Genomic DNA, 238478 nt, shown 5'->3' on the forward strand with positions numbered 1-238478 from the left:
ATAGGGTTTTTACTTAGTGCTTATGGCAAGCAAACCCCTCAGCCAGAAGCCCTGCACGTCTAGAAGCGGTGGAGTAGTTTTACTCCTATCGGTTAAGTCTTGTTGAGCTTAGTAGCTCAGCCTTGTTGTGGCTCGTGTTTTTCAGGTGAAGTTGCTGCTCCCGACCCCTCTCTTGCTGGCGCTTGGCCGCCCCAGTTCCCGTCGGGCTGGACGGTCGAGTGGGATCCCTCCTCGGACGATGAGGAGAGGGATCAGGAATGTAGCCTAGGGGTTCCACTATTAGTTTTGCAATTAGCTCATATTTAATCATCCTAATTAGCATCCGAACATCCAACGTGACATGGCTAAAGTTTAGCCTCTGTCTCCCAACCACCCCGTAAATTCTCTTCAATGCAATACCGGCCCTGCAAGTAGCAACAGTTCCAAGTAGAGGTACGGTAGAGGCGATCCTTATCCCCTATCATGTTGAGGCAGCAAGTAGCAACTGTTCCAAGTGCAGTGTATACTAAGGGTGCGGAGTTCCAGATTCTCGTAGGAACGTTTCAGATTCAGATTCTTTTTGGAAATGTTTCTCTGATGAACGTTCCACCCTCTGCTCGTTTGGCAGTGATTCTAGTGTTTCTCGCTAGAATCTGAAACGTTTCGAGCTACCAAATGGAACCTAATGCATGCAGTTCCAAGTGCATTAGAAGCGTATATGTGCATGTATCTATCTAGCCAGCTAGCTCTCAAAGAGTGATCAGCAAGCTATATAGTATTAGGAACACTTGGTTTGTACCCAAAGCAAGGAGCAGCTAGGAAGAAATGGTCTCACCAGAGAAGACGACCTGGAGAAAAAAACCTAGCTAGCTACAAAGGCCACACTGTCTGGTCTTTTTTGCTACATGACACCTAAAAAGGGCCAGGGGTAGTACAGGTGCACGGTAGGGCCACTGCTACTGCGACTACTGTGGGCGAGCACAGCTCGCTCTGGTCCTGGCCATCAGCTGCTGCCTCTCCATTAACCCTCGGCCCTAATCCTCGCTCCTTTCCAAAATAAAGCTCCTACAACCACTGTTCATCCCAGCAGATCTGAATCCTCTAGTACTGGATCGAATCAACAGGCAACAAGGCAACGGGGGCAGCAACACTGATCAAGGAGCATATTCTATACCAACTGTTCGTTACCAAGGTAATCATCACATTTTTGTACTAATTCTTCCCGGTTAACGAGGAGAGGAACTCAGTTTTAGGACTTGCGATGATGATCAAGGAGCACGGCATTTCTTTACGGTGGGCCGCAGTGCATCGTTTGGTTCGTTGCGCCCAGAAAGATTTGCCATCCGATCGAGGCGTGGCAGAGGGGGGCACAGAGGCTAGACCTCAGCCACAAGTGGAGGAGCTGGCTCGGCTCGCGGTTTGTGGAGCATGTCTTTGTCGGCCACTACGGTCTCCGCGTACGGATCGTTGACCCCTACATCAACATGGCTCGGCTTGGAGGCATGCAACGTGATGGCCACAGCCCACAGCGCGCCCTGAGCTCCTCCGTCCTTCTCCTTCTAGCTCGAGTTCCCCAAATCACATGTACGATCGATCGAGAACAAGGAGTACCTCTCTAGCTAGATTAGTACCTATCCTTTTCTTAATAGTTCATGAGAGATTGAGAACGGAGAAGACCCGAGCGAAGAACTACGTACGTGCGGTCAAACGCACGACTATACTCAAACTCCCTAACAAGCAAAAGCAATGCCGGTTCGACCAAGAGTTAGTGCAGTTAAGATGATCGTGTGACCATACTTCTAAATGTGAAACCATACAATATGAACCAACAAAAAGGGAAGCTTGGATTGGAGCTGAAAGAAACAAGAGAGCAACAATATATATATGCTTGTCAAATACTAGCTAGAAGAAGCAGCATATATAGGATATATAAGAGCAACCAAGCCAAAGTTCAACGGATATATAGTATAGATAAGAAACAGGCTAACAGCCTTCCTAATCCAAGCAAACTTACATATACAAAAGCACATATTCACACACACATCAGGCCAACAAACTCGGTTACTAGGTCATATAACTACTAGCTAGTCGTACTTAATACTACTGGGCTAATACTGGGTCCGTCGCGATCTACTAGCTAGGATCTTCCACAAGACCGTCGTGAGGCCCATGACCTAGCTACTTACAGCTAGTAAACTAACACAAGACGTCCTTGAGCAGCTTGTACCTGCGCCCGGCCGCCCTGGTCGTCGTGGCTCGCCGCCCGGACGCCTCGGCCTGCTGGTGGTCGCTGCCGCTGGCCTGCTTGCCGCCCCGGCCGCTGCCCCCGCCGCCGGAGCTCGTGGTGGACGAGGACTCCTGGCTGCCCGCGCCGTGCTGCTGCTGCTTCCCGGCAGTGGACGACGACCACCTCGCCTTGTTCCCGGCCACGTCGCTGAGGCACCAGTCGCACGTGTCGGAGCCGGCCGAGGCCGGCGCGCCGTCGCCGTAGTAGTTGGTGCAGTATCTGCATGTCGCCATGGCACCATCAGTGGCGTACGTATGAGGACAAGAGCAGCAGTACTACTACTGATGCATGGGTACTACTATTAGTAGTACAGAGATATATGAAGAAGTAGCAGAAGAGATGGAGCTCATCGATCATCATGTGCTAGCTAGTATACTCATATACGAAGAGATGGAGGAGCTGGGGAGGAGGAAGAGGCTGGGCGCGAAGATGAACATGTACGTACGAGTGCTGGAAGCGGTGGCGGCAGCGCGCGCACCGGAAGAGCTTCTCGGGGAAGCCGACGTCGCCGCACATGGAGCAGACGGTGGCGGTGGCGGCGCTGCCGGCCATGGTGAGAGCGAGAGACGGGGAAGGAAGCGAGCGAGAGAGAGAGACAGACCAGAGAGAGGAGGAGGATGGGAGGTGGGGAGTAGTGATATGGAAAGGAAGGCAGGACCGCAGGAGGAGAGAGGGGTCGGTGTTAAATATGAGAGAGACATGGGGGGAGGCGTACGTGCATGCAAGGAAAGGATCAGAAAAGAGGGGAGAGAGGCATAGGGCCGCAGGGGAGGCACGCGACACACGACAACCTTAATTCAGCGACCCGCGAAGGGAGGACGACGCGTCGAGTCGGCTGAGATCTCAGAGCGCCGGTTCCGCTGAACTGCCTCCAATTCGGTACGGTGCTTGCAGAGACAACGCTCGAGAAGAAACGATGATTGTGTGTACTCATCCACTAACCTGATGCCGAGTTTAATTTGGCGCTGATTAGAAACAGCCGATCCGCCAGTGCGTTGCACGAAACGTGTAGTCAGTGGACTGCTAATTCCCCAAGTATGCGCTAAGCTGAACCGTGCACAGTGCCAAAGCCCGCCGCACGTAGGTGATGCACGATGGCCTGCGAATAATATTATAGAACGGCAAACTGAAGTGACGATTTCGCACAGGTTAAGTTATCACTAGCTAGGTGGACTTCGAGATATATTATAGACAAAGATTATTAAGCATCGCTTGATCTTGCTTAGCAAATCCTTTGATCTATTCCAGACGAAAGCATACTAATTACTCTATTCCCCTCGGCTCGACTTTTCCTGCGGATCGGATCTCTGACGGATCAGAGAATATACATGTGTACATCTAGCTAGCAGAAGATGTGCGTAAATCCATTGGTGTGGCTAGTAGCTGTGGGCGCCGCCGCGCCGTCAGGTTTTTAGCAGAGCGACGCCCGCGTCTATTCTCGGTGTTCATTCCATAGAGTGAAGGAAATGGATGGCAATTGGCAGAATTTTCCGTATGGCGAACAGGCGAAGCGTGCATGGGGCGACCATGGATGGGTCGTGGTAGTTCGGAATGAGCCAGCTGCTAGACGACGCCCCAGCTGTGCTGCTGCTACCGGCATCTCAGAAGGATTCGGTTGTATCGTAGCTCGATCATCACACTGTGCGTCGCTGGCGGTCACACACGTGAAAGCGACGTGGCCACATGAACGGTACCGCGCGCGCGCATTGATCCTGATGTAACACACAGGCGGGGTAGCTACTAGCAGGGCGTGTACGTGGTCGGCCACACGATGCCCGTAAGGCCAAGGCCATGACCAGGTAGGACAAACTACATAATGCACTGATGAGAGAGATGATCGGATCATGAGGCGGAGGCGCTGCTGCTACCGGACAAACGAGTACGTACACACCCCGCGATGAGGCACGGCCTTACGGTGCTGTTGTGCTCTACGCGCTTGCGTACCACGGTACCGGCCGTGGCATTATCGGCATCCTGCTACCGGAAACCGCAACAGTGAGCGTGCACACAGCACACTAGTGCTAGTACTGTACTAGGGCGGTAGGGCCACATATATAGGCCTGATCTATCGTTCGATCGGCATCGGCATCCAAAGAGTCGCGCTCTAACCTTAGTATTTGGGTTGGTCAGCAAGAGTAAGTTAGAAGACCAAGGCATCAAGCCGCAAGGCTAGCTTAGCTCGCCTGATATGGCGGCATGCTCCGACGAGGCGCCGGCGATCGATGATCGCCGGGTGAACGAAAGTGGACCGCGAGACCCTACGGTAGAGACAGCCGGACCAGTGCAAGGATCACAATTACACACCAGGGATCAGAAATAGTCGCCATGGATAGATGGGCAGGCGATTAAGGTGCGTGTGACTGAGCAACGTGCGGCCATGATGGTGTCGACGGAAAAAAGGCTGGGAGGCGGGGTAACCCAAAGTGGACGGACATGGGCGGGGTGGGTCCGGCGGGGAAAGTTGCTGTACGTGCGCAAGTACCAGGACCACCGCTAGCTTAGCTACCTCCGTCCGCTTGCTGCCGCTGTCCCTCCCCTGGCCCCGTTCCCTCCCCCACAATAAACAACGGCAGGCTATGGGGGAGAAGGAAAGGAGGCGGGTGGGGGTGGCGATCATATCGCCACGGACCGAGCTGACTCGATCGGCGATGGATGGCAGTATGGCACCGCATGGGGGGCCAGCCATGGCCTCGCCGATCCCCTCCTCCCGCGCGCACCAGCCCTGCCCTTGCTTAGCCAAGAGCCAACCCCGCGCAGCGCGCTGGCTGGCTGGCAGCCAGTGCCGGCCGGCGTGCCGGCTTGGATTTCCCTTTCTTGGGGGGTACGACAGCCGCGACGACGCGCCCGTCGGGCGGTCGCTGGCGGCCGGCTAGCCAGTCGCCCGACCTAGCCTAGTACACAGGTCGATCTCGGTGCCGGGATCCGCGGCTGCGGCTGCCACTGTCGCCGCTAAGGATGCCGTCCCGGCCCCCTGCTCCGGCACAGGCGGCACTGCGCTCCTCTGCCGGCCGGCCGGCCGGCCGCGGCCGCTGCCTCATCGGCTCGGGCCGTGTGCGACCGTACGCTTGGTCTGGCCGTCTGGGAACGACCTAGCGAGCGGCGTGCTGCGATGCACCACATACTGGCGGATAACGATTCGATTTTATTTGCCGACTAGGTGCAGTGCAGTGCCTTTAAAGTAGCGCGTCCAAGGAACTACGAGCAGAACTGATCAGCATCAAGACACCTGGACTAGCATGAACAGTTTCTACGATACTGAAATGTAGATATTTGTTTTAAGATCTGGACTACACGCACGAGCCTTGTGGATCGAAGCCATTTATGCTAGTCAGGGCACCTAAGTGTAGAGCTTTAATTTCGAGTTCACAGACAATTGTGCAAGTTCAAGACCACTGTTCAAACTCTAGTGCACGGCTGGATCCAGACAGATTTCAGCAGTCCTATCCTGAATGATCTAATAAACATTAAATGCAAAGACACTATGAAGGTTTACATCAGTCTATTTATGTAATAAGCACTAGAATGGACGGGACACCAACTGACGCCTCGACTTATCAAGCATAGATTTTACTTGTTAAGTCAAGGAAACTACTAAGCTCAGTTGCGAAGATATCTTGTTATGGCACCGTCATGATCTAAGAGGCACACTTTAACCACTAACGTCTGATGTAAGTTGTCGAAATCAAAAGGGTTATGTTTATATGGAAGTACCTTTCATCACAATCTAGCGATGCTGATTTCATATTTATATTATTTTCTGCATATTAATGGCCAAAGCAAAAAAGAATGTATGATAGATACATGTTCCAAGACGACCTAGATTTGCAGTTCAGAGTACTTGATAACAATCAATTATTAAGTGTCACTTGAGGGCTAATTATATAGCCTTGAGTAGATCATAACGAGTTAATCAATGGCAATGAGTAATCAAGCTAACCTGGGCGATTACTCTGAAGAGTTGAAGTATAAAAGGTGTATCAATATCCATGGAACACCAGAGTTGTTGATCATCCAACACTAGCACTTTGGCAGGGCTATGGAGAGGTCCAATTTCAGAACAGAAGCCATTGTCTTATGATCTTCAAAATGACTCCAGACTGCCATGCTTGATAGGCCAGCTCTGGCAAAATAAATGTTCTTAATTACATGATTAATTCCAGACCTAACCAAACATCCCAAAACGGTGACCAAACATACCAAAACAAATGCCGTGATGGACATCAAGCAACTGATGAGCCAGCGAATAAGCATGTTACCCTTCTGCACAATACCGAACACTAACAGTACAGAATATGCTGCAACACTATATATCCTGGTCCGGGGAGTCATGGTCCAACCTGTCCTCCGAAACCCTTCCAATGCTGTGCGACTGCGACTTGGAACCTGCAATAGTGGAAACAGCATCAACAAAACCCACTTTATTAGTACAAGAGAGTGACCGCTAGACTAGATAATTGAAATAGGCTGTTGAAAAAAAAGGTGGTTGTTCAGTCCAACAGTAGGAGAGAACTCAAAGCATTTTGCATCTGTGGCTTCTGATGATCCGACCTCAAATATCATATAGCGGTGATGTTATCAATCCATTGCATCAACAGACCTGTACATAAACAGACCTATTCCTGACTTATCTTAAATGGACAAACTAGCAACAGGGCATGGGTGCTGAAAAAAGTTACTTCTGATGAGTAGCAGAGAACCTCACAAAAAATAACTTCTGTAGAGCAGAGTCTTCCCAGATAAAGAAATGACAAAATAAAGTTAGTCACAGAAATAAAAATAAAGATGGTACATCGATTACTCTCACCACTGCACTGCATATGCCATTTGGACTCCACAGGTAAAACAATTGAACATGAAGTCCAAGACTGGCAAGGAACTCATCTGATCTAAGTGGTTAACTGGCGATACAATCCCCTGACTGGCAGAGATATCATTAAAAAAAAAAAGCTGCATCTGAGACACTCCTAGAACTAGTTGTCAAATGGTAACTGGTTATAGATCATGAATCTTGTCTTTCAACATTAGATTTGCTACTTTTCCCAAAGCAAAGTTGGGTTTCAAGAAAGAAAGACTGCACTACTACCCTTACATACATGATTGTATTCATTGACCAGATTGCATATGAACATACATCACATGCACAAAACCACTAATTAGAGCTATGGTGTACCAGTACTTTTAAGCTAAAAACTGACAAGCAAAGTAACACTAGCAAAATAAACTACAATTCTCCATAAGTGCATCATGGCTTTGGTATCATGGGCCATAGCAATGCAATACCAAGTTCAAGAAGTGTGGTGGATCCTTCTGTGCCATTTCATTATGCATTCAAAAGCCTTTGGAGCCTGCCCCACAGCATCATCACAAGTTTTACCTAATATACTTGAGCAAGTTGGTGTTCTTTCACATAGGAAAACATATATGGACAATATCAACTTCCTCGTATCAATTTCTTTGGAAAATATCTTACAGCGAGTACAGCATGAATCAGACTTACCACATAGTATCCGTACAACAAAACAGTGTACAGGAAAGGAAATGGCACAGTAAAACGTGGAGTCTATGCTGGGAAAACATAAGGTTCTCCAAATGTCCTTTTGGTCAGCTCTGAACCAACTATCCATTCCAAGAATATGGAGCGCGCTCAACGACTAAATAGTCCCCTCTTATGTCCTTGGCAACCCGTATGTCATCATCCAAATAGACAGTGTCAAACCTGAAAGTGTGGGATAATGATTCATGAAAAGATTGAAAAGATCTGACAAACTGCACAAATGTCTAACAGAGGTTCTGCTTTTCTAGCTTTGCAGGAATCCTGTTTGATGAAACTACCAGCTCCAAGTAGCCAGCTTAACATTAAAAAGCGCTTAACCTTTCACTATTCATGAGATATTTTGCATTTTCTATTGCACCTTAAACATTTTTTATTTTCCCCTAAGCACTGTCCGAAGAGGTCAGATTAGGTAATTTAAAGGTGCTTAAGCATTTCCTCTCCAGCCCAACTGAATATATAAGCAGGGAATACTTTCTTTTATGGTGGATCAATGATAATTTGAGTTCCTCTGAGCAGCCAAAGTAAACAAAACACTGAGGCACAAGAGCATAAATGAGGACCTAACAAGACAGGAAAACTTTTGCCGCATTTAGTACCAAGAAGGGATAGCAGCATTGCTAAATTTAGCAGTTACCAGTGATTCAAGGAAAACTTATGAACCCTTTTTCAATCACTCGTTCATTTCAATCAATATGCCAACAAAATTTCTTTTGATGCACACGATTTTTTCTGACTGATGATGTACATACGATTTTAAGTTGCTCAAGTTGCTTACATGCATTATCGCTCTAGTTCCTATGTGGCAAAATGATTCAATTGCAACCCTGGATAGAGATACTATTACTAAGCTACCATCCAGTCGACGAACATGCTGCACTCACCATCCTTTCCCAAACGGTGGAAAAGGTACCTCCCAGCTGCTTCCTCTCAGCACAGCGCGTGTGAACCTAGAACAAGCTCATCAGTTGATCCAATTACGACCAGGTGATCAGACAAATGCTATGTGTAACGAACAAGCACAAAGAAACCTGCCTAAAATTGACTCGCTGGGGCGGCTGGACCTCGATGTCGCCATTGACGACAAACGCCCCCGAGGGCGGAAAGGTGATGACGTTGTTGAGCGCGCCGCCGGGGACATCGATGACTTGGAGCACGTCGCCGGCGGCAGTGCGGAAGAAGGGGGCGTTCCGCACGATGAATAGCTGCTCCTGCTCGGTGGTCCAGAGGAGGCGCCAGGTTCCGGAGAGCTTTTCGGCGTCGGAGACGGTGTCCGCGCCGGGGGACACAGCGGCGAGCGCGTCGATGCAGGCGACGATGTCGGCGAGGCGGGAGGGGTCGGACTGGGTCTCGAGGCCGCGGTCCTGGTCCGCAATGAGGCGGAGGAGGTCGGCCTTCGCAGGCGGCGGGCGGGCGGAGAAAAGTCCGCGGAGGAAGGACGCGGCAGAGGGCGGTCTGGGCGCGAGGCGGTGGCGAGCGCGGGGAATCGGCGGTGCGAAGGTTTTGGGGATCGCATGAGAGAGGAGTGGCGCCATCAGCGAAGGAAGATTTGGTTCGGGTGGTGGAGACGGCGAAGAAGAGCAGGCGAGTCTTGCGGAGTTGGGCCGATCGGAAATCATGGGCCTTTTTGCAACAACTTCCTCCTTTACCACACCCAGCCAGCCATCAAAAGGTTGCTGAGCCCACGAGCCCACCGCCGCATCGGAGAGCGCAGGGCTCCTTCCCCGAGAGCTCGAATCGGACTCTCTCGCGCAGTCGCGCTTGCCTTCACACTACAGCCCGCCCTCCCCCACCTCGCCGCCGCAGCCATGGCGATCAACGCGCTGACGCCCGACATCCTTGGCGAGCGCCAGTCCGGCCAGGACGTCCGCACGCAGAACGGTAAACGCCTCCACCCCTTCCTTTCCTTGCCACCAGATTCCGCACCGGCGTGCGGGGGTCTGTGAGATCCGGTTGCCCGAGTCGCCGTCTGAGCGCGCTCAGGTTTAATTACTGTTTTTCTCGTTTGCTGGCAGTGATGGCGTGCGGGGCAGTGGCCAACATCGTCAAATCCTCGCTCGGTCCCGTCGGCCTCGACAAGGTATGCGTGCCATGCACTTTGGCCTATTTGGTATTTACGTATATCGCCCGCAGCCTTTGGTGGATCCAAACTTTATGCTTGTAAATCACGTCATGGCCTCATGATCTGTATTACTAGAATGGTATTTCTGCACATCTAAGCTGCTTTGTGCTGAAGATGCTGTTGATTCAAAAACGTGGTTAGCAGGGTTATATCTGACAACACATTGGCTGCTAATATACGAAGATTGGGTTCAGTTCCGTCACATTTTGAATAAGTTTTCTAGCAATTCAGAAAAACCGCTTGTACATAAAAGCATGAGTTCATGGTGCGTGCTCTGTACTCTAATCAGGAAAAAGTGAAAACTGATTCAGCATATTCTGCTTACAGATGCTAGTGGATGACATTGGTGATGTCACAATCACTAATGATGGAGCAACCATACTGAAGATGTTGGAAGTTGAGCACCCAGCTGCCAAGGTGATTCCTAGCAGCAAAAATCTGAAAATTGAAGTCTCATGTATTCTTTGTATTTATGTTTTATTTTTGGTGTCTATCAATTGCTAGGTTCTTGTTGAGTTGGCTGAGCTCCAAGACCGTGAAGTAGGAGATGGCACAACTTCAGTTGTCATCATTGCAGCAGAGCTGCTCAAGGTAATAGATGTTTTGCTTTTCTCACTGTTGTCAATTTCCCAACCAGTTTCCAGATAAACTCACACAGATATGTTTCAGAGAGGCAATGATCTTGTGAAGAATAAGATCCATCCAACCTCTATAATCAGTGGCTATAGGGTGAGTTTTTGATTCATATTGTAGCTGTAGTAGCATTTGAATGTTAAATGCTCATTTCAGTGGCAAGATCACTGTAGTTCATATTTTGAATGTTTTTCCTTCATATTCTACCAGCTTGCTATGCGTGAAGCCTGCAAATATGTTGAGGAAAAGTTGGCAGTCAAGGTAAGAGAATGTTGTCTCCTAAGCAAATATCAGAAAAATGCTGCCTCATTTCATACCGATTTGAATATTTATCTATACTTTCAGGTTGATAGACTTGGAAAAGACTCCCTTATCAACTGTGCAAAAACTAGCATGTCTTCGAAATTGATTAATAGTGACAGCGATTTCTTTGCAACTCTGGTAAGTTCCTGTGGTCATTTAGGTTAGGGAATTCTTTGGTTGCCTCATTTAGCCTTGTTAGTCATATACACAGGGTATTGCTCTAATTTTGCTTGTGTGAATACTAACTGTGAAATCCTTTAGCTGTAGGTTTTTTAATTGTATTTATTTAACGTTAAATAAATACATGTCTTTAGTGGCTCTCTTCATTTGTGCTCTTATCTGTAATAATGTGCTGTTATGGTTTCTGCCTGACAGTTTATTTATCTTGGAGCTAACTGCTTGGGTTTCAACTGTCTTTCAGTTGCATTGCATTGCTTTGAACTATTTGATGTTAAGTTATCCTGTCATTTATTTCTTATAGGTCGTTGAGGCAGTTCAAGCTGTGAGGACTACAAATGCCAAGGGAGAAGTGAAGTATCCAATCAAGGTCAGTCAAACACATTTGGTTACAGCACTGATCCACTAAATTTACTCTTATCATAAAGATTTGTTTTGTTTTGAGTAAGACATCTCTGTGGTATCCTTCTGATCCATTCACATTCTTCTGCTTGCATACTTTGTACTGGCACTTGTTACCATATAGATAAAACAATGTGATCTTACATACTATTCAATTTAGATGATGTTAATGCTACCTACAACCACAGAAACCTTACTCTGCTATGAACTGCTTGGGACCCCTTAGGTGGTCCTGCCCATACTGGTGGATATAGGTCGAAGTTTTTTAATGATTGGCTGCTAAAGTGCATGGGCTGCAACTTTTAAAACATTGATTATCATTCTCTTTGAGCTCCTAGGTTTTTGTGTCACCTATTCTTATCATTGAGCTTTTCATAAAATCTAGCTTGTAACTATGGTTTTACCTGATCTACAGAGCATCAATATTTTGAAAGCTCATGGTAAAAGTGCCAAGGATAGTTACCTGCTGAATGGGTACGCGCTAAACACAGGCCGCGCAGCTCAAGGAATGCCTACTAGAGTAACTCCTGCTAGAATTGCTTGTCTTGATTTTAACCTTCAGAAGACAAAAATGCAACTTGGTGTCCAAGTTCTTGTAACCGATCCAAGGGAACTTGAGAAGATTCGTCAGAGGTATTTGCTTTCCGTGTTGCGATACTTTATGGTTCCTTTGCCTATTTCTGATTGAATCAGTAGTAAACACGCTCTCTTTAATAGCTTTTCGCCTATTGCATGTTTATAGTTTATTCGAGCACGTATCCCTGCCTTTTTATTTTATTGGCCAGCAATTAATTGATCATTCTATTTTAAGGTCTCAAATTGTAATCCTTATAGCCTACTCTTTGACAGAGAATCTGACATAACAAAGGAGCGAATTGAGAAAATTCTCAAGGCTGGAGCTAATGTTGTGTTGACCACCAAGGGAATTGATGATATGTCCTTGAAGGTATGTTTTTGATTATTCAGGTGGAAGTGATTCTCCTGTTTTTCCTGATACTTTGTGTCTAGTTGTCCAGCATAAATCATTTGTTTTGTTTGGTCGCTTCTGTCTATTTTGCAACAGAATTGCAAATTTGCTTTCATTCTCATATTTTTGTTTTCTTGTTTTTTCCATTACACTTAAGGTAGTATCTTTTACCTGACTATTTTCTTGTAAAGCTTACCAGAGCTTTTACTTCCGTATTTTTGTGCGCCTGCGCCACTGTGGTTCACTTGACTTTTGAGTTGAAGCTTCTCTTCCATGATTTTTCATTGAGATAGCTGTTAGGATCCTTTAATGCTCAATGTTTGCACGCTGACTTCTCATCATGATGACTCTCAACTTTGTTACTGTGTCATGAAACATATTTTCAGTACTTTGTTGAGGCTGGAGCAATCGCAGTAAGGCGTGTGCGCAAGGAAGATTTGCGTCATGTTGCCAAATCCACTGGTGCAACTATGGTATGCTTACCTAACATTTTTTTTTAAAAAAAATATTGGCAGAACTTTTATTCACTCTTAGAAATAAGGCAGAAGAACTTTTATTCACACTCTAGAAATAAGGCAGAAGGTTATATTTAACTAAGTGATAATCTTACACACTGCATTATTGTGCATTATGGATAGGTGTCTTAATAATTGAACCTTGCAGGTCACTACTTTCGCGGACATGGAAGGTGAAGAAACATTTGATCCATCATTCCTTGGACAAGCGGATGAAGTTGTGGAGGAAAGAATTGCTGATGATGATGTTATTCTAGTAAAAGGCACAAAGAACACCAGCGCGGTTTGTACTTTTCCTGTACCAAATTTAAGCTAGTTTGCTATGTCAGGAACAATAATTTGAAGATAATGGCATAATGGTTGGTTTTCTGTTGTGCAGGTGTCCATAATACTTAGAGGTGCTAATGACTTCATGCTTGATGAGATTGACCGGTCCTTGCATGATGCCTTGTGCATTGTTAAGAGAACCCTGGAGTCAAATATGGTAACCCTTTTGGTGCCATTCTTTTATGTGTTGGTCATCTGTAGCAGAAATAAGTGAACGTATAGTGACAATGTTCACTGCTTCTTTATTTGAGACAATGTATTGAAGCCTGAGTAGCTACAACTACAATCCTGGTTATTGTGGACATGCCTTGAAGAACCAAACAATTACAATGCACTTTACCTTTATTTCTAAGTAGGCAAATACTGATTGTTATCACTGATGGTGCTAGTGTCTTGAACTTTGTATTGGCTGTGCAGGTTGTTGCCGGTGGTGGTGCAGTTGAAGCTGCATTGTCGGTTTACTTGGAGAACCTTGCAACAACCCTTGGATCTCGGGAACAATTGGCGATTGCTGAATTTGCTGAATCTTTGTTAATCATACCTAAGGTTTTGACCTATTCTCCTTTTCTTATATTTACATCTTTTTTACACCAATTGACAGTTTATTAATGGGTGGCATGACTTTGCGCTGTCAGGTACTCTCTGTTAATGCTGCAAAAGATGCAACTGAGCTTGTAGCAAAGCTTCGGGCATATCACCATACTGCTCAAACAAAGGCTGATAAGCAACATTTTTCAAGGTAATTATAGAACTTGTCTTTGTTAGATACTTGATTATTTGATTAAAGTGGCTCTGATTCATCTGTTTCATTTCTTAAGTTCTCTGGATGCATATTTCTTTCTATTGCTTGGGAAGTTTTCTATTATATACTAGCTATCCGGTTGTAAGGAAAAGAAATGTACCGGTTGTAGCTACGGACAGGCAACACACCCACTGTTGCCTGTGCGCTGCACCTAGATGAATCGTAGCAGCGTCATAATTCAGTATCCATAATGGTTCTAGGTGTGGTTCTACTTCTGCAATCTGTGCTGTGTTTGCCATTAAAGTTAGCTTTCTTTTTTGTGCAGCATGGGTCTTGACCTCTCTAAAGGTATCATTCGCAACAACCTTGAGTATGGTGTGATTGAACCGGCGATGAGCAAAGTAAAGATTATTCAGGTTGGTCCACTTGCTACCCTGTTATCATAGTGTTTTTAGTGTCGGAGATCCGTCCCATCATTTTTTGCGTTCTCCCTGCAGTTTGCTACCGAGGCAGCCATTACTATCCTGCGGATCGATGACATGATCAAGCTTACAAAGGAAGAGGGTAACGAAGAGGAGTAACCAGCACACCAGTAGGGGTAGTGGACTGTTGTGTGATGGTTGTCGTAGCATGTAATATTTATTTTCCTTTTTTAGCTAGTTGTGGACATTCGAGTAAAGTGTTGTATGAAAGCTGCGAATAGATGTGTATCCTTGTGAGCTGACGTTATTTGCAGGACTCATGAATGAATCAAATTTTGCGTATTGTTGGGGCCAAAAACATTACAATTTTTAGGACCTTTTGTGCCAAAATTGTTCATTCACTGATTGTGAGGTACCTCGGTTGGCTTTGCATAGTAGCTAGGATCAGGGGCGGAGCTTGGTGGCAACTAAAGGGGGTCATGCCCCCCGCTAACGTATTTTACCACTAGATGAACAGTAAAGCCGGTATTGTATAGATTTTTAATCGTGAGTTACATTGATCCGTCTCTGGCTAGGATTATGGTCCGCTGGACATTTTCTTTTCTGGCGCGTTAGCATTCGCGCCGAGCCAGCCGAGGAAACTGTCATGCTGTTTCACGCGTATGATAATTTCCAGAACAAGCGTATATTTGTTGCAGAACAAGAAAAGCTTCAGGCGTCAACCGTGTCAAGTGTCATACAGAGAACTGGGTTGCAATATTTTTCTCATCACATTACCATGTACAGATCACAACCCGGTCCGTGTACAGAAAACAAGGACACAAATAATAAGCCACCAAAAGAATGGTATGTACACCGAAGTCCAAAGTCACCTGAAGAATGATAAATACATCACCGAGGACGTTCGTGGATACCAGCATTGCTGCTGTGGAGGTTCTGGTTCCCCAGCTGCTCGCCGCCGGGTAGTGTACACGAGGGTGACGGATCGGCACCTGCACCAGGCCACTGTTGCCGCGGGGGTCCAGCCTGCTGCTCTTGCCCCCTTCCGATGCCGCCCTGCGACAGTGGCCAGGAACCTATCATAGTGTTGCCGCTGGTGAGACCGGCCGCCAATGCCAGCGGCGCCCCTTGGAACCCGCCGTTGGCCATCAGCTGCTCCTGGTAATATAGCAGCTGCTGCTCCGCCGGCAAATGCAACGGTTGCTGCTGATAACGCAGCTGCAGCATGCCCGGCAAATCCTGCTCCTGCTGGTAACGTAGCTGCTGCCCGGCCGGCAATGGCACCGCCACCGCCTGTTCCAGGTAACGTGGCTGCTGATCGGCCGGGAAACGAACCTCCAGCTCTTGGTGACGTAGCTGCTGCTGCCCGGCCGGCAAGTGCCCCGCCCGCTCCTGATGGTTTAGTAGCTGCTGCCCTGCCGGCTGCTGTGACCACGCCACCCCTTGGAACATGCCGTTGGCCACCGACTGCGTAGGCGCCGGCACCGCCTCCTCGGCCCACCGCGTCCCCATCTCTCGGAGCCGCTCGTCGTACACCGCCTGCTGATCGTCATGTGGCTGCTGGCCGCCCGGGCAGTGCACGGCCTGCTGCTGGGGCAAGGAGGCGCCGGCAAACTGATCGCCGCCGCCGACCGGACCGGACAGCAGACGGGCGAGCTCCCCTTCGAACCAAGCCTGCTCCGCCTGCTGGTCCGATCACTCCATGCTGGCCGTGTTGTCCGTTTCCATGGCGGCGGCCGTCGTCGCCGTCTCCGGTGCGCGCGCCCCGGCGGATGCGCTGCCGCCGCCGCCCGCGCGGTACGCCTGGATCAGAAGGCCGAGCTTCTCGCGCTGCTTCTTCAGATCGTGCATGCTGTAGTACTCCTTGAAGAAATCGTGGTTTTGCGCGCGGAGCTCCTTGAACACTAGATGAAAAATCAACCAGGTCAGAGATGGATGCGTGCCAATTGGCGCGAAGCTCGTACGATAACACTATGAGCGAATCAAGATAGTAAAAGACTGAAGGGGAAACAAGATGCATGGCAATGTGTAATTTCACCGGCGAACGCGATCCATGTGGGCAGCCCCTCCTCGCGGATCACCCGGAACATCTCCGCCTTGTTCATGCCTTGCTGCAGGCATCTTTCGATTGTCTTCTTGACCTTCAATTAGACCAGCATCGAAAAAGTGGGTTGAGTTCAGGAATTCATTGCACCGTCAAGATTTGGATTTCATACGCTTACTTTCAAGATGAATTGGCGTGCCTCTTCATCTTCCTTCTCTGTAGGGCCGTCAGGGCCTTCCTCGAGGGCCAACTCGACGTCGGGCATGGTGGTTGAGCAAACGCTTGGCAAGATTGGTATTTACCTCCCGCAGAAGAGAACGCTACGGAAGTACGGTACTACGGTATTTACAACAGAGCAGTATTCAACATAGCTGCCTGCAAGAAAGAACGAATTGGATTTGGTTCCTTGCATAGTTGCATTCACGTGAAAGACAAAATAATTCTACTACTGAGCCAGGAACAATGCATGTATGTATATACTCGTAATTTCGGTCAGATTCGAACACAAATAGCTCTCTGGGAAGGGGAAGGGAAGGGAAGCGCATACCTGGCGACTGGCAGATGCTCGTCGCCGGCGAAGGGCCGGAAAAGACCAGGCGACGGGTGGTGCTGCTCGCCCAGTTGTCGCCGCCAGGAAGGAAAGGCAGGAGAGGGAGGGGTGAAGGGGAGAAATCAAGAAAAGGCAGGGAGCGTCCTGGATGTGGCAGCGTATGCCTGAATCGCTTACTGCAGCCCTGGTATCCGTAGCCATTACGAAGACAATCACTTGGACTTCGATCGGAAACAATTCACTATTCACGTGAGTTTTTTTCCCCGAAAGCAATCACGCAAAGTCTGTTACAGTAACTGAGTCCTACCCGGCTACAAGCATCGAACGCATTATTATGTCTCTTCAGAGAACGCCATGGGCGGGACGAGCAGCGGATCGGACTTCTGACCAGCAATGCGAACGGCACATAACTCTTTCTGAGGAGAGGACGCACGATGGTAGATGCCTAGGAACAGCAGACAGAGGAGGGCAGGCTACATCGGCAGCCGCAGAAGCACCTCGATCGTCGACCATGATCTCGTCTGGCAGCTAGCTCCACCTCGATGCTGGGCGCGATGAGTCTTGTTTTATCATCCTCTTACTTGGATGCATCGCCATCCCACCGCGGCGCCGCGCCAAAATTGCAAAGACGGTCGGATCAGACATCGAAACCACGATGTTGGTGCTAGATGTTGCCATGTTGGTATTCAAATTCAAGTCAAGCGAGACAATTAGACAAAGCTGAACATACCTTCTGAAGCAGAGTTTTTTTCTTTCGAAAGACACTGAAGCAGAGTTGGAAGTTGGAATCTAGAGGTGCCAAACGCCCAAACCCAGAGCCTCCCCAAGCTATATGTGGGTCTGGGAAGGCACCAATTATTCAACCTGCCTCTTCCGCATCTCCTGCGTAGGGAGAGATTGCTATCGTCTCTGACGTTCTGATCTGAGAAGACGAATTAACTCTTGCTTTTTTCTGCTAGCAATGCTTGCTCCTGGATATGTTTTGCTTGCAGTTCCATTCGGCGGGCACTAGATGGGCCCAAACTAGACTTCGCCTTGAATTACTGAGACAATATGCCGGCCTTGATGCTGTATGTGGAAGTCCAACATCCCATGGGCTTCCCGCTTCCGTGATCCTGCGTTTGACGGGAAGCCACATGATGGGACGCGACGCCGCAAGCCATTGTGCGTGCGTGGCGCCCGAGCGGAGCCGACCAGACGCACGCCCAGCGCTCGCCGACTTCTCGCGGAGTGCACGGTGAGCTCGCTCGCTCGGTTGGGCAGAAAGCCGGCAGGATGGCCAGGGTTCACGGGGCAAACTCTCTGCTGCTCGATCGCTGCATGCGACGCTGCCGCCGTGTGGGACGGACGGACGGTCGGTCGGGCTCGATCGGTCGTGACTTGGTGAGGAGTTGATTGGAGGATGAGACGAGATTTCTGGCGGTCCCTGCTGATGATGGACTGGATATATACGCGCGCGCGCGGATCTGGGGAGGCGGCGGGGATACTAGTTGACCAGGAAGGGGAGAGCCGTCTCGGGATTAGCAGCCGTGCCCAACTGAAATAACGGCCGCTCTGACCTGCCAACAGTAACAACTAACAAGCTAGCGTGCACACATGCGTTTCCCCTCGTGCCAACTGCCAAGCTCCCGGTGGCCTCTGGTCGTTTTTACAAAGTCATGCCTGCTGGAATAATCGAGAACCTCTCAGCCAGGGACCCTGAAAGTTACAGGTAAAAGCATTCGTATGCACCAATATATGCAGGCAAGTTAAAAATTTTCCCTCCTAAAGTAGTCCAACAGACAACAGTTGCTAGCTTCTCGGTTTCACCAAGTAGCTCTAGTATGCAGGAAAAGGCAAAACGCAGAGCAGGAAATGCCATCTTCCACCAATCAGATCGAGGATCGGACAAGTGAACTGCACGGTAGCTGTGAATCCAGGCATGGTTACCCAGTATGATTCGAATTGGAAGCCCGCGTAGTTTTATCTTTCAACGTCTCCGGTTAAGAAGAGCGGACAGTGGTCGGAGCCCCTAGTAGCTAGTGCTTGCAGGTCTATATTTGGAAAAAGGAGGTGCCATTCTAGCATGCCGAAAAATCTATCGATCCTCGTAAACATTGGGTTTTCTTGCTCGTTACTCTATGTGTTACTCTATGTGTAACGCCTGCCATGCATGTTGATCTCCATCACCTGAGTCTCGTCCAGAGCTTGTATGAAGCTAGTTATAAGGTGCCTGTTTAGTCTGTTGTTGCTTTTATCTTCTACCTTGTAGATTAGGTTGAAATCCCCTATCATTAGCCATTCAGGGTGAGATTGATCCTTTAGGCTCTTCAACTCGTCTAGGAAAGCTAACTTGTCCTGTTTGCTCTGTGGCCTGTAAACGCCTGTCAATGTCCAAGGTTTGTTGCTATCTTTCGTGACGATGGTGACATAAATAGTGTGTTCCGTGGTGAAGCTGTTCTGGATAGCAAAGTGTTGTTCTACTGGTGCTAGGAGAATACCTCCTCTCGTGCTTGTCACTGGCAGAGCCGTAAAGTTTGTGGCAAATTTTGGTCCCAAGGTTTCAGAGACTAGGCGGGAATTCTAGTGGTGTATTTTAGTTTCCTGTAGGCAAACGACTGTCGCTCCAGATGAGTAGACTACATTTCTGACCATCGCTCTACTTGACGCTGCGTTGAGGCCTCGAGCATTCCAACACAAGATGTTACAGTTTTTTTTTTGCGACATTAGTCTTGATGTTGCAACTGGCACTAATATAAAGTCTATGATACGCAGAGATTACAAATGTGCTGATAGACTACACAGGACAAACAGGCATGGCACAAAAGGTGTCCCTACTACTTGGGCTCAACTGGGAGGCCCACCCGAGTGGTTTGGTGGGCCTCCCGGTCACCTGTGTTGGGCCATTAGGCCACGGCCCTCTGAAGTCGCTGGCCCAATTTGCTAGGCTTTTAGAGATTACAGACCATGACAAGGAAAGATGTCTCATGTCTAACATAGCTAACTTGAACAACTTAAACGACTACTGCTACAGCTTGATGCATATTTAGGCCTCCTGCACCTGTTCTACTGTGGTCGAGCTTGGAGCAATCTTGCTGTTTTGCTTCTTGCGCTTGAGCTGGTTGCTCCACCAGGGTCCTGATTGCCTCCTTCTTTACGTCATTCAGTGGCTGTGGAAGGTGTTTTGCAAGTTGGTTAGCATAAGGAATATTTGTGGTCTTTTCTTTAGGCAATAGTTCTCCCAGTTTGCTGATGAGTACTTGCTATGCCATTTGAATCGTGTCTCTGCCTGGGTTCAACTTTGCTTTGGTTGCTATTCTGGTGCTCTTTCTTTGCGCCGTGGTTGATTGGGGATGTGCATCAACTGGTGGGATGGGGTTCTTGCTTGGTGGAGTGCTTAACAGAGGAGCAGCCGGTTTGCAGGAGATAAACTCAATAAATATGGCTAGATCATCCATCATGTTTTGGCCTGCATTGGCTATCTGGGTGCAATCATTGCCAGGAGCTGTGCCATTGTGATTTTCAAGGGGTTGCAATGTAGTATCTGGGGAGCTTAAGGATGTTGTTTGTGCATCTACGTGAGGGGTCTCATCTGTCTGTAATGCAATGGCTGGAGAGGTTGTGGTAGTTGTTTCTCTGCTTGAGCGTGTGCTTCGGTGTTCTTTACATGCTTCGGTGTTCTTTACACTAGCAGGGAAGTGATGTGCAAGTGAAGGTTTAGAACCAACCTGCAGGGTGCTGTTGGTGTGCATTTCTCCCGTTGTTGGTTCCTCTGTTCCTCCCACTCCTATCGGCGATGAGAGTGGCGACTAGTCTGGCTCTGCTGCAAGCATCTCCAGGATGAGGTTCTCCTTTGATGGGTGGCTTGCATAAGAATAAATGTTGCAGCATTCATCACGCATGGGGTCTGTCCACTCATCCATTCTAAGCACAACAGTTTTATGGAGGAAGTGATCATTACTGGGTTCATAAGCAGAGGCTGGCTCACCCATGATCGGGACGAGTGGGTTGGCAAAGGTGACCCTCTAGTCGGTGCGTTTCTTCCTCCAGATTGTCCGCGCCTCATGGAGAGGGGAACAGGGGCCAGTTGCGGCCAAATGACCTCTGTTGCCGCTCCTATGCCTGTTTGTGCTGTAGCAGTCCTCCACCGCTCCCTTGCATCGCGTCATCCTTCCCCAAGAGGATTGGCTTCTCTGACGCCTTACCCCACGGTGGAAGTTTTCATCGTGGTCATCCCTGCAGGGGCGGTACTCGCGGCCGTGGCAGTCGTCGTGGCCCTGCCCACGGTGTTACTCGCCCAGGGAGTCCGGCGCTTCATAGTTCCAGAGGAACTCGTGCCGCGGCTTTCTATTTGCTTCCCCGTCGAGTCCGTCATTGAAGGAGAGGTCTTCAACTATGTCGAGGTGGATGTGGAACTTGTAGTCGTAGCCGCTCTTGTATCCTCTTGGTGGGTTGTGCTGAAGGTCACCGATGTCTTGCTCCCTGTCAGGATCAGAAATGGTCAGCAGTACCTTCTTGGGGATTTTTCTCGGGTTGGCACACCATGCCCACAGGTCGTAGGTGCGTGTGTGGTCCTGGCGGTGTGAGTGGCCCTCGACAAAGTGGATGGCACAGTTGGGGACGATCTTGGCCAGCACCTCTTCTGATCAAGCGTGCACGAGCATCCCCTCGATGCGGAGCCGCACACGGAAATCCAGCATGCTCTCCGTCGCCCCGCGCCGCTTGGTCCATGGCTTGAAGTTGAAGATCTTGCCCCGGTGCGGGACCTCTCGGTCGTGCACGGCGTGGTGGTAGGCGCGGCTGTCGGCGAAGAAGATGAGGTACTGCTCGGGGAAGTGCTTGACGACCTTGACATCGTGGCGGCTGATGGAAAGCTTCTCCTCTGTTCTGCCTCATCAGGTTGGTGAAGTTGGTGCTCCTGTCTTGAATTCCCATCCAGCTTGCGCCACTGGTATGGTGGTTTGACAAACTGGAAGCCATGGTCGTCGATGAGGTTGGAGATCTTTGTGTTGTCCCTTGGCAATCTTGGTGATGGATGCAGGCCTTTCATGTCCAACAGTGATGTGGTACCTTCCCGTGGAGCAGAGGCATGACCATTGATTGCTTGTACCAACGAGCTGCCCTTCTTCATTGAGCTTTTTCTCCCATCTGCACTGAGCGCTGTCTGCACCGGATGTTGCTGCTGTTGTAGTGATGGCTGTCTCGCGCCCTGTTCCGTCGCTTCAATAGCTTCAATGCCCTTCCCCTTCGCTGCCTCTGTAAATCTCCTCTTCTCTGCCTATGGATTCTGCTTGTTGAATGTTGCGCTGAGTTCAATGTCTGCCAGCGGATATGGAGCGATTCCTTGGCAACTGATCCTTTGAATGATGTCCAACATTAGCGGGTCGTCGCCGGTGATGCCGCCCTCGAGCCCCACATCACTCTGCATCGCCATGAATGGTGCTTGTACCTGGAGATCTTGCACTAGATCCGGAAGGATAAAGATCGTCTCCACCTGGGCTTGGGTCTTGGCAGGCACGCCGTCCCGTTGCTGCATCTCCTTCGGTTGCGCAAAGCTCGCCACTGTGGGCTTCAGGGTGGCCGCGTCGCCTTCTTGGTCGGACCTCTTCTCGGGCTCAAACTCTTGCGTCCTGAGCTGGTTTGTTGCGGGGGAGAGGGGGGGGGAGGGAGGGGGGCTTTATAGATCGGCGTTGGCCGCCACTGGATCCGGTGTAGCTGAGGTGGGGGGGGGGGATGGGTTGGGGGGATCTGGGTGGGTGGGGTGCCGCTGCTCGGGGGTGGCAGGCATCACAACCTCTTATTCAGTTCCATTTCTATGTATTAACAATTCAATCATGTGTAATTGCAGCTCCCTCTGTTTCATGGTGCACTCCATGTCCTTTCCGATTCCATCTTATTTCTGTCATTTTAAAATTACTTGCAATTATTACCGGGAGAAAACACTAGCTACATGATGACGATAAATCTAAAGATATGCTCGGCCATACAGATGACGTAGCTACCACGGTACCACATAGAGATCTTTGTTTTTCAAATGGGCCGGGCTTTAGGTTAGATTAGGGAAGTCAACATGGATCAAAGCCATGTAATGAGTTTTATTGAGGACCAAACCTTCATTCCATGGTACTAACGTGTCCTATGAGATCTGTATACTCCATAATCTCCATGAGAGGTTGTTGACGGGTGTGGTGCTAAGGACTTGTGGAACAATATCATGTTTGTATCATGCTATGTTATACAAGTATGTTATACAAGTGCGGATATTGTTCTGGGTGATACTCCCTCCATCCCATATTATTATTCATTTTAACTTATTTTAGTAGGGGAAATCCAAACCTTTTATATTTTTTTATTCCAGATCTGTTTAATTCATTCCCATGGGGAGTGTAATTAACCCAGGCCTGCCGGATGCTACTCAGATGCTCTAACCGCTAGGCTTAGAGGCCCTTCCGTCGTTTTGACTTTTTTTAGATATATAATTTTAATGTGTACATAAATATATATTACGTTTAGATACATAGTAAAAGTTATGTATCTGGAAAATTTTGGACGGAGGGAGCAGTTCCTAACCACTTATCTTTCTAAAGCCTAATTTGCTATCCATCTTTAACTAAGAAGGTTGTACAATATACAAACTCCCATTTTATCTTTACAAGACTAGCCCAAAAGTGAGTTCACGTTCTTCCATTGGACTTGTGAAAGCGGCTTAAAAAAATAATTATGATTCAAAAACTTTGAATCGGTTTTATTTCGTTCAAAAACTTCATATCGGTTTTGCTTCGTTGATTGTATACCTTGATTGGGGGTGTAAAGGTTGGTTGCAACTCAAACAAATATAAACCGATTTTTTCTGGATGCGCAAAAAAAATCGACTGTAGTCCTAAATGAATATAGCCGACGTCGTCAGCTAACTGCCCCCTTGTTGTACTAAAACTATGAAAAGTACCCGAAATTAAGCACGAAAGCACATGTAGGTACGTACCAGTACGAACAATGATGAGATCAGAGCGAGTCATCATTTGACGAACTCATGAGTTTAACAAATCAAGAGCTCACAAATTGCGCAAATATTTAGGCCTAACAGTTCGACTTCTGGAATTGTAACACATGCTCAACCGACGCGAACTACCCTGCGTTATTTGTTTATCCGAAACTCACTATTTGACCCGCAATATATGAGCTCCCACACCCTTGAAATGACAAACAAATTGCCACGTTCATCCCGCAGTTGCATGTGCACGTATTTTTCTCTGACGTCTGTACGTCGTGATCCCTCTAAAACCATCTCCTAGCTGCTACATATAACACCCCCAAGGACCCAGTCGAGCTTCAGAGACCAAAACAAGCTTAGCAATCCTAGCTAGCAGCTGCTCCATACACGCCCTCTCCACAGGAGGAGGAGAAAATCAATGGCTGCTCGAGTTGCATTCCGAATTGCGGCATTCGCCGTGCTGCCAGTCCTGTCCCTGCTCCTTGTAAGCCCCATTTCCTGCTACGGGAATCCGAGGTCGTCCATGTCTCTTCGGAACTACACCACCACCAGCCGGTACGCCACCTCGGTGCCGGCCAAAGCCGCCGGCGGGTGGTCCTCGGGCGGCGCGACGTGGTACGGCAGCCCTTACGGCGCCGGCAGCGACGGTAAGTAGTATACGGCATTGATCAATGAAGGTGAAGCGTAGTAGTGACTGCTCCTGTAATGGTATGCTGGTTTCATTGCAGGCGGGGCGTGCGGTTATCAAGGTAGCGTCAGCCAGCGGCCGTTCTCGTCGTTGATAGCCGCCGGCGGCCCTTCCCTTTTCAAGAACGGCAAAGGCTGCGGCGGATGCTATCAGGTTGGTTAGTGGTATGAGGGCACTGTTAGTTTATTGTGTGTTCAAGTGTGCATTCTCTTTCTAACCACTATAATTTTTGTGCGTACTGCATGTTGTGGTAATACGAAGATCAAGTGCACCGGCAACAGAGCCTGCTCCGGCCGGCCAGTGACCGTCACCATCACCGACTCCTGCCCCGGCGGGCTGTGCCTCGCCGGGCCGGCGCACTTCGACATGAGCGGCACGGCCTTTGGCGCCATGGCCAGCCGTGGCATGGGCGATCGCCTACGCGCCGCCGGAATCCTCAAGATCCAATACAAGAGGTGCAATACATTGAGTTTCAACTGAAGATTCTAGTGGAAAAAATCGATTTACGCACACCAGTGGTGTAACGAAGCTTGCTGCCTTTTCGTATAGGGTGCCGTGCAACTACAATGGCATGGGAATCTCCTTCAAGGTTGACGCGGGCTCCAACCCATTCTACCTCGCCGTGCTGATCCAGTACGAGAACGGCGACGGTGACCTCGCCGCTGTGCACATCATGCAGCAGGGCGGTGGCGCCTGGACGCCGATGCAGCACTCGTGGGGCGCGATGTGGCGCGCCAACTCCATCACGGGCAAGCCTCTGCGCGCCCCCTTCTCGGTCCGGCTCACCTCGGGCGCCGGCAAGGTGCTCGTCGTCAGGAACGCCATACCCGCCGGTTGGCGCGCCGGTAGGACCTACCGGTCCAAGGTGAACTACGGCACCTAAGGCATTAGTGCAGAGTGATTGTTTTTTTTTTCGGAATGCAGAGTGATTAGGTTAATGATGTTCCGGTCTGTGAGCTCTTGCCTTGCCAATTGTCAAAAGCAACTGTTCATGTGGATCGGAAAATGCGAGAGACGATGGTGTAAAATTTCTTCCCATGTTCCCTGCACGGCCATTTGCACTTGAGTCATGAGTGTCGTTTTGTCCATCTCTAAAGCAGAGACTGTAACCTTGGAATCAGAATGCTGTTTAGTGATACCAAGACATTAATTTTCAAACCAACTAAGCTTAGCAAGTTACTTACGTGCCATGTGACCCTATAGTAGTTACTGCATCTCCCAACCGAGATCGTCCAGGAGCTACGCGAATTGCCATGACCTGCAACTTTCTCACCATCTGCTCCTCTCGTGATACACAGTTGGTGCCTCACCACCAAACTCCAGACGCCACTGCCCCCATTGTCTTTACCAACCAGTTTGTGACCGCAAATATTGTCGGTGACCGCTACGGTTGTGCTTTTGGGGAGACGAAAGGTGTGAGTTTTTCCCTTCTGATTTTGAGATTTGGCGTTGAAAGTTTGGGAGACTTTATATTTGGACAGTTGGGTTTTTCTAGTTCAGACATCAGGAGTTTTTTTTTTCAAAACAATGTGAGTTCAGAATTGTTTTTTTTTTCCTTCGCCAAAGTCTGTCCCTTAATCCCATTCTTGTCCTAGTTTAAATTTCACCCAGCACTATTTAGTCCTCAAATAAACTCCAGTACTATTCAGAAGATGTCCCTAAACTTAGCGGATACAAATAGCATGATCCTATAGATCAACTCTAACGAATTCTTTTTAAACTATTCCTAATTAGACACAACATCCGGGCCCGGTTGCAGAAAGACAAACTGCTCGCTCGTCCTCTCTCTATAAAAAAAATAGAAATAGAAAGCGACTTACTAGAATAAGGCCCAGGGCTCTTGGATGGGCCTTAGCTCGGCCAACAGTTACAACGGCCGTATCTGTTTGTGCAGCCGAGTAGCACACAGGCCGTCAAGAGGAGAAAGGGAAACACACCGGGCCGGGGGAGCCGGGCGGCCGTGATCCATGCGTTTTTTTATTTGGTCACTAGGCCACACAACACCGGCAATCCTATCCATCTTCCAAAAAATGGATAACTAAACGTCTAAACGTCTATAACTCAGCAGTAGTCCAATAGGTAGCCCATAACGGCTCAACAAACTATCTCAACATTTTTTATAGAAAATTTTGTGAATGTAAAAAAATGTTGAGAAAAAAATGTTAGTGAGTGCAAAAAAAAATTGGTGTAGGTAAAAAATTATTGAGCAGAATATAAAAAAGTTAGAGAAAAATGTTGGTAGAAGTCAGACTTTTGTAAAAAATGTTGATGAGTGTCAACATTTGTTGATGGATGTTAGAAATTTTTTGCCCATAAGCTTATACGGGCTTTAAAGATGCTGTCATAGGAGCTCCAACGCAACACAGCTCCATCACGATTCACCCACCACCACCCCACATGATTGGACGCGACCGCGACGCGGCCCCGGCGAGGCGGCGACCCACTGTGCCCGCGTTCGTAAGCGCATGGCGCCCGGAGCCGGCCTAGACCGAGACGCACGTTAGCGCCTAGCAGAATTCTCGCGGAGGGGATGAGGTCGCGCGGTTGGGGACAGGACCGGCAAGGCCGCCAGGATCGCGGCAACCTGCTGGTGCTGCTGCTCGTTGCAGCGTGACGGGACGGCTCCGCGGCTGCCGTGCGATTGGAGGAGCGGGGCGGGCACGGGCACGAGCGGAGCGGAGCGCGGTCGTGACTTCGGGTGGAGTTGATTGGAGGGCGACGAGATTTCTGGCGGTCCCGCCCGGTTCATCTGGGAAGGCGGCGGGGACTAGTTGACCGGTCTCGGGATTGGCAGGCGTAGCCAACTGAAATAACGGCCGTTTTGACTTTGCATGCTCATCAGATACGGATCACCTCGGACCTGCGCCCCAGCTGCAAGCCCCCTGGTCGTTCTAGCCACTTGCTGTGTGGTGTTGCACCACCACGGACTCATGCCTGGATGAATTAGAACATACCCTCTATCTGGTACACTACACACTGGTACTCATGTGATCTGAAAGTTACAGGAAAACATGCATGTACACCATGCCTTACGAACCAGAATCGAGGTAAATTCTCTAAATTAAATCAGGTTTACAGTGGGACGGTGATAGCTCAATCTATAGGAAGGCAAAACTGAGAGCTGGAATTGCCATATTCCACAGATCATCATCAGATCGAGGATCAGACAAGTGAACTACACACAAAAGGACCGGCCGGCCTAATGCTTCTACTAGCTCCCTAGGTCAGTTAAGCGGCTGATTATTAATTACTCCTTTTCATCTCTGCGCTCAGCATGTTGACTCTAGCCATGTGCAGGCGATCATGCACAAATCCAACAGGGGAAGCAACCACTGAGATCTGTCTCCATGCATGCATGCATGCATGCATGCCCACAGTTCGGGCTGCCTATAAATAGACCCGCAGAACAAAGCTTCATTCCACACACAAGCTTCTCATCTACTTGCCTCCTCTCCTAGCTACTACACAAATCCTTGTGCAAGTGAAACCAGGAGATCAGCAGCCAGAGACAGGGAAGAAACAGCTAGCTATGGCTTCCAAGTCCCAGCTTCTGCTCTTCATTGCGGTTGCAGCGATCGCCTCGCTCCTCCATCCTTGCGAATCCATCGAGTTCCATCGGAAGCTCTCCAGCTGGTCCAGCGACGGCGGCGCGACGTGGTACGGCGCCGCTACTGGGGCTGGAAGCGATGGTATGTTCTGTTCTGTGTCACAGTACTATATTCTGCCTAAACTATTGGCTCATTTCTCAACGACATGCTGAATACACGTAGGCGGGGCTTGTGGCTACCAGGGTGCCGTCGACCAGGCGCCGTTCTCGTCCATGATCGCCGCCGGCAACCCTTCCATCTACAAATCCGGCAAGGGCTGCGGCTCTTGCTACCAGGTGCGTACATATATGTTGTAAAGTTTGCTGGATGGGGTACCATGCACAATGCACCAGCAACTATATGCGTGTTGCCATCTAATTAACGTGATAGGAAATGTTCAACGTTGGCTCAGGTGAAATGCACCGGTAATGACGCTTGCTCCGGCAACCCAGTTACCGTCGTCATCACCGACGAATGCCCCGGCGGCGGCGCGTGCTCGAACGAGCCGGTCCACTTCGACATGAGCGGGACGGCGTTTGGCGCCATGGCGAAGCCCGGCCAAGCCGAGAAGCTGCGCGCCGCCGGTGTCCTCCAAATCCAGTACTCCCGGTAAGCATCCATGCACGCTAACGCAACTACACATCCACGTACGTGGTATCACACACAGAGCCACGTAACGAACTGTCTTTTAATTTCTTACAACGATGCGCGTGATGTTGTGTACAGCGTGCAGTGCAGCTGGCCCGGAGTACAGCTAACCTTCGTCGTGGACGCCGGCTCGAACCCGAACTACTTCGCCGTGCTCATCAAGTACCTGAACGGCGACGGCGACCTCTCGGCCGTCGACCTCATGCAGACCGGGGCCGGGGCGGCGTGGACGCCCATGCAGCAGTCGTGGGGCGCCGTCTGGAAGTACAACGCCGGATCGGCACTGCAGGCGCCCTTGTCCATCCGCCTCACGTCCAGCTCCGGCAAGCAGCTCGTCGCCAGCAACGTCATCCCCGTCGGCTGGAAGCCGGGCGCCGCCTACCAGTCGGCGGTTAACTACTGATCGATATATAGCCACAATGTTGTGTGTCGAGTGCGCGAATAATATCTGCGCACTGTTTGTGTGTTTGTACTTGCAAGTGATCATTGCGACAGTGGTTGCATGATTTGCAAAGCTTGCAAGTAATAAAGGCAAGAGGCAGAGGAGGAGGCGCTACTAGTATAGTTCTCCCCTCTTCGCCGCTAGATAACACCGATGTGTTGGTACGTGTGTTAAGTGTGTCTGTGTGTGTATCATTGTTTGTAATGGCAGCTCAGTATTACTGCTTAATGGAGAACTGATAATGAGTGGTAATAATGAGTGCTGTGTGTTTGCTTAATGCATACTCCCTCTGTTTCATAGTGAAGTAGCTCGTTCAAGGTATATGTCGTGAGTGTTAATCATTAAATTTTTTGTCTGGACATATACTTTTGAATAACTTACATCCATTAACAACAAAAGTTGGCAAATATTGTGTTGCCGCCATAGTAGAATGTATGCAACCAGATTATTGCACGAACTGCGAATTTTGTGTAGCTCAGTTGGTTAGATTCAGGGGCGGAGCTTATTACAGACAAAAGGGGGCCATGGCCCCCCTGCCCATACTAATTCTTCACTAAATAAACAGTAAAAATGGCTTGTAGACTAATGTTTAGTGCACATTTTGATAGATTGGCCCCCCTGCTTTGTTGGTCAAGCTCCGCAACTAGTTAGATTGTTGCGGTGAAACATGTCTATCCGGGATTCCAGGCTATGGTTTTTGAGTTAGCGCAGGCGCTCAAATAAGAACTGTGATGGAACATTGCCATCTCTTTTTTGGTGGGACATGTTCATTCTTGTACTATGTTTTCAGGAAAAATATGAAAAGTGTAATAGAAAATAATCACCATGAAAAAGTACTTCAATGTTTATGAAAGACACAAAAAAAAGTGCTAACAAACCTGTACGTGAGTTTGGGCCTATATTTCCTATTACATACTTGGTTTCTGGCCCATATATTAGTTGGGCTTACACAGTTTGGGCCTCTCTAAGAAAACGAGTATAAGAACCGGTTGGTTTCAAACCCATGGCCCACTCGGAGCTCGGGTCAAAGGAATGCACGTGCAGAAATATGAACAGAAGCTCAGAGTCAGAGCTGACAACTCGTCCCACTCGCTAAACAGACTCCAATCCAAACCCCCAAAAGCGTTCTTCGAACCAGCAATCACGGACCAAACCGAGCAACGTGCGTACACATCGCAAAGTCAAATAGACGCGAAATTTTGCCCGCCGGCTCAACACCCTGCATGCTCCAATCGCGGCGGCGACCCCTCCCCCAACTCTAACTAACGAAACGAAAGTGACGCGCGGCGTGCGCCGCGGCTCGGGGGATCGGGATCGGCAACGTCTGAGTCGCAGCGGCTGCTCACAAGTCACAACCAGGGCCGGAGCGGGACCGAGAGCTCTCGGCACCGATCGATCCACGGCTCGGTTGCGGCGGAGCGGGGGGCACGCCGTCCCAACTCCAAACTTATCCACGGATCAGTCCGTATAATATGACCCGGGCGGATATTAGCGGGTGGCACGTACGGTTCGACGACGTGCACGGGCGGCTTCTTTTTTTTAACGTACGGAGTACAAATCCGATACGCTCATACGCATATACCAACTCTACACAACAGTACGTACGCAATGATGAGTGCAACCATTTCGATCACGAACGCACGTTGCAAACAGAATCACAAATGTCCGGGGGGTAGGAGGGCGTGATCACCTCCGGATCAGCCGACTCGGCTCAGTTGACCTTCCATGCATAATAAGCTCGCTATTTCTTTCTCCCCAAATCATGCCCGCACGTTCGCCTCAATAATGCAAACCGAACACACATATTTGCTGCCACGTCCGGAACCCCCCAAAACATCCTATATATACACCTGCCCAACCCGAGCTATTCAACAGGCTCCGAGCTAGCTGACCTCGCAAGTCCCGGCTTCTCTCGATCAAGCCGTAGCCCCGGCTTCTCTCGATCCATATCGCCGATCAAGCAGGAGACGCTCGATCAATGGCCAGTACTACTAGTCGTCGTCCAAGCGCACTCCGGTTTGCCGTGGTCGCCGCGGCCTCAGTGATCCTATCGCTTGTTGCGAGCCCCGTCTCCTGCGACGACGGCGCTCCCGAGCCCATGGTTGATCACTCGCGGCAGCGGAACGACACCGCCAGCAGGAGGAACCTCTGGGCGCCGGCCCGCGGCTACGGCTGGTCCTACGGCGGCGCGACGTGGTACGGCAGCCCCTATGGCGCCGGCAGCGACGGTGAGATTTTTGTTACCACCAAGCATACATATGTTCCGCGATGCATTGGACTTGGACGATTTGGGCAAAACATATGGATTCAGGACGGCCTTCATTTCGTTAGTAACCTGTTCGTTCCGATTGGTGCAGGTGGCGCGTGCGGTTACCAAGGCGCCGTCAGCCAGCGCCCGTTCAAGTCGATGATCGCCGCCGGCGGGCCTTCCCTCTTCAAGAACGGCCAAGGATGCGGCGCATGCTATCAGGTCAGCATATCCCTGTCGGCACTACACGATTATACTGGATTGGAGTTTTTTTTTCGTGTCTACTACCATCAAAGTGCGAAGTTACGTGTAATTGTTCCCCTGACTGGCTGACTAAAAGTAAATAAATGTGCAGATTAAGTGCACCGGCAACAGAGCCTGCTCCGGCCGTCCAGTGATCGTCACCATCACCGACTCCTGCCCCGGCGGTGCCTGCCTCGCCGAGTCGACGCACTTCGACATGAGCGGCACGGCCTTCGGCGCCATGGCCAACCACGGCATGGCCGACCGCCTCCGCTCCGCCGGAATCCTCAAGATACAATACAAAAGGTGCCATTTCGTTTTAACTGACAGTAATTCTAGTGAACTTATTTATGCACAACACGACTAGTGATGTACTGAAGGTGCGGCGTGGCATTGTCTTTGCATTGTGCAGGGTGCCTTGCAAGTACAGCGGCATGGCCATCACCTTCAAGGTGGACGCGGGCTCCAACCCCTACTACCTCGCCGTGCTCATCATGTACGTGAGCGGCGAGGGTGACATCTCCAAGGTGGACATCATGCAGGCCGGCTGCAACTCGTGGACGCCGATGCAGCAGTCGTGGGGCGCCGTCTGGCGCGTCAACTCAAACAACGGCCAGCCGCTGCGCGCGCCCTTCTCCGTCCGCATCACCTCGGGCTCCGGCAAGGTGCTCGTCGCCAGGAACGCCATCCCCGCCAGGTGGGGCGCCGGGGCGACCTACAGGTCCACGGTGAACTACGGCTACTGAGGCGGTGTGACCGGCCGGGTAGGAGTGTTCCAAGTTTAGTGCCCCCATTTGCGATGTCTTGCCTAGTCAGTCGTGGAATGAGTTTAGTATGTGCGTCCGGGAAACGCGAGAGGCCGCGTTAGAAGAGGAGGTTTGGTATGTGTACGTGTTCTTCCCTCCACGGCCCAGTTGTTGGACCTGTGTGTTTCCCTAGTGATGTTCCGGTGTCTCCAGTGCAGGAACTGCAGAACTGGAGTTGCAGCACTATCAAATGTGTGCTGATGCACCAAAGTATTAAGAGTTATCTCCTATCTTTCGTTTAGAACAAAGATATGGCAATACAGAGTGTTAAGTGCTTGTGCTATGAAAGTGGCGCAGTTTTATGCATCATTTTATTGGCTGATACAGCATCTAGAATGATTTAATTGTTCTATGGAATGACACTGAGTATTGATCATGATGGTGTAAAGCCGTGTTATTGTGGGATGATAGCCTAAGTAGTTTCCAACCATAAAGTTGTTTTTGGATAATTTGTCCACGCCCCAATACATTCTTTTTAGATGACACCCCAATACAAGGGTGGGCATGTTCCCACATATAATCCATTAATTTCAAGTGCAATGGGTTTATTCGTGAACCCATATAAAGTCCACTTCGAGTGTAGTGGGTTTGTTCATGAACCCGCACATAGGGCATTTCAACTAGACAAACAAACCCATTTGTATCCCTACCCACTCATGAAAGAATCCACCTATGATGCTGCCATACACATCACCTAGGACACTAGTGCAGAATCTCCATGTGCAGATAGTTCTAACAATTTACTTAAATGCCATGATAAATATTCGGTTGCAAATTTAAGAACCTTCACTATAGTCCGAGGGCTCTAGAACTGATCGTGGAAATGCATTTGAAGAGCCGGTTTTAGATTTTGTTGGACTGGTGCCTGTTGGGCACCAACTCCTGGACTTGAGGGAGAAATTTTTAGGTCCTGTCTTTGTTAGGTGCACCTGCAATGGTGGCACTATCACTAGTAGAAATATGAGCATTCGTCCTTCACGTTAGTATCGGACGACGTGCGAAATTAGTACCGGGTAGAAATTTTCGGTCCTCAAAGGCCTTTTAATATCGGGCAATAACACTGACCGGTACTAAATGGTAAAATTCGCGTGACTTGGGACTTGCGACGATGTGCGTGTGCGGGGACCTCCCGGCTGTTCGTCAATTTTTTCTTCATTTTTTGGGCGCAAAGCTGTACTAAATGTGCCATTTAGTACTAGGCATTTTGGCCAGTACTAAATAGCATGTCATTTAGTACTAAACAAGTGGTACCAGTCAAGCGTCCAATACTAAAGGGGGTTACTTGTCGGTGTTTTATACTCGGCAACCTACCGAGGGTTATCCCAAGGTAGTAGATTTGTTAGTGGGGGATCGTCGACCTGGAACTTGAAGGTAAAAGTGATGACACAAGACACAGATTTATACAGGTTTGGGCCACCAGAGTAGCATAATACCCTATGTCCTGTTTGGGAGGTTGTATATTGCGCCCTGTGCTTGGGTGTTGTGTAGCCTGATTGTTGGCTATTGATGATGGTTCCGGACTCTGTTGATCTAAGCTCCTGATCTAGGTAGCCCTACCCTCCTTTATATACTCAGTGGGTAGGATTACTAGTCGTTTACAAGGAGGAGTCCTAGTAGGATTACATGGTACGAGTCCTAGTAGGATGTTAGAGTAATTCTAGTCGGAGTCCGTCTTCTTCCTCCCTTACGGGTACTGAGGATCTATCCTCGACATTACTGACCAATACTAAAGGTCGATTCTCCAGTAGTGTATTTTTGCTTCCTTGTTCAATATAGGTTCAACGCAAGGAAGTGACATTAATGGTGCCACTGTACCTGGCAATGGTGATGTTGTCTAGGGCCTTGTTTAGTTGCCCAATTTTGGGGTGTCAAAATTATTGTAGCAACACTGTAGCGTTTCGTTTGTATTTGTGAATTATTGTTCAAATATTGACTAATTAGGCTCAAAAGATTCATCTCGCAAAGTACAACAAAACTATGCAATTAGTTTTTGATTTCGTCTACATTCAGTACTCCATGTATGTACCGCAAGTTTGATGTGATGGGGAATCTTCTTTTTTATAGTGCCAAAGTTAGGATTTTGAAGTGAACTAAACATGACCTAGAGTTCAATGAATTTTCTGAAACTGAATGTTATTTTTGTGCCACAACGTTGCCACATGATATCAAGTTGTTATTCTTCAGTAATAATCAAAGGTTGTGTGCTTCCTAACTAGGCATATGTCGGGAGTGAACTTGGAATGATTATGTTATCTTCCTGTAATTGTCTAAGATCAATAAAAGCTTCCTTTGTAAAAATAAATAATTTGGGGCATTTCCACCATCGGCCCAATATGAAAACGGTGTGCATAAATGACATAGTCATAGTTGGATTTAGGCACTAGTGGACTGTGATAATTGCTTATTTGCAAGTTTGGTTGAAGCCTAAAAACCGCCACTAGTAATATATTCGATCCAAATTTGTGTTTGTATTATGAAAACTAATAACATTTTCATACAAAGTTGGATAGAGACTACTTTTATAGAAAACAAATTATAGCCTTCATTAGATGTATATTTTTGCAGTGGACAAATTATTTTTTTATTTGGAGTCTTCTTGATGCCCACAATTTGGTTTGTAGTTAATTTGGAATTCATAACATGTTGAGATCCACTTTCTTTTTGTCATGGTTCTCTCCTAATCGGATGTCATATTACAAAAATATTGAAACTTACAATAATACCATATGCTTTACATCACTAAAAAGAATGATAACATATTGTATACAAAACGTATTCACGGGATTATTTCAAATATTGGATGTAATAAGAATGGTAACACAAAAAAAATTGGTGACATATAAATTATGAGATCTAATAGCTTTAATGATAACACTATAATATATGCAATTCTTAAGTTGATTAATGTGGAAGGCATGAAAAAGCAAAGTGTATGTTTACATTTGTAGTGGATAGTAAAATTTAAAAATATTCGTGAAAAATGGATGTAGAAAATTCTTACAGAAAAAGTGTAGTTCCCAATAAGTTCTACAACTCTGTATAGTTGATAACCTTTTCATTTGGAGTCATTTATATGTCCAAATATAACATTTGAATTTCAGCCAATCTCGTGGTCAACATAGATGAAGGTTAGGTAGTGTGGCTAAGGGGTACCACATGCAATCACAATGGCACAGGATCAAGTGCATGCTACAACATGAATAACATTTTTGTATATTTAATTTAAATATATAAAATGGTGTGATGACTTGCCCGAGAGCCTTTGAGTGTAAAAATATATTGTCTATTTTTTATGCATTGAAAATATCATATATTTTTTAAATAATAGCATAGTCATACGTTGGTATGTGACTAGAACCGTAAGTGAAAACCAACATTTTATATTAACTCCCAAAGTAGTTTTGATAATGTTGATTTCCACAAATGTATGATTACATTCGGTCGCAAAACTGAATAAAATAGTTATAAATAGTTTGTTAATTTTGATAAACATTTTGTGACCTAGTACATATGAAGTATTAAACAAATTTCGTTAATATTTTGATAGACTAAATTCAACATTTATTCAAACTATTTGAATAGTTTCAATAAACTAGTTCAACATTTTACGTGAAAATGTTGAGGTAGTTGATATATAGTAGTGTATATCAAATTAGTTGAACACTATTCAAAATGTTGAAATGTTACATTCTAAATATTTATCTTTTAAAAGCAAAAACAATAAGTAACATATATGCATATGAGATCCCATTTTATTGAATTTATTCTAAACAACATGGTGGTTCAAAAGGATCAAATGAAAATCGACTCACAATTTGAGAGCGAAAATGAATTTCAAGTTTGAGATCCAAAATAATTAATCACCCACCTATCCCCTCCAATCAAATTATTATAGCACATGTCACGCACCTGGTTGGTTGGTTTGTTCTCCGAACTCATATCGGCCCTCTGTTTACTATGTAGCACTAATCTCATCAAATACTGGGAGGTATGTAGACTAAAATCTTGTTGAAGATGGATAGGACTTCCGCACTTGGCAAGGTGTTGTACTCACGTATCGTGTCAATGACTTACTATGTCCTTGATGAATGGAAGGTAAAATGATTATCAATTCAGGCAATATCTCAAGCTGAAGATGGTGATTCAATTCGCGCTAATCAAATCGTGTGGCTCATTTTTTTTTCTAAACTGTCGTCAGCCGGAAATCTGCCTAGCTTGTATTGATAGAGAGAAGAGGGTTTCAAAGAATTTTACGACTAATAAAAAGAATAAAAACACAACGCGGCGGAAGTGACAGCAAGACCAACACCACCACAACAAAAAACCATGAAAACCTGGAAAGCATCATCACCGAATGCACCTTTCACATCGCAGCAACAAGCACGAGCGAGCAAGAGGGGTCTCCACAGCCTTCAGCCTAACTTATTCAGGATACTTCCCAACAAGCTATGTCTATGAGGAATCCTTGGGTTGTGGAACCATTCCTTGACATGTCGTCACCATGTCGACATGCATCCTCTGTATCTCCTAGCTCCAAGTTCCAGACGGTCAGTAACATGCAATGCATGGCGTGTGAACATGTACTTATCTGATGGCCTACTAGTCAACTTGGCCATTTAATTTAGTATAGAGTTTTTTTGGGTACTCTATCCAAATAACTATTCATGCGGTCCTACCAATATGCTTGACATAATTTAACTGCGGTCCTAATACCAATATCCGACATAATTCATCAAAAGGGAAATAACAGCTTTGCTTTCACTGTTTGCCTGTTTGGATGAAACAAATGCACAACAGGTTTAGTTCAGCCCGGAACTTTTATTACATACAACTTACTATATATGTACTGTGTAGTATAATCAGCGTATTTTTTACAAACAATACAAATCAGCCTTTCAAGAAAGAATCAAACAACACAAGTGATAAATCGTGTAGCAGTAAACATTTACCCAAAAGAAGAATATCAAGAGGGATGTCTCGACTCCCCCTCTCTTCCATATCGACCCTGTCGAGTGTTCACGAATCACGCCCAGATAGCAAGCATGGACATCAGCGCCGTCCCAAGCAGCAACGAGACATTGAGGATGACCTGCAGCTTCCCGCTGTTCTGCACCCTAGGGTTCATGAAGTCTTCGGCCAGAAGGTCGACAAGGGCCATGTAGTTCAGGATACCAGCGGCCGCTGCAGTGAGGACCCCTTCGGTGATCAGGGCCCTGGGGCTGTTCTCATTGTAAGCCGAAGAGATGCCGATGCCGATCGCCACGCCGACGGGCGTCGTGAGCGAGAAGAAGAGCGCCATTGTCACAACAGACCTAAGACGGAATCTGGCCTGCAAGAACCAAAAAGTTTCATCACCTAATGTTCGTTATTTTATGTTTCTCATTTATGAGTGCTAGGTCATCTCTTTATTGTCTCTATTAAATTTCAGAGGGAGCTTGATGGAAATCCCGTTCCATGAATTATCCATCTAGCTAGGATTTGCCGCTTAATGGAACTTCAGGATTTATACTACTTTCTCGATGCCTCACTAACGTGACGTATGTAGGTCCGGTTACATTGACGTGAGATTGGGCAAGGCAAATTCATATATCAGAAGAATGCGACTCAAATAATGGAAAGTTTCTTATAAACATGACTGCGTTTTGGATTGGCTGGAAATTTAGTGTGTTCCGTTATAAAGGGGTGATGAAATAATGGGCTCTTGGCCCATTGCAATCTCAAAAATTCCAAATAAATCTTAAAGGTTAATGTGGGCATGAGCAAGTGGTTGGAGTGGTGCAAACCAAGGAGAAGGATGACCAACATAAATATGGAGATTGTCTCCACTCCTCCAAGCTATGTGTGTGGGGAGATAAAGCAGGGCGAAGGGCGCGGGCGTGCGACACCTGCGTGAATGGTCCACTGAAATCCAGCCACTAGCCTTGCGATGGTCCGGTTTCCTTTTGCCGTTTTATTTTTTAGTTACTTGGCCTTCAAGTCAGCGAGATATATGGAAGTCTAATCAGTTTAGATCACAATCGCAACATGAGATCTATTAGCCTCTACCTAAAAGACATCTAATCGAGCTAGGGTTTTTGCCTCTTCTCGCTGCTACGCTGCCACCGTAGTCTACTCCATCTCGAGTGCCGGTGTGCACCGGCAAATAGGAGAGCAGGTCTCCAGAACCTCTCGCTCTTGTGATCCTACACCTGGAGAGGGCAAATAAGGTTTTTGGGAAGCACTCCGCACGACTGCTCAAGGTCTTCACCATGGCTCGTCTTCCGTCCAAGTTCGGTGTTGCGACGTCCCATCGTCTTCGACGTCGTCTGCTACGCTCTGTCCGCAACACCGTCGTCATTCCATCCGCACCGCTTGTCATCACAGCTAAGTACGTACATCGTGGTCTGATCTGCTATTTCAGCATGTTTTCTGAGATTATGCTGGTGTGCTTGATGTTGCCTAGTATGTTAGAGATTTGCACGCTAGGTTTTGTTCTTGTCATGATAAATCTAGTTCGGAATTTACTCTTGTTGTTGTCTAATTTTACAACAATCCAAAAACCTTATTTTAGGCAATCCGTTGATTTTGGTATGGCTGGTTTTGCTGAGTCACTAAGGTCGAAAAAATTTACCGGTGTGAACTTTAAGAGGTGAAAATCAAAGGTTTGTATCTGGTTTAATGCTATGAACATCTGGGACATGAGGCTTGGCAAACCTAAAGGCGAACTTATTGTTGAACCGCAGAAAAAGTTCGATGATGCTAATAACCTTTTCATGGGATGTATCATTAGCATTATATCTGACCGTCTGGTCAATGTCTACATAGACATGACGGATGCGAAGGTGCTATGGGATGCTCTGGTTGCAAGGTATGATGCAACAGATGCAAGTAATGAACTATACCTCATGGAGAGTTTCCATGACTACAGGATGGTGAACAATTGTTCTGTGGTGGAGCAGGCCCATGAGGTGCAGTGCATTGTGAAGGATCTTGAGCTTTTTAAGTGTCAATTACCCGACAAGTTTGTGACTGGTTGCATAATTGCAAAGTTGCCTTCCTCATGGAGGAACTTTGCCACTACTCTGAAACATAGGGGACAAGAGATATTAGTTGAAAATATGATAGCATCTCTTGATGTTGAGGAGAAAGCTCGGAAGAAGGATACTGCTAAGAAAGGAGACCAAGGTAAGTCCAGCACCAACATGGTCTAGAAATTCCCACGTGGAAAGAACAAAGTCGTCAAGACTACTACCTTCAAGAAGAAGAAGAATAAGGCTGAGTGAACTGCTACACTTGTGGTGAGCTTGGACACTTCTCTAAGGATTGTCCAGATCGTGCAGACCGCAAGGGCAAAAGGGCCAATGGGTCCAAGGATGTTAACATGGTGACCATAGGCAACACTGGAGACGGGTACAGTAATCTACCTACTGTTCTTTCAGTTTTTCATTCCACTAGTTGGTGGCTTGACATGGGTGCTAATGTTCACGTGTGTGCTGACATCTCCATGTTTACTTCTTACCAGGTCACCCAGGATTCCTCCGTGTTGATGGGGAATGGGTCACATGCTGTTGTTCATGGTGTTGGTATGGTAGATCTGAAGTTTACTTCAGGAAAGATCGTGCAGCTAAGGAACGTGCATCATGTCCCTACCATCAACAAGAATCTTGTGAGCTGGTCGGTCCTGTGCTAGGATGGGTTTAAGGTAGTGTTAGAGTCCAATAAATTAGTCGTGTTAAAATATGGACAATTCTTTGATAAAGGCTATGAGTGCGGAGGGTTGTTCCGCTTTTCCCTTGCATATTTTTGTAATAAGTTCGTGAACCATATTTGTAGCAACGTTAGTGATGATGCGAGTACTTGGCATTCATGTTTGTGTCATATTAATTTTGGTTTAATGTCTCACCTCTCCAGCATGTGTTTAATTTCAAACCTCACCATTGCCAAAGGTTCTAAGTTCCATAGTTGTGTGCAATCAAAGCAACCTCAGAAGCCTCACAAGACCGCTGAGGAGAGACACTTGGCACCTCTAGAACTCATACATTCTGATTTGTGCGAGATGAATGGTGTGTTGATAAAAGGTGGAAGGAGATACTTCGTGACTTTGATTGATGATGCGACTAGATTTTGCTATGTTTACTTGTTGCGAACTAAGGATGAAGCATTAGACTACTTTAAAATTTATGAGGCTAAGGTTGAGAATCAACTTGAGAGAAATATCAAGCGTCTAAGGTCTGATCGTAGTGGCGAGTACTTTCCAAAAATCTTTGATGAATTCTGTGAGGAACATGGTATTATTCATGAGAGGACGCCTCCCTATTTGCCCAGTCCAACGGGATTGCTGAGAGGAAAAATTGCACACTGACTAACTTGGTTAATTCCATGTTAGATACTGCCGGTATATCTAAAGCATGGTGGGGGAGGCTCTATTGACTTCATGTCATATTCTGAATAAAGTTTCGAATAAGAAAAAGATCAAACTCCATATGAGATGTGGATCGGGAGAAAACCATCACTTTCTTATTTGCGTACTTGGGGGTGCTTGGTAAAAGTCAATGTACCCATTCCGAAGAAGCGCAAGTTAGGACCTAAGACAGTGGATTGTATCTTTCTAGGATAAGTACAAGGCTAGGCTTGTAGCCAAAGGTTACACACAAAAAGAAGGTGAAGACTTCTTCGATACCTATTCACCTGTCGCTAGATTGACCTCTATTCGAGCACTACTTTCTCTAGCTACCTTGTATAGTCTTATCGTCCACCAGATGGATGTAAAGAAAGCTTTCCTAAATGGAGAGTTGGATGAGGAGATCTATATGGATGAACCTACTGGGTTTGTGGTGAAGGGCCAAGAAAGCAAGGTGTGTAAGCTGTTGAAATCTTTGTATGGCCTGAAACAAGCACCTAAGCAATGGCATGATAAGTTTGACAGAACTTTAACTTCTGCGGGCTTTGTCATTAACGAGGCTGATAGATGTGTGTACTATCACCATGGTGGGGGTGAAGGAGTTATATTATGCATGTATGTGGATGACATATTGATCTTTGGCACAAATATTGATATGATCAATGAGGTCAAGTCTTTTCTTTCACAGAACTTTGATATGAAAGATCTGGGAGAAGCTGATGTTATTCTAAACATCAAGCTGATTAAGGATGAGAATGGGATTACTCTTTCGCAATCCCATTATGTGGAGAAGGTATTGAACCATTTTGGTTATATGGATAGCAAGTCTTCTCCAACACCTTATGATCCCAGCGTGATACTTTGAAAGAATAAGAAAATTGCTAAAGACCAACTGAGATACTCTCAGATTATCAGTTCACTCATGTACTTAGCTAGCGCAACGAGACCCGACATAGCTTTTGCTGTGAATAAGTTGAGTAGGTTCATGTCAAACCCGGGTTCTGATCATTGGCATGCACTTGAAAGGGTTATGCGTTACTTGGTGGGTACTATGAGTTATGGGATTCACTATTCTGAGCACCCTGCTGTGCTTGAGGGATGTAGTGATTCGAACTGGATTTCGAACGCTAATAACCTATATGCCACGAGTGGGTATGTGTTTACCCTTGGAGGTAGTGCAATATCATGGAGGTATTGCAAACAGACCATTCTGACGAGGTCAACCACGGAAGCAGAACTTACTACTTTGGAAACAGCCACTGTTGAGGTAGAGTGGTTGTGTGATCTCTTGATGGACTTGCCTGTGGTTGATAAACCAATGCCGGCAATCCTTATGAACTGTGACAATCAAACGGTGATAGTCAAAGTGAATAGTGCTAAGGATAACGCAAAATCATTAAGACATGTCAACAAACGACTGAAGTCTGTCAGGAAGTTGAGAAACTCCGGAGTAATAAGTGTGACTTATATTCAAACAAACAAAAACCGGGAAGATCCCTTTACAAAAGGGCTATCACGGAATGTGATAGAATGTGCATCGAGGGAGATGGGTATGAGATCCATTTGAGTTGCCGTAGTGGTAACCCGTGTTTAGAGATCCCGTGAATTAGGATTTGGGAAAAACAAGCTGTCGATTGACTGAGGAGAGTAATTATTAAACCCTCTCTATGTAAAGATGCAATACTCTCAAATGCTGTAAGGAAGGTTAGCAATATGCTTTAATGTGCTTCTATTGGCTTGATTAAGTGAAGATGTTGTCCTACAGAGCATTCTTGAAAGAACACACCTATATGAGCCGACTGTAGAACGTCGCAGTCTATGAGACTTGGGTGATCTCTAATAATCTCATGAAGAGACCAAGGAGTATGACGAATATGCTCCACCCGCGGGGTAGGCTACTAGCAGCCAGGTACTAGTTCCGACTTTGAGTGAAACTTGTCCGCACAAAACTTGCAAGTCAAGGCTTAGTCCATTGTCAAGTTGTGGATGAATGTAGGTTGAAGCTCTAGGCGAGAGTTCAACTTAACAGTCCTTGCTGAAATACTGATATATAAACAGTAGTGAGAAACAGGCAAAATCTCTGATGGAGATTTGAGATCTGGTGGGGGATTTACGAAATAATGGGCTTGACCCATTGCAATTTTAGAAATTCCAAATAAATCTCAAAGGCCCATATGGGCATGAGCAAGTGGTTGGAGTGGTGCAAACCTTTAGTCCCACATTGCTAGTGAAGGAGAATGATGGCCAACATAAATGTTGAGGTTGCCTCCACTCCTCCAAGCTATGTGTGTGGAGAGAGAAGGAAAGCTCCACACGCGCACGCTCGCTCGCCACTCCATGACTCACCTCGCCTCGCCGGGCAGGGTAGGGCAAAGGGCGCGCGACACCTGCGTGAATGGTCCACCAAAATCCAGCCTCCAGCCTTGTGGTGGCGCGGTTTCCTTTTGCCGTTTTATTTTTTGGTTACTTGGCCTTCAAGTCAGCGAGATATATGGAAGCCTAATCGGTTTAGATCATGATCGCAACATGAGATCGTGGGTTCTTCTACCGAAAAGACATCTAATCGAGCTAGGGTTTTAGCCTCTTCTTGCTGCTGCGCCACCGCCGTGGTCTACTTTATCTCAAACGCCGGTGAATGGGAGAGCAGGTCTCCGCAACCTCTCGCTCTTGTGATCCTGCATCGGGAGAGGGCAAATATGGTTTTTGGGAAGCGCTCCGCGCGACTACTCAAGGTCTTAGCCACGGTTCATCTTTCGTCCAAGTCCGGTGTTGTGGCATCCCATCTTCTTTGACGTCGTCTGCTGCGCTCCGTCCGCAACACCGTTGTCGTTCCGTCCGCACTGCTTGTCATCATAGCTAAGTACGTACACCGTGGTCTGATATGCTATTTCAGCATGCTTTCTGAGATTATGTTGGTGTGCTTGATGTTGTCTAGTATGTTAGAGATTTGCACGCTAGGTTTTGTTCTTATCATGATAAATCTAGTTTGGAATTTACTCTTGCGATTGTCTAAAGGGGGTTAATTTGACAAATATAGCAGGGACTTTATTTTTAAGGCACGGCTAATTAAATTTCAGCGCTGTTTTTGCCTGATATTTAATGATTCTACCGGCCGGGCATCTAATGAAACAGGATTTAGAGTTTTAGGGCTCCACCAGTACCAATGTATACCAATCTAGAGAGTTCAGATTGTAAGTTTTACGGTATGTTTGGCAAAGCTCCATCTCTAAGATCCTTCTAGGATTTTAGTGAGTTTGCAGGACAAGTTAAAATGGTTTAAATAAATATTTTGATACCAGAATAAGATCAAGATGGATGAACTGAATACCCTCAACCTATGTATAGCTCCAGCTCCAAATTTTCTAGAGATAGAAATGACCAACTCTGTCAAACAGCCCTTGATATAAGAGCGATTGTCATATCTATTGATATAGATTTTCCAAATTTGTGATGAATTGATCATAAGCATAAGATTTCAAAGCTAAGGATGAAGTTTGCATATGCTTATATAAGTGATTGTTAGTTTTTCTGGCCTCAATAACTCTTGTAAAAGAATATATCCATACCTGCACAATGCATCCTCCAAGCCCTATCCCTTCGAAGAACTGGTGAAATGTTAATGCAACCAAGAGCGGTCTGATCGTGATGGGACTCTCAGATGCCCCTAAAGACATCCCGATGATCACCGAGTGAACAATGATCCCCAGTTCCAGCACCTTGAGATATTCATTCAATGACAAGGTGATTACACATGAGAAAATAAAAGCACTTGCATAATTTTAGATTTCCAAAAAGAAATTGCATAATGAGCAAGTATAATCTTAAAATTTAAAGCACTTTGGAGACATCTGTCATGCAAATATTTGCTACATATGGGTAGCAATCGAATTTGTGTTGGATAAACCCTCCTCTTCGTCGGTAAGCCTGTGCTTTGTTATATTCGATTTAGCATATACTCCCTCCATTCCAAATTACTATTCGTTTTGACTTTTCTACCTACATAACTTTTGCTACGTATTTAGATATACCATATATCTAGGTGCAGAGCAAAAGCTATAAATTTAGAAAAACCAAAACGAAGGTGCTGGGATAATTTGTTTGTCCCATTAGCGAAAAGCGTAAGATGCGGTTTGTACTTTTTAGCAGCAAAAGTTTTATTTGATGCATCAATAACTAGCCAACTATAAATGGTATGCTTGCGCCGATCGATCACCTGTGAAATGACGCGGTGGCGTATGAGCTGTGCGTGGTCGTCGGTGTTCGAAGTCGATGACGACGACGCGATCAAGGCAGGCATACCGTGGTTGTGGCCATGGTCACCGTGCGCATGGGCATGGACATGGTGATGATGGCCTGGAGTCTCCACGTCTCCGACAGCCGCAGCGTTCTTGGCGTGCGCGCGCTGGAAGTAGCCAGTGGCGATGGTGTCGACGACAAGCGTGGCGATGGCGGCAAGCATGGCGACGAACCCCGCGAACGGCAACTTCTGCCAGGGCCCGTCGACGAGGCACGGCGAGCCGAGCTTTTCGAAGGCGTCCGGGAGGATGTGCACGAAGGCCGTGGCGAGAATGACGCCGGCGGCGAAGGCCTTTACGGCGAAGAAGAGGTCGGTGTCCGGGCGGAGAGCCGGGATCTTCCGGCCGAGCGAAGGGATGGCACAGCCCACGGCGCTGGAGACTAGGATGGAGAAGATGGCGATGATCTTGAGCTTGAGCGCCCTCGACTTGTCGCTGTCCTCATCGGCGGAAACCGAGCACTCGCAGTCGGCGACGGCGAGCAGTGGAAGCGATGCCACGGCGAGGAGGCAGAAGGCAGCGAGCTTGAGATCGGCAGCCATGTTTAGGTCCAAGGGGGAGAGGATAATGGCGAGGAACAGCGCTCACCGCGTATGCCTACATATACTAGTAGACATATGATAGCGCTGCCAAAACCCTGATCAAGGACGGAATTAAACAAAAGGATGCAGCGAGATGCCAATGTCAACATAATCGAGTACTAGAAAATTTCTTGAGAACTGACAGCGCGGCATCAATTTTATTAGATTTTATCAAGGAGTAGGTCATGGACATTGGTTTAGCTGCCTATAGTACAGTCTGATAGTATAGTACATTGGCCGTTTCAAACGTCATGCCCGTTGCGTACTGCTTGCACGGCCGCAGTTTTACCGATATGCTTCTTTTTGCTTGATATATAGATACCTTTTGATTTGTCCTTGTCAATCCACTTCTCTTCTCGGGAGGAAAAAAAATCGACGAAATTTCCGTTTATCGGTAGGCTCCGATAAATTTTATTTACCGAAATTTCGTGTAACAAGTCTATGTAGTGTGTTAAACTTGTGATATATTGTCTTATTTCTTTGTTGTTATATGATGGATTAGAGATAGTTTCTGATGAAACCGTGACAAAAAATAATTAAAAATATAGGCAGGATTCTAAAGGTACTTCCAAAATTTAATCCTAACGGTATTTCCAAAATTGTAGGGTCAAATAAATTTATTTCACGAAATTTCATTTTCCAGTCTCCTCCATAAGATCGCCAACTGCACCAATCACCAATCTTGGAGCGCGCATTCTCCTCCTTGTGGGCAGGAATATATCTTATATTTGGGAACGGTGCTGATCACTTACTTTTGTACATCTCATGCGTCGTCGTATAGACGAATGCAGTCAGCATGCAACGTCCAAAATTCAAAGATTTTCATATGTTCACATGAAGCAATTTTCTCTCTTGAGCTCACTCGATCTGTACTCCTGCCGGCTGCCTCCGGATTTCAGCTGGCTACCTCAGCTCATCGGGTCAACGCCATCAGCCCGGTAACCATGCTGCATGATTAGTTCTGCATCATGCGTGCAGCGCCGCGATTCCTCCCTGAGATTCGCGTCAAACGAAGCACCGCGCATAGGAAATGTCGCTGGGATAGATGTCACGATGTCGACATCCTAGCAGGCGGAATACGACGAGATCCGTAGGCCGTGATTCAGCAGCTGCTTGGAGCCATACTAGCCAGATTGACGCGCGTCTACAGAAAAGGTGCTAACCTGAAGTAACAACCGTAGTATATTCAAAGTAGCACCACATCGATAAATAGAATTAAACAAGAAAATAAAAAATAACCTAAAATTGAATTGATCACATAGTATCTTAAATTCAAACAAAATTTTGTGCATCTTTTGCCTAAGAATTCATTGATTTCTAAATGTTTAGTATACATAGTTGATCAATATTCCTATCGGATTGACACACTTGCTGCATTGGCGTATGGTTTCGACAAAAATAAAATATGAAATTAGCAATAAATAACTCAACTATATTTATGAGCTTATGATTATTGGAAGGAACAAAATTGAAAAATAGTAAGACTACCATAGGTGAATGCAGCATACAAACTTTAATTATTATTATTTTATTTATTATCAAAAATTAAATGCATTTGCTACCGTCCATGGACAATAGCACTCCAAACCGTTGAAGAAACGACCTAGGATTTTTTTATAAAAAATGATTTGTATAGTGGGACCTACTTAAAAGACCATCGGGCCCACCTGAACAGTACCGTGTGGTCCACTACTACAGTAGTATGTGCCTGAGAGGTCTTCAAAAATTGGAGGTTTAGTATATATGTAGTTGATTTTTACTATATTTTACGAGTTTATGTTTATTTCAAGGAATAAAGTCAAAAAGATAGTAAGGCTACCACATGTAAATGCACCATACAAAGTTTAACTGTTATTTTTATACATTGTACAAATTCAAATACATTTGCTACCATCCATGGACAATGGCACTCCAAACGGTTGAAAAAAAATTAAACAGACAGTGGGGTTCGCAAAACAATAATGTCCACTGAACAGTACAATGAGATTCACTTAACAGTTAACAGTACCGTGGAGCTTCATCCTTCGTAGTTCGTAGGACGAATTTCTTTTTTGAGAGGACGGAGGAGAGCGATCCAATTTTTTTAATTTTTTATTTTAGTATTTTGCAAAAATATATGTCCTACAAAAAAATTACAAACCTATACCTATACCACCATTTGAAACTACGGAAGGTGCCCTGTAGCAACCTACCGCCAGTCGAACCGGCGGTAAGTTACTCCCTAGTTAGTACACTTTCAAAAAATCAAAACTAATTCATATGAACTCACGTGGAGATAAACTTTATATGAAAATTGTAGATCTCGATGAGATCTACAAATTTGTAGTTCCAATGTTTTTCATTTGGTGTCATCTTGATGCTCAAATAATCGACACAAATTTCAGATCTAAAATTTAATTGTAAATCTAAAAATTGTGTCGAGTATTTGAGTACAAAGATGCCACCAAATGAACGCAGTTTGAACTACAAAGTTGTAAATGTCGTTGAGATATACAATTTTTATATAAAACTTATCTCTATCCGAGTTCATATGAATTAGTTATAATTTTTTGAATGTGTGCTGTCCAGTTTCAGATCTAAAATTTGAACTTGTGTCGATTATTTGAGTACCAAAATCAAATTAAAAAAGTTTGAACTAAAAGGTTATAGAGATTCACAATTTTCATATAAAGTTAGTTTCCATCCGAGTTCATATGAGTTAGTTGTGATTTTTTGAAAGTGTACCGCTCAGATCGACGGTAAGGTTGCTATAGTGTACCTTCACGCCGTTTCATTTGGCTATAGTCGTTTCAAACGGCATATAGATATAGATTTGTAATTTTTTGTTAGGAAATATATTTTTCAAAATACTAAAATAAAAAATAAAAAAAATTCGGAAACGAGAAAGAAGATCCGGGGCTCAGAAAAGCCCAGCCACTGAAAGCCAGGGATAAAAGCACTGGGCTGTTCTGAACTAGGAATGGTTGGGTCGACACCCTGGTGGGCTGGGCCCCGAAAGTTTCCATTTTTGTATCTTTGCCCCAATCATGATGTCAAGTTGTCAACTCTCCCCGAACACAACAATATGACAATATCCATGCCTTTAACTTGCTGCAAACATAGTTAGTTAAGAGCGCTAACCGCTAATGCCACCATTTCTCCCCAAGAGCTTTGCCATCTTAAGATAAAAGATCTCTGCTAACTGTATCATCATAAACTCCACTCCACTTATAAGGAGGCTGGAACATCGTACTACGCAGTACCGGGCCATCAGCTGGTAGCACGTACATACAGTTGATGCTTGTGCGGCCGACACCGACGCAAGCGGCAGGCTTACATGCATCAGTGCATGCCCAGCTTGTCCCTACATTCTGTGATCGCGGATGCCCCAACCGCACTACCAGCTCAAGTAATCAATCAGGCATGTCAGTCGTTAACGCTTACTGCTAGATTCTGAATTTCTTTAACTGATACCATTGTCTCCTTGCTCCTTCCTCGCGTCTGCCTCACCCGCTCAGCTCCGCCATCGCTTATAGCTTCACCCCGCAACTTGTCACCGCCGCGTGCGTGCAAGTACAAGCAGCAACCATTTCGATTTCGAGAGCTTGTGCACTGTGCAGGAGTGGCCAAAGACGCATCTCGCCATGGAGCACAGTAGTGCAGAACTACAGGGCCCGTGAATCTCGCCATTCATGAAATGGCGGTCTGAAGTGAGCCGCTGCCTTGGACGTAGGCCTGCCACGAAAGGTATGGACAAACACACTCTTATTCATATTCAAATCGAAATATATATTATCCAATCCTCACCCTCCTTATTCTCACAATCTTACCCATATCCAATGGATAATTAATTTTATATACTATGTATATCTAATGGATAAATTATACCCTTCTGGTACCCTACCCTCCTTATTTTTAATGGGTAGATATATTTCTACCTGCTCTCCGCATTTAAGGTGGGTGTGGATGTAGGTATGAATTTACTTGGACGCCAGAGGCCCTACAGGGTGATCGGTATTTGCTTCGCGAGTGATCCGCGATCGCCAGGAGATTTCTGCAAAAGGCCTTTGGCGTTTCTCTATGTTGGAAGCAAACTGCAAACAGGTGATGACCATATACCCAAGCTGCCAAGCACCAAATGCACTTACCTTTTTTTCCCCCTTACTTTTCGGTGATCCATGGAAACAAAGATTTTTTAGCCCTCACAAAAAAAGGGGGAAAGCGGACAACTTGCTTGGTAGTAGCCCATTATGAAATCCTCTTTCGTCTATAGGGTCATTACATCATGTTGAAAATAGACATCATGATTTTGTACTGCAATGTTGGAAAATATTATGGGGTGATTACATCATGTACGGAAAATAGGAGTAGTATTATAGTACAAACGCAACTGGAGAGATGTTGGCAATCAATAAAGTCCAACTTGGCAATGCCAGGTCAAATTATTATCAGCAGAAATCAATGCTCTGCTTTCTTTCTGTAAAGTAGATATGCATTCAGATACTTCCATCTTCAGAAGGATTTGACTAGGTATCTCAAAGAAAAACGATATTGCCGCAATTACGGATAATTAGTTGACTTTAACATGTTAGTGTGCCATGTGTGCCCTATGGATTTCACAATGGACATTTTCATATGGTCGATTTGACTTTCACCCACCAAAAAAAAAGATTTGACTTGCGATTTCTTCAACCCCGGTAGACGAGTTTCCAAATTTTCTAAAGACTCAGGTTGAGTAAAAAACTGAAGTCAACTTTATCAGATAATTACTAGCCAATAGTCCTTGTCTTTGTGTACATACTGGAAGCTAAGCATAAGTTTTTCTTGAGATGTATTGAACTTGCACATAAACCATTTTTGTAGCAATCATCATTGTCAACTCCTCGATCCTCCTGTCCTCTGTTCCCAAAATGCAATATCCATGTCATCTCTAACTGCAGGGCTTCAATTCGACATCTGAGCAAAGTCTGCTAACTGCCATCATAAACATTTCAAGCCTGCCAATCTCAGCCCAAGGCGCTACCGACGCACGGGCGCCGCCGCGGCGGCCGAATCGCCGGAGAAGGTAGGACCGTCAGCGGAGCGAGAGGGGATCCGGGGGCAGCGGCTAGGAGGGTGATCCGGAGGCTAGCGCGGGATCCATGGCGGCGGTGCGCGCGGAGATCGCCGGCGGGAGCGCGGGCCGTCAGCTGCTCCGTCGCCGGCCCTCGAACTCTGTTCTTTGAAGAATCAGTGCCGCATCCAGTTCTTTTGAGAAATTTTGAGTTCAAAATTGGATCTTTCTGTATTCAAGGTTGTGAATTCCACACGCAATCGATCGATTTTCTCCGTTAAGAAAAAAACAGTCGAGGTTCCAATTTTCAGCAATTAGCATGATCCCGAAGTATCCTCTCTTGTGGCTTCCATCCTCGAGCTCCCTGCCTGCCCATGCCGGTATCTCATCAAGGATGAAGGATCACACATGGAATGCAACATTATAGACTTGATGGTGAGCTAGGCATGTATACCATCAACTCCTTGATGCTCGTCCTCCGCTCCCCAAAACGCAGTATCCATGTCATCTCTAACTACCATGATAGAACAAGAGACGTGTCTGCAGGACGGGCCTCTCCTGCAAGCACCGGTTGTTAGAACGCCAACGCCCACCATTGTCTCCGGCAGGGCAGAACAAAGCCTGCTACCTGCCATCATAAACAACATTCCAAGCCGGCAAGAGATCAACGAGAACTGGTTCTTTCCCAACAGGGGCAAACGTGTCTGGAGCGGAGATCTGGGAGCATGTCCCGACTGATTCGTCGTGTCGCAGGCTGAGGCTGCTGACCCGGATGATTATTTCTGCTATCCAACGGGTCAGTTAAACCATGGTCCATGGAGAACCGCTCGACCGATGGTCTTGCCGCGGAGGATGGCTGGATGACAGGCGAGTTATCCACCAAACAGAGACCCCCAGAACACAGTGGTGCTTCTATTGACTTGGCTCCTCGGAAACCTGTCTTCAGATATGTTTCGCTTGGCTACTCAGGAACAAGAACGTGTTTGAAACAAGCAAAACTGCATACGTGCCACGTGCGCATGGATCACTGCTGACGTTTGAGAGCTGGAGATCTGCATTCTGCAATACTGATGTCGAACTTGCGTTCATCAGTGATCAAAGCTGGATTGCCATTTGTACAAGCTACAGGCACCCAATTTTCTATTTTTTTTCTAAATATTCAGACTGGTCTAAATAGCATGAGCAAAACTTGTCAGATTATCAGTGCCAAGCTTCCCCCTGCCATCACAGTTTCGGGTTGGTTAGCTGTCATCACCACAGCTTCTTTCTTTAAGACAAAGTACTTGTTGAATTTGCAGCTAACTGAACCTGAACCACATCTTTTTCTGGAGGCAAATTTTAGTGCATACAACTACTCATCATTACCAACAGAGTTTTTTTTATTCAAGAAAAGACATTATCAACAGATGATTTTTTTATATACTTGCTGCAATCATCACTGAGTCAACTCCTCTGTCTCCTGCAGATCTGAGCTTTGACGTCTTAACCGAAAGATCCCAATTAACTATTCATCACAAACTAGCCTATAAACAGGAAAGGAACAGATTGAGACATTAAATCCACTGTTCTTCAAGGACTATCCAGCTAGTGTTTGGTAGCTGCAATTAGCATCTTCAGGACTCCTAAGCGGCGGTTCTAAAGACTGGAACAGAACATAAAGGTTAAGGAGTACTATATCTGGAATTAACCGAAGCATCCAACAACGAGCCTGCTGGTTTCTGCAAAACAGGCTTGTGCAGTTTTTTTTTTCTTTCCAAGGTAATGGTCATACCCAGGCACGAAAATTTACATAAAATTAGTAGAGCTTTGCACACGTTAAGGTGGCTGCGGTGTTTAGTGATCAACCGAAAAGAGAACACTTTTGTACACTTGCAAAATTACAACTTGCTTAGTAGCCGATTATGAAATCATCTCCAGGTTGATCCATCCAACTGGCCAGACGTGGCATGTTTGGGAGCAAATATAAATTATAATTTTGCAGTGCCATGTTGACAAAGATTTAGTTAATTATACCAAGTACGGAAAATATTGTATAAAAGCAACTCGAGAAAGTGGCTGGCAATAAAGTTCAATTTGGCCAATCAACTTGTAGTGTTGGCCATGACAGCTTTGATCTACTATAATCAGATATCAATGCTCTGCTTTATTTCTGCAAGCTTTATCTGCATGCATATACTTTCATCTGCAGAAAAAAAAAACAAAAGGTATCTGGATCCACCATGCTTACGCAGGATCGGTTGTTTTTAACATGTTGAGTAGAAATATTACTCCTCATGCCCTAAGGATGTCAGAATTAACATTTCCATATGATCATATCTGTCATTTAATTTGCCATTTCTTAAATCCCAGAAGGCGACTTCTCTAATTTTCTAAAGATTAAGACTGAATTTTTAAAAACAGAAGTCAAAATTGTCAGCTAATTAGTGCTCCTCCCTCACTCCAATGCATGCATTCTTTTAGTAGCCCAACAACAGTCTTTTGTCTTTTGTACATGCTGGAAGCTCAGCGCACGAACTGAACCTGCAACTGAACGAACGCTTCATTTTCTGGAGGCAGTATCATTAATGCAGACAGGCAAACGTCATCTTCAGAAGATCCAAGCTTGCATCCTCCCTGCAATCACCAATATCAACTCCTCGATGCTCTTGTTTCTCTGTTCCCAAACACAACATCCACGTCATCTCCAACCGCCCCAACAGAACAGACGTGTCCGCAGCAGGAGCCTCTCCTGCGATCGCCGGTGGTTACAACGACACCGCCACCACGGTCGCCTGCAGAGCTTCGACGTCTGAACAGAAGACACCTCTGTTAACCGCCATCATAAACAACACTTCGAGCCGGCAAGGGAGAGATTAAAAAGAAGAAACCTGTTCTTCACCAGCCATAGGCCAGAGCCACGCGTCATGACGCCGGCGAGAAGTGCTCGTGTCCCAGGCCAGCAGGTAGCACGTACGCTCGGGGCGGACCGGGAAATGTTAATGGATGTACGGCCGGCGCCGACAGGATGATCTGCAGGCAGCACTTGTTTTGTCCGTCGCGATTTGTCATAAATCCAGCCTCGCCGATCACGGATGCCCCCAACCGCGCTACCAGCCGGGGCCCTCGATCAAGCCTGTCAGGCGATGCGTCTGAATTTCTTTTACTAGTGCCTTTGCTTCCTTGCTCCTTCCTCGTGCCCACTTCACCCGTCCCGCCCCGCCATTGTTTATAGCTTCTCCGCCCCCACAACTCGCCGACGCCTCCTCGTCTCTGTATATATATAAGTAGCCACGGGTCACGAGCTTGCAGTGGCAGTGTAGGCGTGTGTGGCCGAGAACGCAGCTTGCCAGTTGATAGCACAGATCCCCGTGAGTCGTGAGTGTTCGTGACCACCGTCCACCGAGGAGTCGAGAGATGGCGTCGAGCGAGCTGCCGTCGGATGCGTTCGCGTTCCCGTGCCGCGAGGACGGCTCGTCGTCGGCGCTGTCGCCGCCGGTCGTGATCTCGGTGCTGGCGTCCATCCTGGACCGGCACATCGCCCGCAACGAGCGGGCCTTGGCGCCCGGGAGCGACCGCGAGGTGGCGGCATCGGGTGACGACGACGACTCGGCGGCGACGAGGAGGCGGGTGCGGGCGTTCGACGGCGGAACGGAGCTGGACATGAGCCTGCGCGCGTTCCTGGAGCGCTTCTCCCGGTACGCGCAGGTCTCGCCGGCGGTGTACGTGGTGGCGTACGCGTACCTTGACCGGCTCCGGCGCGGGGACGCCGGCGTCCGCGTCGTGCGCGCCAACGCGCAGCGCCTGCTCACCGCAGCCATCCTCGTGGCGTCCAAGTTCGTGGAGGACCGCAACTACAGCAACTCCTACTTCGCGGCGGTGGGCGGGCTCGGCGCGGCGGAGCTCGGCGCGCTGGAGCTCGACTTCCTCTTCCTGATGCAGTTCCGGCTCAACGTGTGCGCCAGCGTGTTCCAGAGCTACTGCCGCCACCTGGAGCGGGAGGTCAGCCACGGCGGCGGGTACCGGGTGGAGCAAGGCCTCGAGAAGGCGCTCGTCTGCGCGGGGGAAGCGCGGGGGCAGCGACGGCAGGCGGCGGCGGCCTAGTGAAATTCAGAGCAGGAGGAAGCTGTACGGCTCGAATTCTGCGACCGCGAGAAGCTTCGCATTGCCGGGGCATCTCAGCGTGATTCGTCGCCGGCAACCGAGCAGGATCGGAGCTGCACGGATTGATCGCCGGCGCGTCCACAGCCCACAGGCACGCTGATAGAGATGGTGTCGGTGCCCAAAGGGCACAAGGATGTACATAGCACAATCATGGCTTGCCTACGAGTTAGACTTGCAAGCATTGTACTCCTCGATCGAAGAAAAAGAAAGGGTATCCGAGGAGGAAACGTAAAATAACTTCTCAATCTTTCTTGGAAGAAGAACATCAATTGCTTTTGACACAATCATAAACATTTGTTTCCAGCAGCTAACAGAACCGATTGGGACGGGCTGTTTGACAGAGAAATTCAGATTAACACCAGCAGGGACCAGCCGCTTTGCCACTGCTTTACCGCAACTCACGGGCCACGGCTCATCAAAGGCCATATTGCCAACCGACGGGGCCGATTGATTCCACATCAGACGCGGAAAAGAGCGGCAAAAATTATAGTTATATTTGCATGATGCAATCGTGTTGTCGGTGCGACATCGCCGTCAGCTAACTTTGCAGATCATAAAAGGCACAGCAGGGCGCATCCCGCACGCTGCAGCAACCCCAGCTGCCCCGCCCCCACCGGGATACGGCCGCATACGGAAAAGGACGCGCCTCCTCCATTCACTTGCACGATCAGAGTAGTGACGAAGCAGATGTAGTGAAGCTGATGCCCCTGGTCCATGCAGACATGGTAACACATGGCCAAAATTACTCAGGGTCAGATGACGGTGATGACAAGACTTCAGTGAAGCTTGAAATATGACAAATTGATGATGAACAAATGTCTCCTGTATGTATAGAGGGGAAATTCAGTCAGAAGCACCACTAGCATGTACAGTGTTACAAAAAAAGAAAAAGAAAAAATATTTACTCAGACTCAGGCTTGCTTCCAAGTTCCAACAATTGATTATGGATAACGAGGTGAAACCGTGAAAGTGAAACTTGTGTTTACCACTCTGTTACCCATCTTCACCAGTTCCTCCATAATTATTTTTTGTTCACATGGTACGCAGATGGGGAATTCTTATGGAAATTTTCTCCTGTTTGTCTTCTCAGCTTGTATAGGTTGTAAGAGAAAATGTTGCTATAGCTTCTCTTGCGAATTACCAAAAAAGTAAAAACCTATCTAAGGCTGTTGATTACTTGGTTTGAGCCTAGCTCGTAATTTGGGACCATTCATTCAATAAGCCTTTCTGCTTCCAATATTGTCTTTGTTTCACCAAATATTCCAGAGACATGTAGAAAAGGAGCAAACAAATCACATGGTATCCAAAGTTATCTGATGCTGTGCATACTGCACCCAAAAGTTCAAATGAGAGATAACAAGCAATGCTTTGAACATTCTCTACTAGTTGAAATATGGAAGGCACACAAACAGTACTAGGTTCAGGCACAACATCAATAATGACTCAAGTGACATTCATCTGCTCAAAGATTAAACACGACTAAGAAATAAATATGAAACACACCACAAAAGCGCACCTGGGATTTATGTTGGCAAAGTCGACCAAGTTACTTTCACTGAGATTGAGGTGAACTCAAACATTACTTGTCGACCTGCACATCCATGTTGGTTTGCTTCAAAGGAAATATAGCGTTCAACACCATCTCTGGAGCCATTTTGTCCTACTCTGAACTTCAAATGCATCCAGGTATCCATCACTACAGCAACCACATATCTTCTTAAGCTACATGGCTCGCCAATATCACCATGAAAGTCGAATTTCTTCATATTAGTCATTGACGGAAACAAACGAACTGAGAGACAAATGGAAACTGTTCTGCAGTTCTGATATGACAACTTCTATAGTGGCCTCAACTGCTCTGTAAATGAGGGCTAAAGTGATATCAACCGCACCATAATCACCTTTAATGAGATTTGTGAATGGCCAGCAAGGTGCGCCTAGTTCGCAATAGCCTACTGCTCCATCAATTAGCTGAAGATCATCTTCTTCTTGATCTCCATTTTTTATCCTCATGTCAAACTCAAATAGCACAGATGCACACAGTGAGATGGCTCGTTTAGGGCCAGTCATTTCAATGAGAGAACCCTACAAGATTATTACGGTTACTATTCGGTAGCTCCTCAAAGAAAAGTGAATTATCTAAAACTAGCTACTTAGCTTTCTACTCTAAAAAAAAGGTAATTTGAGTATATTTTCCAGTCATAACAAGATTATTATGGTTGCACATGAAATCGCCAAGAAGTATATTTTCCAGTCATAACACCAAAGGTGTACTAAAACAGATACTTACGCAAATAACTAGGAAAAAACTGCAACAATAACAACAAACTAATCCTATGTTTTATTTGTTAAGTAATAACTAAGTGCATCGAAAACAAAATTGAAAACTAAATAATAAAATATTTGTTTTATATACCAACATGCATTTAAATGGTTACAGCACTCCACCCTTCATCCCAGCTTATAACTTATTTATGGAAAATCGTGTAGTATACCATCAGATTTTAATGCAATTGTTCCATGCATACGATGATACTGTTTTATATTGAAGAATGAACATAATACTTAATACAATAGCACATAAGTACAGATGCACACCTGTTGCATTAAAATGGGCTCATCCCTGCTTCGATTCACAATATAATAAGCAATGAATCACGATAATCCCGCACTGCTATGTAACCATATAATTGTACTGAACCTCTGTTGATGGGGATTTTAGCCAACTTTAATGAGAAATTTGCATCATGCGACTTGGTGAATGCAAAATGCACTTTTCTCAAGTAGGCTGACAATTTGTAGGCTCAGATAACGCCATTGGCTCCAACTGAGCTTCACGATTATTAAATATAAGATTGGAACAAATAATTAATGCATTAGAAAATACTTTAAACCATTGTGTAACCAAAAGTCTCAAGTCATGCATGCCAAAATGTTTAGTAAAACCTCTAGTAGGAGTCACAATTCATGTCTAGATGCAAAAAAATCACATAAACAACATCCATTCTTACTATTACATACACACTCTGCTAAACCAGCTATCATAGATTACCTAGCCTTTCTTTTCTCTATTCGGTGCTTGTATACACAAGTGGCAATATTGTATATGCATCCCTTATATGGTAGAGCCAATTATTCGGCTTTTTTTTAACTGACAAGCTCGTGATAATAAAATGTTCTTATTTGATGAACTACACCTCTCAGATTATATAACTTCATAAACTAAATAATACAATCGTGCAGCTTTAGGAGTGACCACAGCAAAGCTTCTCACAGCGCAACGGTAGAGCGACAAAACTCCAGGCTTCAGTGAGCCCTCGTAACCAGCCTGGGATCGAAGCCAAGGTACTCTTCTTTAAGATGAAATCAGAGGCCCCTCTAGTTGAGTTTTTTTATTATTACTTTATTAGGAATGACCACACTTGCACAAGAGAACTCAACACTTAACTTACTAAACTTTGGTACTGGATACTTCAACTTTTTTGGTGGCCACCATACCACCCTCTATTAAAAAATTCATATCCAATGCTTATGATAGCTTAAAGCCTTTTGGGCTTCATGACTTACGGTTAGTTTATGAGTGAAAGGCATCTAGATTTATAGGACTGTAAGTTAGTTTCAAGATCCTAACCATACCTAAGTCGTCAAAAAGTTTCTATCCTGACAATTCAGATGACATATGGATTGTTCTAGTGAAATATCTTACTCAAACTATTTCACAAGATCTCTAGAAAATTTCAAATATACATTTGCATATTTCTACACAAAATAATGCAACTATTACCTATAGTTTCTTACATAACTATAACAATGCACAAAGTGTCCTAACAGTGAAATGGACCAAATTACAAAAGAGATTTGTATAACTTACTCTCACAACGGTCTGTAATACGATATTGTGTTAGAAAGCCATGGTTTCTTTTGTATATAAACCCATCACGGTGACTTGTGTTCTCAATGATACACGCGGGCCAAACATCATCTTCAGGATGGCTACCAGTGACCTCCTCGATTGCCCCACTTGGCTTTGCCCTATCCATCCCTTGGCTGACGGCAAAATGTTCGTCTGGAGTATAATTTGTGGTGTAGAGGGTGGTGCCATGGCTTATTCCACTTCTGATCACTTTTTAATCCCATGCTTCTTGTCATGATCCAGGATCCACAAGAAAACCCTTATCACTAAATGGGTATAAAATGGTAAGTCCTAGCAGTCAGGTCAATAAAGATATAGACTATCATCTGTCAGGATTGAACTTGTAATAGTACTGTTCTGCACCCCCTCGGACTCTAAAAATCGTACTGTTCTGCAAGTTTGGTTTCCAATTCTGATACTATATTAAATCTAAAAAATAATAACTTCCAATAAATATGAATTCCTGCCTTCAATGTAAGAACAATAATACTTCTCCCAATAAGAATAAAGCTCAGCCAAAACTCAAAGTTGACCCTAATCCAGGTAAATAAAAATCGCCACAAGCATGATTCTGATTATACATGTACGGAAGTAACCAACAGAAGGGGAAAAGCACACCGGGAAACACGATCCAAATGCCGCCATAAGTGGTGCATCTAAACTCCCAAGTGCTGGAGGCCACCAGCGAGACGGAGAAGAGGCGATGGAATGCGAGGAGAGGCCGAGAGGGCACAAAGTGTGGCTGGGGAGCGGCGGCGCGGTAGAGCTGGAAAACCGCCAACAATTGGCCGGTCGATTGGATGGTGGGGACTGATGAGAGCAGGAGGGGAAATTAGGGGTGTTTGCACCTGTCACATCGAATGTTTGAATACTAATTAGAAATATTAAATATAGCCTAATTATAAAAATAATTGCACGGATGGAGTCTAATTCGCAAGATGAATCTATTAAGCCTAATTAGTCCATGATTTGATAATGCGATGCTATAGTAACCATTTGCTAATGATGGATTAATTTTTTTTGAGGGAACATGCTAATGATGAATTAATTAGCTTTAATAGATTCGTCTCGCGAATTAGACTTCATCTGTGCAATTACATATGTGCAATTAGTTTTATAATTAGCTCATATCCTCCTAATTAGCATCCAAACATCCGATATGAACTTTGCATCTTGTATCCAAATATCTTTTTAGATTTGGAGAAGGGTGTTTTCCCCCTATGCGCTACGCACGCAGTATCCGGTCCGGGTTTGCCCGTTGCCCGTATCGCCACATATCACGTGGCCCGGCGGCGCGCACAGCCACAGCGGGAGGAGACCGTACATAAGGGATCAGGCCGACGAGTCGCGGGATTCTCTATGGCTTCCGGAAGCCCGTAGAGTTTGAGATTAGCATCTGTCAGGCATAAGCAGAGGAAGGAACTCATTCAGTTCGACAGAGTTAAGACAGAGCAATCCGGCGGCCTTTACAGCGTTTCAGCGACTTTGCGGATGCCGTCCGTCCATCATCCGACGTCTGTCATCCATTCACCTCGCTGGAGCTGTTTACTTCTATTTGCAGACGTGGAACAGTTACCCAGCTGTAAAAGCTATTTTACATTCAGTTAATCCTAGAACTTGTTATTTAGCTGTAGTCAGCGGTCTGTAAGGGGATATCGAAGATCTGAAACCCTAATATTATCTCTAGAGTAGCAGTAGCAGTAGTAATCGCGGCCACCATGGTTGGTGTATGTATATGAACTTGGTTATCTATTGAGTACTGCTGTTGATTTCTCTGAAACCCTTGTTCTTCCTGTTCGTTCTTGGTTTGATTTCCCGTTTTCCCTTCTCCATTCCGATTGGGATCCCTCTGATCCTGACAGTATCTTTGTTGTGTGGAAACGGCGTGCCAGGTTTCAGCTACTTGTCATTTGGTTGGGTTGCTCTCCCTATTTTCATGGCGGCACCCAGAAATCAGGTTTCACACATCGATGAGATTTGCAGCTCTAGTGCATACACAATACGTCAGAAGAATGACAGTTCGATTACGAGGAATCACCATTCCATTCCTATATGCAGAGCAGAGGGCCAATCATGGAAACTGCTAACCCACTCACATGACAGACAAGTGAAGATTTACCAATCCATGTCCCTAAACCGATGCATGCTTAAAATGCCCGCATGGGCCAGCGAGCCAGACCGAAAGTTCATTTCAATCCATAGGATCAGCATTCAACACCATCACAACAGACAAATGAAGATTCCCGTATGAGACCACATCATATCGGACTGAGCAGTTTGATCAGAGATCAGCCAACAACAACACCAGATACTACAAGAACCAATGAGCACTACGTAGGTATACGCTGAGGCTCACCACGCCAAGTAGATTTTATTCCATTTTGCAGCGAAGTAGAGTAAAAAAAAAGCAAGAAAAAGGTACCATCCGTTCTGCATAGTTATCAAGCACAACAAAACTGAAGATCAAATGGACTCTGTGCATAAGTTTCTTCAACATGACGACATCCAATAGATCCAGACAATGAGACAAGTTCTGAGAGAACTGGAAGCAATATTGTACAACTAGCATTGACTTGGTATTACTTGAAGCACTGCAACGGACAGACATTTCGCTATCAGTTATAACACACACGAGGAATGAGCGAACGGTATGATATGAGTATATGACACTAAAACACAATAAGAAATAAGAAAAATTTTCTGTATAATACTTTTAGCATCATGGTAACGAGTTTCCATTCCCTTCTCTGATAAGCTAACAACCCAAATTTGTAAGTTGGTCCGATTATGATCCCGTTTGGAACATCGTTGCCCGCTCGGTGCGGCAGCCGGCCGCCAAAAATCCCACCGAACGGGCTGCAGCGCCCGTGCGGTAGCGCCCCGCACCGCCGCCTCCTACGGCACCTCCCTCCCTCCGGGAGTCCTGCTGATCAACTGTAATCTAATACAGTTATCATCACAATTCAGCACTTTAGCGTATAATTTGATAAGAAAAGATTTTCACCTCAACGCAGCGAAGTAGTGCTCATCCACTAACAAGATGGTCTAAACACCTGAAGATCTATACCTGCATGATGTAAACAAGGCTGAGTACACACAATATTTACTAAGTAATTATATGCATTTCAGGATATGGATAAGGAAAGAGGTTTACATGTATAATCCTAAGCTTAAAACATCTCTCATATGCAAGGTGAATTTAGAAAGGTAAGTTCTGTAAAGACTCTCTAAAAAGTATTTTGGAATTAAACATGTTTATGGCCATATATATGTCCAACAAACTCCAATTCTTACATGGATCTCGCACTGAGCTATGGCGAACAAGGTGGACCGATCCGCGTCGTACTTAAATGCATAATCACCAAAGCTAGTAAAAGAGGAATGCAAGTAAAGTGTCGTATATGCTTTCAGAAATATTTGCATCCTTATTGGTTCGACTTAGCACCACAAGGAACATTACCATCTCGATTGACCTCGAAACGAATGTACGATTCTAGCGACCTTAGTGATCCTATGCACTTCAACTCTATTCCAAACATGCATGATATTACAACTCTATAGGGAATTAAAGGTCAGCTTGGCCGGGTTAATTCTAAATCTTTTGGAGATGATAATTTTTTCGAAAAGACTGCACGAGTTTTCGGAAAACACGGTAGCCAAGTTCTTGATGCTAAAAGGAGCGCGGGGAGAGCCCTACACCGACCTTCCGGGGCGCAGTGCCACCTCGGAGAGATTGATGCACTCAGCAATGGTGTTGCTGATGCGATCAAGCCTCGCGATTAGATCGGAAGGCGTGGGTGGGCGGGTTGCCGCGGAAGGTGTGGGTGGGCGGGTTGCCGCGAGGATGTGTGGAACCCTCTCTGAGAGAGAGATCGTCGACCTGCTGGGCAAGCGATGTGATGATCCTCGGGTGAAGACCTTGCTCCGTTGAAGCAAATCCGACGGATGCCGAGCTGGCGGCGGACGCCGAGTTGGCTAAGGAGGCGGTGGAGTCGGAGTCCATCGGCATGCTCCCGAAGCAGAGCTGGATCGGATTGGATCGGATTGGCGAGGAAGTCATTAATGCTCTCGGGGAAGATGACGTTGGAACGGGATTGTAACGACCTAGATTTAAATCAGCCGAGTTTAATCTTAAGACAAGTTCCCTGATCTGGTCAACTCAAACTCCTTTAGCCATTATGGCTAAGTCTGGAAAATCAGTCTGATCTCACGCCTTAGGGCGGACTTATCCTTGGTAAGTTGAGCAGAGCGTCCAGAAATTCCTTTATCGAAGTTGGAGAACGAAGTCCCTGCTACAACTTTATTAATTGGACCTTGGTCCAATTCATCTACGGAACTCCCCAAATCTACAGTTCAAATCAGCCCCAACCTCTGAAACCCAGCAAACCGCCGTTTTTTTCTAAGTCCCGATACCAGTGTTCCTCCAAACTTTGGAGCTTTGGATCTCCGAATCCGCTGCATTTTTGGACTCGGTCCAATTACAAGAGTTGGGCCTTGGCCTGAGTTCTACAACTCTTGTTAAGGCAATCGAAGTGGTGCAGTTCGGAAATTGGGAGAGCAAGAGACTGGAAGATGGACCCAGAAAAGGATCCCGCGGATCTATTGGGCAAAGAGTGCCAGAGCACGCGTGCGCCCTGTTTCAGAGCCCCCCCACCGCGTGGCGTGACCTCACCGGCGAGCGCCGCCTCGCCCAGTCGCCGGCCGTGACAAGATGGATCAGCGCGCCTCTTCCCAATCGCGCGCAAAAGAGCCCTGCAGACTCTCCGCCTCATCTCGTCTTGCCCGAGACCTTGCCAGCCGCGCTAGGCGCCCTGCCGCCGCTGCGACCGAAGATTGGCCGCTGCCGTGCCAGTCCGCCTCGCCTCCCACGCGCATCTCCTCACCAAGATCCCCGACCGTGCCCCAACGCCTTCCGGCTTTTCCGTCGTACCTCAGTCGCGCTGCCCACGCCCCCCCCCTCCCCCCCCCCCCCGCGACGATACCGTCTTCGCCAACCACCGCGCAGGCAGTGACAACTCTTTTCCCCTGCCTCGCCAGTAGCGTGCCACGGCAAAGCCGCTAGTCCCGCGCTTGATAGCATCGCCGCTCGCCCTGTCACCTCGCCTACAGCGCCATCACCTGCAGTACCCTTCCCTCCCTCCTGTCCGCCGATACCGAGTCGCCGCAACCAATCCGTCGCTTGACGCGACCAGACGCGCGCTCGACCTCGCAATTCCTTCCGTCCGGCAAAACCGCGCCTGCATAGCACTATCTTCAGTGCCCAATGCCGTAAGACCCTGTCCCCGAAGCTCCACTTCGCCGGCCAATGGAGACGCCGACCAATCGCCGCCACGGCAGAGCACTCCATTCTCTCTTGATCTTATCCTCGCACCGCTCGAACTCCTTCACTTCCGCGCAACTATAAAAAGGGGTACCGAAGCCTCTTACCGGAGTTCCCTTTGCCACCATCACCCTTGCCGCCCTTGATTGCTCGTTCTTCTCCAGCGCACTCGTCGCCGCACACTATTCTGTTTCGTACCCAAGCGCTGCCGCATAACCTCTTTGAGGAACTCCCCCTCTCCGCTCAACACCCGCCTTTCCAATCCCACCAGCCGCTTGCTTCCTTCGCGCGGTGCTAGAGCGTGCTTGTTGCCCTCAAGAAGCGCCGCCGCCGCCAAAAACTTAGTGCCTTTCGTTGTTTCGCCTGAGCTTGCTTCTTCCCGACCCCAAGTTTTCATCGGTAGGACCAAGGTAAGCTGCCGACCCCTTTCCGTTTCGCCCGACCCCGGTTCGATTCACCCGACCCCTATCTGTTTCGCCCGACCCTTGTCCGCCTCACCCAAGGGCTCGGCTGCATCCTTTTCTTCTGACCAAGGGTATCTGTGTAAAATTTTGGGGACTTCTCTGTGTTAAGTCTGATGATCCCGGTACAGTTATTCCTTAGGTCTAAGGGTCAGATCGTAAGTTTTTCCCGATCCGACCCTTTTATCTTGTTCTAAATCAACAGAAGCTTGAGAAATACATCTTAAATCGAAGAAAAATTAGAAAAATGTGAAATCACTTGGGTTGGAATCCTCTTTCTGAGTAGAATCCAATAAAATGGGTTCCACACCTTTCTTGTAATTTTGCTACAGTTTCTGGGCTAAACCTTGCAAGTGTTGTTGAAATAACCGTCTAAGTGTTTGACCCTTGCATTTGCATTCCATGTAGAGCTAAACCTCGCTGACGGCACATACGAGCTGCACTTGGTGCCGGAAGATGGAGTTGTAGCCGAGCTGCCGCCTGCAGGAGCTGAAGCCGAGAACGCCGAAGATCAGTTCGCTCCCACCCCGCTCGAAGGCAAGCCTCGGAGTATAACCCAGTCTTTCTAAACTTGTGCATGCCTTCATTTAAATGTATGTGCATTTACGTTACAGGAGTTGTTTGAAACCATAGATACATGATTTAGTTCCCTTGATCTGAACACTAGTATGATAGTCCGAGTAGTTGCAGTGCTTAACAAGACTCGGTAAAAGTCGAGTCATTCCCTGTCACTCGTGAGTTATAGGAGTTGCTTGTTCTCCTTATCACCACTATAAGGACGGTGGACGGGGCAGGGCCTTATGAACTATTTTGGTGGTTGGTGGATTGCCCCGTCTGTCTACATAAAATTTGATTAAGGTCGGAAAGTGTTGGTGTTCGTGATCAAGTGTTTGAAAGTACTAATCTCATACCTAGTATGGGATGGGGAAGCCTAGTACCTGATTGAACTAGGGCATGGCTTATACCCCTGCTGTCCCTGGAACGAGGTTCTCATGGTGCATCATGTGGGTGCAAGTGCGGTCACAGTACGACAAGAGGTCGGGACTGTGGAGCATTGCATGCCAAGGGAAGTTTGGACCTGACAAGTGCCTGGGAATTGATGGGGACGGCCGACACAGGAAGCGACCCTCTGTGGTGCGCGGATGTCGTGAGATTAGGTTCGCCATGCATGGTTAAGAAATTTGAATCGATTCGTCTGCCTCTCACAGTTTGGGACTTCTTGATCACTATAGTACACTGAGTAAAGATGGAACATAATGATGATGTGAACCTTGATGCTTGTTCTTAAAATTGTTTGGAAACTATGTTGGCTTAGCATAAGTTGCTAATGTAGACTGGTTAATGAATTTAGAACCTAAGCTAAAATATTGAAAGTAAGGACTCGCTTTTGGAAAAAACAAACCCCTCAGCCAAAGAGCCTTGCATGTCTAGAAGTTGGTGGAGTAGATCCCACCGGTCGGTTAAGTCTTGTTGAACTTAGCAGCTCAGCCTTGCTTGTGGCACATCTTTCAGGTGATGTTGAAGCTCCTGAGTTTGCTGCTATTGGCACTTGACGTCCCCAGTTTCCTCCTGGGTGGACGGTCGAGTGGGATCCCTCCTCGGACGGCGAGGATAGGGACTAGTGATGTCAGGATCGGCCTCATCCGCGACATCCGACCCCGGCGCTAGCTCCCGCTAGTTTATCTTTTCCGCTGCTTATGAACTTTGTAAAACTTTGAGGAATTTCGAACCTGAGTTGAAAAATTAATGTATTTGTTTAAGTTGGATGATCTGTTGTATTCTCTAGAACCACTCACCTTCGTGTGAGCTCTGCTAATCCGGTCCTGTAAAGTGGTTCTATCGGATAAAATCCGACGGACTGCCGAGTTAACTTGGTTAAAGCATAAGACCGCGTGTCAGGCAACTTATTGTGCTTTAGCTAAGCTTCCGAGCGGTTCCGCCTCAGGGATGCCATCGAGCTCGTTGGGTAGGATCTCACGATCACCCCTACCTGGCGCACCAACTGTCGGATTTAGTGACCGGCGGTCCACCAGGGGGTTACCCAAGTGGTCGGGCGGGCCATATGTCAGGGTCGACTAGTATCCTGATCGGTGGGGACCCGTGATAGCCACGACCCTAATTAATGATATTTTGCTACGGCGTGTTGTTCTTAGTTTGGAAGTAAAACCTAAGGTTCACGGCCATTTTCTTTGTCCAATACGTTGATCTAAGAATGAGCTATGACGGTGACAAACACGGTGGACCAATCCGCGTCGCACTGTTCCTACGGAACGGAATAGTAGGATCGTATTTATAGGGACCGTGCCATCCTTGCGAAAAGGAAGGTGAATAGCTAAAGAAGGCAAGTGTAGGAGCGCACGCGCTTAAATAACTAGTGGTTAACCGCCATTTGATGTGTCCATCTTGACCTTCTCAAGGACCAGTGATTTTTGGATATTTCTTTCGCCGATTACTGCGGAAGAATTATTTTCCTCCAAGCACTCCACGATTCTTAGGCTGACAGGTGTGTCCATGACGACTGGGCCGGGGGACTTAACCACCCCTAATTTCCTTGCCATGTGTCACTAGCTTAACCAGCGGAAGAAACAGACGCTGCCAAAGAGCTTATATATATAAATGGCAAACACTCCGATTAAGCAGTTGACAAGGTTTGCTGCAACTGTGACCACGAGAGGCGTTCGCCGGCCACACCTCGCGCGACACCATCGCGACCAGCGAATCTGTCGGGTCGCGCGGCTATGTGTGAATCCTCCTCTCTGGTACGTGCATGCGCATGCAGTTCGCACAGCACATCGATTTGATCTTCTCCCTCACCACACAAGTTTTCCATGACCAGATGCCGCCGTCCCCGTCACCGCCGCGGCCGCCGGGGCAGCCACCGGAGTACAAGCACTTCTGCCGAGTATGCAACAAGGGGTTCACGTGCGGCAGCGCGCTCGGCGGCCACATGAGAGCCCACGGCGCCAGCGACGCCGACGGGTTCGGCGCCGACGACGACTCCCTCGGCGACGAGGCCTCCGCGCGGTGCCGCGCCTCGGAGGATCGGTGGGACGCGGTGGGGACATCGGCGACGCACGCGTACGCGCTCCGGGCGAATCCGAACCGGCTGATCAGGAGCTGCCAGGTGTGCAAGAACTGCGGGAAGGAATTCACGTCGTGGGAGCTTTTTCTTCAGCATGGCAAGTGCAACTCCGAGGACGAGGGGGAAGAGTTGGCGGACGGGTGGGGCTCCATGCGTTCGTCGTCGCCTCCGTCTGACGCCGACGGCGAGGAGGATCCGGCTGTGGCGACCGCTTGGTCGAAAGGGAAGCGTTCCCGCCGTGTCAAATTGATGATCGGGGGAGAGGACCATTCATCCGTGGTGCCGTCTCGGCGGGACACGTCCAGAGAGGAGGAAGATCTCGCCAATTGCCTTGTCATGCTCTCGTCCTCCAACGTTAAGCAACCAACCGTCGTCGTCGAGACTGGTCAGGAGGAGCCGTGTGCCTCGGCTGCAAAAGAGGGTGATGGAGGACCACCACTACAATTGCAGCCAATCTCATTTTTCGTGCCAGCTTCAGAGCCAGTTGTGGCATTGCCCTCAGCGGTGGCGGTGACACCCCAGTACATCTCGCCCGCATCACGCAATGTGTTCGAGTGCAAAGCCTGCAAGAAGGTGTTCACCTCGCACCAAGCTCTCGGCGGGCACCGGGCCAGCCATAAAAAAGTAAAGGGTTGTTTTGCCGCTAAGTTTGAGAGCAAAGCGAATGAGCCAACGCGTCTCTTAGTCACCGGTGATCCCAACAATGTCACTGGCAAGCGAGCCACTGTGGATGAAACCAATGCAGGCGTAAGCACGGATGCTAAGGCAAGTGTTTACACTGCTACCACTAATGCTGACACCAATGCAGGGACAAGCGAGGCAGCGGCATCACTGTCCATGGCCATCGGACACAATCCACCCGTCACCATGCTCACCACCGCATCATCATGTAAGAAGAACACCAAGATGCACGAATGCTCAGTGTGCCACCGCTTGTTCACCTCCGGGCAGGCGCTCGGAGGTCACAAGCGATGCCACTGGCTCACCTCGAGCACGGCGGACCCCTGCAACACGGTGGCTAACATGATCCCACCCCTAACCGAAGACCTCGTCGGTGTAGTCCGGCACCAGCTTTCCCTCCGACCTATGGTGGACGCGCCGGAGCCGGTGCTCGACCTCACCATGGCAGCGATCCCATCAGGACTAGCTGCTGCCACGGCGCGACCCGAGGCCGGAGGCAACTCTTTCCGACTCGACGCGTTAGCGCCGGTACACTTACAGCCATTGGCCGTCGCAGTGCCTAGCACCGCCAGCCACCGGAAGAAGACTACAGCTACAAGCAGCCACCACGGCATCGACACGGTGGCAGAGGAGGACGAGGCCGACAGCACCACAGCCAAGAGAGCTAAGCTTAGCGACCTCAAGGACGTGGTGAGCATGGACGGGGAGCCAACGGGGCCGTGGCTGCAGGTTGGCATTGGCGGTTCCTCGTCGGCCGGAGGTGATGACAAGAGCCGGGAGTCATCTATTAATTAATTAAACACTTAGTACCGTACATACTATTCTATTAACTACTAACTCTAACCCAGAGCATGCATGTGTAATCTGTGAGTATATTGTTCCCGTTGTGTAAGTGATTTATTTTTCTTTTATGAATCATCAGTCTACTTTCAGCATTGCATGGAAACAAGATTTCTAAACGACGAAACCTACACCGTAGACTATTCGCCCACGTTGTCTCAAACTCTTATCTGAGCCATCCGATCTCGCAGCGTTGTTTTCACTTTCCACCTCCTCCGTCGTCCTCGGGAGGCTCCACATTGCATAGTCAAGCTGCAACGTACCGATACAAAAGACAACTAAAAGCTACGGAGTACAGTCCTGGATTAGTGGGCAGACTGCTACTCCCTCCGTTCCAAATTACAATTCGTTTTGATATTGTTAAATACATAATTTTTTATTACATATCTAACATAGTATATATCTAGATGCACATGTAAAGTTATATACCTAGAAAAGTCAAAACGAATAATAATTTGGAACGGAGGGAATATTAAACTTTGGACTTTGCACTAGCGCGTCACCCAAAATGGCACGAGTGAGCAGACAACTCCAACTGAAAGCTGCTTATACAGCTGCCATAGTTATGCGTTTTCCATCAATTTCTGAACGGCGAGTACATTGCTTGGAGTGTAGACTCGAGTGAGCAGACAACTCCAACTGAAAGCTGCTTATAGAGCTGCCATAGTTATGCGTTTTCCATTAATTTCTGAACGGCGAGTACATTGCTTGGAGTAGACTAGTACTAGGTACAAGTCGATAAAGTAATAAAATAGAAAGAAAAATGTAATAAAAAAACATTACGTTGCCGGGACTCGAACCCGGGTCTGGGTATAAGTCGATAAAGTAATTAAATAGAAAGGAAAAATGTAATAAAAAAAACTTTCCGTTGCGAGGACTCAAACCCAGGTCTCTCAGGTGAGAGCCAAATATCCTAACCAGCTAGACTGCAATGGATTTCTGCCAAAAGCATTCAACTATAGTCATATCTCAAATCTGCAGATAAGTTCGAAAACAAAAAATAAATACGTATCAGATTGGAGCTAGTAACCAATCCCAGCGTGGCAGTACTAAAAAAAGGATGCTCGCCCAACTCAAGTGCATGTGCTGCATTTTCCTTCGATTTTGTAAATGGGCGAGTGCATCGCTTGGAGTAGACTGGTATTGGTGCGAGCTTATCTGCTGCTACTATGCTGCGTTAAGCCTTAAACATCGTGATCCCACAGCGTTCTGCCTGCTGCAACGCTGGCGTGCGCAAGCCAGCCCAGGCGCCCTTGACGCCCCGTGATCCGGTGGCTTGCTGCCCAGTTGCCACTCGCTGTTGCGAAACTGTAACGCGCGTTTGTTGCTCGGTGCGCGCGCGTCGCGCGGCGGGCCGGGTGACCATGGCTGGGGACCCCGAGACCGTCACCGCTGGACCGGCCCATTTGATGCTGGCTTCATCACCCGACCCAATAACTCTTGGCGGTTTTGGCCCGTCATTGTCGGACATTCAACAGCAGCATGTTTTCAATCGTATAATCAATCGTATGGAGTAGTGCTCTGCTTGTTATTCGGCCCACTCTAGACGAGCTCAGAACCTCAGAGAGTATGCTGCACAATCTTCAGCAGGCTACCGTAGTTCGCGCCTGCCGCCCCGTAACCTGACGGCGAGCTCCATTGTCGGCAGAGGACTCGCATCCGTTGAGCCAAGCAACGCATGGCTAGTAACGGACTAACGGCGATTCTCTCTCTTAAATCTTATTTTATTAAATATACGCCGCAGCCGGCAGCTGTACAGCAACAGGAGAACAATAGCTGTTGGTCCTAAAAAAAAACACCCAAGCTAGTAGTAATTGTACACTTTTACTCCCGTGGCGATCTCCATTCGCGTGTAGTCCGACGAGACGACAGACGGAATTACAAACGGTGCCAGCTTTACATCCACAAATCAGAATGAATTCGAAATTATAAGTGCATCGGATGGTAATTCTTACCAAAAAAAAAAACACTCCCGATACGGGCATCCGGAGAAGAAGGACATCAGGAAAATGACAGGCCAAAACGAGATGGGGTGAAAGCACAAGTGCCGCTCCTGGCCCATGCACGAATGAATGACCTCATCACTTGCCCCAAGCTTGAAGAGCGAGCGTAGCTCGGGTGGCTGCTAGCGAGGGTGTTCGTTCAACCCGTTCGGGTTTGGGCTGTGTTCGGTAGTGCTGGCTGTGGCTGCAGCTGTAGCAGCCACCCAGCAGCAGCTACAGGCGCTGCAGCAGCCTAGCAAGTAATCTGGTAGGATTGATCTTAATCATGACCTTCATCGTATATTTATTTGGAAATGGATCAACTTTGTTAAGATCATGTGCTCCGATTGTTTCTTTTTTTAGCTGTGCAGCCAATCGGCTGAGCTTCGCAGCACTGTAGCTGTAGGTGTACACAAGATTAGACAGGAGAGAGATATTTAGGCAGGCTGATGGAGAATAGGCTGCCTGCTGCCGAACGGCTGGCTGCTTCAGCTGCAGCAGCAGCCAGCCGGATGTAGCACAACCGAGCAGGCCCTTGATCTCTAGGATCGGATCTAGGTGCTTCATTGGAGTTTTTTTCCCAATTACGCTCAGATTAGTTCTGAGTTCGCTAGGGTGTACACACGCGTGCTCGCAGGCGGTACTGCATGTTTCCGTGCATTGGAGGTTTAGGCTTCCCAATCTCTTTCATAAGCATGCATATGAACGTGCACGCGTGTGTGTGGTGAGTGTGGAATGTGTTGATTGTGTCCGTCCTTGTAAAAAAAAACTTTGCCCCAAGCTTTGCCTCGCTTTCCCAAGCCGCAACCCAGCCCATCGAGGCATCGAGCCGTCTTCCGCGACGACTTGGCAGCGTACGAACCGAGTTGGAGCTGCGTGCGTGCCGAATTAATACCCCGTCCGCAGTTGTCCTGCATGTACGCCGCGGAGACGGCCCCATGTCATGGCGCCGTCGTCGACTGGCACCGGCATTCGTCGTTGTCGTTGCAACAGCCCGTGCTCGTAGTGGAAGCACCGTTCTGATCGTACACATCAACACATGGCTCGCTCAGTCGCCCACAGTCACAGGCTCTCAGCACAGTCGCGCGCATCGCATGATGATGATGACTTGATGAGGATGCTATAGCATGCTGCTGCTCCCGCGACGCTTGAGCAGGAACGCTGCCGGGGCGGTTAACTTTGGAAGGGTAGGTGTTTAGTGGGGTAATCATGCGAACCGGCGCGCACCTAATGCCAGGAAAATCTCTCAAAGCGGTTGGTTGGTTGGAATCGGAAAAGGGCCCGCCCTCCGTCGCAGGCGCGCAAAAGGCGCTTCCGTTCCACGTCGCCCCAGCCAGGCGGCGGCACGCTGAGCCCATGCTTTGCTCGCTCGCTTGCTACCCTCTCTCATCCCGGGCTTGTTTTTTTTTCAAAAGAAAAGGATTTCACAGGAAGGAAACAAGTAGCACCGTGCCTTGCTTGGGTGGTAAAAATGGATGGAAATCGGTGCAAGTAAATTGGGGAGTAATTTCAGCAGCCGGGATGGAGAGAAATTACGGGGATGGGATAATGACATGCCTGCCTTTGGGAGTAAGCTACCACTGATCGGAGCAACTAATCAAGCGTTGCCAAAAGAAAAACCACCGTGATCTTTGATTCCCACAATCTCGCAACCGCCCGGCGGGTCATATAAACTAATCGGAAAAAAGGCGTAAAAACAGAGGATGCTGCTGCAGCGCGAGCGACGCTTGTGTGCCAGCCATCACAGCTAGATCCGATCCCATCGGCTTAATTTGACGCGTACTAATCCTGAATCCCTAATCGCTCGCCCAAGCTACACTCCACCGCCGTCGGCCACTACCATGCATGCCCTCTTGTTCTCTTCTCATCGCCCAACCCAACCTTGTTTTGATTTGTTGGCACCTACTCCTTGTCCCCATCCCCCTGCTCTGAACTCTTCTTCTCCAGCTGATCGATCTCCCAGTCTCTCTCTCTCTCACTCAACTCGCTGCACGTATGGCGCACCAGCACACGGCTGGATCGGAGCAAGTCAAGCAAAGCTGGGGGGCAACCGGCCAACCGCACTTCCCAGTCGTGATCCGAGTGGGATGGTGGCTTAGGGCACGTACAACGGGTTGTCGAGTGCCGTCTGCGTCCTGCCACTTTTTCACAAAACACCCTCGTATGGTGAGGAGACGGTGCCCTCGTCGCCTCGTGAGGCGACGGCGAGCGCTCGTGCTCCAAGAGGAAACCAACGGTAAAACGTGTGTTGTATGCATCGTCTCCTCTCGACGACGGCGCTGGTGGATCCGCTGTGACGAGCGCGCTTTGGTGCGGAGAGATCGGCTGCTTCCCACTCTGTTTCACAGCAGAGATTGCACCAAATCCTCCACCGATGCAACTGAAGAACAAAGCGGTGGCGGAAAAATGGATCGGAGACGGGGAAATGGAGCTGCGGCAGCTTGAATCTCCGCTCACCTGCAGATCCGGGTCATCGCTCCTCGATTTGCCGCAGGTGCTGCCTCCCCACCTGCTTGCACCTGTAGATCTGGCCGGCTTGACCTTCGCAGAGCTCGCCAAGGCCACCAATGGCTTCGCGGAGCGCAATCTCGTCAGCTGCGGCGGGTTCGGGGCCGTCTACCGCGGCGTGCTGGCGGATGGGTCCGTGGTCGCCGTCAAGAAGATGCTGGACTCGGACCCGGACCGGAACCTGGTGCCACTCCGCGGCTGCTGCATCGCCACCGACGACATCGAGGAAGGGAAGCAGAGGTTCCTCGTCTACGACTTCATGCCCAACGGCGCACTCGAGGACTTCATCTACAGGGACAAGGACCTGCATTACGGCGAGATGCGCGCGCGTGGCGGACTTTGGGAGCCCCCGGAGCGGGGTCATGGAGAAGTTCGTGCTCGTGGGGATCTTGTGCGCGCACGTGATGGTGGCGCTCCGGCCGACCATCGGCGACACGTTGAGGATGCTGGAGGGGGACATGGACGTACCGGAGCTGCCGGACAGGCCGCTACCGTACGGGCACAGCCTCATGTTCAGCGAAGCCGGAAGCGACTTCAGCGCCTCGCCGGCGTTCAGTGGCCCGCTGGCCCCGTTCATCACTCTTGTACTGGCTGTAAGCTTGATGGTTTCCGCAGCACTTGCTGATTTTGTTGGTATGCAAGTTCAGGAAAAGTAGTATGTTTTGGAATTTCAATATTGATGCTTAATTTGTGATGATTGGTGAGATAAACTTCCCCTGACTGTCCTGATATTGACTATTTTGTAGGCTATAGCAAATTTTGGTTGACCTTTAAACCCCATTGGATTTCTGATATATGACTGAAGTCTCTTTTAGTAGTTCAACAATGGTTCAACAGTGGTTGAATTGAGATTCTGATAACACTGTAAATATTTTTTTGGTCTTTGCAGTCAGGGAGAGCTAGCTTGGGCGAAGATTTGTATCAAGCTATAACCACGGAGTATATTCCTATAGAGGAAATCTTTGTTTCTCTCAGTTTGAAAACTGAGCATAGTGTGCTCGAGACTATAAACCGGTTGGAGGGTGCAGTGTTTGCATGGAACCAAAGGATTTTAGAGGAAAAGAGCAAGAAGTCCCCAGGACGGCATTCCTGGAACTTCATGAAGGATAGTTCGTCAGAACTTGACAAGATGTCGGTGCGCATCGAAAGAGTCGACACTCTTGTGCAGCTTCTGAAATCCAGATTCCCCAACCTGCCTCCAACCTTTATAGATGTTCTAAAGGTCCAGTACAACATGGTAAGTTTGGCATCCCATCAGCTGTGGATTCTGAACAATGTGGAAGATGTTCGATAGGTCTAAAATGATGTAACTCTGAACATGGACTGAAGAATAACTGCTGTGTACATATGCAGGACGTCGGGCACGCCGTCGTAGAGGCTTACTCTCAGATTTTGTTCTATTACATTAATATAAATATATTCAAATATCATTTATATTCATGTTTCAAAAAGATAGTGTAACTACGATCATCTTATTTATGCTTGATCTTACTTTTTTTATGCTTGATCTTACTTTTTTTCAACAAGCAACACAATAGTATACACAAGTCTTATTTACGATTGATCGTGGCTACATGCGGTCATTAAAAACTTAACAGACAACTAAACAGACAATGGGTTGTACGCGCTGTCTATTTAGGTGTCTTTATATGGTGTGACATCATCATACAGACGACAAACTGTCTGTGGGTTGTACATGCCCTTAACATGGAAAAAACCTAGGCCTATATTAAGCTACTCCAAATTAAGGGAATTGACAGCCATGGAGTGCAGACATCTCCCAAAAATTAAAGGCTCCCACTAATGCTCATAATTCCTGCATTGACAGTATAGACACCTCAAATTCACACATACTACTAGCTGTTTTCACAAAGTGGTAGAGTGTACGAGTAAGAATTAGTATATCTGACTATCTGTATATGGTTGGAAATGAATACTTAATTGTTGGCCAAAACTAACCATTGTGCAAGCAATGGATCCAAATCCCAAGACAAGGAAGAAATGGACCACCGGATACATTGCGCATCCTTCATACGAGCAACAATTAATTCGTGCAATTTACTCGACATTTGTACGTTTGTTTTAGATATCTTTTCTGAGGAGAGAAGGATTTTGAGAAGAATTTCCTGGATGCGTCACTTCATATATTGCTTTTTTAATGGCGTGCCACTACATATCTCTTCTCTGTACCTCTTAAAATTAAATCTCTAAAATTAATGTTTCGGCTACCCCAAAATATTGTTATCGTCTGAAAAATGCAATAATCTAGGATACGAGGAGCCACCCACAAAACAGAAAAATATTGGAGGAGAAGAAAAGGGAATAAATGTGGGGGAAGCTTGGCAGTTCCGCTACATCCTAACTCCCCCACGGAGGCAGGGGGGCAGTTCTCTCTCTCTCTCTCTCTCTCGTCGCCTCCGAAAGCTCGTATTTTTAGCTCTCCTGAGCTCTCTCCCTCATCAAGCTCTCCAAGCTCTCGCCATGGCCAAGAACACATGCAAGCTCTGCTCCCGCCGCTTCGCCAGCCCCCGCGCCCTCGCCGGCCACATGCGCGCCCACTCCATCGCCGCCGCCAAGTCTCAGATCTCCTCGGCGTCCTCGGCCTCGACCTCCATCGCGGCCGGCGGCGGCGGCGGCGTCGAAGACGACGCCGACGCCAAGAAGCCCAGCCCCATCCAGGGGCACGCTCTGCGGGAGAAGCCCAAGCGCCGCGTCCGCCTCGCCGAGTCCGACTTCTCGGATCGCGAGAGCGAGACGACGGACTACTACTCGCCGGACGCCAAGCGCTCGCACGACGGATCGGGGGACGCGGAGCCGGTGAGCTCGGTCTCCGACGGGGACACCCCGGTGGAGGACGTCGCGCTGTCCCTCATGATGCTCTCGCGCGACTCCTGGCCCGCGCCGCCGCCGCCGTCGTACTACTCCTACTACCGCGCCGACTCCGACGACGAGGGCGACGCCCGCCGCCCGGCGGTCGCGGCCGCAGCCGCCGCGGCGCAGAAGCGGACGCGGTACGAGTGCCCCGCGTGCAAGAAGGTGTTCCGATCGTACCAGGCCCTGGGGGGGCACCGCGCCAGCAACGTGCGCGGCGGCAGAGGCGGCTGCTGCGCGCCCCCGCTCAGCAACCCTCCGCCTCCCGCCCCCCTGCGGCCATTGCCGGAATGCGACGGCGGGGAGGAGGACCCGACGAAGGCGCAGCCGCACGAGTGCCCCTACTGCTTCCGCTTGTTCCCGTCCGGGCAAGCTCTGGGGGGCCACAAGCGGTCCCACCTCTGCTCGGGCGCCGCCGCAGCAGCAGCCGCAGCACCAGGCGCCGATCCCCTCTCGGTCGCGACGAAGAGCCTGGGCTTCATTGATCTGAACCTACCGGCGCCCTTCGACGACGTGGAGCACTCCGCCGTGTCAGATCCCTTCCTCTCGCCGAAGCCAGCGGGTTCTTGAAAGCAAGCAGAGCAAGCAAGCAAGCCGGCCGCTTTTGTCTCGCTCGCCTTTCGGTTGATTCCAACGGGGACGATTCGACGATTCGAGCGAAGGATCAGAGGGAAAGAAAGAGTTACTGCTTAACGAAGCAGCAAGAAAGGTAAAGAAACTGATAAAAAAAGAGAGAGGAGACATCTTTGCTTGGGTTTGGGTAGTTCTTTTCTCCTAGTATTTGTTCGCATTGATTCAATCAGCTACAATATCCATCACCGTAGTCCTCCGTTTCCTTCTGTCTTTTTGTTTGTTTCATTCAAGCCATGGTAGATTGGGGCAGCTAGAGCTAACAGAGCTGAGCTAGTTCTTGAATTCTCATCTGGAATCATCAAGCGAGAAAAATATCCCGAAAAGGAGCTAGAGAAAAGAAAAGGGCAGGAAAACTCTAGCTGAACTGTTGCTTTCTGTTGCAGTCTCCAGCTGTGCTCGCTCCAACTGTCCATAGCAGGGGGAGCTTGGCATTGGCAAGCCACCAAGGCAAATCGCAGTCACTAGCCGGTAGCCAAAAAACACCAGCATCGGAATGGCGATACCAATGCAGGATCGATCGGCCTGGGCCTTCGTAGTTACATCCACATGCAGCTGCAGAAACTCTTGCTCTGCCTCGCTTCCTTTTGCTTCGGCCGTAGTGTTTCTGCTGGATGCTGCTGCCGCCCATCACCGCCACCTCTCGCCCCACCTGCAGCTGCATCTGCCGATGCATCCTTCCTTCACTCGCCTGCGGCCGGGAGCAGCAAAAAGGCCTGGAACAGTGGCGTACTGTGCCCCCAAGCCATTTTGCTCCCCATTCCTTTCTCTCCCTCTACTTCGTGGGCCCCACCGGCACGAGCGTGATGCGTATCCCAACAGATTGTCCGTGGCAATCAACTAATGAAACGGAATGCGGTTTTGAATTATGCGTATAAATACCATTATACGGGTGTATAAATACCTTGTGTATTACTATTGTAATAGTACTGCAGCTACGAGTATTGTGCAGGAATGTAGGATGTTGGTTGTGTTGGATAGATAGATGCGATCTATCCGACGAGTCGGTCAGACGCTTTCGATTTTACAGGAGCTGCTCTCCACGTTCGGCGGGAGGTGGTTATGTGCATGGCCCACCACTCGCGTCCACATGGCACCCGTCTCTCTCAAGCCATCGGCCCATCGACCCTTCTCTCTCCTACGCTTGGTTTGCATCGGCCGGTCTCAGGTCACTAGGCCAGTGGTGGTCAGTCAGTAACGTCGGTTGTTTCAGGGCAACTCCAAAAGACCCTTCGAAACATCCCGAAATTTAGGAAGAAAATTGATAAACTGCTGCTCCAACAGCCCTCCCATTCCTCGCTGAAAAAATACGACGACGCTAATCCCGACTCCCTCGCGACGCATTTTTCCACGCGGCGTCTCCCCCAATCGCCCCCGAGGCACTCCTTTCCTAGCGCGATTGACCCTTTCCTGCGGAGAATTTCCTCTCATTTTGACCGCTCGCCAGTTGTGCGGCGGTGGTGGGCGGCAAGGTGTATCTTCTGGCTTCACAGCAATCACATATCCGGTCAGCCTCTGGCGATCGAGCTCAAGAACGCATCCGAACCTTCCTCACCTCGCGCTCAACCTCCACGACCCGCTTATTGGCCCGGCCGAGCTCCTCCCTGCTGGGGATTCGAGCTTCATCGCTTGCCATGTCCCCATCGCCTGGAGCTCCTATGCCAGCCAAATACTCCCAACTCCGGCCACCAAAACCCAATCATTGCCACGGGAAGCTCACACACTTTCTCCTCTACCCCCTCAACCACTCACCGCCCACTGTTGTGGCTTCCTACACCGGGGATTGGAGATCCCCTTGCCAACGTTGCTGCTCAGCCCTTACCTCAACTCGCACGCCGCCAGCCTGGCTTCGGACAATACCCCTCGTGGGAACCATCAAAATGGATGCACCTCGCGTCACTGATGCTCAGCAGCATGGTCTCATCGTCGGCCAGCTTGTCGCCGACAAGGAAACCGGTGGTCAAGCCCATGCGCCGCCGTCTTGACCATGCGAACAAAAAACAGAGGGTGAGAGGGGTTGTTTTGCAAGGAAAACAAAACGTGCGAGGGGGTTATCTGGAAAAGTGAGGATTAAGTGCAAGGTGGGTTTTCTTCCAAGGACTTTAAGCGCAAAATCGTGATGACGTGGCCTGTTTTGAAATACTAGGGACGCTAGTTTAGTTTTTGAAGATCTGCTATGGGATGATAATATTTTGGGGAAAGAAAATTTTAGAAGAGTCCCCAATATATATTTTTGGGAGATTTTTTTTTGAGACTCTTGGAGTTGGGGATTAGCAAGAGGATTAAAGCGTAGTACTCCTACTTAATCGGGCGGTTATTCTTCTTTAGTTAAATGGGCCCTGTACTGTTACCATACCTGGGAGAGGGCGCGGAGCCCGAGGCGGATCTCGCGGGCGAATCGGTTGGTCCACGGCGCGGCTGACGGCAGCTGGGAGGGAACCGGGTATGACGCGTGGGCCCTCCCTTGCCCCCGCCGCCCGGCCGGGCCGCTCTGGGGTGCACTCGCGCGTGCCTGTAGCGGCGCTAGCATGCTGCAGCGGAAAGCCGCCTGCGTGGGGTGGGGACGGACCGCGGCGGCCGGCTAGGACTAGGAGAATGCCTCACGTGGCGGCGGCCCACGAGATCACGGATGGACGGCCGAGATGGATGCGTGAACTTTTCGATGGATCTCGGTCTCCTATATTCTCCTGTTCCCCTGCGTACGTTTTTTTGGAATTCTTGTGCATTGTATCTTAGCAAAAGTGGTAGAGTCCTACGAGAACAATTTCCATGAGCCTACTACAGGGAGGTGAGGCCAGAAGAAGCAACCGGGGAAAGTGTGCCTTCGGTAGCGAGTAGTGACAAGGAACATACAGAGCAAGAGCAAGCAAGCTGCAGCGAGGCACGGCAACGGGCATCATCTATCGACCCCGGTGGCTTTAACTTTTGCCCGGGTGTCGGGGTCACTGCACGCGAGACTTTCGTGAGTCGCAGAGACTCTTCTGGCCGGGTCCGTCTCCGCCGGCAAGGGCCTGAACCTGAAGCTAGCCAGCCAGCCTCACGCCGCAGCCGTCCCATCCCAGCAGGAAATTCCTGGTCGCTGCTCGCTAGTCGCTAGCTTTGGAACGGTCTTCTACTCACAGCTGCCGCAGAAAATTACTGGTACCCGTGCCGATCGCCTTTGTCCTGTGGCGGCTAGCTGGAGGAGCAGCGTACGCGTACGCAGGCACGTAGCAGGTTCCACGGCCTAGTATGATCTCGTTTTCACCTGCTAGTTGCAACGACCGCTACTGCTAGCTTTGTAGTCATCGCCGTGAGAGGCGACACGGTGGTTTAACGCGACCGCGGCGAGAAGGCTCGTGGCTCGGACACTTTCTTGGCACAGTGCTGCTGCTGCTGCCGCCGCCTTGCGTAGGTTAACCACCATCCGTCCGCGCTTAATTCTCCGTTTCCCTCCTCGCACACGACAGAGGACCGACGACGCGCACCTCTCCGTTCGTGCGGCGCGGCACAGCGCGGCGTTGCTCGTGCACTGTTTGCTACTCTGGCCATGGCCCATGGGTACTCTCGGCTACTCGCTTGCCACAATGCCATAACATTTAGTAAACAACTAACTAACTGCTCGGGAATTTTGCTTCTGAGACAGCGTAGCTTCGGCAAGCAACAAAGGCAGCATCAACCTCTCTGCACTGTACTGCATGGCGGCATGGGCAATCATGGGCCTGTCTTCTGAAAAGCCGAGGTGTGTTCAATGGCGGCAGCTTAGGCGTTTGCACAGTGCACACACACATGTACACGGGGTGAGTACATTGATGGGGCTTCTCCGTGGAGAACAGCGCACAGATCGCGAGCTCGCTCACATGTCACATGGTAGGTGGCCACACTGGTGCACCCCGCGCGTCGCGAAACGGGCGAGCATGCCGAGCAGTGAAGGGGGGCGCATGGTACCCTGTCATGCGTTTGCTGTCTCACAATTAGTTCGGCATCGGCAATGGCTTTGGCATGGCATCCGCTTTCCCTGCAGATCATCTCCTTGTCTACCGGCCGCGTTTGCACTCGTCCGAGTCAATCCTAACACGGAGCGATCGAGCGAGCAAGGATTGAGTTATTTACCACAGAAATGACGCTTTTTTTTTAGTGTTTGCCTGGACATTTCCAGTGTTTCTGAAGCTCGATCTCTTTCAGAATTTCAGTGTCATAGCAGCGATACATAACACACTCGGAAAAGCAAAACCGCTGCCGATTTGTCAAGAGACGCTTGCACACGTCATGTCAACAATATCACTGAAATTACCTTTCTTGTTCTGATAAACACTGCGTACTTTCTTGTTCGTTCGTTTTACGCGTGCTGCCACGGCATCATCAGTGTGCCGGTCACGAGAGTTTAGTTGGTGATGCAGGCTCTCTGGACTGTTGGGGGGCTACTGTTAGTAGGGCTCGATGGCGCGCTCCGGGTGGTGGTAGGATCGGATGCTTGCTTGCTTCTGCAGCCAGCGCGGTTCCTGCACCCTCCTTCCTCATGATCAGCTAGCAGGGGCGAATTTTAATTCCCATCACGGTCAGAGAGACCCTGAAGGGAAAAAGGAGGAATTAATATTTGCAGCTGTGGACCTTTTGTGTGGAAAAGAAAATACAAGGGTGCAAGGTAAATGGCAATTTGTGGGGCTAGTGAAACTTGGCTTGTAAGGCATCATGTATATGCTCCATATAATGGCATCAGAATAATGGAACATTTTTTTCCCTTTTGTCCTTCGCTTGGCTGTTCCTGATCTCCCTATGCTTGCTGCTCACTTGCTTTCCTTCTTACCAGTAAGAAGTATGGTTTTTTTTTTAAAAAAAACAGCAAGAAGTAAGAAACAATTCAACTGCAACTGAATTGAAGTCAACAAAGCAGCTGCATGCTTCCCAAAACTACATTGTAAAGGGTGGTATTTTACCGAGGTAAATAATTAGGAGTACTGTCTAGTGTTAGGAGGTAGCAGATTCTGGCACAAAAGGGAGAAAACATCAATAGGGCGATGATGCTTTCAACCAATTGCAGGTTGGTGAAAGATGGAAGAAAAAGAAGCATGGATGCCTCTTTTCTTCAAGCTGGTACTGACCGGTAAGGCTGTGGCCTAGGACCTAGCCTACATCTGGTACTTTGGGTTTGGGGAAGTGGTAGATATATATATGCATGTCATGAAGAAACAAGATGGAGATTTTAATTTTTTTTTTTACAGAACCAGACAACCAGTAAAGAGGCTGTTACCTTACCCCCTTTTTTTTAGAAATATAGGGCCACAACAAATGCAACCTGGTTTCTGCAGCATCTCGATTTCTCGGTACACTGAAAGTTTCTTCATTCTTTTGGTACAGTGCCGCATAATATGGACTATATTGATGGAAGCAAGTTAAAGCTAGTAAAACGAAGACCCGTTTGGGAGGATTTCTCCCAAAACAGCTTCATCGGTAAAGTTAAAGTCGGTGAAGCTAAAAACAGTAGCTTCACTCGGCTTCCAGTTCATTTTAGCCTTGGATTACAAAACAGTTACACACCATAGTATCTCGTTTTGCGCAAAATAGGTGAAGCTGAAGCTAAAATAAGCCCTATCAAACGGGCCGTACCTAAATTAGACAATTAAGTAAGTAACGTGACCAGTACTGGGCACTCAGTTATCTTCTAATATAAGTTACAACCTTTTTTCCGGAAAAAAAAAGAAGAGTAACGTAGCCAGTGAAAACTTCTTGGCAGCAGGAGGATAAAAGAAGCCTCCAAACGGTGGAATATGGCACAGCATATATATCTGCTCATTCGGTTCACAGCTTCACATGAATAGAAGAGATTTGCCTCTGCACCATTGCCACAAACCACAGGGTAAACAAACATAGCGCTGCGCTGCAGGGTGCAGAGGCAGGAAGCATCTCCGTGAAGAGCTGAAAAAAGGAAGCTGGGGGAGAGAAAGACAGAGAGAATCATTCCCCTTAAAATCAGCTTGTTTTGTTTTTGCTTGTCCATTAGCATCCGTTCACCCTTTCGCCCGAGCCTGCAACATGAGGCCATGGACTGACTCGGTGACCAGCTTTTGCTAGCCCCATGTTGGAGCACTACTGCACTGGTACTTTGCCATATCTCACTGCAGCGTGTCTGTACTTGGCAATTGGCATCAAGAGGGGCATGTGAAGAAGCTGACGCATGTGCATCTAGTCCACTCCGTTCACCCGCCTCGGTTCCCCGACCATCCTTTTTCTGTGCACCAGCTAGGTGAGACCGGCCCAGTGTTCCGGGTTACAAACTCTTCAAAGTGTGAACAGGGAAGAGGGTTGTGTACCTGCTGAACTTACGTACAATGGTACAAGCATGAAAGCAAGGAGCGGTTCTCTGAATTCCGAGTGCGATATGCAGTACACACCTGCTTTGGTTGGCTTTCACTGACGCCAAAAGTGAAATAGCATACAGTACTTCGGAGAGATTTCAGTGGTGAAAGAGACGGACGGACTCGCGTGTCGAATTTTTGGTAAGCCTGCTGTTGAGTGCAGTCCATTCGCGTCGAGGTCTTTATAACTCCGGCTGCTAACCATTAACCACTAATGCTGCTGACAATTAGAGGCGGTGAATCATGCGGGGGACGCAGTGATCTGCAGGCGAGACAAGGGGAAGTCCTTGTTTTCTCGTCTCTGATGATCTCACGCGGTCACGCCCGTGAGATCTCGGTGGCGGCCGCCCGCGAGCTTATGGTCGCGGCTGCATGTGCTTGCGGCCCGTACGCGAAGTGGACGGCTCGTAGCTAGGCAGGGCAGGGCTGCGGAGTGCGGAAGCGGCGGCTTGGCACCTGCGTGCCCGGGCACCTGAGATCTACATGCTGTTAAACGTAGATATCGGCACCTGAACTCTTTCCTTAATCTAAAAAGATATCGGCAATTTACGACATAGCACACATGACACAACGTCATGCTTCTATTACCGACAACTCCTTGGACTAGAATGGCCTCCAAATGATGAAACATGGCACAAAATAGTGTTTGACATGCAGAAAAAAGAATGATGCTTTTGTAAGAAATCGGTGCTCGTAACCTAAGAGGGTGAGGAGGTGAATTAGGCAACTTAAAACCTTAACATATGGCTTCCACTACTTTTGCATCAAACTTAAACTCGATCATGCTATCAAGATGTACAATTATGGTTGATCTACTATGAAACCCTCATCCAAAACAAGTTTTGCAACCTAGAGCCAATCATAGCAAGATACTACACTAAGAAAGTAAAGGCATACAAGTTGCAAGTATGAAATGTGGAAACGTAAGAGGTGAGGATGAGGGGAAGCAAACTCTTGACACGAAGATTTATCCCGTGGTATCGGTAGGCACTAAGCCACCACTAGTCCACGTTGTTGAAGCACTTACAAAGAGTATTACTTCCCGATTACCGAGTCTCTTCCGGAACACCCCTTGACTTGCCATGAAAGCTCGCCCACTAAGGCTCACGTCAAGTTTCCCGATCACCTTAATGTCATTCCACTAAGGAGCTTATCCATGAAGGGAGGGGGTCTCCACGTCCCCCACACACGGTCGTCAACGCCGCTCCACACCAAGTCGGAGGGTCGAAGACTTGCTAGCGATCCACCAAGCCTCCAAGGCGCCGGCACACATTTGTACAGTTGTGGTTCACTCCTTGAACCGATCACAAGGAAGGCACACCTTGCACTCTCTCTTCTTCAGCCCTATCCTTGCACTAATCACTCTTCTAAGCTTGTGCTAAGCCTTTGAATAATCACTTGTGCACTTTAGGTATCAAAGAGCCGTCGTTCCAACAGCAGATATTCCGATGGTATGCATTTTTTAGCATCGGAATAAGTGGTGCTACCGTATGCTCTTCGTATTTCGGCTATAACTTCCAACTCCGAACTCCGATTTTGATGAAATTGTACTTGTTGGAAAGCTTATGAAATTCTACACAAGATTCTCAAAAAATTCAGACCATTCAATCACTTTTTAAGCACCGGATGAATGATAAAAGTCTGATAGTACCATCGGACCTTCCGGTCACCATATCGCTACTCTTCGTATTTTTATCATAACTTTTTACTCCGAACTCCGTTTTTTAGCACCACCCAGAATGGCATCTGGCACATAAAGAAATAAACGCATGTTGTACACCAGCTTAGATGTGACCGACCTAGCTGCTCAGGTCGTAGAGAAGACACGGTGTGTACTTCCAGAGCCCAAGCTATCAGGTTGAGGCACCCACTAGATCTACGTACAATCACATGAAAACACACGACATTAAGTAGAGAGGGATAAGCACTCTGAATTCTGAAGCATGGATGCCTTTGTACACCTGCTTTGGCTTTGCTTTGCTTCCACTGACGCCAGCGATCCACCGCGCTCCCTCTTCCCTTCCGGCGACGGCGGCGGCGAGTCGCGCCGAGACAACTCTCCTCCGGCTGTCCACTCCCCATGACCGGCGGGATAACCCTCCTCGTCTCCCTCCCACCGCCGGATACCGGTCTGAAAGATCCGCTCGTCCAGGAGCCAGGAGGACGCGCTGTCAGGAACGCAAGGTCGTAGAAGGGCCGAGCTAGCCCCCCTCTGGTACGGCGCGGCGGCGGCCAGCTTCCCACCATCTCCATCGTCCCCGCCGGCACGGCCCGTCTCCTGATGCTACGCAAGCTTCAGGTGATGATGCAATTGCAATTGCAACCGCTAGCCATCAATAGTTGAGTACTGAATGTTTTCGCTCCCCTCTGAATGAGCACCTTTCGTCAGGAATTCAGGATTCGCTCATGGTTGCAATTGCTTGAGGTTCAGTCACACTTCCCTTCAATTACTAACCATCGGTACCTGAATGCTTCAGGTGCGCTCTGAATGATCATCGTTTGTTAATTGTTAGGATTTTTTTTGACAAATAATCGTTTGTTAGGATTTTTTTTTTGATGCAAAATCGTTTGTTAGGATTAAAAGCGAGGAAAAGCAATGGCAGGAGGGAAGCAGACAGGTGCAAACTGCAATGCCCAAGCTGCGCGTCAAGGATGGAACACAAGACACACGTGCAGTCAGACAGTTCGTGACAGAAAGACATCTCTAAGATGCAGATGAACTCGAACGTTCAGAGTTGCCTGAGCTTTATCACAAGCATAAATGAGAAGTTCAGAACAATTGAAGCACGAGCCGGCTTTGGGATTTGGAAACCTGCAATGGCTATCAAGCCCCCTGCATGCAGAAGCGACAGCAGCGCCGTGTAGTGTCGAAAGAGCTGTCCAACGTACTGGGAAGACTCATGTTGCTGTGGAGACGGATGCATCCATCCTTGGTGAAGCACTCAATTCTCAAATCATCTGTTTGGGACAGAAGCCCGTATGTGTTGGCTGCCTATGGTGTTGGGTTGAGTGTTGCTGGTTCAAACGTGTTCATGGACCAAGCACCAGAATGTGTAACCCATTTGGTCTCCGGTGACAGACCTCGAGCCAATGTTTTTTTAAGGGGAAGCCAATGTTTAATGGAAACCCATGTTTCCGATTGTTTTTTAATAACAACGCATAGGATTGAGATATTTGAGGGACGCTTCCGAACATGGCCCATGCCCATAGAAACCGGCGAAGAAGACGACCATCTCGACCCAACTCTTCTGAGCCCATAATATCGAACGAACATTTTCAAACATGCACATCTTTTTTAGCCCATGGGCCATAGTGCCTTTTCTCGAGGTCGAAAAGCCCACGAGACAAGAACCCCCTCCTCCGCAGTCCGCACCACCACGCCATTCCCCATCTCTTTCCCCACCCACCCCACTCAGCCACCGCCGAGCCGATCTCCGACCACCGCCGCGATGTCGTCCGCCGCCGCGCTCCTCCTCCGCCCCACCTCCGCCACGACGCACCCGCTCCTCCACCTATCCAGCCCCAAATCCGTCTTCCTCCGCCTACACCAGTCTCGCCGCCGCCTGCCCGTTCCGCGCCTCTCCCTCACGCCCACCACCGCCAGCAACAGCAACAGCAACAACTCCCCTCCGCCGCCGCCCCCTCTGGCCCCCTCGCCCGCGCCTGCGGCGCCGCCTTCCCTGTTCGCGAATTGGTCCCCGCCGCGCGCGATCTGGCGGGGGCTCTCGGCGCTGCTCCTCGCGGGCCAGGTCTTCCACCGCGTCCTCACGGGCCGCGTCCACCGCCGTAACCTCCTGGCGCAGCTCCGCCGCGTGGGGCCGGGGAGCGCGGGGGTCGCGCTCCTCACCGCCGCCTTCGTGGGCATGGCCTTCACCATCCAGTTCGTGCGCGAGTTCACGCGCCTCGGCCTCCACCGATCTGTCGGCGGTGTCCTCGCCCTCGCGCTCGCGCGCGAGCTCTCTCCCGTCGTCACGGCCGTCGTCGCCGCCGGCCGAGTCGGCTCCGCATTCGCCGCCGAGCTCGGCACCATGCAGGTGTCCGAGCAGACCGACACCCTCCGCGTCCTCGGCGCCCACCCCGTCGACTACCTCGTCGTCCCACGCGTCCTTGCCTGCGTGCTTGCCCTCCCGGTGCTGACACTGATCAGCTTCGCGCTCGGCCTCGCCTCCTCGGCATTCCTGGCCGACTCCGTCTTTGGCGTCAGCGTCAGCATCATTTTGGAGTCGGCGCGCAGAGCTCTGCGGCCATGGGACTTGATCAGCTCCTTGCTGAAATCTCAAGTGTTTGGTGCCATTATCGCGGTGGTGAGCTGTGCCTGGGGTGTCACAACCCATGGAGGAGCCAAGGGCGTTGGCGAGTCTACAACATCTGCGGTGGTTGTTTCTCTTGTTGGGATCTTCGTTGCGGACTTTGCTCTGTCATGCCTGTTCTTCCAGGGTGCTGGTGATTCACTCAAGTATGCAATGGGTTGAGGCAGGGTCACCGCAGAGGAATTTTTTTTGCTTTGTAGGAGCATAGCATAGTCTTGTACATTAACAAGAATGGTGCAGCGGATTCAAATAGGCGGACATTGCAACATCAGCCACTCTTCAGGTGACATGCATCAATTTTTCCCCCCTGGTATCCACGAGAAGTCATTTACTGTGTTCTGTTATACCTTTGTTGTGCTAAATTGCTGCTCAATTATTTGCCAGTGATTCATGTGTAACTTATTCACAAAACTATTGGTCGAACCAGTATAACTCATGCTAATATAAGTATAAAGAAAATCTGGTTACAATCTGCTTAGTGCAGCAATGTAATTATGTAAATACAGACTGCTTGGGAGATCTACTTTTTTCAGAAAACAACAGTTTAATAATATTCTTGACCAAGTGCAACATATATGCCTGGAAAGCACATATGCCCCTATTATGCATCTTGCTTTCCTAGCAGTGTAGATAATCTTGCCTCCTTAGCATTAGGCATCCATGGATGAGAAGACCTTAAATTGTTTGTTAGCAACTCTGGAAAATACATTGTACCTTGTTTATCGAAACAAACATCAGAGCCTCAAGGTTCCAATATGAATAGCCAGATTAATGGATGTGTGAGACATGAGTTTGCTCAGCAAAATAATGGTAGCAGTAGATGATTTTCAACATCCTAGATGGTTTATTCTTGAGGGTGACTAAATGCTGGAATTCCCCGGCTGTGCGTGCACAGTATTGGTATCCTTGATGCTTCAGGGGTTCAGGTGATTGGTGCTGTTATTATCGAAGCTGTGACAACTTCTGTAATCCTTGGTAAACCAAATTTCAATGTTGCCCATTGCATCATCAGGACATGTCTCTGCCTCTCTCTGGAATGGTGAATTGGACTTTGGACCTTTCACCTTCATTTATTTGGTTAAATTTCACATGAGAATTTCGTCATGAGTGGTTCTAAATTTGTTTGTTGTGCAAGTTATGTAGGCTCTACTCTTCCTTGCAAAAATAAAAATAAAAAAAATCTGTAAACGTTTATTCGCAGCAGAATTACTTCTAGGTAGCTCGCCACGATTTGATACAGATACATCTTGAAGTATGCAAATTATCTCGTGACTTGAGTTTGTAATAAGAATCTTTAGTATCTGATAATTAACAAAAGATAATCATTATGGGCACAGCCAAGCGTACGCTGTTATCCCGTTGTTGAACAACATAATAGAGTTCAAGTACGTTCACGAACTTTGACTTTGCTTTGAATACTTTCTCACTTTCTCTGCACAACTATAGCAAATACCAAACATGAAGAACCATAACCTGATTTACTTTTACAAGAAAATAACTGAAGAGAGGTATCAAAGAAGCTCATATTCAACTCCCTACCTCATGCAGGAGACCTTGCTGAGAGCTACTACAGTCCTACCTCATTTATCCCACCAACTGCTGAGGCTAGTGCGTCGCCCCGGACTTCTCGCATCACCAGCGTCATTGTGCGCGGTGCCTTGGCGTTGCCTAGGAGTGAGGGAGAGCTTGTAGGGGGGGTCGTGCTGGAGCTAGGTTCGGCCATGGCCAGGAGGGAGAGGGAGTGAGAGAAGAGGGAGCCGGGTGTCGGTGTGCGTTCATTAGAAAAAGGGAGCGGGGTGCCCTGCACCGAGCGCGTTGGGAAGTATGAGTTAGAATCTACTCCCTCCGTCACACAATATTTATTTTAACTTTTCTACGTGCATAGTTTTTTACATGCACCTAGATATATAATATATCTAGATACATAATTTAGAAAAGTCAAAACTAATAGTAATTTCGGGTGGAGAGAGTAGATAAGAAGCCTCATGTTTAGAGAAGTAGGGGCTAAAAATGAAAAGCCGGCTGGGGATGCTCTTATGTTCTGTCTTGCAACACCACCAAGGCAAAGTCAACTGAAGAGATGTTCGCGTTGTTGAGAGAGAGAGCTTAAACAGTGCATCCCTCGGTTCTCTTATTTCTTTACATGTATCTCGTGCATTGTAGGCACAAAATTTGGCGAAACAAATTGAAGTATATATCAAGCCATATACTGATATACACCTTGACAGCATACAAGATACATGCGAAAGCAGTGAGTATAATTTCCTGTTATTCCCCCTATGATTATCCTCGTAATCTTTTAGGCGACTTTGCAAGAGAAGACCTCCATCAAACTTGCTGACAACTCTGGAAATACTCGAGTTGGCCTAAAATCTTTGTTGAGGCAAACAGCGGTCGCTCTGCCTTCCAATACGAGCTGCCAAGAGTAGCAACAAAGGTGTGACTTGTGAGATAGATATGCTTATGATCATTTACAACCTAACACATATAACACGCTTCTAGTACCTGTGTGTACTCCCTTTGTTCCAAACTACAATGCTTTAAATGTGTCCTAAGTCAATTTTCTTTACTTTGACCAGAAGTTTATAAAAAAATACACCAGCATCTACAACATCAAATTAATTTTGTTAAAATCACCATGAAATATGTATTCTTAGTATATTTGTTTATATGTAGATGTTAATATATATATATATATATTTATAAATTTAATTAAATTTGAACAATTTTGATTTAGAATAAAATTTAAATAACCTATATTTTGGAACTGAGGGTCACTTCACGATGTGGCAGAGTCTCGACCATATGCTCTACAATAATTCGTACGCCTTTGATTTGAATAGGCTTCACCTTGACCGTAAACTTGTCACCACTCTGACGATGCAACGCATGTAATAAATTGTTAAAACGTAAGTAAATTCTTTGAGATCTTCCTTATTGCACGAGGAATAATTTGCCATGCATTCGTTCACAGCAAATGAACCAAGGTAGACATGTACCCTGAGAGGCGCGAAGTACTTGAGGTTCAACTCTGAAAGAGCCATGGCGTTGCCCGTGGACGTCCAGTAGTCCACGCTGATGCCCAGCTGCTCAAGCATCCCGTCACGACCTGATACCGTGATACGTACGGCTCAAAGAACTGATGGATACTCGCAGATACGTGCCGTGCGTCTACTAGCTAGGAATAATATAATGGATAATCTTCGAGAGCTGCTACATCTTGGAATAAATTAATCAAACGATGGCTGACCACTGTGGAGGTAGCTGGCGTAGATGGCGTTGTTGACGACGCCGTACTCGTCGAGCTCGTCGTCGCGGACCTCCATCTCGATCTCGAAGAACCTGTCCTTCCTCATGGTGGTAAGCTGGTTCGACGCGGTGTAATTGCCGGGGCGAGCTCGCTGATCGAACAGCTCGCGGCTGATGGCGTCGGGGGCGGCGATGGCAACCACGCCCCGGAGCCGGCAGTACTTGGGCCCCGTAGCCACGTGCGCCGCCGTGACGACGACCCTGCCAAGACGCGCCCGGCCGTTGCGCGCCACCACGCAGCTGTGCTGACCATGGGCGACGGAGCTCACATCGGCAGGGCGCAGGCGAGGGGAGAGCCCGGTGACCTAACGAACGAGGCCGCCCATCTTTTGCTGCATTGCGATCTTGCGAGCGCGAATAAATGGTGGTGTGGCAGTGGCAGGTACTACGTTCTTAGCCGAACTGTGGATATGTTGGTGGCTGGTCAGCGTTCTGAATCTTCTGATGCCTTTGATGGCAAATGCGTGGCAGCTTTATATAGGTTGTACATGGAGAATCGAGGCATGGGCATGAAATGAAATTGCCGGTTATTCAAATGTTACTCGCCGTGGCCTGTGGAGTTTTACTCCCAAAATTCTAATACTGTGTGTGGGCGAGCCACCGGGCTTGCTCTGCCATTTGCTCGGCCATTTGCAAGTTTCATGCGCATGGATTTTCTGGTCTGTTCGGCTGGACTTATAAGTCGGGTGAAAAACTGAAACGACTGATTTGTTGTGAGAGAAAAACATTGTTCGGTAGCTGATAAGCTGAAGCGAACAGGCTGTTCATCTCGATAAATGGCATGCACGAAAAAAAATTGATGCGGTATGAAACGAAGAGACAAATTAGACTTCACATGAATGAAATTTATGTGCAGATGAAACCCAGCATACTTTTAAAATCCTACTAAGAGCAATTCATTTTATCTCCACGCTACGCTAGTATTCAATGTAGGCACAATTGTAAGTGTCTACATAATTGATAATTCGTACTCCCTCCGTTCCAAATTATAGGTCGTTTTGGCTTTTTTAATTTATAGGTTTTTGTTATGCGTTTAGATATACCCTATGTTTAGATACATAATAATATCTATATATCTAGAAAAGTCAAAACGACTTATAATTTGGAACGGAGGGAGTACGTTGCATTTGATCTCAGCAGCATAAAAAAATGAGGGTGGGTAAGGGGGTATAAACCCCACCTAAACAAAGGTGAGAACCTAGGGTTCGAATCTTAACACCGCACAACAATTAAAATTAAATTAATTAAAATTAAATTATGTATCGTGTATAGTGTTGTTTTCTTCGTCAAGCTAAATTTGTAAAAATACGTGATGTTCTTAGAAACTGGTAACGAAACTCTACACCGAGTCTCAGGGCCGGCATCAAGTTTTCGCTACTATGACAGCTGAGCACAGGAGCGCAGGACCAGGACCCACTGGATTGTACTCGGAGTTGGGTTTCCGACTGTACTGCTCATCTAGTACGAGCTTGAGATGCTTTCAGAAGGCACGTGTGAATCGAAGTCAAGTTGGAGGCACGTGGCCTTGACCGTTGATGGCTTTGGTAATGGCAAGTGCTGCTAAAGAAATTGTTTGAAATTAAAGGTCGTGCTTTTTTTGAGCTGCTGGTAGAGATTTCTTTATCTCTTTGGTAGGTATTACCTTGTGTCTCATACTGTGACTACGAGTGAAGCCATTTGCTGGTGGAGTTGTCCATTTTAATTGTAGTTGTTGTAAGGTTGTTGTTTGCTCAGTATACACCTCTTTCTTTATCAATATAATAAGTACCTTCTTCTGCTTGGTTCGTTTAAAAAAGATGGCAAAGTGTTGGTGTTGCCGTTTGCCTTGGTATTCTTGGGAGTCGATGGCGGGTGGGGCCATCTTGAAGTGGGTCGCTTATTCATTTTACAGGAAATTATGCATCAACCTAAATAACATGCCAAGTTGCAACACCTGTCAATTATCACGGTGAACACACCGTAGCGAGGAAAATTGCAAAATGAGAAGAACTTTAGCATCCATGGATGAGAAGAACTGCCATACTCCGTTAGCAACTCTGGAAGATACACCAGTAGGACAGTCATGCGTGTCAGATAAACCAACATCAATGCTATGTCTATCACCGGATATCCATACTTTCTCCTCAAATGCACACCCACTTCAAATGGGAAGGGTATGAGTAAAAAAATTATATACCCATTAGAAATGGGGTGTGGAGGGTACGGGGAAGGTATAATTAATCAATTGGATATATATATATATAATACAAAATTAATATCCATTGGATATGGGTGGGATTGGGAAGGATAAGGAGTGGGAAATAATTATTTGGATTTGGATGTGAACCAGAGAAGAGAAGAGAGAGTGGGTTTGCCCGACGGGATCAGTCTAGATCGATCTAGTCGGAACAGATCGGGACAGCTTCGACTCGACCCACACCGTCCCAGGAGATCGATCACGTCGCAGGCCAAAGCCATGGCGCAATCTACTCCGGCGCGTGCTCCACAAGAATCCAAGCGATCGACTACAGCGAATTTATCCCGATGGTAACAGGGAGTCTCCTTTTCCAGTCCTGGTTGCTCGGCAGAAGAGGAAGCTTGCTAGAAGTTAGAACGTACAACATTCTCTATGTTTCATTCTTGAGGGTGGTGGATTATATTGTACCGTTATTGTTGCCCCTTTCACCTCTTGATTTGCACGGTCATGACAGAGTCACTTCTAATTAGCTTTCCACGAGACCTTATAAATTTCAGAGATAATAATACTTGTACCACAGAATCTGCAGTCTCTGGGAATTACCAAAGATAAACATTATGGGCGTTATAGCCAGCTTAGACTGTGTTAACCCGTTCGTTGACAACATAATGCCTTAAGTATGTTCACGAACTTTGACTTTGCTTTGAATAGTTTCTCGCTTTTTCTGTACAACTATAGCAAATATCAATATCAAAAATAAAAAATGACCTGTTTTACTTTTACAAGAAAATAGGCATAAAAAACTTTATGTTCTGTTTTGCATGCAACACCAACAAGTTAACTGAAGGGAAGTTCCAATTCCAGATTAAAGAACCTAAGAACCTAAGCTTGCATCCCAGTTCGTGTTCGCATTGTTGAGGGTAACTTGAACAAACAATGCATCTCTCCGCTCTTTTATTTATATCCATCTCGTACATTGTTGGTGGTACAAATTTAGGCGAAACAAATTAAATTGAACCATATACACCATGACAGCGTAGAACGAAGAAAAATGATCTATCGTGAAAGCAGTCTGTAGAATATTGCTTCCTTCTTCGTCGTGTTTGTTTTTTAATCTTACAACCCTCAGTTAACCTTTTAAGCAACTTTGCAAGAGAAGACCTCCATTGCCCTCGCTGACAGCTCCGGGAACACCCGAGTTGGACGGAAGTCTTTGTTGAGGCAAACAACGGTCGCTCTGCCTTCCAATACGAGCTTACGATCCGGCAGGGTCTCGATCATGTGCTCGACGATCATCCGCACGCCTTTGATCTGCACGGGCTTCACCTTGACGACGAACCTGTCACCACTCTGACGATGCAAGTATATAAATATAAGTAAAATCTGCGGGATTATTTTCCTTTCACGAGGAATTTTCCATGCATGCGTTCATAGCGAACGAATGAAGGCAGGCGTGTACCCTGAGAGGCGCGAAGTACTTGAGGTTCAGCTCAGAGAGAGCCATGGCGTTGCCCGTGGATGTCCAGTAGTCCACGCTGATGCCCAGCTGCTCGAGCACCACGTCACGACCTGGCAACATAACGACGGCTCAGAGAATTGATAGATATGCTCGCAGATACATATGCGTGTCTAATGAAGTTCTTAAAAAAAAGTGTAGGAGAATGAACGATGGCTTACCACTGTGGAGGTAGCTGGCGTAGATGGCGTTGTTGACGACGCCGTACTCGTCGAGCTCGTCGTCGCGGACCTTCATCTCGATCTCGAAGAACTTGTCCTTCCTGCATGTTTTCTCGTACCACGCAGACATCTCATCAGGATTATCATTCAGCTAGGGCCTAGGGGGCATGGTGGTTTCCTGGAAACAAATTAGCAAAGGGATCGAAGAGGACCTGATGGTGGTAATAAGCGGGTTCGATGCGGTGTCGTTGCTGGGGCGAACTTCTTGTTGGTCGAGCAGCTGGCGGCTGGTCTCGGGGACGGCGATGGCAGCCGCTCCCCGGAGCCGGCAGTACTTGGGCCGCGCAGCCACGTGCGCCACCACGCGGTGCTGGCCATGGATGCCGGAGCTCACGTCGGCAGGGCGCGGCCGAAGGGAGAGCCCGGTGACCTGACGAACGAGGCCGGCCATCTGCTGCTGCATTGGCGATCGGCGAGCGAACTGTGGTGGCAGGTTCGTTTCTGAACTCTGGATATCTAGTGGCCAGCGTTAGATATATCGCACTGATCGTTGATGCCATTATGCCAAGGCGTGGCGTCTTATATAGGTGACGGTCTGACGGAGAATCAAAGCAGCATGGCCCGAAAATCGCCGGCTATTCAACTGTCCTCGTCGTGGGGTTTTACTCCGAAAAGTTTCCAATCCTGTGTGTGGGCGAGCCGCCATTGGGCTTTGCCATTTCATCTGCTCTATTTCTTAAAACATAATATGGATGAAAATGCTTTATATGCACATAAAGTTTGCTCATTCTGTAAATGCACACACGCACAATGTATGAGAAAAACTGAGCCGTAGATGTTAAATTGACAAAATCGTCTCACATGTTTCGTTATCGGCGAACGTATTTCCTACCACTAAAAAATATCATTGTTTTTCTTACTAAAATAAATTAAGAAAATGTGAGCCATCATTCTAAGTCTAATACTTAGAGCCCGATGAACAGATTTCACTGTGAAAACATAACTAATTGAGGTATGATGAGCTTGGTCTAGTCTAACTAATCCAACAAGGACCAGCTGCGAGTTTGGGCTACCGTGCTGACTACTGGAGCCCATGACCACTGGATTGTACTTCTCGTGGAGTTGGGCTTCAGACTGTTCAAGTACCTTGAGCTTGAGCTTGATGAGCTTGAGGAGGCGTGTGTGAATCGAGGTCAAGTTGGAGGCGCGTGGCCTTGACCGTCGATGGGTTTGGTGGGTTCTGCCGTTGCCGAGAGGTATCCTGGAAGTGGATGACGGGTGGGGACACCTTGAAGTGGGTCCGCCGAGTCATGCAGGATGAAGGCCTAACATGACGTGTAGAAGCATCGTGTCTTGATTATTACTCATGACTAATAGGGAACGACGACGAAAGGGTTCGGATTAAACTAGTCAGTCGTGTCCCATGGTGTTGAATTTTTATTGCGGGCACGCCTCACAAATGACGAACAGCAGACGGTTGGTTCGTACGTCCTTTAAAAGTTGCTGGAAATGCAACCGAAATAACCAAAGGAGCACCAGCATGTTAACTATCAATCATGGTGAACACACTTACCTACTTCAGAAATGGAAAATGCAAATTCCACACCTTTGTCTCTCAAAATGCAATCACATTGTTGCTAACTGTTAATTTACTTTCAGAAACACCGTGTAAGTAAAATGGTTGACATCTACGTCAAAACTCAAGCACGCAGAAATTAACTGGTGTGTAGACTACTGTCGTACACTTTCTTTCTTTCTTGAAGTCTAGTCCTATTTATAGCGTCTGGCAGAAACTATCTTTCTTTGGATTACTATAATCATTATTTCATACCAAGAGGCAGTCCTTTGCTTTGATCATCTCCGTGTCAAAACTCAAAAGACGGAAGAATTGTTTTGTAGTAGGGGTATGAAACAAGCAGAAGCATGCAGTTCATTTGTTTTGCCCGGTTCCAACACCACTTCCTGTGATTTGCATGTGCCCTGCTGAAGCCATGCTTGAGGGGGAGTAAACTTGGACTTTTTTTAAGGCAATTTGTATGGGAGGTTCTTAAATATCGCTTTGGCGCTGACAGTTTTATGCAATCTATTCTCACATCTGAGCCATGGGCACTGCGTATTTCCTATTCTTAATAGATGTATGTGTCCTGAAGCTCATGCTGCATCATCCAGTGTTAAACGAACTTTCTTTGCTAAAAATATACATTGCAAATCAAATGTATCAGACCAACAATTACACACATACAAAATCACAATGCAGACGGACTGTAGCTCTACTGTTACTACGAGCCTCTGCTAATCTGCTGTCCTTGAATGAGAAGAGCTGCAGCTTGGATATAGTTCTGGAGATACATGGGCAGGACGGTAGTATTTTTTTCAAACAAAATGTTGAAATCATTGCCTCCACAATCAGCTGCAACGGTTATTATGATTATTAACGCAATCACTGGTCTGCTGTCCCTTGGATGAATAAAGCTGCAGCTTGGATAACAGTTCTCGAGATAGGGTGGTAGTCTATTGTTCGGCAAACAGCCCTTATCTTTGCCTCCAAAATTAGTTGCAACTGTTATTGCGATTGTTTGCATTCTCACTTGACCCTTCACTGTCCTTTGATGAGTAGATCTGCAGCTTGGACAAGTTCAGGAGGTATGCGGGAAGGACGGTAGTCTTTGTTCAAACAAACAGCTGTTGCCTTTGCCTCCAGAATTTGCTGCAAAGAGAAACAGGGAGTGGGAATTTTAATATATGCATCTTTATCTGTATAGAATGGTTTGTATAAATAATATGCGATTTGTATGTGGTAACTGGTGACACAATCCCACCCAGGTTGTGGCTACATAATAATTTTTTTTGCAGAAGTGCTTGAAATGCAGAGTTTCTTATTCTATCTGTTCTGAACATGTAACTGTGACACACCTCATGATTAGGCAGCTTCTCAATGATGTGCTCAAATATCATCCGTATACCTTTGATGCTCGCAAGCCTCACCTTAACGACAAACTTGTCACCACTCTGGTAGTCCAAAGAAGATAAGGAGGCATCATAACTAAGAGAAACTGCCATGTGGTGATATGCATAATCCAAGCTTTCCAGCTCACAGAATTTCATCAAATTCTTGAATTTTCGTTTTCTGCACAGCTTGGGAAAGTTACCCTCAAAGGAGCGAAGTACTTGAGGTGCAGCTCAGAGAGGGCCAGTGACTCGCCGCCGCGTGCCACTGCATCTGCACTGATGCCTACACTCTCAAGCAGCTCATGACGACCTGCTCAAGTTCAAGGCATAGAACAGGATATAAGACTGAATATGCTACCTAAACTAAAATTGGTTTTACAAGAACAGACCATGATAACAGGATATGGAACTAGAAATAGTTTTACAAGAACAAACCATGATAACAGGATATGGAGTGTGGATTTTTTAGATGCTATCTAGATCCTTGTGTATACTGACCAATAGTACTAGCGTAAACTACCGGTTATTTTGACTCCTGAGTTTCTGCTATGGATGGAACTCACCATGTTGGCAGTAGCTAGCATAGACTGCATTGTTAACAACACCATATTGGTCAAGTTCATAATCACGCACCTTCATCTCCACTTCGAAAAAATCACGGTCTAGCCTGAAAATCAAAAGGATTAACAACAGTTCTGCATCCATGTGCATCTGAAGTTCAGTTTGAACGAACAATATATCTTACAGGAATTAAATTATCATCCACAATTCCACATTACGAATGTTCCTCAAGGAATCACGGTCAAAGCTTCCAGCTAAAGATAACACAGAATGGCAAAGGTAGCGACCAACATGCACAGATCACTAAATTCCGAAATGAATTTGCGCACTCTTATACTACAGCATCGGCAAAAATTAGTAGATCCTCCTTCCCAGGTAGCTATGTTCCAAAACAACAGCAGCGTGCCCACAATTTCACTCTTCTTCCTTCTGACCGCAATTTGGCAAAATCTATTTCACATCCCATGAATAAACTAAGTACGAGAGCTTTAGATATACCTCAAGCCGGCGGCGGGACTAGCGGATTGGGCGGAGACGGCGAGGGGGCGGTACGCGCGCCGACCGGCCGCGGTGAGCGGCGCGCGGCGAAGCGCCGCGGCCCGGTGGACGGGTGGATAGCTCGGGCCGGCGGCTCCGGCGTGGATCGGCGGGAGCGTGGGGCGGGCGATGGGCACGAGGCGCGCGAACGGCTGCTGCATTGCGGCCGGCGGGCGGGCGGGCGGGCGGGCGGGCGGGGAGTGGGCTGGTGCGGCGCGGCCGCTTGCCAGCTTGGCCAAAGGTACTAGTAGTGCTGGAGGCAGCCAGCCTGCCACGGTGCCACCCAACCAACCAACTCGTCTTGATTTTGCCAAACGCTGCCGTTCCATCTGTCTCCTCCTCCCGCCCGCGGGAAACCCCACGACGCGCCGGGAGCCTGGGACTCCCGAGGCAGCGCCCCGTTCGTTAGCACCACGGCACCGACCGGGCTCTCTCCCGGAAGCACCAGGAGCTTAATGCTGCCCTGAACAGCGGCGCCAAACCGCGGCCACCCGGCGCCCCGCGAGGCCGCCGCCCGGCCCCTGACGATGGCGATGGCGGGGGGAGGCGGACGAGGCAAGATAGATTCGGCGGGACAACGGGGAGGGAGATCCGGAGGAGGAGGAGGAGCGGAGCTCCTCACGCAACGGCAAGGCTGCGTGGCGGGTCGCCGGAGCCGCGCGGGGAGGGGAGACCTTCGGCGGTCATGGCGGAGTCGGGGTCTTGGTGTACTAGGGGTTTTTGTGTAAAGTTTTCCGGTCTAGGGTGCTTTTTTAAAAAACGTTGAACGCCGGCACGCAGCCGGCGATGGCCTTATCCGAGTCCGCCGAACCCCGCGCAGCCGCGCTCATGTCCGTGCTCGGGGCCGCCTCCGCCCGACGCCCCGCCATCCAGGCTCCGCCCAAAAACCATCCGCACACTCTAACGAGGAGGCGGCGGCCGGCCATGGATGCACGGACAGACTTTCACGCCGCGAGCTCCGGTCCATGGATGCACGGTCAGCGGAACTCTCTATACTGTATGCTACGATTGCAGGCGGAATTGATTGGCAAAATCGAAAGCGTTAGGTCCAGAATTAGAATAGCCACACATATCATGCATCCTTTGAGTCGATTCCATGATTTGAACCTGCAATAAAGCTGACTTCCCTGGAGTGATGTTTCCTGGGATGCTCTAGGGACCGAGCTGTTGCATACTGTGATGGCCGCGCCAAAGCACTCTCCGTTAGTCCAGACGCATGAAACAGTTTTTTTTAACTAATAGTGCGAGTTTCTATCTATATAATAGAAAAAAATATAAAATTACGACCTTGGGAGGTTATAAGCAGGAAAAGAAAAGAAAAAAAATGGATTGGGGCGGGAACCACTCAACTCAACTTGAACCCGCCAAAACCGAATGGTTGGATTGGACATCAACGCGGCCGCACCACTCCACTTGACAACGGCAGCAGAACCGAAGCTTAATCGCGACAACTACCAACATTCTTACTCTCATATAGTCGCTGAAACCTCCAGGCGTTACCCCGCATTGACAAGGAACCAAGAGAAACAGACCGCACCGCACCGAGAAGGCCACCGCCGTGCGGGACCCTTCGTCGTAGTACCGCTGCAACATCACACTTCACCTGAAACGCTCGCAGGCTGCCTCGCAGTCGCCACCATGATAACACAAATGCGCGGGGGTCTTGCCACATCCGCCGTTGGACTCCACCTCTCTCGTCGCCTTGAAGAAACACCACGTGCAGGGGTCTCACCACGCCCGCCACATCACTCCATGTCACGGATCCATTTCTTTTATCGCCATCGGGATGGTGAGCAATGTTGCCCTACTTCCCAAGGTCTCCATCAAATAGCCAAGCCGCCGCCGCTGCAGGTTGACTTCGCCTCATTGCTCCACCCGCGCGCACAGCCATCGCTGCCGTGTCAGCAAGCTAAAGTAGTCGCTTGCATCGCCTTTTGACGATGTACCGCACCAGAGTAGCCCAGCAAAGCTGAGGAACCCGCCATAATCCACTGCAAGCCAAGTCGTCCCACGATGTTGTTGCTGCAAGCGTCGTCCTTCGACGCAGTCCCATGCCGCACTTACAGTTGCTAAGCAACGCTAGCCGCCGCAATCCGCTGCAAGCAGCTAACCCGACAAAAATGTGACAACCCCTGGCCGCCACCACAACTACGATCGACTCCTCGTGAGTTTAGCAACCCCCCATCAAGTTTGCCATCCTGCACCATGCCGCCTTGCCGCGCCGCAAGCCTGTCCCGACAGGACCTCCGCCACCGGCTGCAGCCTCCCATGATCATCGCGTCACCAGCAATGCCATAAGCCGAGTTAGGTCTCTAAAGACGACGCCTCCAAGGAGGGGACGATGCCAGTGGCGTCACCATCGCTCGTCCAGAATTTGGACAGGATTTTCACCAAGAGAACCCCATGCAGCAAGGATGGAGCTCAAGATGAGGCCCCCAACGGGGATAACGACACCATCGCCACCAGCAAGAACGCCGGACAAGGCTTTCGCTAGGAGCATCCCATCCCTACCCACTAGACGTACACAGCTCGGCACTCCCTGAACGACAACCATGGAAGCCCTCCAAGGAGCGGCGCCGCCGCCGTGCGTCCTCCCATCGCGCGTAACCCATCTTCTGGTGCACATCACCGCATCGACGACGCACACACGGCAACTGCCGTGTGCGGTCGTCACCGCCCTCACCCCGCCCCTAACGCCGCCACTGTACGGCCTCCTCGCACCGTGCGGGCCGCCGCCTCAAGACCTCGTCTCCCCGCCCCACGCTAGCCGCCGCTGCGCGGAGCCTCGACCAACGCCTGGCTAAAGTTGCGCCTATCACCGAACCACCACCACCACGCGACCTCACGCGTGGACACCATGGCCGTCGTCGTGCAGCTCCGGGCGCCGTCATCACACGGCCGCCCCGCCCAGCGCCAAGCTGCTGCTCGCCTTGCACAGGGAACCACCGCTCGCATGCATCGGGCCTCCATCGCGCGGTCGCCACTCCGGCCGACACCAGCCATAGGGCGGCGTCCTCGCGCCGCTCCGGGTGCAGCTCCCACTCGCACATGCTAGGCCTCCACCGCGGCCGTGGCGCGGCCTCCGCGCGCCGCTCCGGACGCACGGCCGCTTGAAGCCGAGGCTTCCTTCGTCGACCCAACCGCCTGCTCGCCAAACCCATGGCCGTCGGGCCGCTTCCTCGCTCTGTGTCGCCGCGCCACCATCGCAGCCCCATAGATCCGGTCAACACCGCCGTGCCGGCGCGACCTTGCCACCCTACTCGCACCATGGCTGCGTCGCGGTGTCTCCCACGGCAAATCCAAGTGGACGCAACCAGTACAGGGCAAAAACACCCCGCCACGGCCGCACGGGTTTCTGCGGCGGCGAGGTGGAGGTGAGGTGAGGGAGCAGTGACAGCGGCTGGTTTTTCGGGTCGCTGCACGTGTCGCCTGAGCGGGAGGCGACGCCGAGCCGTGTTGTAGATTCAAGGCATAGATAAGATCTCACTGCTCAGTTTTCAAACATGACTTGCAAGTTAAATAGAATATATAAAACACTACTGACTTGCATAGATAAGATCTCATATACAAACAGATAACGAAAGAACTTACTGCTCAGTGCTCACTATATACACGCCTAATTTGGTTACTCTTGCTTATTTTTAGCACCTGTCACGTCGAATGTTTAGATACTAATTAGGAGTATTAAACATAGACTATTTACAAAATCCATTACATAAGTGGAGGCTAAACGGCGAGATGAATCTATTAAGCCTAATTAGTCCATGATTTGATAATGTATTGCTACAGGAAACATTTGCTAATGATGGATTAATTAGGCTTAATAGATTCATCTCGCCATTTAGGCTCCACTTATGTAATGGGTTTTGTAAATAGTCTACATTTAATACTCCTAATTAGTATCTAAATATTCGATGTGACGCGTGCTAAAAATAAGCAAAGGATCCAAACACCCCCATAGTTACATTGGTACATACTATAACAATGTTTTCGAAACTCTATAAATCTTGTACAGAATCGTACTTCACTTTGGAAACGACTAAACGAATCTCGATATCTATACTTGCTGCTGCATCGCTATATGCATGAAGTAGAAGCTTACAGAATGGTGTTCTACTATTCTGTGTTTTGTGCTGTACGTATTAATGAATCTGGTTTGCTGCAACAGATCTGTAGCGGCCTGTAACACATCCGTGGCGGCTCTGTCGAGCGTCTGCTCAGACATCAGGCGTGAGCCAGTGGTATCCGTTGACGAAACTCTTGCCGAGGAAGGGGCGGGCGGCGAAGTAGTCGAGCTCCCGCGCCCACGGGACGCCGTGCACGGCGTCGACGCCGGGGCCCCAGTTCCTGTACATCCCGAAGAACGCCGTCCTGCACGCCGCCGGTGAGGAGTTCGTTAGCAATCGTACAGGTTATTACCCGACCGGCCGGGGAATCGCAGTACGATGGAATGAAGCTGAACGTTAACAATTGCTTACATGCTCTTGTTGCTGGCATGGTCCCAGTCGTCCCATCCGCCGGGCGCGATGACGCTGTCGAAGTAGGTGTAGGCGTAGACTATGCGCGAGTACTGGCCCATGGCGCGGCCGACGTAGAGCCTCCCCGTGCCGGTGACCCGGCAGTTGACGAAGGCGAAGCCGGTGCGCTCGCAGGGGTCGTGCCGCCCGTGCGCCGCCACCGACCCGTACCGCTCCGCCGTCGACCGCAGCTCGCAGTCCTTGTACAGGGAGCGGGCGTTGCCGAAGACGAAGTCGATGGAGCCCTCGATGTAGCAGTCGCGGAAGTAGTGCCGCCCGGCGTCGTCGCACAGCGTGTCCTGCGCGCCGTAGAACCCGCACCCGAAGAAGAAGGCCTTGTCGCCGGAGATGCGGAAAGCCACCGCCTGCCCACCCTGCGTGCCGGGCATTGGTGCCGGAGCTGTGTTCTGCCAAAGCCAAACAAAAGAGCGCAACACGCCCAGTTAGTTGCATGCACCTATTCATTGTTAACTGAAATCTACCAAAATTTGTTGCTCGTCCAGGCAGCGAGCCACCGAAGCTGTAAAGAAGCCAATCCTCTCTGCAGCCTGCTGCTCCAAGTAAAACTCAACAAATACAAGACAGTAACATCTTGTAGTGAAAACATTATACGGATTCAAAATTTCATAAGGAAAGGTAGCAAGGATTCACAGAGACGGCAGCAGCGTTTACAAGCCCAGACTTGTGACTCTGGAGGTGCTGTCACTTTGTCTGCTCCTGCACACCGTGCCCCTTTCCCCTGTGGCTGCACGCGCATCTCTTTTTCCCTGTGCGCCTTGTGACCTCGCGTACGATCGACGTTCTCATGGACCACTGGGCAAACGGGTGCTCACCTTGAAGCTGATGTTCTTAGCGGTGAAATAGTTAGAGAGGATGGTTACGGAGGCGGTGTTGTAGGTGCGGAGCGGCTGCCCGTCGGGGCCGGGGTCGCTGGCCCGGTCGTGCCACTGCACCACCGTCACGTCGCGCCCGGCGCCGTGGAACGTGATGTACGGCTTCGACGCCGGCACCAGCACCTTCTCTCTGCATTGTTCATGGTCGAACTTAAGCCAGTCAGCATATACAGCAAATAAGCTCAGAAAGCTAGATGAGCTATATGGGAGTTTCTGGCTTTACATGTAGGTGCCGGCGTTGATCTGCATGATGACGCGCACATTGTTGTTCACCGGCACGGAGTCGACGGCCTGCTGGATGGAGGTGAAGTCGCCGGCGCCGCCCGCGTCCACGACGACCTTCCGCACGCCCACCGGGTGCTTGTACCCGTGGCCGGAGGGCCTCGGGTACTCGCACTTGGTCGCCGCCTGGCACGCCGACGGCGGCAGGATGCCCGCGAGCGTGGCTAACAATACCAGCAAGAGGACGACGCGAGCCATGCTGCTGCCTCGCTCGAGAGACTAAGACGATGACCTAAACGCTAGCTGATTCGTGTTGGCAATGCCCGTGCGAGAGTGACAAGGTACTTTGGTGTGTGCGTGTGTGTCTGCGCTTAGCTTGTGTCTTGTGACTCTCTCTAGCTAGCTTGCTCTCACGGTCTCACCCTCTATATCTCTCTCTTCACATGCACAACATATGGTGAGAGCGAAGCAAGAGCTACACGAACACGAGCGAGAGGGTGCGGAATATATAGAGGTGGGAGAGAGGCGAGGAGCCAACGGGAATAATGGAGGCCAGAGACGGGAACGCTCCATTCGCTAGCTATACCTTGCAGCCGGTAGGTAGGTGTGATTTGGAACTTCTTGGCTTGGTCGGATGCCAACGGATGCTTTTCTTTGAGATAGTGTTTGGTACTTTAGTTCGTTCTAAAGTAGCGTAAATGTAAAGGGAATTAGATTACAGTGTATTTGGTACGTGGACTGGATGATTGTCCTCTGGTTGCATTCTGGTAACGTAATCAGATTACGATGTTGGTGTTGTATCTTATTACGGTGGGGGAGGAGAGGCTACAAGGTTGTATAGATATTACTTAAGTATAAGGAATTCGATTATAGCCACAATCAAACATATGTAATGAGATTCGTAACCTTTACGTTACATTTTGAGCACACCACCTAAGTTTCACCTGCTAGGTTAATTAACTAACTAATACTAGAATGCACCTAACATATCTAACATATATAGGCGAGTGAGATTATTTACAGTTCTTTTATTAGTGTCCAGCAGTATTTGCGGGGCCGAATTAGATGTTCCAGCCGCTCACACAGCGTCGTTGTACCTTAGCTTTTGTTGTACTCGGGTCTACTATTTTTTATTTTGTGTATTGTTACTTGTCACCTTACTCTAATGGCAGGAGCTTCTTCGATCCTTGCATTTTTACTGCTGTTCCTGCACTGAACATGTGTTGGTCGGTACATCCTTGCACGTCGAGCATATAATTATTTGACAGAGAGAGAGAGAGAAGATAACTGAGCTTGTCTGATCACGCACAAACGATTGCACCCGCACCAATTAACATATTGATTTATCCTCTCTCTCTCGTTTTCTCTCCTTATACATATTTTTTGCTCAAGCTTAAATTTTGTATTAAACGATTGCACGATCTGTTTATCTATATTTTTTTGTTAGAATTTCCACAAACTTTTAGATGTAGTTTTCGTTCGTGGGGGCATGTAATGAAGTGGTGGGAAGAACACACACTGGATACTCTCTCCGTGTACCTGTTAACCTGTATACCTCAAAGCAACAAGCCAAGCGCACAGCCGTAGTGCAAACGTAGAAACCGCGCAGCGCGTGAGGACATGAGTGCGGCATATCAACTTTACCAAATCCCTGACGAGACTTATCCCCTTGCTACAGTATCGTCAAGCGGAAAGGGGCGATCCGGAGGCGAACAGGGTTCCCGACGGCGATTTCGCCGGTTCCCTTCCTCTCCGGCGGCCGGTCTGGCGCCGGAGAGGGAGAAGAACCGGGGAATTGACGCGCGGGTGTATATAGGGTAGATAGTTTAGAATCTATGCCTAGGGTTTCCTCCCCGTCGCCGGCGATGGTGGAGATAGGGTTGCCGGGAGCGGCCGCGGAGCTGCTCCGAGGGCGAATAATCTTCTTCCCCGACCTCGAAGATGAGCCAGTCGTCTTCATCGTTGAAGTTTGTGGGATGCTACTTTGCCTCTCTTTTGGTTTTGCCGAAAGGTTCCCGTCGTTGCTTCCGTTCGATTTCGGTCGACTGAAGGAGGACATGGTGAATCTTTTGCGGCTCTTTCCATCTGCTGGCTGCTATCACTGGTGGCCTGGTGGAGTGGATTCATGGGTTGCTGGATCTGGTTCTGCTTATGTCGGAGTTGTGCGCTGGAGCATCTTGGCTTCGATGGACCTCATCCATCGTCGAGGAAAGCGGAGATGATGCTGGATCGAGGGGACCGACGACTGATGCTCTTTTACCGAGAATCTCTTGCAGTTATCCAACATTTGGAGTCCGTCCTTCGATTTGGATCGGGAAGATTGGTGGATCGATGCTTGAGTGTGCAATCCGGCGAACAGTTGGAAGGAGCCTGCAGCTCGTTCTGAGAAAGAAAATAAATAGTAGGGACCTTGTTGTAATTTCAGGGTTACTCAGGGTCTTTTCTGTAAGAATGGGATGTACTGTGCTCACTTTTCTCCTTTAATATATGTTATATCCCGTTTTCGGGAAAAAAAAACTTTACCAAATCCCTGGACGATGGTCCTCAGGGCACCGCAATGGTTACAGAGAGGAAACTTGGTACGCGCCTACTGAGAGCAGCAAAGATGAGTTAAAGATGAGATATCCGATGAATCAGTTTTCATACCTATTTTTTTAAAATTTTGTGAACCCCACAATTTAAGATTTTTTAATCACATCTCTCACTGCACTCTATGTTCATGGCTGCACGGACGGCCACCTCCACTAGCCGCAGCTCCCAACCAGCGGGGCCTGGACACGCATAAGCTCCCACCACCCCCTCCGTGCTGGCCCCTTTACCAGGCACCTAGGTGCCGCGGCCTGCCTCCTCGCCCACGTGCTGCCCTCACCGACCATAGCTGCCTCCCCGCGCCGCCGTGGCGGGACTCGTGATGACGGCCTGGAGCCCTACCTCCGCACACACTGGGGCTCGTCCGTGATGCCGTCCGCACGCCCATGGCTCGTCGAAGCAGCTGCCAACGGCATAGCCCGGGAAGCTCGACTGCGCGGCGGCCGACAGCGGGGCATGCGGGGCTCGTGGTGCTTGGCCTGGCGATGAGGCGAGGATGCCGAGCTTGACGATGTTGCAGCCGACCTGCGCGCCGCGGCGTCCGAGCACCCGCGACTTCGTCAAGCCACGACTGCCAGCGGAGCCTGCGAAGCTCCACGGGTCACCACTGCCCGCCCGCCCTAACTCTCACGGAGTCCGCCCGCAGCGAGCTCGCCCCACCCCTCAGCCGCATCCGCTACCTGCGACCCCCGTCCGGCCGCACCGGCGGCCCTTCCCACCCCTCCGGCTGCGTCTGCACCCCGCTCGCTGGCCGCTGCCTGCGACGTCACCTACGCTGGCATCCCCTCCCGCCCCTGTGCCCATGGCGCCACGACCGAGATGCCTCCCGCCGGATCCCGTGGCAGCCGCGCCCCTCCCTGGTCCCTGAGACGAGTCAAGCGAGCTGCGCTCACTGGCCGCTCCAACCCCGTGCTCTCTGGCCACGCCAGCCGCGCCTTGCGCTCACCGGCCGCTCCACCGCGGAGCTCTTCGACCGTGAGGCAGAGGATGCGAAGAAAGAAGAAAGGATAAACACATGGTGGGGTCCGCTCAGCATAGGGGCGCGTGCTAGCAGCTCTTGCCACATCTAGCGACACTTTCTTCTCTCCCCATTTCTCTTTCCTACGTGGAGGCTTACGGAAAGTCTATCGACATCCACTACGGGTGCCCTCATCGATGAAGGTGGGCGCGGGGCCCTTCGGGAAAGGGTAGATCGGATGGGGACACGAGCGTACACGGACAGAATGCTTGCAGCTGCGCAGAGAGCGTGCGAGAGCCCTGCCAGCACGCCGCGGATGGAACAAAAACGACTGCAGCGTGCCGCCGATTTCGTCACAGTAGAGGCCCGAGAAATGCCACCGCAAGGCACGAGATAGAACCGTACGAACCCTCCCTTCGTCACATACACGGTCGCTGGGTCGCGCCCACGGCATACTACAAGAGCCGCAGGGCGCACTGGAACCGGAGTGATCAGACTAATAAACTAATTGATCCGCGGAGAACCTTAAACAACAGCAATGATCCAAGGGTTAACGTACGCGCGCGCGTGCCGGCCGGCCGCCGTGCCCACGCATAAATGGCACCGCGCGCACATGCATGCGAGCATGCCCGAACGCACGCCGCGGGCGCGAGCGAGACGGCGAGAGCACGGCGGCCCACAAAAGGCCCCTCTTGCCTTGGGAGCCGCGCGCGGGGCGCGGCGTCCGGCGTGCGCTGTGACCTGTGGCCTGGGGCCGTGGCCGGCCGGCATCGGCATGATGACGGTGTACCCCCACCGGAACCCGGCCGCAAATAGCAAAGTCAAGGCGCTTTTAATTTCTGTCCGTGCTTCATTCTCTTTGTAGTAGCTGATGATTGTTTGTAGATGAGATGAGAGTAGTTCGGGGGTAGTATTAAAAGGCTAACCTTTTCATCGTTCATCTTTGTTCTCTTTTGGGTCCTCGTTCGCTCCTAATCACGTCTGGTCTGCGTCGTCGGGTATACTTCCCAGTTTGTCTGCTGATCTGATGAGGGACCACATATGCATGGTGCTGTGTCAAAAAAAAAAAACGGGTATCTGCATGCTGCAGTGTGCATGCACTGACAGCAGTAGTAAACCTCGCCTTTTCGGGTTGGATCCATGCATCCTGCTTTTTACAGTGCAATGCAGACCTTGGATCGGTGAATATTCATCTGTAGCGTGCTACGTTCGTGAAGCTGCTCCATCTACTGCGTGCCTTACCACTGGTTAACGCGCTGCTGCATTGTTCCGGACTAGCTAGCAGCTTGCCAGCTTGTACTGTGCGTGGCACCTCTTTCAGCTACGTTCCAAGAATAACGTTACACACGCACCAGATGCAGCCGAGATCAGGCCGCAGAAGGGCCGGAAATCCTCGCAAGAGGACGCGACACCCGTACCGCTTCTCGATGGATGCTGTTTGCTTGTTTGGGCGGCTGCGAGGGTTGTGACGGTGCACTCCAGCAAGACTGCAAGAGGCCGCCAGGCGCGGGCGGCATGCACCGGCGGCACCGCGCGGGGCAGCTAGGCAAGCGCAACGGTCACTTGGCAGGGCGGCCGCGTTCGGGAGCCCGGCCGGCCGGCAAGGCGGGCGCGGCCAGCCAGCCGGGCGAGCACGGGCGCACGGCGCGCGCGGCGGTTGTCGTCTGATCGTCTCGTCCCATCCCGTGCGAACGGGCGGGCGCTGCGCCGCCGCGGCGTGGCCTACTACAGTGACGTGATGACAGCTCGCGCGCGGATTCTGGACGGTAGCAGAGCGTCGCGTTGCGTGGCCCTAGCCTGGAGGATTTTAAACGTTGGGAACTGTCGGGTGGCGAGAATGACACATCGGACTAGAGGAATCGGAGCTCCCCGATGGAGACAAGGTTGTAGGAGGGGAGGACGAGGACCACTTTATTACATGCTGTTGGCCTCGCTTTTGGTCGATCGATACACTACTCCAGGCCCTCAAGTACATTGAGGTATTGTTTAGTTCCTAATTTGGAAGTAGCAAAATTGGCATTTTGCCATAAATGCGCAACTGTAGCATTTCGTTTGTATTTGTGAATTATTGTCCAAACATTGACTAATTAGGCTCAAAAGATTCGTCTCGCAAAGTACAACAAAACTGTGCAATTAGTTTTTGATTTCGTCTACATTTAGTATTCCATACATGTACCGCAAGTTTGATGTGATGGGGAATCTTCTTTTTACATAGTGCCAAAGTTGGGAATTTGGGGTAACTAAACATGGCCTGAAATGAAAATCCTATTCGCAGAAAATGCCATTTGAAAACGCTGCAGCCTCTCTCTAGTTGTGCACGAAACACATGCAGTGTCGCAGTTGATGATGCAATGCAACATCGTGGTAACAGACTAACAGTTGCACATAGCCTAGAAGTGCAGAGCACGTGTGTGTGTGTTGGGGGGGGGGGGGGTGGTCGACAAGTACGAGGGCGGGCGCTGGACGTCAATGAGGTGCGCGGTTGGGATTGGATTGAAGTAAATTGCGGACAGGAGATAACCGCTTATTTATTAGCCTGACAGCAACAACATTTGCCACATCTAACGTTCTTGTCAAGATGAAGCTAAGCTCAGGTGATCGAATGCTGTGCAGCCATACTTGCAAAAGCTTTGCTTTGTAGTTTGCAGCGTCGCCACCCCGTGAACCTGTCAGACAGACAGGTTTGCCCAGGTCATGTGATGTGGTGTACGTATTCGACTCCCAGACAACGCCTCATCTTGGTAAATGGAAGGTTCACACATGCAGCAGAATGTCGTCATTCGAACTCTCCAAAGTTCAAGGAAAAGAAAAACAGCGTTATATCAACACAATTATACCACAGTAAAAAACCAAACAGAGAGCAGTGTTTCCAACAGCAGTGTGCCAGTGTCTGATCTTTCAACCCTTTTCTTCATTGGTGAACGGTTATGGAACTGATCGTATCACTTACAGCAAAGCCAAAAATGTGTTGGCTTTTCAGAGGAACAGTAATTCTAATAACCAAAATTTGCAACCTGTCAGTTCCTCTGCAGTTCCTCACCAATTCGACCCCCCTCCTCCCCCTGTATATCACCTACATGTCTAAGACAACAACAATCATGGGTCCCAGAGGTTTCCAAAAGGTACAACAACTCTAGCTCCCAGAGTCTGCAGTTCTTACTTGTACAACTAAATTGGCCATCAGAATGACAACGTGAATGGGGATTAGCTGTTCAAACCGAACCACAACTGAAGTCATCAACCATTGTATCTGCCCTGTCCACCTCAGTAGAGCTTCGTGAACTCAGCGTTTTGGTTAGGTTCTCCGAGCCTGAAGGCGTCCCTCTCGACCAGGACCTGTAACGAGCTCATTGTCTTGACCAAAGATGCCCAGATCAAGGGCGCGCAGCAGAATGCGTACACAAACACCGCTAAGGCCCTGACGACACCGTTTAGATACCATGGGAAAGACATCACCAAGAGAGTGCCAATGATCCCGAACCACGTAGTGAGGACGGAGAGTGGGTGGAGGAGGAATATGTTGATCACAATGGAAGAAAGTGAGAAAGAACCGAGCAGGTACAGAGGCCATCCAAGCAGCGGATGCACAGTTCTTGGGATGATGAAGAAGGGAATGGTGTAAGCTGCGAGTATGGACCATGCTGCCACTACTCTGAGCAGGGAGAGCAAGAACATAGTGCTTTTCTCCATTCTTCTGTTGTAGCACATCTTGGACAAGCTAGGGCGTGCCAGTCGGGTCACTGCTATGACTCCAACGTACAGTACAGCCTGAATTAATGCCACTGGTATCTCCGACGAGTACCTGTTTTGCATCACATTAACATGTCATCAAAAAAACAGAACAAAAACATATGTTCAGTGTTACAGAATGTAAAAGTTAGCATCCTCAACCAGCATGACCCCCCACAACCCCTACTTAATGCAGTTATATTATACTTTATCCTTAATTATGGCAACCCCCTACTTTGTGGAACATTCTATTAACAAAGATAGAAAAGAACATGACGATTGCTTTGCCGTATGCAACTTTATCCTAAAAGACAAAAGCCATGGTAATGTTTTTTCCCCATTCATCTTTATCCTAAAGATTTCTTCACGACATGTCACCAACCACATCAGGATATAATAACATGAATGACAACATCATCCATCATGGCATCCTTATCTGGTTCTGTAGGATGGTGCTAAGGTTATTTGAGCATGCAGTAGAAATAAGCAGTAGAAAATGGAAAAGCTAAAGAAACTACTCACCCTAGGTTTTCACGACGTTGTTCATGCCAAGAGAGCCCCAAAGGTAAAACAGGCCAAGACCACCAATACCATGGCTTAAACCATGGAGCACTTGGAAATGTAATCACACTGTTTGGCCCACATGGAATACTCCAGCGAAGTTTCAGATCTGAAAGGTGTAATCTGTTAGTATAAACCAGCAAAATGGATGTGAATGTGGAATAATCATACTGTTACTCTTACTCACAGTAGTAAGATGCATCCATCTGGTAGCCTAGAGGGAGGCGATAAGTACCCTCAAGTTTGGTACCATTAGCTGGTGGATGGAACATTGGCTGATCAAGCAAGTCCGGGAAATAACTAGCAAGGAAGCCTTGGTCTGCACCATCTGGGTTTTCACGTCCAACAGCTAGCTCATGTAGCATATTCTTAAAAACGTCCATTGAAGGCTGGAAACAAAATGAAGTTGAAAAAGAAGTGTTGCTGAGGACATCAAATTCAAATGTAATAAAAATGAACCAAATTCCTGAGAAATGCTAATAAGTATTCAGGCAAAATAAACTGCATCGAACTCCTTAAGTACTGAACCAACTGAAAAAAAATTCAATACTAAGCAAAGAATCAATTATCACACAGCTAGATTTCCATTATGAAGCAATGATTCAATGAACATCAAAGAATGATACTAGATGCGATGTAGGTTTGTTTATAACCACGCCAAAGACAGAAATAACCTATTTTCTGATTTGCAAGAATTTAAAACTTTTGCAGAAACATGGAATGCCTGCAAAGTAAGTAGCCCTACCTGAAGTACAAAGAGGCCTGTATGGAAGATACATGGATTGATGAAGACAGCACAAAACTGACCACACTGAAATAACTCATCCGTATTCTGGAGGAAAATGTTGTCAGAGTCAAGCATAACAACTCGCTCATACGAAACTAAGCTCCATGCATACAGCTTGTTTAAAGTCAACTTGAATCGCATGTTGAAATTTTCTTGTTTCTCATAGGGATTCTTCAAATTCTCGACAGAGACCACCTTCACACCATCATCTTTCCTAAAGAAACAGTTTCAATGCACATATTACTAACAGAGGCAAACCTGATATAAAAAAGTACAATTTACTGAAGCAAACAGGTCCAATTTTGCAAAAAGAAGACATACTTCAGAGATCTGAAATATATCTGGCAGCTGTAAATGTATGTTCAATGCTTCAAAATATATGTAAATTGTAGCAACACCCATCAAAAAGCATCTCATCAGAAAAGAAAGGAGTTGCTTCATGCATGGTTTTCAAAGAACAGTGCCACAGGATAGATTGGTCTCAACATTGGTATTTGCGGCTTCACAGAGATAAATTATGTGGTCTTTTGTTTCATTCTATACAACCACTACTGTCCATTCATGATTTTTTGCACCTTTTTAATGCCAACAACAACATACAGTACTGCTATAGTGCTATTTCTTGATGCCCACAAGGGCAGCGACCTCAACCAGTACTCATGTCTTTTTCTAATAAGGTAGAGCAGTAGAGTGTAACCATTTATTATGTGCAATTAATGATCCATTCTTTCAAGTTCCCAATTGAAAAATTCTCAATATACTAGTAAGCAATTCAAGATTTGATATTCTAAGGAACAGGGATGAACCGTTGGACCACTAAGATACAAAGAAGCCAGACAAATTTCTAAAAACAAGCATCCCCTGAAGCTACACTTGCCAAGCACCGACAGAGCTATAACACAGACAAATCAGCTCCTGTCGACAACCACATGTGGCCATTTGGACAGTACGGCATCTTTTACATGTTAGTCCAACTGAAAAATTGTTATAGGCTCATGCAGTCCCAATCAGTTAACTACTAAGTAGAACGTAAGGTAGTGGAAATTATCAGGTCAAATATCACAACTGTTCACCTAATATTTTAGATAGGCCAAGTCAGTAGTCCAGCGCAAATATCGTCTTGTAGAATAAAGCAGTTGAAATAAGTGCGATTTGCAGAACAGGACTGGAAATTCGCAGCTTAAATGTCGTAAGCTGTCAACAAATATCTCACATCCTGGTACTCCCCGCAACAAAACTTCTAGCCTTAATACAAGTAAGTCAACTTGAAAGGGAGCCCTCGCACTCAAAAACAGTTGAATTAAGCGGCCATTTCCAAAGATGCAGCCAGAGCATGAACACAGTCATCTCGCCCATTCACACATAGTACAGGATGGAACAGTAATAAGGTTCGGCGAGAAGTTCAGATAAGTACGGAAAGACAGAGCAGCATAGCTTGATCCAGGAACAGAAAGGAATCGCCTAAAATACAGGGAACACCTGATGTTTAAGGAAACACAACGAATGAAATCAAATTTGAACCGAACAAGGAAGGAGACAATCTGTACATACTACTCTGCAACGTTAACCTACCGAAATAACCATTAATTCGCGTCGAATAGCAACGAAGGGGTTTGAGCCAGCCAGCCAGAAGGACCAAAATCTGGTTCGGGCGTAAATTTGACAAAACAGAGCATGAAAATAGCCACGAAATTTGCTTCAATGAATTAAACAGGCATCAAGTAAAACCGTGACCACTTCAAAAAAAGCATCCCAAACTGATCGGAACGCAGCAAAGTTTGCATCAAACAACCGCGGGAGCGTCCGTTACCAAACGCCCAGCGATCCAAGCAAGCGCCACCCGGGAGCACAGAGGCGCGGACGCAGAGAGCGAGACGAGAGGAGAGGTGGGGGAGAGCTTACAGCGCCTGGACCCAGCGCGGCGGGACGTCGAGGGACGCGATCACGACGCGGTCGGCGCTGGCGCTTAGCCTCCCCAGGGACCGCATCATGACGCGCGTCGCCACGTAGAACTCGTAGTCCCGGGGCGTGCCCATGTACATCATCGCCGCGTACGCGTGCCGCCTCGGCGGGGCCGCCACCCCCACCGCGACCTCCCCCTCCGCCCCCACCACCACCGCCACCGCAGCCGCCACGAGCCACCACAGCCCCACGGACCACCCCATCCCCGCCAGGGGGCTGAGTAAATCCCGCCTCCCACTTCCCCGCACCACCTTCCTCAGATCTGGCTACGAGCGTGGACCGCCGGGCCCTTGCCGCGCCGGTCCCGGGAGCATCCGCGGGCGGCCGCAGCACGGTCGTCGCCTCGGCGGAGCCGCCGGATGTGTCAACCGCTCGCCGGCGACGTGCCTCGGGAGCGGTGGAATTTTTTTTCCTCGCTCTCTTTTTGATCTGTCTCGCTCGCCTCAACGGGAATGGGAAAGGCGGAGTGGAAGTGGAGGGAGCAGTAGAAGAGACGCGAGACCCGGGGGGGAGCGCCGCGCTTCCTCGATCAGACGGGCGGGCCTGACCGTGATTGACAGAGCTGAACTCGAGTTGAGCAGCTCAGCACAGCACCTGCCTCACCGTATAATTACGCGGCGTAGACTGGTGGTTCTGCTAATAATTGTGGGTCACGTGTAGCCCCAGCTGGATTTGTGTAATTCACGGTGGGACTAATGATTGGGCGGCTGGGCTGGGCCTGTCCAGCGAATGCACAGACAGCCCATTTATATACTGGGTGGATGGGCCGTCAAGCCGGTTTTCTGATCGCAGCGTTAGTTTGGGCTGAAATCCCTATCTACATGGGCTGCTGCTGCTGGCATCGAGAGAATTGAGATCCGTAACTCCATGGGCCCGGACCAGTTGGATGATCAACGAATCAAAATCACGATACGAAACGGAACCAAGGATGGATGATGTCGCCGGATGCGACCCCACCACACGGTCGATGGCTCCACTCCCGGCTCCGGCGGCCGCCTCTCGAAAGGTTTCCTCTTCCTCCAGGGCCTGTGTCGATCCCGCGTCATGCCCTCCGGCGTCTCCGTCTTGCCCTGGCTCCCGTATCTTGCACCCTCCACGGCGGTGCCAGCGTGGATCATCTCCTTGAGGCGTGGGCACTGCAGCACCTGTTTCCGCAAAATTGCAAGTTGGCGAGGGTTGTGAGTTCCTCCTAGGGCAGGTTCATGTTCATCTTCTGCAATTCTCCATTTGAGCTTTTAGAGACACGATGCACACATGAATTTCAGATCCTTTTGTACATCTTGAAGCCTGAAAGATCAGTTGCATTTCTTTTACAAGCCTCCTTTTATGTTGGTCCAGTCTGGATCAAAGCATACTTCTAAAAGAAGTTGGATTCGATGGAAAAGCTTTGAAGCTGATATCTCACCCGTAATTGATTGCACAACCACTACCTGATGGGGTTTTATTAAAGAAAGGACGAAGCCGAAAAAATAGTTGCAGGCTGCAGCTACAGAGCAAACTATTGAAAATATCACCTTGGAAATGCACCATACCACAAAGAATTCATGAAAGGAGAACCCCCAAAACGAAAAGGTCACATCCAGCTAATCCCAAACCCAGCCCATCAAAACCGATCGAGCACCAGCTAGATAGATTCCTAAACTAGTTCCTAAACCCCACTCCAAAGTCCTAATCCGTATCATATTATTCCTCCGTTCCCCGAGCTGCACCTCCACCGAATCCAGATCATCATCACTGCACTTTTTTCGTGCTACCGTGTACTTTGCTTCCAGACCCAGGAACCACACCAACCACTTCTCGCGTCCTCCAGCTCACTGGTGTTCAGTGTTCTTGCCAAGGAAAAAGAGGAGAAGATCGAATCTTTTTGCTGCCACTGTTCCTTTCCTGTTCTTCGTTCGGCGCCATGAGCAGTAAGCTGCTTCGGGTCTACCCTTCCGAGCTCAAGATCCCCTGTAAGTTCTTCAAGAACCAGTCGCTTGCTGATGCTTTTCTGGGCTGATTGTTCTCGTCTTACTTTCTGTTGACGTGAGAAGATGAGATGAAGAAGCAGCGGTCTTGCTGCATGCAGCTGACGAACAGGACCGACCAGTTCGTGGCCTTCAAGGTGAAATTCCCTGCCCTTACTGTTCTGTGATGCTACTACAACGCACTGGGACGGAGAATGATTGGTTTGGATGTTCCGATCCGTAGGTGAAAACAACGAACCCGAGGAAGTACTCAGTCAGGCACAGCTGCGGCATAGTGCTTCCGCGGGGCTCGTGCAATGTAACAGGTTCTGTTTGAACAGTGTGCGCTCAGTTGGTTGATTGGTTTATTTGCTTCAAATTGTCATTGAAGTGCTGTTGTTGGTGTAGTGATTATGCAAGCACCTATGGAGATGCTCTTAGATCACCAGTGCAAGGATAAGTTCCTCGTGCAGAGCGTTGTGGTGAAGGATAGGGCGACGATTAAAGACTTTGGGCCTCAATTGGTACATACTTGCAGCACTAGAGTTCATTGTTTCAATTCCTCTAGTGCCTGTCATCAATATTGCCGTTTGTGATCTGTAGTTCACTAAAGCACCAGGTAGGGTAATTGAGGAGTTCAAGTTGCGCGTGGTGTATATTGCTGCTAATCCTCCCTCACCAGTTCCGGAGGAAGAAGAGGAAGAGGATTCATCCCCTCGGTCAGAGGTGGTCTGTGGAGTGAAAACCTCATCTACATTTGATGCTGTAAGTAATACAATTAACATTGCCTTTTGAGTTTTGACCTGATGGCTATTTCAAGAAAAGTACTCAAGATGCCACAACATGAAAAAGCATTGTAATTAAGGAAAATTTTTTGTTTCAATTTTAGGAACATAGATGTATAGGTGCTTCTGCTGCAGAACCCTCTTGTCCTGAGGTAACTCTATGCTCAGTATAACATTACTCATTTTGTTACCGTGTCATTTCTCTCTCTGTTATTTTTTGAGGAACCAGTGCCATGTCATTGTCAGATTGGATATTAATAAGAATGTTTACACCTTCTCATTGTTTTGTGAATTAATCAAGTACTATTCACTGTAATAGAGTACAGTGAGTGAGAGCAACAATTCGGCATAGCAATTAGTTCACCCTCTTTTCCTTATTTTGGCTGGTCAGGGTACCTCTGTAATATCGGAGCTGGTTCAAGAGAGAGAATATGTAGATAAACATCAGAAGCTTCAGCAAGATATGGTAAGATCGTCTCTTTACACGCCGCTTGATAACTTCTGAATGCTGTGCAACATAACATCTTCCCTACGTTCTGAAAATGTTTTGAAGGATTGTTAAGATATCTATTTTACTGTCCAATATTTGAACATTTAAATTCATTATTTGTTTCAGGAACTGCTTGGGGAGACAAGGTCATCTCAACAGGGATTCTCACTGATGTTTGTAGTGTTCGTCTTCATGTCATCTATGTTCATTGGGCACCTGATGAACGAAATCAAGGTCTAGCCAAATACCAGTTGTAAAAAGGAAGGATCTGCATTTCTACCAACACCGCCACCGACTTGATATTGCATTCTCCGTAGCTTCACTCCCTATAACAAGCAGTATTCAGAAAGGGTTCTCAGGATTTCCTGAGAATTTAATATCTATGGAGAACCATATATCACTGTTAATGATAGGCCATAGTACAGAATTCCCTAGTATGATTTCCAGACTAGCAAAGACATGGTTCAAATTTGCAACAGGGGACTGGGCCCTGTTGACTTGTTCTAAGACATTATGACGCAGACTGATGAAATACAGAGTGTCAATACGTCAGGTGAAACCTAAAACAAACTGTTGTACTGAAATTGTCCGCTGGAGCAGAACCATAGCTCAGTAGTCAGTATCGATACGAACCAAGCAGAAATGTGACTACAATCCGGCTAGCCCATCAGAGCAAGTTTTGTCGCAAATTACCAGGACGCTAGAGAACAACGGCATTGACGCATTGTAAAGCTTCCATGATCTAGTAGACTAGCACCATCCTACGTCGGCACAACGTAGACGTTTACATTGTGATGGGCCACCGCGGCCAGCTCCACCGCCACGCCGACGGCGACGAGCGCGACCACGCCGGCGGCACCGCACCAAGCAGCGCCGCGCCTCCACCAACGCCGCTGGACGACGGTCCTCCTCCCTGTTTCCGCCAGGGCCTCCAGGTCGGCGTCACGCTTCTTGCCAACGCCACCCTTTGGCGTCGCGTAGTCGCGCGTTCCCATGGCCTCGCGCTTCCTGGCGGCGACGGCATCGGACGCCGCCTCGCCGCGTGTTCCGGCGTCCTCGCGCTCGGCGTCATGGCCCTTGCCGGCAATGGCAATGCCATCGGCCGTCACCTCCTTGCGCGCTTCAACGGCGTCGCCGGGCGCCGCCTCCTGGCAAGAATCGGTGCACGAGCACGTGGACCCCGAGGATTCGGAGTAATCCGCTTCCTCCTCAGGCTCGCCCACCTCCTTCTCCTCTGGTTCAGGTGCAGCCACGGCGCGCCGCGCCCACTGGTCGAACGTGGCCTCGAGGACGGCGAAGCGCGCCTCGGCCTCGGCCAGGTGCTCCGGGCGCGCGCCGCCGTGGCACTCCGCCTCGGCGGCCAGGAGCGACCGGAGGAAGTCGGTCTTCGCCTTGATCTCCGCGGCGAGCCGCGCCTCCGCGCCGGGGCCCCGCTGCCTGGACGACAGCGCGTCGTCGAGGCAGGCGCAGAGCTCGTCGAGCTTCCGCTCCACCACGGTGCTCGCGCGTCGTCCCTGCGCCGCCGGCGGCATCTCCATGGGGCGCGGGCTGCCGGTTTCTGAGCGCGTCGTCGTTGGCTCTGCCGGTGTGGTGCGCGTACCGGGAGAGGCGTGGCGACGCCGGGATCGCGTACTCGTGTGCGGCAGCGGGCGGTTTCTTTGTGGCTTTGAGCGGCCGCGCGTGAGGTTTTGAGGAGTGGGGGCGACGCTTCGTCTGAACGCGCGCGCGCGCGCGCTTGGGTAACGGCACGGGTGCGTGTGCAGGGTTTGTTTGATTCCATTTGATCGCTTCGTGCCTTGTGAAGTGGCGAGAGGGCACGGTTGTACACATCTCTGGATGGGAAGTAACTGCAACTCTGAGGCATCAAGAGCGCGAGATCCGGTGTGAATGTTTCGTGGAACGATGCATTAATTTTCCCCCCTTTTGTCCATCCCAGTGATTTCAGCCCAGGGAAAATTTCCCAATAAGAAGTTTGAGAAATGGGCCTTAATATGGGCTCAAGTAGTCGTAATGGTCCCGCCCAACCTAAATAAACTAGGCCCAAACATCCAGCTTTCCTTTTCTTTCTCCTTTCCATTTCAAGTGACTATCTTAATCGGGGAAATGATTTCAAGTGACTATCTCTGTATCTCAAGGGTGAAATTTTTTCAGAAATTCCACTCGACGTTGGAGTTCACAGGCGTGGGTTAACGTGCAGGCTTTATGGGTGCTTCCATGAATGCCGCACTACGCTACTACTGGAAATTTTCACATGTCCTGATTGTTTTTTAATGCACGATGTTTATTGCTCTTCTTTAGATTCAAATGGCCAAGGGTTTTTAAATCTAATTAAGCCATTTTGGCTAGTTATTTAGTAAGTGAACTACAGTTTTTTCGTTGGAAAAAGTTGGTTCCAGATCCTTGGTTGCTAATTTGTTTTCACTCTCAAGGATTGTCCAAAATAAATTACAAACACTCGAACCATTTGTAAAACATTCGACAAAATGTTGTAGTGAGAGGAAGATCTTGGGGAGGCAGGTCGGTTCAGTAGACTGAACCAGGTGGATGGCTCCGGCAGCTATGGAGGCAAAGAATGTCCGGTTAGCGGTGACAGCAATAGATCCACAAGTAAGAGGGCCATCGGAGATGAGGACGAGGGTGAAGAGGTGTGAAAGCCTCCGTGCAGGACCAAAGAAATAGGGGGGGGGGAAGGAGTAACGTATCGCTGGCTGTCCGAAGGTTGAAGAAAGGCCGTCGACTACAAACGATATGCTGTTTTTAGTTGGCTGAAAAATTAGCATCTCTTTTCCATCGTCCATTTCCGCTCCCTCTATTATGCAACCACACACTGAAAAGCAAGAGAAGCATAGAGTGGTAAGTTGCTTGGAAACAACGAGCAATGCAAGCTTGAAGCTTGTCCTCGCCGCTTGCGTCGTCATATGATTCCGCGCTAGCTTTCATCCCCCTGATCGTGAACAATCGATCGCCATCACAACATTCGTAAACCAGCATCTTGGCATTTGCGCATGTTACCAGGTATAGACATCGATCCTCCTAAACGCCAAGATCGCCCAATAGAGTACCATTAACACATTCAGGCAGGAACAAACTTAAAACATGCGTCCACCACTGCAGCAATCTTGTTCACTTCTGCCACTCCCGAGTTTCTGAACATGTATATCCTGTGTGCCACCTCAACTTCTCAACAAACCAATCCATGGCCTGCTCATCAACCTCACATGCACGCTCACTGATTGATCACAGCATCGCTGCACCGTTCTCTCCTATAAATAGCGCCCTCGAACACCGTCTCGAACCATCACAAGCACTCAGCAACCGAGCAACCGATCAAGAGCTCCTCTTGAAGCTCACCCTCCTCTGTGCTTGTGGTCAGGGGTACTGTTATCACTGTGCAGAAATGGCAGGCAAGGCCTCGGTCGCGCTGTTCCTGGCCGTCAACATGGTCGTGTTCGCCATGGCCAGCGCCTGCGGCGGCCACTGCCCCCCTTCGACGCCGTCCACCCCGTCGACGCCGACCCCGACGCCGGCATCGTTCGGCAAGTGCCCCCGCGACGCGCTGAAGCTTGGCGTGTGCACCAACGTGCTCGGCCTCATCAAGGCCAAGGTTGGCGTGCCTCCCACCGAGCCATGCTGCCCGCTGCTGGAGGGTCTCGTCGACCTCCAGGCCGCCGTGTGCCTCTGTACCGCCATCAAGGGGAACATCCTCGGCATCAACCTCAACCTGCCAATTGACGTCAGCCTCATCCTCAACCACTGCGGCAAGACCGTGCCCACCGGGTTCAAGTGCCTCTAAGCGCTGACCGTCGCGTTCGTCTCCGGCATGGCATGAGCAAGCCGAGCATGCCGACGTGTTCTTTGATTTGCTTGTCATACGCGTGTAGCCGGTTTGACCAGCTTTTGCTTTTCGGTGTTTCCTGTTTAAGTTGCTCGTCCTCTGTGTGGACGTGTCCTCGAACAATTTGGATTACTATTCTCTTATTTGTATCCGGCAAGCTGCTTGTATGAATACAGTTTATATTTTTTTTTCTATTTTCTCTGAGCCACATTTTTCATCGACTGCAGCGAATTCTCGCTTGCACACTTTTGCGGTTTTGTTTTCGTGAACTACAAATTCTCTTAACTTTTGAACAGGGTCTGAAAACAGTGGATCCGAGTCTGAGAAACAGCCTGAAACCACCACATACACACTAGATTTTCTTAAGTTTTCATACAAACATTTCACTTAAATTCTTTCTAGAACTGTATTTGAAATTGACATGCATGGTAAGTTTGAACTCATTCATCAACATATGGATCCTCGAATTCCAGCCTAAATTTTGCAAAAACTCGGGTGGGATATCTCTGAAATTTGGAGCAAAACTCGTGTTTTCGCCAAACTTTGGTGCGACAAATCTCTTAATCTGACAAGCTTTTCAAAAAACGTTTTATTAAAACTTGTAGGATTATTGTTGGGAAACAATTTTTGTATATCATGGATGGGCGAGTTATGCACGAGTTGAGGAAGTTCTAGCGCCGGTCAAAGGAGGGGGAAACATTGGCGTCGGGCCAACTGAATCAGCGTGGCTCGGCTGACCATCGTCAGTTTCCGCGCGCCACGCGTCCGCCGTCGTCCACCCACCGCCCTGCTGAGCCAATGCGCGGAGGACCTCGCGCCGGCACGCGTCCCGCACCGCCTGCCCCTCGGCTTAAAGCCACCCCCACCCCGGCCGCGCTCTTCCTCTTCCTCTCGCTCTCGCTCGTGCTGTGCCAGGTCCACCCAAACCACCGAACGCCGCCGGCAAAATCCACCGCGCCCCGCACCACGGATTCCAAATCGCCCGCGCACATAACTTTAACGCATTCCCCTCCAACTCCCCGAGCAAATCCAAGCCCCAGCCGAGCACCACACCGCCGGGATTTCTTGGTTTTCCAAGCCGCCCGCGCCGCCACCACCGCCTCGCCGTCGACCACCTTCCCGGGTACTCCAGCCCCAAAGAACCGCCCGGATCGACCACTGGTGAGACCTCATGAGCGCGCTTTTTTCCCGTGTTCGCCGCCGCTTCACTCGCCGCTTTTTTCCAGTGTGTTTTACTATATCTGAGTTAATCACTTCCAGAAAAGAAATTAACCTTCCTGAACATTTATTTTTTGCTCTCACTATATTTTTCATTGCATATGTTGTGCATAATTTGTTGATGTTATGAAAATGTTTTATTTCACAAACTTAACTTGATGCACAGAAGGCACTTGTAAGTTGTAGCCATTGCTTGCTGGTTGCAGTTAATTGATTTAACCATGCTCTTGTTAGTAGTAAAATAGTTCTTTCTATGCAGAAATGTGACTGTTTAGATTACAGCCCATGTCTCTTTGTGTAGTTCAATTTATTTAGTACTTGGTAAACGACTACACTGTTGAGAAAAGGGGATGAAGGCAGAGGGAAGGAAGGAGGAGAAGAAGAAGAGAAGGGGACAAGAAGAGAGGAAGAGGAGGAGGCCGTGCCAGGCTGGGAAAGAGGAGTCGGATTCGCCTCGTCGCCGCTCGAGGAGGAAGAGTTGTCGCCACCGTCACCAAGGGAGCCATTTCGCGAGCCTTCACCACGCTGACATCCCTCTTCTCCTCCGCCTCACTGTGAGCGCCGCCGCCCTTTCCCTCTCTCCCTCTCCCCTCGGCGCCTCTGTTCGGCCATTGAGCCGCCACCTTTACCGCCAGTTCGGCCTTCGTGCCACCGTTCCATGCAAGTGTAGCTGCCGTGCCCTTGTCGCGGCCCTAGGATCCAAGGACACCGCGTGTATGGCCGGTCGTGTCGCGGGTGGGGGTTACCCTGTGACCACGCACGTGCAGCCCGCTAGCGCCGTAGCCTCTGCGCCAGCCCGCGTCGCCTGCATCTCGCCGTGCGCTTCGTCGCGACATCACCGCCGCCCTTCGCCGCGACGTCGCGCTGTCGCCGCTCACCGCGCCTTACCCAATCAGTGCGCGCCGCACGCTCGGAGACACGAGCGTGGTGCACGGGATTCGGTCATCACACCGGATCCCGGGCTAACCTGTGCAGCCATGTGGGCGCCATGTGGCAGCGCCATGTATGATAGGGTGGGGCTCACCCATGGCCCCCCCTATCGGTGGGTCCAGTTGACCGGTGATCGGTCAACGTTGACTTGGTCAACACTGGCCGTTGACTTGGTCAACGATGACTGTTGCTGATTAAGTCGACACATGGCACACTCCTGTGCTGCCACATGGCACAATCAGGAGCTTGACACATGTTACCTTAATTTAATGTTTTTTCAAATTAATTAAGTAATTAAATAAATCCTTTAATTTTTAAAAATTCATAACTAATTCATTTGAACTTTAAAAAATATGAAACCAGTTGCATTAAATTCGTAAAATCGAGCCCGTGCTGTTTGTAGCTTGTTTGATGTTATAAGATCTTCTAAATTTGGCTTTCTTGGAGTTTTTGCCTATATATAATGCTGATTAATTTATATTGTGCCCTATCTCGTTTTGTTTAGACCCGAGCTACGATCCGGAAGACTGACCCTAACATCTACGGGCAATGTGTCATGTTACTTCCAATCTTATAGATTCTATGCATGCTTAGTTGCTAGTGCTTTATTTATTTATGAATGCTTAGTTGCTAGTGCTTTATTTATGATGCTTGATGATTGATTGCATAGTCTAGTTTTAGCTATACTTTGATAATTGTTTATTCTGTTTTTCCTTGTTACCTACCTGTGGGCTAGCTACAGAGCCCTAGCTAGTCCATCTTACTATATCCATATACATGCTTTTGAGTTATGGATGGGCATATGTCATGATGGGCATATGTTATGGTTTTGATAATGGAATTTCTTGTGCACTCTCGCGTGTGTTTTGGGTGAGTGTGATTCCTTGACGTGTTTTGGCTGGAGCAAGCCGTCGTTGGTACTGAGGAGTGTCTGGCTGGGGGAGAGCATTCTGGACTCTTTCCACCTCTTTGTCTGTGGTGGGTACCTTGTTGGACACTGAGGAGCAGGTGGCGTACTTGTACGTTGCAGGTGCTTCGGCACATACTTTGTGGAGCGTACAGGTGCTTCGGCACATACTTTGTGGAGTTGAGTGCTCGCTCTTGGCCTCTAAGGACCAAGTCAGTTTACCACCAGTCGCAGTATCTATTTTCGTACATATCGTTCGTCTTGTTACGTTCGTCTTGTTACGGGCGGGGTTTGGTTCGAGAGATAGTGCTCAGCCTGTAGGCGGATTGGAGGATCAATGTAAGGAGTTCAAGGTGTTGACCTGCTTTGACCTGCTTTGACCTGGGTAGGTTTCACAGCTTCGAGGTCCTCAACTTGGGAGATGTGCCATGCCGTTGAGGACGGTTTTAGACTCTAGGGCTAGTGGGGTTTGGACGGATCGCTACTGTTCGGATGGATGTACAACCTTTGCAGAGTAAGTGTATAGCAAAGGTGTATATAGCTATAGTTCGTGTATAGTTCGTGTTTATTGGTTATGAACAGTGCTGTTGACTACCGCTACTTCTGATCGGATTTTGTTTAATCTTCTACCTTCTTTTTTTAGGTAGGCTGACGTTTGACGTTGAGATGTGGGGGAGGGAGCTCTCACATCGCCTACATCGCCTAGTGTGTCTGGGTTCTGGATACTTGAGCGAAGAAAGGATTTGGAGCGAAGGATCTGGTGGTTTGTGACGATTTCCTTGATGTGAGGTGTTGACCTTGGAGATGGTATTGTTTTATGCTTCCTTGAATGATGCTGCTGCATATACTTCTACAACCATATATACTTCTACAACCATATATAGGTTGATCCATGCATATATTATTATTTTTTCTTGGCTTGTTGCTTCTGGGAGTTGACATGGTCTGCCCGCTTCTTGGGGTAGATGGTGGCTTTTTAGGGTCGGAGCCCGACTACAACTTCACCAACGATGGATGGGAAGATTTGGGATGGTCCCTCGCTCAAGTCGCCTCTGGTGATGTTGTTCGCCACGCTACATATTTCCGCTGCGTAGATATTTTACCTTTCATGATTCAGTCTTGATGGACTTGTACCAACATGTGTCAAAGTGATGTACTCGACATTTATGATATTGTCACTGTTGCTATTCTATATTTCTATGTTGGTATGGATTTGTACTATCTGAAATAGGGATTCACAATAGTCTTCCTGGGACTATCATGGAGGTGCATAAGATTCTCAGAAATGGGAATTTGCAGAAATGGGAATTTGGGTCGTTTTAGAGTAGGTGGCCTATGATTCCTTAATTTCTCTTATGAATGAATACTAGTACGAGCATGAGGTAGAGGCAGAAGTCGAGTGATTTACTGGCACTTGTGTGATTTAGGACCATTTGATACTTGTGGTAAAAGTACTCCCTCCATTTCAAATTGTAAGTCATTTCAAGAATATTGGAGAGTCAAATCATCTCAAGTTTGATCCATTTGATACTTGTGGTAAAAGTACTCCCTCCATAATTGTAAGTCATTTTTTAGAGAAATCATCTCAAGTTTGATCAAAATTATAAAGAAAATTATAAAGATTTATGACATAAAAAAATAGGTATACTATGAAAATATAATTGATGAAGAATGTAATGATACTTAGATAACATCATAAATGTTATTATATTATTATATAAATTTGGTCAAACTTGAGATACTTTAACTCTTCAAGATTCCTGGAATGACTTATAATTTGGGATTATAATTTGGGATGGATGAGTAATTGTTATGGATCACATCATAAAAATGGAGATCGGACGAGATAATGATGATAGTGTGCAGATTTTAGCCCCTTGATCAAGTATTTAACATACTAATCAAATGTTGGCCTATTGGAATAAGTAAACCGATGTACCTGATTTTTGTAAGGACACATATTATGGATGCGTCATATCGTATCAACTCATTGGGTTCTTTTGGGTTTTTCCTAGTATCACCTCTATATTTACTCTCTCTCGTTACAAAATTTGTTAAACTTTCACTAAAATTTGCCCTCACGCAGAAGATATTCCTCTTATCGCAGATGGCCACTCCAGCGCACGTTCAGGTTGGTGCCGACGGTTGGGCCCGCTCCACTTGCCTCCACCGGGGTGGGTTTCCCTCGCTGTTGTGGGATACGCTTCAGGAGTTTGGCTACGTTGAGCCCCCGGAGTACGTCGGGCGGGAGTACATTGAGCTGGGGTTCCATTGTTGTGAGGTTGTCCTCGACATCCCCTCCACCCCCGCGCACCCAGGATGGGCACCTTGGAGGGTTGTGGCTCATGGCCATAAGCTGACAGACACATGGGAGATTGCTGCGTTTGAAGCTCTCACCAAGTTTTGTGAGAAGCACCCAGAGGAGATCGTGGGTACACCAGCAGCATTCTTTCCCATTAGGTATCAGTCTGATCCCCAATGGGCGGCACGCATTATGGACTTGGACGCCACTACACCAGTAGGCGCCCTCTTGGCCAGTACCGTCAGCTATAATATTGCTCTGTTCAACCTCTTCGAGCGTCGGGAAGCTCAGAATAGGCTGTTTTTTGACAGGGCACGGGATTACCGTATCCAAATCGATAGGAAGAATGAGCAGATTCAGGGTTAAGTGACAAGGCTCAGTACATTGAGCACCTCAAGGAGAAGTTAAAGGAGGCTAAGATAAAGATTGCTAAGTTAAAGGAGGCTAAGTTAAAGGAGCCTAAGGAGCAAATCCATGACTTGCAGTCGTAGGAGCAGGAGCAGCCACCTGAGGGGTGGATTGTAGAGTGGGGTGCCACCTTTTCCGTGAAGTGTGATACTCCGTGGGGTTTCCATCAGTGGGCTTGATGCGATGCCTGCTACTCCTCGTCGTTGTTTATCGCTTTATGTTGTTGAACTTTAGTCTGTATTCGAACATCGCTCTTTATGTTGTTAAACTTTAGTTTGTATTCGAACTCTGTTCCGCTGTGCGTATTTGAACTCTGCTTGTAAAAGACTGTGTTGAACTCGGGTTGCAAAAGACTATGTGACGCTGTACCTTTAATTTATGTAAATTTACCAACTTCGCGTGAGACGTCTGATGTATATTCGGGATTGGAGCATGTCTTGAGGTACAAAAGCAGCTAGCACCTATGCCATGTTGCTAATTAAACTACGACCAACCATCAAGCGAGAACAAACGCCAACACGCATCGCCAATGCAGCAATCTCGGCCAGTAGTGCTGTTCTACAGTGGAACCTTATTCCTGGAGCACCATCCCAAAACATTTGTGAATCAAATCCAGATCACCCGTCTCATCGCCCGCACATGCCTGCGTGTTCACGGGAATGCTAGCACACCATAAACTAATCGGCATTGCGTCCATCTTTCTCCTATAAATGCAACACTCCAGCACCACCGCAAACCATCACAGGCGCCTAGCAATCGAGTTATTAAGCAGGCCCAGCTTAATCACTCTGCTTCGTGCTTGTGGTCAAGCAACTGTTGCAGTGCAGCAATGGCAGGCAAGGCCTCGATCGCGCTCTTCCTGGCCGTCAACCTGGTCGTGCTAGCCGTGGCCAGTGCCGGCGGTGTCCCCTGCCCCCCGCCGCCGTCGACCCCGACGCCGACGCCGGCCTCGTTCGGCAGGTGCCCCCGCGACGCGTTGAAGCTGGGCGTGTGCGCCAACGTGCTGGGCCTGATCAAGGCCAAGGTCGGCGTGCCACCCACCGAGCCCTGCTGCCCGCTGCTGGAGGGTCTGGTCGACCTCGAGGCCGCCGTGTGCCTCTGCACCGCCATCAAGGGCAATATCCTCGGCATCAACCTCAACCTGCCAATTGACGTCAGCCTCATCCTCAACCACTGCGGCAAGACCGTGCCCACCGGATTCAAGTGCCTCTAAGCTAACCTGTCGATGCATTTACCTGGCATGCATGAGCCGATCATGCCAACATTCTTTTGCTTATCCTCCATTTGTTTTAGTGCAGTCTTATCGGTTGCTACGTGCGAATGTAACCGGTCTGACCAGCTTCCGCCTTTTGGTGTTTCCTGTGCTAGTTCTTACATGGACTAATCATTTGGGTTATTATGTTGTATTCGGCAATCCACTCGTTATATGAATAAAGTTAATTTCTTTAATCTTGTGAGTTTTTTATCTGGCTGCATTGCAGCTGCAGCAATCTCCTTTGCACACCTTTGTTATGGGAAACTCTATCGCCTGAAGTTCGCTACTTAGGAAAGTGTTTAACACTTTCAGTTTTGTTGAAAAAACTTGCTGCAATATCCAACCAATTTTTAATGAAATAATTAACATTTATTTGCAAATATAAGTGAATTCCTCTTTTCGTTCGAGGGCGTGTGTTGCACTCATCTTTTCCATCATAACAAAGTGCACAAATGATTCACAATTGGTTTATTTACTCTTATTTTCCAATGTAATAGTAATAAACACATAACTCCTAGCAATTGAATCAAATGGGCATAATACCCATGGAACACTTATCTCATCAACTTAGACAGTGTATGAGAGCAATATTGAAGTAAATGGGCGGCCGAACACCCAATTAAATGAGCAATTCGCTTAAATCAACTTTGACAACACGTTGAGGTAGTTCTATCTTGACATTACAACCTTGGAGATTCTGATGAGATTCAAAAATTGTGGCATTGGAGCGAAACCCCTTCACATAAGTGGAAGACATGGAGATCAATACACTACATTGAGCCATTACTGTTTCCAACACAGACAATGTCCAATAGACGAAATTAAAGGTCTTTGCATCATCCAGCGGCTTGACTGCTTGAGGTGGTCTTCTTCTTTCTGTACATTGATGTTATCATGTGACCACCTCAAATTCTCTATTTATTTGGGTTCAAATTAACATTTTCATTCTATACACAGAACATTTTTAATAGAAAATTTGTTGACCGCTTGAGAAAAAAACTATAAAAAGCACAAACTGTTGGCCACTCAAAAAAGGCTGTTGGGAAATATCACATATTTTGTAGTAAAAAAAACTTTGATACCTTCGTTTTGCACTGTTAGAACTCAAGCAGCTTGGACATCGACGTCCAACCTCGCATGATATACATCACCACTGCTCCAATAATTTAGCGTATAACGCTCCAATAACACTCCAATAACGCTCAAGCAACATCCTAGACCATCACAGGCGCTTAGCATTCGAGTCATTAAGCCACACCAGCTTAATCACTCTGCTTCGTGCTTGTGGCCAAGCAGCTGCTACTGCGTAGCAATGGCAGGCAAGGCCTCGATCGCGCTGTTCCTCGCCGTCAACATGGTCGTGTTCGCCATGGCCAGCGCCTGCGGCGGCCACTGCCCCTCTTCGACGCCGGCGTCGTTCGGCAAGTGCCCCCGCGACGCGCTGAAGCTGGGTGTGTGCGCCAACGTGCTGGGCCTCATCAAGGCCAAGGTCGGTGTGCCACCCACCGAGCCCTGCTGCCCGCTGCTGGAAGGTCTCGTCGACCTCGAGGCCGCCGTGTGCCTCTGCACCGCCATCAAGGGCAACATCCTCGGCATCAACCTCAACCTGCCAATTGACGTCAGCCTCAGCCTCATCCTCAACCACTGCGGCAAGACCGTGCCCACCGGATTCAAGTGCCTCTAAGCATTTGCAATGTGTCTGGCATGAGCCGAGCATATGCATATGCCAACATTCTTTTGCTTATTATTCGCGTGCGTGCCGGTTTGATCAGCTTTCGCTTTTCCGTTTTTCCTGATGTGCCAAGTCCCTGCGTGGACGTGTCCCTGAATTCCTTGGATTATTCATTTGTATTGTCTGGCAATTCGCTTGTATGAATAAATTTTCTTTGCTATTTTTCCTGTGCTGCTTTCGAGCTATAGATATTTCTCATTTGTGTTATAGAGCGTGTACGGAGTGAGCATACTGAGAAATACTACAGAAACACCAAACACCTGCATCTTATCACCGTCGATTCATTTAAAACCAACTGTGATAACACATCATTGTTAGATTTTAACACGAATGATAATAATAGATCAACTGAAAATTTCCGACAATGATAGCAAGTATTGATTGTACAATTTGTATTTGAGAATTCTTATAATTTCAAACAAATTTACAAATGGAGAGAAAATTTATCTGATTGTTCAGCTCTCAACGAAATTACAGTTTATAGTTGATAACTTTTTTTAAGTCATTTAGATGCTCAAAATATTGTTTATTCTTCAATAAAAAGGATCAAAGGTAAAAATATATACATTATCATTAGCAATAGGTGATAGTGAGGTTATAAGGAGGCCTTCATGCAAAGGGTGAGGCTATGGGGGTTTGAATGCCATAAAAAATTCATGCGCAAACAATATTACATAACTGGTGATTTGAAAGAATTACTGGCTTTCAAGTGCCAGTAGCAGGTTCACTGCTCGTACATCATCAGTGCAAAGACATGGTGGCATGTCGCCTGCATACACACTCATCATGTCTACTGTTATTACGTACTCAGTTTTATTATTGATGTACATTTCCAGTAAGAGTAATCTGAAGGTGTATTTGAGGCAAGCTGACCAATATTATTGTACGTTATATCATCTCACCTTCAGTAAGAGTAATCTGAGGGTGTATTTTGGAACCTTATCAGGTGTTGCTCTGCTCTGTGCAATTAGTCAGGTTGACATCAACATGGTGCTGATGCTGTGGTGAAATCAAACAAAATCATACATCATCTGAATTAGTAGCTGGATTATAGCGTAGTAAAACGTCAGTTATCTCTGCATCTTTTAGTCTGCACTACGCACACTATGCGGCAATGGCTGTCAAAGCAAGAAAAGAAACAGGTGCAGCATCGATTTCGCATCTTCACGGAAGAAATCGCGGTTACGCGCGGCCTCTCTGACTCATCTCTCGCACCTTCTCATGGCTGTTTCGGCAAATCAGCCGCCGGCCCGCCGGTCATCAGGGAACAACAACATCGAGCCTCCATGCTTGCTGCGGCTGCTCGGACCGCTCGCCTGAGTGCTGCAGGAGAAAGATCGGGGATTGGTCTTCGTGATTCCCACCGGAATGGTGGCGGCCGCGGCCGACGGCGGACGGGCGGGGCGGCGAGAGCAGGGCCCGGCCGAAACCAGGGGTGCATCTGTAAATAATTTGGATCGCGATTAATAATCGCGATCCAAAATAGGGGTCTATTTGTAAAATTTAGGGGTCTAAGTGAAAATATTCGGATCGCGATTATTAATTGCGATCCAATCCAGGGGGGTATTTATAAAAATTTGGGGCCACACGTAAATATTCCCCGCCGGCGACAAAGACAACCGCGGCGAGGCCACTGCCGACGTCCGCTAGCCCCGCTTGCCATGCTTGCTGCGCTCGCCCTCCGTAGAATCCACGCGCCTAGCCTTCGCCGCCGGATTCCCTCTCGCGCCGCCGCTCGGTGGCTGCGCGCGACGTCTAGGCAGCTTCTAGCCTTCTACCGCATCCTCGCCAGAGTGGCAGAGTACTCTGCTCGCTCGGCTCCGGCCGGCCACTGCCGCCTCCCTGCTAGGTTCGCGCATTACAGGTACCCGTCCCTCCGCTAACTTTACCCATGAGTGCCTCTCGCCGGTTTGTATGTGAGCTGGCTCGTGCCGGCACCAGGCGGCGCTCATGGTGCTCGACGCTTTGCCCGCAAGGAGCATCGAGTGTCTCACTTCCCTGCTGGCTTTCAAGGGCCTCATGTCATTCCCGGAAAGTAATTAGTTCCCTGTTATTGCTAATTCATCACTGCGAAGACATGGTGGCATGGATCTGACAGCCTGACACAGAGCTGGCAGGTGTTCACCTTCACCTCCATGGATTGCTTGCTCCGCATCTCGGTATAGCAGGCTTAGCAGCCTCTGTTTCACCTCAGTGCTCGCCAAGACCAACCTCGCGGGTTCAATTCCTCATGACATATGAAGATGGGTCCGTAATCAAATTCCTTGATGTAACGGCGAAGGAGTGTCTGGTAGCATCCCTGCCTCACGAGGCCTCAAACAAACGAACACTACTGCTTAGTTTAACAATCTTTCTGGTCCACCATCATACTAGAACTACAAAATCTGCACAGCCTACTCTATGTAAGTCTCAGGTTAGCGGCTCAAAATGACACGAGTTTTTTTACTCCTCCAAATTAAACATTGGCAACAGTATAGACTATCAATCAGGCCCTATACCAGATCGCATTGGCTCGTTGCCAGTGCTTGATTTCTGAACCTTGAAGTCAATCTTCTTGTTTAGCCTAGTACCTGCATCCCTCTTCAACATGACCTCGAATTAAGTTATTGGCATGTCCAAAACAATTTATAAGAGGCAAGCTGAGTAAGCTTTATTTCCTTTCCTTGGGTAGGGATTATCTTCTTTGGCCCAATCCCTGCTGCTTTAAGCAATCTTGCTCAGGAAGCTAATTGTCCTAGACTTTTCATTTTGCAACTTGACAGGAGTCATTCTGGCAAAACTGCATGGCATGATTCCTGATCCAACTGTGACCATAGAGAATCTCCAATGAAGGTTGCGATGTTAAGCCCTTGTTTAGTTCACCCCAAACTCCCAACTTTGGCACTATGCAAAAAGAAGATTCTCCATCACATCAAACTTGCGGTACATGCATGGAGTACTAAATGTAGACAAAATTAAAAACTAATTGCACAGTTTTGTTGTACTTTGCGAGACGAATCTTTTGAGCCTAATTAGTCAATGTTTGGACAATAATTCACAAATACAAACGAAACGCTACAGTGTGCTACAATGCTGTAACAGTAATTTGGCACCTCCAAACTTTGGCAACTAAACAAGGCCTAAGTAATCTAGAGAAAATATAATTATGCACCTTACAATGAATTTTTATGGCTCTATACTAACACACACTGGTAGCTCACCTAGGAAGAATACCAGTTAGTTTGTGATAAACAGTAAACATCAACTGTATCAATGGGCTTTGGCTAGCTTCATGGCTCTCTCTATTGTCTGCTTGTTTGGTAGCCTGCCAAATTCATTAAGACTGCTCCAGATGATAACGTAAATCAACCAAACCTTGACCACCATCACCGGGGTCACACCCTTTGGATTTCATATATATATATATATAGACACACACACACACCACCGATTTTGTTCACCATGAAATACAGGGCTGATTTATGTGCTTCTGCAGCTGATGGATTCGTGTGCTTGAATACTAACCACACTAGGAATTCAGTAAATGAAACCCTGCTTGCAGATTGCAAGCTTCTTCTGTTGTGGCGAAAATACATCAGGAATCAAATTCAGTTGTCGACATATATATCAAGCTACAATTACAGCAACTGGTTCTCAGTTTCTAGCTCCTGACCCCCTTCAATCGGTGCTTACTGGACATATGCACAAAGTGATGCTTGGTATAGCACTAATTCCAATATTCAGGTGAGAATCTGCAGGATTTGGAAGCTTGTCCCACGCTGGTAATTTGATGATTAGTTGATTTAGTTGCTCAGAAAGTGTGATCGCTACCATGGATTCATCATTTTATAAAGCTCTGAAGCAACAGAATGTGAGTTCCCATACAAATTTATGTGGAAACATAAAATTCTTGTAAAGGTTACTCTGGAGTCTGGACTGCGATTTAGTTGTTTGAACTAGCTAGAACATTCAGGTACCTCGCGGCAGAGAAACAGGGACAAGGTAACATTGTCATTCCAGTTCTGTTTGGACTGTGGACTCCTACATACTCCTTGCACATGCTGACAGTTTTCCAGTTAACCAAATGATATTTATGGTTACCCTCACTCTCATTCCAAAGGAACTTCGGTAGATGTGAATTCAGCAAAGTAACAGCCCATTTGGCAAAACCTCTAAATAAATTGGACTATTTTTAGTCTACATTTTTTTTTGGCAAATAGATGATCAAAAAAGAAAATACTATCTCGCCTAATGAGTATTTTGTGTCAACCAAAAACTCAAGGGGGGCTAGGAATTCATGATTTAGATATCACGAACACTGCGTTGCTTAGCAAGTGACTCTTTAGGCTGCTCACAACTGATGAAGGTTGGCAACAGATTTTGCACAATAAGTATCTCAATTCAAAACTTCTATCACAGGTCCAGTGGAGAAATGGGGATTCTCATTTTTGGGCTAGTCTGATGAAGGTAAAAAAAGAGTTCCTTTGTTTTGGAACCTTCACACTTAAAATGGGACACAAATCAGATTTTGGAAAGACAAAAGTAGCTGGTGTCAGTGTTTTATACCTGGCAAATTATCGAAGGGTATCCTAAGGTAGTAGATTGGTTGGTGGGAAATCATCGAACCTGGAACTCGAAGGTAAAATCGAGGACACAAGACACGGATTTATACATGTTCGAGCTGCCAGATTAGCGTAATACCTTACGTCATGTTTGGGGTGTTGTATATTGCACCCTGTGCTTGAGTGTTGTGTAGCCTGATTGTTGGCTATTGATGATGGTTTTGAGCTGTCGATCTAGGTACCCCTGCCCTCCTTTATATACTCTGGGGGCAGGATTACTAATCAGTTACAAGGAGGAGCCTTAGTAGGATTACATGGTATAAGTCCTAGTAGGATTCCGTCTTCTTCCTTCCTTGCGGTTACTGGGGATCTATCCCGACATGCCCCCGAGCGCTTCATAGTCAAATGCAGCAGCCTTGAGTACTTTTCAGATGCTCTTCGAGTACTTTGTCTAGCTGAATCTTCAAAGTTCCTCAAAGCTGCCATGAGGCTATGGTGTGCTCAAGCTCTTGATTGTCTTGATTTTGTAATCTTTATCTTTGGAATGTGATGTGGAGGGTGGCGGAAGTCGCACTCTATATGGAGTAGCCCCTGAGCCTTAGATTGAATCGAAGAATCAGGCTGAGGGTCAATAAAATCTTAAATCTTCTTCTTTCATCTTGAAAAAAATCAGCTTGTTGGGTGTAGCTTATCAGCCCCCGAGCCTTGGAATGATTAATTAATCAATCCGAGGGTCTTTAGTCTTCATACAAGTCATCATCCGAGTAATTTTGCCGCATCCAGCCCCCGAGCTTATACGCCAGGTGAGCCATAGGAGCCACGTCGAGTAGTTATTGGCGCTTAGCCCCCGAGTTTGAGAGCTAGCGGAGCTACTGGAGGTATACCAAGTAGTAATTGGCGCTTTAGCCCCTAAGCTTGGAAGCTAGCTGAGCTACTGGAGATATTTCGAGTAGTAATTGGCGCTTAACCTCCGAGCCTGGGAGCTAGCGGAGCCATTATAGATACACTAAGCGTCCTGGAGAGTCGTCACCGCAACTTGACCTGAAAAAAGACATGCATACATTATGTAGCATATTTGTAGAATTTGGAACTACTGAAATTTATTCAGTAATGAATATAATGTAGATGTTGTGTGTGATACTCTTATTTCGGCCATATTTCTCCCGAGTAGTTAGCCTATTACGTTTAGGCTCTCAGTCCCTGTTTAGCCATTGCCATTACGTGTGTGAGATCTTTGTCTCTTGTACGCGTATTGGCGCTGCTGCTACGGAGATCTTTGTCTCGTGCCCTACCGTTTAGGCATGACAGAAGATTCAAAGCTATCACGGATTAAGGCGTGTTCTATTTAAGGATATCGGCAACCACTAAGAGAAGACATTTAAAATAAGTAGTCGGCATTATGACAAAAAGAGAGCGCGATTACTGATGTCCAGGTTGTCGATTGTTGATGAAGCCGACTAGTCGGAGTCGATTCCGACTAGTTATTGATTGTATGGAACCCGCCCTCGACTAGTTTTCTAGTCGAGACGAGTAGTTGAAGTAGACCATCCTCAACTACTTTTCTAGTTGAGATGAGTAGTCGAAGTAGTCGTCGGCGACTTGATTATTTGCCTCAATCTTCGTGTGACTTGATCGACGAGCCGTATGCAGCAGCCTGCGGCGGAAACCGACTCAGTCTTCGATTGGAACACGGAGCGCGTCAATTCTGTCTCGACGTAGATTTGTCTGCTCGGAACTCCAACTCGGTGACTTGCTTCTTGTTGAGTAGATTGATCTTGATGATGAGGTCCTTCAAGCTCGGTTAATGATCTCGACGATCACCTCTACCTGACGCGTCAACTGTTGGTGCTTAGATCCAGCAATCTACCGAGGGGGTACCCGAGGTAGTGTTTTGTGGTGGGGCTCGTCGAAGACCAGGAACTTGAAAGTGAACTCGAACACACGATTTAGACAAGTTCGGGTTGCTTATGCTGCGTAATACCCTACGTCATGTGTGTTGGTTGGATTATATTGATTGATCAGATGTTTGGAGAGGGGCCTTGCCTCGCCTTATATTGCCCATTGGCGGGGGCAGGGTTACAGGTTGGTTGCTGTACAAGAGTACTAGTTGGTTTTGACTAGCGAGTCCTACTCTAAATTGCTACGAGTAGTTTCCTAATCCTTGACTAGTTCTTATCCGCCACGTAGACTACGACGTCCTGCACCTAGTCTTTGTGTCTGATACGTCTTCGTGTACAGTCCGGTATTGTAGGACTATCCAAGCTTCCCGGTAGGCTCATAGATGTATGGTCGACAGCTGGATAATGTAACTCTGGATCAGTACTATCCTTGTACTATCCTTATCTATATAACATAGCTTGACACAAACAACGTACTATAGCACAAGTTTAAGCTCGTAACCCACCAATATTTGGTGGCATAGACCACGTATTGCTGATATAGTGCTCGTAACCCACCAATATTTTCGTGGCATAGAGATCTCTTAGGCAATAAATTAGCAGTACGAAACAATCTATGTCCACGTGTTGCTAATACAATGTTCTAAACCTTACAGCCTACTGGACAGTTCTCTAGCCATGATGCATGTGCATGTCCAAACAAATATTTATGGATACCCGAAAGGTTAATTTTTTGTAGTATTTATGAGGGGGGAGGGGGCGTTGACGAAAAAAATAACTTAGCTAAGCGTAATTGGCAAGGCAACAACTTAACAACATACAATGTTGTTCCAGCATCAAGCCTACATGATCATTTCACAAAACCAACTCAAAAGATAGGTGTCATGTTCCTTTTAGTGCAAAACTTAAGGACACCTACCTTGCAAAACTTAGCTTTGTTACCCAGAATGAACCGCTAAGCTCGAGGAGCTCTGAACTTACATGACCAAATATATTAAACAGAAAAGTCATGCATGATTTTCTTTAATAAGTATCGAGCAATATAGTTCGGGTGTCTTTCGTCTCATACCTCTATTGTCCTCCGTGATCAACAAGGGTGGATCCGGGTGGTGCAAGGGGGCTCAAGCCCCCCTACCTCTCCCAAAGGAGAAAGAAGGGAGAAGAAAGTGAAGGAAGAAGAAAACCCCTATATTCTAATGCTAGGTCCGCCACTGCTGATCAACACAACATTCTTAAAACCATTTCCTTGGCATTTGCGCATGTTACAAGGTACAAAACAGCCAGCCCATATGCCAAGTTACTAAACTAAACTATGATCCACCATGGAGCGAGAACAAACGTCAACAGGCATCAACCAATGCAGCAATGTTGATCGCTAGTACTGTCCGGCATTATATCTGAAACAAATCCAGATCACCCATCTCATCACAGTCACATGCATTCATGGTCACGGGAACCGTTAGCAAACCACCAACTAATCAGCATTGCACCACTCTTCCTCCTATAAATGCAGCGAGCGGGGGACACCATAAACCATCACAGGCACTTAGCGATCAAGTTAATTTTGTTTCTGCTTTGTGCGCCTGTGTTCCAGTAATTACTTTCCGTGTAGCAAAAATGGCAGGCAAGGCCTCGATCGCACTGTTCCTCGCCGTCAACCTGGCCGTGTTCGCCATGGCCAGCGCCTGCGGTGGCAGCTGCCCAACGCCGTCGACCCCGTCGACGCCTACCCCAACGCCGGCCTCGTTCGGCAAGTGCCCCCGCGACGCGCTGAAGCTTGGCGTGTGCGCCAACGTGCTGGGCCTCATCAAGGCCAAGATCGGCGTGCCGCCCACCGAGCCCTGCTGCCCGCTGCTGGAAGGTCTCGTCGACCTCCAGGCCGCCGTGTGCCTCTGCACCGCCATCAAGGGCAACATCCTCGGCATCAACCTCAACCTGCCAATCGACGTCAGCCTCATCCTCAACCACTGCGGCAAGACCGTGCCCACCGGGTTCAAGTGCCTCTAAGCATTCTACCGCGTGCTCGAGAATCGCGATGTATGCGGATCGGATGTCTTGACGTTTGAATTCAGGTTTATTTGGTTTGAGTACGAGCTAGCTGGTCTGCATGCATGACTGACTGGACGTGCTTCCATGCATGCAGTGGCAAATGCGTACGCCTCGTTTGATCACCTTTGCTTTAATTTGTTGCTTATTTCTTTTCCTGCACCAGTACATGCCTGGGTCTGGATTTATTGGTTTTGTATTCAGAACGCATGAATAAAGTTTGTCTGTTCAGTGCTTCACTATTTTCCTGATTGTACCGTTCTATTGACGGAGTACAAAAGACCTGTACTCTCTGAACTGCATTCTGAAGTCTGAAAAGGCCTAACTGAACGTGACACTGATCCGAGCAAGGTCCTTGGCGGCCTGACCTTTTTGCCGGTAGCACGCGGTTCTCTATTTTTCTGGGCCTGCGGCCTACAGAGAGCACATGGGCGAACGCGCGTGGTACGAACGATGGGCCTGTGGTATCGGAGTTGGGTTGAGGCCTGTGTTGGATTGTGGAGATGGTCTTCGTGACTTTGTGGCGCCGCGCGCGGTGCTGCTCTTGTAATTGAATTGGCAGGCTGCATTTGTATGCACCCAAAGACTGACGACTCCATCCAATTGGTGTGATCACCCTTCAAAGCCTAAAATATGGGGCTCCAACTCTAGATGAATGGATTATAGCCTTATAGGTGAATGTTAATGCAGCCATTTCTGCAGAATCAAATCGCATGGGTATTGGTTTGGTGATCACTGACAGAGACCACAGCGTTAATTTCCTAGCTACATGCAGGCGAGGGGTCGCTAGGATCACTGAACCAGAGATTGCAGAGGCAACTGCCATCAGGCATGCAGTTTCGCTTCGTCCCAGCTCTTCCATACAGCCTCATGATAATCGCCTCTCTCGTTGGTGTGGAAAATTCACTTTGCGGCCAAGGATCACTCCCAGGTTGCTGCGCCCATCCATGACATCAGTCAGGCTCAAGCTTCGATTGCCTTGCTATTAGTTTCATTCACGTTAACAGATACTGTAATGTGGTGGCATGTTCGAGTTAGATCCGCCGATCAACTGTCTGAATCGATCGTTTTGGTTTCATGAAGCTCCGGCCTCGGCCCTCGGGAGTCCGAAGTTCATCCAAACTCCTATCTGCAACTATCGGTTGACTGATCATCGAATAAATGCCTTGGTCGTAAGAGGCAGCTAAGCAAGGGATCGGAGAAGCTGATGTAGCACTGAACTCTGAAACTCCCAGGCGCAGCATAGGCACCAAGCAGAATCACGTATCGGTTGCCAGCAGATCGCAGGCGGGTTGCATGGCCGATCATTCCGTCCCTGCGACTCCGCACTCGCCCGCTGTTTTGACGAAGACGCGATAAGACCGGTTCAGATTTGTGTGGTCTAATAGGCGATTTCATACATTAACACGTAATCTTGAGACGACTTAACAAATAATATGTACAATAGGTTATTTTTTTAAATTGTCTCATAGTAATTTTATTTCCTTAATTTATGCATAGAAAAAAAATATTATGAGTTGCATGGCAACCACAACTCGTACAATGGTAGAGTAGTCGTCCGATAGTCCTAAAATCAAACCTATGAGGCGGTTGTTTCGCGAAACAACGATCTTCTTCTCTCTCCTCACTCTCTCTCCTCCACATTAGCAAAAATCCTACGTGACACTGCATGAGGTACGACCTTTGAGACTAATGAGGTGTGGCAATGTATTTGCTCTTAGCCGCCCCGATCGGATAATGGAGGAGGCTAGCAGCTAGCTAGATCCAGATCTGGTCTTTGTTCTGTTCCCAGGGTAATTGTTGACCTGTCGAAACACGTTCTTCTACTTGCGAATCGCTGCCGATCATGAACCCCACGCGTGGAGTACATCAGTACACCGTATGCCATACCAACCCATCTCGGTGGTTGCGCTGCGTACGTACGTCCAGCGGCCCGTGACCGCCGGTCTGGACACGGCCGGAGAAACCAACGACGCCGCATGCGACGCCGGAGGCTCCAATCAGGCCAGATATTTCAGATCTCGTACGTACGCGTGGTGTGGTGTACTGGCGCGCGCGCGTACACCGGTTCTCGTAGTAGCAGTTCGAGTAGAGCACGGTGCAGAACATGAGAACAAAAGGAGTGCCAACCAGGACCAGCTGGGAGCTGTAGGTCGGTAGGTAACCCTGACGGGACTGGGACGCGTCAACTGCCGAATCCAATGGCTTCTGATCGCCTAGATTGGGAGCGTATCGGATGCCGCGGTTGAGGTTGCGCGCCGGGCCCGGGGGGACGAGAACGCCTGCGGAGCATTCTCGCCGTTGGTTTTGTATTTACTGCCTCGCATGCAGTCACAGCAGTCAGTCGAGTTGGACTGGAAGTCTGGAACGAGCCCCACGGCAACATGAGCCAAACCAGCCGGCCGGATCTTCACGAGATCACTGTGGTATATGCGCAACTGCCGCAAGCCCGCAACAGCTAGACCCTCCTCGATCTGGCGCACGCTGGTTTGTTCATTCGCTCGATCGCGCTGTGCGGCCCGTGACCTCGCCAGCCGAGCGCGCGCGCGCGCCCCCACCGCGATCGAGCGCCAGCGCTCTCGCTGCTGCCGTGGTGCGGTGAGCAGCGAGAGGAGCGACGATACGATCCAGCTGGGCGGCGACGTTGATGTGTGCCCCAGCCAGGGGAGGGCGAGATGATGGCGACGCGTCGGCCCCCACGATCAGGGCTACTCCCTCCATCCCACGAAAAGTGTACATTTAGAAAATTTCAGACACATTAGTAGTAATAAGAAATGTCTATGTTGCCTCTAATAACTAATGTTAATTGGTGATTTTAGTTTTTTGAATTCTGAATAAATGCATGTGCATTGGAACCAGAGAAATAACGTTAATCGATCATTTGATTGGCTCTATGTGTTTCTCCATATATTTTTCTTTATTGATGTAAGTGTTGCTTTAATTAGATGATGTTATGTTTTCTTTATTAGTGTAAGTGTTGCTTTAATTAGATGATGTTTACTATGAGGTAAAAGAACACTCTTTGTAGGACAAATTTTAGAATCTAAATAGACACTCTTTGCGGGACGGAAGGACGGAGGAAGTAGCTTCCAAACCATCCTCTCAGCTTTTGCTTACCACGACATTCCCGCCAGCTTAAGCACCGTACCCCCCTCGGCCACCACCTCGGCACCTCCACATGGGGTTCTCTCTCTCTGCCGACCGTCCTGACTCTTGAAGCGAGGGAAAAGACCGAGTGGTCAGAAATGCCAACCGCAATTAGAGTTTAGTCATGCACGGATGATTACACAGCGTGGTTCACTGCCTGTCTGCCTGCACTGCATGTCGATCGTTTGTACTACGTATTCTAGAGGTAAGAGATAGCTGTGCTGCCTGTGCATGTGCAGCTATCCGCTTTGCCCAGCCCAGTACAATCTACAATGAAGTACTGTTGGGGTATGCATATATTGTCACATTCGGCGAGGAAATTGCAAAACTAATTAGTGACGGAAGAAGCCATCAAATTTTGTTGGAAATATATCTTTTTCGAGTATATATCGATGATACAAGTATCACTTTGTTTATCTTATTTTTGTGCTCCATCTCAAACACTTATGAGCTATGGAACATTCTCCAGTACTGTGTGTGCCTACTGCCTAGAACCTAACACAACGACAGGCGTGAGAGCCAAGTATTGTAAGAGAGATGCATACAGCATGCAACTTACAAACGGAATGGATCGGAGCATTCATTATCCTTTGGGCTAGCAATTTGAGGAGGGATGGCCCAACTGTATTTGTTGTTGCCTTGGATTAGTGGGCCAGGAACTGGGCGCTTTTTGAGTGGTGGTCTAATTTCCACGTACTTTTTACTTAAACCTCATAGACCTTTCAGAGAAACCCTCTGACTTTTTTAGATTAAAAATCCTTAAGATTTGGTCTCAAAGAAAAAATAAATAATATCGGAAGTACAAATCTATGCCATTCTCGACAGGAGTGTCATGGATAATAAATAAGATGCCATGTAGGCAATTGATGATATGACACCTTATTTATAAGGTGAGAGAAGAAAGTGGTTTCATGAGGATGAAACCATGTGTACACGGTTTCCAAAATGCTTGTATCTTGCATGTAACCTTAGAAATAACAAAAGATGAAATAATGTATTGTATGAGATATTTCATCTACAAACTAAATGCACTTTTGCTTACGTGGCACTCTTAGAAATATAAACATAAAACTTTACATTGAGAATGACCTTATTACTTGAGGTACTAATTTAAGGTAATAATGACTCCCTCCGCTCCGCAAACCATGCCCTTTTAGAAAATTTTAGACACAATATAGTAGGCATAACAAATGACCATATTGCCCCTAATTACTCGTATTGGTTGTTATTGAAAGTCATGTTGTCTGTTTAGTTTTCTAGATGTTGAATAAATGTGCATGCATTGGAACCGGAAAAATAGCATCACTTAGCTATTTGATTGGTTCTACATGCTTATCCATATATTCTTTTCTATTGTTGTGAATGTTGTTTTAATTGGATGAAGCTAAAAGTACACTCTTTGCGTGAAAAATTTGAATGCTAAAACGACACTTATTTTGGAAAGAAGGAGTAGTTTTTACCTCTTGATACCTCTTCACGGACTGTAAAAAAAAAGGAGTAACTCTGTGTATAAAAAATAGTTGCGTCATCCCTACTGAAAGCTTGTCGGTGAATAAACACTGTGCCCGTGTGATTCAAGGAAAACCCAACCTACTCCTCAGGTAGCATCGCTCAAAAAAACTCACGTCAAAAATGTGTCTGGGTTCTGATTTTATATATAAATACCAATATGCTCTTCTCCCTAAACCATCCCATCTCACTAGCTAGCACTAGCAGTCGCTTGCTGCTGCCCAGTTCTTGTCTACGTGCTACTGATCAACGGAGCTTACAACCTAATTAAGGCGCGCGTAAGCCATGGCATCCAAGGCCGTCCTCTTCTTGGCCCTCAACCTCCTCCTATTCACGGTGGCCAACGCCTGCGGCAGCTGCCCGACCCCGACGCCCCCGGTCGTGCCGCCGCCGCCGCCCCCTTCTTCCCCACCCCCATCCAGCGGCAAGTGCCCGGTGAACGCGCTCAAGTTCGGCGTGTGCGCCAACGTGGACGGCCTCGTCAAAGGCGAGGTCGGTAAGGTGCCCGCCGAGCCGTGCTGCAGCCTCATCGGCGGCCTCGCCGACTTCGAGGCCGCCGTCTGCCTCTGCACGGCCATCAAGGCCAACGTGCTCGGCGCCGTCATCGACATCCCTATCAAGCTCAGCGCCCTCATCAACTACTGTGGCAAGTGCGTGCCCAAAGGTTACACCTGCGCGTAAACTCCGCGGCTACACGCTCGTGGGTCGTAGCCTCTCGCGTCCGTAGCGTAAGCACGCACCTGCATGGCACACACTGTTTGGTGTGAACTCTCTTCTGTGTCTCATTTGTGCAACTTCGGTTCTGCAACCTAGAACCGTTTCGGCCAAATGCTTGTCAGTTTGTGTGTGTATTGTGTCTCTCTTGACGAAATTCCTTTCTCGTTTTTGCATTTGTTCGTAAGAGGCATGCATCTCCTAGCTTGAGCTGAACAAGGGGAGTGTTGCTTCTAGTTTTTTATATTTATGAATCATGTAATCTGTTGGGAATTATTTATATATATCGTGTATGTAAAATCAAGCACTTGAAGTACTACTTGTAATACTTATTCCATTTGTTAATTGTTCCCTTCTCTTTTGGAGGGAGAATAAATAAAGCCATTTTGTTACTCTCTCATGATCTTTTTTCATTCCTGGTGCAACTCTGTCAGATCGTATTATATCATGTGATTTTTTTTTCTTCCCAAACATCAAGTTTTTTAACCCTTGGATCTCTGTCAAACATCTCACTTAGCATCCATATGTTAGATAGACAAAGTCAACCATAGCATGCACCTAGCCCCCTCCGTTTTTCTCTCCCTTTTGATAAGACGCCTTAATTAACCACACTTGTGCACAGCACCATATTAGCGTTACCACCCCGATGCTTTCACCACTGTCTTCTATCTCGCCTCTGATGATTTCTTGTTACCGTTCTATTCTACCCCATAGTGGCCAGATCTTCCACAGCAAGAATCTCGTACCACGACACATTGAAGGTATGCTTGCAAAGAACTAGATAGGCGCACCTATTCCACACATCCATGATATGATTGAGGTGGTAAACAACCACATAGGGTCATGTCTCCAAGGTCGATCCCATCCCTCTATAGCCGATCTTTGATAAAAACTAAACCTAGACTCATCGAAGATGAAGCGCGTATTGTCAATATAGATCTAGAAGAAAGCCTCACTAGAGGCCGAGATAGCCTAACACACACAAGGTTGGTATTTTCTCATGAAGTCATGATTAATTGAGCCCATGGCCTAACAACCTCTCTTTTTCTTTGGAAAAGCTAAATGTTGCTCAAGTAATTTGGAAGGATCTAGAACATAAATTTTTTGGGGCCAATTGAGTGACAATACAATTCATGCACGGAGCTTTGTCTCTAGAGCTTTTTTACGGTACACAATACTAGGCTATACTAGTGTTCGAAAAGGACTAGTATAAAAACACAAAACGGTCAAGATTAATTGTATACTGCTGAAACCTTCACTTGTAGTATGGGTAGTATACATGATTAGTACAAGGGTATCATGGTAAAAGAACCCAAATGGCATCACTATAATTTCATTTTTGACACTAGCATAAAGTTTAAAAGACCATTCCATTTGGAATATTACTTTTTATAATGAAATAATTACTAAATTATCCATAATAATTAACAGTTAGATCTTATATACTATATTATACTAAGTAGTAGTATTGTGTACTGTAAAAGAGCTCTTGTCTTTAACTCTAACAACTATCCAGTGAGTCTCCTATGAAGCTACCTTTAGGATTTTCAAGGTTGGGTGAGTGTTTTTTTTTACCTCATGAAGTGCAATGATATAGAGGGAAGGTCGATAGCGGATAGCGGCGGTGGTGTGCAGTGCGGGAAGGGGACGACGCCTCATCACCGCTAGCTGTGGAAGATGATGGACTATTGGGTAATGTAGTGGTGGTTGACGGCAATGGACCGACAATGCAGAGATGCGAAGACAATGAAGGTGGGCAGGACAATGGGAAAGTCACCATAGAGAGCAAACAAGCATGGCAGGTGAGATTGTCGGCCATGAGTAACAACAGGTAGGAAGGAGAGAAATCTTGAGATGTTGAAGATGGAAGAAGAGTTGTGCAATCTACATTTATATTGCTTCTGAACAAGTAAGTTAACGCAAAGCTTGGCACACACAAAATTTAAAAAGAGAACACCTTGCTGAAATTTATATGATCTTCTATAGATATATTAGCAGTTTTAACATCAATTTTGTTTTAAAGAAAGACCACACTTGCCCATCCCCATAGTGGAAATGTAGAATTGCACAGCCCGTGACTATGGATGGCCCACGAGTACATCAACGACAGAGAGATCCGGCGGGCCCAGACATTGCAGCTGATTGCACTACGTGGTGGTAGGTTAATTCCGGATTACCAGCCGCCAGTCCAACTGTCCAAGCCGGGATAGCGTAGCTTGCACTGCGCCACTGCCACAGCTGCACCAGCTTGGTGGTGTGCCCGGCCCCAACGCTGGCGCGTGACTGGATAGGCACGGCACACCAAGCCCGTGAGGCCCGTGTCGACACGACATCCGTTAGCCCCCATCGGTCCATCCTGCGGTGATCGCGTTCGTTGCAGTAGCCAGTAGAGAGTAGGGACGCCATGGCAAACAGCAGATTGCTGCGCCTGGCCGGCTGGCCCTGCACCTGCATTGCTGCATGTTCGTGCCCGCCGGCATGGTTCCTGACCGCCGCCGGACAGTGGAGAAAGAAAGATGTGACATATCGTACGCATGGAAACGCGTGAATGATTCTCGACGTTAGATTAGGAAGAAAGTAGAGGTTACGTCCATGCGCTTACCAAAGTGTTTTTTCTCCACCAAAGAAATAATTTTAAAGCGGCTCCACTGTCGAAGTCGGGGAAAAGCCGCAAAATGGCTTACACTAGAGAGGAGGAGAACGGTTTCACCGGCTTCTCCTCCCTCTCCAAGCATTAAGTGATCATAAAATTACCCATATTGCTACCATATTGCTATTGAGAAGTCATTTTACCAAACGTTTTGCAAAACGACTTCAATTCCACTAGAGAAGCTACTCCATCAAAAAAGGCGGAGCTGAAGCCATTTTGGGAGGAGCAGGAGCTCTACCAAAAGCCGCATGGAATGATGCCCATGACCGTTGGGGCCGACGACACTGTATCCTACCAGACACTTGGAGGCTTGGAGCTTTACGACCCTACGGGCATCAAGGTTGGTGGTGCTGGCAGCCAGGCATGACAGGAATGCTGGGGTGACTGGCAGGGGATGGATCCATGATCTTGAGAATCCGCCCTGGTGGCTGCGGCATCTTGACGAAGGATGCACCGGATAATCTCATGCCTGGGGAGACGGAGGACCAGGGAGAGGGAGGAGATGACCTGTTTTTGAGGGGCCACCTGAACTGCTAGTTGTAATTCTACTCTTGTTGATCCCTAAGTGCTTTTACTCATTTTGAGCCATGCTGTATGGCATGTGCGTGATAAACTGATAATTGGAGATGTAAACTGCTTTCTTGTCCTGAGCAAGGAAATGGACTTAGCGTGAGCCCCTTGAAGTATAAAACAAAAAAAAAATATAGATTTCAGCCCATGGTTGTGATCGTTTAAAGCCCGAATTCAGCAGATCTTGATAACAACGGCTAGCCCAGCCAGGGTTTACCTCGGTCCAGTAAAAGCGAGGAGTCCGAGACCAACACAATACGTGGGCTGCGAGAAGCCCATGGCCTGGCTAGTTAACACCGTGGAACCCGGCCGGGTGCGCACGTTACGCGACAGGCAGCGGCACGCACGTCCCTCTCTAGGTCGTCGGTCCCCGGTCTCGCAATTCCGATCCCCAAGACCAAACCGCCGGCCGCGGCACGAGAAGGCGTGGGCGGCCAACGACGCTGGGCAGTGGGCACGGTAGATCCGATCGACCGGCCGTTCCCCCCGCTTTCTTCGCCGCGCGCCCTCCCTCCGCATGTTCTCCAAACGCGACACGAGCCCCGCCGGCCGCCGTGACCATCTCCGCCGGCGCAGCGTCGTCTGTGTTGAACAATGTGTGTTTGATACTTAGATGCTAAACTTTAGCAGTATCACATTGGATATTCAGAGGCTAATTAGGAGGACTAAACATAAGCTAATTATAAAACTAATTACAGAATCCCTATGCTAATTCGCGAGACGAATCTATTTTTTTTCGAAAGCGCGAGACGAATATATTAAGCCTTATTAATGGGACTAATTAGGCTTAATAGATTCGTCTCGCGAATTAGACTCCATCTGTGTAATTAGTTTTATAATTTGCCTATATTTAATACTCCTAATTAGCATCCAAACATCATATGTGATAGGTGCTAAACTTTAGCAGGGGGTATCCAAACACCCCCTTAGATATAGTTGTACATGTGTGTATCAAGTTTGTAACAAAACAAGGTGTGAAGAGGCCGGGAGATCTACTAGCTCTATTTGATATCTATCTGTAAGTTGTTGTAGTTTAGATCTCTAGCTGGCTCTACCAGCCTATATATGTAAGCCACGCATGAGGCTATTTCGTGCACAATATTAACACGCATACGCCAACAACCCAAGATAGGGTGAGGCGCTTCTGCCTTCCATAGCACCTCTGAGATTGCACATGGTCATCAAAGCCATCACAATCTAGATTCCATTTATGGCGTCTAATTCTTCCACCTCCAATCCCCTCTCCGGCGTTCAGGTCTCGGAGAAGCTCATCAGGCAGAATCATGCCATGTGGGCAGCGCTGATCCTCGCTGCCATACGTGGTGCGAGGCTTGAAGGGCACATCAACGGGAAGTACATCGCCCCTGCAGCCGAGGTGGACGAGAAGCAAGACGACAAGACAGTGCAAGTCACCAATCTAGCATACGAAGAATGGTTTGCTCAGGACCAACAAGTCCTAGGTTTTGTGTTCTCGTCCTTGTCCAAGGACATCATGGCGCAAGTCGCCACCGCCAAGACAGCAACTGAAGCATAGAAGGCCATCCAAGAATTGTTCACGTCACAGACTTGCGCACGAGTAATCAACGTTCGTCTTGTCCTCACACAACCAAGAAGGAGTCCATGATGATCTCCGAATACTTCATGAAGATGAAAGCCATAGGTGATGACATGGCTGCTGCAGGAAAGCCATTAGATGATGAGGAACTAATTGTGCACATTGTCAATGGTTTAGATCCAAAATACAATCCTGTAGTTTCCGGCTCTTGTAACTAGGGTAGAACCCATTACTCTCCCTGAATTTTACTCACAACTTTTGAGCTTTGAAACAAGGCTCGAACTGCAGCAAGGTGGGTCGAGTTCTTCTATGAACTCGGCAAACCGTGGAGGACGAGGAGGAGGTCACGGGTGTGGTCCACCTCGTGGACAAGGCAATGGCAACCGTGGCCGCGGGAACCATCAACAACAGCGTGGCCCCAACAATCATCATGACTTCAACAACAACTCTGGAGACTCATGCTCCTTGTGCCAAGTCTGCTACAAGAAGGGGCATGAGGCTTCAAAGTGCTAGCATCGGTTCGATGAGAACTATGTGCCCGATCCAAAGCTTGTTGCAGCGGCATACCACACCTACGACATCGACACAAATTGGTACACCGATACGGGAGCTACGGATCATGTCACAAGTGATCTAGAGAAGCTTCCTACACGTGAGAGATATCAAGGACAGGAGAAGATCCACACAGCCAGTGGCACAGGTACGGAGATTAGATACATTGGTCATACTACTATTCCAACACCTACTCGTAATTTCCATCTTAAAAATGTGTTGCACGTACCTAAAGCTGCAAAGAATCTTCATCGTCTTGCTAGAGATAATTCAGCCTTTTTAGAATTTCACCCTAATTATTTCTTAATCAAGGATCAGGTCACAAGGAGCACACTTCTTAGAGGGCCATGCCGCAAGGGTCTCTACCCCCTTCCTTCGAATCAGCCAATCAAGCAAGCTTTTGGAGCAGTGAAGCCATCTTTTGAGCAATGGCATAGCCGTTTAGGCCATCCATCTTATCCTATAGTCACTAGAGTTATCAATAAAAATAATCTTCCTCATTCACTTGAGTTTGTGAGTCAGTGTGTTTGTGATGCTTGCCAAAGAGCAAAGAGTCATCAGTTTCCTTATTCTAGATCATCGAGTTTTTTAGTCATCCTTTGGAACTCATTTATTTAGATGTATGAGGCCCTGCACTAAATTCTGTTGGAGGTAAATATTATTATGTCAGTTTCATCGATGATTATATCAAATATACCTGGATCTATCTTCTCAAGTTTAAATCTGAGGTTTTTCAAACATTTCATGAGTTCCAAAACCTCAAGTTTAAATCTTCTCAAGTTTAAATGTCAAGTTCAAAGATTGTTTGATAAGAAAATAATCACAGTACAAACTGATTGTGGTGGTGAATATCAAAGGTTGCACTCCTTTTTTGATAAAATTGACATTACTCACCACGTTTCATGTCCCATGCCCATCAGCAAAATGGGTCTGTAGAATGCAAACATCGCCATATTGTAGAAGTCAGCCTAGCTTTGCTCTCTCATGCATCCATGCCTCTGAAATTCTGGGACGAAGCCTTTCTTGCAGCCGTGCATCTCATTAACCGAATTCCAAGCAAAATTATCCAATACTCTACACCCTTAGAGCTCCTCTTCAAACAAAAACCAGATTACTCCTCTTTTGCATTTTCGGGTGTGCATGTTGGCCAAATCTTCGGCCCTGTAACAAACACAAGCTTGATTTTTGCTCTAAGCAATGTGTGTTCTTAGGATACAATCAAATCACAAGGGATTTAAATGTCTAGATGTCTCATCTGGACAAATCTATATATCCAGAGATGTTACTTTTGATGAACAAGTGTTTTCATTTTCAAAGTTACATCCGAATGCAGGTGCTTGCTTACCCTCTGAAATCTCCCTTCTTGTTGTATCTCTTCTTAATCTAAACTCGAGTACAGGTTGTTCGGAACATGTAGATGGTTCTTTGTCTAATTCTCCTGATATACTGCCTAACAATTTATCTATAGATGCTACTGAAAGTTCTGTTGAAAACAGGCAAAAAACAGCAGCAAATCATGGTGTTGCAAACAACACCGACTGCACAGAAACCAGAGGAGATCCGATGCTGATCCCGAGTCAATCTCCATCAGGCAATCCTCCTTCGAGTTCGCATGGGAATCTACCTCTGCGTGCAAGCCCTGCGCCTGATAAACCTGCACCTTCCACATCGACAGACCAGGCGCCGCTCCCTGCAAGGTCTCCTCCACACCAATCGCCCGGCGCCACACGCATGGGGTCTGCTGTGGGCGAGAGGGGACCATTGACTGTCGCATGATCTTCTGCTCCAGGTGTGGTCGGATCCTCTACTACGCCTGGGTCTGCATCCAATCCTGCGGCGACTAGAGTTACTGCTGGAGTTTCTGATGCAAATACAAGCACAACTGGGGATGCAACATTGATACGACCAAGAACATGACTTCAAAGTGGCATTCGCAAGGAGAAGGTATACACTGATAGCACAGGTAAGTATGGTTGCTTTACATCTTTAGGAGAACCACATGATTTAACAGAAGCTTTGCATGATAAAAACTAGAAAAATGCAATGGATATAGAATATGAGGCTTTGATTAAAAATAAAACATGGCACTTGGTTCCTCCACAGAAAGGATGTAACGTCATAGATTGCAAGTGGATTAAATAAAATCAGACGGCACTCTTGATAGGTATAAAGTGTGTCTAGTTGCGAAAGGATTCAAGCAAAGGTATGGTATAGACTATGAAAATACTTTCAGTCCTGTTGTTAAATCTGCTACTATTTGAGTTTTTTTTGTCAATTGCTGTCTTTAGAGGTTGGAGTCTTCATCAATTAGATGTGCAAAATGCCTTCTTACATGGTTATTTAGAAGAAGTATATATGAAGCAATCACCTGGGTATGAGGATAAGTCCAAACCTCAGTATGTGTGCAAGCTAGACAAGGCTCTTTATGGTCCGAAGAAGGCTCCCAGGGCTTGGTATTCTAGGTTAAGTACAGAGCTTGGTTTTAAGTCTTCAAAAGCAGATACTTCCTTGTTCTTCTATAATAAAGGGTCAATCACTATATTTTTGCTTATTTATGCGGATGATATTATTGTGGCAAGCTCAACTCAGAAGCAATAGCCATGCTCCCATAGGATCTTAATAAGGAATTTGCATTAAAGGATCTAGGTGATATACATTATGGGATAGAGGTGAGCAAAGTTCATGATGGGATAGTACTGATACAAGAAAAATATGCTAATGATATCTTGCGTCGTGTTGGGATGACCTCATGTAAACGTGTTGCTACACCCCTGTCCACAAGTGAGAAGCTGTCGGTTCATGAAGGGTCTTCACTTGGGCCGAATGACTCTACACAATACAGAAGTGTAGTAGGAGCTTTACAGTACTTGACTCTAACCAGACCTGACATCTCTTTTTCAGTAAACAAAGTGTGGCCGTTCTTACATGCACCTACAACAGAACATTGGGTAGCAGTCAAAAGAATTTTGAGGTACTTGAAACATACAACTAATATGGGGCTCAAGATTTGCAAGTCAAATTCTTTGTTTGTTAGTGGTTTCTTTGATGTAGATTGGGCTGGTAGTATTGATGATATGCGATCAACTAGAGGTTTTGCAGTATTTCTTGGCCCTAATCTTGTATCGTGGAGTGCTCGAAAATAAGCAACAGTATCAAGGTCAAGTACAGAGGCTGAGTATAAGGCTTCAGCAAATGCAACTGCTGAAATTATGTGGATTCAAACATTACTTGTTGCAAAGTTGTGGTGTGATAATATTGGGGCAAAGTATTTGTCTCAAAATCTTGTGTTTCATGCTAGGACCAAACATATAGAAGTGGACTACTATTTTGTTCGAGGGATCAATTGGCAGATGGGTTTACTAAACCGCTGATTGTGAGACATTTGGAGATGTTCAAGAACAATCTGAACCTGACAAGGATGAAAGGTTACATTGAGGAGGAGTGTTAAACAATGTCTTTTAGATATGGCTGTATGCGTGTGTATCAAGTTTGTAACAAACCAAGGTGTGTAGAGATCGGGAGATCTACTAGCTCTATTTGATATCTATCTGTAAGTTGTTGTAGTTTAGATCTCCTGATTCTACCGACCTATATACGTAAACCACATATGAGGCTATTTTGTGCACAATATTAACACGCATACGCCAACAACCCAAGATAAGGTTAGGCGCTTCCACCTTCCTTAGCACCTCTGAGATTTCACAGTCCGACACAGCAGAAAGGGCAACGCAGCCAGTACGTTATTCAGCGAACGCTTTTGTCAATACAGGATCTGAGTGCCGACTTCGCAATTCTTCAGAGTTCAGACCCCATGACAGGTGAGGATCCGGCAAGACTTTGGCAGCAGGGAGGCTCCGGCACACGGCACACCTCACCCATGACGCGCCCCTGGATCCCCGATCAACGGACCGCACGGGAGGTTTTGCTGGGATCTGAGGTTGGGGGGACATTCTCGGGAACATTGAGAAGACTGTCACAGCAAGCTGAGGTTTCGCTCCAACGCACATGGATCACACCTCGTGTTTGCAACCAGGTACTAGAGACAAGTTGCAGAAACCGAATTAAGTTTATCTCTGTACTCTTGTCGGGTCAACGGTTAGTACAAAACGTCCCTTGCAAAGAAAAATATAACCCCATCCCGCCCGCCCATCGAGTTTCTCTTTATGTACCACACTGTTAATTTGGTGATCTGATCATTGTTGCTTGGCTCTAATGATGTCAAACTGAATTGCAGTACGTACAAGCTTGGGAACTTGATGCAGCATGCTTTGCAACTGTTGATTTCAGGACTCCTCTAGTCCTGACCGTGGCCGGGACTCCGTCCGAGCGGACTTGGACAAGCTGGACGCGTGCAGACACTGTTGTTTTCACTTGAAGCGAGGGTTATGTCATAGACTAATTAACTAGGATCGATGGTGAGGGGCTCGCAGCTTTATCTGCACTTGGCCACTGCTCGCTGCATGCCACTGAAACCTGCCGGGCAAGATCTCAACAGCAAACCGCAGCACTCCCAGTCACAGGTATGAATTCGGCACATCAGAACATCACAGCGGAAATCATGCATGCAACTTGTTGCGATGCATTCTTTTTCCTTGCTGAGCGGCCGAGCCTGACTTTGATCCATCTGTGACGCTGATGTGCATTTCATGCGAGAGTATACCATACCTACACACCGGCCAGTATTAATTGCTACTCGAACAACATCGCGGCGTGCACGCCACGATCTAGAGTATCTGAGATCGCGGCTCGAGTCGAGGAGGATTAATTGAGGCGGTTGATCTCGAACAAGCTTGCTCCCAAGATACACCACAGCTCCATGTGGGTGAGTTGAGAAACGAGAGAGGTGAGAATCGATGTGTAACTGATAACTGTCATCATTTATGAGCACGTACTCTATCAGAGTATACACCTATACTTGAGTACATTGTGATGTGTATGATGAGTATTCAGTACGCTGAAGAGACTATACGGCGCGCCTAATTGCGAATAATACAGCACGGCAGGAGAAATTGATATATTCATGTGTGGTCAAACTACTACACGGTCCGATTGGCACATACTATATGCAAGGCCATCTGGGGGCGTTGAGCATCATGAGTACACACCTGGATGGAGTACCTACAACCCCAAATCTTGTCTTTTAAGCGGCTAAAACCCCAATTATTTTGAAACCCTTGTCTTTGTGTGAAATACTCAAACAGCACAGTTCTTTTAGCCTTGGGCGAAACTTCTGTAGTAACTTGAACCATGGAGAGACCCAGGTCTCAAAGTATGTACTAAAATGTTGACCATTTGAGGTCCTGTTGCAATTCATATGGACCGGGGTTTCTTGCCCTGGAACTCTAAAAAAAAAACTAAAATAGCACATAGTCCTAATCCCTAACACCCCTTTTACTGCAATCATGGAAAATGAACTGATTCTATGTATCGGTGTGATATATAGGACTAGACAAAGGTATGTTAATACTGCTATTAAATGATAAGATACACTAAAATGTATTGATTCTGACATTTAGTTAACATGGTAACATAGAAATTAAATATGCGCTATATATGTGCACGTTCTGACGTTCAAGCTCAAGGACACATAAACAAAGAAATGGGCAAGAATGACTTTGATCATATACACGATCTAGCTAGAAGAACATATACATAGTTATATCACAGGGGGAAGCACATATATGCTAATATGCATGTATACATGTCTGATCTGTTTCATCTTGACCCAACAAAATTTCTAGCAGTGTAGCCAGAGTACTCTACCAACAACATACCAAATTAAAGCGAACCATGCTCTACGCCAACTAGGATTATTGGCAGCCCATGCAATCAGGGTAGCACAGGCAATGTGTAGGATCTTGGCTTAATAAGAGTTAGGGCTGGAGAACTCATGTACATAGGTCACCTTCGATATGAAAAGAACATTAGGATAGGATCTAGAGTAGCTAGGTTATGTAATGATCTGCTCTGATCACATTAGTTGTGCGAAGGAGTATGTGTCCTTGGGCCGGCATAATCCAGATGAAAGCCGGTGTCCTCCCGTTGAGAAAGCGCTCTGACGACAGGTGTCACTCCAACGGTGCCTGCTGCTGATGTTGATGATGCCATTGCCACTCCCACCTTCGCCTTCGCATCCGGCTGAGCCATCATGTCATCATCCATAGCAGTGTGGACCGTTGATCTTGCTTGCGTCTCCCTTGTCCCCCAACCATCAGCCTTCAAGCTTGTTGCTGCCACATTCTGCAGAGGAGAAATTAAACGAAATGAATTAGAATATGCAGCCAAGATGAAACTTGCTAAGATCATTGCGACCAGGGTATAACGGACCAAGACAAGCCATTTCCTCATCAGCAGCCATATACCAACCTTGCCTGCTGGTAGATGTGACGACTTGCTGGAGCTGCGGCGCTTGCCATGGACACGAAGACCTCGTGCCTCGCATGGGCTCGCGAAGAGAACGATGGAGAGGAGGATAAGGAGAAAGGCGGCGGCGGCGTGCTTCGACGTCATCAGCCGCCCCTTGGGCGCAAAAGGAGAGCTTAAGCTAGGCATGGCGAGGCAAGCTATGCATGCACTAGTGCGAGAAGAAGCAGGGAGAAGTGGATATGAAGGGAGACATGAGGGAGCCAGGAGATCATCTAGATGGCCGTGCAAGCAGCTAGCCGAGGAGTGCGCGCGCGCGTGTGGAGGGCCACTCGGACTCGGTGAGCTGCCCTTGGGAATATATACAAGTGCACGAAGGTGCATGGGTGAAGCCCGATGGTTCTTAAAAGCTGTTGGTTGTTTGCCCCCAAGTTCTCTATGGCACACAGCTAGTAGCAATGTTTGTCTTTGTCTCTGTACTATCCCCTTTGGATTGTGAGAACGCCAAGAAGATGTGGCTTAGCTTGTGCATGCCCCAACAATGGACATGTTATGATTAACTACTCCCTGCTTAAATCTGGATTAGTGCCCTAAAGGTTCAGGATGGGTAAGCTCCAGCGGTCCAGGCCTGTTAATGGTACTCTGGAAAGGCTGTTCACTTTGACCTGCTGAAAGAGTAAACTATGCTATTCCAGGGGGGAAAAAGAATCACTTACAATGTTAGTACGTTTGAGAGCTTCTGTCAAAGATGGTGTGTTGAGTGCGGATATGTGAATTAGTGAACCCTTCTTCCAGACACTCTCAGCCCAGCACCGTTTGGCTCGGTTTAAACTTTGAAGAAACAGCTAGAGAGCGCGAAGCAGTTCAACTTCAACGGCATGCAATTGTGGACTTGTGGTACGAACGCGGCACACTGAAACGAAAGTGTGAAACGGCCCGGAACAACGATGCAGATGCGCGCGCGCAAGGCGAGTACCGAAGCACGCAGATGCAGACGCCGCTTCAGCCACACATGAACGTCCCGATCCATCACCATGCGCCCATGCTTATTAAACTTCGTTAAGAATGTGCGTCCGAATTATTACAGGTGGTGCGCTAGCAATCCGTTGTTTTCCGTTACCAGCTCGCCACGCAGCCATGCGCGCGCCCGCCGAGGCCACTGTTTCGGGCCGCGCCGCGGGGAACCCCAGCGATTTTGCGCGGGGATTTGCGTCGGCTGCCATGGGAATTGGAGGGCGTGCGTGGCGGGCCTTTTGGGGGTGAGGAGATGTCGGGGAAAGGTGCCGCACGAGCGCGCGTGTCTCGCGCCGTCGCGCGCGCGCGGCCGGCCGTCGTACCCAACCGCGCGCCACCGATCCCCGCCTCCGTTGCCCCCACGGCGTGCCACTTCCCACTACTATACGTACGCTTCCGTGCTTCTTTCGACGCTGCTTCTTTCTTCTCCTGATATTGGGCCTCCATTCGGACTCTCCGGTATTGGGCCGCTTCATAGGCCGAAGAAGACAGGCTTGAAACACGGAGCCCAACGGGACAGCGCGCCTCGGTTCTGCACAGCGAACTCGCATCGCGTTAGCTCCAGATCCTGTCATTAGTACCACATCGCCCGGCGTGATAATATAAGTCGATGGAGGAGGATACAAAAGGTCGGGTAATGTACTCAGGCAACTCATACCTTTCTCGGCCTTTTGGCTAAGATCAAGTGTAGTATCTGTTCTTATCAGTTTAATATCTGATATGTGAGGTCTCGTCCTCACAACGGTATTAAATTTATTTTTTTAAAGGGGGAGTGCCTGGCATGGTAGCTTGCTACTTGGGTTCTCAAGCGTCGCCCTAGCATTGCACTGTTGCTTGGACTTGGCGCACCCCAACCAAAACAGAAGTTCAAATTTTTAATGGAATTTTGAATTTGTAAGTCAATAATTTTTGGTGTGGCCTAAAATCCTAGTTCATTTGAAATTCAAGACAAGTTGCACGTAGGCCCATGGGCCCTTTTCTGAACCACACCAGCTAGTAGTAACAAAGATATGAAACGTAATAACCTCAGAACTAATGCCAACCTCGAATAATTATTGACACAAATGACAAGGAAATGTCCTGACCTAATGACTCAGCAAATTAACGTCAACTTGCTTCTGTCAAAAATTATTTGTACAGTAAATACCCATCACGAGCACTATTTGCATCAGGCCGGATCGTGATGGCTCTGCTTTTTAGGGCCGTGCCATGAGCTGGGCCTGGCCCATCTAGCCATCTTATAGCCCACGCGGAGATAGGATCGCGCACGAAGCGAGATCGATCGGCGGTTAATCGCATCCGATGCCCGGCTAAAACGCAAGGCTGTTCGTTGGCCTCTCCGATCCAAGTATTTGCAGACGAAAACTGAACAAGTACGATCTCAACTCAAGGATCACATTTCAAGGATGCCCCAATCATTTTGCAGCTAAAACTCATATGTTCTGCTTGTGGTTGTGGATGAACCTTCCGCACTCATTTCCGGAGTTGCATTTGCTAATAGGAAGACTCGGGTGACTATGGCCGGTGGATGTTCAGTGCAGCTCCAACAAAAGCTTAGAGATGCAAACTACCAGGTCTGGACCACATTTCATCCTCGTCGGCAACCACAACCACGCATTCCATACACATATACCATGACGCACAACAACCACGACACTACCAGGTGCCAGATGCCAGTATGCCACAGTTCTCCTCAACCCAGAGGTGATCTGCTCTCCCGCCGCCGCCATTCCAGTTCTCCACGAAGACACAGCCCAGCCGTCTCCCACTCCACAGCCTAAGGTTCATCCATGGAGGACACGGGCAGGTCGCTAGCAGCCGGGTCGGGCGTCCTCCGGGGCTCCATCTTGGCGACCACCTCCGCCACGACGAGCCTCGTCAGCAGCAGCCCGGCGACGAGCGCCGACGCCATCAGCATCGTGAACACGGCGCTCCAGCTCCTGGCGGAGATGTACCCCGTCAGCAGCGGGCCCACCGCCGCGCCGATGGAGCCCGTGCCGTCGATGATCGCCGTCACGGTGGCCAGCGCCCGGGAGTTGCCGTTCAGGGAGCTGTGCGTGCCGAGGTCGGCCGAGACGGCCGTCGTGATCAGCGCGTAGGGCCCGTTCACCAGCATCCCCGTGATGAACATCAGGGCGATGTTCCACGTCAGCGAGATGCTGCCGTAGATGCGGTAGAAGAAGAGCGCCGGTATCGCGGAGAAGGTGAAGCTCGCCGCCGTCAGCGCCCGGGCGTCCAGGCGGTCGGAGATGTGGCCGGCGAGGATGCCGCCGACAACGCCACCAACGTCGAACAGAGTCGATAACACCCCGGCCGAGGAGTTTGACAAGTATTGGCCTCCAATGGCTGAAAAACAAAACACATTGGTGGTGTCAGTAAAAAATATTTCAGTGCTAACAATGAGCTCTAGTTCTATTAAGAACCTGCATTTTTCTGCAGTAAAGCTGCTAAATTTTCATCAACACGTCAATGTCATTATACTGAATTAAATCAGGATTATTAGTTAGCTTGTGAAACTAGCCAACAAATTCTTCTATCCCCCATTCATTATCGCGTGTAAAAAAACAAGATACTAAAAAATTCAAATATTCAGATAGCAATATCAACAATACTAGACAATAACATTCACATCATGTGTCCTTTTTTTAATGGTTTGTTTAACTCAACTACGTTAAGCAGATAAGAAACCAGCAACATGCCTGAGGGATAAGCAGAGTAAGAATAATTCATTTGTATTTCTCTACTAACAGGTCAAAGAGCACCATGCATGTTGCCGAGTGCGTTCCAGTGGAATCTTGTCCAACTGGAATGTTATGCTCCAGTTTAAGATAAACTAACTTTGGACAAGTCAATGGTGTATCGTAGTTAATTAATATTATGAGAATGCCTTAACTTCCAGTGGTTGTAGAAACGTCAGCTTCAGTTCTGCTGATTGCTTGCCAACAAATACAAAAGGGTTGGAAAGTTTGATTTGCGCATCACAAAGAGCTTATAATTTTTCAATTGCTAGTCTGACTGGAGCCTATGAAATATCTCAAGCCCTCGTCCTAAGTGACATCATATATTAAGGTTTGTATCTTCAGACACAAAATAATGCTTTCTGATCATCATAGTTCAAAAAGGGTTCATTTGGTAGAAGTCAAAAAAGAAAACCATGTGGTAAGTGGTAACTGCAAAAATATAACTCGACGAACCTGTGTGGCTGATATAAAAGGGAAGCCAATACAGGAACGTATAGGCCACAAGCTTGCAGAAGAAAAGGCAGAGAGCGAAAGGAGCTACACCAGGAATTCTCCATGCCTCAATAAATCCAACTGCCTTTTCTTTTGCTTGCGAGCGCCGTTCCAACAAAGGGGTGTCCATGCCAGTCTTTTCGGAGTCCTTCAAGTGGAAATCCTCTTGAATTCCAATCACATCAGGACTAACAGGCAAGAACAGAAACACCGTGAGCCCGACTAGTGCGATCATGATACCAGGCACAGCAAAGGACCAACACCATCCATACTTCAACATTGCAGCAGCAATCAGAGAGCCAGATATGTTTCCTACAGATGTGTGAGCATTCCAAATTCCCAGTATCAGCCCCCTCTTGCTCTTCCCAAACCAATTGCCAACCACTGCAACTACTGAAGGCCATCCAGATGACTGAAACAGGCCAGCCATCATCTGCATGCCCAGAAAGTAGTAGAAGTTGTGTATATTGAACCAGTAGCCCGCTCCGAAAGCAGCAGTGAACAATCCGGTTCCTATCATTCCGATAGTCAGCAGGATCCTCAGATCCACCCGGTCGCCCAAATGGCCAGCAAAGAACATGCCGATTGCATATACACCAAGAAAAGCCAGGTCAATCTCGCCGAGCAACGCGGTGCCATCTTCAGCGTTGAATGGAGCCCAACCACTAGAGAGAGTCCTATTGTTCTCAGCGCCTTTCAAATTTTGAAGATAGAGATTACTGGGCCAGTGCAATATGCCAAGGTTTGTCTTAGGATCAAGAACACTCTTAACAATACTTGTAGTTTTTCTAGTGGCATGGTAGCTGGCATATGATAAGAACGTCAGTACTAATACAAGTGCCTGACATGATCTGAAGGAGATAGGACTCCCCCGGGCACACTCAAAAAGTTGAATTCCCAGAGGTTTTTTGTTACACATTTTGCCTTTCTGATGACTTGAGGAGTCCATGAAATGAAATTGAATTGGTTTTTCTGCAAAGATAGCTCACACCAGGAAGAAGGGCAGCCGATATTATGCTATTGCCTTACTGGTGAAGTTGTTGCCTGAAAAAGGTTAATAGAGATTGACATCAGAACCATGTACCATAAGAGTTGACAATTTGGTTTGTAATACAAAGTAATAATCCCACAAGAATAAGGAAAATAAGAAGGTTATCATTTTGTAACCAAATGACAGAATAAATACTTGTGTTTTAGTATGATTATTAGTGGAGGATGCTAAGACAACAACAATGAGTTCCAAATTATTATTGCAGAACAGTTCTAAATTATCAATTCAATTAATTGAACTGTCCTTGAGACCTTGACATCAGCATAAGCATACACCCAAAATCAAGCTTTCACAGAGTCTCGAAAAGAATACACCTAATTGCACAGGGAAGTCATAATCAATTAATACTATCAAACACTCCCCAATCCCCATCAGATAAGTATATGAAAATAATCCTTGCGTGGTACATCGAAATACTTATCTGCAGTAACTTGATAGTACAAAACTCTCGTGATAGACATCAGAAATTTAATGCAAATTGGGGGAAAAGATCTCAATAACAGGGGGACACAATTCAAGTCAAAAATCTACATGAACGTCAAAGCAAAACGACGATTTGATCAGGCTTGCTAGTATAGCAGCCTAAGGCACCGATCCTCTGCACGATCAATCATCAAAATCGACGAGAAAGGAGCACACTTTCCGCAATGGAATAAACGAATAGCTAGTGGTATAAGCTAAATAAGCAGGAAAGGCAAGCACAATCCATTCAAACATAGCTTGATCCCAGCTCTCAACACTTGAGGGAGGTAAATGATCAACGGCGGGAGGGAAGGTACCGAACGCAATACAACCAACCTTGAAAGACGCGGCTTAAGCAGAAATACTGATAGAGCAGCACGAAGTATATTACACAACCAAAACCAACCTTGCCAAAACAGCCAAGAAACCCCAAACGCAAAAGCAACAGAAATCAAATCAGGTCGCCGCCAACTCGCAAGGGAAAGAGAGCCAGCGATCCGTCAGCGCTCATCCATCAGGTAACTGAAAGCGTGCTTCTTGAGAGGCAGATGAAGGAACGGAGCAGCAAGAACATGGGATAGAAAGATTGCAACCCCACCTTCGAGCTAGGAGAGAAGAAGGCGCCGGCCGCCGCTGTCGTTGAAGTTTACCCAGGGAACAGCAGCTGTTCCTGGCCGCGCGGAGCCGTGAGGGAGGCGCGTGTGGGGTGCGGAGGGCAGCTTCCCGGGGCACCTCGGCCGTGTCTTCCAAGGAGTTGCGGGTCTTATAGGGGGAAAAAAAGTTCTCAGGAGCCTTTTGCCTGGCCGTGGTGAACCGGGGCTTTACCTCTGGTTCAGGTCAGTCCCCGGTGAGGTCACACCCACGATCCTCTTCTGCAGCAAGATTGTTTATTCTACTATGGTCATCTTGTGTCTTTTTTTTTAAAAAAAAAGAATGGCCCTCTTGTGCTGGGCCTGAGATTCTTTCACCTATTGTCAATTTTTATAATGGGCTTAGAGGTACTAACTACGTATTAGGAGTAGTTCTATGCACAAATATCCCAAATACGTTTATTGATTCTTTTATCCTTTCAGTTTCGGGGTTTCTAAGACATACTCATTGGAACTTGGAAGAACCACGGAATGAAAATCAAATGAAGTTAACGGGCAAAAGCTAAGTGATTAATGGGTCAGTATTCTGTGCTCCATGTGTCAAACCTGTGCTCCCTCCGCACGAAAATACAGTGTGTATTCGTTTCAGAAAAATCGAATTTTCCATATTTTTTACCAGCATAGGTCAAAGTACAAAACACGTTAGGCCTTAAAAAACCATGCTATGTTGGTTTTACATCTACATATAAACATATAGTATTACGTTGGTTTCATACTGCATTATATTGGTCAAATAAACAGCTCTAATTACTATCACGGCATCACCACCACTGTCCCTCCAAACTTGCAGTAAACAAAGGTACAAGAATGGCTAGTTTCTGTCACGGGTGCTGTCTCAACAGGCAACAACTAGCAACCTGCACTACATTACTACACAAAACCGGTCCTATTCCTTTTTTTTTTCTTTTTCATCTAAAACTGGTCCTATTCTAGATGAACTTTGAGCTACTGGTAACTCAAGCAAAGATGGCTGTTGTTCCTTAGTCGCACCGGCTGGTGATCCCACGCACCTAGCTTGCCAGATTTTGCTGGCGGCCAGGTGAAAGCTGAGAATAGATGGTGGAAGGAATATAGCCAGCGGATATTCTCCTGGGGACGGATATTCCCAGAGCTAAACGCCTCCTAACCGGATCTTCTGCTTGAGCCCCACAGCTGTAGGGCCCTCGCGAACACGGTGCCATGGCCGATGCGCATGTGTGCCGTTTATTATTCTAGGGCCAAATCGCAGCTACCGTACCAACTTCGACGTCTCTGTTGGCTGATGTCCTGATGACATAGGCCGCAAAGATCTAGCTCGAACGAACTCAGGTGGTAAATTTCATTCACATGGTAGCTGGGAATATGGTAAATGTAAGAAAAAAGACATTGGAAACGAACCTTGCCGAGGATCATCTCTGCATGGTCGATGTGGATAGGAGCTCAACAGTTGATGCGCCAAAGTCGTGACGGTGCGCCTGCACATGAGAGGCGGTGACCGTTGAGACGAAGAGAGAATTCGGTGACATGAGATGAGCAGAGAAGAGAGGTTACCTTGGTCCGTCGTCTAGAGGGGCCCCGGCAGAACGCCATTGTTTTTGGGAGAGAATAGTAAAATGGGCAAACAGAGGAGGAAGAACAGCTCCTCGCCTATTTATGAACGGACAGGCCGGAGGTAGTAGCAACAGACGACTCTAATTTGTCGGTCGATTATTCGCATAATTAAAAGGATATAACGGTTTATTTATGTACAAGTACAGCTGCTAACCCTATTTGCTCCTACCACCTCAAATAAAAGAGGCAGCTTATTTAACAAAAAAAAAAAGCCTTGTGGAACGCATGCTGGGATAAGATAAGGAGTTGGACAAGGTTTTTTTGAAAGGAAATCGATAAGGTTATCCAAAAGGGAAAAACGTGACGGCCTGTTATCGGCACGACTTCCTAAGCCACCGCTTCCGAATATTCCGCGGCCGGCCACCTCCGCGTCGTTGCCATCAACCATCGACCGACCGATCGATCGATCGATCGATCATGCATGTTATCCGCCGCGGCTTGACCTGACGCCTGACGGCGGCAGAGGCAGCGCGTGAGGTGACACGGCGCAGCAATCAGGCGGCGACGACGCGACGCCCTGTGTTTACGCGCGACCGGCCGCTAATAATCCGGTCGGATCATGCGCGCGGCGCGGAGACGTGTGCTCCCGTCGCCTCTCCCTCCCCGCGGCCGTATCAGCCCGGCGGCGCGGACGCCTGGTCGCGGCTCGTCACTCGTGGAGGCCGGGTGCCGGCCCCTCCGCTGCCACAAGTTTTCCAGGCGTTTCGTGGGCGCAGGTTTCGTTGACGAGCCCCGGCGTGGAGAGCGACCGGCCGGCGCGCGGACGGGCCGGTGTGGGGCCGGCCGGAGCCAACTCTTGGACGAGAGCGCGCGGCGGACGGGGGCGTCGCGTCGTGACGGGGCCGGGCGCGGTTTTATCCGCGAGGCTGCGCTCGCGCGTATCCGTTTCTCTTGGCTGGGGGACGACGGAGAGGCGCGGCTCGATCGGCGAATCCCGGGGCTCGTGGCGGGCGCGGCCGGCGACGTCGCGGTCTCGGCTTTTCGGCGGGAGAGGGCGGGGCGGGTGGTGGCTTTGCAGGAAGGCGAGGGGGGCTTGCGTTGCGCTGCTTTCTTCTTTTTCTCGGCGCCGTGACCGTGACCGACGTGTTGCGCGGACCCAACGTGCAAATTCCGTGCGATCAACGCAGGAACTTTTTTCCGAGTCTAATAATCGAAACAAATGAACACGTACATGGCCGCAGGACACATGGGTCACCGGATAGCTGTTCGAGGACGACGAGGAGGCGTTTCGAATCGAAACACTGCACGTGAGTGAGTTAGAGACTTTCTACAAAGTCGAGTCGTTTTTCCGTCTGAAATACAATCAAATTGTTTAACCCAAAAAACAAATACTCCGGCATTTCAATGGCTGGAGTGGGCTGTAGTCGTACTACGATTTAGCCCAGCCTTGTTGGTTGGACTCTGCCTGGCTTTTCGAGGCCCGGCTGGAAGACCGGTCCAACCCAGTATGCGGACGGGCCTGCTCTGATTTTCTTCCGAAATGTAAGGGCCTGTTTGGGAGCACTCCACTCCAGAAAAATCAACTCCACTCCACCAGCTCCACACTTTCCTAGCTCCACTCCACCAACTCCAAAAAAATATGGAGCTGCTGCACGTATTTGGCTGATGGCAGTGCTCCAGCTCCAAAAACATGAACACTTGTTGGGAATGGTCTATTTTACTCTTTGTGAACGGACCCACATGTCATACTCTTCTATTTTCTCCTCTCTTCTTCCTCTCTCTCCTCTCCTCTTCTCTTCTCAGTTTTAAACAGTGCTACATATATTACAAGAAATTATCATGCGAAATGTAGAACAATCTTGCTCATCAATCGAAAATGTAGAACAATCTTGATCATCAATTAGAAATGACGACGAGAACCAATCACAACTCAAACACCATCTCATCTACACGAGCAAGCAATTCATCTTTCTTCCTGTTTGCACATCGCAAGAGCAACAGCACGGCGCGACGGGCAGGCGGCGTGGCAGGGGCGAGCGCGCGGCGGGCGGCCGGGGCGGCGCGAGGGGCGGCGGGCGGCTGGCGCGGCAGGGGCGGGCGCGGCAGGGGACGGCCGGACGGGCGGCGCGGCGGCGGCTGAGCGGGCAGCACGGCAGCGGCGCGGTGGAAGGTAGGGGTGGCACAGCGCGACGGGAGACTTTTTTTGTTTCGCGAACCGGTAACATGTGTAACGAATGGCAATGGTGGGTAAATACCCACCAATTCCACGAGGAGGTTTGTAAAGGGGATTTTTGGAGCACCTCTTGAGGTACTCCAAAAAAACGTGGATCTACCCCCTGCTCCACCTTTTTCCTGGAGTCGGAGTTGCTGGAGCTAGACGCGTTTGGCTGCGAAATTTTCGGAGTTGGTGGAGTGGAACAATTTTTTGTGGGGTGGAGTGCTCCCAAACACCCCCTAAGTTTCGTCGCCTTAATATTGTTTTTTCTTTTCACTTGTCGCATTTTTTTTTCCTCAGCACCGGTGCGTGTAGCATCGTTCCCGACGCCGACCTCCCTCGCCGCCGGCGACACGGGAGTCGCCGCGTCCTTCCATCGAGCACCTTCTCTTGTGGGGAGGTGTCACGCATGGAGCGGAAATCCGGGATCGATTTCTCCTGCTGTTGGTAAGTAAGCAAACCCTAGCTTGCTTGGCCGTTCCATTCCAGTCCGTGAATGGAAGTTCGTTTCGTGGGGCGGCCGCCCCCGTTCGCATCGAACCCCAATCCGTGCATCCTCTTCCTCGATCGCTTGCCGCCGTCGCTCGGGACCGCGCCGCCCGCAAGCTCGCCGGTGCCCAAGTCTCGTCGGAGCAGCTGGAGCCCACCAGGCTCTCCCGCGCCGCTCCGTCCGCGCTGTTCCGGTCGCCCCTCACTCGCGGAGCCGATTTAGGGCTCCACCTGGGTAAGGAGACCGCGTCGACTCGTACGATGAACCCTAATGATTTAACCAAATTCGTAAATCTCTCCCACCATCGACTTGCCGATTTGTTTGCTGCGCGCTGCCCTAATGATGTAATCAATTCATCCATGATTCTGTTAGGTTCTTCTCAACGGCAAGTTCAATCTCAGTAGATACAATTGGATTTGATTCCCAAGGTCTCTGCGCAAGCGGGCCAATTTTCCCCCAGATACCCCTCCGACCCCGCGCCTCCCTCCTGCAGACGCCGCCACCCGCGCCTCCCTCTGCGGCCGCCGCCTCCGCAGCCTGCATCCCTGCCCTCCGCCAGCTCCTGTCTATCCCCGCCCGTCCGCCACCTCCCCGCCATCCCTCTGCCCAGATCCCGGCTGCCGGCTCCCATCCATCCCCACAGGGCTTCTGCGACTGTCCATTGCCAACGCCACAGGAGGAGTAGGAGGACGCGTCTGATGGCCCCACTGTTTTCACATCTCTCCTCGCTTCAAGGTCATGTGGTGTGGCCCTCTAATTGTGATTCATTCATACTTGTTTTCTTTTGGCAGCCGCTGAGGATACCGCTCCTCCACGTAGTCTACTATGATTAGATTATTGTTTACTATGATACTATGCTAAATCAGAGTATGGATACTAAAGAATACGTACACAAACAAGAATCGGGAACCTAGTTTTGTTTTGAATTTTGGTGTATCACAAAAGTCAATTTGATTTCTCAATTTGTATGCTCGTGATTTGGTGATATATGGCCATACTCTGAAGATGTTGTGTGATTTTTTTGCATTGTACATGTAGATGAAGTAGCTGCGGCATGCCAAACTCATCAGATCATCCCATTGGAATGAATCAACCAAACCTAGTAACCAGAGATAGTACACATACCATGAACTTGTACGTCATATACATTGTTGATCATCTACAGAAATGTAATGTTCCATGACAGTCCTTGTGCCTGCCCTTGTCAGATATAGCCTAGCTGCCCTTGTACCCATCACCGATGTTTCGGACTAGACCGATCTATTCTTTGGTTAATTTGTTATCTTTATATTTATATGCATTTGGTAGTATTGTAATATAATTTCTATTTAGCAAACACAAAGTATATTAGAATTATTGACTCCTCGTATTCAGAACAAAAATGAGCTATTCTCAGCCTCAGGGGCATTTAGGTCATTTTAACACTCACCCAGCTTATATTCAGACATCAGATTCTCCAGACAGCAGCTTATGAGATAAGCCTGCTGCCCAGATAAGCGAGGTCCAGAGAAGCGGAAACAAACAGGGCCATGTTTAGTCTGCTTCTGGATGTCCTCAGTAAAGGTTTGCCATAATTAGGGCTAGCCTTTTGCCCTCAACTTTATTAAAAGCAGAAGCAGAGGGTTTTGATAAGCTTTAGTTTGAAGTTTGGATTAAATTGCTGTATATATTAGAATTCACCTGCAATTATTGTTTGTTCTAGCCTTAGCCCATGTTCATAATACAGTACTCTCTACTTTAGTAGCATTGTACCTCACTACAATACCTGACACTCCTTAACCTGCTATTTACAAATTAGGTTGAGCTGCTCCGATTCAATCAATAAAGAAGGGCGAAAGGCTACGTGAGCTCTTGCTGCTTCTAGAAATACTTACGCCAGGATCATGGTGAGTTCATTTGATCTCCTGTTGAGCATCTTCTGTAATATTCATGCCTTTTTAATTCCAAACTTCTATATTATTGTCATTAATTTTATTTATCTCATATATGGTGCCACTTCACAGGCAAGCCTTGCCGATTCTTTTCTAGCGGATCTTGATGAACTGTCAGACAATGAAGGCTATCCTGTAAGTTGATTTCTATTTTTCTCGAATACAAATTGATTTGTATTTGATGTAACTGAATTTTCAATTGTGTATTTTGGAGGTTTTGCTGACCTATTGTAAAAATCTTTCAGGAAGAAGACAATGCTGAGGCAGCTGGTATGGAGGAGGATGGTGATGATGATATACCTGACCTTGAGTCTCTTAATTATGATGATCTAGATAGCGTCTCAAAGTTGTAGAAGACACAACGCTATAATGACATAATGCAAGTATGTAAGCAAAGTCACCCCCAATTTCTCGAGCATGCCTTTCTCTTTTATGTATATCTTGCTTGTGATTTATTTGCATGCAAACATAAATACTGCATTAGTTTGATTGGATGAAAAATGGACGATATATTTGGCTGCACAATGTAACACCAGAGCATACTTGTTTAACATGTATCATGTCCAAGCATTTATGCGTGTGTCTGGAGTATTAATAAATAGCTTTGGTTAATGGTGCAATGGTTTGTACAAAAAAATATAATATTATCCCACAATGTCTGAGTATGTATGCGGTAGGAACCTTATTATCCCACTGTGTGACATTAGACATCTTCATTTTTTATCTGTAGAAAGTTGAAGATGCACTTCAGAAAGGCACTGACTTCTCCAATCAAGGTTCCATCCTGGAGGAGGATCCAGAGTACCAGCTAATTGTTGATTGCAATGCTTTGTCCGTAGATATTGAGAATGAAATCATCATAATCCATAATTTCATACGTGACAAGTATAGGTTGAAGTTTCCTGAACTGGAGTCGCTCGTTCATCATCCGATTGATTATGCCCGTGTTGTCAAAAAGATTGGAAATGAGATGGACTTAACACTTGTAGATCTGGAAGGGCTTTTACCTTCTGCAATTATAATGGTTGTCTCAGTGACAGCATCAACAACAAGTGGGAAGCCTCTTTCCGAGGAGAATTTGGAAAAAACTGTTGAAGCATGTGACAGAGCCCTTACCCTCGATACTGCAAAGAAGAAAGTGCTTGATTTTGTAGAGAGCAGAATGGGTTACATTGCACCAAACCTTTCTGCTATTGTTGGTAGTGCTGTTGCCTCAAAACTGATGGGTACCGCTGGTGGTCTGGGAGCGCTTGCAAAAATGCCTGCTTGTAATGTTCAGTTACTTGGTGCAAAGAGGAAAAATCTTGCTGGATTTTCTACTGCCACATCTCAGTTTCGTGTTGGCTATCTTGAACAAACTGAAGTATTTCAGAGCACACCTCCAGCTCTGAGGACTAGGGCGTGCAGGCTTATTGCTGCGAAGTCAACTCTAGCGGCAAGGATTGATTCAATTAGAGGTGATCCAACTGGAAAAGCTGGGCGGAACTTGTTAGAAGAAATTCGTAAGAAGATCGAGAAGTGGCAAGAACCGCCTCCTGCAAAGCTTCCAAAGCCACTTCCTGTTCCTGACTCTGAGCCTAAAAAGAAGAGAGGAGGTCGTCGGCTTCGAAAAATGAAAGAAAGGTAAACTGTTCTAAGCTTCCATGTGGAAATAGCGTGCATACCTTTTAATATAATTAATTGTTTCTTTCTCATATGTGAAACTTAATTGTGCAGATATGCGCAAACTGATATGATGAAGCTTGCCAACCGGATGCAATTTGGGATTCCAGAGGAGAGCTCATTAGGTTAGTTAGCATTTACACAATGGTATTTATGTCACTGTATTATATAGTCTCAGCATTCCTTACACTGGAGCACCGCTACCTGTTTGACATCCCATTTTGCTGTTATAACAGGTGATGGCTTGGGGGAAGGTTATGGCATGCTCGGACAGGCAGGAAGTGGCAAGCTGCGTGTTTCAGCTGGACAAAGCAAGCTTGCTGCTAAAGTGACGAAAAAGTATGTTACCTTTCTTATGATATTTGCATCCATTTTTTATTTTCTTAATTTATAGTATTGTATTGTAGCAATAAACATGTCACTTCTCTACAACACCTACATGAGATGGTATCTAATTCTAAAACACTGGATTTTCTGATTTTCCGTTAAGAGCCCATATGGAGAAAATTTACAAAAAACACTGGATTTTGGTATCCTCCATTGTAAGATATGAAGGTGTGTGAGGGGCCTCCCTACTGTATTTTCCTAAAAAATGGTATAAAGGCACACAATAAGAAGTATAACTTTTGTAGATTTCTACTTGGTATAGTTTTCTTTCTGATTCACAAGGCTTTCTTGATGCTTCAATGCATTGCCCCATCCTATCCTCATTGTCAAGTGTCTGTTTACACAAATCCTAGGAAGTTGGACACTGCATGCATCCTGTGTAACAAGCACCATTCCATTAGGGACTACTACTCCTGTTTGAACTGACAAGGTGTATTTTGTTTCATTAGGAAAAGCCTTTGGCCAACAATTATTCTATTAGTACATAATTTTGTATCTACATGTGTTACTTTACTGCACAATATCTGCTTGCATTTGAAATGCTTTACTTCTTTCACAATATCCTGTGCTGCAAACTCAATTTGATTGTATATTGCCTTCTGATATCAGATTCAAGGAGAAGAGCTATGGTAGCAGCGGTGCAACTTCAGGATTGACATCTAGTTTGGCATTTACACCAGTTCAGGTGAGATCTTGTTTCTTGAGTTGTGTTGTGGGTCTGTTTGACTCATATGTTTTGGGGCAATGAAACAATTTTCATGTTCCATCTTCGCTACCTGCTGGATAGCTCCTATGTTCAGTTCCTTGTCTCTAATGGACCTATAGTTACAATGGTTGTGTTAGAGCACCTTGTACTGATGTTTACTGCTAGGCGCACACTAGGATCTTATGCATCTAACATCTTCCAGATTTGGGAGCTCACTTTTTTAAAAAAGAAAATTTGAAGATTAAGCACATAAAATCCCTGCATTATTCCCCGTCTGATTTTAATTTTCCCTTGCACAGGGAATAGAGTTGTCAAATCCACAGGCCCAAGGGAACCCGCTTGGAGGTGGAACTCAAAGTACCTACTTTTCTGAGACTGGCACATTTTCGAAGATCAGAAGGACCCAGTGGAAGCTGATTTCTCCCTTGCAACCATCGTATCTCATTTGCACTGCACTTGTTGAAATCCTTGGGATGCGTTGTTGAAAAATACAAAAATTCAGCATGTAATGTTCCCAGTCTTGTTTTCCAATTGAAGCAAATTCCAGAGATTTTGGGACAGCAATACACAGTTCTTACTGATGCTTCAGGCACCTTTTCAATACACAGTTCTACCCGTCGCATGATGAGTTGGAGATATACGATGTTACTCCCTCCTTTGACTTTTTTAGGTTCATTATTATTTGTATGCATCTAGATATAAATATAGTGTATGTCTAAATACTTATAAATATCTATGAACTTAGAAAAGCGAAAACGACCTACAATTCGAAGCAAAAACGACCTAATGAACGATCTTTCATCTCACGATTTCTACTGTACACTCGATTGAAGTAACGCTAGCTAGAATTTGAAGTTGTCATAGCTCAGTACGGTAAAGGAGAACAAACGACGTTTATCATGTATCGTCAAACAAGAGAGGACGTTCCACCGTCCGGTCAGTTGAAGCGGAGATGAAATCCAACCAGAACTCTCAAATATATAAACAATCAAATATATGAACGAGCCCTACAAAATTTCAACCACTTGTGATACAAAGGCAAATGCTATATGAGAGAGTGGCATTGCAGGTTCATAAGATACACCATGTTAGAAATGAAACACTTCGATCCACCATTTCAACACTCGTTAATGGCTGCTGCCAAGTCATAACAGGTTCAAAATTTCACATATACAAAGTATTACAGGACACTGGCAAACTGCAGACAAGCACTGTACGACAGAACAACCAAAGAATGCGTAGCAAAACTGTGTAGAATTACTATTCACCCATTCTACAAAATCATTTAAGATTTTTACAGCCTACTTCTCTAACAAGTCCGTTGGTTTCTTCCTTATCTAAATGACCTGTTGGATACAAAATATATGACCTAGCCTTTGCACAAACATTCTAATCCTCAATTTTGTACAAATGGCGTGTCCCACGCCTTCCCTTTCATTACTTTTACTACTGCCTATGATAACTAATAGACTATAAATCTTGAAGCAGGCAATGATCTACTGAAATCAGTTCTTACTGAAGCAGCCCATCACCTTCCCAACCAAGACGTAGCATCTGATCCACTACCTTCAAGCTCAACTGCAACATTACCAACTCTATCAGGAAGCAAGTTAAAGTGGATTTCTATGCAACTGGCAATATTACCAATTGTATTAAAATATTTGTAACAGCAAAAAATTTTAAATATTCAGTTGTCATGGAAAGTGATTATATGGATTTGGTCAAGCATAATGTATCGTTAATTAGGAATTGGGGATACTTACAGCTGGATCAGTGAAGACTATTAGCTGCTTATCAGCAGTAGAAACTAGAAGATTTGTGTTCTCTTTGTTCAGAGCAATTGCTGTGATGTCCTGACCCTTTGCCAGCTTCAGTGTATGAAAAACCTGCCAGGAAAACATTTCTAGTGAGGATTGTACAAAAGGACAACAACCAAGGTTAATCCAAGCTATTAATGTCAACCTTAAGTCTATGCAGATCAACAAAGCATGCTGAAGGCACATGAACAGACTGCTCAGTTTCAGACTGTTCTGAATCTTTTGATACATCATCCTTGCCACTGGGTCCAAGCTCATGATCCCCACTTTCAGTAATCTCATCGCATTTGTAGTTGTTGAACGAAGATGTTCCTATTAAAGCAAAATGTCCATCTGTAGAAATCTCAATGCAACTAACTTGTCCAGAGAAAGGTGTCAGAATTGAGGTAGCAATAGGGAGTCCATTGACAGTGAAGGTAGATAACGTTTTCTTTGATTCATTCCAAACCAAAATGATTCCCTGAGAAGATAAGCATATTGCATGTGCCTCACAGACATCAAGCCTCCTTATCAGCCGGCCTGTGCGCAATGAATGTAGAAGAACACCTGATGTGTTTGATGAGGAAGCAACAAGTCCCAGGTCAGGACTAACAGAACAGCAGGTTACTTCCCCAAGATGTCCTCTCATTATATGCATAGGACCTTCGATGCGACGTCTCTTTGTTTCTGAGAGGTTGCTCACACTGCTAGTATTGCTCGATAGAGGACTGCGCGGTGTCGTTGGCGTAGTCGGTGGAGGTTCTGGAGCATTTTTCTTATGGGAGGAGCCTGTCCGATGAACCCTCCAGAGTATAACTGTGGTATCTCTAGACCCTGTCACAAGGTAGTTGCTATCAGGGGACAGCGCAAGGCATGTCACTGGAGCAAGATGTCCAGAAGCAGTTTCAATTGTCTTCGCTCCATCTGGAGATACCAACTTCAACGAACCATCAATATGCCCACCTATTATTGAGCAAAACAGTATTTAGAATTATAAGCAGATTTATGGAAACATGACAAAATAATGGACTACCATATCACACTCCATCATCAAGAAAACACGCAAGTGCAGAGCAAGTTATCTAGCCAAAGCACAATGAGGCTGTGGACTGCCAGCCTAAAATTATCAACAGAAAACCCTACATTGCAATTTATGTAGAAGGAGAGTTGCAATATAACAAGATATAGAAAACCAAATTAGCACTGAGACCCATTGTTCACCCTGGAATGTTTCTTTTGTAGACTTAGTTTGCATTTGGAATATTACGGCATAACACTGCAATGCTTTCTATCAATTCCAGAAGTACAATAGCGTGCTGAGGCGGTTGGTGATGGCCGCAAAGTAGGGCTATCACAAGAGTAAAATGAGATAAGCGAAGCAAGAACGAAGTAGATCATCACATGTGGTGTGATACCAAGTATATATTAAAAAAAGAATCTATAAAGATAATAAGAAGCAAAAAGAAATAATCACCAGTAATTATCTCTTTGTCACATGTGACAGCAACAACTGCTGAACTGCGGATTGCAGAAGCGGCGAATGCTATAGCCCTTGGGAACTCATAATCTTCTGCAGAACCAGCAGATACTTTGAAAATACGCATGAGTGCGCCACCGGTTGAATTTGCAGCATTTCGACCATGATGGAAAAGGAAAGGTGTCCCTTGACCATCTGGAGTATTAGGCTGCCAATGGTGAAGTGCCACACGAGCTGCTGGAGCATTTACATCTACAACTACAATAGAGTCGTTTGATACAAGCATAGCACTGGCAGGAACATTGCAGCGATCTGGATGTGGAAGCACATAGGATTTAAGTTCATTTGGATTCCGAAATATTGTCTGCACAGTAAATTAAAGGGTCAAGCTATGCCAAATATTAGTGAGCCACATAACCTATAATACTATGAATATGAAGTATGACAGTACAAGAACACTTAATAAGTACTATATCATATTTAGTGGTTACTTATGCAGCACAGGAGCTGCCCGAAGCTGTCTATCATGAAGAATGACAAAGGAAAATAGAGATAATGGACAATAAGTCCTAAGGGAAATATATCTTTAGAAGTTACCTAGATGGCTTGATTTATGTGTTCAAGAAATCAATCACTGACATCTGTACCACCTAGGTGAGACCTCACCAACTCAAAATTCGGGTTCCAGTAAATGAAGACCAGTTCCAGCCCTGGTTTGCCAACCCAATACATCCAAAGTATTTTGGGTTTCCATCCTTGCTATTCTTTGATGGATTACCTTAAGTATGGTTAAGTCTCAGTTCTTTGTGCATACCAGTCCAACTATCAACTAAGGCATAGGCATACAAGACTAATCCCAATGATGTAAATAATTCACATGAGGAAACCAGCTTCACTGGTCAAATTGTGCATTAACACTCTTCCAATGGAGTCAGTATAATGGTCTGCTGGTGGGTTCCCAGCAACAAAAATTTCATACCGTACCTGAAGTAAATTTGGGTGCCATAGGCTAAATCCTGGAATTTCTTTGTTTTTTTAGATAGATACTTTATTGCCATTGACATACAAGTTCCACCAGCAGTCAGCCTATAATCCTAACATAACTAACAACATTCTACACAATAAAAAAAATACTTCAACTCAGTAAAACTAACACTCCCTCTGTTTTTAAATATGTGGCATTTAGGACAAGCTAATTATAAAATTACCTGTAGTTGCAAGACCTCTGCCAATGGCTTCCTCTTCATGTGAGGAACAGTGAGCAGTTGAGATGGTGTTTGTCCAAAGTAAGCTATTTGATCTTGTGTAGCTCTCCGTTCCACCTAAAGAGTTTCCGGTAAAACATGAATAGCTAGACACAAGCTACTATAAGGCACGTACACTAACTCATGCGCCCTGTTACTTACTGGGTCTGTAATTTTGTCAATGTCAACAGTTCCCTCATATGTGATGTAGAAGAATACATTATTGGCCATTACCGCTTCTTTGCCCCTCTGTTTGTATCTGCAAAAGGGAGTCGTCAGCAATGATAAGGTGATGTGTGTAACTGTAAGTGAAGAGAACATAAGAACTGGTTGCTCAGGATAGCTAATTAAAAGGATGCCTGATATCTTATTAATGGAGGCAAGAAATATGAAAGCAACCAATTGCTAAAAGCCAGAATAATCCGTCCAGATCATTTATCTAAATTAGGAGCCAAGAGATGTAAAAGCAGCCAAGCCTATTGATGGGCGAAAAGATGCTGACAAAGAGACAAAATTGCCAATGCAGTCATTATACTTGTAAATAATCTACCCAACTTAACATATTATTGTACATGAAAGGGCATAGATAGGGTATCGCTGAGCACACAAGAAAGTGGCAAAACAAGAATAACATAGCGTACCCAAATATTAGATCAATCCACTCATGCAAATGAGCAGAGACATGTTCACTCTCAAGAGCCTTCCGGTGTTTATGGACAAAATCCACGTGGTTCTCAGCCCAGGGAGGCAATTCTACAGAATCTGCAATGGTACCAGGAATTGCATAAAGTTTTTCTGTATTCTGCTGCATAGCTGACATAAGTTATAATGCAGTTACCTAGCTTTCCTCCAAGTTGAGTTGTCCCAAAGTCGATACCATTTACGTTGGTAAATACCTCAGGGAGGTAAAACATCTCAGGTACCTAGATAAATACAATCAGATAATCAGATTGCTACAATCTAGACTTGATTTGAGCACGAACCAGTAGACATCCATGGAAACTACTGCAGACATTTGTCGGTAGACTTACAAGCTCTTTTACATCACTCATGTCTTCGAGAACACTATCCCATGTACCAGAAAGATCAGAAAACATGCGATCAGCATGGTCAAATTTTCCGCCTTGCAGTTGTATAGACAGTGTCGTAAAAGGCTCCACCCTAAAAAGGTAATACAGGACCTGCAAGGGACAATAGTAGTCCAGTCAGTACACAAATCAAACATTGCGACAACCAAGTATGCATTGGACAATAATCAGATATCAAAATTGCAGGCCACAGGAATCAAGTGAGAAATGGCGACAGTCTGTGTTTTCTAAGTATTAGAACAAAATCAAGAAAAGTGGATTGCGACAAAACCAAAGTTATACAAAGGGTGAAGTCACGGTTATATATGACACACACAAAGTTTTGACTGATGCAAGCAAAACCATGCACACATATAACCTGTAGACCCTTGTGTGATAACTTAGAATTATTTTACAGTCTGCTTATTACAAATTCATCAGGCACGGGAAGATTTCTCTGGACAAATTATTTTCCAAAGTACTTCCACACAGCATAATGCATACTTGCATAGCCAATATTCTAAGTAAACATTGGATTCATCTTTATTACGAAGATATACCGTGCCAGCACTGGAGTAGTGTGAGCCGTAATGAAACTTTGGGATGATTGGATCCTCGAATGTAGAGTACCGTTCTTGGAACTTCTTTAGACGTTCAGGGTTTAATGCTCCAATTGGCTGCATCAAATAATACCAGCTATGGTTAGTGATTAGCAAAAGACAGGAGCAACAAATAGGTACAGGACAACCTTTGAAAGATCCCGATACGTCGAAGGATCATCCAGGTTCAACACTCCGGATTTGTAATCTGCTACTATCCAGGGAAAAACAGGGTACTGCAAAAGCAGATAAACAAAATTAGAAAGACAAATCACCAGATTCAACCAGAAATACATATTGTGTAGGATACTGACCTGAGTAATGTCATTGTAACTGCGCCCAGCCAGTGTGTTCAGTTCCATCAAGTACTCAAAGTTGCTAATCTGAACAATTGAACATTGTTAGACATCAAACCTACCAAAGAATATGCATAGGACAATGTTTGTGTACCTCCCAATTAGCCCAGCGCTCCATCAACTGAGTTCTTTTAAGAATCTGCTCAGCTCTCTGAAATAAAAAAAGGAACACATGACTGACTATTGTCGCGTACTGATAATGATAGATATTAGGTTAAAATGCTCCGAGCACAAACCTGGGTAGCTAGAAAGATGTCATTCAAGTTGGGAGGTTTTGTGTGAACAATAGCCCGATAAGCATTTTTACGTGCATCAATATCCTACATCAAGTAGACATGAGATTAAGATGCGACAGGTAAGGAATTAAAATTACAAAGTAGTGTTTTGTTAAGGATGTACCCCGAAGTCAAAAAAGAAATTCGACCTATCTACCATGAATAGTTCCAAAGCGCTTCGACGTAGTAAGTATCTGCAACAAGTAATTTTGACCCACAAAATGAGTGCACCACAGAAAAGATAAACTACAAAGTAAGTTAACATGAGACATACGCAGAGTGCAGTTTATTCATCCCAAAAGAAAAACATTTTTTTCCAACAGAACTGGATATAGGCATCGAATGGTAGAGTGAAAAACAATATATAACAATAGCACCTGCTCAGAAAGTAACTTTTACCGTCTGCTGTATATCTGATGAAGCGATGAGATCAACCAGCTTCGATCTTTATCTTGTTGATCGCATTGGCCACTAGTAGATGCAGCATCATCAATATTATTGTCACTTGAACACTCATCAATTATAAAGTTAATCCTCTTTGAAGTTACCTGGGAACAAATTACAGGAGGGAAAATGATATCCATTAGCAGCTAGTAAAGTGGAAATTGATGAAAAGTAGAATAATCAACCATTAGTAAAAAATATAAAACAAAACAGTTCCAAAACAAGGCTTTATATGACGAAGCAAATCACAAATCAGGCAATATAAATACTACAAATTTTGTACAACCCGAAGACTAGAATATAATATATATCATGATAAGTAGCATAGATAATTTCATAGAATACACAAATCAAATAAATACAAAGCATTTTAAGCCATTGCTGCAAAAATGATAAGTATTCTTGACATTATGAATTCTTACGAGAACACACTAATGGCAAACATGCCTATAAGTCAATGCATGACAAATATTATGAGCTGTGAACTTTCAAGAACTGCCCGTGGCACAAGTAGAACTTCACGACTAAGTAATAACTCACTTGGAAGGTTCCTCGGACAACTTTCAATGGTCGCACCATCAAGGATGGGAGTTCAACAATAATTCTCTCATCCGCTTCGCTCGGCACATAACTGGGTGCAAGAACTGTAGATCTAACCAAATTCCGATCAGCACAAATATCAGAACTTCTTGAACCTACTGATCCTTTTACTGATTGTTTATCAGCTGCTGAAGAATGCTGAAGCTGATCATCATCAACACTGCTGTGAGTAGTGTCAGTTTCTAACTGCTCATTTTCCGCATTTCTTTCATCCATCGACATGGCATCAGCCATAATTACAGAAGCAGATGATGGAAGTGCGTTTGCTAGTGAAGAGTTAGCATCCTCAGAGTTGCATTCATTTGACTGTGCAGCAGTACTAAGAAGCTTCCGGTCCTCATAATCAGCAGCTGCGCCTAAATGGTCAGATCCCTTGTAGTTTCTTTTCATAAATCTTCTCATCCTTGAAGAGCTTTCGGTAAAATCTAATTTCCAGAAAACCTGCCAGAGTAGTGAAAATAAATATTAAATATACCCAGAAAAACATCACATGGGTTCTCATAAGTAGAGCAAATTACAGAGCATCTCGCCTAGTTCAGATTGTACTAGTCAACAAATTGTTCTATTCTCATGAAGATGAAGATGAACAGAAAAACAGAGATAAAGAAATTATTATCGGTACATACACGAACAGGAGTGCACAGAGGTTCTCCAAAAGGTCCATATAGTCTACCCATCTCTGTTAGGCAATGAAGAAGATGCCGCCATGCTCGAAGTCCAGTTGATGCACGATGCCGATTTAACACATCAACTAGTGTTTGCCTCTCCATCTGCATTTCCCTAAGTTTATGTGGCATGTAGAAAAGTATATAATTAACAAACAATGAGTGTTCGAAGTGGATTTACCTCAACTCGTTGTAAGTTTCGTGCTAAGGCCAAACAAGATACAAGAACCGCGACATATTTGTATGAAAGGGCTGAAAAATCTCTTCCGGCAACTGATTTGGAATCAGCTGATTGCAGGCACTCCATCCAAGCAGCACTCATAGCTTCTGATGTATTCCACCTCTTTGCACGCTCGATATCACCTGAACTCCTCCGTTGTCCTGATGTTGCCATTGCTACAGCACTAAGACCCCTTCTTGAACCAATCTTAGCAGTTCGCTCAAGGTCACGAGCAGCTGCCAATGCAGCAGCTTTTGCTGCTGCTTTGTCCTTTGGGGTGGACCCAGGCTTGTTAGCTGCTGTTTCGATAGGCTTCTGGAAACTTGAGAAAGTCTGTAGTTTTGATGCTGCTTTGCGCTCCGGCAATGATGTGTCACGCCTATTCACGGTATTCCTAGGAGGTGTTCTTGTTTCTGTCCCTGAGGCACCGGCAGCCATCATGGCCAATGCCATCGCAACTGGTGGTGACGCAAAAGCAGCAGCCCAACCAGGTGACACCATCAAAAGAGCAGCCTGAGCTCAAAAGAAACGAAACAAAAAATTCCAATCAATGGGGTTATTCTGGTATTCTCTGGAGGAGAAGACATGATAACATGTTGTATTTTTTTTTCTTGAACATGCAGGAGAACTGCGTATCATTATGTTAATATAGGTGTGTGTGTGTGTGTTGGGGGGGGGGGGGGGGATACAAGTTACAACACCCACTCCAAAAGGTTTCCACTCCAAAAGGTTTCAAAAGGACATACTCCCTCGTTCCAAAATGTAGGTCATTTTGACTTTTCTGGATACATAGACTTTGTTACGTATCTAGACATAACCCTATACTTAGGTGCATAGTAACATCTATGTATCTAGAAAAGCCAAAACGACCTACATTTTGGAACGGAGGGAGTACGAGCCTGTGAATAAGAAAAAAAATGACCTCAACCAAAACACCACCCTATTCTGGCTCAAGGGCAAAGAGGCAGAAAATACCTCTAGCTCCAACCAAACTCCAGAACTGCAACACCTCACTAGCAAGCATTAGGGCTCTAGTCAAGCATGGAGATACTCCATCAAAACATAATGTATTTAGTAATTAATCTTTAAAAAAACAAGATCAGTAACCATTTTGTTCTAAAAGTTCTTCAGAAGGATTGTCATGTTAAATGGCCCAATGTTCGTCTTGAATATTTGGACAAAGAGATCAGGTTAAATGTCAATGTCCACAACAGCAAATATGATGTTTAATAACCGTCCAATAAGAAGCAAAAAATGCATGATCACTAACAGACTAGAACAAAGATAAGAAGTTGTGACTTGCAACAAACAAATAACAATCAGCTTCTGGTTTCACAACAATGTTCAAATTACCAGATTAGGTGAACATGGCCAAAAAATCATGCTCCCTCCATTCTTATTGATGTTTTATACTTGATTACTTGTGCAGACTTAAAGAGCACAAGATGACCATATACCCCCAACTAATCTTTGTGTCATGTGCAACTATATCAAATTCGAATGTCCCTTAAACCACCCTCTTTAAGCTTTCGAGCAATGAACAAAGAGATTTAATCTTGTAAAATGTAGCATTAAGTAAGGTTTCAATTTGCAATGCAGGAATTTTTTTCTAATACAACTGTTCTCTTTGGGATCCATGCATGCATTCCAAACAGGCCCTAAATGAGGTGTTCGGCACTAAGATGTAGCCATGTATTTCCTATAAATCCTACACCATATAGAACACTTTTCACTCCTAAAACATCAAGCAGAAAAGCACAGGGAGTGCAGGATTGAGTTAAATCTACCAGCCTCAGCCTCTCATTAGTTACAGGTGATCAGAACCAATCGAACCACTGTCTTCAATAACTGTATAGCAAAAGATAAATATTTTTCTGATTTGCAGCATTTCCTTGTTTAAAGATAAAATATGACTAAAATAAGCACACCAAAATTGCCTTCTTGATTTTTCGTAGTAGAGTAGTATCAGTATGTTATCAATACAATTCAGCAATAAATTATCTCAAGTTATGATTGGATTCCAGGGAGAAGTAGCCAGTACCTCAATAGGTAATGCATCTGCTGCCAAAGCACGATCATCAGCAATAAGTGGATTTTGTCCATCTGAAGAAGTAAGCTCATGAATACCAGCCAAAAGAGGCCGCCATCTTCTAAGGATGGCTACAAATGGTGGTAAAATCAGCTCAATGTATTGTTTCCTTAGGGGTTTCCTGTCCCTGCCAATAGCATGCCATACCTGCATCAAGTGTAAGATAGTGCAAACTCTTATGAACAACAAATAATAACTTTGTGTTCCCTAGAAATAGCATTTACTAAAATATGATGAACAAAAAATTAGAAGCCTAAAAGATGAATATGGTATGCCCAGTTATTTACTATGTTCTCACTGATTCAATAACGATAATAGTATTTGGATGAGCAAAGACAGGATATTGTTCAAAATCATTTATATGTATAGCATAAAAGAATCAACAAAATTATGACAGGTCAAGAATAACTTCGAGTTTTATCCAGCAAGAGAATTCTTGTCTTCAAAAGTATTGTGAACATTGAAAAGTAAACAAATCAAACATTTCAGCACATAATGTTGCCATATCAATGACAGATTAGACATCGAGGTAAGGGATGATCACCCTCTAATCTACGGGCTTCTCCCATTGAAAAGAGGCTCTGAACATAGCCGAGTTTGGTAGGCTAAGCCATTTACAAGATTGATTCTTGATTGACTGATTTCTGAACAAGACTAAGGCCACCTTTGTTAGGAAGATGTGAAACAGACTAGGACCTTGGATAGCAATCTAAATAAACTAGGAAACTACTGTCTGTAGGTCCAGCAAAACATGGATTCCATAAGAAACACTGTAGCACTTAAATGAAGAAAAATGTTCAGAAAAAGGCAGATGGCTATGTTCAGTGTGTCAGTCGACTACGGGCCTGTTTGTTTCCGCTTATTTCCCGCTTATCAGTGGAAATAAGCCATAAGCCCACCCAACCGCCCTGCTTAATTTCCGCTTATTTCCCAAGCCGCTTAGCCCACAATCGAGAATAGAACTAGCGCTCCGCTTTTGCACTACGCGGCCTCAGGGGCGCTTCTCGCGCAAGCGGACAGATTTTTCCCCGATACCCCTCTGCTCCACCGACACCCTGCCCTCCGACCCCCGCGCCACCACGCCCACTGCCGGCCCCGTCCACCACCCGCCGCCGGCTCCGTCCACCCTGCTTAATTTCCACTTATTTCCCAAGCCGCTTAGCCCACAATCGAGAATAGAACTAGCGCTCTGCTTTTGCACTACGCGGCCTCGGGGGCGCTTCTCGCGCAAGCAGACAGATTTTTCCCCGATACCCCTCCACTCCACCGACACCCTGCCCTCCGACCCATGCGCCACCGCCGGCTCCATTCGCCGCCCTCCGCTCGCCACCGGCTCCGTCCGCCGCCCGCCACCCTCTGCCGGCTCCCTACCCAGATCCCGTCCACCGCTCGCCGCGCTCCGCCCGCCGCCGGCTCCATGCGCCATCCGCCCGCCTCACTACCATCCGCCCGCCGCCCTACCCAGATCCCGTCCTCCTTGCCCGCCTCCCTGCCCTCCGCCCGTCTCGCGTCAGCCATCCGCCGCCGCCGGATCCTTCTGCGTCAGTCACACCGAGCTCCTCCAAGGCGACGCCGACGGATGTTTCCGTACTAGACCGATCCATCATATGAATTTCATATTATTGTAATGCAATTTCTATTTAACAAACTCCAGAGATATTAGAATTATTATCTTCTCGTATTCACAACAAAAATGAGCTATTATCAGCCTAAGGGGCATTCAGGTCATTTTACCAGTCAGGACAGACAATCGACACAAAATAATCAGGATTGTCAAACACCCAGCTTATTCAGACAGCAGATTCTCCAGACAGCAGGCTTATCAGATAAGCGAGTTCTAGAAAAGCGTATACAAACAGGGCCTAAGGGGGCTGGCTTCTAATTCATTATGAGACAGACTACATGCTTAGTTCAATAATGCAAAAGAAACTCACCTCTGAATAGAGAATAGAGGAAGCAACCAACACTCTCTGTCGCTTAGACTCTGTAATTGGCATATTGAGGATGGGGCCAAGCACACTGCAGTCACAACCCATGAAATAAGAATTAACAGAATGACCAGCCATAATAGACTGAAAGACCACCTAGATGTAATCATATAATATATTGAGCTGCATGCACCGAACAATTGCACCCGAAAGCCTAAGTTGCCTCAGACATGGAATAGGAGCAGGCAAACGGATCTTTTAGTAAATTGTGCAACTAAGATGGAAACCTCTGGCCCTGATCAGTTGCATCCAAAGGCCTAAGCTGATGGGGAAAGGTGTGCAATTCACTTATACTTCAACACATTATATCAAAGTAACTTTCTACCATTGAAATTCTGATTATCTAATAAATTATACATAATGTTCAACTCCTAACAAAGATCATTAACACATTTTGTGAGATACCATTAGCAGTTTAGCACAGCTAGGGAATATGATGTTGCTAAAGGAAGGAGTTACCTCCAAAGAAGTGCAGACCGAGGCTTTTCAGGAGATGAATAACTGTTGCCATCAAATGGCATCATGCTTCCAGCCTGGTGGCCCATTCCTTCTGATACTACATCCTTTATGTTATTGTCTTTCATAAAAGCATCACCTTCACCTTTGTCATCCTCCCTCATCGAAACAAGAACCATTCTGAGCATGCAAAGAAATGGTTGGTCACTGTCTAGCAACTGATAGAGGGCAGTCATAACCCCCATACCAGGGCCAGATCCCCCTCCAATACCAAGACCACCACCAAGTCCAGATTCATCTAACAGAAGTGCCTGCAGCACGGCAACTGATTTCTTTACAAGTGGAAATTCAATCCAAATCCCATTTGAGTCCTTCTCTAGAACAGATTTCCAGGATTCCCAACCACTTCCACCACCGCCAAATATATCAGATTTGGGTGGAATGCCGACACCATACCACAAACGGCTTCTGTACTTCCAACTTTCTCCAAGATCTGCTATGCAGCTCCCATAAGACACAAATGCATGCTTGACAGATTCATAAGGCTCAGCTGCTGTTGCTGCTGTAAGACGTTCCATCACGGCAGCAGAGATTTGTCCATTTGCATCAGCCATAGAAGTAAGCAACTGCTTCAATCACAGCAGACAAATGAAGACAGCATTCATAAGATCAAACTTAACTATCTGTTGGCAATACTATATAAGCCATGAAGGTACAGTCAACAAGTAATTATTTTAAATTTTCACTAGACAGCAAGATATGTACAGTTAAAGCTTTAATTAAATCCAGCAATTAGATCATCCAATAGCACATTTCCATTTAGAGTATATCAGTCACATATTTATTTAGAACTTTATTGCAGAATCTCTTCAAGGAAGTGGCAGGTATGGATTAGCACTGTTAATCAAACAGCAACTCCAACCCTAGAGTCAAGCATTTATCATGTCAATAGCTTGTTGTCACCTCATACAATGAACTAGCAGGACCAGGTGGCCTATGCAGCTAGGTAAATAACAGCTCTACTGAAATTTTCAGGCATGATTACCAAGATAACAATTATGAAAAATTGGTAATAGTAAGCCAGGAACATGGTACAAGAATGGAAATCATGACAGGGTGGCATCTTTTGCAATGACTTTTAGCAACAGAAGAAAATAGTAAAATGTTCCCTCAAACACAAACATGCAAATGCAATGTACAAGTATAACTGCTAAAAACTGAAGCGTGGTTATGAAAGCTAAATAATTACTTCATCAAAATAATGCGAATAACTGATAGAATGCAATTACACATAGTCATCACGTATTACATACATCTAGCGGAAGGCCACCAGCATCGCTGGACAAGGATGACCGTCTGGAGGCTCCAGCAGCCGTAGGTTCTTTACCAGCTGTGCCCAAAGAATTTGACCGACTGGCAGCCAATGAAGCCACTGAAGTGGAAGATACAATGCTATCACCTGCAAGAGATGTGCAAAAATGTTGACCTTGTGACCTCAGATGATCTTCCACAAGCATCAGAATGACTATTGCATTCTCCGCTAGTGCTACTGAGAGATGAGCAGCATTCTCAGCTTGAGCTTTTGCTTCTTCAGGAGACAAACCCTCAGCTGCAACACCAGCTGCAGCCGCTGCAATTACTTCAGTCTGTTGGACACACAAGCAGAAGAAAGACATTACAAAACAATAGCCACAGAACTCAGGTAAAAACTATCACATTGCAACAACATGCATCAAGATGATATAATGTAAGCCATCCAGGATCGCAATAACAATATTACAATTATCGTCCAGAATCAAAAAGTTATAATTAGAAAATGTAGTAAGGCATCAGTATTCGTGAAAAATAACACAGAAAAAATGTTGTTACATAACAGTGCTATTGCATCTATGTGCCAACCTGTTATATTCTTGTGCGAAGGGAGTAGGGAACATAGTCAAAGCTACCAACTCTACAAGTGGCGGAGGATGGATTAAAAATGAGGTGTGGCGCAGCTGGGTGATTGAAGCTCCGTGCCCTGATTAAAGGTGGAGGTGCAATGAAAACACAGAACCAAGCTAGGATGGAGAAGGACCTGAAAAAATTGAGGTATGGCAGCCGCCCGACCTAGCCATACCGGGGGCTCCGCCACTGAACTCTAGTATTTCAATCATATAAAAATTACCCTTAACGATAATCTATATAGCCTTTGTACCTAATTTAAACCAGAGAAGGATAAAACAAACACTTCTTTAGAAGAATAGAGACTAAAAAATCAGCAGTTCAACACATCACTAAGGGGAAAACTAACTACAGAAAGTAGCAACAGCAAAAGACTTAAAATACCACTGTTCATATCATGTAAAGAAAAGATCCATGCTCAGCAGGCAGATCAAGTCGAGAACAGGAGACTTACCTGAACTTGAAGCTCCCTGGCAGAAAAATCAAGCAGATCACCCAGTAATCTCCTTTTGAAAATAGGTAATGATTCTTCACGCCTTAAAAAGAATAGAAGGTTGTCATAAAAATGCAAGGCAAACAATCTCAGTAACCGAAAAGACAGTGCAGAGAAAATAAATGGTGTTGTCATTTGATGTTTAAATCCTAGGCTTTTGGGTGCAGAAATCTTAGAATAAAGTTCTTGAATTATTTCTTGAACAAGTAACCCCAAGTTAAGTGCAAAGGGGCTACCTGATCCTTTGGTCTCCAGTGCTAGATCCTCCGACCATTGAGAGCCACTCTGCACAATGAATTGTTGCCTCCACGTCCTAAATAGTTGCATGGAGAACGACAAAACAAGGTCTTATTGAAAAAAATCAATGCATTTGACCATGTATGTTATTGAGGATGTTCTGCTTAAAAAATTATCTTGCCTTCCACCCATCTTTTTGTCGCATTGAATGCTCCAGCATGATGATCAGGAAATTATGTATGAGGTCTTCAATCTCACCAATGCTTACACCATCAGCATTTTTCTTAGTGCCCATCTATAATTATAAATTTTCAAATTAAAAATAAAAGAAAATGACAAATTGCAGTTTATGTGTTGTTTCACCTGAACACAATTCTCATTAGAAAAATATGATAAAAGGCCTGTGACACTCACCTCATGATTAGAAATCAAAACCTCCAAAATCCATTCTGGCCACTCTGCAATTGAGGTCATTGTGGTTCTATTGTCAGGATGACTGCAAGCCAAAAACAGAAGATCCTGAAACGATATAGAAAGAATTTTGACATCATAAGAAATTCAGCAAGATCTAAAAATTTGATAAATCAAAAGGATATAACTCAGTTTGTGAAGGACAAAGAGCATATAACCATATAGCGCAGTATAAATGGAAATAAACGTGCAGGAGCCCTTAAACCTAATAATACCCTATGCAAGTGGCACAGACATCATACTAGAGTCCATCTGATTTGGCTAACTTTTACTGACATGCAGGGCAGCTGGGATTATGGATTTGATAGGTGATCCAAAGATTCCAAGATTTAGACTGCGATAGTTTAAGAATGCAAATGAAGCTGACTAACATACAGCATAATTTTGATAATGGTAGCTTTCTCTATCTGTCAGTCAAAAACAAGATATATCACAAAGATAAAAGGCAAAACTACACACAGCATATAGAAATAGAATAACAAAGTAGCTTTACTTTGTTAAAGAGTCGAGTACTTATGGGCTTGTGGTCATGACCTTAGGATTATGCAGGTCTTCTTTACATAACTTATACTGTATTATAACAATATATTTCTTTCAGTAAGGGCTAAGGGCCCTCTACTTTCCCAATAAAAAAGTAAATTTGCCATGATAATACAAATTATGTAACGATTTACTGCAAGTCAATGAAAACACACCTGTATAGCACGAGCTTGGAATGCCCTAGATGCATATGGAAGTGAGCGGAGTAGGACCAGTAAAAATTGGATATGTTCGAAACGGTGACCAGAATCATAAAGATTAAGACTTTCATCAGCTGATGAAACATTAATCTGCATTAAATTGTGAGGAAGGCCAATATCATTAAACTTGAAAATTTGTGGTGTCTTTGTACGCCACTACAAACCAAGTGAGCAAAAGTATCAAAACGCATATAACAAAAACCAAATGAAAATTCTTATGGTCCCAGCCCCTCATTTAGGTAGAGTCAATTTAGCATTCTTGCCCATTTTTATTTTCATGACCGTTGAAGAATAAATCAATAGATCCTTTTTAAAGTTCTCTCATTTTTACTTGAAGCATCAATTTTTAGTAGGGACCTCTATGTTCAAAAAAGGGTTTATTGTACTTTGCCAGCGGGTTGAAAGTAGAGAAAGGAAACCAAGCGCAATAAACTTCAATTAATCACATGGAGCCAATTGGTTAGGGTAAAGAAACACATCCAATTATGTCCCAATCAGGAAAAAACCATACCGCAGCAGAAATCAAAGCCATATAGACATTTGCAGTCATAAGCCTCCTTGGGGCTGCTTGGAATACTTTCTGAAATGCAAAAAGTAGCAACGATACTCTATCTTCTGACACAGGATTTCCTTCTTCATTAAGGGCGTTCTGACTACCACCAGGTATATTTGGAGTTGCAGCATCAGAATCAAATTTAAGATGGCCTGATGCAACTAGAGCACCGAGAATGTGAATAATACCCACAACAATGCCATCACCTTTGTCAACATTGTAAACATTATTCCGGACATTATCAGAAGTAATTGAGAAGCTAATACCACCCAGATTTTTCAAGAGCCCATTCTCAGAACCAGGCACTCTACTTCCAATATTTGACTCTAGCATATCATTTGCATTTGAGGCTTCATGTTCATCGGCTTCTTCATGAAAAATCGTTTCATGATGTTCAGTTGATTGAGTTTCATCAACCTGACATCTTGTGTCAGCGCTTTCAACTTTTCTGCTGGAACTTCGATCCCTGTGCACATCATTTTCACTTAAATTGGCACCAGAATCATCCAAAATATTTTTATTACCAGCTTTAGCTTCCCGTTGTAACAGAACAAGAAGTGCTTCCACACCACCACTAGAGATGAAGGATTGAGAAAACATGTTGGCCCTAGAGATGTTAGGCTGCACAATCAACCTATAGACGAGGTGCAACACCCTTGCAACCTGCCAATAAGCACATAATTAAGAACCAACTTATTACTAGATCACCATAAAGCCGGCTAGATAAGGAGCTCCTGCACATACTTCATTCTGACTTTCATTAAGTCAAGGCAAACAGCATTTATAAAGTAAATACTAAGAGAAAAAGATTTGTAGACAACCTTCAAGAGCAAACAGGTAACTCGTATTGACAAATTTGTCATGGTTAAATAAATCAGTTTGTGTTATCTCAATATACCCAGTCCATAGCCCAGTAAAGGAGGAAGCTTGTCATAAGCTTGGCAAGCCAACATAAAACAGCTATTACTAATGAGACAAAATAGACAACCCAAACTTCCTTGGGATTATAGGCTTTGTTGTTGCTGCTATTGCCATGGTTAATATAACACGTCAAGGGCGTAGGCTCGGACAGATGCAGAAGCGGCACACTACTAAGAAGCCACCACCACAATTTGGGAAATTTTTTGCATTGGCAATAAAGTCAATTGTCCCCAACTCCCCATTCCTCAACCCCGGCACCCTGCTGCCCCCTCCTAGAGTTCTATCGCCATTTAGTCAAGGCATCATTCTCTTCCTGCGTAGTATTTATCCTATGAAGTAAGCTCTGTTTAATTAGGACGCGGCGACGCCTAGGCACTAGGCAGAGCAGAACTGCCATGCCTACCACCTAGGCATTTTGTCAAGGTGTCTTTTCACCTCAAGCGGTTTAGGACTTGATCAGTGATTGCAAGTGGGACAGAGAGAGACAGAGAATGACAAACTATGGTCACATAACTCATGAATGCATGATAATGTCAAATTCTGTATTAATGTACCAAATTTCCTCTTATCTAACATAGGATTAGTCTATTAACCTATAAAAAGTACAAACACCTAGCCTTGCCCAGGCAACACCTAGGCACATCTAGGCGCTAGGCAGGACCTGACCGCCTGCCTATTGCCTAGCACTTTTTGAAACCATGGAAGTAAAGTTCATGAACAATTTACCTACTTCTAATGCTGTAGGGAAAAACGAGCATCAGGGCTCTGAGATAACTTTATAATTACTAATGTATATGCACCGATTGGTTGTGCTTAACTGATTCAAAAACATCTTTGATATAACATATGTTAGGCTCGCAACATAAGACATGGAAGATCTATGCATCTTCCATTCAAATTATTCATGTCTCGACAGAAACAAAAGACAGAAGCACTGGTGGAATTTGACAAAGTTTGTCTAGTAATGCGAAGTCCCAAGTACCTGATTAGGCTGTGGGCAGTCAACAATAAATCCAATCAAACAGCGGACATCATCTGAGGCTGCTGTTGAAGACGCTGCTCCTAGCAGCAGTTCAACAACAACTAAAAGTTCATCAACTAGAGCATTCACTTCACCCAATGATCTCTTTGTTCCAGTAAATGCAAAGTTATCAATTGAATCTGGTTCCTGAATTGCCCAGTAACACCTTCTGCAACCATCAAGAAGCATTTGCATTGCTTTTGCATCTCGCATGCAAGCAGATTCGGTAAATACCATATCTGCAAGAGAGGAGAGAAGCTTCTTTTGTAAACCATAGTTGCATGAACTCCACAGCTTCAGGTCCAACAGTAAACTGCTGAAAAGCTGAACTTTAAGCTCATGATTATTTCTTTGAGACTGGCACAAAGATACAACTGCAGCAACAAGCTCCTCATCAGTCAGTGCCTCTTCTCCACTTTCCACCTTCGAAAGAGCTTGCAACAGATAATGTAAAACACGTGACAAAAGCTCTGGTGCAAATGTCCAGCATAATTCTTCATTATTTCCAGGGTGTTGAATAGCTAGGGAAATAATCCTGAAAACTGGAGCAGAAAGGGAAACAGTGGCAAGCGACAATGACAAGTCACCAGGTATAGGCTCAAGGCTGTCCATCTGCACATTGCTTATGGTTAGTGGAAGTAAAGCCATGGGGCCCCCATAAGCCAAGGCCCATAAAGATTCTGCAGGCCGCACACGAGATGAAACATGAACCAATCCAAGAACCTCTGCAGGCCTTCGTTGAGTACCTAAAAATCAAAAGAAGATACTAGTTAACCATATGTATGAGTACGACAGAGCATGACCCAATAGCATCAAAAATAGCTGGAGCAACAAGAAATACAGTATGCCTTACTTCAATGGCTTTGCAAAACGAAAATGGTATGCATGATTCAACAGAAGGGCAATCCTATTAAATGATTTAGTGACTTTCAGTATCTGTTCTCTCCTTTAAAACAATTGCAATGGGGATTTGCTAAAATTAATGGATTCAAATATATGGTAGTGCTACTGCAGGTGCATGAAAATGAGTACAGTCAATGCTAAGTAGAGAGGGAAGGGGTGGGGGAAGATAAAACCTGATGAGCCAGAAGGTGAGGCATCTGGGCAAAACCGCCCAGTGAGAAGACTAGGATGGTAAAGAAGATGCAAGCCTCCTGCCAACTCATTGTTAAGTGCAAAGCTTTCTTCTGCCATACTCTTAACATGGTCATTAGTTGCCTTCCATGGCAAGCCTGCGCCATTTCCAAAACTGGGCAGTGTATCTCCTCCTCGGAACGCTAGGCGCCTCATTCTGTCTGACCCAATTGGTTCCTTGAAGATGTAGATAGGCCCCATTTCAGCAAACAATGGGCATTGCCGCCGGCGCCTCTGCAGGCCTGCGATAGTTGGAGGTGGATTTGTCCCAATGCAGCAAAATGCAAGTGGCTTCGAGATACGTGGGAACTCAAAAGGACGGCTCTCATACAGGCTACCATCAACATACAGCCTCAATTCACTTTCACCCTTCCCAAGCAAACCATGCTTATTTGTGTGCTCCAACCCAACAAAATACCAACACTGAGGCTTGAACGCATAAGTAAAGTGCAAAGAAGCTTTCTTACCCCTCCCGCCAACACTCTCCACCACTAAGAACTGGCCATGAAAGTATGCCTCTACACCCTGATTATCTGAAGAGAGAAAGCTGAAAAGCCGGGGCATGTGTGTTGTTCCTTCTCCTGCAAGGGCACTAGCTGCCGCAGCAGCTGACATTGCTGATGATTTTCCCGATGTTGCCGCGGCAGCAGCAGCAATGGCCGCTGCAGCTGTTGCTGTGCTAAGCGTATCCGAGAATGATTCTATATAGATCCAAGTGGCGAACCCGTATCCATTTAAGAAGGGCCACCTGCTATCGCCAGGGCCAAGCAGACCAGAGCTCTCCCCATCAAACTCAAATGTCACAGCAGGACCTCTTGCTTCCTCGCTCCCCATGGCCTTCTCAAGTGCCAGTGTCATTGGTGTGGCCCAGCTCGTTCCAAGTGCCTTCCTTACCAAACCAAGCCAGGAATGCAGGTCCTTCACACTGAGCGAGTGTCCACCCAACACCTCAATGCACTGAAGAAGTGCTGCCCCGTCCCAGCTACTACCCGGATCCATTTCAACGAACAGCTTCTCTGCAGAGTCGAGGAGGGCAGCCAGGAGGCCAGCACAAGAGCACATGGCACGGTTGCGAGTGCAGGCGCGGAGCGCGGCGTGCAGACCCGCGACCATACGGGTGCGTGGAGATGGCTCGTCGTCGCAGGGGAGACAAGGCAGGAGCTCGGCGGCGACAACGGCGGCGCGCGCGTTGGACATGACGCTCGGGGGCGCGCCAGTGCCGGTGGAGTCGCCTGCCTCGTCCGCGCCGCCCATGGTGCCGAGCAGCACGTCGACGACGGAGTGCGCCAGCTCGCCCTGCTCCTGGGAGGCCACCTCGCGGAGGAGGTCCGGCCCGCCCGCGATCGCGGCCTCCACCGCCCGCACCACCTCCGGCGGCGCGTCGGCCGGCGCTCCCGGCGGCCGCGGCGGCCTCCTCGGCCGCGGGGACGGCTCGTAGGGCGTCACGGGCGTGGCCGGCGTGCTGGCACCCATCCCCGGAACCGACGCGGGCTCCTCCTCCTCGACGCCCGCCTCGTCCCCGAGCGCCACGGCCTCGAACTGCTCCTCCTCGGAGCCCTCCTCCGGCCGCGGCGTCGGTGGCGCCGGCGCCGGCGGGGAGGAGGAATCGGACACCTCGCGTGCGTCCTCCGCCATTGCTAGGGCTTTACTCCATCAAACCCAAATCCGAGCAAAGCCCCGGGGGCGGAAATGCGGGCGGGAATCGGTCAACGGAAGTGAAACAGCGGGCGGGCGGGGCGATTACGCGCGGCGGAGACTCTCAGACTGGAGGGACGCGGAATCGAGGCGGAAAATGGCCGTGCGTGGATCTGGGGAGATCCGCGGGGTGTTGGGTGCAAATGCGTGAGAGGAGGTGGGTGGGGGATTAGCGGCTGTGCACGGCGAGATCCGAGAGGCGGACGGGAACCCGGATGATGAACTTGACCGAGGGGGGGGAGGGAGGGAGGAGGTCAGGAGGGGAGAAGACGTGGCGCGGCGGTGGGTACGTTGGGTTCACGGGGTCGCGGGCTCTCGTTGCGTTCTCGCCCGTGCACCTCGGTGCTGGTGCGGCGGGCGGGTTTGAGCGCCCGTAGAGGGAACGACACGGCGAGATCCGGATCTGGCGCCACCTGGCAGTGACTAAGCAGCTGGCCTTTTTCAGGACTAGGCAGCTGGAAGTTGGACGTACCACGAGGCACAAGCTACAACAATGCACGGGTTTTTTCGAGCAGCGGCGCGTGCACGCCCATACACAAAGTGCGTGTGCCGTAGCTGCGTGCATAGCCCATAGCTTATTAGCCCACGTCTAAAGAAGATCAGAGATTCCCTAATTCAGCGCACAAGTTTTGTCTCATCAACTTGTACACTCCACATTCGTACTAACCTCGTTACAGCTTGTGTTTATCTTCGATGAATGCTTAGATGTTACGGCAACTCCAGAAGGAGAAAAGTGAAAGTCCAATCAACATGTACAGGAAGATTTCAAAAGCGTCGTTTGGTCCAAGGACCAGGCTTCAATGGACTGATGGAGTGATGGAGTAGCAGTGATAAATGCAGGGACCCGGTCATCCAATGAAAAGGCTACGAGGGAAAGGGAAAGCACATCCGATATTAGTCGATGCAGATTGATCGTGATCTGCGAACGGCACAACCTGACGCTGTAAGCATGATCTGTCCATGACTAAATAGTACTGTAACAACTAACATGCGATCATGTCGGGAATTTCTTAAGGTGCGTTTGGATATAGATATTGGAGGGTGTGGTATTGAATTGGATTCAATACTAAATTAGCCATGGTATGAAAATGGACCACAATTCCAATTCTGTTGTTTGGATGACTACTAAATTAGGTTTTGGAATCTTAGGAAGCAGCTCGATCAGCTCCAAATTCTAAAAATCAATATCTACGTCCAAACACTAATCGACCGACAATAACCGTACAATGCAAAAGAATACACGGGCAGCAGCAGCTTTACCTGACCGATCTGCCAGACTGCCACAGCTCAAAAGATCAAGAAAAAGGCTTCCACCGCGCTCATGTGAAAGAAGCACAGTTTCTTCAAGTTAAAGTTTGGGTGTGATCTGTTTACTCTCCCGGGGCTCTCGATCCATTAGGAGGGAAGGAAAATCACAGCATACAATGTACTCCCGATTTTACTGGTGACGCCGTGAACCACGCAACCAACGACCGAGGCGATCTCCCGTTTTTACCGGTGAAATTTTGCGCAAAAGAATCGTAAAAAATTATAGGGGCAGGGGATTGGACATCGCAGCAATTTAAAGAATTTTTAAACTCATGGCGGTGGTGGCAGTAAAATAAAAAAGGACAAACTAGACTAAGTTTTGCTGCGTATATGCAGCACTTTTTTTTGTACTATATTGCTCTGCGAGGAATCGTTTCCTCATTTCTGCATTTGTATATTACTCCGAGGAGCATTCAAAGTCGCATATGGACATAGGAAACGATGCCAAATTGACTTGGATGCTCTTGGAGTCTCGGTAGTAACAAGTATTTGTTTAAGGGGGTGTTTGGATATATCCTCCAAAATTTTAGTACCTGTCATATCGTATATTTTGATACTAATTAGGAGTATTAAATATAGTATAATTATAAAACTAATTGCACAGATGGAGTCTAATTCGCGAGACGAATCTATTAAAGCCTAATTAGTCCATGATTTGACAATGTGGTGTTACAGTAACCATTTGCTAATGATGGATTAATTAGGCTTAATAGATTCATCTCGTGAATTAGTATAGGGGTTCTGCAGTTAGTTTTATAATTAGCTCATGTTTAGTCCTCCTAATTAGCGTCCGAACATCCGATGTGACTCTCCTAAAGTTTAGTACCTCGTATCCAAACAACCCCGCGAGCTCCCAAGTGGTAAGGCAAAGGAGTTTACTCTATGTTCTTTTCATAGTGTTCTTTATTTTTTTAAAAAAAACTCTAATGTTTTAGAAGTGCAAAAGTGTTAGTTACAATGATACCATCTAATAGGGCAATATCATACATTGACACGTATAAAGATTATACGACTTAATAGATAACTTGCATAGTGTGCTGTGTTCTGGGTTGTCTCATAGTAACTCTACGATTCTTTAATTTGTGCAAGTGAAAAAGAAATATTTTGTGTTGTATAGCAATAAAAACTCGTGCAATGGTAGTAGAGTTATCTCATAATCCTAAGGTTTAGTTGAGGGGACAATTGTTTTGTGAAACAATGATCATTTTCTCTCACCTCGCTCTTTTCTCTTTCAAATATCCTATTAGCATTGCATAAGACAACATATTAGAAGCAATATGCACATGCCTTTGCGTCTTTGCAATTCCCGTTACGCCAATGATTCATCGGTAAAAACCTGACCTCTGACAATTGCTCAAATAAGTCGCGCCACATCAAATTTTTTTTCAATATTGTCATATCAGTTGGAGACTCAAACTATGAGAGAGCAGTAATTTAAAGCGAGATAGAAGGTTGAACTGGTAAATATAAATTGATCCGTTCAAGTTTCACGGCGACCGCAGCCAAAACACAGATAGCTGATTCCCGCGCCAAATCAAAAGAATCTATTATCTCGGATCTGGTGTCCTAGACACGAAGGTGCTCATACTATACGGAGAGAGTGTGCATAGGAGTGTCTGGTAAAAAAACTAAAGCGATTACCCGTTAAACCCTATCATCAATTGCATCAACCAAAAGGCATCGGAAAGAGAGGGGGCAACCAAAATCTCATCTTGCATTAGTTCTCTTCGAAATGGCACAGCCTATACGGAGTCTGACCCACATAGCAGCTGTAGACATACATGTACCCTCGGCAGCAACAGCAGGAATTGAAGGATTATCTCGACATGCCGTCTAAAATCTTGAACGGAGAAGGAAAAATGATCTAGAGTAGTTTACACGGAGTAACAGAACACTGGCACACCACCGGTGGTGCATAAAAACGGCACACGGGTACATGCAGGACACCGGTCGACGTGTGCCGATCCGGGGGGCATGCGTGCTGCGCGCGCGAGCGGCGGCGCGGCTTCTCTTCAGAGTTCAGAGGGCTCGCGCCTTGACGATGTCCATGCTCATCTCGCTGGGGTCGGTGGCCTGCAGCTCCACCTGGATGCCGTCCAGCTCCCGCTTGAACCGGTCCTTGGAGCTCGCGTACAGCATCTTGCTCCTCACCCTCGACGTGTCCGGGGACCTGCGGCATGCGGATCTCCATGGATTCACCAGCGTTCCGGCGGCGTTGTTATATATAATAATGAGATGAAATTATCAGCAACCGATTGGGATCACGTACCAGGAGATGAAGAAGATCTTGCTCTTCTGGCAGTTCTCGTCGGTGGTAAAGTCGAAGTCGAAGACGGCGTAGCGGCACTCGCTGTCGGGCATGGAGGCGGTGAAGTCATCGTAGGTGTCGCCCGGCTGCCCCAGCCTGTCCACCACCACCTGCTGCGTCTGCTCGTCGATCTTGAACGTGATGAACCGGAAGCTCCGCTTGGACTTGAGGTCCTGGAACTTGAGCTTGCACTCGTCGCTCACGGCCATCCCCGAGGCCGAGTTCGCCTTTGCGCATCATCAAGGTTTTTTTTTTGTTTTGCGATAACAACACAAGACCAAACACGTACGGTTATTACAGAACAAATCTTGCACCACTGGCATTACCTCCTCCAATAAGAAATTAATCAATCGAAATCGAGACATTGATCTGCAATGAGAAGAACATCAGGTGGGTGCTCGATCGCTCACCATGGTCGACGGGTTTGTCTCGTTTCCACAGCCGGGCTCGACGACGGTGCGGTGGCGAGGAGGCGGTGCGCGATGGCGATGGCGCGGACGGACGCAAGATTCTCAAGGCCTGTGTGACAGGGAGGAGGAGGCCAAATATAGGAGACGGGGATCTGTGCTGTGCGTGCCGCGGCGCCATGCCGCCACGTTCGGAGGAGGGGGGCGTGCTTGACCAAGCACGTCCCCTCCTTCGTGCGCGGTGCGCGCGTCCGGCATGCGCGCCACCACCACCCATCGGTCCTCCGCTTCGACAGGTCGCGGCCGGCCTTTCCTCTCCGGTTGGCTAGCGAGCGCAACATGAGGAACACTAACCATGAACTAGCTGTGACAGGCTGACAGCTAGACAACCTGGAACCCGGAACACCATCTGTAGGCTGTAGCGTCTGAATACTCGACAGAAAGCACAATTGGCACATAAGTATCTTCTGTTCTACAAGCAATCGAGGCAAAAAAAATATATGTAAAAGAAAAGCTGGACCCGAATGGATGCGAAAACTAACCGAATCCACAGAGTATAATCGTTCTGCCAGTTTCGAATAAGCACATGCCATCAGAACCAACTAGAAGAGCACAGTGGACAATCGGAGGTACCAAACTGATAAGTTTCAAACTGCACGTGGTTGGCAGAAAAATTCTCATTGTAAGTTACACGACCACGACCGCACAATACAAAAAGTCTAGAAGGATCTTCTCTATCGTAAGCTACAAAATTTCCATTCTTTAGCCAAAGAATTTTACAACTTTTGGAGACTGTTTAGCTTTTGCCTTTGTGTTGGCGTTCTTCTCATCATTTCCAGCCGATTTTGAACCTGGTTGCTTTGCCTTCTTTGATTTGGTGGGTTTCGGTTCTTCTTCTTCAATGAAGTCGTCCTCAAGGTCATCTCCACCATGGTGACCGACAGGGCCTTCCTGATAGTGTTCTTCCATGTTGACATCTGAAAATAAGCAGGCCAAATGCAACAGTAAATAGATATTCCTGTACTGGACAACTACAACATAGGTTCATGCATCATATTACTGACCATCTCAAACTATAGTATATTAGAATTTATCTTAGACATTGGCATATGCAAATCCAGACATTGTCAAGGGAAAAACAACATTTCACCCATCCTTAATAGTTACATGATGCAGCCTATATATCCATATTTTTTCCTTTATCTTTGACATTACAAATAAAATAACTGTAGATTCATGCTAAAAAGTAAAAACACTAGGCAAGAATATGGTGTATGCATCCTGCAGAAACACCTTGCTGGTTACTGTGGAGACTGGATAATAACTAAAGGTACGTCGACTATATAGATCAGTCACAAGAACTTTCCACACATGCTGGCCAGTGCTCCAAATTTTGAGAAAATGTCTAAACCGTGATGTTGCAATGGTATGTTAAGGAAGTTGATACCCATGGTCTGCTTACCATAATCTCTGGAGGACATCAAATCTTGTTTCCCTTTATTTGGACAATGCTTGGCCAAGTGTGTAACTTCACCGCATATCTTACAACAACCACCCTAACAAAGATATGGAGTTTAGATTTAAATGCAAGGAAGCCATAATCTTAACAAAACAAAGAAGAAAGAACACAAGTAAGCAGTCTCAGCAGTACTAAAAGCAATAGAAGAAAGTTTTGACATAAAAGCAGATTGATGCCCCAAAACATTGTTTTCATTAGATAGGGTTGTGCAGGATCACCAGGACCCCAGGAGGATAGACTTGGGAGCTAGCTAGAGGAAATTAAATATTCCATCAAGAGTTGATACAAGCAGTTTGGTATCTCCGGATTCTGAAGAAGGACAACCTTCATAGCTGAATGTATAAATAAGTTCAAGTTGAATTACTGGTTTTAGAAGAAGAGGCTTATAGGATCAATTTCCTAGGAAAATCTAAAGCCCCCGAAATTAGCAACTTGTCAATTGTTTGCCATATATTTAAAGGTTTGCCTATCCATTTGTTTGCATGGTGTGTCATTATCCAAAATAAGAAGGAAAAAACTTTCTAATCACCTAAAGCGTAGAGGAGATCACAAAAACCTAACTGGCACAAAATGATAAAAGCATTTTCTGTCAGGCATGGCATCTTTGTTTCCAATAGATTCTAGTTAAAAAAAATGTACGTGTTCTTATTTCACTATCTTGCATTTGCATACCAAGAGATTTGAGAAGGTATAAGGGAGTATGGTGAAATACCTTTGGATAAATGCCATGCTTGTTTTCAGGACAATCCTTGCTCAAATGCCCTTGCTGTTTGCAGACAAAGCAGCTTGCAAACTTTGTACCTCCTTTATATGGAGTTGTGTTAAATGAGTGAAACCATATAGGTAATGATAACAATGCTGGCAGGTATACAGTACTAGAAGATGTGTAAGATGGATGTATGATTATTACCATTTTCAATTGGCTTGGGGCACTTGGAAAGAGAATGTCCAGATTCACCACAGTTATAGCAAAATTTCTTTAAATTCCCCTCACTTTTCTCAGGACAGTTCTTCAGACTATGGCCACGCTCCCTGCAGTGCAAGCAAATCTAAAACGAACATAGTATTATTACATAGTCAAAAGAAGGCGAAAATGAATCATTGCAAAAGTAGAAATCAAACATAAACCAATTGACAAAAAAGTACATAAACAAAAACAACTAATTAACTCTGAGTATAACTCATTAACAAGAGCATTTGACAGAGGAGAGCTGCTAGTCCATCATATAACCATTGATCAAAGCAGGACATGTTTGGTCTTCCGAAAACAAACAAACAAACAAACAAACAGCACATTTTTGTTCAAAGAGTTATGTCATGAGTTTGAATCTGGCAAGCAGGGATAGTATCAGTAGCTGTACAGTACTACAGTGGCACTCCTTGCCCGATGAATACCTAATCAAGCAACGGCATGCTACAGGAAATTGAGCAATCTTAAAGAAAGGCAGCATCACTTATATGACTCTAGACCGGCTAAATTATTCAGCGTCTATGGCATCTTTGGCACTTTGAAATTACGGCTAAGCAAAGCGGCCTCACAAGGTACCGAATACATCATAGGCACTAGTGAGTTCGTACCTTGTTCTTGTCCCAGAGGGCCTTCTCGGGACAGGCCTTGGCGACGTGGTCGGTGGATTTGCAGATGAAGCAGCACTCCCCGGGCCGCATCCCGGGAACCCGCATCGGGTGCTTCGACCTCCCCGTGCCGCCTTTCTTGACCTTTTTGAACATGCTCTTCTTCTTATTCTTCTTGCTCTTCTTTTTGGAGCCGTCGGCAGAAGGGGCAGGCTGCGGAGGGAAGAGGTCCGGATTCGCCTCCCGGAAGCGCTTCCGCGCCTCTCGCTGCCGCTTGTTCGCCATCTGTGGCTACGGCAGCCTCTCTCGCGCTTGTATGCTTGCTATGTCCGGTGTCTTCCGCGGCGGCGGCGGTGGGAGGGGAAGGGGAGAAGGGTGTGAGGAGGAGGTCGGGAAGGGGTTCTCTTTCGGTGGAAGGGGTGCTTTAAGATTCGTGTTTTTATGCTGGAACGACGGATTCCTCACTACGCGAGGCAGCTCTTGCTTGCCAAGCCGGTCCGATTTCTCGCTCCTGCCAAATGGAAGTCAGTCGAACTTGTTTAGTTGTTTATCAATTTCGTTAAACACGTTTGAACCTGGGGATCGATTTGAAGAAAATTGAGGCTAAAACTGTTGCCTTGAAGGCCTGCTGGACTGAACTAAGTCTGGAATCAAATCATCGGTCATTCGGTCACCCAAACAGTCTTTCAGGCTTTCACATTGTCTTCTCGCTGACAAACAGATATTAAATTGTACCGCATAATGTTTTGTACAAGTAACTCAACTGACAAGAAAGTATTCTACTTTGAAACAATGTAAAAGTTACAACGTCTCACCTAGTGCATTTGAAATTCAGGTACATATTTCATCGGTCCAACTCCAATCATCGTTTGTACAGCGATTCCCAAAGAACACCGAGGTCGACATTACCTCCAGAGACGATGATCCCTATCTTGCTGCTCTCATGCCAAGCAGAGCTTTGCTTGAACTCGTCAGACATAACCGCGGCAAGGCCAATTGCACCACTGGGTTCAACAGCCACCTTCAGGATCTCGTAGCACATTTTCATAGCGTCCACAATGGCATTGTCATCCACAACGATGACATCATCCACCAAGTCACGCACCACAGGCCTAAAATATAGAGATCAGAAGTACCCATAAAACAAGATAGAATGCTGAGCATATAGGTGCTCTGCAGTATGTTTCAGATATTTGTGGTTATGCTCCTTTTACTGTCAGCATCATTAACTCACAGCATAACTGGAAGTTCTAACTTCTAACCAATACGGCCATAGTAGGTTCCAACATAACTGCATAACATTGAGTATTGGCAGCGTTGCAAACCATTTCAGGACATTAATTCATAACACCTTCTAGCAAAAACATATTATCCAACATTTTCATGAGCGGATCAAGCACAGGGTGGATCCAGCATGTCATTGTTGTCACTTGACAGCAATGAGCTCTTGCTAACCCTAAGTGAATTCTAAGTATAATTAGTCAATAAAATTACAAATGAATAAGTTATGACCTCATATTCCCATATAAGTGACACCAATAACATTATTTTCTGGATCCGTCCAAGCATACATGTCAAGAACTCAAGATAAAGGATGAGCGTTGTAGAAAAGGCTCAAAGAACCATCAACAAACAAGTGAAAACGATGATGCATGTATGTTCAGTGCAAATTGCTATACCATGTCAAGTCGCCAAGAAAAGCTCGTAGTCCATCAGCAATGGTGTTTGTGGAAGGCAATGTGATGATCCTTCCAGCAGCCTTGGATTGGGCAGAATCATCAGCACCTTTTGGCTCTGCTGCCAGAATACGTATGGAAGGGTTTATGGCCTTTGCAGCAAGGGTCACGCCAGAAATTAAACCACCACCTGCAGTTCAGCCAAAAAAATTATGCTAGTGTCAAAAATGAAAATAGTATTATTAACATTGTGAAAAAGTTAATGTCGTACATACCACTAATGGGAACAATTATTGTGTCGATTTCAGGAACTTGCTCCAAAAGTTCAAGAGATACTGTACCCTGACCACTGGAAAATCATCACAATTTTTCACACAGTAAGAGCACATGTTGACAATGCACAAAAACAAAACCTGAGAAAGTTAGCAGATCCAAAAATGGTTCAAATGATAGCAGTAGTTAGTGTCATTTGGTTAATAATTTACAGCTAGACCGTCTTCGATGTTAAGTAGCATTTCATTTCATTTCATTTTTCTTCCTTTTGTGTCCGGGTGCACACTTAAGCTAATGTTTAAGTTCCTTCGTTTCCTAATCCACATTTCTTTTGAAATCTGTAATCTTATCTACAAGCAGGGTCCTCCTTTTTGTCTATAAATAAAAATGGGTTCATATTCACTTAAACCAAATAACCCAACAAGCAAAATAAAAAAAAGTGGGTTGGTGTGATAAGTTCATTACGTGCCGAGGTTAGTATCAAGTAACTCCAACTGTTTTCACAATTATTTCAATAGAATTATTTCACTAGAAGGAGAACCTATCAATAGTTCAATACTGAAGTAAGCATCTGATAAAAATTCTCCATACATGGACATCCATGGTTCTCATCATTATATTAGGATATGGTAATCTAGAAAGACAAAGGTGTTTGAACAGACTGCTAAACCTACACGCTCCGGCCTTCTTAAAATTGCTAAGAATCTAGCCATTTGAGTGCATCACTTTGCAAAGCGTAGTGACCATGAACCAAAAACATTTCTCCATACCTCCGGTTCCAAATAGCTAACTGACTTCTTGCACATCAAAACAATTCTAGTGTTCCAATCCTAAACTGACTTCTTTTGATTCTTGCATATATCTAAATAAATTATATATCAGAAGCAGATCAAGTCTTTGGAAATGGACATAATTTCCACATTGCCCCTATGATGCAACCAAATGGGAGAGAATCAATAGACTCCTGTTCGGGAGCAATTCATTATTCCTGAATGCAGTATACAATGCCTTGCTGTACTGGGCTCTTCGAGGGTGCTTCTTTCCACTTCTCCCCACATAATAGAAGAACTAAACCAGAAAATCATTTCATGGCCAAAGCCCAAAACACACCTGATAGTGTACTTATTATTGAAGGGATGAATAAGAACAGCACCAGTCTCCTCCTGGACTCTTTTACAAACAGATTCTCTTGATTCAATGCTGACATCACTCCAGATGATATGACCACCATACCGCTTAACGTTGTCAACCTTGCATGCTGGTGCATTCTTTGGTATGACAATGTGTGCAGGTATGCCACGCAGCTTTGCGGCCAAAGCCACGGCGGCAGCATGGTTCCCGCTGCGGAAAAAAAACATCGTATCAATAACTTTCTGTTCTTCAGATGTCTGAAAAAATTTGCAAACAAAACATTGAAGCTAGCACCAAACCTGCTATGCGTCACCACACCCTTTGATGCCTGCTCATCATCAAGCGCAAATATCGAATTCGAAGCACCTCGGATCTTGAATGCGCCACTGCACAGCACAATATGTTTTCCCACACAAACAACCGTTACAGCACCATTTGTTAAAAGAAAATCAGTGCAGTACCAAATACAAAGCATTTCTATAACCGAATAACACATCGGATAGTAATCCTATCCCTACTCACGCCTTCTGGAAGCACTCGCACTTGAAGAACAGCTGCTTCCCCGCAATGGCATCGATCGATGTCGAGGACAGAACGGGCGTCCTGTGCACGTACGGCGCAATGCGGGCCTGCGCCTCCCTGATGGAATCGATGTCAGCAGCATAACCCTGGCCTCTTGTGATGTCGCTACTGTCGTCCCTGCTTCCCATCGAGCCTAGTAAGTTGAAACCACATCAGTTCTCTTGGAAAACGAACAGAAATTGATAGTCCACCACGCAGCAAACTGGGCGGATTGGACCATCCGTCCGAGAAGAAGGATTCGGGATTTGATTAGTCGCAGCAAAGAAAAGTTCCTTACAAATTGGCTCCTAGAACAATGAATCCGAGGAAAGCAGGGTTTCCTTACCAACAGCAGAAGGAACCAATCGAGGTCCGGATGAATCTCTCCACTCCAGGTCGCCGCTACTCGCCAAGATGAGGGGAGGACGAGGACGGCGACTGCAAGAGAAGAAAGAACTCCCGGTGTGCTTCCTGCTTCGCTGCTTCAGTAGTGTGTACTGTAGGTAGGAGGAGGCCGGTGACTAAGCCCATGTGAAGCCCACGCAAAAGAAACGGCCCATCACAGGCTCAAGCTCTCAACTCACTCGACCTCCCACGGCCCATCAGAACCAGCTTGCTGTGTTTCTCAGAGTCGCATGTTTTCAGTGACTGTAGTCTGTGACTACATTACTCCGCTGAGCCTGCTCCGATACTCCTCTTTTAGAAAAGAGCACACATCTTAAAGCAAATCTACAAATGTATTAGTCATTTTCTTAATTATTTCTCACCTGGGTCCCGAATGGGCCCAGCCCTTGCGAGCCCAGCCCAAGTCGCTCCCATATCCATCACTCTCCGGCTCTCCGGATCACTTTGTTCGGGGTCGTTCAATTCCCGTGAGAGCCGCCGTGCGGATGGCAGCAGCTAGCGGCGCTACAAGATTACAGTGACGGCACGCCGGCACCACCGAGCGGACCGATCGAGGTGGTAGCGTTCCATGGAGACAAGCCGTTCCTGCCACGCATCCTCCTTCACCGGCAGCAACACTCGTGGGAGGAGGTCCGCGGGTACCGTTTAGTTCATGTAAGGAGGTCAGTCGCTTCTTCCTGATGGCCGGTGTCCGCCGCCGGCAGCTCCCCGTGTTGGTAGGCGGTGACTGTGAGGATGGCCACCGCGTCGTTGATGCCACAACGAGAGTTGCTTGCCATGGGTTCTGAATTATGGTTAAGAGAAGAACATTGATTCATCTTTTTTTCATTTTTTAGAGATATAAGTTGATCAAGCTGTTGAACCCTTGATCCATCGACTTGATCCGCACTGGTTACCAATCGTAATATATATAAGTTTAGGCTTCCTTGTAAGTTGTAACTTCATTGTCTAGAAAGTGGTTCTTATGTCAACGGAGGATCAACAGTGATCACTCGTTTCCAAGGCAGTAAGCACATCACCCATTCACCCTCATCGACGTGCATGGTAAGAAAATCGAGATGCATGCAAACAGGCATCTGCCATCATGAGATTACATTGAGCCGTTAGAATTGGTTGCCGGAGATAACTAGCACCTCCCTAATTATCCTCTTTTTAGACAAAATTAAATTATGATCTAGTAGAAATCTTGAAGCAGTAGTGCAGTACGCATCTTGAGTCAATTCACTTGGAGCATCGTGATCAAAGCTGAAAACATACGAGCAAAAATAGCAAATACTCCTCCCTGGAGTGGAGAGGCTGGTGAATGGCGATAGTAAAAAGCGTTCACAGGTAAAACCTTCTGGCCAAGACTTTACACGTTTTCCAGTCAAAAAGTGCCATGGACGTTCGGCACCGTCCTCGCCGACCACCAACACAAGCAACAGCCGGTGGTGGACGTCCCTGAAGAGAAAGCGGCCATGCACCTCCTCACGTGGGCATAGCCACCGGCGAAGTGGGTGGCAGGAACCGCTGGCCGTGTGAAGTGCCGCTGCCGCTGTTTTCGAACGCCACTGGTCCTGTTTGTATACGCTTCTCCTAATCACGCTTGGATTATAATCTAAATGAAGATTTTCTCGCTTCTCGCTTCTCATAGTTCAAATTTCTGAAGCGTCTTACCATATAAACGAGAATCGGTGAAAATAAACAAAACATTTGACGGGATTCTCACTTATTTTCACCGATAAGCCGTTTATAAGCGGAAACAAACAGATAAGCCGCTTATAACAAACAGCTCCACTGCCGTCCGCAGTCCGCTCGGTGGCCTTCACGCAGACCTCACGTGAATTAAACGGCACCGAATAGTTCGGATCTGGAGCGACATGGACCGGGAACGGACTGGGCTTGGGAGGGCCGTGCCCATTCGGGATCCATGTGGCAAATAATTTAAGAAAATATGGCTAATTAATTGGTAATTTGCTTTAAGATGTGTGCTCTTTTCTTAAAAAAGGGGTACGTACTGGAGCAGTTCTCTAGAAATGTTACTTCGCTGAGATCGGCAGATAGAGAGAGGGAAAAAGGGAAAAGGGAACGTATAGGTATAGGACTATAGGAGCATGCACGGGCACCGATCAGGTTGTTGGCAACAAGACACAGCAGTGGCATACCGGCACTGGCAGCGGCGGTCACGGCCTCACCGGTCACCGTCGGCCTCCGTCTCTCCGAGAGCCGAGAGGGGCCCGGCCGTTATTATTTTTGTTTTACTTGTATTGTGGAGAAATATACCATCAGGTATTTTGTAGTGAACTATCGCTAAACTGGTTTGCTTTTCAATGAAGAACACCTTTTTATATCAGAAATATCTTTTAATGTTTTAGAAATACACGAATACATGAACAGCTGCTTGTTTGGGCCGGGGCATACAGCAGAACCAAGCTAGCCGGCCCAGCAGCATGCTTTGGCAGGTGCATCGGATTGCATAGGACGGGCGAGCGTGTATAGGAAGGTGGACTGCGGCGGGAGCACGGTACGATTCGTTGGATTGATTGGATGCATATGGACTTCAGCGGTGTTGGGTTGGAGTATTGGACAGGATTGGATGGCAGCAGCTTGTAATAGGGTTACACAGGATAGGAGCGTTATATATATATATATATATATATATATATATATATATATATATATTGAACTTCAGTGGATAATTAGGGGGTGTTCGGTAACCGGGACTGAAATTTAGCACTGTCATATTTGATGCTAATTAGGATGACTAAACATGATCTAATTATAAAACTAATTGCAGAACCTCTAGGCTAATTCGCGAGACGAACCTATCAAGCCTAATTAATCCATCGTTAGCAAAATAGTTACTGTAGCACCATATTGTCAAATCATGAACTAATTAGGCTTAATAGATTCATCTTATAAATTAGACTCCATCGTTAGTAATTAGACTATATTTAATATTCCTAATTAGTATATAAACATGATAGGGTAAAATTTTAGTCCCCTCGAAACCAAACACCCCCTTAGTGATTGGATCACGGATGTCAATCCAATCCCAGGTCTAGATATATCCACCCTTGCCACCGGTGCCGCACTGGCCGAGTAGCCATCTCCCATTTGTGCCCCTCACTTTGCTCGGATAACGACGGCGAAACTACCCTACCCACGCATCAGCCATCACTACCATCTTACGTTCCTGAGTCCGTGTCCTCCCCGATCCATGTTGTTGTTTTTTGCGAGACACGATCCATGTATTTGTACGAGTACGTGATGTCTGACGCGTGCTCCCAAGCAAGATGCCACGCACCTTGCGTATATGTTTTCCCACACGTAGATGCAAGTCTTCTTCAAGGGAACGTCACCGAGACCCAAGCAGGTAGCACCCACCGAGGTTGCTTGCAATTGCAATAATCCATCGAAATACAATTGGCCTACGGCCGGTTCAGATATACTCGTAGAACAAAACAAGGAGAGGAGGAAATGCTTTTGGGTTTTGGGAAGTGGGATAGATGGACAGGGGTGTGGGTGTTTTCTAATGGGGTCGTCAACTCGTGATCCAGTGAACCAGGACGGCTCGATCGGCATCCTCGCCGTGTTTCCGGAAATGTTCGCGTCAGGCGATACGCCATCCATGGATTGCAGGTTACCTTCAGTAGGTCAGCGTTCCACACGGCAGCCGGCAGTATGAAAATGAGATCAGACAGGGTAATTAATTAAACACCAACTGCGGAGAATAAATTTAAATGCATGAGGTGGTCGAAGCCTTGAAGGATAGGTTCCTGCAACTGAGGGGGTTCCATCCACGTACAGACGTAACCACAGGTGCTGGATCACTCAAATTGACAATTTTTATTGTTTGCTGATGCTCGAATGGAGTGCGACAGTAGAAATCAGCAGCCAGACAGTGTGTTCGCATGCCTGGCAAAAAAGATTAGTTTCTCTCTCCCAATTCATTCCTTTCCCCCCGCGATCACTTCGTCTTCGTGCCACCTGACGTGATCTTGGTAGCAAGGTCTACCTGCCGAAAAGAGCTTTCAGAAACGTTTGGCGTATGGCATATATGTTGGCATGGCATGCTCCCATTCTGCACTGCCACACCTCACCGTTCAACTACCACCTGCCGATCGCGATTCCTTCTCGAGATCAACTAACTGATCTCGATGTTCTGCTGCACACGCTGTCTCGTATTTGGAAGATTGAGCTCGGCGTCGGTTAAAACTCGGAAAGCAACCTACCCCTGAAGCAACCACGCAGTCCCAGCTGTTGGCGATGCAGGCGTAAGCTCGATTGATTGCCAGGTTATTTATCCGAGCACTGATGACACCGCGACGTGAAAACAATGCTAAGTTTACCAGGCAATCGTGGTCAGATTAGTTATCTGGATTTGACTTTGTGACACCGACCTCTTTGAGTCTGGCCGCATTTGAATTTGGACGGGTTTTAAGTGAGAATTCGAGATGGTTCTTTCTCCAAACAACGGTAACGATTTCGTCTCCCCCATCGGGGCACGTTTCTGCGTTCCCCCCAATAGATTACTAGCTGTCCAGGTAGAACCGGCACCTGGTTTTGTTTAACCAAATTTGATTTGACTCCGTTTTTCTTGTGCCAACTCTGGCCGCTCCTCTGCTCAGTTCCATTTGATTCGTTAGTTTCCAGCTAATTTAACTTAAAATCGATCTGACTTTTGCTTTGTGTTGAAAGTACGTGCGTGCATGTAGGCTGGTTATCCAAGCAAATCGAAGTCAAATTCGAATTAAAATTTATGTTTGCGATCCTGTCATCCAAACTTGCACACATCCTTTGCAAAAAGCTTTAACGTGTTGAGCATCCAAAGGTACATCATCAAATACAAAATTCAAACGCCACGCAAGTTTGTCTTTGAAAACGCATACCGCAACTCATGGACCGCGTGTGCGTTCCTTCCAGATCATTCAAGCCTGCCCGGCCAACGCATCCTCAAGGCCCAAGCTGAATACGGTGAAATTAAATACTACTACATGTATACGCGTAGTACATCGTCTTAATAATACAAAAGGCATGCATTTCTCTCGCATATTCTGTTTTTGTTCTTTATCTTAGAAGTAGAGCAATGCAAAGTTTTGCTATAATTATCGCTTATTACTCCCACTGCGTTAAAATATACAGTGTTTAGGATAAGAAGTACTCGTCCCAAACATCATATTTTAAAAGAGAGAGAGAGAGTGGATAGATAGAAGCATCACTATAACCTTTATTTCACGCTCATGTCTATAACAATCGAGAAATACACCTTTTCTTTTTCCTCATTTCTTTCTTGCTTTTGTTTGCTACTTTTCACTTTTTCTCAGGACAATCTTTTTTTAAGATAAGTATTAATACATAAATCATTTTAATCATCACTGACACGTTGGACTATTTATGCTTACTGAGGATAACATTATCGCAAATGTAGTGGTAGAGGAGTAGGGGACAATGCTATTTTGCATTATTATTAGCGAAATAAAGGATTTTATCAAGAAAACATCTGAAATACTTTTGACTCCAACCAAAAACTAATTGGATCGTACAAGAAACGAAAATGGATCGAAACCGCTACGCTGCTTTATTCGCCAGGTGGACATCGAACAAAAAAAACTTTGCTGTTTCTCAACTTGACGTTGCGTAAGCTTAGCAAGTTAGCAGTTAGTTTTTTTTTCTCGAATAGCTTAGCAGTTAGCTAAAAAATACTCCAACGCAAGCATGATGTGGGTTCCACTTCCGCTATCACGAGCCGACGAGCCTATAAATTCGGCCCGGTTTAAAGTTTAAACCAAATCACACTCTCCCCGAACAATTCCACGAACCAAAGCGAGCCAAACCGAAAAGAACCCCCAAAGCGGAGCCATCGCACCGCACCGGCGGTAAAATGGCGGCGAGCACTCGAACCCTCTTCCTCTCCTGCTTCAATGGCGGCGGCGGCGGCGAGGTGAGCCGCCACCTCGCGCTGCGGCCGCGGTACCCGTCCATGCCGCGGCGCCCTAGACCGGCCACGGTCGCCGGCGACGCGGGAGGAGGCGGAGGAAGCGGCGGCGACCTGGAGGCCGCGAAGGGGGCTGCGGAGAAGGCGGCGGAGGAGGAGAAGGTGGCGGTGTTCGAGGTGATCGGAATGTCGTGCGCCGCGTGCGCGGGGTCGGTGGAGAAGGGCGTGAAGCGCCTCCCGGGCATCCACGACGCCGCCGTCGACGTCCTCGGGGGCCGCGCGCAGGTCATCTTTTACCCCGTCTTCGTCTCGGTGAGTATCGGGCACCCTGGTTGATAATTGATACGCGTGTTACTTTCTATTCAATTTTTTTATGAGCTGTTTGCAGATGATGTTACAAGGTTGGCCATAGGCTCGACATCACCACTAGCAAAAATCCAAAAGTCGCCATGAATAATCAAAGGATGTCAACATTACTTTTAGGATGCTTCACTATAGTTTTGTTCTGTCATACTGTATCACCGTCGTGAGAATCCTGGAAGTAGATACATGCCTTATGCCTACATAGGGCGGCCTTCAATCATGGAAGTTCCAATCTCTGGATTTTTTTAAAATAAAATTATTATATGCAGACATATAGAGAGACAAAGACATAAAGAATTAGGTACTGTGTGAATATTTAAACAGAAATTTCAGTTACATTTTACATAGTCTATATGTGATTCAGTGTCGTGATTGGACGCTTGATCCATTTACTTTGCTATATGATTTTGATATAGCATGAAGAGCTGTAGTTTGGCACGCTTCATCTAGTTAGTTGACAATATAATTCTGATTAAATTAAATGTACAGCTACAGAATTGGACATTTCGACACAGTTAGTTTGCCATATAACTTTGACATAACATAGAGTCTGTTTTTAAGAAAAGAATTCCTGCAAGTATTTCTACATGTAATTATTCTAGATGAAGGTTTTGTGTGGTACTAATTCATTTTATGCTACATAAGTGGATAATTAATTGAAATGAAATGGCTCATGAGAAGTTTTATTTGTGTCTATTTTTTTTCCGAGTGGTTTGAAAGGCTAGAGGTAGACAGCTTTGCTTATGATGTGCAACTTCCAACTGCTGTGACACCAAGACATGATTACCCTGTTAGAAACCAGTAAACATGTTTTGCTGTGAATGTCATGATATGCAAATTGCACCAGGGCTGCAGGTTCAGTATAGATATGGATTTCCTCTTAAGAAAAGAAAAGCTGCTTACTGTTTACAAGTTTTCAACTACAAATGCTGTGAGCTTTTGCTCCTAGACAGATATTAGAAGGAAATCTCTACCAAACATGCCTTTTTAAAGCCATTTCTAAATGCTAATTTGCATGACACTCCAATAAGATAGTCCCAAATCTAACTAATTACTAATTTGCGTATCGAAAATTGGGTTGCACACTGCATCCTCTTGGCTCCAGTTATTCACACATAACACATAACTGATTTTTTTTCGAATACGCAAGAGAACCACATATCATTGCATTAAGAAGAAGAATTCGAACATATACACCACACAACACACACCACTGAATATTGATACATACCACAATTCCTCTTTTTGGTTTAGCTATATCTCTTTACTTTGTTTTACCTTGTGTTTTGTTTCATAGTTTGCAGTAGTTAATCTGTTCATTTGGTGTGTTCCTTCTGATCATATTCCAAATTGATTATTAGGTTGTTCAGGTTGGAATAAATTGTCGTATTCAAGAACAGTCGCCACTCACGTTTCTCATCCCAAAGTAACTTTCTTTCATCAGTGGCCCATTGGGAGTGCAAAATTGCAATCGTGTCCCATTAAAACAGCTTTCAACTTTGGGAGAAAGACATATCCCTTTCACCAGTATATTGTCAATATTGATATCGATAGGGCAAAATGGGGAACTTTTTTTTATTACTGGAAGTCCTTTTCCTGCAGTATAAGTGGATTGTTCTAATTTCATGAGGAGGGATGGTTCATGTGGTTGCCACTTTAGGAGCAGGAAAAAATTTCATCTCATATTTCAACCTAGTGGTTACTTGCACAGTATTGGATGCATAGGATTTTGTTGGTGACAATTCACAATCACTGAACTGGATATAATAGTTCCACTTATGGGATGACTCTGTGTATCAAATATGATGCTGAGATACTATTGAAGGAACCCTTTTTTGCATATTTATTTATCTCAAGAAGAGCCATATAGGTTCACTTTATCTTTTACATATTTAGCACTCAAGAAGAACAATAACATTAGTCCTCATCTTTTTTTTTCAAGAACACAATCATCAGTTTAGACTTTCAGTTGATCAGATCTAATCATTGCAATACCATTGGGTTGTTTGGATATCAAATTGTATCAAAACTAGATTTTTTTTTGTAACAATATCTAGAGCCTAGCAACCTAAAACCTTATTTGGGTAAGAGAGGATAAAACCAGCATAAGAAAATCTGTACTGCTAAGACTCAAAATATGAATATTGTGGAAAACTACTCCTACCTATTTTTCTCAAAACCATCTATGCCTTTCACATTCTCTTTTTATCTCGAACACCCCTGTTCACATTCTCAACAAACTCAACTGATAGATATATGGTGGCCACATGTGCATGGGAGATACATAGTTGCATGTTTACTTAACCGAACTCTCTGCTCCCTTTTCCTATCGCATATATTGTCCAATATTTAATAAATTATTTGTGGCACATCTTAAGTTCTGAAACCTATTATACATACAGATGACATTAGTAGTTTGATGTCATGTTTTACTGTCTATTTGCCCGTGTTGTTCAAAATTTGTTTCCTACATATTTAGATGTCGTGTTCATGTATGGCATTTGACAGGAGGAGAAAATTAGGGAAGCCATCGAGGATGTTGGTTTTGAAGCTAAGCTGATCAACGAGGAGGTCAGGGAAAAGAACATTCTAGTATGCAGGCTGCATATAAAAGGAATGACCTGCACTTCTTGCACAAACACAGTAGAATCTGCCTTGCAAGCTTTTCCTGGGGTTCAAAGAGCTTCAGTTGCATTGGCTACTGAAGAGGCAGAGATCCGTTATGATCGCAGGATTGTTGCTGCTAACCAACTTATCCAGGCAGTGGAAGAGACTGGCTTTGAAGCAGTCCTGATCACTGCAGGAGAAGATCGGAGCAGGATAGATCTCAAAATAGACGGCGTTCTCAATGAGAGGTTAATAATGATACTAGAAAGCTCTATACAAGCTCTTCCTGGTGTGGAAGACATAAAAGTTAACACTGAACTCCACAAGATCACCATCTCATACAAGCCTGACCAGACAGGACCCAGGGACCTCATCGAAGTCATTGAGTCAGCCACATCTGGTGATATTACTGCATCAATATATCCAGAAGCGGAAGGAAGGGAGCATCATAGGTATGGGGAAATCCAGCGATACAAGCAGTCTTTCTTGTGGAGCTTAATATTCACTATCCCAGTGTTTCTCACCTCCATGGTATTCATGTACATTCCTGGGCTGAAGGATGGGCTCGAAAAAAAGGTTGTCAACATGATGAGCATTGGTGAACTATTGCGGTGGATCTTGTCAACACCAGTCCAATTTATAATTGGCCGCAAGTTTTATACTGGTGCTTACAAGGCAATGTGCCATGGCTCCCCGAACATGGATGTTCTCATTGCTCTAGGGACGAACACTGCTTACTTTTACTCAGTTTACTCGGTTCTTCGAGCAGCTACCTCTGAGAATTACATGTCAACTGATTTTTTCGAGACAAGTTCCATGCTCATATCATTTATCCTCCTTGGTAAGTACCTTGAGATCTTGGCAAAAGGGAAGACCTCTGAGGCTATTGCTAAACTGATGGATCTTGCACCGGAAACTGCAACACTGTTGATACATGACCATGAAGGGAATGTTGTAGGAGAGAAAGAGATTGACAGTAGATTGATTCAGAAAAATGATGTTATCAAAGTAGTCCCCGGTGGGAAAGTTGCTTCTGATGGCTTTGTTATATGGGGCCAAAGCCATGTGAATGAAAGTATGATAACTGGAGAATCGCGGCCCGTGGCAAAGAGGAAGGGTGATACCGTAATTGGAGGTACGGTCAATGAGAATGGTGTGCTCCATGTCCGGGCAACATTTGTCGGATCCGAGAGCGCGCTGTCACAGATTGTAAGGCTTGTAGAATCAGCACAAATGGCAAAAGCTCCTGTCCAGAAGTTTGCTGATCAGATATCTAGAGTCTTTGTCCCACTTGTAAGTTCTATTACATTGTTGTAATAAGATCAATGGGTTATTCTTATCAATGATGAATAACCTTCTCCATGGTTGCAGGTTATTGTTCTCTCTTTGCTTACTTGGCTCGTGTGGTTCTTAGCTGGGAGGTTCCATGGTTACCCTTACTCATGGATACCTTCTTCCATGGATAGCTTTCAACTTGCCCTTCAGTTTGGAATATCAGTTATGGTGATTGCTTGTCCTTGTGCCTTAGGGCTGGCAACTCCAACTGCGGTAATGGTTGCAACTGGAGTCGGTGCCTCAAAAGGCGTTTTGATCAAGGGTGGGCAAGCTCTTGAGAGTGCACATAAGGTACGGAAAATTCCCTTCCTCACGTGGATACACTTGTTTCAGACATTGCTTTCAAATTGGTGACAAACTGATAACACTACTTATTTTTATGACATTTCACAGGTAGACTGCATTGTATTTGATAAAACAGGAACACTGACTATTGGGAAGCCTGTTGTTGTCGACACCAGGCTTCTCAAAAACATGGTCTTGCGTGAATTCTATGATTGTGTTGCAGCAGCAGAGGTATGTTATTTGACTCTATTATTCTCGTCATCATTTTGATTGAAAATAACTTTTAGTGCTTTTGAAGTGAAACTTTTCTCAAATTATATGAATTTCTTGTCTCATTCAGGACAACAGTGAGCACCCACTGGCGAAGGCAATAGTGGAGCATGCCAAGAAGCTGCACTCAGAAGAAAACCACATCTGGTCTGAAGCAAGGGATTTTATTTCAGTACCTGGACATGGTGTCAAGGCCAAAGTTAATGATAAGAGTGTCATTGTGGGGAACAAGAGCTTTATGCTGTCATCAGGCATTGATATCCCCATGGAAGCTTTGGAAATACTAGCGGAAGAAGAGGAGAAAGCACAAACAGCCATTATTGCGGCTATGGATCAAGAAGTTGTGGGCATAATCTCTGTATCTGACCCTATAAAACCAAATGCCCATGAAGTGATATCATACCTCAAATCCATGAATGTGGAGAGCATAATGGTGACCGGGGATAACTGGGGGACTGCTAATGCCATTGGCAAAGAGGTTGGCATTGAAAAGATCATTGCTGAAGCAAAACCAGAGCAGAAGGCTGAGAAGGTGAAGGAACTTCAGGTGAGATATTTTCTGCTTTATATCATAGCTTTCTTGTTTTCCTCTTGCAATCATTTAGTTATTTATTTACTGTCCTTGCATCTTAATTCTTGCAGTTGTCTGGAAAAACCGTGGCGATGGTTGGTGATGGAATAAACGACTCCCCAGCACTTGTGTCAGCTGATGTAGGTCTGGCAATTGGTGCAGGAACAGATGTCGCCATTGAAGCGGCCGACATTGTCCTCATGAAGAGCAACTTGGAGGATGTGGTCACTGCTATCGATCTTTCCAGGAAGACGTTCTTCCGCATTCGAATGAACTATGTCTGGGCTCTCGGCTACAACATCATCGGCATACCAATAGCTGCGGGGGTGCTCTTCCCATCGTCCCGGTTCCGCCTGCCACCATGGGTTGCCGGCGCCGCAATGGCGGCTTCATCCGTCAGTGTCGTATGTTGGTCTCTGCTGCTGAGGTACTACAAAAGTCCAAAGAAGTTTGGCAATTGATGGCACAGGAGCAACCTGAGCAGTATTAGCTTGAAATGAACCCTAGATATCAATGAGTATAATCGTACATAGTAGCGGGTGAACTTCCTGGAGTTGAAGTTGCGTAAAATAAGCTGTACATATGCGTTACTTCTGTTGTGGAGTTCGATCACAAGTTTTTTTTTCCGTGAATACGTAGGAGAGCTGCGTATCTTAAGAAAAAAGTTTTCATACATCGCGGGCCTATCCGGGCGCACGCACACGGGTTTAGCCATATTTTAGCTTACATTACACCACCACAACGACAACACAAATGGCACAGAAAGGCTGAAATCAGAAATGTTGATCTAAAATACCTGATGGCATTGGCCAGCCTATGACAGCTAGGTGTTTTGCATCGGAGTTGCCCTTCCTGAATGATCTCGTGCAGCAGCTGTGAGGCATGATTTGGTGGTGATCTTGCAAACACCCTTTCATTGCGTTCCTTCCATATTTTTCATGAAACAAGCATAAACGCCGAGTCGAAGCCTTTCCTTTGCCCTAAATGGACACTGCTTCTCTTGCTAAGCCACCAGTCTAACAACCCGACTTCATTTACCGGAATGGTGTTGTGCAGGTTCAGTACTGCACTGACTCGATGCCACACTTGCATGGAGAATGAGCACTTGGAGAAGAGGTGATCAACAGTCTCTGATTCTTAGTCACACAAGCCACAACACGCATGTTCCTGCAATCCCTCGCCTCTGCCTCCTGGCAGTTGTCCAAAGCCGATTCTTGACAGCTAACCACATGAATACCTTCACTTTTAATGGTGCCCAAGCCTTCCAAATCGGTTCTGCTGCGGCGAACTTGACGGAGGTGCTGTAGAAGAACTTGCATACCGATTTAGCGGAGTAAGAACCAGAGATATCCCATTTCCAGATAACCGAATCTTCCACCCCGGGTGTTAACTGAACCTGCTGTAAGTGATGCCATAAGGCGACGTATTCAATTAACGTAGTTACTGTTAGGTGTACGACAATATCATGAATCCATTGCTTTTTGTGCATCCCCTACACTACTGTCCATCGATTTTTGATTCGTGGCCTGATCAAGTTGCACAATTCCGGAGCCAAGGTACACAGCGAGGCCTGGCCTATCCAGTTATCGACCCAAAACAATACTAAGTTGCTATCCCCTACTTGTACTTAAATCGAAGCTTGGAATAATTTTTTCAGATCATTATCCTGCTCGAAGTCGAGCCGCATATGTTTCCATGGGCGATCGGGATCCCCACTCGATCACAAGTTCTGGATTGTGTCATTAACATTGTAGAGGCACGTGCATGGTTGCATGGACGCATGGTGTATATTATAGGAGTATATAGCTATTGACCTTTTGTATTTACTTGTTGGTACTGTGAAAGGATGTATCGATGTGTTGGTTGATCCCATGACCTATATACCTTTTTTTAGATACAATCCATGATCTGTACACATGAACATGATGGATTGATGATAGATTATGGAAACAGAATTTGTGTTTCCAGTCTCCAACGTGACATATGAAAGACTCCGAGCAACGTCGACGACGCTTGTTGAATTGAACTACTTGGACGGAGGGGGTCATGGTCAGTTGGAGGTGCCAGTTAATGGGATCAGACTCGACCGGTCGAAAGCAGAGAGGCTGGTGTGGTGTGCTTGGTGATGCTGGAGCTAGAAAGTCGCCTCTTCACTCTCCACGGTTGCTTTACTTTCCTCTTGTGGGCAACATTAGTTGCCTAACCGAACTGCTAACTTCTTTAATGGCATGAGCGTGGCAGTCACACTTGCAACAGAAAGAGGTCCTGATGATGAGGCGATGATCTGATCTGGCGCCCAACGCCAGCAGTGTGGATGGAATTCGGTTCGGTTGGCTTAGCTTTTTGCCTGTCTCGTGGCCAAGTGCTCTATTTTCGCCGCGGAATAGCTACTGGGTGGAATCCGATTCGTGGTTCGAGAGTGTGTTCGTGGTGATTTGACTCGAATTAGATATGAGTGCTCTGTTTTTCTTTGTTCTCACTTCTCAGGCTACATGCGTGCGTACTGACGTCGGCTGTACGCCTGTGCTAAACCGGGCAATCCGGAGTCGAATTTGGAGAAGCACATAAGTTTCTGGCAATAATACCCGCGGCTCTATTTGGCAACACACTGTCTAGTTTCTCAGGTGTTGTCATCAAAGCATTCAGGAGATTGCTAAGTGCTAACGTACGTGTTTGTTACTGCATCGTTTTTGCTTTTTATCCCTACTTTAGTGACGTCGAAGACGATGTTGAGATAATATTTTACGTGGTCATTTCTCACTATCTTTCTCTGGAACCCGACCTTTTTTTTAACGTTAGAATATTACCATTCCCTTAGCACTAATTCGTTCAGCTTTCGTGCGGGACAGCGCTAGCTGCCGAGTGCCAACTGAACGCCGCGACGGTGGGTACCGAGTCATCTGCACGTTTCAGTTACATCACCGGAAATGATTGAGACCAATGTTCACCAGTTGATACGAAGAAATGTGTGCACTTCCGGAATCGGTGTTGCGTAGCATTAGCAGTTTGCACCAGCAACAGCAAGGCATTTCCCTGCTCGAGCTGTGTGGGCTCTTCGCCGCCCTTATAAATCCGGGCACCGTTCAAACCAGACCACCCCTACCTACTACCGAATCCCCAAACCAAAACCCACGACACGCCTGACGAGCGGAGTGATCGCGGCACGGGCGGCAATGGGGGCGACTACTCGAGCCATACTCCTCTCCTGCTTCCACGGCGGGGGTGGCGGCTCCGAGGTGAGCCGGCGCCTCGCGCTGCGCCCGCGGTACCCGTCAATGCCGCGGCGCCCGAAGCGGGCCGCGGTTTCTGGCGGCTGCGGCGGCGGCGGAGGAGGAGGCGACCTGGAGGCCGCGGCAGGTGCGGGGAACGAGGAGGAGGAGGAGAAGGTGGCGGTGTTCTCCGTGTCCGGGATGACGTGCGCCGCGTGCGCGGGGTCGGTGGAGAAGGCTGTGAAGCGCCTCCCGGGCATCCACGACGCCGCCGTCGACGTCCTCGGTGGCCGGGCCCAGGTCGTCTTCTACCCGGCCTTCGTCTCGGTGAGCTCCGGGCACTCGTGAATTTTCCTTTTGCGATGTTTAATGTAATGCAGAGCTCTAGATTGGAACGCTTCGTCCCTGTCATTGCCTGAGAATCGTGCCGGTGGATGCACGCCTGCACGGTGCCTTCAATTCTACCCTTTTCGGATCATAGGATGTTCCAATCTGTGTAAAAACGTTTTTTTCTTGAAGAAGCATTATTTGTCAGTAAAAGGTATAGTAGTAAGTATATAGTTGCGGGGCATTTGGGCAGCGTTTTCCCATTAAACCCCGCCTGACGTGGCCTTCGTGGTCCATGCTCGAGACATGTGCAATCAGCTCATCCGCAAGTGATTGGTCTTAACTCTTAAGCTAGAAAAGAAAAAGTATTGCGAAATGCTGATACGTGTAGTGTTACTTGAAAGATATGTGGGTGGCCTACGAAATGGACTGTGAAAAATAGTGCTTCCATCTTAGACAGCTTTGCTTCTGATGTAGGACTGCTAACTGTGCTTTCCAAAAGGAAGAAAGGTGGCGTACCTGGCTACCTGCATATTGCTGGCAAGTTTTCAGCAACAAGTGCGGCGTGCCTTCACTCCTGACTCCTGGATTGAAATTAGAATTGAAGCCCTACCTAACATGCCTCTATACAGTAATTAGATTAACTGCTTGATCTGATGCTCCCAGAAGATAATTCCCAAGATACTTAGCTAAGGTGTCCAGCTAAAATTGTGTCGCATATATAGCTTCCATCTTTTCTTTCCCTCTAATTTACTGCTCCTCATGGAATGCTGATGCATATTGTTGTTTTTCCCTTGTTGAATATGTCTCTTTCTCCGTTCCACTCTGCATTCTGTTTCAAAGTTCCAAGTTATTGATCTGTTCACTTGGTAGTCCACTAGGTGCACCATGTATCCAAATGATTATTTAACCGTTTCGTTGGAAGCAAGGTTGAGTTATTCAAGAATAATTTGGCACTCACGTTTCCCACCTCATAATTACTTCCGTTAATCACTGGCGGTTTGGGATACAAAATCTCAATCTTGTCTGCCATCCTGATAACTTTTAAGAAAAAAGAAGATTGACTTGGAAGGCACAACACCTCTCTTTTCACTAGAATCTTAAATTCATTACAATGAATGGTTTCTCTATTATTGTAAAGCCTTTTCTAGCTAGTTGCATGATGGGACACGACGCTTCACGTGATTGCCCCTGTAGGACCACATATTTCAACTTAGTGGTTGCTTATTCACACACTATTTTATTGGATGGTATCTATGATTTGGATTGTGCCAATTCTTTCTGTATCTTGTAATTTCAACAGTAATAGCTACACTAATATAGTGAATAAGATATAATTGTCCCATTTATAGATAAAATATACTGGATAAGATGTTGAAGTACTAACACTATTCTGTTTTACTTGATGTTTTTAATGTGAAACATTAACTAGAAAACTAGTACTGTAGTTTTCATCTATTTTGGTGGCCAAATTTTAAAACATTTCATGGCAAAATGAAAAAAGAATGGGACCAATATTAGTATGTAAGAAGAAAGTCTTTTCATAACTAATATAGGTACATAACCTCTTTTGGTTTTGACTTCAGCTACCACCAAGTTATATTTAGTGTCCCTGTCTTCAACCCACTTGGAGAGGAAACTTGTCTTTTTATAGCTTGGACTAATATCTGTGCATGATCTAGTATTTGCGCACTTCCTTCCTTGGATAGTGCCTCCTTTTCCAACACCTTTCAATAATTGGGAATCAGAAAAGGAATATCCTTTTTGTAAAACGGTTAGGTTCCTGAAAACAAAAGACAATTTAATGATTGATGACTACTCAACAAGTTGCTTCCAAAGCCACTACATTTACATCAAACGGCATCCATTCTCAAACTTTGCCCTCCTGAATAAACCTGTTCAAAATATAAGGACCGTTACAGGCCTGAAAAAGCTCAGTCCACCAAGAAAGAACCTGAACTTTGGGAACAGATTGAAAAAGCAACATTTATTATTTTTATACGGAGTGGATGCAGAGTTAAAAATTTATATTTTTATGTTGACCATGAATAGGTGATAGTTTTGCTTTTGAATACCCCTTTTTGGCATGTTTCCCTTTACATATTCCAGAGAAAATGTATTTGTGCAGTTGGATTATTCAACATCCACGTTCACGCCTCTTTTCAGTTGATCCAAACAACATCGTCATAGTATATACGCTGAAATTCTCTGATCGCTCTGTTATTTGTGTATTTTGATGAACAGTTAATAGAAACCCATTCAAATTTTATTTTTAAATTATGAGTTTTTTATTGGTCATGTTTTAGAATGAACACATGTCATGTTAATTCTTGTCTCCAACATATTTTTATATTGTGATCATTTAAATCTTTTGGACAGGAGAACAAAATTACAGAAGCCATCGAGGATGTTGGTTTTGAAGCTAAGTTGATTGATGAGGACGTCATGGAAAAGAACATTCTACTATGCAGGCTACATATAAAAGGAATGGCCTGCAAGTGTTGCACAAGCACAGTTGAGTTTGTCTTGCAAGCTTCTCCTGGGGTTCAAAGAGCTTCAGTTGTACTGGCTACTGAAGAGGCAGAGATCCGTTATGATCGCAGGATTGTTTCTGCTAGCCAGCTAATCCAAGCAGTGGAAGAAACGGGCTTTGAAGCAATACTAGTCACCACAGGAGAAGATCGGAGCAGGATAGACCTCAAAATGGACGGTGTTCTCGATGAGAGGTCACTAATGATCGTGAAAACCTCTGTACAGGCCCTTCCTGGTGTAGAAAACATTAAATTCAACACTGACTTACACAAGGTCACCATCTCATACAAGCCTGACCAGACAGGTCCCCGGGACCTCATTGAAGTCATCAAGTCAGCTACATCTGGTCTTGTCAATGCATCAATATATCTGGAAGCAGATGGAAGGGACCAGCATAGGTATGGGGAAATCAAACGATACAGGCAGTCTTTCTTGTGGAGCTTAATATTCACCATTCCAGTTTTTCTCACCTCCATGGTGTTCATGTACATCCCATGGCTGAAGGCTGGACTGGAAAAAAAGGTTTTCAACATGATGAGCACCGGTGAACTATTGCGGTGGATTTTGTCAACACCTGTCCAATTTGTTATTGGTCGCAAATTTTATGCTGGTGCTTACAGAGCAATGTGCCGTGGCTCACCGAATATGGATGTGCTTATTGCTCTAGGGACGAACACAGCTTACTTCTACTCAGTTTACTCGGTTCTTCGAGCAGCTACCTCTGAGACTTACATGTCAACTGATTTTTTTGAGACTAGTTCCATGCTCATATCATTTATCCTTCTTGGAAAGTACCTTGAGATCTTAGCAAAAGGAAAGACCTCCGAGGCTATCGCCAAACTGATGGATCTTGCACCGGAAACTGCAACACTGTTAATGTATGACCACGAAGGAAATGTGGTAGGAGAGAAGGAGATTGACAGCAGATTGATTCAGAAAAATGATGTAATCAAAGTAGTCCCAGGTGGAAAAGTTGCTTCTGATGGCTTTGTTATATGGGGCCAGAGCCATGTGAATGAAAGCATGATTACTGGAGAATCAAGGCCAGTAGCAAAGAGAAAGGGTGACACTGTAATTGGAGGGACAGTGAATGAGAACGGTGTGCTCCATGTACGGGCAACATTTGTCGGATCAGAGAGTGCACTGGCACAGATTGTAAGGCTAGTTGAGTCAGCGCAAATGGCAAAGGCTCCTGTCCAGAAGTTTGCTGATCAGATATCTAGAGTCTTTGTCCCACTGGTAAGGCCATTTACATTGTATTGATCTAATCTATGGTCTACTCTTATGGAAAAATTCTGAACAATCACCTCCACGCTTTCAGGTGATTCTTTTTTCTTTGCTTACTTGGCTTGCATGGTTCGTGGCTGGAAGGCTCCATAGCTACCCTAACTCACGGATACCACCATCCATGGATAGTTTCCAGCTAGCTCTTCAGTTCGGGATATCAGTTATGGTGATTGCCTGTCCTTGCGCCCTAGGGCTGGCAACTCCAACTGCCGTGATGGTTGCAACTGGAGTTGGTGCCTCACAAGGCGTTCTGATCAAGGGTGGGCAGGCTCTGGAGAGTGCACAGAAGGTATGAAATAGTGTCATTTATTACATGGACGTACATGTTTACTGAAAAATCAATGAGTTGTTCATAAATATTAAATTGTGTTTTTTCATAGGTCGACTGCATCGTTTTTGACAAGACAGGGACACTAACCATTGGGAAACCTGTCGTTGTTGACACAAGGCTTCTCAAAAACATGGTCTTGCGTGAATTCTATGACTATGCTGCTGCAGCAGAGGTATGTACTACAACTCTTATGTTTCTCATCATCTTTTTGCTTAATTTGAGGTTGTTTAAAAACATTTCCTTCTCTTTTTTTTCCATTTTCATGGATGTTTATCTTGTTTAGGTCAACAGTGAACACCCACTGGCAAAAGCGATAGTGGAACACGCCAAAAAGTTACATCCAGAAGAAAACCACATTTGGCCTGAAGTAAGGGATTTCATTTCAGTAACCGGGCATGGTGTCAAGGCAGAAGTTAGTGACAAGAGTGTCATTGTGGGCAACAAGAGCTTTATGTTGTCATCAGACATTGATATCCCCTTAGAAGCTTCGGAAATTCTCATGGAAGAAGAGGAGAAGGCAAGGACAGGGATTATTGTGGCTATGGATCAAGAAGTTGTGGGCATAATCTCTGTGTCTGACCCGATTAAACCAAATGCCCAGGAAGTGATATCATACCTCGAGTCCATGAATGTCGAGAGTATAATGGTGACTGGAGACAACTGGGGGACAGCTAACGCTATCGGCAAAGAGGTTGGGATTGAAAAGATCATTGCCGAAGCGAAACCAGAGCAGAAGGCTGAGATGGTGAAGGAACTTCAGGTGAGCTATTTGGTGCCTTACTTTGTCGCTTTCTTGCTCTTATCTTGAGTTATTTCTTATTTACCATCTTAAAACCTAAATCCTTGCAGCTGTCTGGAAGAACCGTGGCAATGGTTGGCGATGGAATCAACGACTCCCCAGCACTCGTGTCAGCTGACGTTGGTCTCGCGATCGGCGCAGGAACAGATGTCGCCATCGAAGCCGCCGACATTGTCCTCATGAAGAGCAACCTGGAGGATGTGATCACTGCCATCGACCTGTCCAGGAAAACCTTCTTCCGCATACGGATGAACTATGTCTGGGCGCTCGGCTACAACGTCATTGGCATACCGATCGCCGCAGGGGTGCTGTTCCCGTCCACCGGGTTCCGCCTGCCGCCGTGGGTTGCCGGCGCTGCAATGGCGGCTTCGTCTGTCAGTGTCGTTTGTTGGTCCCTGTTACTGAGGTACTACAAGAGTCCAAAGATTGTTAGCAATTGATGACACAGGAACGACGGGCATGTAAAGTATGCCAAGGAAAGAAAAGAAAAGGATCCACTCAGAGTGGTCGCTCCTGGTGGAATGAATAGGGATGCTAACAATTTCATGAAACAAGATGTACATATGCGGTAGAATGTATGGATGTCAGGTACGTTTTCATGTATATATACTTTCTCCGTTCCAAATTATAGATCGTTTTGGCTTTTCTAGATGCATAGATATTATTATGCATCTAGACATAGGGTATATCTAAGTGCATAACAAACCCTATAAATCTAAAAAACCAAAACGACTTATAATTTGGGACGGAGAAAATACATGCTATCTGGTTTTCAGACGTTAGTCACCAAGGTGACACGCACTAGTTCCGGCTGAAGAAACATCCCCCGAGTCCACATAAGCTTTGGTGATCCTGTGAAATTGTAATCGCGAATCTGGCTGCTGAGTGAGCCATGATGGTTTTGAACTGATGCTGTAAGCCTGTAAAACACTAAACACTCTGTCCTGATGCAATGCAACGGACAGGGACGAGATCCCTGGAATTCTAGAAAGAAAGAAAGAGCGGAACAAATTGGAAGTAGGAGAGCGTCAGATCGAGGTGCCAACGGGATCGTATTCGACCGAAAAAACCATGCAGAGAAGCTGGTGCCTTTGTGCTGCTAATGTTGTTAGGGCGTTGTTGATTTTATCATTTTTTGCACGGTCGTTTTCCTTCCTGGCCGGGGCCGATGTTAGTGTTAGTTAATTACCTTACGACTAAGCAGCCAACTACTTTAATGATGGCACAACAGGCGCACTCGCAACAGAAAGAAATCCTGATGATGAGGTGTTGCTGTAATAATGCGCGTGCCTGAGTGGCTCCCAGTGCCACCAGTAAAAAGAACCAAAGATCAGTGTGCTAGGCCCATGGCATCACCCAGCAAACCCAGAAAGGGTCAGTGGCTGATGATTTGATTGTGATCGCTGACCGGCGACCAACCCGGTCACTCTCACGACCCGCACCGCACGGCGCACCCGACGATGGATCCAAAGCTTTTCCTGGTTGGTTGCATTGCAGCGTACGTCGACCGACCAGAGTTGAACGGCCATGCACTCATGCGGGACGTCAGAAGCTTCTCGAAACATGCTCAGGTACGCAAACGAGCACGCAACGTCAGCATCTGCGTCAGAGCGTATATCGGCGTTTCACGAATTCACGTGCCTTTGACAGCCACCGCGTACGTCTACGTGGTTACGTCTTACGTGCACGGTGCATGGCCGCGTACGCAGTGTGTGAGTAGACGCGATTGGATGGAACGGAACCAGGCCAGGATGCTTCCAGAAGCTGCCGCGACTTTTTCGGCCTCGCTTTTCACACTAGTTCCAACCGTGCGAAAGGGGGGCTGCAGGTTTGCGCAAACTGAAAACGAACCGCCCTTCCTTCCTTACAGACTCGCCGGCCCACGGCCCAGTTGCTTTTGGTGGGCTCCGGTTGAACTGAAGTCAGCAGGGCCGTGAACAACCCCATACCTCGATCTGGCCATCCAGCGCGCACGATTCCGTCCACACGCGGCGAGCTCCCGGCCGCGCGGCAGACGCGGCGCCGACGAGCTCCTCTCTCCCCTCCGCGTGGGTCGCACGCTGCTGGCTGAGGCGTTCACACTTCATCGTTATCGTCTGTCACAGCGTCCGTCATCCAATCCAACCCCCAACCCCCCGTGGGCCTGGCCGGTATAAATCCGCCCAGCCGGTGACGTCTCGTCCCGGCCCACAACCAACCACAGCTCCGCCGCTTCTGCTGCTCTCTCCGCTCCTCGGCGTCGTCTGCACGCTACCGCCTCGCAGCCGCTCCCCGACTCCGCTCAATTCTTCGCCGCCGCTGCTCGCCGTTCGCCCCAGCATGGCCGCCGCGTCGTCCACCACCTCCGTCCACGACTTCACCGTCAAGGTCAGCCCCGTTCCTCTCGCCGTCCTCTCCCCAGCGTAGATTCCGGAGGTGATGGGAATGGGACCCTGTAATTTTTCACATGGATCGTCTGCTTAGCTTGCCCGGAGAGGCCCCTAGCCCGATCCCGCTGCGTTGTGCTTACTCTGGATTCCAGTGACTCCTGATTCGTGCCGTGTGAATTTTGCTGCGGATCCGTTTGATTGGCTTGCAAAACGACTGAGTTTGTTACCCAGTTGCTAGCTGCTTCCCTGAATTTTCTGAACTTTAGATGCAGCAGCGTCCGATTTTGCAGAGAGAGTCTAACGAGTGCGTTTTGCCTGTGCGTTGTGTGCAGGATGCAAGCGGGAAGGATGTTGACCTCAGCACCTACAAGGGGAAGGTTCTCCTCATTGTCAACGTCGCATCCCAGTGGTATGAATCATCTGCATAACCTTGTCCTCCTAACGCGCCTTGCTCTGGTATGTTCAAGTTAGCTAGCACATAGTAACTAGAACTTGGGATGGTACTATTGTAATTGTTTGGGCCATTGCAAAATTGTATCAGTAATAAGGTCGTTGATGTGCTTGGAATCATTTGTGCCTACTTAATATATTCTGTAAAATAATGTTTGTCTGTGCTTACTCATTTCATTGTCTGATGTAGACATCTATGTTTGGTTGGCAATATAGAAGACATTATTCTGCACACTGCTAATTATTGTACTGTGACTGATTATTTCAGTGGATTAACTAACTCCAACTACACTGAGCTGGCCCAGCTCTATGAGAAGTACAAGGACCAAGGTGTGTACTTAATCCATTGCCTTTGTATATTCTCTGTCTTCCATTACTTGTCTATTTTCATGGCAATATGGACAATGATTTATTTTGTCCAATGCCGATTGTTCATCGATTTAAACAATTTCAGCTGTTGGTGGTGCTAATCAGTGAGTACAATTGTTAATTTGTGGTTTGTAGGCTTTGAGATCCTGGCTTTTCCATGCAACCAGTTTGGCGGGCAGGAGCCTGGCACCAATGAGGAGATTGTCCAGTTTGCCTGCACACGCTTCAAGGCCGAGTACCCCATCTTTGACAAGGTAAAAGTTCTATGCTAGTTGATGCATAGTAGGATACTAGGATATGGCTGTCTTAATACAAACATACAGTTTTCTGACTTGGCAGAATGATGTGCGGGTATTAGTGATGACCTCTACCCATGTAGAATATTATTCCTTGTGGAGTAGTACTGAGCCTAAGCTCTTATTACTTGTCAGGTTGATGTCAACGGTAACAATGCCGCACCCATCTACAAATTCCTGAAGTCTAGCAAGGGTGGCCTCTTCGGTGACAGCATCAAGTGGAACTTCTCCAAGTTCTTGGTTGACAAGGAGGGGCGTGTTGTGGATCGCTACGCCCCGACCACTTCCCCTCTGAGCATCGAGGTAAACTTCCAACACCGAGTTTTGCGTTTGTTGTACAAGCTTAACCAGTATGCTATCTTGAGGCAACTTTAACATTTTTCCCCATTCTGTGCAGAAGGATATCAAGAAACTGCTTGGGAGCTCTTAAACCATCGGGCTGGAACCTGTAGAAAAACCTGTACTCCTGCATTGCTCTGAGCGCTAAAATTTACAATAATGCGGTGTTAATAAAGTAGTGCTCCATATATCCAGGGGTTGCAGTACATGCTCTATTTCCCTTGCATGAACTCTGTACTTGTATATTTCGTTTGAATGGAGATGAGGTGCCTATGGTTATTGAGTTCTCGGGGAACAGACGCATTGACATGTTATTTCTTCAGGCTTCAGCTTGACGTAGGTGTTGATACTTGCATATGTGGAGTTGATGGTGAACACGAGCTGAACGTGATCCACAATACTAGAGTCATGCAAAAAAAAAAAATCTGTTTTCTGCAGTGCAGAGGGAGGACAGAGAAGACGAAAAACAAATTTCAAATTAGCCGAGCAAGTTCCTGTTTGGAAGTAGATATTTGGAACTTGGATTTGGCTTGGGCATTTGATACCCTCAAATTCCATCATCTGGAATCGGTCCGAGGCATTGGAATCGGTCCGAGGGATTGGCGCCCAATATCGCGGACCTTTCCCGCATAAAGGAAAGAACCTGCCCACAATTTCGAGGTCTCCTGCTATATATTGGCTCGAAATCGCTTCCCCTCACTTCCCCGACCCCCGCATGTACGCCTTCGCAACCCACGGCTCTACGCACCGCATGTACGCCTTCGCAACCCACGGCTCTACGCACTCGGGAAAAAAGAAGAGCGAGCGACTCGCAAGAGAGAGGCGGTGGCGATGGCGGAGGTGACAGGAGGTTGACCCCCACGGCGAAAGCGCTATCTCCCAGCGTCCTTGGCGTCCTCGTTCTCGTGCATCTCCAACCATCCTCCGTCATTCTCCCTCTTGCTACTCTCATCTACTTCCCCTTTCATGCTGAATCCTCCATCTTTAATCTGTACCTCCCTCACGGATCATCCAGATCAAATGATCAATTGAGGCTTCTTTTCTTCTCCCTCCATCGATTCATTCTTTTCAAACCCTAACCCCTTTTCTCTGGATTTAGCAGGTTACTTCTGTCAAGTGTTCGTTGTTCCTCGTTCCGATTGAAGGTATGTGTGCCTAAAATTGATATGTTGTTGGTGTTCCTATATGAATTTTTTTCATGCCGTGCTCTTTGAAAATCATGTGTGTGCCTGCCTGTGTGCATTGTAGTTGCATTATGTCAGATCTTGAGTTGGTTTCCTTCATTAATGAAGAAAACAAAAGGAGAAAGAGGAGGAAGATTATATTCACAGAACTATATTTTGAGGCGGTTGTTCTTGGGCTTGCATATCTTAGTTCGCAGCAGGGGCCAAGGGATTTAGGGTGCTTTAATGATGATGAGCGCAGGCATACTCTTAGGAAGTATTTGCTGAAGGAAATGTATGATAGTTCTGAAGTTACATGCTATAATGAGCTACGTTTAACTAAAAGAAACTTTCATGACCTGTGCATCATGTTGCATGAAAGTTGTGGTCTTCGTGATAGTGTTTATATTGTTGTGGAAGAAAAGGTTGCTATGTTCTTACTGGTAGTTGGGCATGGTATAAAAATGAGAGTGTTGCGTGGCACTTATAAGCGCTCTTTAGAGACTATCAGTATGCACTTTTCTATGTGTTATCAGCTATTCTATCTTTAAGTGGAGAGTTCATTAAGCTTCCTAATCCTTCAATTCAACCTCCGAATGATTGCAAATGGAAGTGGTTTGGCAATGCTCTTGTGCATTAGATGGGTGTCATGTTGATGTGTGTGTTGGTGTGCCTGACCAAGGAGGTAAAAAACAGAAAGCAACACATCACCACTAACATGCTAGGTGTGGTTGACTGGAACATGAAATTTCTGTATGTTTTTCCTAGTTGGGAGGGTTCAACTTCTGATTCAGGAGTTCTGTGTGATGCAATGAGTCGCCAAGATGCATTTGTCGTACCTCAGGGTATGACCTTTACACTTGGCAATTTATTTCTTTGTTTTGTTAGCTATCTAATTTATTTTTTTCATAATAGGAAAATATTATTTAGTTGATGCTAGTTATACCAATGGACCTGGATTTCTAGCTCCATTCAGATCCACTAGGTACCACTTAAAAGAGTGGGTTTCAAGTCAACAGCAGCCTAAAACTCTCAACGAGTTATATAACTTGTCATTCTCGTGCTAGAAATGTTGTGGAAAGAACTTTTGGTTTGTGGAAGAAAAAATGAGCAATCTTGCGTTCTCAAAGTTTCTTTGATATAAAGGACCAAGTAACAAATGTGTACATGTGGTGAAAAAAATCAATCTCAATTGCAAGTGCTAACTACAAACTAATATTGTTGCTGATCCGAATTATTAATGCTTGTTGTGTGTTACACAACTTTACAAGAGATAGACAACACCAAATGGATGATTTATTGCTACCCGAAGTGGATGATGAACTAGCTGCTATGGCCAATGAGTCTATAGATGATGCTACCTTAATTACAAGTGTTCAAGTTACTACTGAATGGAACACCTTTAGGGACCAGCTAGCTAATGACATGTTTGCTGAATACCTTGTTAGGCATGGTGAACTAGAGATGGAGTAGGTTGTGTGGGTTAGCATTCTTTTGTGATAGCTAGCTGATGGTGCCTTTTGTGATAGCTAGCTGATGGTGCCTTTTGTGATATTTTGAAAATGCATCATCCTACCACATGGCATTTGTTATCCTTTACTTATAGCACATGGCTGCAGCAAAAGCAAAGAGAGTTTACCTCACATGGACAGATGAGATGGACGCTGCCTTGTTGGTTGTACTTGTTGAGCATCACAACAATGGTGACCACTCCCAAAATGGATGGAAGCCACATGTCTACAATGCTGCTATCTAGAATGTACATGACAAGTGCAATATGGACATCACAAAAGAAAGCATATCATCTAGGTGCAAAACTTTTGACAAGCACTATGAGGTCATTAGTAAGATACTGTCACAGAGTGGTTTTGGTTGGGATTGAGAAAATAATAAGCTATCAATTGATAGTGAGGATGTCTTGTATAGATATGTGGCGGTAAGTACATGGATATTTGGTTTCTCACCGTTTTACTTTTATAATAAGACAAGTCACTTGTACTGTGTCTTTGTTTTGTTCAGAATAACAAGGCTGCAGCTTGTTACAAGAACAAGGTGGTGAAGAATTGGAATGCAATCAGCACTATTTATTCTACAGGTCATGCCAATGGTGATGGTGCCAAGACAGCTGCTGAGAGTGCACAAGATTCACATGAAGAATGTAGTGAAGCATCCCCAGATTTACCAAAAAAAGCAGCGAATTGGTGAAGCAATTCTTTGCATGCTTGGAGATAAGAAGACTTCATTTCGAGATGCTCTAAAATCCACCGAGTCATTACCATTGCCTCAGGTCACTTCTCCTGCTAAAATACTTGCTGCACTTGAACAAATACTAGATTTAGCTAGACGTGACCTTTTGCAGGTTTTATGGGAAGCTGATCCTTAATGAGCGTTTATTCCAAGCGCTTATGGAACTACCTATGGAATTCAGGAAAGAATTGCTCCTTATGTTGAATTATAGCAATGGTGGCTGATTAAGAGATGTAATGTACGCTTGCTGTTATGTAATATGGAACTGCCTATGTACACTTGCTGTTATGGCCCCTTTGAAATTATGTATTGTAAAATGTCGTGGCACTTGCAAGAGAGTTGGATTATTGATCATCAAGTATTGACTCTATAATAGATGCTTGTGATCAACATTTATGTGCTATTGTCATCGATTATTTTCCATGTTTTTAATGATATTATTTCAGTTTCTACTATTTTTTCTGAATATTTTCATGTTTTTTTGTAAAGTGATAATATAATCATCCAATAATTATGCAAGTTGTGAAATACATATTATAATGCATTTACAATGTGACAACCCAGACTGACTACAATTCAACGTTTATTATACATCCAAACAGGAATTAGAATTGGTTGATTCCAGCGATCAACTACTTGCACATCCAAACAATAGCACTGGTATTTAATATCATTTCCAATTCCCCTCAGCTTTGGTATTCTGGGCCAATTCAATTCTTCAGTCTGAATATCTACATCCAAATAGGTGAGTGCGATTTCAAGGAATCGGACTTGTGCCCGGCTACATGCCCACTGGCTCTGGTAGGCACCCGACGCTCGCTCGGTTCTGGTTTGACTTTAGAGGTCAGCTCCAAGTCAAAATCTTTTTCAAAGAAAAGACCCAACTCAAAAAATGAGAGAGGTTTTGGTTTCGCGCGTAGAAAAACACGGTGTCAGAGCAACTCCAAAAGACTGCTAATATTACCCTTAATATCTATTAAGGGGAAAAATGAAAAAAAAGAACTCCAACAGTTCCCTAAACATTTTCTAATTTTTTTGCGACGCTAAAAAACAGCCTGCCACCGCGTAAATTTTAGCGTTCGCGTTGCTTCCCCAATCTCGATTCTCATGACCGATTCTCACGCACCTCGCCACAGCGTAAATTTTAGCATTCGCGTTGCTTCCCCAATCTCGATTCTCACGACCGATTCTCACACACCTCGCCACAACTGCACCGTAGGCACCATCTGCCCGCCCTACGCCGTCGTCTACGGCTCCGGCTCCGCCGGCGGCCTGCTCATCGCTGGTACCCTCCGCGCGCCGGGTCGCCGCGCCGTCACCAAATTCGTCGCCGGCTTGCAGCCTCGTGTCCGCGTTCCCGTGCCCGGCCGCTGACGCCGCGCTCCGGCCGCAGCTCCCGAGGCCATCTGCCTCGTCATGGTCACCGACTTGGGAGGCGCCGGAGACGTGGGCAGCGGCCTGGCCATCATTCTCGGGAGCTTCCAGCAACAGAACTACTACGTGGAGTACAACCTTGGGAAGGAGAGGCTGGGGTTCCGACGGCAGCCGTGCGTCGTCGTGAGCGACCGAGCTCGCTCAGGGAGCTTCTTGCTGGCTATTTCCACGAACTAATTGCTTGTTCCACGTATTGTAGCTTGGGTTTGCAGATTGTACTGCTAATAAAATTACTACACTATCACGTATCATATCATGTGATTCATAGTCAAGCTGAGCGTGCGGGCGGGGTACCGGGCCTCGAAGTCAGCGACGTGATCTCCTGGTGACGCGGCGCCGCTGGAGATCGCAAGGGGCTGCTGATTTTGACGGAGAAAAAATCAACGACGCGGAGGCCTGGTGGGGAAGAAACAGACAATCATAATACGATGATGCGGCCTGTTTCGAAATATTAAGGACTAGTTATTAGCGTTCTGCTGTGAGCTGATATATTTTTTAGGTAAATTTTTTTTAGCATAGTAAATATATTTTTTGAGCTGCTATATAGCATTTTGGGGAATAATTTTTTTGGGGAACTCTATCATCCAAGTTTCATGTAGATGCTAGTGGGTGGATGGTCGCTGCACGGGAACTCCGTGAGTCCGTGGCTTGCATGCTGCATGCACTTGGCCGGTGGCAAGCGAGCAAGTTCACTAGTTCTGTAGTTCAGAGCTCTGAACAAAACTAGCAAGTGCACAAACGAGTTCCTATTCGTAGGCGTGTGCTACAAAACTGCAGCCGTGGTCAGATTGGGCATTAGCTGAACAGAACAGAGCTTGCACGCTTTGCACTGCTACAGGTTAGAAACTACCTGCAGAAATTATCACTACACCGCTGCCAACCGGTGATCGAAGCGAGCAGACAAGCAAACTCTTTCATCAGTTTCTTCCGCTGCATAAACTGTTTATCTTCCCAGACTAGTGTGTTTTCGGTTTTAGAACTTCATTCGAATTTCTGATTAAGCTTCACAGTTCATCGTTCATCCCCAAACTGGGTAAGGTCGGGCTCGGCCACCGAGTCCAGGCTCCGCCGGCCACGCCCAACCTCCAGACCGCCCGACGAGACGCGCCAACACCGTTCCATCCAAGCTCGATCAAGTATGTCTACTGCGATGGCCGCAGCAGTGACTCCTCCAACATCGGCGACGACGACCGCGGCCGTGGTAGATCCACCAAATCCGGCTGTTCCTGGTCCGCCGACGGCGCAGGCGCAGGCGCGGGTGTGGGCGATGGCGATGCCGGCGGCGGCGCCTTCCACGGCAGCACGAGAGGAGGGGCTGGAGGGCCTCCTGGGTCATGGCGTTGTCGTCCGTGCTGCAGGCCTGCAACGCAGCGCCGCCTGGACCGGAGCTCGCGGCATGGAAATCCATGCCTCCATGGCCGCCGCCTCCTCATTCGAGTGTGCAGCGGATGGTTTGAAGGAGGAGGGGGCATCGAGCAGAGGCAGCCCGAGCGCGGAAACGGGCGCAGGGGTCCCTACAAATTTCAGAATGGTCCCTCCACCATGACTGCTGGCGAGTTCCCCTTCCCGCGCCGCTCCGGCGATTGCGTCGCCGTCAGCCCGTCGCGTCCGGAGCTCCGCTCCTCCTCCTTTGGATCTCCCCCCTCCTCGCTGAATCCCTCCTGCCGCGCCCGCCTCCTTTCACCATTGCCAGGCCCCCGGTCGTCGTCGGTCGTCGGGGCCATCGCGGCGCGCGCGGCTGGCCGTGGTTTGGCGCCGTCATTCAGGCGCGCAGGAGCGAGCCGTCGCGACATGCAACTGGTGGTGTTTGGGCTAGGAACCGTGTGAACGCTCGCCGCCGTCACCGTCGCCAAAGGCCCACACCGTTTTGGCTTAGGAATCGTGAGCGCTACCTCGCCGCCGCCATCGCATGCAGTCCTATGCACGGTCTTGCGGTAGATCGGGCAGGCAAAACTGTGGTGGGTTCGCATGCCGCTTTGATGCCTGGAGCTCCTCAGCCTGCTGTAGCTTTTCTACATCTGCAACACGCAAGTACTTTCTCCAGAACTGAGCTGGTGCAAAATAATTGAACAGTGTGATCGTCATCAAAATCTTTGTGTGGTCCGGTCGGCAGTGCGGTGTGAATTAACAACCGGCAGTTTCAACAGCTCTGAACACTGGATACTGAAAATCTGGTATACTGCTTGCGAAGCGAGGTTGGCCATTGGGGCATTGACCATCAAATGGCTTGGCTCCTAAATTGACCTGGGGAAAAGAAAAAGTATAGCTTGCAAAATTTTCAAAAAGCCCCCCCTACCCCCCCCCCCCCCCACCCACCCAAAAAAAAACAACAGCAATGCAATGTGCACGAACAACTCTGAACGCTGTGCAACTCTGAAAACTAACACTATCACATTGATTGCAAACGCCCAAGTCACCGATCACAGTTCACAAGCAACCAGCATCACAGTTAGCATCAGCACAGACAATTGAAGTCACGCCGAAACGTACTGATTGTGGCTGAGGTCAACAGTAGAAACAAAAACCATCAACTAATGGAAATTTTGTGAAGAAACAAACAGGAAACAATAGAGAGCTGTTCAGTAACTCAAGCTTGATAGAACTGAGCCCTCAAGTGCTGACCCATATCATCAGACAACATTCACCATCCACGACTAGTTCCAAGAATGCAAAAACAAGATAGCCAAAGAAAATTTTAAGAACCTCTTTAACAGAACCTGTAAAAAAATAGAACTCGGTATGAACTCTGAATTGCTTTGACAATTTGAGAAAGAAATTGGACGGGAATCCCAACTTTATTAATTTACTTTACAACAAAACCAAGATAACATACCTGGGACGTTACAAGATCTTTGCAACTTGCAAGTGAATGAATTTGAGATGATAAGTAACACAGATCATTTTGAGTAGGAAATTGTGCTGATTGTACACAAGAAACTGGAATTGTGTTTTTCATTAGTTTTTTAAGATTAAAACTTAATGGCAGCTGGGAGTTAGACATAATATTCAGAGATAGACTTGGCATACCACATGCATCAGGTCATAAGATTTTCAGAACAACTAGTCAGATTTTCAACATCCAAATCTACGGGGATTTGGCACACAAGAAAATAACAACCAAAGAAGCAACTCGTGTAAAGCACTATTGCGAGAAATTAGCAAGCATTGCTGAGAACAATTCATACCAAAATGTTGTGATTCTCATCCTAAGATGCACATTCATCAACATAAATTTTACATTGAAATGGTACAGGCTAATACTTCCAAATCAATTAACAAGAACCTATTACCTTCACCAAAAATCCATTATCTTTCGTCCTAACACTGGAACTGATCCAAAGACGACAAGAACCAGATGTTTTGTTCATCAGGGGTAAACATCGCTCTGAAAAAAAACAGGAAACCAGCTCATCTCAATCAGTTTCAAGAATTAAAAATACAGACACACTGAAGGAATTCAAGAACCGATCCAGATCATTAGACAACATGCACCATCCTCGATCTCTACTAAGAACTTAGAAACAGAAATGATGAAATAATCCTTCTAGAACTGATCCTGACCATCAGAGAAGCACAACCCTCGACCAGTCCCCAGAATGCAAAAACAAGAAAACCAAAGAATCCTTAAGAACTTAATCCACACCGCTCAACGAGAGGCGTCAACACCGTTCCATCCAAGCTCGATCAAGTACTGCGACAGCCGCAGCAGTGGTGGATCCTCCACATCCAGCGACGACTGCGACGGTGGTGTGTCCTCCAACCCCGATGAAGACTCCGGCTGTTCCTGGTCCACCGACGCCGTACGCGACGGCGAGGCAATCGCCGGAGCCGCGCGGGAAGGGGAACCCGTCAGCATCATGGTGGAAGGACCATTCTGTAGGGATATTTATGTAAATATTTGGATCGCGATTATTGATGGCGATCCTATTTAGGGAGTTTTGTGTAAATAAATGGATCGCGACTATCTGATTTAGGGGGTTTTGTGTAATAATTGGATCGTGATTCGGTTGAGGTGGCTTTCTGAACAAATGTTGACCGCCGCCAGCGATGGCCGTCTCCGAGTCCGCCGGCCGGCCCCCGCCCATCTTCCGTGCTCGGGCAGCCCAACTACCGGAAAGTGTTCTCTGATCCTGTCGCACCCTAAATTTTTTGAATTTCAGATGTGATTAAAATATAATAAACAATGGGTTTTCTCATAATTCAAAATG

At 46.8% G+C, this 238478-nt stretch overlaps 31 protein-coding genes, 1 long non-coding RNA gene, 1 other non-coding gene and 1 pseudogene across 36 annotated transcripts; 19 read left to right on the forward strand and 15 right to left on the reverse strand.

Moving 5' to 3' along the window:
* Positions 1-1915: 1915 nt before the first annotated feature.
* LOC101766168 lies at positions 1916-3202 on the reverse strand. Its single transcript, XR_002678512.1, has 2 exons — positions 2712-3202; positions 1916-2485 (listed from the first exon to the last, which is right to left on the reverse strand). It is a non-coding gene; the product is annotated as an uncharacterized LOC101766168 (transcript).
* Positions 3203-6230: 3028 nt separating this feature from the next.
* On the reverse strand, positions 6231-9383 carry LOC101766574 (probable plastid-lipid-associated protein 11). 2 transcript variants are annotated; one of them, XR_002678511.1, is made up of 5 exons: positions 8853-9383; positions 8702-8767; positions 7764-7982; positions 6464-6649; positions 6231-6386 (listed from the first exon to the last, which is right to left on the reverse strand). XR_002678511.1 is itself a non-coding variant. In XM_004976385.2 (3 exons), the coding sequence occupies exons 1-3, from the start codon at positions 9350-9352 to the stop codon at positions 7883-7885; spliced, it is 666 nt and encodes a 221-aa protein (XP_004976442.1). In that variant the 5' UTR covers positions 9353-9383; the 3' UTR covers positions 7685-7882. The 2 variants fall into 2 exon arrangements, 1 of the variants encoding a protein (XP_004976442.1); XM_004976385.2 differs by lacking the exons at positions 6231-6386; positions 6464-6649 and having other exon boundaries at positions 7685-7982.
* Positions 9384-9514: 131 nt separating this feature from the next.
* On the forward strand, positions 9515-14802 carry LOC101766990 (T-complex protein 1 subunit alpha). Its single transcript, XM_004976386.3, has 17 exons — positions 9515-9698; positions 9833-9897; positions 10267-10356; positions 10444-10530; positions 10609-10668; positions 10783-10833; positions 10918-11013; positions 11357-11422; positions 11870-12087; positions 12304-12400; positions 12808-12894; positions 13085-13219; positions 13316-13420; positions 13681-13809; positions 13899-14002; positions 14331-14421; positions 14503-14802. The coding sequence occupies exons 1-17, from the start codon at positions 9626-9628 to the stop codon at positions 14584-14586; spliced, it is 1638 nt and encodes a 545-aa protein (XP_004976443.1). The 5' UTR covers positions 9515-9625; the 3' UTR covers positions 14587-14802.
* A 516-nt stretch (positions 14803-15318) lies between these two features.
* On the reverse strand, positions 15319-15939 carry LOC105914782. Its single transcript, XM_012847476.1, has one exon. The coding sequence runs from the start codon at positions 15937-15939 to the stop codon at positions 15319-15321; it is 621 nt and encodes a 206-aa protein (XP_012702930.1).
* An 8369-nt stretch (positions 15940-24308) lies between these two features.
* LOC101767390 (expansin-B5) lies at positions 24309-25841 on the forward strand. Its single transcript, XM_004976387.3, has 4 exons — positions 24309-24638; positions 24720-24832; positions 24941-25134; positions 25229-25841. Exons 1-4 carry the CDS (start codon positions 24410-24412, stop codon positions 25560-25562), a joined length of 870 nt encoding a protein of 289 aa, XP_004976444.1. The 5' UTR covers positions 24309-24409; the 3' UTR covers positions 25563-25841.
* A 2613-nt stretch (positions 25842-28454) lies between these two features.
* Positions 28455-29608, forward strand: LOC101767790 (expansin-B18). The gene is made up of 3 exons (XM_022828192.1): positions 28455-28562; positions 28679-28875; positions 28993-29608. Exons 1-3 carry the CDS (start codon positions 28500-28502, stop codon positions 29315-29317), a joined length of 585 nt encoding a protein of 194 aa, XP_022683927.1. The 5' UTR covers positions 28455-28499; the 3' UTR covers positions 29318-29608.
* Positions 29609-31243: 1635 nt separating this feature from the next.
* Positions 31244-32962, forward strand: LOC106804427 (expansin-B5). The gene is made up of 4 exons (XM_014805495.2): positions 31244-31584; positions 31714-31826; positions 31960-32153; positions 32260-32962. Exons 1-4 carry the CDS (start codon positions 31335-31337, stop codon positions 32591-32593), a joined length of 891 nt encoding a protein of 296 aa, XP_014660981.1. The 5' UTR covers positions 31244-31334; the 3' UTR covers positions 32594-32962.
* Positions 32963-37464: 4502 nt separating this feature from the next.
* Positions 37465-45881, reverse strand: LOC101768200 (zinc transporter 9). The gene is made up of 3 exons (XM_004976389.2): positions 45247-45881; positions 44600-44749; positions 37465-37982 (listed from the first exon to the last, which is right to left on the reverse strand). The coding sequence occupies exons 1-3, from the start codon at positions 45868-45870 to the stop codon at positions 37677-37679; spliced, it is 1080 nt and encodes a 359-aa protein (XP_004976446.1). The 5' UTR covers positions 45871-45881; the 3' UTR covers positions 37465-37676.
* A 7989-nt stretch (positions 45882-53870) lies between these two features.
* LOC101768613 (cyclin-P2-1) lies at positions 53871-55387 on the forward strand. Its single transcript, XM_004976390.4, has one exon. It carries the CDS (start codon positions 54335-54337, stop codon positions 55019-55021), a length of 687 nt encoding a protein of 228 aa, XP_004976447.1. The 5' UTR covers positions 53871-54334; the 3' UTR covers positions 55022-55387.
* Positions 55388-56604: 1217 nt separating this feature from the next.
* LOC101761572 lies at positions 56605-59121 on the reverse strand (annotated as a pseudogene).
* Positions 59122-67611: 8490 nt separating this feature from the next.
* Positions 67612-69333, forward strand: LOC101762393. The gene has a single exon (XM_004978113.1). It carries the CDS (start codon positions 67612-67614, stop codon positions 69331-69333), a length of 1722 nt encoding a protein of 573 aa, XP_004978170.1.
* Positions 69334-76238: 6905 nt separating this feature from the next.
* Positions 76239-77632, forward strand: LOC101769018 (zinc finger protein ZAT1). The gene has a single exon (XM_004976391.2). It carries the CDS (start codon positions 76350-76352, stop codon positions 77307-77309), a length of 960 nt encoding a protein of 319 aa, XP_004976448.1. The 5' UTR covers positions 76239-76349; the 3' UTR covers positions 77310-77632.
* Positions 77633-87078: 9446 nt separating this feature from the next.
* LOC101769418 (protein TRIGALACTOSYLDIACYLGLYCEROL 1, chloroplastic) lies at positions 87079-89906 on the forward strand. Its single transcript, XM_004976392.4, has 2 exons — positions 87079-88297; positions 89563-89906. The coding sequence occupies exon 1, from the start codon at positions 87154-87156 to the stop codon at positions 88174-88176; it is 1023 nt and encodes a 340-aa protein (XP_004976449.1). The 5' UTR covers positions 87079-87153; the 3' UTR covers positions 88177-88297; positions 89563-89906.
* Positions 89907-90036: 130 nt separating this feature from the next.
* On the reverse strand, positions 90037-91828 carry LOC101763201 (acyl-acyl carrier protein thioesterase ATL2, chloroplastic). The gene is made up of 5 exons (XM_004978115.2): positions 91772-91828; positions 91265-91628; positions 91014-91123; positions 90793-90888; positions 90037-90430 (listed from the first exon to the last, which is right to left on the reverse strand). Exons 1-5 carry the CDS (start codon positions 91826-91828, stop codon positions 90314-90316), a joined length of 744 nt encoding a protein of 247 aa, XP_004978172.1. The 3' UTR covers positions 90037-90313.
* A 2808-nt stretch (positions 91829-94636) lies between these two features.
* Positions 94637-95639, reverse strand: LOC101763607 (acyl-acyl carrier protein thioesterase ATL4, chloroplastic). The gene is made up of 4 exons (XM_004978116.1): positions 95389-95639; positions 95177-95277; positions 94959-95068; positions 94637-94849 (listed from the first exon to the last, which is right to left on the reverse strand). The coding sequence occupies exons 1-4, from the start codon at positions 95637-95639 to the stop codon at positions 94637-94639; spliced, it is 675 nt and encodes a 224-aa protein (XP_004978173.1).
* Positions 95640-97342: 1703 nt separating this feature from the next.
* LOC101769823 (acyl-acyl carrier protein thioesterase ATL3, chloroplastic-like) lies at positions 97343-99978 on the reverse strand. The gene is given in 6 exon segments (XM_012847556.3): positions 97343-97811; positions 97813-97883; positions 98090-98185; positions 98326-98435; positions 98689-98792; positions 99185-99978. Coding segments are annotated over 6 exon segments (834 nt in total). The 5' UTR covers positions 99553-99978; the 3' UTR covers positions 97343-97726.
* A 3178-nt stretch (positions 99979-103156) lies between these two features.
* On the reverse strand, positions 103157-105352 carry LOC101770226 (probable pectinesterase 68). Its single transcript, XM_004976393.3, has 4 exons — positions 104857-105352; positions 104574-104763; positions 103702-104147; positions 103157-103594 (listed from the first exon to the last, which is right to left on the reverse strand). Exons 1-4 carry the CDS (start codon positions 105111-105113, stop codon positions 103441-103443), a joined length of 1047 nt encoding a protein of 348 aa, XP_004976450.1. The 5' UTR covers positions 105114-105352; the 3' UTR covers positions 103157-103440.
* A 5941-nt stretch (positions 105353-111293) lies between these two features.
* On the reverse strand, positions 111294-116018 carry LOC101770621 (putative glucuronosyltransferase PGSIP8). Its single transcript, XM_004976394.3, has 5 exons — positions 115382-116018; positions 113438-113693; positions 112880-113081; positions 112654-112801; positions 111294-112204 (listed from the first exon to the last, which is right to left on the reverse strand). Exons 1-5 carry the CDS (start codon positions 115642-115644, stop codon positions 111667-111669), a joined length of 1407 nt encoding a protein of 468 aa, XP_004976451.3. The 5' UTR covers positions 115645-116018; the 3' UTR covers positions 111294-111666.
* Positions 116019-116732: 714 nt separating this feature from the next.
* On the forward strand, positions 116733-119194 carry LOC101771025 (vesicle-associated protein 1-3). The gene is made up of 8 exons (XM_004976395.4): positions 116733-117393; positions 117475-117545; positions 117632-117713; positions 117796-117911; positions 117991-118152; positions 118277-118324; positions 118564-118638; positions 118789-119194. Exons 1-8 carry the CDS (start codon positions 117345-117347, stop codon positions 118900-118902), a joined length of 717 nt encoding a protein of 238 aa, XP_004976452.1. The 5' UTR covers positions 116733-117344; the 3' UTR covers positions 118903-119194.
* An 89-nt stretch (positions 119195-119283) lies between these two features.
* Positions 119284-120200, reverse strand: LOC101764009. The gene has a single exon (XM_004978117.2). It carries the CDS (start codon positions 120198-120200, stop codon positions 119424-119426), a length of 777 nt encoding a protein of 258 aa, XP_004978174.1. The 3' UTR covers positions 119284-119423.
* Positions 120201-121972: 1772 nt separating this feature from the next.
* Positions 121973-129711, forward strand: LOC101771413 (14 kDa proline-rich protein DC2.15). Its single transcript, XM_004976396.2, has 2 exons — positions 121973-122439; positions 129460-129711. Exons 1-2 carry the CDS (start codon positions 122060-122062, stop codon positions 129473-129475), a joined length of 396 nt encoding a protein of 131 aa, XP_004976453.1. The 5' UTR covers positions 121973-122059; the 3' UTR covers positions 129476-129711.
* Positions 123257-126780, forward strand: LOC105914819. 2 transcript variants are annotated; one of them, XR_001164507.3, is made up of 4 exons: positions 123257-123658; positions 124017-124269; positions 126196-126359; positions 126518-126780. It is a non-coding gene; the product is annotated as an uncharacterized LOC105914819 (long non-coding RNA). The 2 variants fall into 2 exon arrangements; XR_001164508.3 differs by lacking the exon at positions 124017-124269 and having other exon boundaries at positions 123276-123658.
* LOC101772090 (14 kDa proline-rich protein DC2.15) lies at positions 129018-129711 on the forward strand. Its single transcript, XM_004976397.2, has one exon. It carries the CDS (start codon positions 129092-129094, stop codon positions 129473-129475), a length of 384 nt encoding a protein of 127 aa, XP_004976454.1. The 5' UTR covers positions 129018-129091; the 3' UTR covers positions 129476-129711.
* A 1118-nt stretch (positions 129712-130829) lies between these two features.
* On the forward strand, positions 130830-131338 carry LOC101772498 (14 kDa proline-rich protein DC2.15). Its single transcript, XM_004976398.2, has one exon. It carries the CDS (start codon positions 130830-130832, stop codon positions 131199-131201), a length of 372 nt encoding a protein of 123 aa, XP_004976455.1. The 3' UTR covers positions 131202-131338.
* A 7899-nt stretch (positions 131339-139237) lies between these two features.
* Positions 139238-139976, forward strand: LOC101772903 (14 kDa proline-rich protein DC2.15). Its single transcript, XM_004976399.2, has one exon. It carries the CDS (start codon positions 139306-139308, stop codon positions 139693-139695), a length of 390 nt encoding a protein of 129 aa, XP_004976456.1. The 5' UTR covers positions 139238-139305; the 3' UTR covers positions 139696-139976.
* A 4577-nt stretch (positions 139977-144553) lies between these two features.
* On the forward strand, positions 144554-145504 carry LOC101773318 (14 kDa proline-rich protein DC2.15-like). The gene has a single exon (XM_004976400.3). The coding sequence runs from the start codon at positions 144676-144678 to the stop codon at positions 145069-145071; it is 396 nt and encodes a 131-aa protein (XP_004976457.1). The 5' UTR covers positions 144554-144675; the 3' UTR covers positions 145072-145504.
* A 13678-nt stretch (positions 145505-159182) lies between these two features.
* On the reverse strand, positions 159183-163309 carry LOC101773730 (putative glycerol-3-phosphate transporter 1). Its single transcript, XM_004976401.3, has 3 exons — positions 163153-163309; positions 161003-162085; positions 159183-160154 (listed from the first exon to the last, which is right to left on the reverse strand). Exons 2-3 carry the CDS (start codon positions 161988-161990, stop codon positions 159586-159588), a joined length of 1557 nt encoding a protein of 518 aa, XP_004976458.1. The 5' UTR covers positions 161991-162085; positions 163153-163309; the 3' UTR covers positions 159183-159585.
* Positions 163310-167235: 3926 nt separating this feature from the next.
* LOC101774137 (U4/U6 small nuclear ribonucleoprotein Prp31 homolog) lies at positions 167236-172763 on the forward strand. Its single transcript, XM_012847901.2, has 8 exons — positions 167236-169325; positions 169443-169505; positions 169616-169753; positions 170101-170993; positions 171087-171157; positions 171269-171371; positions 172029-172104; positions 172425-172763. The coding sequence occupies exons 3-8, from the start codon at positions 169748-169750 to the stop codon at positions 172608-172610; spliced, it is 1335 nt and encodes a 444-aa protein (XP_012703355.1). The 5' UTR covers positions 167236-169325; positions 169443-169505; positions 169616-169747; the 3' UTR covers positions 172611-172763.
* Positions 172764-173213: 450 nt separating this feature from the next.
* LOC101774544 (BEACH domain-containing protein C2) lies at positions 173214-194885 on the reverse strand. Its single transcript, XM_022828354.1, has 31 exons — positions 192855-194885; positions 191740-192524; positions 189795-190499; positions 189239-189373; positions 188487-188591; positions 188254-188367; positions 188072-188148; positions 187797-187878; positions 186715-187047; positions 185405-186030; positions 184892-184976; positions 182910-183104; positions 180830-181381; positions 180610-180753; positions 179924-180424; positions 179339-179487; positions 179064-179133; positions 178901-178984; positions 178759-178815; positions 178623-178691; positions 178458-178544; positions 178270-178386; positions 177674-177823; positions 177481-177565; positions 177284-177404; positions 176805-176901; positions 176607-176720; positions 175396-175762; positions 174088-174884; positions 173889-174011; positions 173214-173703 (listed from the first exon to the last, which is right to left on the reverse strand). The coding sequence occupies exons 1-31, from the start codon at positions 194545-194547 to the stop codon at positions 173638-173640; spliced, it is 8685 nt and encodes a 2894-aa protein (XP_022684089.1). The 5' UTR covers positions 194548-194885; the 3' UTR covers positions 173214-173637.
* Positions 194886-197608: 2723 nt separating this feature from the next.
* Positions 197609-202385, reverse strand: LOC101774933. The gene is given in 10 exon segments (XM_014805582.2): positions 197609-198085; positions 198185-198450; positions 198634-198698; positions 198701-198734; positions 199414-199607; positions 200093-200186; positions 200862-200953; positions 201060-201198; positions 201728-202235; positions 202300-202385. Coding segments are annotated over 9 exon segments (1317 nt in total). The 5' UTR covers positions 202010-202235; positions 202300-202385; the 3' UTR covers positions 197609-197934.
* Positions 202354-205845, reverse strand: LOC101775337 (serine racemase). 2 transcript variants are annotated; one of them, XM_022828440.1, is made up of 8 exons: positions 205712-205845; positions 205327-205519; positions 205104-205190; positions 204784-205014; positions 203676-203749; positions 203404-203590; positions 202540-202836; positions 202354-202434 (listed from the first exon to the last, which is right to left on the reverse strand). In XM_022828440.1, exons 2-7 carry the CDS (start codon positions 205512-205514, stop codon positions 202587-202589), a joined length of 1017 nt encoding a protein of 338 aa, XP_022684175.1. In that variant the 5' UTR covers positions 205515-205519; positions 205712-205845; the 3' UTR covers positions 202354-202434; positions 202540-202586. The 2 variants fall into 2 exon arrangements, with proteins under 2 accessions (XP_022684175.1, XP_004976460.1); XM_004976403.4 differs by having other exon boundaries at positions 202429-202836.
* A 5788-nt stretch (positions 205846-211633) lies between these two features.
* Positions 211634-217793, forward strand: LOC101776017 (copper-transporting ATPase HMA5). Its single transcript, XM_004976405.3, has 6 exons — positions 211634-211999; positions 214559-215950; positions 216029-216283; positions 216386-216508; positions 216618-217094; positions 217190-217793. The coding sequence occupies exons 1-6, from the start codon at positions 211634-211636 to the stop codon at positions 217577-217579; spliced, it is 3003 nt and encodes a 1000-aa protein (XP_004976462.1). The 3' UTR covers positions 217580-217793.
* A 2352-nt stretch (positions 217794-220145) lies between these two features.
* Positions 220146-226231, forward strand: LOC101776417 (copper-transporting ATPase HMA5). The gene is made up of 6 exons (XM_004976406.3): positions 220146-220654; positions 223034-224425; positions 224508-224762; positions 224854-224976; positions 225088-225564; positions 225654-226231. Exons 1-6 carry the CDS (start codon positions 220292-220294, stop codon positions 226041-226043), a joined length of 3000 nt encoding a protein of 999 aa, XP_004976463.1. The 5' UTR covers positions 220146-220291; the 3' UTR covers positions 226044-226231.
* A 1526-nt stretch (positions 226232-227757) lies between these two features.
* Positions 227758-229705, forward strand: LOC101776814 (probable phospholipid hydroperoxide glutathione peroxidase 6, mitochondrial-like). Its single transcript, NM_001280840.1, is given in 6 exon segments — positions 227758-227970; positions 228305-228381; positions 228691-228752; positions 228927-229045; positions 229223-229390; positions 229485-229705. Coding segments are annotated over 6 exon segments (507 nt in total). The 5' UTR covers positions 227758-227922; the 3' UTR covers positions 229518-229705.
* Positions 229706-238478: the final 8773 nt, after the last annotated feature.

Source organism: Setaria italica, chromosome VII, assembly GCF_000263155.2.
Source record: "Setaria italica strain Yugu1 chromosome VII, Setaria_italica_v2.0, whole genome shotgun sequence".
In the NCBI taxonomy this organism is placed as follows: Eukaryota; Viridiplantae; Streptophyta; class Magnoliopsida; order Poales; family Poaceae; genus Setaria; species Setaria italica.

Coding starts and splice junctions, on each gene's coding strand:
- LOC101774137 (XM_012847901.2), top strand. Junction 170,994..171,086: donor CTTCGAAAAATGAAAGAAAG/GTAAACTGTTCT, acceptor TTAATTGTGCAG/ATATGCGCAAACTGATATGA. Junction 171,372..172,028: donor GCTGCTAAAGTGACGAAAAA/GTATGTTACCTT, acceptor TTCTGATATCAG/ATTCAAGGAGAAGAGCTATG.
- LOC101769018 (XM_004976391.2), top strand. CDS start 76,350: ATGGCCAAGAACACATGCAAGCTCTGCTCCCGCCGCTTCGCCAGCCCC.
- LOC101776017 (XM_004976405.3), top strand. CDS start 211,634: ATGGCGGCGAGCACTCGAACCCTCTTCCTCTCCTGCTTCAATGGCGGC. Junction 212,000..214,558: donor TTTACCCCGTCTTCGTCTCG/GTGAGTATCGGG, acceptor GGCATTTGACAG/GAGGAGAAAATTAGGGAAGC. Junction 217,095..217,189: donor AGAAGGTGAAGGAACTTCAG/GTGAGATATTTT, acceptor TAATTCTTGCAG/TTGTCTGGAAAAACCGTGGC.
- LOC101764009 (XM_004978117.2), bottom strand. CDS start 120,200: ATGGAGATGCCGCCGGCGGCGCAGGGACGACGCGCGAGCACCGTGGTG.
- LOC101768613 (XM_004976390.4), top strand. CDS start 54,335: ATGGCGTCGAGCGAGCTGCCGTCGGATGCGTTCGCGTTCCCGTGCCGC.
- LOC101766990 (XM_004976386.3), top strand. CDS start 9,626: ATGGCGATCAACGCGCTGACGCCCGACATCCTTGGCGAGCGCCAGTCC. Junction 11,423..11,869: donor AAGTGAAGTATCCAATCAAG/GTCAGTCAAACA, acceptor CCTGATCTACAG/AGCATCAATATTTTGAAAGC. Junction 12,088..12,303: donor CTTGAGAAGATTCGTCAGAG/GTATTTGCTTTC, acceptor ACTCTTTGACAG/AGAATCTGACATAACAAAGG.
- LOC101770226 (XM_004976393.3), bottom strand. CDS start 105,113: ATGGCTCGCGTCGTCCTCTTGCTGGTATTGTTAGCCACGCTCGCGGGC. Junction 104,764..104,856: donor ATCAACGCCGGCACCTACAT/GTAAAGCCAGAA, acceptor TGAACAATGCAG/AGAGAAGGTGCTGGTGCCGG. Junction 103,595..103,701: donor CATGCCAGCAACAAGAGCAT/GTAAGCAATTGT, acceptor GGCGGCGTGCAG/GACGGCGTTCTTCGGGATGT.
- LOC106804427 (XM_014805495.2), top strand. CDS start 31,335: ATGGCCAGTACTACTAGTCGTCGTCCAAGCGCACTCCGGTTTGCCGTG. Junction 31,585..31,713: donor CTATGGCGCCGGCAGCGACG/GTGAGATTTTTG, acceptor CGATTGGTGCAG/GTGGCGCGTGCGGTTACCAA. Junction 31,827..31,959: donor GATGCGGCGCATGCTATCAG/GTCAGCATATCC, acceptor ATAAATGTGCAG/ATTAAGTGCACCGGCAACAG.
- LOC101763607 (XM_004978116.1), bottom strand. CDS start 95,639: ATGCAGCAGCAGATGGCCGGCCTCGTTCGTCAGGTCACCGGGCTCTCC. Junction 95,069..95,176: donor CGCCAGCTACCTCCACAGTG/GTAAGCCATCGT, acceptor TTATGTTGCCAG/GTCGTGACGTGGTGCTCGAG. Junction 94,850..94,958: donor AGTACTTCGCGCCTCTCAGG/GTACACGCCTGC, acceptor TTGCATCGTCAG/AGTGGTGACAGGTTCGTCGT.
- LOC101772090 (XM_004976397.2), top strand. CDS start 129,092: ATGGCAGGCAAGGCCTCGATCGCGCTCTTCCTGGCCGTCAACCTGGTC.
- LOC101776417 (XM_004976406.3), top strand. CDS start 220,292: ATGGGGGCGACTACTCGAGCCATACTCCTCTCCTGCTTCCACGGCGGG. Junction 220,655..223,033: donor TCTACCCGGCCTTCGTCTCG/GTGAGCTCCGGG, acceptor TCTTTTGGACAG/GAGAACAAAATTACAGAAGC. Junction 224,763..224,853: donor CTCTGGAGAGTGCACAGAAG/GTATGAAATAGT, acceptor GTTTTTTCATAG/GTCGACTGCATCGTTTTTGA.
- LOC101763201 (XM_004978115.2), bottom strand. CDS start 91,828: ATGCCTCGATTCTCCATGTACAACCTATATAAAGCTGCCACGCATTTG. Junction 91,629..91,771: donor CCACGCATTTGCCATCAAAG/GCATCAGAAGAT, acceptor CTCGTTCGTTAG/GTCACCGGGCTCTCCCCTCG. Junction 91,124..91,264: donor CGCCAGCTACCTCCACAGTG/GTCAGCCATCGT, acceptor TCACGGTATCAG/GTCGTGACGGGATGCTTGAG.
- LOC101768200 (XM_004976389.2), bottom strand. CDS start 45,870: ATGGCTGCCGATCTCAAGCTCGCTGCCTTCTGCCTCCTCGCCGTGGCA. Junction 44,750..45,246: donor GCCACCGCGTCATTTCACAG/GTGATCGATCGG, acceptor GAATATCTCAAG/GTGCTGGAACTGGGGATCAT. Junction 37,983..44,599: donor TTGGAGGATGCATTGTGCAG/GTATGGATATAT, acceptor TGGTTCTTGCAG/GCCAGATTCCGTCTTAGGTC.
- LOC101772903 (XM_004976399.2), top strand. CDS start 139,306: ATGGCAGGCAAGGCCTCGATCGCACTGTTCCTCGCCGTCAACCTGGCC.
- LOC101773318 (XM_004976400.3), top strand. CDS start 144,676: ATGGCATCCAAGGCCGTCCTCTTCTTGGCCCTCAACCTCCTCCTATTC.
- LOC101772498 (XM_004976398.2), top strand. CDS start 130,830: ATGGCAGGCAAGGCCTCGATCGCGCTGTTCCTCGCCGTCAACATGGTC.
- LOC101767390 (XM_004976387.3), top strand. CDS start 24,410: ATGGCTGCTCGAGTTGCATTCCGAATTGCGGCATTCGCCGTGCTGCCA. Junction 24,639..24,719: donor TTACGGCGCCGGCAGCGACG/GTAAGTAGTATA, acceptor GTTTCATTGCAG/GCGGGGCGTGCGGTTATCAA. Junction 24,833..24,940: donor GCTGCGGCGGATGCTATCAG/GTTGGTTAGTGG, acceptor GGTAATACGAAG/ATCAAGTGCACCGGCAACAG.
- LOC101771413 (XM_004976396.2), top strand. CDS start 122,060: ATGGCAGGCAAGGCCTCGGTCGCGCTGTTCCTGGCCGTCAACATGGTC.
- LOC101771025 (XM_004976395.4), top strand. CDS start 117,345: ATGAGCAGTAAGCTGCTTCGGGTCTACCCTTCCGAGCTCAAGATCCCC. Junction 117,546..117,631: donor ACCAGTTCGTGGCCTTCAAG/GTGAAATTCCCT, acceptor TCCGATCCGTAG/GTGAAAACAACGAACCCGAG. Junction 117,714..117,795: donor GGGCTCGTGCAATGTAACAG/GTTCTGTTTGAA, acceptor TTGTTGGTGTAG/TGATTATGCAAGCACCTATG.
- LOC101775337 (XM_022828440.1), bottom strand. CDS start 205,514: ATGGGAAGCAGGGACGACAGTAGCGACATCACAAGAGGCCAGGGTTAT. Junction 205,015..205,103: donor GGTGTGGTGACGCATAGCAG/GTTTGGTGCTAG, acceptor TTTTTTCCGCAG/CGGGAACCATGCTGCCGCCG. Junction 202,837..203,403: donor TTTCTTGGCGACTTGACATG/GTATAGCAATTT, acceptor TCTATATTTTAG/GCCTGTGGTGCGTGACTTGG.
- LOC101762393 (XM_004978113.1), top strand. CDS start 67,612: ATGCCGCCGTCCCCGTCACCGCCGCGGCCGCCGGGGCAGCCACCGGAG.
- LOC101767790 (XM_022828192.1), top strand. CDS start 28,500: ATGATCGCCGCCGGCAACCCTTCCATCTACAAATCCGGCAAGGGCTGC. Junction 28,563..28,678: donor GCTGCGGCTCTTGCTACCAG/GTGCGTACATAT, acceptor ACGTTGGCTCAG/GTGAAATGCACCGGTAATGA. Junction 28,876..28,992: donor CTCCAAATCCAGTACTCCCG/GTAAGCATCCAT, acceptor TGTTGTGTACAG/CGTGCAGTGCAGCTGGCCCG.
- LOC101774544 (XM_022828354.1), bottom strand. CDS start 194,547: ATGGCGGAGGACGCACGCGAGGTGTCCGATTCCTCCTCCCCGCCGGCG. Junction 176,721..176,804: donor TTGACAAAATTACAGACCCA/GTAAGTAACAGG, acceptor GAAACTCTTTAG/GTGGAACGGAGAGCTACACA. Junction 173,704..173,888: donor TAGTCTTCACTGATCCAGCT/GTAAGTATCCCC, acceptor GTAATGTTGCAG/TTGAGCTTGAAGGTAGTGGA.
- LOC101773730 (XM_004976401.3), bottom strand. CDS start 161,990: ATGGACTCCTCAAGTCATCAGAAAGGCAAAATGTGTAACAAAAAACCT. Junction 160,155..161,002: donor CTTTTATATCAGCCACACAG/GTTCGTCGAGTT, acceptor TTTGTTTTTCAG/CCATTGGAGGCCAATACTTG.
- LOC105914782 (XM_012847476.1), bottom strand. CDS start 15,939: ATGGGGACGCGGTGGGCCGAGGAGGCGGTGCCGGCGCCTACGCAGTCG.
- LOC101770621 (XM_004976394.3), bottom strand. CDS start 115,644: ATGGGGTGGTCCGTGGGGCTGTGGTGGCTCGTGGCGGCTGCGGTGGCG. Junction 113,082..113,437: donor CAGGCCTCTTTGTACTTCAG/GTAGGGCTACTT, acceptor TTTTGTTTCCAG/CCTTCAATGGACGTTTTTAA. Junction 112,802..112,879: donor GATGGATGCATCTTACTACT/GTGAGTAAGAGT, acceptor TACACCTTTCAG/ATCTGAAACTTCGCTGGAGT.
- LOC101769418 (XM_004976392.4), top strand. CDS start 87,154: ATGTCGTCCGCCGCCGCGCTCCTCCTCCGCCCCACCTCCGCCACGACG.
- LOC101766574 (XM_004976385.2), bottom strand. CDS start 9,352: ATGGCGCCACTCCTCTCTCATGCGATCCCCAAAACCTTCGCACCGCCG. Junction 8,768..8,852: donor CCCCAGCGAGTCAATTTTAG/GCAGGTTTCTTT, acceptor AGCTTGTTCTAG/GTTCACACGCGCTGTGCTGA. Junction 7,983..8,701: donor CCACCGTTTGGGAAAGGATG/GTGAGTGCAGCA, acceptor CCACACTTTCAG/GTTTGACACTGTCTATTTGG.